This window comes from Pleuronectes platessa, chromosome 1 (assembly GCF_947347685.1).
Source record: "Pleuronectes platessa chromosome 1, fPlePla1.1, whole genome shotgun sequence".
NCBI classification, from domain to species: domain Eukaryota; kingdom Metazoa; phylum Chordata; class Actinopteri; order Pleuronectiformes; family Pleuronectidae; genus Pleuronectes; species Pleuronectes platessa.
The window spans coordinates 20,715,024-20,942,502 of record NC_070626.1 but is presented as its reverse complement, the minus strand read 5'-3'; the positions used below and the strand labels follow the sequence as shown (position 1 = coordinate 20,942,502).

Here is a 227,479-nt window from a genome sequence, read left to right as displayed (position 1 = left end):
GCCAGTAAATATAAGAACATTTTCCTCTCAAAGCCTCCATTTGAAAAAATGTTTTGGTGAAACACAAACGACAGCTGTTGCAGAAGGAGAATTCACTCGTCTCATACATTCACTGATTGAGCCTCAGATATAATGTGCTGACAACATAGATCACATATAGTCTAATACTGGTCAACGTGTGTCCACCAGTGCTACAGACTGGTATATTTGTAGTATTGTTGGCACGGGCCGTGTGATGGTGTCCCTGATAGCTATATAATTAGAAATGGCATGTTGCACTCCTTATTTCAACATGATTAATCAGTGGTTCTCTGTTAACTTGAAAGGAAATATTAGATCCTGACTAAACTTTGATGAAATCCAGAGTTACAAGTGAGAGATTTGGGTCAACTAATGAGAACAGAGCGTCCCACTTTGCAAGTCCAATGGAGGGAGAGAGAGGATTTGCATGTATGCAGATAGTGTTTGAATTAATTGTGTAACTTGGCATCCGGTAATGACTAAGTTGTGTTGTTGTTTTCTTTTTGTTGTTGTGGAAGTTGGTCTTTTTACAACTGGACCACGTCTCACTCACTAGACGGCAGAGTGTACGTCGGGCTGCGTCATTTCTCTCCTCTCACTGTACATTACATTTTTACACTCTGTATAGAGCAAATCACAGTGAAGTCATTTAGGTGCTTTTTAAGTATTAAAATAAAAGTATTTAAGATCTCTGAACACATGACTATTTACATGACTATTATTGTGTTATTCTGCAATTCAAGATATATATGATCTCTTTATAGTTGATGTTAACAAATCCATGAATAAACACTCATATCTGTTAATAACTGTCTCATAGTGAGTGATAAATATGTATTAATTGTTTACATGTTGCTACTAAAAGCTAAATAGAGCGTTAGGACAAACTGTTCCTGGTGAATGAAGGGGGTGAACCCACACCACACGTTATCCTTCCTTCTTTATAATCCTCTTTCATAATGCAGGTAATTATGAATCCTCATTGTGAATACTAATCACTGTGGTCCTGAGCATGAATCAGCTGCACACCTTTGAAACCTGCTCCGCGTGCACTGTAATCAAAGACACCCCCCCCCCCCCCCCCCCCCACCTCCCTCCCCCACCTCACCGACTGACTGACTGAATGGTGTTCTCTAATTAACCATGCAGAACAGGAGAAGAACACATGTTAATTTAATGTAACAAAAATGTTGATTTTCATGCACTCTCCTTTTCAAATATTTATGGGCTAGACTTGAATTTTTTCGAGATGCATCAAAGACTCACAGGGTATGCAAATGTGTCTGCCTTCTACCCCCCAACAAGTTGGACTGTCTTTTCTTTTACTCCTCACGCGGGCTGCCAGCTCTGCCAGCCGAGCTGGAGAGAAGAAGCCATCACCGTCACCTCTGTTTAAAAGAAGAAGAAGCGGAGTCTAAATTCTAGTTTTTATAAATGTGGTGGACACCTGCTGGGATGAACCCACCAGGGATCGTCTGTCACAGGTTAAAGCAAAGTAAACATAATGAGTCATAAATCATTTATTTAGCTTCTGATGGAGATCAGCTAGTCATTAGGAAATGTGTTCTAAAAACAGCAAGCTCGCCCTGTTTGAATGGATAATGAATAATTTTACCATGAGCCGTTATTACAGTTCACTATTACAGAATAAATGTTAAAATAATTTAAAGCAGCATTACAATTCACCTTAAAAACAGCAGGAGTCTGTGAGTCCCATCTTCTGATTTGTGTGATGTGATGCTGCGGGACAGAGGCGACACAGGCATGTGTTTCCCGCGGTGTCCAAAAGGTGGCGCATGAGACACGTCAAACCCAGGCTTCAGTGCGGGTGGCGAGAGGAAAGTCCGCAGCTTCAGACTCGCTGCAGCCATCGCATGTGAAGCATCATGCGTGGATCTGGATAAATACAGAGTGAGACTCGTGAGGGAGCATTTATAATTACTTACAATTACATTAGAACAAGAGGAGGCAAGAATTAGATTCTTATCATTTTAGATCTCTCAATGTCAGGAGGAGCTCAAGTTCAGAAGTAAAGAAAGAAAGTTTATTATTCTAAAGGTAAGTTCTTTATTTCTTTATTTCTTTAATATGAATTTCACACACACACACACACACACACACACCACACACACACACACACACACACACACACACACACACACACACACACACACACACACACTGCAGACGTTGCAGCTTTCTGAACAAGAGGAATCAAGGAGACTTTAAACTTAGAAGGAAATAATAAGTTGTTGCTGCGTCTATATTGGAACATTGCGATGCTCCTGGAGTCTGATGGTGTGATGTTGTGGATGAGTCTCTCTCTCTCTCTCTCTCTCTCTCTCTCTCTCTCTCCTCCTCTCTCTCTCTCCTCCTCTCTCTTTGTCACTCTCTTTCTCCCTCTCCCTCTCTCTCGGTGCCTCTCCTCCCTCTTTCAGCTCTATGTGACTCTGCAGTTAACTATCAGATTTTCCTCGTGCTGTCTGAAGCTCTCTGTGTGAGTAACTTTCTTATTTCTGTTGTGTGATGCATGTGAATCTGCTGCTGTGACACTTGTAACATGTAGACTCATGTAGAATAGGTGACTGGTGGAGGATCACTGCTGTGGAACGTGTTCATTTATTAGGTGTAGGTGCCTGTCACCCAAATGCTGCGATTGATTCCTGGATAACTTTTCCTTCGGCTTATTATTATATATTTTTTTACTTCTTGTCTGATCTGTGTACTGTTCTTACAATTGCTATTTATGTGCGTGTGTGTATGTGTGAGTGTGTGTGTGTGGCCTCCCCTGAGCTCAGCTGATCATTTCAAACATCTGGATCATGTCAAACAAGAGAAGTGTTTCATTGTAAAAAGAAGAAGAAAGAAAGCTTCTGTTTGGACGAGGGATCTGTGGCTCCTGGCTTCTTTAGCTTGTTATTTAAAAAAAAAAAAAAATAGGATTCATTTACTGTTCTAACATAATATTAACTGAATAACATACATTAACATACTGATGCATAATATGGATTATTTTAGTTACAGCTTCAGTAACTTCAAAATAATTGTATGCATACAAAATAAATGTAGCCTTTGAATCTGGGAAATTCGGTTTTAAATAATATTTTATCTGAAGTCATTAACAACAATAAAACAATTACACACTAATCGTTTTTATTTGTTAAATCTGTCTCTTAATTTAAATCGTGTGTTTATCCGAATTAATAACGTCTCTACGGTGAGTCTTTTATTTTTAACGTGTTCTTTAAATGTTGTAATTTAATTATCTCATGATAATATTAAGAACAACAACGCAGTGTTAAAACAATAGGATAATAATAAAACACTCGACATGACGAGATGAATATATATGTTGGACGGGATCACGTGTACAAATAATAATCTCTAATATCCAGAAAAGCTGAGGTGGATAAAGTGACATGAAATCTGCAAACATTTGACTGGAGAGCCGGAGATGTGCGAGTGGTTTGTGAATCAAAACGTGCTGTGATATCATCAGGTTTCACTTCTTATTAATTGAAGACCAAACAGCTTCGCTTTGGTGGTATTTTTAGTTGCCGATTGATTTTCATGCAAATATGACACAAGTCTAAACTGGTCCCTGAACTCTTTCTCCTCCTCCTCCTCCTTCTCCTCCTCCTCTCGCCGGGTTCGTCTCCTCAGCTCAATTCACACATTTTTCTCTGTTCCTGCAAAACTCTGAAAACTCTTTCACTTTAGCTCCGGAGAGGTCAGCGCGTCATTTCTCTGATCATATTTATTCTAAAGGAAACGTGTCACTTAAAAGAAAAAAGTGAACTAAGGAGAGAAGTCCCGCTGAGCTGGGCAGTGTGTGTGTGCGCACGCCTGTGTGTGTGTGTGTGTGTGTGTGTAGCCTGTGCAGTGATGATCATTTAAGTAAAGCTTATTAAAGTGAATAAAGTGCGGCCAGTAACCATCCTCCCTGACTCCACTTTTCCTCCACCACACATCCCTCTCTCTCCCTCTCTCTCTCTCTCTCTCGCATCTCTTGTCTGAGAGGAGGAGGGGTGAGGAGGAGGAGTGGGGGCTGGGGGGTGGTTGGGGGGTAGTCCTGCCTCTTTGCCTTCCTCAGATCAATGCCCTGGCCACTCACTTTCTGATGTTGCACGACGGGAAATGCTTTGAATACTTGCGACATGGCTGCGCGCATTGATTGCCAAGATTGACAGCATCAGCTCCGTCTCCTCTTGTCTGAGCGAGGGAGAGAGAAAAGGGGGGGGAGACAGAAAGAGAGAGAGAGAGAGAGAGAGAGAGAGAGAGAGAGAGAGAGAGAGAGAGACAGAGTAAGAGAGAGAGAGAGAGACAGACAGAACAGGTAGTCGAACTACAACAGCCACTTGTTTTTTCCTTCAGTGAGTGGGACAGCTGAAGTTCGCACAGAGAGTAGACCCGGGATCCCTCTCCTTGCGCACGGCCGCGTGTGAGTAAGTTTTCAGTGCAGCAGATCCTGTAGCTCAGAGACGGTCTTCGCGCACAGGCACTAGAGGGGAAGGACGCACGCTCATCCACGCCACGGCCCGGATCCTCAAGGTAAACAACACTCGACTTTTGTCAACACGCAGCACCGCGGTGGGGCCGAGGCTTTCATCTCCTGCGTGTTTTTGTTGCCGATTGCCCCCCCAACACCACCACGACCACCCCCAACCACTGAAAAGAAAAAGTGGAGCGGAGCGCGCTGTCTGTCAGTGGAGCGGCGCGGCACAGACACGGTGCGCGCGGTTCAGCAGGAAAACCACTTCCAGAAAGTAAAGTGGACGCGTTGGGTCCACGAGGCGCGCGCGTGTGTGTGTGTGTGAGAGAGGGAGACAGAGTGCGCGAGTGTGTGCGTGACCGTCAAAACTTTAATTACCGCGATTATCTGATGCGCCGCTTTCACCCAAACACGCCGAAGTAATAGGAGGCGGAGAGAGGCGCGTGTACGAGCTGCTGGATTCACCGCGGAAATCAGCGAATCTGAGCGATAACCGACATCAGACCTGGTCTCAAGTCAGCTGCGACACATCCTCACACCCGCAAGGTTTGAACCCACGTTTGTTGTTTGTTTCCCCCTTTGTTTATCCCAGCAGCCGCGCGAGCGGACACACGCAGTTCAGACTGTTGATCGCACTTTAACCAAACAACATAAAACCCGTGGTTGTCACTGTTGTGTTAAACGTGTAAATGTTGACAGTGGTTTTGGTGTGTGTTGTTTACACGTCCCGTAACTTTCCTCTGGTGCCGGGGGCAGTTTCACTTGTGTCCACGACGCGGTACCATTCATTGACAGGGACGTGCGTCCCGGCTGCTCTGCTCGTCCCTGAGCTGGACAAGTTGAACGTAAAGTCTTGATTCGCTCCGGTCTTGTTTCTACCTTTCCCCCCCCACGTCCCCCGGCTCTTCTCCACAAACTGCTTCTGTCGTCCGCACATTTTCTGTCTGATTTTCTAATTGTCACAGACCCAGAGTTAGAGCGCGGCCCCGGTTCAGGCTGCTTGCTGGGAATCCACTCTTCCCAACAACTTTCTCGGGAGGTCACGGGGAATTGACCCGTAAAGAATGCATGCGCCATAAATGAAATTTAACCATGTCCATTTAGAGGAGATGCACTTGAACGGACACTTGTTCTTCCATTTACGCAGAAGTGTGTGGAGCTCGGCGGACTCAGCACAAGTTCGGTGTGAAAAGTGCCAACGTGCGTAATACAGCTGCTTTTCTCGCCTTTTATGTTCCGCCGCTGTTACGAGACAATTAAAAAACAATTAATCTGCAGGTCTGTAATTAAAATCATTATTGTTTTGACATTTTTTAGTTCATAATGTAAACTCTAATTATTTAGTGATTATTTGAAATCACTTACAATATTTTTAATACAATATTTATGCTGCACAAAGTTAGTTATTAATTAAGTTTATTATAAAGGTAATACAAGTTAAATACAACAGATGGAGGGATGATATTGTCATCGTGTTACGCAGACGTGTGTCATGATTTTAAGACGTTTTCCAAAAACAAATGCAGGAGTTATGGTATTATTTTAATTAGAATAGAAAAAGACCTGCAGGACAACACTGTAAACCATTTTAAATACATCATATTATTGCGCATTTATTGTGTTTATTAAAAACGGAATACCTGCGTTTTTAACCATGAAAAACACCTGTGGATAACGGCTTATAAAAACACACCCTGCTCTTAAAACGCCTCTAATAAAAAAACACATTTCCAGGGTTCTCTTAGAAATAAAATAAAAACCCGGAGTTGTTTGTGCTGAGGTAAAGTTCTGATCCTATGGAGGAGTCGCTCTCTGTGCGGACGCAGGTCTCCTCATAAGGTAAGGCGGTTGTGGGACCAAATGCGAGCCTAAATGGCACGTTTATAATTAGACTGCCCATTCAGCACATTGTCCTGATTGCTATACAGGGACACTCGGCTCTGTCTGTGTCTCTATAAGAGTTGGTGTGTGACGGCTGCTGCAGCTCAGCGTGTCGCTCAGCGCGCACAGGGCTGAGGAGGGGAGAGAGTGAAAAGCGGCGTCGCAGCCCCTCTGACGCACGGAGCCCGCACTTTGCTCCCATTTAACATCTCGCACTTATTACTTTGCGCACAGGAGGAACAGTCTTAATGAACCACCTTGCTCCTTTGTGCACTTCCTGGCGATTTTTAGCGCACAACTCGGAGCATAATAACCGAGGAAACGTTGTGTGTGTGTGTGTCTGTGTGTGTGTGAGTGTGTGTGTGTGCGTTGATATGATTTTTGGCTGATCCCCTCACATCACTCCTGCTGCTTTATGTTTTGGGAACATAAGTATTTTGCCGTCTGTGATGGCACGATTAAAAACACTAATTGAAAAAAAAGAAGAGTGACCGTTGGTTTGGTGCGTGATGGCGGACCGAGCAATGATATCACATTCATCATGTTTACTGACTTGGCCTCTGTGTTTTCAAGGACTTAATCTGCGGGGGGATCTCGGGCTGACTTTAAGCGTATTTTATTTGCGAGACGGAGAAAAGGCAGCGTGCCTCGCTCCACCTGGACTCCGCGCGTAACCTTTAGATGTGCCAGTGAGTTCAGAGGTTTTTTAGGACTTTTATTTTGACACGCAGGGTCCAGAGAAGCCCCCCGGCTCACTCGTCTAAACAGATCCTGCTGCAGACTGTCCCGAGTTCAATGTCTCCCGTGTTAAAGAGCAACTCTGCTGCAGACACATTTCTTTTTTGCATTATTGCACATTGCTGAGCAGGAGAGGGAGAGTGGTGTGAATGAACTCCCGTCTCTAAAATGGGTTTTGGACCAAATGTCAGGAGCTGAATGATATTTGTGGGTCTGCTTCTTTTTTTTTTAATCCGTCCTCCTCATCCACAGGTAGGATGTGTTTATACTGAGCTCTTGTGCCAGCAATTAGTGGGATCAAAGAAAAAGAGAAAGAGGAAAAAAAGAAGAGAGAAGGAGGGAGGAAGGGAGAGAAGGAGGGGAAGGGGAAGGGTGGCAGACAGAAATGTGCCTTATGTGGTGTTTGGATATTTTTCTGTTTCACTCCACATATGTGCACATATGTGTGTGTTCGCCTGATGCCATGAAGTTAAGAGCACCTGCTGTTTTCTGGGGATTTTATTGTAAAGTTTAATCTCAACTCAATGAAAAATAAATCCCTGCATCAGTGCTGATCTATACATTAGTTTTTATAACGTGTTACAATAAAACCCAGGTGTTATTTCTCTGAAAGACTCAGAGATGAAAATGAAAGTTTAGGTTTAATTTGTACATCCTTGCTCCTCTGCTTTGTCCGAAGTGTATTCCTCTGCAGGTGAAAAATGGAACTCTTAAATGATATTACAACCAATTTAAACTCGTGATAAACTGATTCCACAGTTAGAGGATGGAAAAAACCTTCTTCTATCGGCTAAATTTTGCAACAGGGATATAAATGAAAAGGGTTTGTTGTCATTTTCAGCAGTAATAAAAGTGTGAAACTGACTGTATGTGGAATATTTTATACAAAGTCAAAGTTGCACCAGTTTCTCTCCGACCCTTTATACCTTAAGTTGTTAGGTGTAGACGGCTCACTGCTGCGTGTGTGTGTGTGTGTGTGTGTGTGTGTGTGTGTGTGATTTAGTGACATCTCCTTTCTCCTAGATATTCTGCAAGCATTCCTTCAGGCTTGACACGTGTAATCATTCGATAAACATTTTGATTGGAAACGTCAAAAACCCCAAAACGCCACTGCAGTGTGGCGCCCGCCGACCAGATGTCATTTAGACCACACATCATTACTGAGACTTTACACGTTGCATCTTCCCGTACACTGAACACGTGTGTTCTTTTTTTGTGGAGAGACAGCTTATTTGTTGCTAGTGACAGGACGCTGTCGGGCAAAAATGTACAGATGGGGGGGTAGGTGGGGGCGGCAGTGGGGTGCGCGGGTACGAGTCCCCGTCCGTCTCCGAGTGGTGTGAGAGGTGGCGGCGGAGTGTCTGCGAGACTCGATGATAAACAAGATGAGAGGAGGTAAACAACAGCAGGCCTGGTAAAGGTAGAGGAGGGGGGCGACAGAAGGGTGGAGGACGGCAGGAGATAATAAATGTGGCAGCACATGTTGTGACATCTGTCTTTCTAAGTGTTATCTAATTTGCGGTAGAATATTTCAACAATGATGAAAACCTAACAGGGATGTGCCATACGAGAGCTTTTTTTTTTGTAGTTGTTGCTTCCAGGAGAAGTTGGTGAGAAGGCAGTGACATGTCCCTCCTGTCGTGGCGCTTGGCTTTCTGTCATGGGACCCTGTGGTTTTGGCTTTGCACAGTATTATGTATAATGCAGGCATGCGGTGACAGAGTGTCCTCTGTGCACCGATGCCACATTCGGTGAGGTAGACCGGGTTCCTGACGACAGTGGTCTTGTATTTGAATAAAATGGATTTGTGCTCATGCAGGAGAAAACCTGTGGCCTTTCTCCGTCTCTCATAGAGGAGAAAGACAGAAAACCGGTGCTCAGCTGAGTCATCAGGAGCAGACAGTGGAGCATCACCTCCAGCGGGTCCCCGGCCTGAATGAAAACACTGTGTGGATGCGGAGCCAGGCAGATTAATACGAGCCAGAGGAAAACACTGATGTGACACACCAACTGGTTGAAAAAAAATTATAAAAAAGAAGCCTCTCAAGCTTTTAGATTTTGAATCTCATTTGCCAGAATCTGATTTAGAGTTTTTTATAAAGCCGACACAGGTTTGTCCAATGTCAAAGATTGAACTTGAGCACAAGCAGGATTTTGTTCAGGAACAAATAGATCCTACGTGTTCCGACACTTACTGAACATGGACAAGGGCAGGGGCTGTTTTTCTCTCCCTCCTCCATTAGATCCCCGTGTCCCTCTGGCTGCTGTAAGTGAACAGTATTGCTAACATTAAAGGATTACAGATGAAAAAAGTCTAAATATGTGTATCTTCACAGGAGCTGTATAATTGCACAAGTAACCTAAGTGGCTCATTTTGATCTGTATCATTCACTCTCCCACCAAATATGTTTTCGTCAAAATAATTGGACATTTTTTTTTTGTCCATAGCATAGTTGTGCATAATTAACTTTCATTTCCAAATGCAACAGCTATGGTAAGTAGCCTGTGTTGATATATCTTTTTTTAAATTGCACATTAATATGTAGATTTAATTGGACTGGCCTTGGTGGCCACGTGTTTGTGACACAGGTCTGGGACTGTAATCAGGTGGAGGAATTAGTGGAGCTCATTGTTTTTTATGAATCAAATGAAGATTTGTACAGTGGCTGTTTGAAGACGGTTGCCTTTATTTCCATATCAAAGAGCCACACAGTGCAGCCGGGCAGTAATTAAAATGTGGTGGATTTTGGAGTCCCCCTGCGCATGAACACACAAACACATGCACGCACGCACACATTTTCCCGCTCACACACAAGCACAGCGACACATGCATACACACATACTCTCTTTCTCTCACTCAAACACGCGCACACACACACACGCAGCATATGGACCAAGGCTGAGAACATCAGGTTGTGTGAAAAGAGTGCAGGTGTTTGAAACTGAATTTTAAACAAACACTGGTGTCGCTTCATGTTCCCTTTGCAGACGTTTGGATACGGAATCCAAAGCCAGTTTAAGAAAAACACACAAACACACACAAGTTAGTTTTCTCACCCTTTCTTCTGGCAACCATTTTGTTTGAGAGAGTCATACATTAATTATGTTTTTTTTCCTTTGACTCTGTAACAGAGCTTTCACTTACTGAAGTCACACAGCACAGAAATTATCCTTATTTATCAAACTGTCAGCATTTTATATAAGCTGTATAAATACATATATATGTATATATATACATTTTTATATATATAAACACACACACATATAAACGGTCTACATACTGTGTGTATGTGTGACCTTGCTGCATAATAGTGGGATTATTAAAAAAAGAAGCCCCCAGTGATTTCTCCCCTCCTAGACTTAGAGAAGCTCTGAAGACACAAGATTGTGTCTTGTGAATGAACAAGGGAAAAGAGATTAGTGTAATGTGGGGTTTTGTGCTGCTCACGCACAAAAGCATCACAACAAGCCTTTTCCTCGTGATCCGCAATATATTGTGTGTGTGTGTGTTTGTGTGTGTGTGTGCGCGTGTGTGCATGTGTATGTGTGTGTGTGCGTGTGTGTGTGTGTTGATCAGGCCGTTCCCCTGGGCAAGCCGCTGCCTTGGAGGGAGTGTTAGAGGACTATATGAAAATATAACTGCAGCCAGTATAGGCAGCTGTGACACTGGAAGTTTTTATGCAAATATAATGTGAACCTTAAAAGAACCCTCACCATGTTCATCACAAAGCTCATTTGAAAGTCTTTTTTTTGTTATGAATAACACTCATTACTCATTAATAATTTCAACGTTCAGGGTTGAGCATGAGTCACAAGGTTGTGACTCACTCACTTACCCTTTGTGAGTAGAATACTCAATTGATCTCCAGCTTGTGAAAGTTGATGTACTTCATTTTGTTAGAAGGTCTCCTCTGTCAGTATGAAGCCGAACAATTAGACATTATCCAGCTGGTGGAGGTTGACAGGCGGCTTGGTCTCTGCCAGCTTGATCTGACATGAGATGTAAAATATGCTCTGTAGTTCTGGTTAAGCCGACCGATCTGGCTCCTGTACTCTGCCGTCCAGCCTCTAGGATGCTGGGCGCTGGTTAGCTGGCACACAACTGTTTTTAGATCAGTCTGGCATATTAGTGTTTTTGCTAATACAGAGTGTGTTTGTGTGCATGTATACAAGCTCTTGAGCCATGTGTGGTCTGAATACGTGACTAGGGTTGGGTATTGATGGTACTATGGGCAGACGTAGTACATATGGCCCATGGGGGGTGTCCCAAAACCGAGACGCAAAATGAGAGTTGACGATAAGAACAGTTTATTTGTTGCTTAGGCAAATTGCAAGGTGAAATTTAACATACTAACTGTTAACAGTCTAAAGCAAACCTAGCTTAGATGTCCAAATGCAGATACATGCAAAACGCTTAACAAACTTACACAACAAAATAAGATTGTTAAGCTTTAGGTGTGTTGTTGTCGTGAGGTAGCTACTAGCTAGCTCCAGGCTAATGTTACGTGGTGCCAGAGCCGCATAGAGAACAGCTTCTCTAACTATGCACCTATTGCAGATCTCAGATCAGGCTCTAAAAGGAGGCAGTGAAACCTGTGTTGTGATTCGCTGCGGTAGGTATCGGCCGTGTAGGCTCGGCCATAATGACCACATTGACCACAGTGTAGCACTTGGATCCATGATGCAGGCTGGTCCAGATAATTGGCTCAATATGACTTCATCAAGAAAACTTTCCCCGCATAATTAAATAAATGCTAAAATGATCCGAGACACCACATCTTGCATATTCATTCTCATTCAAAATGTGGATTAAAACCATAGTTGGTTCTTAACATGTTTGACGATAAATCTCACAGCAGAAACATAATGAGTTTGTTGTTGCTGCTGAAATTCAACTTCTCGCGGCTAGCGGGTGTGAGCCGTCCTGGATGGAAACAAACACCGATGGACCATTTGCATCACGGAGCAGCTACTGTGACATCTGAAACAGGCGGGGAAGTTATGGAAAAGAAAGGACATATTGGGCCAGAAATCAGATTCCCAACAGTTTTTCCTGTGGAAAATGCTAATGCACGGTGCCAAAAATAAATCAAAGTGACAAAGAGGGAGGGGGCGGGGGAATAGATGGAAAGGGTCTTGTGGCTAAAGTTCTGATCCAGTTAACCATAGCATCTCTCCTTACCCAGGTCTTTTGTTTCCTTTCTCAATAATTCCTTTTTACACCGACTTGGACGTGTTACAAGGCTTTGCCCTTAATGTGCATTATGAGCAAATGGCCTCAGCAGACCCAACCACAAGCTTTCTCTTGGTTTCTGTCTTTCTCTCGCTCTCTGTCTGGCTTTGTTATCCTCGCTCTCTCTCACCCTGTCGGTGAAAAGACGGGCTGAGAGCTGATTTTACAGCGGCTCTCTGAGGCTGAAGACTCCACACAAATAATGATGTTAGTGTTGGTGTTGCCTCAGACCTCTCTGATGATGAGTAAGTAGATCACTCAGTCCCATTTAGTCTAAGAAATAGATTTTTCCTCTCATCGTGCGCATGGTGAATAAATCACACGGTAAAATCTTCGCTGTTTTCAAGGTGGTCGAGGAGACTTCTTTGTATTAGGTGGTAGCTGACATTCACATTTCATTTGTTTCCAATTGGCTCAGTTTCTCCACCTCAGCCGCACTAGTGACTGCAGGACAGACTTTATCCATTACTCTGTCTACTTGCACCATAATGTGACCATAAGCAAAGCAAAGACACTAATGTTCGGGAAAAGAAAAAAATCTACTTTCATCTTAAACCAACAAGAAAAAATCTCATTTTAGCCATTTGGACGTTTTTTTATGGAGGGTTGATGAAATAATATACACACATATTAGAAACAACTGTTGAGCACAGTGGAAACATCTCACCCAGTCGGTATTTGCACCTATAAGCAACTTATGATTGGCTCAGCTGCACATTTAGGCAAAGTGCATCTACAGCGAGAGAAACGGACTCACAGCTCGAAGAATAAAGCCAAAGAAGGAACCGACTGCGATAATCACTTTCTTGAATGGGACTGAAAAAGAGAAATCTGCTGAAATGATAGAGAAAGCCTGTGGTTTGGCCAATGCAGTAAATTTCCCATGAGCCTCTTTGACAATCTGAGGGGATAGCCACTCTGGCACACGCCGCACGCCCGCCCACACACACACACACACACACACACACACACACACACACACACACACACACACACACACACACACACACACACACACACACACACACACACACACACACAGAGAGGCAGCACAGTGTAGAAACCTCCAGGAGAGGCTGGTCTGAAGTAGGATGATAGACAGGAGGTGGGAGAGGAGGACCAGATGAAGATGATGGGAGGGGTTGTCCTGTTTGAGGAACAGTAACACTCACTCTTTTTTTCCATTTCACAGAACAGTCTGTAAAATCTACAAAAACTTTGCTTCAGAGAGTGGAAAGAAAGTGTGGAACAAGAATTAAAGTACAAATGTTCAGTGTATTTGTAGAAAAAGATGAATCCTTTGCTTTGGGTGGGATACGACCACAATTAATGACCCGACAGACTGCGAACAAATATATACAAATGACTTCAAGCTTTCCCTCCTGTGCATCTTCATATGCAACTAATTTGCTGCAGTTTTACGTTCTTATACTGCAGAGTAAAGTCAAGAGGAGAAGGTCATGCCTGCTGGTTATGCATCACGTCATACGTTTTCTTTTTTAAGTATTTACCACGCTCACCATGTTTCTTCTAACCTGAACAAATTGTTTTAGTTTCCCAACCTAAACCATAATGTGCTCAGCGTAACCACAGCGTCTCCATAACTCTAACCAAGTGCTGCGAGTTGCCTAAACACAACCCTGAAAAAAATGTAATCATGCTTTGGTTGCGAGGAGACTAATTTGTAGCGACAACACACAAAAGCTTTTTTGCTGCAGCGTTCGACTTAAAGATTCAAAACAAAAAACGCTTTCAAAAGGATACGAGAAAAAAATGACTAATTAGACAGGAATCCGATGGCCTTGTATTTGTATGAAAAAGTTATTGCCAATTGCAAATTAGTTGTATGTGAACGCTAACTGTAGAAGACCCTCTTGGACTCAACCATCACTCAGATGCCTGCTCCTATCGGCGCCTGCAGGAGGGCTACGGTTTGCGTTTTTCTCTCAGCGAGGAGAAAGGTTTTACGTCCTCGCCTCGGGGTGGGGCTGAGGGTAAACTGGGGAGGTACAATGTTCCTCCTTATCCTCAGCAAAGCTAAATTTATTGGTCACCATCTGCAGGGTGGAGGAGTTTGGGTTGTGGCCAGGCCAAAGAAAGGCTTCTAATTAAACAGTCATCATTATCAACTTGTGGTCAGTGATCATCATCCCCAACACTGGTTCCCCAAGATGAACATGGAATCATTGAGGCTTTCCTTCAAGCCCCATGTTGGACTGAATTAGAACAGAAGAAACGGAGGAGAAAAGTGCGAGCGAGGAACAGTTTTTTCCCTCTCTTGGCAGAACAGGCAGCATGAGGCCCTGTGCCATATCCACTCAGGTTTAAACAATTACCCAACATCAGAGAAACCAGTAGAGCCTCAGCGCTGGCACGACCGTCGTGCTTTTGACTGCTGTACTTCAGTCCATGGTTTCAGACATGGCCAAGTGTCACATGTAAGCGGAGCTTTCGATAATTTCAATTAGTGTAAGAGGGTGTGCCTGCAGTATCTGTATCACTGCTGCTGGAGGAGCGTTCCTTTGAGGTTGACAGGCCCTTAATATAGTATTTCATGGTTTGATGTGTGAGTGACACAGAGGCGCTCCAAGAGGATGGCAAAATGGTTTATTAGGACCTAATTAGAGCTCTGTGATTAAAGGGGAAGTGACTGTGATTAGGAGACCTGCGGATGATGTGGAAACATGGATGAATATTCAGAGGAGTAAAGCAGAGTATGTATTAGCCTGCCTGCGTGTGTGGGTCTTTGTACACTATGTGAGTCCAAGCTGCCTCAGAGCAGTTGTGTTATAATACCATCTTAACAGTGGATCCATGCAGATGACTGTTACAACTTTTTACAACAATCTGGCAGAAAAATGCACAGAAATACTTTTGTAGCTGATGATTTTGTGTCAGTTGATTCATGCAGGATTTCAGAAGTCCGACGAGCAGCTCTTGTGCCTCAAACATCATTAGAAAAATCAAGATGACCTCAGTTTGTGGCTTGTTTTTGTTTTTGTTATGGTTTCAGTCCAGCATGTAAGAGTAACGCAGCAGACGTTCACAGCCAATTGAAGGTGAAACTATGAGGAATGTCCTGCAAAGCCAGGTCTACTTTGGGAAGCTTAGTGCACTTGCAAAGAGTCGCACATTCATGTGAACTTTGAAGCATGTGCTGTTTAATCAAAGTGATAAATGGTTTTATTATTATTATTTGTCCCCATCGATGGAGAGGTTAGCATTGGATTTTCTTTCTTTTCACTGCACAAACTTCAAACTTTTTCAGATATGTGATAGCCGCCGCCATTAGAAATCATTTATGGGAGTGTTCTGAAGGCGGGAGATTGTCGGCGGGGGGCCGAGCGATTTTACAATTTCACAACTGACTTCCTCCTTAAAATGACACTGGCTTACCTGCCTATTACTCCCTTTGATTTCTACAGTGCATGCTTCTGCGCTCTGAGAGGTATTCATAATAAGCTTAAACTCCGCTGGCTTCATTGCTAAAGGGTGCTTATCTCTTGGCTATTCAAGAGAAAGAAGGGTAATATTTTTTCCAATTTCAACATTTCACTGTTAGGCCACACTCGGGCCCAAAACGTTCAGAGGTCTGTTGTGGAGAGCAGGGAACACACCATACACAGACACATACTGTACGTCCACGCGTGCACGGACACAAGGACATGCACTTAACACACATACACACACTTTGTCCATGGCTTTTCTTTAATATATCTTTCTTTTTTTTCCATTTAAAATTGAAATGGTACAGCTTTGGATTATTTTATTTTTTGGCGGGTTGGAAGTCACGTATTTCTGCACATTTATTTATATATTTTATCCAGTGTACATTTTTACTCAAATTTGTAAAGGTTTGGGAGCCAGTCAGCAAGTGGTATTGAAAGTCTGCTCAGTTGAAATCCACATCAGTTCTATTGAGAGAAAAGGATCCCATAAAAGTGTTTTTCTTTTATTACATCGATCATGCTTACCTTGCAGCACTTATTACATATTTGGACATGCAATTTAATCTATTTGCGTTTTCATTTTGTCCCCGTGGAGTGTTCAAAGCGCACTCAGCCTCACAATGTATACTCGTATGTAACGTAAGATATACTTGAAAACTAGTTTGTGGTGAGCAGTAGTGGCCATGGAGGGCCCTCTCGCTTTAGCTTGGAGCCATGTCAGTTTTTTTCCGTGTAGAATAATGAGAAGCATGTGTTTGGCATGTGGAGAAAAAAAAACAAGAAAACATGGTGATCTTTCATGTGACCCACCTGTTGTGCTTTAAATGCAGTTAACCCCAGCCTCATGGTACCTTTATCTTACAGGAGCATCTTCCTCCTCCTGCTCGTTCTGTTGCATTCTCTTCCTAATTATTTTTCCCCGGGCCCTGCAGAGACTCACGGCTGGGCATGGCCGAACACAAATGGTAGCACACAGGAGCAAAAGTAAACACTCGAGCAAGAACAACTAAACATTAATGACTACAGGAATTTAAATACACCTAATCTGTAGGTGCAAAGTGTTTGTTTTGAACGACATCTCTCTCCAGCAGTTAACAGTGTGCGGCGGGTCGGCCCGACTCTCGGCGCTCCCCGGCCTTCGCTCCGTGGCCTCGGCCTGCTGGGCTCTCAGTTTTACAGTTTGCCATGCTGTAATGGGCTCTCAGGACATGATGGGAATATAATAACTGCTTGACAATGTTGTTCTTACCCCCCTCTCGTTCTCCACTAAATGTAAAATGTGCCCAGAAACATGGCATATATGGTACAGGTTGTGATGTCAGTTGTTATTGCTGGACATGTGAACCAGTAAATTTGGATTATTTTCCACAAACTGCTGTGCGGAGTGCATTATGTCACAAAGGCCACATTGTAGCTGGTTGGGTGTAGAGCAGCTACAGCTACAGCTACATCTCTCTCTCTCTCTCTCTCTCTCTCTCTCTCTCTCTCTCTCTCTCTCTCTCTCTCTCTCATCCTCTCTTCTCTCTCTCTCTCTCTCCTCTCTCTCTCTCTCCTCTCTCTCTCTCTCTCTCTCTCTCTCTCTCTCTGCATTGCTCGGGCCACCGTCTGTGCTTCCAGTCCAGACTGCAGCCTGACTTTATGCCTATTTCCTTTCCTTGTGCTGCAATCAATGGACAATGGGCCTATAGGATACACTGCATAATGGGGAAAAAAATCAGGAATAAAAAAAAAAAGTGTGTCCAGACTGACTGCCAAGAATGTTATACAGACATTTTTTTTTTTTACCATGCGAATTGATTATGTGTGAAACCTTGTGCGGATATTTTGGGGATATTATAATAAACTGGGATGTTCCTACATTTGATGCAGCTCTGTGAAAGATGTAGATATAAATAATCTGAATTCCTTTGCTTTCCTTCCTTGCTTTCCTTTTGTCCTGTGCAGTATGGAATGGAAGAGCGTCCGATAAAGAGCCTCCTGTTTTTTCCATTAATTAAATTTGCCACTTACATACACTGGCAGGAACCTCTTACCTTGTTTGACTTATTTATTGCCTGACTGCAGAGGTAATTTGACCTTTCTTTTCAAAGGCTCTTGTTTAATCCAGAAAGGAGTGTTAACTCAATTATACCAGTGATCAGTGGCTCAAACACTACATTTGTTTCCTGTGAGGGGGACAAGCCAACTGGAGCCCTCCATGCTCCCAGCTCCTTGTCCCCTTACTCCTGCCTGGTCCTTCCAACCCTAAAGGGTAACAAGAGCATGAGAGAGAGGGGAGGAAGGGGTGAATTAGGAGGAAGGAGATGGGGATGGGGATGGGGGGGAGGGGAGGGAGGCAGACATGAGTGAGATGAGAAGGAAGAATGGAGAGAGCGAGAGAAAGAGAGAGGGGAGAGAGCCCCACAGTTCCTGCCATGTCACTGGAGATTTGTGTTCTCCTTTTAAATCATTTCCCTCTTTAGCAGATTAAGAAGGCAGAAATATTCTCAAACTGATCATTTTCCCTCCCCCCTAAACGCACTCATTTGCATTTGCATACGCTGCTATTAATTGAGGGTTTCAAAAAGAAAAAGACAAATGACCTGTGCAAATGTAAATAAAAAGGAAAACAGAGGTTATAATGTTAATTGTTCAAATGGCTGCTCAGGCATGTGGCCCCATCACCATCAGATTTACACCAGTGTCACATGCATACGCTGCATTACAGACTTTTTCCATAACGTTTTTTAAATCAGGATTTCAGCTATTATTTTTTTTTCATGTAAATACACGTCTTCTGTTGTGTTTTTGTTCATTTGGTTTAGTTTTTCTAATGAGACGCAGAGAAACCCATTGAGATGCTGCTGTAGTCAGTGCAGCGTTGTTGTGTTATATGAATAGAAGATGAAGACTTATTTTCCAACATGGAATATGAACGTTCATTTTTTTCTCCGAACACTGCAGCCCATTTAGGACTTCCTCTACTCCGTGACATGCAACAAATGTTTCCCATGTCCACAGTTAAAGTTGTCTGCCCGCATTGTGCCGGGCGTGCTCGCCGCTAAAATAATTACGTGTCAACTTAAGCTTGCCTTTGCAAATCGAAAAATGTGCGACAGTAATACAAGTCATTTGTGGGAAAGGCCACTATCAAACAGCGCGTCTCCGCTTCTTCCCACAAACAAGGAAAACGCAGAATAATTTGCGGACACCAATGCCTTGTTGTAACCTGATCATTTATGGATCAGTTGTTTCCTTTCTGGTTTAATTCACCATGTGATTGATTTTCAGTGGCGTACTGTTGGAAAATATCCACACTAAACCGTGCCTGAAATGGGGAATCATTTGAATACAGATGCTTACAGCTAAAGCCTTGTCACTGGAAACCACTCGGAGCCTGGAGACAATTGCAGGTTGATTATGTTGCTTCTGACAGAAGTTGCAAGTCCTTTGTACCAGGCAGGGATATTTGCATCTAAATGCTTATTGTAGAAATCTAAACAGCATAAAGACTGATTGTAAATGCCAGCTGTTGGGCTGCACTCGGGAATAAAAAAATAATTTCAATAAGGGAAATTGGGATGGAAATGAGGGAATTATTTTCAAACAGTGGAGATGAAATCAATAAGTAGGAAACAACGCAGTTTGTTGTGCTGGTTACTTTTATCATCTTTATTGAGCGTGTTTGTAATCACATATGAATCTATTTACAGTTTTTCATTGTATGTTGTAACTGGTGGAAACACAGTGTTTATATTCAATTCGTCTTATTCTTTGCTTCCTTCTACGGGCTGTAACTAGTTTGCACCACAGGTATGAGAAGAATTACAGTAAATTGAAACATATTTAACACATCTGCTCCTTCTCGATATTATTTGGTTTACAGGTATTTTGAGATCGGTGAAATGTGCTAGTTTATGCCTTGCGATGTTTGTTTGTGCGTGCATCTATCTGTTTGTGCACTGTGTGAAAGTGCAGCTCTAACCGTGGGTGTACATGTGTGTGTCCGCCCGGCGCCCCAAAGCAGAGTGATGCCCCTGCTGATTGTCCTCCTCTAAGCTCTTTGTCCTGCAGCACTCAGTGTGTCTGCCTCCTCGGGAGACTGACAGGCTTCTCTAGTGTGGCTCCACAAAGGCCCAGCCTCCTTTGAGGTGTTAAAAACTTCCATTTATGCATCTCCCTGGACATAAAAAAAAAAAAGAAGCGCCGAGCCCATTTGAGTCCAGCAGCAACAGAGGCAGACATTGTGGCCACGCTTCTCTAGCACTCATTTCACAGATTCTGAAACGAGTATATGGTGAACAGGGTTTGAAGGGCTAAAGTGCCCCGCGAGGACCAGGCGATAAGAGGGGAGAAACGCCACCACGCAGACAACTAGAAGATGGGTCGAGGAAAAAATAAACACATTACCTGGGAGAGGGGGGGGGGGGAGGACCCCCCAATGCACAGAGAGAAAGAAAGGGGGGAAGAAAGGAGGAAAGAAAGAAAGAGCATATCTTGCAAGTTATAAGAGAAGAGACAAGCCTATTCTATGTTCTCTGTCTTTGAAGTGCAGACTATATGAGGGGGAATCAAAGAGAATTGATAGGTTGCACGGCCGCCAGTGAGGAGCGCTGGGGACTGAACGCCGTCCATCGCGGAGGAAAACATTCTATTTGCTGCCTTCGCTCCCCGCACGCTGCCTCTCAGCCCGGCTGCTCAGTAAACAGACTTTTTATTCTTGTTATTTCGACGCAGAGGAAATGACAGATAATGTATTTGCCAAGCAGCACATGAAAGCCTTGCTCAGCCACAGCACTGTATCCATATCAGGCTGCTGCTTGTAACAACCTCCGAGTTGATCTTTTTTTTTTCTTCCTCGGCTTCTCTGACACTGCTGCTTTTGACATAACACTGACCAGTGTATTATATTTTTTTTACTCTCGACAAAGGTATTTGAACCGCAGTGATGCTATGGTGGTCATTCCTAACACATTGGTGCGAGACATTTTGTGAATGTCTCGTCCGCCGGATCGGCCCCAGACAGGAAAAGAAAAGGCAGTTTGAGGGAGACAGAGGGTAAAGATGAAAAAAAAGGAGAAAAGAGAGATCTGTCTGGCCGTGACAGTTACGGGTGCTGGAGCAAGAAACAGCTGTTTGCACGTGGCGACCTGTTTCCAACGCCAAATAACTCGATGAAATAGTGGCTCATCTTTACATCACAGGACTGAACTTCTGAAGTTTATCACACCAGTAGGAAGTGATTAAATATACGAGGTGAGGTGACAAATTCTACCTCCATAAAATGATCCGTGCCAAAGTGCCTCCAGTTTACCTGAACTCGGGCTGTTTGCTGCCCACCGCTGTCTTCTCAGTCCCGGCTATGGTGATTACTGGCTGCATGGAAGCTGTCGTTTCATATTTCACAGATGATGCCACTGCTGAGAGGATTGACTTGATGGAACTGGATATTTAACATACAATCACACGTGTTCAATTACTATGTCAGACATTTCTGTGCCAGAATGTCCTGCGCTTCACGCCTGTAGCCCCCCCCCCCCCCCACCTCCGTCTTCCACCCATTTCCCTATTTCCCCTGAGACCGGCGTTATAGCCCCACCTCACTGCATCCCCCCCCCCCCCCCCCCCCCCAACGCCGTCCCTGGCCACACTGGCTGTGCGGCTGCTGCTTCGGCAGAGATAACCACACTGTATCCAGGTGGGGAGCAGTCGGCTGATGGCAGAGATTACCTCTATTGTCCAAATAACTAACTCGGCAGAATTCCTACTTTAGCTTGTTTGGACGCAGGGGAAAGTGAGGATTTGGAGAGGAGGATTGGGAGGATGTTGCAGATTTGGATGAATTCCAAACAGAAGTTGAAGTACAAGTTTTGGCTTGCCTTATGCAGACCCACTAAACTACTGGGATAAAAATGTACATATGCATACGTGCACAAATGTGCGCAGCAGAAACACAGACACATGTATGCAATTGAAACATGTCTCACATACTATATAGAAGAAGTAATGAATCATAGACTTAACTACACCACATGGAACATAAAACCTGGATTTGGACAGTTATGTTGAGGTCGCTCTCTTCTGTGTCGTTTACAGTTGTGGGGATGTCGTCTATTGATCCTGAGCCATTGTCACGCGATGGTTGGAAAACACAAGCCTCTGCTATGGTCAGGGAAAATTAAATCAAGTGTGGCCCACACTGTACGTGAGCACATGGGGGGGATTTGACGGTTCAGTTGATTTGAAAGTGATTCTGTGCTTTGGAAGCTTCTCTTCACATTCTGAACGCGAGGCTTCAGCTGGAGGAGCAGGTCCAGCAGGCTCACAGTGTGTTCGATGTGTCGTGTAAAGATGCATGTGAGGGGGGGGGGGGGGGGGGGGGGGGGGTTGATTTAACAGAGTTTGGTTTTACCTACTGTTTCATTGCAGAAATGTAGAATTTGAATTTAGTCCTTGGTCCCAAAACAATGTGGTCATGTGTGTGTGAAGTGTGTGTGTGTCGACACTCCAACAAATTTAAGGCACGAATTGGTCATGGTTAAGTTTGGGGCTCAGGTTTGAGTTAGGCCGAGCAAAATGAATAGAAGTCAATGCAGTGTCCTAACAAGTGACGCTCTGTGAACGTGTGTGTGCGAGCTAGCGATGCCTAGCCCAGGCTAAAGAAAAGGCCACTCTTTGACAGAAATGCCACAGGTGGATGTGAGCTCTCTGTCTCTGCGGCTTTGATGTCGGCTCCATCAGTCTGTTTGGATTCAGTGTGAGAGCGGCCAAAGCTCCAGTGTTTCCAACGCGGTTACTTTATTTTGAACAGAAAAATAGTCTTTGTGCCCGGTTCCGACTGGTCGCTCGTGGCCTAATGGGGCCAAATTCACTTGGCAACAAATCTTCTCCACTCCAAGAAAATAATGGGAATCACGTTAAATTGGTTAAGTGTGTTGACAATGTATTAATAAAAATGGGGTGGAAATAATAATTTGGGTTTTGGGTTGACTGGAATTGTGTTTAATAAGTTCCCGTTCGTCTAATTAGGACTGGGGGAGTGCCTGTTTTATGTTTCCTGCCTGTAGGGCTAATTCACAGCAGGAAAAGAGCTGTTACATGCTGCTACAATGGGCTGGTTGACACTGACTCTTATTACACCACAGGGATTACTACGTTTGCTTCATTATAATATCGTTTGGGGTCGCTCATTATTTGTAATTATAAATTCTTTTGTTTTTTTCCCCCACACATCAGACAAATAATTAACTTAAATAACCATTGAATAAGAATTCCATTCCCCCATGTATTATTAACCTCATTGTTCTCAATCAGCATCAGATTATGGATTCAAAGCTTTTTTAATATCTACTCTCTGTAATCATAAGAGTTCTCGTTTATTTTTTGCACAACAGGAATCCAGCCCATAGTCAGTGTTTGATGTTTGACAAAGACCGGTTTATTGAATTACTATCCATGTAATATGTGGTTTATCCAGCAGGCTGGGATTGTCGTGCAGACTGAATAGCTTCTAATATAAGTTAAGCGTGTGTGTATGTGTGTGTGAACGCAGGGAGGGTGGGTGGTTGCAGCTGGAGCACAGTTCATAACAGTGGAATAGTCTGTGTTTAGCATCATTTGAGAGGCTGGAGTAGACTTTAAACTCCGAGGTGCTATTCATGTAACAGCGTTCCATTCAGCCGGGGTCACCTGGGTCCCCTCTCCCCCATTGTTACCTCCAGCCTCAAGGCTACTGCATTCAGACCCGTATGCAACTCTTGCCTTTATCTGGCTCATTCTGTGAGCCCTCCAGCCTCCCACGCAGCAGACTCCGTGCTGCGCTCCGACAACAATGCGTCGGTAGTCGGTACATTTATCTGGTCTTGTTATTGGTGGCTTATTTGCCCCGGCGATAGGGAGACCGAGGTGCCGCGGTGCAAATTAGTGACAGATCAGTTAAGCATGACCTTAAAAAACCCTTGGCTTTGTTTAATTGGCAGGGCTGAGGCGGACTAATTGCATAAATCAGCTGGTAATGAGATCTTGGCTTATTGTGAAAAACAAGATAATGTGAGAAAATGAACATGAGTGATCTCAGAGCATTTCCATCCCTCTGAGCCACACGGCCCCCGTCAGCAGATCATTGTCTCTCTGTTGTCATATGAATTTGGTTCAGATGATGCCTGTATTCACTGATACAGTATATTTGTGCGTTCTCTAACAAACGCCATGCGCTGCAGCTCTTCAACACACACGCTGAGCCTAGCAGAGCACGGCCCCCTAAATAAATCATTAGCAGGCCAGTGCTTGAAGAGGGACAGTGAAATGTATTAAAACAACCACTTTATAGGAAAGCTGTTTATTAGTAGAATCCAGCGGCGGGAAGACAGATTAATGAGGTAGTGGATAAGACGATTTAAAAACATTGTTTCGGATGGATTCCCGTCGGTGACAGCTGCGAGGACTGGAGGTCACACACTAACAAAGCTGTTTTGCTCTGCTGTGGAGACTCTGACCCTCAGCCAACAACACCATGGCCCCAATTCTCTTCCTCCTGTTCTGTCTCTGTTTGCTCTGATGTAGGTAAATACACATCTCTGAGACCTTTGTTGATTTTAACTATGTTCCAATGTTCGTTTTTAATCAAATGGAAGCTTTTCTACTCATGAATGATGTGTGAATGTCGCGTTTTGGGTGGATATTTTATTATAATTTTACAATATTAATTAAGAATAACATTGATTTCAAATGGATGATTAAAATATCCCCTTTTTGTCTTATTTGCTTATGTTTCAGGTTATTTACATGAATTCAAAATCAACTGACCAGTGATCGCTGGAAGCTGGGGATTGAGTCTTTCAGTTTTTGTAAGTATCTCTTTGCCTCTTCAGCTGTTTGTGTCTCGCCACGTCTCACAACACCCCTGCTGTCTTTCACCCACACTGAACACCTGCATCAAATGAGGTGGACAATCGGATAGGCACACAATGTATGCACAATTAGACATTTACATAGGCACAAAGTCACACAAAGATCTTTTCAACATCAGGTCCTCCAACTTCTTGCAGTTTGCTTTGCTTTAATTATTTTTTATATATCTTAAATTAGGCTTTCTAGTATCTTTTATTTGTAAGTATCTCAATGGCTTTTAAATCCTTACAGAAAGAAAATCCTCCTACAACCTTTTTTTATATGGTAAAAAATGTCATAAGCCTTAAACATATTGGAAGTTCAGTCTTTTTTGACAAATATGGCTAAAACCTCCAGAAAAACTAAGGGATAAAAGTCTTGTAAAATGTTAGAAATACATATGAATCCTTTTAAAAGCAGTATGACACCTACAGTTGAAACAGGTCAGAGTCAAAGAGCAAGTTTTTCTGGTTGTCCCCAGTAGATCAGTTTAAAATTAGTATAAGTGATTCTTTTCAAAGCAATACAGACAACACAGGAAGACAGTCGCAATGAAAGGTGGCATTTTGCTCTGTAAAAAAAAGAAGAAGATAAAGAAAAGTACAGTCCTCTCTGCATCAATATAATATGACTTTAACAACCTTTACTCAGCCGCTGCTCATGCAGGTTATCTAATAAAGAAACTTAGATATTAAACAAATAAAGGTGAAGAACTTAGTTGATATTATTCTTTTCTTCCAAATGTCAGTTGGAGGTATCATGGGAGTCATATTAATCTGGTTGAGAAGCTCTCCAATAACAGCCGGGAAATGTCTCCCTCAATTCAAAGTTCATGGCCATTTACCATTGTGTATTTATGCCATTTCACATCGCTCTCCGTCTTCTGCTCTGATGAACACGCACCTGTCTCCCAGCGAGCTGCCACAGCGGCCGCATGTCAGAGGTGTTGAGTTTTCTTGGGAATGGCTCAAACTCATAAAATGGTCATACTCTGTTAGTCAGGTTGCATTTCACGTGGTCTTACAGACACGGGAGCATTCTCCAATTAATCAAACATAATAAAAGCAGCGCAGACCCATAAATAAAAGACACCGCGATCCTTTCTGGATAGATATCACATTTCAGGCTGAATACATACTCTTCTGATTGGCCGACTGCCAAGCCAACCACAGATAAGGAATGCTAGCCTGCTACGCTAGCTTGGTCACCAGTAAAAACAAATGGTGGCTGGATGTTGTATGTGCACATATTAGCCGAAACAGATGTCGAATTCAGAGTAAAATGTATCGACAGTAAGGGAATTTTAAGTAATGCTGCCTCAATTGTTAAAACTAGCTTGTCTACAGCATGAAGACACACATCTGCATGCAAGAAACAAAGCAACGCCTCAAGCTGCTATCAGCCATAAGTTTGCCTAAAATATTAAACACAATGTGCAAATAGGTAACCAGATATGAAAAATGATTTAATAGTTGTCACTAACATCTACACATGCTCCTCCTCTGGTAGTCAATCAAACTGACCCCTGAAGTTTTAATAGTAAGGACTCGCTGCGGAAGTGTTAATGGTTGTGTTATCAAGTCACTGTAATGTTATCAGGCATCTGTCAGTATTTGTTAGAAAATAAAACACTACACGAAGCCTTAGAGGGCTCTTCACTGGCACATCACTCCTCGGAGACACTGACTTGGATCCTTGTACAATTTGGAATCTAGATCCATTGACCCCCAGGTTTAATTAATCTCCAAACATGACAGAAAGTAATTTAGTTTGTGTCTGGACCGCTCACAGAACAAGTTTAATTACACTCGCGCAATCTCATTTGGAAACACCTGAGGATATGTGAGATCATCTGAATAGCGACACACTGTACACTCTTTGTCATTACGTGCCATTCATGGAACAAGTAACAGCAACATGGTCTCCCGGCTCTCAGCCGTCTATCGATGGCCCCGCTGAAGGGGAGGATGCGGAGGAGCCTTTTCGACGGAAATTAAATAAACGGCACTTCAGGATTAAATGAAAATGAATAACCAATGGATGGTTATTCTTCATCTATTATTTATCAAATGGGGCCTCTTCAGTCTACTGACCCTGCAGTGATTATGGTCAATATGTTTCTGAACAGAGACCGCTCGATCGTCTTACAAAGATTTGAATTTCATCAGCCTCAATTACTTCAGAGGATCCCAGTGTGAATTCGTAAAACTAATTGTTGCATATTTCATTACCTGGCAAGAATGTGGGGAGCCCTCCTGAACTTTATCAATTTCCCTAAACTCTGCATTCAATTAATAGCTTGCTCTTTGTGTTATGAATGAATGACCTCATTTGAAGTGCTTAAACTCAAATATGCTTTAACCGTTGGTAATTTGTTGAGGTGGGATGTCGTCTGAGTTCTCATACACTGAACCGCATGAAAAGGACCTAACCTCTGAATTCCTTAATGTTCATCTTAGTATTATTGTTAGCAGTATTGGATTTTTTTAGTGGACATTATTTCCTTCTAATAAGCATAAAAAAACAACCTAATATGGATTTGGCTGCTGTCCTGGTTCTCAACGTATATCCCCTTTTGCTGTAGGACACCTAGTAGATATATATCCGACAGAAAACAGGAGCAAAGAACACGCCATTAATCTTCTCGCTACCCCAGCTGTGGAAAGTAATGCATAACTAAAAGTCCGGTTAAATGAATTAATGATTTCAACCATGAACTTTTCTCCCAAAACGCCATGAATCGTCTCCAGCTGATAATGCACCACGACCCTGGAGTGTGAAATCCCTGTTGCGTCGAGAGTAGCCAGTTAATTGATTCGCAAATTATTTAAAGTTTGTGGTGCCCAGGGGAGTGCTAGGCTCTAATGACAGGCCATTTTGAAAGAGTTGAAAAATTCTTCCCAGGCAAGTATTAAATTGTGATGGTAAGCTAACAAGTCGAATCTACGCCCCGTAGAGAAGGGATGGTGTTGGATTGAGTCAGCTGGTTGTGCTCATTTAACGGGGATCTATCTCATCTAAAGTAAAGGATGGAATTAAAAAAAATATTAATTCTTGTTTTGAGATTTTATTGTTGTTCAAATTGGGATAAATTCGTCCTCCAGTATAGACAAATACAAAGCTTCAATTTGTATATAGAGTCGATTTGCAAGTCTTATGGTGCTTTAAACTTGGCATCAATGTCATTCGTCCATCAGAATTACACTCACCGCAGAAAATTCAGCCCGAAGCCGTAGACTAACAGGGTGTGAGTGACTGGGACAGGGTGAAATGTTGTTACCTGCAAATCTCAAACAGGCTATTGAACATGAATCCATTTGAGGACTGTGGGGTAATAAAAATAAAAGAAGCTGGATTTATACAAAGTAAAAATCAGACAGTTCAAAAATGTTTTGTCGTGTAAAACTGAGATGGAGCACTAGCTGCTCATTCAGTAGAGAATTGTCTGATCGTAGCATCCATGCGTCCTTTTTGCGTTTTAGCTGAAGTTGTTGGATCCCTGTGTTAATATCAAGGAGCCTCTAATCTCAACCCATTAGCAACTGCTGTCATTCAGACACACGGTGTCGGCCTGATTTAAATAAAATGAAATGAAGATAGTTGTTTCTGGTCCCTTGGCTTCACTCATTGCCATAAACATATGCTCTGTGCCCTGCTTCTTTCCATCTTATTTATGACTTTAATTTGTTGTGTGGGCTGCGCAAGAAATCAAATTTAATCCAATCCTCCCAGGGACCCTGTCATATAATAACATGGTAATTTCTGTGTATCCTTTTGAAAAATGAGGAAATTAATTCTTCCTGACATGTTCTAATTATTCCAGTGTGAACGGCGGATGGGCTCCCCTCCCCTCCGCCCCATCCCCCCCACCCCCTAAGTGTCAGTTGCCGACGGGTGGCGAGGTGCTAATGCTGACCAGCAGCGCGTTTAATTTGAAACATGAGCAGACACCTTTCAACACACCTTCCTAATGTTGGAGTGGCTCACACAAATTAATTCACTACTCATCTGGCAGCTCTGACTGAGGTGCGTGTGTGTGTGCATGCGCTTGTGTGCGTCTGTGTGTGACTGTGTAAAGTGATGAGGGAAGGGGTCATACGGACACAATTGCCATTAGTAAAGGTAACATAATGTGTTTCTGTGTGTGTGTGCACACTCTAGGTGTGTATGCATGTATGTCAGTGTGTGCGGACACTTGGACCAGGTATCACCACACGTTATGTGATTGGGTGTTGAGTTGGCGTAGAGGTGTCTGCTGGGATGTGGGGATCTTCTCCAGGATCCCCCCCTCTCGAGCCAACAGTCAGTACCTTTTCACACGTCCCCCCGCTCCACTGAGAGCACTGAAAGGCTTATTTAATTAGCCTGTCATCAGACAGTCTTTAGCTTCTCGCTTCAATTTGCATAGGGACACGATACTTGCACAGATGCTGTGACAATGATCTTGTCTTTCATGTGATTTATATTTGAGCTTTAAAACTATTTTTTATTTATAATGATACTTTAAATCAAGCTTGCAGTCCAGCATTATCAATAATAATAATGTCAAAGAATTATTAGGAAAATTAGGAAAATAATAACGAAGAACAATAATCTATTTGTTTCCAAACTGAATGTAAAAATACCAATATATCTTCTAATCTGATCATTATTGTGCTAGTCTGTTTAGACAAATTGCTATGGAAAAACATATGAGATACAAATAAAAAGTATTCTGACTTTTACTAAGTTTCAGTAAATGCTGTAAATCCCCAGCACTGTATACATTCAGGCTTCAGAGAGCAGTCATGTGTTTCCACTCTAATTATGTACAGTATCTAAGCAGCTGAGACAGGGGGAGAAAAAATAAACAAACAAAATTAACTGAACTTTGGAGTCGGGTTAAAACCACAAAACTGTAATTGATTTGGTGTGTGTGTGTTTGTGTGTGAGTGAGTTGTCTCTGGGTCGTAGAACAGAGGGCTCATAGCCGTGGCGTCATGGTTGAGAAGAGAGCAGTGCTTTGTGAGCAGAGGGTGGATCCACCCATGACTCAGAGAGCGCAGAGGCGTCAACATGGCCGTCCGGCCTGCAGGGATTAAAGTGTCCCCCCCTCGCACCCCGAGGGGTTAATCACTGCCATTTTGGATCCACACGAAGGGAGCAAACGCACTCTCCATCACTGTGGAAGAACTGAGACATAAGCCACCAGTTAGGCTGCCACTGCAGCAGCGCTGTGGGTAGATCTACTTCATAAGCTTGTTTCCACTCAGTACAACAGAGAGTTCTGAGCCCTGGTTTACTCGTCCTAAGAAAGTTGGACTTCCTGGATCAGCACAGACTGTTGCTCTCTGTATCCTCCTCTGTGGATATGGCTATTTTCTCATATGGGTTTGTTTAAGGGATACACAGAGTAACCTGGGATGTAGTTACTGGTTGGATCTGTGTTGCTAACTTCTGTGTCTCGCTGTGTGCTGCGCACTATGTGAGCCTGTTAATGACTGAAGGCTGAGAGCTCTGTCTCGTGCCAAGACCCACATGGCTGCTGGCGGTGCATTAAATCAGCAGTCAATTTGACTGGAAGTTTGAAATCTGGGCTAGGTTAAGGGGATGTGCTGAAACCGTGTTAATAGCTAGCTTGTTGTCCATATGGTACTGCTTTAATAGAGCACATTTGTTGCAGATGGCGGGAGACTTGGTTAGGCAGAGGCAGGTTTTGGCAGAGGCTCATTCTTCGAAAGGGCTGCCGTGCTGCCGTGCTGCTCAGACTGGTCCAGGCCAACTTAGTGATGTCTATCCTCCCTGCTTCTCTTTCGCTGAAAAAACGCCTGCCCTTGAGTTGTGGCCTAACCTTAATTTAAAGACATTCTTGTATTTTTGTGTTCAGGGACGAGCAAATACAATGTGGCTCAGTCACATTTTCCTGAGTTTGGTCATTTGCTCTCCAAACCGCACCTTTGCTTCCATAGGCTAAGTTCAGTTGTTTCTGACCACAATGGGACCGTAGACAGCAGGCACAGCTGAGGAAACACCAGCACACACAGAGCGAAAGAACAAGGCTTGTGGAATATGACCAAAGACAAAGATAGAAACCGGGCACGGACTAATCTATGTCATTTTCTCTACTGCTGCTTAACTGTTGGTAAAACTGCTGAAGGATGCAGGTGTCAGTGAATGAACACACATTTAGAAAATAAAAAAACAGTGCTCTTTGTGGCTACACATACATTTGTATCTGCGTCAAACTAAATACTGCTTCTCTTCTTATTCCATTTGTAGAATGTCAATGTGTTTGCTTGCGTTATAAGTTCAGGGTGAACTGACATTAGTGTGGGTATTGTTGTAGTTTGTGTGCGCCTGACCACAGTATGTGTGCTTTTTGCACTCAGAGAAGTGAGGAGACACGCTTGATCTGCTCTGCACTGTTTGACGGTTGTTTTCTCACGTTGTCACTGGCTCCGTGTGCTGTGGCATGGGGATGGTATTATGTGCACCGGGCCAAGCTGAGTGGAGAAAAGAGCAGGGCCGTAGCGCCCCTGGCTATGCCACTCCCGCCTCCCCAGACACCTTATTGTGAGAAAAGTCTCGGCTGAACCCTCTGGGCCTTGTGGATTCACTGCCTCGCTAAGTGCTGGCCAGACTGAAAGGCACAGTGTCCTTGGGCCCAGCTCATTCTTTCCATTCTCTCAGAGGCTTTGTCTCATAAGCCAAGAGAGCAAGGGGAGAAAACGCCAAATTACACCCATGTCACTAAAACTTAAGGTGTTTAAGGGCTGAGATGTAATTTGCTGTTGTGTTTGGTGTTATTTCATGATGATGTGCATGAGGGGAAGTTCAGAGAAGTGTATTTTTTCTTCCATTGGTTTTAAAAGGGACTTTGTAGGTCTTGAAATTCAAATTGATGAAATTGAAACAAAATCCGGCAAAGTGATGAACTGTCGCGGTGAAATAATTTCTTCTATTGCTGAACATGTTTTTGTAAGATATCCATATTTCAGACGCTGATTATCTGGTTAGTTTTGAATTCTGGGAAATTTTAATTTCAACCACTGACAAAAGTTCCTCTTACAAATAGTTCTTTGGAGTTGCTCCTCATTTCTGCCTCTTAAGACAAAGCACATGGAAATCCTAATCAATCTCCAACCAGTCTCAACACAATACAAGTATACGGCACACGGACCAATAACATAGGCTAATGGAAACCTGTTGTAAGTAATTTTTAGCCATGTGTCTCCAGTATTTTGTGGCTAAGGCTTCTGAGCGACCCCTGCAAGCAGTGACATCATGACCACATCCTTTTGCCTCACTGGCGCTGAGTCCCAGCTTGGGTCCCCTGCGGCCGGGCTCCCAGAAGCCACAGCACCCTCGCTACACATGGGCTGCAGCTGGACCACCGTTGGCTACTCTGAACAGACTTGGGGTTGCTCTGGGATCTGTGGTTACGGTGCTGGATGTACATGTATATATCTGCACACAGCCGTGGAAAAAGACCGTATGGAGATCAGTAGGCAGAGTTTATTTGATGCAAACATATCATCAGGCTCTCAGTGCAAACCGATGTTGTATGCAAATCCACTCCCTCGATGGAAAGAGGTATAATTAATGATGTCAGTTCATAAAAAAAAATAGAAAAGAGGATGGGTTCATAGCCATATTTCTGCTTTAATTAAAGACATGCCTTATTACAGGACGAAGATGTATGCTCTCTGTGTTTTTCTTTCTTTCCTTTTCTCTCTCCCTCCTTTCCTCCCTTTGCCTTCCTTGTTCTGATTCTTGATTATCACTCGTTTCATTGTGAAAATGGTTCTCTGTGATTTCTCCTGCCAGAACCCCGCACGCTGACATGGAGGGCTTTCTACGTAGCAGCTTTTTACTGAGGTTAGTTTCATTTCCGTTGTTGCCATTTAGGACCACAGATCGGGCAGGGGTGGTATATGATGGGTTAACTTTTTTTTGGGGGGGGGGGGGGGGGGGGTACTTTCTGATACATTGTCAGCTGTAGACTTTGTCCTGTGTGTGCGTCTGTGTATTTGAACACTGTCAAAACATGGATTCGAACATATTTACCCAAGCTGTGTGTTACAGTTGTGTTCACGTAGTTTGTGGCTGACTGGCATGCTCACCCTGAAATCCTCCAGTCAGACTGAAAGCACATACACATGTAGATGAGCTGTCCACACACAAGCACACACACACACGCACACACAAACGCACACATACAGCTTAAAGAACCTGCAGATGAGGCTTTCTGTGTCTTTACACTGCTGCATGCTTTTGTCTGACCACTCTCCCCCATCTGCCCCCCCCCCAGCCCCCCCCCCCCACCCCCACCACCCTCACTAACCACCCTAATCAGGGATGTCGGGGTGAGGCAGTCGCTGGTATATTGGTCTTGTGATGTGCTGTTGCTTCCTGTTGTGCTCTGTGTTTGTATTCACCCTAACATAAAGATTTACATTTTTTTGTCTTTACCCTTCCTGTGATTCTAATTAAAAATGTGTGCTGTCATTACACACAGAGGAAGTAAATAAGAGAGCGTGTTTACCATTGGCTCCTTTCCTAGTCAACCACCTTCTCTAGGCTACAGTGTTGCTCCCTAATTAGGGGTTGGCTCATTAGAAGCCACAGCAGCAGCATCTGCTTTTCAAAGCTGCTGTCAGCCAAACTTTACTAAAGCTAATGAATCCTCTTTGATTTCTTTTTCAAAAGGTCACTTATTTGATTAAATTAACAGCGGGTTTTTTTCTTCTCTCAGAACTGTTGGGGGGCATTTTAAAAAGAAAGGACAATTTGATTACACTTACTCCCTCACGAGTCGAAGTGTAACAGTAGAATTCAATAGGAAAATCTCTCATGGATCTACATTTATTTATTCAGTAATTTAACTTTAACGTAATCCTGCAGAATCATACTGTTTGAATCTATCTATCTATCTATCTATCTATCTATCTATCTATCTATCTCTCTATCTATCTATCTATCTATCTTTATGACATTTTCACATAGGGATATGTGACTGATATTTGTTTATGTTAATATCCAATTAATTAAAGTGCCATCTCTTAAACATGAATTCACATATATATCTATTTAGTATATATATTAACATACAATTTTTATTATAACTCTCTGCTGCAGTAAACAAAATCAATTAAATAATGCAAAAATGTAGAGTAGCTGTTTATCTATGACACAGATTTACTTGGTGTTGTGTGTGTGCTATGGTTTGACAGGACTTATCCAGCTATAGAACATGTTACATGTTAGAGAACACACTGCCTAAGCTCATTTCCACAATCTTTGGAGTAAGGCTACAAAGTGGATGACAGTGTTTAACTCTCACCACCTGTCAGAACCAGTTTGAAGTGGATAACTCCCTGTGCTGAAGATGTGTGATCAGGGTCATGTATGTGTTGCGGTGGGATCTTAAATTCACCAGCAGATATTTGTACATTCAATCCCACATCACATTCACAACAGAAGAAGGAGAGGAAGAGAGAGAGAGAGACAGAGAAAAAAAGAAGAAATATGACCTTTGACCTTGGCAATTTCTCAACAATTTCCTTTTGTTCTCATAGCTGTGAGAAAACACTGTGATTATTCTGAGTAAACACATTATTGCACCGCTAATCCACATCCTTCTGTCAATGTCTGTTTTAATTAAAGGAGGAGTGCCAGTAGAAAGATATCACGCACGCTGGCTGGAGATTGGAGGCCTCAACAATCAGGCTGAGATTAAAGGCAGGGCTTTGGTTGAGGGTTAGCCCTTTTGCTTGGATAAGACTTGTGTCCTGGAGTGGGCTGAGGAGTGGGGGTGGGGGTGAAAGTGGAGAAAAGGATCGAAACACGGTCTGGATGGATGTGGCAGTTAAACATTCTTCCACCGAAGAATTCCAGTGTCTTTTCTCAAGCAGCTGAAATAGGTCAAAGGGGGATTTCTGAACATGCTCCTACATTTCTGCCCCGATGAGCAGATGTTATTGACTTTTTATCCTGTATGTCATATCTCAGTAGCACACAGGATGGGCTTTTCATTATTGTAATGAGTCATGAGTTTGGTTTTGAGTCATGCATACAGCAAATCGTAACAGCTGTAAAAGTTGTTTCCAAATGCGCGGCCGTCGTGAAAAGCACATCACACTCTTATTGGAGCGTAAACTTCATATTTTATGCACAAGATTGTGTCTCATAAAAATAATGCAAGTCTGTAAAAGTTTTGAGTGCGTCTGATTGTAAAGCAAAACTTGTCTGTAATAGACAATTATTTATGCCCATGCTGCCGTGAGCGTCTTTGTTGGAGAGAAGAAGCGTTTTAAGTTGAGATCAATTTTTCATGTGTTTATACGGAAGACGTTTTACAGGGTTTTTGTTTATGCAGTCAAAGAGACAGAGCAAATTTGCGCGTGAGTGAGAGAGAGAAAGAAAGAAGGGGAGAGAAAGGGCGAGATAGAGAGAGAAAGAAAGGGGAAGGAAGAGAGACAGAATACAGAGAGCGATAAGCAGAGAGAGAGAGAGAGAGAGATAGAGATGTCTTCAGTCTCTGTCTACTCCCAGTGGGTAGGACCTCCCCCTCCATTTCTGCCATTATTTGATGTAATGAAAGGAGAAAGTGTGTAACATTGAGATTGTTAATTAATTTAGTCTAACAAGATGAAGATAAATGAAACCCACTGAAGGTTGACTAGGCTAAGGGGCCCACTTAGCATTCCTCCTGCCCTCGAGCTCTGTCTCTCTCGCTCTTTTACAATGAGCACAGCTAAGAGGTGTTTGTACAATCCCGCTGAGCTCTCACCCACCATGTTTAGACGTGAAACTTAAAACAAAATATTTCATTTTCAACCATTTATAAGTATTTACTCTCAGGGATCAGGGATGTTTTGATTTATCAACTAAACCGACTTTTTTAGAAATATATATTGAAGCACTGGTCACATATTACAATATTCAATAACACCTTGTTGTCTTCTCATAGAGGACAAACACACTCTGTATTACCTTCTGTGATCAGTTATACTTGAAGTTATGTAAATGGCTGCTCTGGACCTTTCACACGAGCCTGTGTGACGCTCAGCCTTTCTCCATATGAATGCTTCTCCTCCAATCCGTCTACGGGCTTATTTGAGCGGCAAAAAGCAAACCAAAAGCAAACAGGAGATTTTTTTTTTTTAGTACAAAGCAAGACAGTTGTCTTCATCCGCAGCCCTTACTAACAAATCATTAGTCTATCGAGTCCTTCCTCTGTGGACACTTTGTACAAGATCTTCAAGGCAGCACGGACCAATCTTTATGGCGCCCATTCTTTGCTCCCTTAGTTCTCAAGTCATCAACAATGGGTTGTTGATTGTATGGAAAGAGCCAGAACAATTATGTCCTCTGTTTTGGTGGCAGGACAGTGTTTTAAAGTGCAATCCCCTATAATGGCCTCATTATTGTTATTCTTGGAGCGGGACTCGGGAGAAAGAAGGAGCTGCTTGCGGTACATCATTATTTTCGTAAATTTCGATTAGCTCATCATTCTGTCTCCTGGCAAACAGAATCACAGCTAATTAAAAGTGGGTGAGCACTCCTGCCAGTGACTTTAAAGGTAGCACTTGATAGGCTGTTAATATGAAAAAAGTGGTAAAAAAAAAAAGAAAAGAGAAGGATTAGAGCGGTTACCCTGGTAACTCCAACTTCCATTTGCACGGGAACAATGAACTTGTGTTCCTCCACCACCTATGCTCGAAAAACAGAAAGCAAGGAAGTGAGTGTTCTGCAAGGACAAGACCCTTTTTAACAACAAAATGGGATCCAGGCCTAATAGAGTCTTCGGTGTGAATTGTTAGGCGAGATCACTGGGGGGTGGGGGGGACTCGTACATGAATCTCAAAACTACTGTAATAATCAAGCAGTTCACTCTTGACTTTCATTCACATCCTTTCTCGGCTTCTTTTTATTTCAATTAAACGCTCAATGATGTTATAGCCTCCGTGTTTGAGTCTAAGCATTGACATCTGTGAGGTGACAAGTGGTGATGAAAGTAATGGCCGTCATGAGTAATGCATTTCCATAATATTGTTTTTATTTCAACCAGCACTAAAACAAGTTTCCGAGGCGTGACTACAGAGCGCGTTTGATAGGCCGATAGTTAAGTGCTGTAAAGAGCTGCGAGTCTGAAAAAGAAAGCTCCCGCTCTAAAAACCTTGGTGAGTTATAATGATCCATGACTGTGATCCATGGAGGACCAGTATGTGTTTCTCTCTGAGTTTTATGTCCCTTATTACAGCTGCAATACGTCTGCTCACATTAAGCTAATTTATGGCTGAGGCCAGCGTAACAGCAGTACAGGTTAATGAATTTGGCATTACTAATTAAACGTTATTGAGGGATGAATATGAATCCTGTGGTCGGGAGGAGGGGAGGAGGGGAGGAATCGGACAAGGACTTATCTGCGTCGCCTCGTTTCCTCAGTTCCTCCTCTGGGTAGAGTAAAACATGAGAACTGAATGTAAAGACAGCACAGGATTTGAGGTGAAACGGAGGACAGGATCAACACAATACGTCCTCTTATAAGATACAAAGAAAATTGAGTCTATGATTATGTAAATCTCCTTAGGATGTGTTTCTTTATTCAGGTTTTTGTATTTGTTACGAAGTATCGGAGGTTAAAAGGATAAATGAACATCTAAGGCGATTAAACACTTCCTTGTGAGCTGAGGAGTTTTCTCTTCTTCTCTTCAATACACATAAACTGTCCTTTTACACACAATTGTTGCCGAGCAGTGATTACACTCACCTTTTGAAAAACAGGAATTTAAAGACTGCAGAGTAAAGTCCACTCAAGCAAAGAGAGATGATGGTGTGGAATATTGAGCAATTATTGAAAAGCCCTTTGAGTCACATGCTCCATGACCAGGCCATGACTGTGATGAGGAAAAACAGATGCACATTTTCCCTGGATTATTCTTGTTAATACCTCTTATTTGTTAGTGACGCGTTACACTAAAAATGACAGAAAACTGAGGAGCTCATTTTCTTGTTGGATGCAACATGGAAAGGTACAGGTTCGATCTAATTCACTTTTCAGTAATGACCGACTTAAAAGATATAAAATGTCAATATGTATGTTATACATAATATTGACTTGTTTCCAACGATGTTCAAACCCAGAGAAATGGGATGTTTGAGTCCCCAAAACACTTTTGTAGTTTCATGGGTAAACAGCGTTGAACGTTAAATGTCTCCTCCTAGTTACTGCTGCAGTTCTCGTGAGAATATTTGAGTATCGCAGGAAAATGTTCATTTTGGGTGAACTATCCCTTTAAGCTTTATGTTTTAAATGCTCATGTCGAACACTTGTTGTTAAAATCGTATTCTTCCCACCGCTCTTGCACTCGCTCTCACTAGCGCCTCCATACTCCACATCTGACACACTCTGCCTGAAAGCTAAGCCTTTCAATTTAGATTTCAATTATCATGTTAGCTTTGTGATTAGACTTTAGTCCTCCAGGAATCAGACCTCTCTGCTCCTCTCTCTTCCACTTCCCCTGCAATCACATCCCATCTGATGAATTGCGCATGTAATTACGGAAGTTATTGAATATGCAGATCGCTGCTGACTCTCGGTGTGCGGTTCATGATGCATCAACTCCAACTGTATCCAGCAAGGGTCTCTGATAAAGACCCACTCTGATGACAGAGGGACAATGTATGCTCCTAGACAGACACAACAGAACAGACACCACAAAGGCTGAGACTCGATTAAAACAGAGCCATGCTGTAATCCCTGTTACTGGGAGTGTGAGCGCCTGTTCACAATGTGTGCGTGCGTGTACTTGCCTCTAAATGACTCTCAGACCAGTGACAGGACTTGGCACTGGGCAAACTCAGCTCAAGCATTACAGCCGGTGCCGCGCAGACCAGTCTGAGTGTCCAGCCGGCCAGTCCACAAGGTGTTTATGAATCCACCAATATGAGGTATTTCCCTCATGTTACACTATGTTGCTACCATCGTCTTACACCCCCGTCCCATGATGCAATCCCTTAGAGCTTTTCAAGCGAGGGGAGTGAAGCACTTTACAGGCACACCCACAGCAGGGGGATGTGGGAAATTCTGAAACTTTTGATAGCTTTTAGAGAGCTTTCTTAAAACCTGGCTTGCACTCAAAAAGAAAAAAAGAAATGTCTCTCATGGTAAACTTTTTTTGCATTTTGCTGTCAGAATGCTGGAGGATTTCTGACTTGCTTTTCATCACGTCCAAAACCAACACAGATTCCTTTTTCCTCATAAAGCTGCTCGTACAGGGTTTCTCTGCTAAGGTTTCACACACAATTGAGAATACAAGGAAATGGCAGAAAGCAGGGTCCTGTATTTTTAGCCCGTGCTCTAGTGATGTATCTGCCATTTATAGCTGATATGCCTGGCTGACGCTGGACGGCTGCCCTGCTGACACCAGAGGACGGTTTATAGACGGCACAAGCGCTGCCCAACACGATCCCCAGTACACAGACCTGCAGACAATATAGATACAAAGGCTTTTGTAGATCACGTCATGACGCGCGTGTAATGTTCACCTTGTGGCCGCAATTACTGCTGAGGTCTTTGTATTTGTGGTAATCGGGCTGTTTTATGCAAACAAATACTGCATACACATAGATATTAATGTACATATGTTGAATCAAAGATGTTGGCATTATAACATATTTCTGGGGCCTTTTTAAACACACCCAAATAGTTGATGAGCTCATGCTAAACATGTTCTGCCTCTCTTGTCCAGATTGGCCCCTTCTGTTTGCCTGGTCGTCCATTCAACTCTCTAGAATAACATTTTCGGAATGTTCATCACCTTTATTTCATTCTCTTCACCTTACGTCTCTTATTCCATCCAAAAATATTTAAACCCCTTTTTTACACCGGAGGAGAGTTTGGATTTTAGTTTTTTGTAAAATTTAAGATCTTGCAACACTTTCAAGAGCAAACATGTTCTTCATAATCTTAATTTACAGCAGATTATTTAAATTATACCTTTAAATGTGTTTAATGCCACTGACAGAAACATCCTTAAACTAGCTGTAAACATACATAAAACGAAAGCATCATTGATCTGGTTAAGATGTGTAATTACTTCGCACTCTGTCACAGTGGCAGGTATTAGAGGCAGGACCGGTGCTGGATCTTTTTCCACTGTCATGGGTGTCCATTGTGATTAAGACTCAGAGCGAGCTTTTAACACGGGGCACTGTGGCACTTTACCGGCATCCTTGTATATTCTTAGGTTAATAGGATTGAACATGTTTACACCAACTGTTAGCTTAACAGGAGGTCAAAAAGGTGACTTCAACTTTGTTAAGGGGCTTACACAGAAGCTCAAATGGCATTATAACGGCTGACTAATGGGCCTTGACACTCACAGAAAGTACACAAGTAATGGACTGTGTTTAAAGTCAAAGTCTTATTGGTTTATAAAGTAAAACAAAAAAAAGCTAAAGGGCATGGCTTACCAAAGTAACCAATGGGATTTGACTGCCCTTTACTGTAAGCAGTGTGTTGCAAGTGGATCGACCTTTGTCAAGTTCCAGCTATTGTTTGCAGATTGGTTACACACTCTACAGGCTGTGAAAGACACATCTGCTACCTTCAGCTCAGAGGAGAGCAGATAGACTGTTGGCAGTGAGGGTTAGGTGTGCAGTTGTGTGAGTTTGTGAGTGTGTGTGTGTGTGTGTAGGTGAGGTCCTCAGCTACCCTGTCCGGCAGCTTCGGTCCCTATCGTCTTATCAAATATTTGTCTGGCCTTCACTCCCTGTTTGCCTTCCTTTCTGTTTGCTTTGTTTACTGAAGTCTGCTCGGGCAGATGATAAAGTTTCCCAAAAAGTTGTGTTCAATTTTTATTTTATCTGTTTGATTGTGTTGTTACATAATGTCTGAGTGCATTTATCTAGAAGTGTTACTGTGTGCAGGTTTCACAAGTGTATTTCTTTATTAATGCATTTAAAATCACTTTTCATAGTTATTTGCCGATCATGGATATTTCCCCAAAATTAGTTAGTGAGCATTTTGAAATGTTAAAAAGAGAAAATATTGTTTGATACCATAGTTGCATGACATCATACGTTAGCTCTGCAGAAAATTCTCTTCAAGTATAAATATAAAACCATATTTGTTTAAAGGGTTTTTGATTGATTCTCTGATTGAGATCCAAAGGGAGGTCATAAATGATCTGGGACAAAGGTTCTCTTTGTGTGAATTGGGCCCCGGTTGAAATGGAGGAGTAGTTTGAGATTACCAGATTATTTCCTACTAGCCCAGTGAGTGAGGCGAGGCGAGCCGCAGCCCTGCACCGTGCTGTGCTGAGGCTGAGCATAATGAGTGCGGTGGCAGGGAACCACAACAGAGCTGGGGCAGAGGCTGCCTGGGAACCAGAGGCCCATGGCCCACAGCCAAACACACACACAGACACACACAAATCCTGCTGCACACTTGTGGCTTTTTAAGAAAGCAATTTAGTTAATGATTTCATTTTGAAGCACTGTCATGCTGCATGTGTCTTCTGAGCGAGCGAGTGAAAGAGAAACTAACACAGAGAAGAAGGAAATTAACACAAGCTTACCCCCCGACAACCACAGAGGAAAATGACACACAACCGAGCATAATGTGGCATTTGTTGTGAACGCTGCACAAAGATCACTCGGATATTAGATAGCGGTGGTTATATCAACTTGTGGCTTTTTTTTTAGTGCATTGCTTTGGACAAATGCAGAGAAGAGTGGAAGCACTGTGTGAGTGGTCGGACACGTGGTTATCAACAGACAGCTGAAGCATTTTGTGTTTCAGTCAGCATCTAATCCACTACAGTGCCCGCTTCCTCCGGAGTGGAAAAACAGCACGTTTTCCTGTTCAACCGTGTCTGTCAGCTCTCTGGTTTTATTAGCGCCATGTTTCACATTCATTTACTCTGCTTTTCTCAGTGCCGGGCCCATGAACGGAAACCATCTTAGCATTGCTAAAACAGCAGCTTGTACATGTCTACTGTGAATCAAATCTTTGGGCAATTACTCAGATCAGTGGCCTGGGGTTTCGGGTTTTGCTCCTCAGATCTCATCTTTCCGCTCGTTCCCTTTCTTTTTTTTTGGTATCAGCTGTCAATCACTCATGGTAACTTTTAACCACCTCCAAACAGAGCTGGCTGCCAGCCATTCATTTAGTCCTTCACTTTTGCTCGGCTTCTTCCCGTCTAACCTGTCAGAATGACACACACTGTTGACCATGCTTTCTATTCAGCACTGGCAAATTAATTGGTTTCAGTGGTTTAAATCAGCAATCAATGTCAGTTTCCCAACATAATAAGCCTTAATCATAAATCTTTGAGGTGTGGCTTGCCTGACCCCTATTCATCATGGCTCTGCTAGCTGGCCTCATCTGGGTGGAGCAAATGAACTACCCCTATTTTGATTTTCCAATTGACGTGTCACATAAAACGTGGCTACTCTCTCTCTCCCCTCCCCTGTTCTATCCTAGCCCTTCTTCTCACAGTCTTTTAAAAAAAGACACAAGGGCCCAAAGACAAAGAGGCAAAAGGAGTCCGGTTGTCACACGGGGAGACACGTTTGTGCGCCTTCCCTTGTGTGAGAGTGCACAGTGAATACCATTAATTTATTCAGAAGGAGAAAAAGAATAGATGCGAGAGGGGGAAAACACTAATGAATTAGAGGTGGGTCTTACTGTAGCTAATGCGCCGTTGTCCTTTCAGCCTGTAGAATAAGAATAGAGCAGCTTAATTACAACAGTGTAGAAGGTAATTCCCTTATTTCTCCCCCCTGAGCTACAGAAATCCATTTATGAGACGCGAGTGAAAGGAGAACAAACTGCTTTTCTTTTCTGTGGACATTTCAAATTCGCCAATTTGGCGAGCGGGACTTGTGAAGCGTTCTACATTAGGGGGAAAAAATTAAATAAAACCAACAAGGACAGTGACGGAGAAAGTGGGCAACCGTGTGTCGACGTTCCAGATGTCCAGACTGACAGCAGTTGTAGCAAACTTCAGCTCTGCCGGTCACTGAAGTTGCCAATGATGACCTCATGGTGGCAAGACCAAAGACTGAGGCCCATAGTTCCCCTGCCATACAGTACAATGCCCCACACCCACCCCTTCATAAACCATTCAGACCATTACCCATGCTTTTCCTCCTCCCTGCAAAATTGCTCCTTCAAATGCTATGTCCCTTGAGTATTTGGACAAAAGTCTGACATTGTGGTGATTTTTAATTTTGTTTTTTGCTCGGAGACCTTGCTTTCTCCTTTTTAAATTCCCTTCTCTTTTGAGACGTCTATGCTCCCTACAGACGTATTGTGCATCTCTTTGGCAACTTGGGATGTGTCCCTTCACTTCTGTTTGGCACCCCGACGCTAGCTCCTCAGCTCACTTTTCTGGCAACTGTGAGAGATGTTACACTCGATTTGTTGAAGTGCAGCCATTTGCAAATTCTCCAGTGCACAGAAGAAGTTATCTTTATAAATGACAGAATGGGCCAGGCCTGAATAGCGCTTTGTTTACCGTTTTACAAAAAGGAAAAGAAAGGGGGCCCCACTCTATATTTCATCTGTCACCATTGCTTTTCTTTCCTTCAACAATGCTCAATTGTTTCCACGAAAATTTCAGGTTCCATGAACAGGAGAATTCTGTATTATTATGTTCCTGCCAAATTCCGATCTCTGTTTTCCTTCTCCTGCTCACAAAGGGCTCATAACTTACTGTCAACTAGGAGGCGAGCCACAAAGCTCTACTGTTGCTCAGCAAATAGGGTTGTGTTGGTTGATGGCTTGACTCGCTTTGAGGTTTGCTTAAGTGCAGCAGCAGCAGCAGCAGCAGCAGCAGCAACAGAGGGCTCTTCCATCCCACAGCAGGCCAAGAGAAAAAGAGAAAGTAAAACGAAGAAAGACGCAAAAACCAACAAGTAGATTTTCTCATCTCAGTTTCTCCTCCCCCCCCCCCCCCCCACAGGCAGGGAAACAATTGGCTGATGTAGGAAAGCGCTGAAGTCGTTGACCCACTGTTAGCGTCTGACTCACACCATCCAGTGCGCTCCTCTTCTGGTGGCTCATTTCAAGTCCACAAAAAAGGGCCAGCACTAAAAAAAATTGGGGATGTCCATCGTTCATTTGTGAAAGCATTAGGCATGAGTGAACTTGTGTATGTCCTGGGGAACTGAGAGGCTGTTACGCCATCCAGCACTGCTGCTTGTGTCCTGGGATCAGGAAAAGGGCCGATGGCGCAGTGGGACCAAAGAAGTAGGAGGAGGAGGAGGAGAGGGAGGCATAGGGGGAGGAGGTGGGCAGGGGGGGGGGGGAGATGAGGGATTCAGTGTGTGAGTGCTCATCGACCCTTCCTGAGTAGACAGACAGGGACACTTAAGCACTCTCACACCTGCATCTGCCTTTGCCTTGCATGGGGGGCAAGGACACCAACCACGCTGTCATAGCAGCTGCACAAGTGTTTAAAGTGAGATACAAGACACTTCCTCTAGTAGCATATTATTGCAAATAATTTACCCTGCAAAGTAATTATCAATGCTCTGCTCAATATGTAAAGTGTGCTCTTCAGGTGGCTCGCTTAATTTGCTCTGGGTGGCTACCATTTGAGTGTGGATTTTAGCTGTGGTAACTGTGGCGGCTTCTAATAGAGCAGGCACCAGGAGAGAGTGTGAAGTGAGGATGAAGTGCCGCCATAATTGAGTTGACTTTTTGCAGGGGAAGGTCAACAATAATGGAGGAACAATTTAAACAAATTAATTTAGTCGACTCTCCACTCGCTGCACAGTCTGCTACCTTGTTGGAGAATCTCTATTTTCTCGACCATTTACGATATTTTAACATCATTATCTGTAATTATCTTTTTGGGCGAAGGCTTAAGAGATTTAAATCAACTTTTGTATTTCTCATTCAAGCTGACTGGTAAAAAAGAAAAAAGAAAAATAACTCTAGGAACCTGTTTTGAAATCTGCTGGAATTATACAATAGAAAAATATGAACCGTGTGTGTGTGTGTGTGTGCGCGCGAGTGCACCCTCTGTGTCTAAGTGTGTGCGCCTGTGTGTGTGTAACAGAGTCTAACTGTGTGCAGTATACAGCCCGTATTACGAGTTGATTATGTATCCAGGAACCTGGCTGCTGCACAGCATGGCACAATCACAATGGAGGGTGATAATTTAATTGTGCTAAACGGTGGATTCCGTGTCAATGCTCCTCCAGCTGGGAGCTGTCAGGTAGTAATATCTCATTATGGCAGGTGAAGAACCCAGAGGAACCCTACCACGACACCTGTTAGAACAGGAGGAACCCCTGAAGGGAAACACACAGATGATTTTCTCTCTCTCTCTCTTTCACCGACAAACACACACACACCCACACACATACCCACACATGGTTTAAAGCCCCAAAACTATTTTCTTTATACTTCCACCTCACTTTAAAAGATTATTACCCAAGACACCATTTATTTCCAAGGTTATTCACATTGTTTGGAAATTGATTTAATTAAGCAAACTCTCAGTAGAACAGAACACTCTTAGCACCTTTCTTAATTGCCTCCACAAGTGTTTTGGCAACTGTTCTTTTTTTTACCCTGGCACATGCCTAAAGTCAAAAGCTGAACTTGTTTTTATTACTAAGAATTTAATCATTTTTGCATCTCCCATTGCCTTTTTATCTTGTGACTTGCTCTCCCTTTTCTGTGAAGGAAGAGGGTGTCAAGTTCTCCCCTGTTAAAAAACGTCACATCAAAACTTGAAGTTGCACGACGTCAGCATTGAGACAACCCGGCATGTGGGTGGGATTGGGTGGCGGTGGGGGGGAAGACGGTGTGGAGTTACACTTCACCATTGTCTATAAAAGGTGAACAGTGTGACTGAGCGAAAGTCAGTCAGACCCTTTTTTATGATGGAGGAGGAAACGGGATAGCCCAGGACACATGGTCCCGCAGTCACAAGACCCCCGAGGATGAGCAGTGAACACAACACTCCTCTAATACGCACCAATTAAGCGGAGGTTGTTTTGCACGATGATGAAACATTATCGGGGGGGAACAATTCATGACTCAAAGCATTCCAGGCCATATGAGCCCACGGGCCAGAGAACTTAAGTCTTAATCCTTCAAATGTGTGCAATATTGTCAGCTATAAATAGACCAGTTCTGTTTTCTGACCGACCACTCCTTGGTCCCTGTCTGAAGTCTTCAAAGTCACTGGGGGCTTTTGTCTTTAAGTAGAGAGGAAGCAGCGTTTCATGCACTTATTGATTAGCCTGGTTTGTTAGTCGCCCATTGTTATTGTGTAATCAAGCGTGAAGGAGTGCGTCTTGCCAGGGATTTACGAGCCACTTCTTCACTTCAAAAATATTTTCACTTTTTAGTACGTAAAAGCACATTTTGGACTCATCTCATCTAGAGAAACTGATTCAATTATTAATGCGAGTAAAGTTAGAATACACTGCAGCTGTACAAACAGGGCTTTACACAGAGTTATTCTATGAGAAAATACAATTCGATTCCACAGGCGTCGGTGGTACCCCCGCTCAACTCCATTTCTGCTTTAAAAAATAAATAAATTCTGCTCCTCATCAAAGGTCTTTGTTGTGTCTATGCAGATCACATCCCCCTTTAGATCTCAGCGCTGTGAGATCCCTGCTCGGAATATGAGGATTAAAATGCCGTACGGCTGCCCTCAGATATTTTCAGAGAATTATTGCTGCACTTCTCCCTTTCCCTTTCAATAATATGGGGTAGTATTGTATGGGGCTTGTCAGAGGTGGGGGTGGAGCAGAGGGGGCTCTCTGCGCTCTTTAGCTGCCTGAGCGCAGCCCTCCCAGCCCTGCTAATAAATTATTAACTCCTGCTGACAAATACTGTTATGGAGCCTGCCGCAGATCTGTTGCATTCTTTAACAAGATTGCTGTAGACACATGTTACAGGAGGATGGAGTCTCCATCGCTCCCTCGCTCCTTTTTCTCTCTCCCTCTATCCCCTTCTCTCACTCACGCCTCAGCAGTTTGACTGATGGCTGGAGACCGAAGTAAAAGTGCCTGAGAGACTGAATATTTTAGCGGTAAAATAATACCACTTGACTTACTGTGTAATACAAAAGCAGTGCTTTGTATTACACAAGTGCTTTGTTTCACTTTCACACTCCACTGAGGACGAGGTGCTTGTCTTGTTGAGCTCGAGGCTCGGGCTTTTTGGGTGCATGAATAAAAAATACGTCAGGATCTACATGCTCGAGCCGTGCACACTCCCTCTCTCTCACACACACACACAAACACACACACACACACACACACACACACACACACCTTTGTCCCATCTACTTACCGTTACATGCATCCTCTGAACTCTCGCTCTGACTTTTGATTTTCAATTAGCAGTGCCCAATTTTGAGATCTCTTTCTATTTCCCGTAATTACAGGAAACATTTTGATGGCTGATTAAAATTGAGGGCTGAGTCCCACTAAAGGCCCATTTGGATACACAACCAGGCACAGGGGCTAAAAGACAGAGGGACTGACAGAGAGACAGAGTCAGACACGACAGGTCTCATAGTCCTGCTCTGCCATCTACCTGACTCACCGGGTCTGTTTGTACAGCTGCTGAAACACAGGAGATTAACTCCTGCTACCATTGTTTAGGTCAGCCTTCAGTGCCCCGACTGGCCAGAGTGTAAGTGAAAGAGAGTCAGAGACAGTGTGGTGGGCCATTGACTATTGTATTTGGATATAACAGTGCATGTGTATATAACTCTTTAGAAATATGCCTCTTCTGCTTTAGCATTTATTTTCTCCAGACCTTTCGAGTTTTCGGGGGCGGCTGCTTACTGTTTTGTTAGTTAAATGTTGTATGCTCCAGCTAAAAATCTATTCCAAATAGATTTAGAGACTAAAATCCTTCCTGTTATCTATTATCCAATAACTACATGGAAAACTTTTACACTTTATTTCACTGCAGTTCTTTTGATGTTATTATCCTTTTCTAATTTGCTGAATTTCAGTTGTTACTTACATGTTTCTTTTTGTAAAGCACTCGGTGTTGACTTTGTTTATGAAAGGAGTCCTGAAATGTTCCAGAACATCCGCAGCCACCAACAATTCAGCAGTGTGTGCACACGGACAATACGCCACACTGGACAGATTTCCTTGAGTTCGACCAATAACTATTATACCCAAAAGACCTTGTTCATAAAACCCTTTTTTTTTTTTTTTTTTTAAATGGAAGATATCTTTGCATATCTCTCGGTGCTCGGCTCTCAGCAGAAAAGTGCAAGGACACGATCGCACCATAGCCGGCTGAACCACACTCCTCTCAACCCCCAACCCACCCTACTCCACCCCCCCCCCCCCCCCCACCCAAGGCAAGCTGAGGGTGCAACTATAAAGTGCTGTGACACTGACCCCTGCGGATCGAGCAGGAGAAGGGGGAAGATGGTGATCGGCGATGAAATGCACCACGAGAAGCACCCAGTGCATCGTGTCACATAGAAACTGAGCCATACCTTCACAGCCCCAATTTGTCTTTCTTACGCCCACAGGGAGAGAGAGAGGGAGAGAAAGAAAAAGACACACAGTCATCCTCAAGTAAAGGTTGAGCCCCAAGCAGTCACGCTGCTGGTAAACGTAGTTGAGAAAAATAAGCAGAACAACAGCTCGGGGAAAAGCAGATTAAAAAATGCTCAATCTCTATCTCTCCACTCCACATCGGAGGGAAAGCCACATTATCCCTCTCTACAGTCAATACCAAATGCATAGTTTGCGGCCTCATTAATTGTGAGTGAAAAAGGGGAATTGTTTGAAATAAATTCTTCACCAAAGAGTTGGCTTGTTAAAAGGGAACAAAGTAGAGTTTTCTCTGCACCTAATATGTCAAGTACGCTCTTCACTGTAATATTTATGAAAGCATGTGACCGCTTTGTGAATTCTGTCCTCCACTGTTAGCTTTAGATATTTTTTTCTCTTCGAGTAGGCTTTGTTAGCCTGGTGCAAGCAGTGTCACACCTTAATGTTTATAATTTTTTTTACTAATTTGACAATTGGAAATGGGGCGATAGTTTGCAAGTGATTTGCTTTGGAGTGGAATCAACTCACATTTTTCTCACACATGAAAAGTGAAAAGAAGTTTGAAGGACAAAATCAAGTTAAACCAATATGAAAGATAAAGGACATTTTTCCGGTGGCTTAGAAATAATTATATAAAAAGAATACCATCGCAGGATAAAGCAACCTTGTTTCACATCTATGTGTATGAGTGGTTAACTTATTTGTGAGTGTTAAACTTTTTAATCTGAATGGTAGCCTCACTTCCTGGCTGACCTCCTGCTTGAATAACTGTCATGGGGTTTGGGCCAGGACCCAAGCAGGCACAGTTCCAGCCCTAGATCAAGCAATCCATCTGCATTAAACAAGGGATTAGAGACCCCACGGCCTGCTCCAGACTCAGGCCAGATCCACTACAGACAACAGTCAGGTGGAGCATTCAGTCCATTCAGCATTATCGACTCAGATGCAACACTTAGAAATCCCAGTTACAACCCTGCACCATCACCTGAATGGAACTCCCAGTGGTTCATAAAATACTCAAAGGACACAGCTGTCCTCTCCGTGTGTTGTTCATGATCCTTGTAAGACATTCATTTCTTTTTTCTTAACTCCATTCTTCTTTTCTCTCTCCACAGCAGAGTCATGTCTTCCAAGCAGGCCACATCTCCTTTCGCCTCCGTGGTCGACGGGGATGACGCCATGAATCAAGAACACTTGTCTTGGGAGAAAGAGGAGAGTGCCGAGGCCCACGGCACGCCACAGCTGCCCCTGCACAGTCTGCTCCATGGGAAAGCCCACCCCGATGAAGTGCAGCCCCTCAGCAGCATACCGCCAGAGAGCGACTGGGACACCCTGGTGTCAGCCCAGCAGCGCATGGTGAGACATGGCAACGTACTACATAGTGCACAACTTCAAATCTGATCCCATTCTGATGCTGGATTACCACTAATACCAAACATTTCAAGTCTGGTAAATTTGCACAAAAACTCTACAGAGCATGTAGAAAACAAAAAATAAGCACTTTATTGATGTTTATGCACATTTTAGCTTATTTCCTACAGACTGTTTGTAGGACCGACGCTCCACTTAAGTTACTATAGTGCTTTATATTTTCTATTCTTATATCTTGCAGGCAGCTGTTTCAGCATAGCACTGAATTCAGTGCTGCTGAGGGCAAATCGCAAAGAATACTTTACTAAATCAATATGACAAACCAAACATTTTAAGTCAATTTCCATTTAGCAGAACAGACTGAGATGATTCCCTGGGTTGAGTTAAATTTACCAACCAGTCATAGAGAGAAGCATTCAGGTACCTGTGGAGAGTCAGTGAAAGCCCTCAAAGGAAAGTTTACTTTATTTTGCCAGAGGTTTCAACTCTAAACCTTTTCCATACTTGCTTGATGCCTCTGTGGTATTAATGGAATAAAAGAAAGCTGTGAATAGTTGTGGTTTGAGAAGCATAAATGATGAATGAAGTAACAGTTTATTTTGAAAGAAAAGCCTCACGAAGCAGGAGAGTGTGCACTGATGTCTCATTGTCCTCCCTCGGGTGTTCAGGCTCAGCAGGTGCTCATTGTTCCTGAGTTCAACAAAGACGCTCTGCAAATACTCCATCCTTAGCTCAGATCCCACAGTTTCATATTGCTGTGGAACCTCAGGGTTTTTAATCGTTTCTGAAAAACACTAACCCATCAGCTGTTATTACGTTGAACAGATGACTCTTCCTCTCTAATTGTCCCTTCAATAATCGGACATAAAATTGCTTTATGAGCGAGGGAAGGGAATGGAGCCTTATCTGCTCCCTTTAGCTTAGATTCTTGCTGCTATTAAAGAAACATGTCTTGGCCTTGGTGCACGTGCGTTGTTTTTATTGTTGTGTATAAGCCACATCTGCAGCCCGGCCCCAGACGCTGTACATTCAAAGTGCGGAGCTGCTTTGATGTGAGCAGGGCAAAGAAGAGCACAGGCACTTGTGGGCAATAGACACGGGAGGCAGGTGGTTGTCTGTGACAGACGGGTCGGAGGTAAAGAGACCCAGAGGGGCTCTGAAGTAGCTGTGCAGTCGGCCACTGAGACCCTTAACACCTCGGCACTGCAGCACAACACACACGCTAGCAGACACATGAATGAGCTCTGTAGCAGCCTGCTCCTCATGATTCTGGGGTGTGACAGCGGAGGTAATTGGAAAAAAAGGATTGCTCAGGTGTCGTCTTCATCTGTGGCACAGCAGGATGTCAGGGACGGGATTTTAAGCAAGTTTTAAAAACACTGAAAAAAGTTAAAAAAAATTCCACCAACACAACCAGTGTTACTCAAAATTATAAATATAAAACAATAATTATAATCTGTAAAGCTCCTTTGTAAAGACGTCATTCATAAAAAATAGCACACAAAAAAAATCAACTACAAGAAGTTGGGTCATATCAGTTCTAAATGATGGGAAAATATTAAAGAACAAACTAAAATAGCACTCAGTAGAGCACATTCCTCCACCAAAATATCTTATATTTGCACTTGACACAATCACGATATTAAATGAAATTATATTCATAAATGCTGTTGTATCTTTTTGCAAAATGTCTTTTAGCATCTTAAGAAAGTGAACAAGAGTGTGATCGGCAAAGATTCAATATTTATTAAGTATCTCATTTGAAAAAAAAAAAAATTGTGATAGATGAGCTCAGGGACGCAGTGTTAACTACATCCTCATAGAAAGTAGAGGTCAAAAAGAGACTTTTAAGTTAAGAGAACAAAAGTTAAACTGAGCTGAGATCTTGAAGGCTGCCAACACTAAACCAACGTCTGAAAACAGTTAAAGGAGTTTGACTTAATTACATCACATAAATGGATGAATGACGACAATTCAACATGTCAGCAAGTGAATATATGAGCATCTCTGCGTTTTCTTCTCCTACACTGCGGCCTTGATCTCGTGTCATAAGGAGCGTCTCTCCTGATTTACTGTGCTTCGAGGAGTGTAAATCTTTCGGCTGTGATTTATGGTTAGAAGTTACCTGAAAGGAATAATAGGCTGAAAGAGAGTAAATAGACAAAATGAGTGAAGAAAGAAAAAAAGAAGAGAGAGGATAGGTAAAATGGAGGAGGATAGGGAGGGACGCAGAAGAAAAGAGGCGAAAGGAATGAAGTGTGTTGTCTTTGCTGATTACCTGACTCCACTGCTGTGCCATGCGTCTGTGTGGGCTGTGCCCTGAACCTGCGCCAGCTGATTAACCCAGCACTGCTACACTCCCCTCAAGCACTCTCCACCGTCTCTGCCACACTGCATAATCATCCAGCGCAGGGCGGGGAGGTGCGGAGTAGGCCGGTCGTGCCACCCTGGCGCTTGGTACCAGACCGTCCTACACACACACACACACACACACGCACACGGCAACTGTGCCTGGGGCTCGACATGCCACGCAGGGATGAGAAATTGGCACTGTCCACATTCCTGCCCAGTTTGCTGCATTCCGGCCTTTTAATTCAGGATTGTCAGTGGCTCCAGACATGGCTGTATCACTTCACCCTGCTGTATTACACTCTGTTATCACACATCTGTTGATTAGAACTTGAATTTTCTTCATGATGGGTGTGCACTCTACAGATGTGTCATGTTTATTCCCTCCACCAACGAGGGGCCAAACTTTAAATCCACGCTGCTCCTCCGCTAAGGCCCACAGAACTCCTGGCTGCTCAGCTACCTCCTGCATTCTCCGACCCCAAAAACCATAATTAACACCACCTTCTGTCAGACGCAAGCCTTCGCCATGGTCTCCGCGCTGGCTCCCATGTGCGGAGTTTAGTCTCCCCCGCCTCTCTCTCCCATTCTTCTCCCCTCTTCCTTCATGTCTCTGTTTGTGCACAGGGAGCACTCAGCCAGTCAGCCAGAGACAGGACCCTCAGTTAAATACTAAACCATACACAGGTGGGACTGAAAAACAACAACAGCTTGAGACAGGACACAGATTTACGACGGCTCGAGGCACTCAGCTGAGAATAGGTCTCCACTAGAAAATGAACAAATTACACAGCAGTCACCCGAACACAAATGCACACTCAAAGGCAATTTGAGAAATTACAGTTGGGAGGTTTCTCTGTGTAGTCTATGCAGATGAAAAGTACTGTGACGCCTGAACACATTATGGATATGCCCGATGAAAGTGTACCTCATCATTTCATCTCAATTTTTCACTTGTCATATCTCATTTGCCCGCACAGCTAGCTCTGTCGGAGATAGAGAAGCCGCCGTGTGAAAGCCAGAGAGGAGCCATTTGATACGGACAAATCGCCCCTGAGCTGCAAACACCTAGCAATCACTGCATTTGAATGGAGAACTGTCAAAAAGCTCAATGGAGCCCCGACAGAGCTCAGCAACACCCTCATCATTTAATACAAATCCCGTCCCTTGTTGCCACCCCCCCCCCCCACCCACCCCCTCCCAACTTTTGTTTGTCTTGCAGGAATCTGACAGCAATAAAGTATGTTCTCTCTACTCCTTCCGGAACAATTCTACTTCCCCACATAAGCCCGAGGAGGGGGCCCGGGAGCGAAGCGACCTGCTGAGCGGATCAGCGTTCGGAACTCCGGAGCGCCGCAAAGGAAGCCTGGCAGATGTAGTGGACACGCTGAAGCAGAAGAAGCTGGAGGAGATGACAAAGACAGAGCAAGACGGTATGACTCCCTATTTGTGTGTGTGTATATGTGTGTGTGTGTAGAGTGCGGGACTAGGAATACATTTTTCCTCCTAAGTGTGCCTGATTGTCCTAATTCTCCCTCTTTCTTTTAATAATTTTCTGGTTTCCTGAGTACCCACCCTTCTCTCTCTCTCTCTCTCTCTCTCTCTCTCTCTCTCTCTCTCTCTCTCTCTCTCTCTCTCTCTTGAATCTCGCCGCCTCTTACAGTCGGGAACACACAAGCTGGGAATATTGACGATACAGTCTTTCCAGTTTGTTCTGAACCTCCTCCAATGTGACAAAGACTGTGTGGCAGTGCACCTCAGCACAAGTGTGGTCTCCCTCCGTGCCAAGTCAAACTCTTTAACTATAAAACTCATAGTGCTGACCCGACGCCAGGAACATTACCTCTTCTTTATTTTGCTACACAGAACATTTTTCACTCGGCACGGTTGTTCATCAAAGTTCGCTGCACACAAACAACCCGAGCCCCGCGCATGGTTTAATGTGTCTGATTAATTCAACACATACCGTGAAGATTTCAGAGTTATTTTCCTCACTGTTACTTCCAGAGGGAGAAAAAAAAAATCCTTTCTACGATAAGAGCGTTGGGTCTCTGTCATATCTGCACCCAGTTTCACCCTGCTCGGCTCTCCCTCCCACAGCCTGCAGTCTATCAAGAGTGTGGCGGAAAAACAAATATTTGAAAGTGCTGCTGAAACACATCCCCCTTCTTAATTAGGGCTGTAGTAATATAACTACATCCAATCAAATGTTAAACCCCCTTGGGAATGCATGTGTCTCATTTAGTGTCTGGGGAGCTCTTAGCTTAAGCACTTCATCAGACGAATAAATTAGACCTCTGTTAGCCTAAAAATAATTTGCCACTTCTTTTTCAAGTGTTCGTTTGGTGATCTTTGTATCAGAAACTCACGGGCCTCTCACCGGACTATCGTTTAGCCACATCATGACACGTGGTTACATGTTTTTGTGGTTTAGGAAACCAAAGAAGAAGAAGATAAAGACAGAAACATTCAGTCCTTATTATTTACAGTGATCAATTGGAGATCAATAAGAAAACAAACAATTTTGAATCTTTTAAATGGATCCAAAATTATCAGCGATGTCAAAATGAGCATTTAACATGCGCAAATGCTTATAAGCAAGCCACCAGTTTTTGAAATGTATATATCAACTGAGGCTTTTTATACTGTAATCAATACCGTTATTTATTTAATAAATATACAGTATAATTAAACAAAACTACAGCAGATATATTTCTGCTGTCTTTTTCACACCACAGCACCAACTGACACGAATATTTGGGATAAGCAGTTTTCTTGCCCTTGAGCTTAGATCTGCCCCGCAGCACCTTAGAGGCCTAATTCTGATTAGGTAAATAATGTAAAGCGAAATAATATATTTCATGTATGTCTCGTTTCTTGCGGCATCGATTTCCAGGGCAAGATTGTCAGTGCTCTTTGTAGCGGCAGCGGGTATTATGGTAATGAGCCCCAGCTGGTGAAGGCTGGTTGTTGCAGTAATTTAAATGGTCAAGTGCAGCTTGTAATCCAGGGCCGTATGTTAGCGCAGGGAGGAGAGGGTGCTTTAGAGTGCCATACAGCTGTTTTAATCTCCTGTTAATAATAGAGACTTGGTCTGCCTCATGCACTGTGTATCATCACCACCAAAATAAACTCCCTTGTTGCAGGAAATTAGTTTCCGAGCAGGGTACAGAGCAGAAGACAAGAGGCTCACAAAGTTCAGCAAGTTGTCCCCGAGCTGCAGGAACTGAGAGATACTCTGTTCTTGAGAGTGCTCGAGGAAGCTTCAGTGTTGATGAACAGTGATTACTGTAAAACGAAGGGAGTGCAACTCTTGGAAACTGCCAAAGGAAAACCTTGGAGAAACCATCTGACAAATCTCAATCTCCTCGTCTTTGTTTACGGAGCGAGGCACGGCTAGAAATTGAACAGGGCCGGATTATCCTATTAAAGAGCAGACAAGAAGGTTAGAGAAGCCATTTGTTGCCTTAATGATGCTGCTAATGTGGCGCAAGCAACAGATGAGCTAAATATAAGCATGACAACTGTTGTGTCTAATTCTGCTGCTTCGGTGCCTGGCTGGTCGGGATCATGGAGCTCCTCAGAGACTCTTCCACCATCTGCTGCCATTCTTCTCTGGGCTCCTTCTTCCCCTTGACTGGTCAAGAAAGTTCACTAACCTGATGCACTGAGAGTAAAAGTGGTGACTTCCAGTGTCGAGGGGAAACGACTGGTCTGTGGTACAGTTTTTACACAGATGATCACTTAGCTTGTGCTCATTTGGTGCATGTATAGTATTGGTAATAGTATTGGCCAGAAAAGACACGATTACATTTTTGGAGCAGCTTCCATTAAAAGGGTGGATCCAGTATTTGATTTTTCACTTTCTTTAACGATACAAGATGGGTCGTTTTTCCACATTTTGAGACTTTTCTCAAGAAATAATGAAATCTTAATTGAAAGAATAGGCATAGGTAGAGTGTAAATATCTACGAAAAGGTGAAATTGTGATTAACTTTCAGATCACCTCAGTTGACATGTGCTCGACTGGGTGTCCTTCTAATTAGTTGAGATTTTTCTTAAGCTGTGAACCACAAAGTAAATTTAAAGATCACCTCTATTCTGTTGTTATGGTGACAGAAGCCTCTATTGCAAATATTTCCCCTTCACTGTTAAACAAAGCTCTAGTTATAGTATCGAAATTGTAAGTATGTTCTACTAATATTCTACTAATGCGAATCAGTATACTAATACTAATGCTCCCCCATCTATGGCTCCATTCAGAGAACACGATAAGCCATTGACCATGATAGTTTATAAATACTCTAACAATAGAGGCGGTGCTCAGTATTTTAAATATAACTCCTCCATCCCTTCATCTCCATATATTTGTACCCTTTCACCCTCTCTATCCTTCCATCCTTCCTCTCCATTTCTGCTCCTTAAAGTGCTTTAAGTGCTTGTGACTGTGCTAATGAATGAAAATATTCTCCCAGCAGCGAGCACCGCATTTAGCTGAATAGTCACCTTTGCTGTAAAAGCTCTATTAGGCCCAGTTGCCAGCAGGGCTAACGATTATGCCCCATGTTTATTTACTAGGTATTGTAAATGCATTATTTATGGATAAGTCTCCAGACAGCACTTGTCAAGAGTTAAAAATGTCAGTATAAAGTATTAGGAGGAAAAAGAAAAATAGCCACCATTATAAAAAGCCAAGGTGACCTTGATTTGATTCACATGCAATTAGATCAGTTTTATATAATGCACTAAAGTATGAATCAATACCGCGCAAGTCAACACAGAAATACTTTGTGTGTTCAGTCTTTATGATCGTCCCCAAGACAAGGGCGAGTAATTGGGTTTCAGCCTCCTGTCTTAGCTTTAGGGGATTTTCCTGGGCTCAGTGTCCACTGGCTGAGTCTTTGCCAGGACAACCAGCAGTGAATTGGATTATGTATCTTTTGTCATCCATGTGTTATTGGGGGTCAAGGGGCAGTCTCATGCTTTCTTTTTAGTCTGATGAATGAAGTTATTGTCTAAATAAGAAATATAGACCCCAAACAAATGAAAAGTCTTCCATTAGAAGCTGATTCTCTCCCCCCCTCCCCCCTTCTCATTGGTCAAGTGATTCTTTCTCATGACTAAAGCAGCTATCCAGATCCACAGCTTAGTTCCCGGGATGCTGTTGAGAAAACAGTGCTGCATGTGATCCGGAGTCGTCCGGCCTGAGAACAGGTGTGGTCTAAGGACATTTGAAACAGCTGTTAAACTGAGAGTGGACACTATATCCAGGTATAATCTATAAATATAAAATAACCCAACCTTTTCCAGGCAGTCAGACGCAACCAGGGTCAAAACCAACAGTCAAATACAGAAAAACTGAAAGATGCTGCCCGTCCTTAAGGCTTTTTTTCTTAAGACCCGTTCGAGGAGATACAGTGGCTGCTCAAGCAGAATATTCAACACCTGGAGCCCTTTGACAGAGTCATGGCTAATTAGGTCAACAAAGGGGCGCCATACCACTATTCAGACAAACTGCAACCCCCCCCGTCTTCATCTCAGGTGGAAGGATATATAATGAGAGAAAAGAATTCTATTACCGTGGCAGGAAATCAAACCGCTCCTTGTGACCTCTAATAGTCCCTGTGAATCGTATGTTACTGTATGTGCCTCCGTGTTACCACTCAGACATCTCCTCTTCTAGCTCTGTCGCCATCACCTCTCCTCTGTTTGTAAGTGTAACCCCCCACGGCAAGGTTGTGTATTATCACTGTGTAATGACTGTGCAGTAGGTTGAGTGTGGAGGAGTGATCAGCCTTGTGTGCGTGGCCCCTGGTCATTATCCCCTATTACAACAGGCCATGTAATGAGATTCAGGGATGGGTGAAAGCTTGGAAGAGAATAGGATCAGCTCTAAGCCTTTGGTCTGATTAGCACTGATGAACTCTTGACTCTGTTGTAACACCGTCCCCTATCAGTGTCGCAGCCCTCTGCTGACTACACACTGGAAATTGGATGCAGGTGCCTAATAGCAATAATAGATTTTTTTTTTTTTTTTTTTGTTATTCGGTTTAAATGTAGCAATAAAATTTTTTTTACATTTTCTGAAGTTAAAATACATATATTGAAATATGTTTTATGCATATATGTATATATATAAAATATACCCTCTCCATCCCCCAAACAGACTGATGCACTTTCTCCCCTCCTCTTTGAGTTCCCTCCCGTCTCCCCTCTCCTCTCATCCCAGCTGCCATGTCATCTGGTTCTGCTTTATCCCACCTAATTAATAGGAATCTTTGTTATAATGATCTGAGCATGAGCCTCTGACTCTATGCATATGCAATGAGGGCTGGAGATCCAGTTGCCTTGATTGCAGATTTTGAGGCATTCTTCCCACATAGCTCTGTGCTGCCTCCGAGTGCAGCATCCTACCAGGCAGCGTAAGGCCCGGGACCCTCCTGGCAGGACACACACACGCACACACACGCACACACACACACACACACACGCACACGCACACGCACACACACACGCACACGCACACACGCACACACACACACAAAAACCCACTGGCCAGACATCAGTCAAGAAGGATCTCTTGTGTGCACAATGTTCCCATTTCCTTTAATAATCTGTTGTTTATTCTGTCAACATGATTTGAGCAAGCTACTTGTAAGGAATCTATTTGATCAAATAGCCGATATAGTTTTATGTGTGTGTGTCCGTGTCCGTGTGTGTGTCTGTACTGTATGTTTCAGTATGGGCCTCCGTGTGTGTGTGTGTGTGCGTGTGTGTGTGTGTTCTGTCTTAGCCTGTGGCGTGGTGCACCAGCCCAGCGGAGCAGTGCTCTGGTCTGTCACTTTTGTTTGAATAGGTAATGTAGATCTGTTCAGGCTGAATAGACATGAGCTGGAATCGCTTGTTAAGACACATGATCAAAAGCGGCTCTCTGCTCTCTGCCAATCAACCCTCTTGTCACCCTGTGAAGCAGACGTTAAATAGATTTTTCGGCTGTATGCCGCGGGCAGCCTGCCAGCCTGACATGTGAACTTTCACAAAAAAGATACCCTGCCCCTCACTCCTCCCCGATTTCCCTTTCCCACCCTTTTCCTTGTTCTCCAATTTTTGCTCTTTCCCCCTTTTTTTTTACTCTTTTCCTCTTTTTCCTTTCCACTTTCCCGTGTTCCCCCGATCATCTTGTGGCCCTTACCTGTTACATGAAACATTTCCCTTCCACCTCTGTTTTTTTTCTCTCCCCTATCCTAAGGCTAATTCACACTATACAATTTTTAGCCCGATTTTCCAATTGCAGACGAGTTTTGGAACTCACAGACTTAGCCCCCAAATTGGAGTGAAATCGGCGTCCATCTGCAGTCTGCAATTACAGTTTTTGAACTTTTCAAACCGGATTTGATGGAACAACCGACGTGTCGACATGATTTCTAGTAGGCAAAATATCAAGATGAATTGTGACAGCCAATCAGAGTTGCCAATATCAAAGTTGTTCCTCTGCAATGCTGAGATCAGACCCAGAGGCTAAACTAAGTCGCTGGTCCACTACGGAATTATCTATTTACTATCTGTTCCAAAACAGACCCCTAATGAATCACAGACACGTCCCCAAAGGAAGACGGAGGCCAACACAGGTTTCACTTTACACAAGCTAAGATACAGATTTTGTTGCTCCCTTTCAAAACGAGAGCCCTTTCTGCTGTCTTGGTCATTCAGATGACAAAACAAGCAGCTGCCTCTTCAATGTGCAATTCTTTGCATTCAAGATCACCTTCCCCAGTTCTCATATTCCGATTAGTCAACAGTAGCAACTGCTGTAGAGCATTCCAGGGGCCATCTTCCTGGGTTTCAGCTGTTGAGCGTGTCCCCCTCCACCGATGCAGCACAAAACTCCCATTGTGATCGTGGCTTACTGGCTGCACAGGAACCCCTTGATAGGAGGAAACGGGTGTCTCTGAGAGACAAATCACGGCCAGGGTTACACAGAGGCTTGTTTGTCTTAACACACTCACACACACCCACATGCCGGTTGTAGGTACGTCTCGTCAAATGAACAGCGTTTAAACGCAGTCAGTGACATCACTGATTGTGCAATAGCAATTTTAGGAAAATTGTAAAATAGTGTTTTAGGCCCTGCAATTTAAAAAAAACAATAGATTTTCCCCTGTGTTGTATGTGAATGACTAGGTGATTAAATCAGCAGTGGTTTGTAATGGCTCGACTGTTTTATGTGACAGCGCAGCATTTTGAGGGGCACAGACATGGTGAAACGCTGACACATAAGAAGCCAGAAGCCATTAATGCTACTATATTTGACATTGGACCGTGAAGCCTACAATTGGGAAAAATATCAGCCTGGGTTTCAGTGAAAAAAGCAACAAGAAGAGGGACACGTACAGACAATCTTCCTAGGGTCAGGAGAGAGGAAGAGGAGGGGCTGAGGCAGTGAGAAATGTGAAGAAGAGGGGCTATTTCACAATGGGACAGGGGGGTAGAGGGAGGGCACATGTGTCCTGCTGTGTGTGTGTGTGTGTGTGTGTGTGTGTGTGTGTGTGTGTGCGTGCGCGTGTGTGTGTGTTTGAAAGCCTGCAGTAGGGTTACACTGGGAGACTTGTGTGCCAGCTCAGTATCACTGTCCTAGCTGTGGCATTTAGCTCTTAAGCATTCTCCACACATAACTTGACAAAAGAGCCGGTGTCATCTGACCAAGGATCAAAATAGTGGGAGTGTAACTCACACCCTGGGCACAGACAACTTCTGTGGCCTGCTAATGATTTCAGAGCACATTGCAGGCTTGTTCTGTAAGTCAGAGGTACGTCAGCCATCCAACCAGGGAGATCCGCCTCGACACGAGCAAACATGACAGCTTGCGTAGATGCAGCCGGATTAACATATTTGCATTGTTTTTTCTTTGCTAACAGCGAACATGAACGTCTTACTCCAAACTTTGATGTGTTGCCTCTTGAACAAAGAGACTCTTTAATCAGTCGTGATGAAGCAGATGTTTCCTCCCACTCGATGCTTTCTCTCTCTCCTCGTTCAATTACATTACACGAGCCGGGAGACATGGCGAGGATTTCGGAGGAAACAAATAGAAATGTGTTTTATTGAGCAGCAAAGCCTGAGAGCCAATGATGATAATCATTTTACAAATGTCATGTCAGAAGGAGTTAATTTGCTTTTTGATTATATCGTCAATTTCATTTCACAAAGTTCAATCAGTGGGTAGGATATCATTTGAAATTAGGATTTGTGAGGGCTGTTTTTGGTATTCTTGTCCAAATTAGTATAAGACTGGAAAAAGAAAAGTGAGTCATTAGATTGATACCTTTTTATTTCCTGTAACATTTGCTGCACAGCTTTACTTCCTCTCTCCTCCTCATTTGTCATTTTTTAAATTTTTTCTGGGCGGGTGGCACTCTGATTCAACAAGGCAAATACTGTACGCCTGTTGATAGCTTCCCCGTCGTGAGCTGGACCAATGAGCTTGGTCGCTCATGAGAAGCAAATTTCTCCATCTTTGCCCAGCAGGTCTTATTCCGTAATGCTTTCTATCCTACAGAAAGGGAAAGGGCCGACTGAATAGAAACTACGGCCCCTATTGTTGCTTAATCAAGTTGAACAACGGCACATTGAGACACTTAGCTGTGAGCAAATGAATGGGGATTTCTGGAAGTTGGAATTCTCAACCTTTAGAAGTGCCATGGTTAGGTCATTATTTCTTTACCCAGTGGCAACTCAAGAGTCAGAGGAGTTGAGTGCAAATTAGCGATTAAGTTAGTTTTTAATTGATACAGTTGTGAAAATATTTTGTTGTGTACATGCATCTTCTTTTTTTCGTCTCAGAGAACCCATAAAAAAATTGAAAATAGTGACCTTTGCTCTCCTTGTCCAGTGAGCAGTCATACATTCTGAACCCTGGCAGCATGGTAAACAAAGTTGGCTGTGAGATTCAATAAATTACTTTTGAAAATGAAGAAACCAAACTGCAGAGCGATTAATAATTCCCTTGCTGTGATTTAAGATTTTCGCCTCTTTTTTTCTTTAAAATGTGCCATGCTTAAACCATCAAATAATGCAGTAGGATCCCAGACACACACACTGCAGATGTTTAGTTGACCTGACTGCTCCAGGCCATCAAATGCTGTCAAATCCAGTCTTCCATAAGGGCAAGAAAGCGTTAAGATACTACCGTGCTTTGATGGACAGGCGAGCAGGACAAATGGTCTCAAACAGACATGGCTGGCAGACCTCAACAAATCACTTAGAGATGAGGAAGGCAGAGCCAATCTGCAAAAATCTGAACAGAATCCTCTGACAAGATCAGGACTAGATTAGGACTATTTAAAATTCTAAATAGGGTCGATTGGACCCCTGCAAATGTGCTTAAGGCAAAGAGAGGATAGGCTGTAGCACATTGAAGAGATGTGGAGGCTCTGGACAGCCTTGTACATTTGTTATGGTCCTGCGCCGATAGCTTCAGAGACGGTGGACGGAATTCATGAGAATATTAAACTGATCATGGGTCAGGTCATCCCATTTCTGACTTGCCTAGATGTGTTGGGGGTACTGGCCTGTTTAAAGGGGATCTCTGAACCCAGGGCGAAGTGCATCCATACAGTCACGATGCGGCACCTTATTAGTGAATGGAAATCAGTGAATCTTCCTCCATCCAGTTTATGGTTTACTCAATTAGGTATAGTGGCAGCCTATGAAGAATTGACATATAGGATGGTAAACCAGCTGGACCTGTACCATGTCCAAGGGGAGAGATGTATCAGACTTATTACATGGCTATGATGCTCACTAAGGCAAGCCCCATTTATGATTAAGGCAAAGTTGTTCTGCTTCAGCATGAACCTCAGCGTGTCATGGTTAAAAGCGGATAGCATTATCAAATGTATAGTGTATTACCCAGCTTCTTCTTCTCGTAATTTGTGCTTTTTTAATATCTCATCTTATGGTTCCATCTCTGAAGCGTGTCGCCATCGTCCAGGGTTTATGATGAAATAAAGTTTCGATGTCTGCACCAGACACTTGGCTTCACTGCAAATTGTAATGCATTCATGTGGATCCTATTAGTCTCTTTTTGTCCAAGTAGAGTCAGACACCCATTAATTTACTAAATCACACTGAACAGCCATGATCACAGTGCTCTACGTTTTCTTCACACGTCTATTAATTTAACATAGATGAATAAATGTGAATGTTTTCGAGCATTGATTAGCAGGGGAGTTTATATCTGACAGATAAATTGCTGGGTACCCAAAAAAAAACCTCTCCAATGCAAGGTACCCAGTAATTACATTTTTGTATGAAATTATTATGATTTATTACAGTGTGTGGACCCTAATGATTACCAACATCAAATGGAAATCATGAATTGAAATCAGGTCCACATATTTCTCCTCGTAATGTTCATCTCCACAAGTGCTGATCCCCTCATCAGCATTGCTGAGATTCCAGATGTAATGTCTGTTCTTTAATAAACCAAACGCAGGAATGCTTTCGATGAAAACATAATTTACAAACATTGTAAGGCACTTTTCTTTATCAAATGCTTTATTAGGCTGATTATTATTAATCCCGTTTTAATAAAATCCTAAACTTCTCTTTGACCTTGTGTGGTCCTTGTTAAATTTAATATTTAGCCGTCTTTAATTTAATCAAAGTAGCAATAGTTGCTTTCCCTGATGAATGTTGAAGTACATTGTATAAACAGCAATGCTCAATACGCTCTCTCTGCCTCCCTCTTAAAGCAAAGGAGGGGAGAAAAGCGGGAGTGAAAAGTTCGTTGTGCTATCCAAGCATTTAATGGTCCTAGTTCTTAAAAGTGACCTTGTGGGGTAGACAGCGGAGCAGCACAGCAGCTCCTTCCAGCTGCACACATGGCATCCATCGGGGGCACAATCACGCACAGTCCCAACACCTCAGGCTCGGACATATGTTGAGTTTTATTTCATTCTTCTGACATTAATCCTATTCACCAGCTGTTCTGCCAGCTGCCACTCTCCAGCTTAAGGGGAGATTGCAGTTTTGGGGGCTCTGAGTACTGGTTTATCTTGGCTCCTCATCTCCTCCTCACAAAGTTTTGATTGGGGTTTTTTCCCCTCGTTCTCCTCCTACTTCCAGGTTCCTTGATTTGCACACTCCCCTGCAATCTTTCTCTCTCTTTCAACCTCTTTGCTTCTGTTTTTCTCCCTCTCTAATTTGTGTAGATAAAAGATGGTTAAAGGCTGGAATTTGATTTGGAAGATTTGATGTTTTAGGCATTTGCCCTCTACAAGTCCTGTTCCTGCAAGACATGTCAAAAATATGCACAGAATATTTATTGTCTACATTTATCCCAGGATCTGAGGTAAAGAAGTTAAAGAGGTTAGCATTGATTAGGCTTTAGCACATCTCAAATTCACTTTCTAAAGAAAACATTTGGGTAAATCATCATACTGAAACCCCCTCTGTCTACAGTCATCTAACAGCATTTCTGTAGGATTAGCCTGGACATGGCTTACGCCTGTACAGTTATGATTATTGACATATTGGGTCTGACATATTTCACATTTATGTGCATTGTCTAGAAGCATACTCAAGTGTTCTCAATGTCATTTCTGCTGAAGTACGGCCGTGGGCTCTGTGAGCAAGGGCCGCAATGAATTGATCATTGCTCACTGCTCACTTTAATAATTCAAGCCTGATTGCCACAGAGTGCCGCAGTAAAATGGATTGGGAGAGGTCACATGCTGCTCAGCTCAAGAGGTGAAGCCTCTTGGGGATGGTTAATTCATATATGCTTGATAGACACATGTCCTATTTAGAGAGGTCATGGTGCTGTGTGTGTATTCGGCTTCTCAGAATGGCCAGGTCAACACGGTGGGATTAACACGCTGGTCAGTGCAGATAAAGGGGAACGATAGGGGAGAGGTGCCTGGTCACACGGGCCAGCGCATTGAGCTGCCTGAGGAAAAAACTAAAACACTCAGAAAAGTTAGCTGCACATTACATCTGTTTCTCCATTTTTTAAATATCAGAGACATATGTTGAGATCCTTTAGTCCACTTAACTCTACAGCCTTCGCTCTCTCATGAGATAGATATAAAAAAAAAAATACAGAATTTATTTAAGGTGCTCTGTGGTTATTAATTGGTATTACACTGCTGATCTAGCATTACCTCTCAGTTTAGCTTTTAGAAATCCATCTTAAAAGAAAAAGACCTGTGACTTCTCAGAGAAAACATTGTCTCACCCCTTGGAGAGACTGACACCGGCTGGTGGCACAACCTCCGATGAAGCACACCTCATCTTGGTTACCTAGGGTGTATTTATAGCAACAGTTTTTTACATGACCAAACAGGATAGACTAACGGTGACTAACAGAGATGTTCACCAAGTGGAATAATGATAAGGTGTCAGCCCACCACGAGGTGCAGGTGCTCCACAATACACCGACATGTCTCAAGGAGCCGGACCTCTTCATTTATGCATGCCAGCACTAGCAATTACATTTTTTAAAAAGCTGGATTTATTTAAGTGTACGAAAAAAGCCTTCTGGAAACGCTATAGGCTATTAAAACTGTTGACAACGAGGAAAAGGCAATTGCCTGAAAATGAGCGACAATGCACTGTTGTGCTTGGAATGTTTTTTTCCCCCCTCAGCTCCCTCTTTAGCGTTTGCATTGTGCAGCATCACCCGGGTGTGTAACCTATTGCGTTCCGATTGCTCCCTTGCAATTAGTGCCCTTTTTGTCCTCACTTCAATAACGCCATGATTATGGAGACTTCAGGAGTATTTGCAGCATCCAGCAGCTGTTGTCTCAGGGACTACCGGCTGAATGACAAAAACATGTTTTCTCTCTGCATTTCACTTCCCTGCCTGCCTCTTGTAATTATTATGTTTTATTTGCTGTGATGATGGGGTCTTGTTTTTAGTGTGTCTGTGATTAAGATATTCAAAGGATTCTTTGGAGTGTGTCACAGTTATTTTCTTTTTTATCAATCTCGACTTTTGATTTGTTTCCCGTGCAGTGCAGACGGGATGGGAAATTAGACATCAGCCTGTCGTTGTCTGCCTGAGATCCTGAGTTTTATCTCTGAGATAGACATTTACGCCTGAATCAAAGAAATATACACTCACACTACAAGCTCGTGAGACGTGATCTTGTTCAAAGCTGTTAAATACATTGTAGTTTGCTTTAGGTTTTAGAATTTACATTTCACATGTGCAATCACGTCGTTTTTAATTAAAAGCACTAAACTAGTCATTCAAATAATTTATGATTATGAATACTCAAAAATAATAGTGATTTGTCTAATCTTCAAACTAAATAACTGGTTATTTCTCATCCAGTTGCTTTCATTGTAGAACCAGTGTGTCCAGGTTACACTTAGCACCAGGCAACAATCATCAACATATTATAATTAAACAACTTAATTTCTCGATTTTATTTTTATTCTCAAATGGGAAAAGGTTTTGTACATATTTATTGTTAAATATGCAGGAAACCATATTGGCTAAGCATTTTTGTTACCCACCATTTTCCGACAAATTGTGTATGTAATAATGGCTCATTTCAGACCATTGATTCGGGTTAACAATACAAGACTATAGTGCACTCTAGTCTATAGTGTTTAAGGAATTGATTGTTAGTGGTGCGTCATGTCTTATACAATTCATGTAGAGTTTTGTACAAATGTAGTTTTTATACAGTGTTTCCTGTTTCCTGTGTTTACAGTGTTTTTTGAATTGCCCCCCAAAAAAATCAACAGACTTCTTATTAATCTACGTGTTAAAATCACGCATTCTGTGGTTTTGTTACAGATTTTCCTCATACATCGAATCATTTGTATAGGTTTTGGTTCTGATTGACAAAACGTTTTAAAATATCTGCTGCACTCAAGCTGAAGCTTGGTTAGAGACATCCCATTTATTTTATTTCTCAGCCCCACACTGAAAATAATATTGTTTCACTAAATAGGCCTGTGTGTTCTGAGGCGGATGTTTTGTATATGGTCAGTGTCAGTTGATCATTGATTTGGTAATTACATGTTTCCCCTTGAGGCTGAGATAACTGACATACAAGGCCAATGCTAAAGGGGAGGTCTTTTAGTGTGTTACCCATGACTGATGGCTAATTTGACTCTTCTGGATGGCCCTCTTTTCCCTGCCAACGGCTTTTCAACACAACAAACACTCAAACACAAGTATCATCTTTCTCCCGGGAGAATAGTGCACACAGGGAATCTCAGAATGTGGTGGCAGACAGTTGAAACATTTTCATTGCTGACAACACAGGGGTAATAAATCACCCACTGCTGCATGTTGTAACAAACCATGTTTGCGCTTTGCAGCGGTCGCGGCCTTTTGAAACATGATGGGTGTTTTCTGGCATCAACAAATCTGATAGAGGAAACCTTTTAGAGATTGGAAACATTGATCTGTAAAAGTGAAGATGGACCATTGTTTGCTCAAGCAGTGGTGGTGTTATTTGTGAACTTTAATATACCAACAGACTTCATATCTCCATGCAGAGCCATTTGGAAATTAGTGTCATTAAAGTTTAAGATCTGCTTTATTACCGACCAATCCAATTCCAAAGTGACAGGATTTGATTTGTTTGTAATTGTGTTTATTTGTCTATTCACTCTGCAATTTGAACTTTTCTACAGTTTGCAATGATCGCTTGAACGAACTGCTCTGTTTAGAGCCGCAATGAAAAACTGAAATTTGCGACTTCTCCCCCCGCTCACAGGCATTTACGGCCAACAAGCAGTAAATACAAATAAAGAAAAAGTATATTTTTTACAGTGCCAGCACTAAAGATCAAATTTAGATGTTTCGGGTTTTTTTTAAAGGTCAAAGATATGTTTGATTGCGGGATTGTGGGAGCGAACTGTGTGAGAAAAACAGACAGAGAGCAGAAATCATAACAAATCCATATATTTCCTTCAGGACTGTCAGCGAGTCAGTCGGTGCAGATAGGACAGATAGTTTGTGGCAACCTGCCTCTAAGCTTCACTACTGTGGTTTATAGTGAACATGATATTCTGGCAGCCCTGACTGCCAGGTGCTGAAAGCTTTGTTTATGTCACACATCAAGCTAGAAACATTCTTTTGTTGAGATTTATGAGGATCATTAGCTTTGTTTTTAATACGGTAAAAAAAAAAAAAACAGCTGTAGCCTTATCTAGCCAACTAATCTGGGCTTCAGGTGTCTCAATCCCTCAACCTGTTCGCCCACATTAATACGATCACAGAATACCTGCATAGGAAAGCTGTATACCACAGATGACAGCCGTGAAAGGATAAACACATTAAATCTGGCAGTATTGAATCAGCAATGACTATTCAGTTTCTTCTGAGTGCCACGTTAAAACTGTGAAAAAAAAATCCCGGGACAGGGTTCAGCGCATTTTTGCAGCTGTATAGCAGCAGCCCCAGAGAAGAAACAATGAGACCCAGACAGGCTTAGTAGTCCAGAGACCATTCCTGTCTCAATGGGAACACATCTTGGACACACACTCCAGTAGTTTTGTCTTGTATGTTGCTATCTGTGCTAGCTGCAGAGTGGAGGGGGTCTGTGCCAGGCTAGGGTCCATAGGGACCATTGGAATCGCTGAGGCTGGAGGAAGTTGGTCTGGGTCCAGTGGGGCGATCTGGGCTTGGTGACAAGCCAAGCTGTCTACTGCAGGGACGCTGGGAAAATGTAAATAAGAGCCTGATAAGGGCTATTGTTTTCATTCCATTCTCATCCCAGCTGAATGGCCTGCTCCCCAGCCACACAGCATTTTATCTCGAGAGGGGGAGGGAACGCAGTGGGAGGGGTAGGGGTGCGAGAGATTTAAGAGCCCCCATAGGAACATAAAAATAAACTCACTGGACTCTTCTCTTGTTTAAAGTAATTCCCCAGTAAATGTGATGTCCTACTTTGAGAGGACGAGCGTGTAACTTAGTCTTTACGCTACAAACTCAAAACTTCCACATTAAACGTCTTAAATAATTATGATTTCTTCTCACTTTCAAATCTACCAGCACTGGATATCCGGTGGAATTGGTGTGAATATTATTTTCAGATAATAAATAATTTGTTATTTTATGGTGAACACAGTGTGCATCAACCTGATGTTCTGTGTGTCAGAACCTGTAATTACAATGTTGATAGTAACCAGTGTTTCCATTGGCATCTATAATTTCTCCAGAGAAAACAGACAGACATTTTAGAAACTGAAATAGCATTCCTCCTATTAATCTAAATTCTTCAGAAAAAGAAGCTGTGGAAGGGCGCTTTGAAAAAAGCCAGACATCTGACTCATTTACTGCTCGCCGCGAATGCGCCTGCGCCAAAGTTGCTCTGCTTTCACCAAATCCATGTTTGGTTGCGTGTTTTGTCCACGATGTTTGAACACTGAAAGGTGTACGAGAGTTATTTTATAGACTAATCCAGGTCATTACTCACCTCTCCCAGGTGGAAGGCAGGGAGGACAGCGGTGCATTCCAGCTGTAGTCTCTCCTGTTGGAGGACTTGGCAGGTCGTGTCTGGCCCAGCGGTGGGGATGGAGAATCGAGGGAGCGGCGGCTCTCCTGGGAGGGAGGTGGAAGGGAGGGGGAGGACTGGAGTAGAATGGAAGCTGGCACCATATTATCTCCAACAGTTGGTGCATTCCTTAATGATCAAGTGCTGGAGCAGCATCTGTGATGAAAGTGTGTGTGTGTGTGTATGTGTGTGGGAGCATATGTGTACATATCAACATATGTTAACTGTGTTTGTTTAATTCCCCTTTACACCACTTTAAAAATAAGCCTTTTCTCTGTGCTTTAGGGGAGAAAATGTCATGCACTGATGTTGCTCTGTCCCTCTGAGGATTATGATGTGAAAGGAGTTTGTTGTTCCGGGAGAGGAAGCTGTCTCACCCAGGGGTGAGGCGCAGGGAAGAAGAGCTGAGATCCGCTACTCCCCCTTAGCCTAAACCCCCAGTTTTAAGATCTGTGATCTTTGTGTCATGGAGGGAGTTAACACACACAAAGACACACACACACAGCCTTTTCTCTCTCCCTCGCTTCGGGTCAAGGGGACAAACTGTGAGTTGGGAATTGGAAAGTCAATAAAGCAGAAGTAATGTTATAATGACCCCGAGCTGAAGATGTCCTGTCGACCCCCATCACATTGGAGGAAGTGGACAATCAAACAAAACGGTCACTCTGCTTGATCCCTCTGAAAGCCATCCTTAAACAAGGCCACGAGAACTACTGACCCCGAGTTACTCCCAGTTCCTCTGAAGTCAGTGTGTTTGTCAGCGAGAGCAACAGCGTTTGGTTTGTGGAAGCAGAGGGCAGGAGATGTTACGGCAGGATAAAAAGGAATCACCGCTTGTATACATTCTACACTGTATAAATCTCCTCTGTGTTTAGTGTCAAGGATGATTATAGTGAAAATGGAAAGGTCGAGAATATTGCGTCATGTGACATTTCTCATTTCTCTGTGTTCATGTCAAACACGCACGGCAGCTGAGCAGAAAACTTGCACCATCGGAAAATATTAGCATGCTTATGAACTGTGTCCTCTTGTTTTAAGGACTATGTTTATAAATGATTCGCTATTAAAATAATCATGATTGTGCCCTGTGGCCTCGTGGTGATAATTGGTCTGTTCCGGTTTTTGCATTTTTCATTTAAATCTAGAGAAACACTGATATCATCCTCAGGCAATACACGAAGCCTGAGGACAATTTCTATAGGAAACCGAAAATGGGCGTTTTGTATTCATAAAATAGTAAGAATGATAAATGTTCACCCACAGCACGACTGGACAGCTCACGTCTTGATCTGGTTCAGATTGGAGGCAGCTTGTGGAGACAGTGCCTCAAGGTGGACGGGTGGAGGTTTTCTTCAGCGGCCGGTGTTTGATGGGAACATGCTGACCCCTAAGCGGCGAAGGGACGATGGAGGCCTGGGTCGGCCGGCCCGGCGCGTTCTTTAACAGCTACCTCAGCGACAGCACGGCATATTGCAGCCATTCCTCCTCTGATTCATTGTCTGCTGGACAAATGTTAATTGTTTTCATCATTGGCAGCTATGAGAACGCTTGGACGTACCCAGTCTCACTGTTTTGCCTCCCACTTAATGTGTGTCTCTGCCCTTATACGCAATCCCCACAATGTCCGCTCCCTCCTCACTCCACCCTTAGCTCATCTCTCAACAGCCAGACTGAGTCTCCTTTCATGATTGCCTTGCGATGCCTTCAATTAAATGACCTTTCTTTCATATTTAATTTTCATTTAGTGATTCATAACATTCACAAAAAACAAATAATCTAAAATCAAATTCCATGAACAATATTCAACATTTTAAAAGGCATCTAAAATAATTAAATATTTCTTTTTCTTTTTTTTTTAGAATCCTCATGCATGGAGACACTCCTCTCTAAAGAATGGAAAGAGAAGATGGAGAGGCTCAACACCAGTGAACTTTTAGCAGATGTAAAAGGTATTACTACAATGTCTGCATCAGACAGAGCAGATTTACCACACAAACACTACTTTAAGCCATGTTAACATGTCCCTCATTCCTATCTGACATACATAAGCTATGTGCTGTATAATCTCAGAAACAGCCTTGTACTCTGAAATAGAACAAAGGCCTTTGGCTGCCCTCCTCATTCATTTCTCTCCCCCCTTATCTTTTGTTGGAATGCCAAACTCTGTCCAAAGTGCTGTCTTCAAAAATTCCAGCTCGTTTAGACCCATTCGGAGGTGGTCTGTGCTTGTCAGCAGTTTATTGTTGTTGTCCCTCCGGACGGCCATGAGCCCGGCTACTCTGCTCTGGCGCATGCGGAGCGTTCATGCCGCTCTGGTAACTGTTGTAGCCAAAGTGTGCTCGGTGTGAACAGAGCACGGCTGAGCTGAGAGGAGCGAAGCCGCTCTGAGACGGAGCAGGGACGCACGGACTCGTCTCCCCGCTGAGCCGGTGTTTGAGTGAAATATCTCGACTCTGACAGTGAACGCCCTGCGCAGTGTATCAAGTGCAGCACAGCACAGCGAAACTCAGCACTCCCCCAAAAAATCTGTGTTCCTGACAGTGCAAAGGTGGGCCGAGGATGGGCAGGGCTGCTGCTCAGTCCTTAGCACTGACTGTTACTGAGAGCTGCTGTGTTTACACAGCTCAGGGAAGCACAATACCAGCTGGCTGATACCACCAGGCTGTCACTGGATCCTGCGCTCTCCCCTTACACATTCTCCTCAAGGGTTTTCTGATTTCTTTGAAAAAACATCCAGACAATATGAACTCGGTTTAATCTCAATATAAAACATATTCTATTTAACCTGTAATTATCAAAGCTGCCAAAGAAGCAAATTTGTGCGGCTGTGCAGATGATTTTGATCATTTGCTAAATTGTTTCTCTTTTTATAAAACCTGCACAACATTAATAAATAAAACTAGTGTTTTGTTTTGATTATTGAATTACGCTTTCTCCACTTGCAGAGGAGCAGAAAAAAAAGGCAGTTGAACGTTCTAATAAGTATATTCATTGGCAATAACCTTAATGAACCCAAGGATAAATCATTGCTCGGTAGACTAGATTCATTGTACCTGCCCTGGTACACTGTATGCCACTGTAGATCAAAGTGCACTGGGTAAAATGTTGAAAATGATTTAGCCTTTTGAAAGCTGGTCTGTTAAATTACAGGCAGGGCATTTCTTCTGATGAATGGGAACGGGAAGGTTACTAGGTGGTTTGTAAACAGGTAGGGAGTCTGATAATAAACACTATGGCCTCTGTGTGTTGATGAGTTATGGAGACAGTCTATACACCACAGTTACCTCGTTCTCCTATCATAGTGGCAGCCTTAGATTTTTAATTAGCATGCCATTTCATATGACTGTAGTCATTTCAAAGGGCTTCTTTGTGCGCCCCCTTACAAATGTCTCTCTCCCTGCGTTTGATGTCTGCCTGATGTAAATACGGGCAATTAAAAAGATGCCCAGGGTTGGAGACGCACAAGGTCCACTTAATTAAAGCACAAACAAAGGTACCGAGCAGAAAACACCTGATGATTAAGATCTAAAGTGTTATGATGAATCAGAGGTCCCATTAATTGTTTGGTGAAAATAGGCACAAAAGGCAAACATGCCTGTAGTTTCCAGACCAATAAAAGAAAGTAGAGAATAAAGACCGACATTCAGATAAACACGACGGCACCTACTGGCAGAGTGGCCTTGGAGATCTTGTCCCGATCCCTCACCGATTCCTTAACCAATTATCCCGATCACCTCGTAGGCTACCTTTTGACAGCACTCCGTCAAAACCTTGAAACACGAGTAATTGTGTTACTGCGGAGGGAAGTGCTGGAATCTGACTGGTGAGGAAGTCATTTTGTCTTGTGCTTAGAAATCAAATCAAAATGCAAAACAATAGGTGTGACAGAGTTCGACCCGAGGCTCTACCCATGAAAGGGAAGACATTCTTTTGCTGCCGCTGTGTCGAAACATGCCCTCAATACTTTATCCTGTTGAAGTGAACACGCACGTACAGTAAACAAACAAAACAAAACAATAGTATCAGCAACATCAGGGATTTGCTTTTCGAGGTCTGCTAACCCAACCAACCATTTACCCCTTACAGATGGTTCGTCCATAATTATAGCTCATTGTAATGTGGGTGTTTGGCTAAATAACATGCTGTTTCCGAGGTGAAGACATGTTTTTAGGTTTTAAGAGTCAGTAGAAACAAGAGCAATAATCCAGTGGAGGCAGTGGGCTTAAGCCAGACATGTAGAATGGTGTTGTTAGGAGTTAATGATTTCAAATCTCTGTCACCTCTCCTCGTATGCTGCCACGGCTTAGCATCAACGGGGGCAGGCAAAAAAGGAGAGTTTGTGAAGGAGCATTAGCAGCGGATTTCTTTTCACCAGTCAATTCCAGGGCTGTTTGTTTTCATACCTGAGCCTAGCTGTCAATCTGTAGGAATGATGAGGAGAGAGATGAAATCTCCCGAACAAAACCACAGCGCAAGAAAGGGAGGCCAGCTGGAAGGGCTCCAAACCGCAGGAAAGTAGCAGATAATAGGAGGCAAGGTGCAAGGAGGAGTGCACGAGGGAGGGAGAGACGCGGAGAAAGGGTGAGAGAGAGAGAAAACGATTTTAGACGTGGATACTTGAGTCAACACTTATAATTATATAGCTCAAAGAGATGTTTCACTTGATAAAAAAGCAAAACCTGGATACTTATGATCCCTTTATATTATTTCAAAGCATATTCTTATATACAGTATATAAGAATATATAGGTATGCAAATATACATTGTGTCAAACATATATAAATATAGTACATAGTATCCTATAAAGTTGCTCTCTATTGCATTCTTGCTCCGTGCCGGCTCTTTGAGCTTCACACTCAACAGAGCTGTTTAAGTTTCCCTGCTGAGTGCCAGTCTCACAGCCCCCTGTTGGTAGGTGGTGATGGTGGTGGGGTGGGGGCTCAAGCATTTACTCAAACTCAAGGAAAATATGTAGTTACCAAATTGGAACACACGCCGTATTCATCGGAATCGGAATTTGCTAAAGAAAATAATATATAAATAAGTAAAATAAGTGAGAAGGGGGGGAGAGAGAGAGAGAGAGAGAGAGAGAGAGAGAGAGAGAGAGAGAGAGAGAGAGAGAAAGAGAGAGAGAGAGAAAAGAAGAAAAAAAACGGTTCAACGTTACACTGGCGAGCGTCGAAAAGGCTGCCTGAGTCCTGAAGCAGGAAAAATCAGGACTCTTGTGCACAGTCACAATCGATTTGAGAACGGTGTCCACGTGACAGTGGTCGGGCTGCACACAGACGGTCCTGTGGCAGGCAGATAAGTGGAAGCTCTTTAGGAGGAGAACACAGGGCGAGGCAGGGCGGCAGCTGAGACTGATTTGATGCTGGCCCTACCTGTGCCGGCTTCACCCCTGCACCGACAGAAAGGAGTCCACTGTGTGAACACAGAGCCCATATTGTTCAGCCATATGGGTGAGCCTCAAAACATGATTATTCACTTTAAAATTTAACTTTATTCTTAATGGCTTCCATAAAGCTGGGGCTTTTACGCCACTGGAGATACACTGCACAATATCTGTGCACACACTGACTTATGCACCTTTAGGAACAAGAAGGAATTCTGTGTTTGCAGATTTCAAATGGCTTTTATATTCTTTTTTTTACTGCATACTGTATTCGAATATTATGTATATTAAATTTACCCAAACATACAAAAACACTCACACAAACAGCACAAAACGGTGTCTGTCCAGTTGCTCCAGTCGAAAATGCCTCTGTTAGCATTTTCTCCACAACACTTCAGTCAACTGTTTGCCCTGTGCACTCAGGTGAAATATGAGCCACAGTAAATCATTATTCCTCAGGCCACATTTACCAGATGAATGTATGAGAGTGTTGGACTGTGTGTTTTTCTCCTCTAATGAATTGAGGAATTTAGCTTGTGGCAACGGAGGTAAAGAAGGCAGTGCTGTGCTTGTGTGTGTGTCTCTCTGTGTGTGTGTGTGTGTGTGTGTGTGTGTGTGTGTGTGTGTGTGTGTGTGTGTGTGTGTGTGTGTGTGTGTGTGATAGGCGGAGAACTCTGTTGTGGATTATATCCCAGTGGTTTTTGATATGGGTTGTTTAACTTAAAAAAGTATTATCCATTTCTACGTCAACAAGCGTATTAATTATGTCTTTATTTGAAAAAAAATGTTGAATATTTACAGAGCTGACAAAAACAATCCTTTTCACTTATGTAAGGACATACCAAATATATTTATTAGCAAAAAAATTGTATTTCAGACCAATGTAAAGCTGCTGAATGTCTGACCTGCATTACAACTAAGAATGTAAATTAATACACATTTATTATGCAGATATGAAGACTTAATATACTCTGAACAGATGCAAATATCTACATTTTACAGACTATTCAAAGCACATGCAAATTGCCCGCAAGGTTTAAATAGCTCTTTTTAATTCGCACTTCATACCAACTTTACTTTCAACTGGACCTTCTGCCATCGCTAGCACAACCTCCATTATTGTATTATGCAGTATGACCCTTTGGCCAGTCTTTCCTCAAAAATTCAGACCAGCTTCACCAACCACCTCTTCTCATTATATACATTTCCTTTTATGGGAGAACCCATCCATTATAGTCCAAAAATATTCAGACTCTCTTTTTTAAATCTGTAAATTCTTGCCATTACATTTCTGCACTGACCATTACCTTTTATTTCATATTAGTGATTCTGTTTTTGTTTTATTTGAAGGTGGGGTTCATACACTAACTATGCTTTATCAATAGAGTACTTAAGTTGGTACAATATCAGTTGTATATTAAAGTATGGTGTGTTATTATGTACAATTCATTGGCAGCTTGTCAATCTTCACTCACAACACATAAAAATATAGTTTCAAAAGCAATTTCACAGATAATGAAGCATGACGGCTTTCTTGCAGCTTCTGTTACAAAGGGCAAAAGCTTTGTGTTACACCTCTAGTTAGTTCAATAGATCTTCGTGTGTGTCAGTGGCTTGACAGCTCGAGGACCAGGCAGGTGTTCTCCTGCTCCCCTTTGTGAGAACCTGTGCTGGGCTCGGTCGCCTTTGCTTGGCATTCAGCAAGTTCAGTCTATCGCCCGGGATCTGGATTAAATCCCCACAAAACACAGGCATTGTTGATACATTTATCAATCAATGAACAACAGTCTCAAAGTCTTTTGAAAGATCTCTTCTGCACAGTCTAAGGAAACAAGTATGCTCTGCTTTGATTATCAGCTGTATAGATAAGGCCAATGAATAAATGTTCAGTGAAAAGAATGAGATAACATCTAACTCTTAATTCACTTCCAAGGTTTTGCAGACAGTAAGCTGTTGCCTTGATCCCTGTCTCACAAGCTTTACACGCTTTGTATGTAGGGGACCTTGAAAACTGTGTATGGTTTTTATCATTTAAGGCCACAGGGGTCAGACTCATCATCATAAAGGCCATGAGAGATGAATCAAAGGACTGGAGACCATCTTTGTTTTCATGTAAAGATCCTCGCTATATGCTGCCATGCACACATGCAGCATTCTCCATGGTGTCAGGATCTCTGGTTTGTCGCACTGTGTTACACAGTCAAAGAATAATGTGTTCGGTTATTGAAAGAACAGAAGTTAAGTTTCCATGTGGAGTTTTTTTTGTCTACAGTGTGAATTTCAGGGTCACTGGCATTCCCTGTGGAGTAATCTTTTCAGGTCGAGCCTCTATCCTGGTTTTGATGAAGTACCTCGTCCCATGTCATGGACAACCAGTGAAGTGCTGGGGCTTTCACATTGGCATAATTATACCGAGGAGTGAAGCTTCCTCTATCATCAAAATATTAGTCTCTATCGGTGTTGGGCATGCACAGCAGTGGAGCCACAGCAGATGAAGTGTGCTTTTATTAATAACCACTCCACATGCCAATCAGGGTATTTATTAAAGCAAATAATTTGCAAAGTCATTAAAATGATTATAATCCCATCAGTTGGTACTTATGTATGCACATACACACACACAGATAGACATATACATTTACCATAAGAGGCTTATAATATCACTACTACCATTAGCATTTCCAAAAAGCAAAGAGCTGTCTCAAGCACATGAGTTTTAAACATTTGAGAAGAAGGGACTTCTTCAACAAGATCATGAGCTGTCTCTCTCGTAGCGTATAGGAACGCTGGCTAAGAATCGCTGCAGCCAGCAGATGATGTGCTTGTGAGTCATTGCTCATGCTTGTTAATGCGGTTTTATTGGCAAGATTAACAGCTTTTATATCATGGCAAAGGCAGCACGCCAGGTAAAACAGCTGTTGTTCATATTGTCTTGGTTGCAGGGCATGGAGACATGTTAACACCATATTACTGGAAACACATTATGGCTTTGTAGTGCTGCCGCACAAGTGTGTCTGGTAGTTAAAAAAAGATACAATAAAACTAGGCCCTGTTGTTCTAGCCTAGTTTACAAATTTAGATCTCTCATATGATGTTTTTTCTGACCAGTCCAAATAAATATCACAAAACTAAATTAGGCACAAAGACTGGCTTGAGTTTCATGCTTTTGTGAAAGCAGTTTAATGATGAGTGGTCTGTGAGCAGCAAAACAAAATCTTTCTATTTCTTCTTTTTTTTTTTTTAAACTAAAGAAGGTACCAATAGATGCCATTAGCTGCTACTCAATTGGCTCTTTGTGCTCTCCACAGAAAGAATAGACAAAGGGTCAGATGACCGCACCAAGTTCACACACGTGAGCATTTGCTCAGAGGCATGTACCTATTATCGATCGCAGCAACACGCATCTGTACACACTCATGTCTGCATTCACACACACTTTAAGAGAGAGCAGAGAGGGAGAGAGAGTGAGAGAGCCTGAGCACACAAGGCATTCAAGCTATGTGCGGTCTGTGTGTGGACACAGCTAGGTACAATCGTAGCATTTAGACAAGTCCTAATTTACTTAGGATGGGCTCACAGCATATGGAGCCATCCACAATGGCCGACTGATAGAGAGACAAAGAAATTCCAGTCTTCAGGCGTTAAAAATACTCAATTCAGATCTGGTCATAATGGCTCAGCTGTCCTAACCAAAGGAAGGGGAGAGAATAGGGTGCCTTGTGATTTTCCCCCTTTTCACCCTCACCCTCCCTCGCTTTTCTTCTTTTTTTTTGTGCTTGAATCTTTTATCTGTGTTATTCACTCGGGACTCTTCAAAGTAACAAGCCTCCTTCTTTTTCCCCGGTACTGGACTTGGAACCCAAATTAGAGACTGCTTGATTAGAGCAGAGAGGAGGGAGCCAAGAGAGAGGGAGATGTGGGTATTGGACAGAACAAATCGCACCCCTACAAAGTGCCTTTTATCCAAAGACCCCAAGGCTCAAATACCCCCATCCCTCCCCAAGCAACCATGGCTCTGCTTGTTTTCCTCTTATCATTTATTTAGTCACCCGTTGATGTTTTCTGCCCTACTTTGTGACGTTTAAAAGAGCCAGGAATCTCAAAAGGTGAAAGCTGAATGGGCTGAAACTGAACAACACCGCTTCACCGTCTCCTCGTCCTATTTGTCAATCACGCATCTCTGTAAAAATTTAACACATTGGCCTGAGGAAAGAAAAACTCGTAGAGTGCCAACACAGCTTGACCGCTCACTCTTGGGGGATCGTCTTCCTCTGTTGGGCTGGTATTGTCCTACTGAGCCTCAGTCGGCTAACAGGAGGATGTCACAACATGTTAGGTCTGGGCCGGTTTATGTAGCGCCAAGGCATCTCCGGGCTGTCTGTCTGCCATCGGAAGCGCAATGTGAGGAGACATGTTAACGGGCAGACCCTGGCCCCACCGCTGTTAAAAGCCATGCAATATGCAGGAAACGGCCTCTTTTGTCAGCAGGTCGGTTAGACACAGACCACGACGCTCCTCTTCTGAACCACCCAATAAAAGTTTTATCTGGATTTTAAAGCTGATCCATAATTTAAAGCAGGAAGAAAGAGATTTTTACACTTACCAGTCAACAAAAAACACATGCGTCTGATGAGTTTTCTACCAAGAAGAATTGTCTTCAAAGTGAAATTCCTCCACTGTGTTTCCATTTTTAGGTATTTAGATGCCAAACATTTTAAATGTTTATCCTCAGCATTCATCACTTATATAAACATTTCTTGACGATATTTCAGCATAGACTAAATAGATAAATTCATTACGATTAAAACAAGCGCAGAGGGCAGACCCAGATCACAGAGGGCACTTCTGGCTTCCCACAGTTCAGCTCAACATCACAACAATGGGCCCTCTGTTAGTATTCTTCTGGTGTCCAGGCAGAGCTGAGCTCTCCACACTCAGTCTAACCCATCAGATCCTTCTCTGGCCACAGTCATGCACTAAAGGATATATGTGCTGAACATTGCAGTGGTGACACTCTTTAACTAGTGAGTGATCATCAGAAATGTGTGATTAGACAGGTTGAGAGGGCATCAGAGAGTCCAGATGTTTGGTTCCCAACTCAAGGTCACCTACGCTGGCCTCGACGCCCAATGGCCCTCATCTTCACCTGGATGATTATTTCCTTTCTTTTTTCCCCCCTCTTTTCTCCATTTCTCTTTCTCTATGTCACTAATTATTTTTCCAGTCCCTCCCTCCTTTCCACAGCAGTATTGATAGCTGTGATTTATTGTGACAACGACTGATGTATCTGTAAAGGCAGCTCCTTCATGGACACAGCCAAAGGTTAAAAAAATTGGTTCTGATTGTATCAATTTTACAGATAAGCCATTCACAACAAGGGTAGTCGGGTGAATAAGAAGTCAATTCAGGCCTTGGAAAGTGCACGCAGGCCCAATGAATAGCTGCTTTTAGGTGCTTTTTTTTCGTTAGGAGGATAAATGGAGAATTGCAGCTCTCTTCTGTTGCAGCAGGCAGCGGAGGCAGAGTGAAGCGAACCGAGGTTCAGACGAGCGTGCCAGTAAATTGCCCTGAATGGGTTCTGGAGGCTGACAGGCCCTATTAAGACAAACGGCTTTCCTCATCGGAGAGATAAAATAAATCAGGTGTTTAGTCAAATTAAAATAGTTTGAGTCGAGAGGGCCCCTGGGAGCTCTCGGAGAAACTCAAGACAGATGTGGCCAGAGACGAGCAGAAGACACCCAGGAAAGAATTCAGCTCCTGCTGGCCCCAGGCCAGACTTCACTGTACTGTTATCTACATCTCTGTGCTTTTATCCCTCTCCCTCTCTCTTACTCTCTCCATCTCCTCTGTTATCCCTTCTCTTTTCTTGTATGTTCCCCCCGATCAGCTTGTCACACAGGAGTGTAGTGGGAGGGGAGTGAGTTACTGTCTAGCCTCTCACTGGCAATTATGTTGGCTGTGTAAGTCAATGGTAGGATCACTTAGCATTGATTAGGCAGAGGGAGAGGGAGTAGTGCAGCTGCTCTGTCTATCGCACAGTGTGGACATGTGACTGTGGACAACAGTAACCTCATTGGTCTGTCACTGTCAAGAATGCATGGATGATAAAATAAAATCTGTTCCCTGATGATCGTCATCTGACATTCAGAGGCTCTTTTCGCTGTGTAAACATCAAGTTCGCTTTTTCCTTTAAACTGAAATCTGTGCAGAGCTCCTTCTCAAATGTGTTACTGGAGCGGCCATATAATGAAAACTTGCGAGGTTTGGAGGGCCAGTACAAACACTGACTTTCAACACTTTCTTTATGCTCACCCCTGGTAGCCTGACATAATCTGCCACCTCAGTTTGACAGCGCCCTGCAGCATTGGGTCTCTGTGCCTGGGAACAATTCCTTCCCCCTTCTTCCTTTGAAAGCTGTGAACACCAGCTCCAGAAGAATACACAACTCCAGGCTGTGTGCGACCTCAACACTTTCCAGTGAATTCACTGCAGTTGGTTGCTGCCTAAGTGGTTTTCTTTGTACAATATATTGTGAACAGTACAATGGCACGATACGATGAATGTTGCGAGCAGCATGGTCACTTTTCTATATTTAGTACTATACAATGACCTCTGCAGGCTCTTACAAACACGTGCATCCTGGTCATTTAGTTGTAGTCCATTGTGAAACTTTTGTGTGCACTATATTTTTCTTCTCAGGTACACATTATACATACCCGTTTCTATTATTACTCATATTCTCCATTTTGTGTTTCACCTTTCTACCCCTTGCCCCCCCACCAGGTACTCCAGAGAGCCTGGCAGAGAAGGAACACCAGCTCTCCACGATGATCACCCAGCTCATCAGCCTGCGTGAGCAGCTCCTGGCTGCCCACGACGAACAGAAGAAGCTCGCCGCCTCACAGATGGAGAAACAGAGGCAGCAAATGGAGTTAGCCCGTCAGCAGCAGGAGCAGGTAACTGCCTACTGTGTTTAAACCCCCCCCCCCCCCCACACACACATTCACAGTGTATTTCTCCTTCCTTCCTACTTAAACATCTATTCCTGTTACTCCATTAGACCCTGTTCCCTTTTTATCACTATAATAAACCCCCTTAAATACATTTGCAATGAATTGTCAACTGACTTTTTCATTTAAAATTTCATGCCTGAAATGTGCCAATAAAATCCTGCTCCTCCATAGGAATTTGGAATAATATTAGATTTAAGAGATGCGTTAGTCCACACTGCCTCAGTTATTTTGGTCATGCTCTCTCGCCCACGTTTATGCTGGGTGTGTAGGAAAAAGGTTATTATGACTTGTACTAACAAATGCAGCGGGATGTGTGAATTAAACGTTATATTAAACATGGAAGTCCTCTATATCTTATAAATCGACTCCTATTAGAACAAGCTTGGCATTAGATTTGCAGCACAAATCAGGCCAATGAGCCATATTGTACAAATCAGCAAATTAGCAGAGGCCATGAAGTGTGTTAATGTCTGGGAAGAAATAAGGACACAAACTATCCACACGGGCGACACTTTTATTATCACCAGCCACTCTAATGGCTATGAGTCAATTATCAGCGAGGAGTTCACTCAGAGTTTTCTCAGCACACACTCAAACCTTCCTGTGGTAAATGAACAGATAGACCATATACCTTAGAGTGATGCATTTGGTCATAGTGCACTAATAATACATTAACAGTATTGATTTTTTTTTTACTAATCAATGATGTTCATTTGCAAACTGTGCTCGGCTCTGTGAGCTTTGTAGATGCTGCAGCATAAATGAGCAGTGATATAAGATATTTTGTCATTTGATCTTATTTTGAAAGGCTGGAATATTAATAAAATAAAGAGAGAAAGAGGGGGAGGGGGAGATGGGGCGAGAGGGAGAGCGAGAGAGCCCGCTGAGAGCTAGAATGTCATCAAGCCATCAAGATACAACACAGTAATTAACTGTTGACACTCGTGAGGAAGCCAGCACAAATTAATCTTGACACATTTGCAGACGACCGATATCTTACAGTGAACACTTTGTAATTATATTTAAAAATGAAAATTAAATGACACTTAAAACTAGGTTGTCATGCTCAATGAAGTGGGCATGTAGAAAGAGGGACTGCTGGGATGAGAGGGCTTGCGGTGTGGCTGCTCGTCACTCGGGGGGGGGGCAGGGACCTCTGTCCTCAGTACACCGCCTGTGCAAGATCTCTCCTTTGTGTCCGTCTGCCCTGTGAATCAGCAGAGTTCTTTTACCACTGATTTTAACTGTGCTTCTCATGTTCATTTAGAAAATTTAACAATTTTTTAGCACTTTATTTGGAATGGTGTTTTTTAAAGACAAGACAAAAACGGTTATTCTGATTTACTAATCTACTATTTTCTTTCCTGTATTTTTATGCAATTTTCCTCTTTTAACAGACAATATGTCACATGGTGTATGTCGTAGGGGATATGGCCGAAAATAATCCCTAATAAAATAAAATCATATATTGATAGCAATAGTTATCATTATTTTATAAGTTTAAAGGCAGATTTTTGGTTGGCCCAATGCATACACAATGTATCAATATATATTATACTTTTGTTATATCACTATTTATGTGATATATTGCAAAGATTATTGTTATGGTTTAATCGCTCAGCCCTAGAATGTCATCTATCTTGACACACTTTATCATCTCCACATTTTCTGGTGTAGTAGCTTTCAGTCGGAGGACTGATTTGAGTTTCTCCTCCTTTTTGTCGATGAATGGAGTTATTATTTAATTTGCAGGGTTTCTTTTCTGTGTCCTACCAGATTGCAAGACAACAGCAGCAGCTTCTGCAGCAGCAGCACAAAATCAACCTCCTCCAGCAGCAGATCCAGGTCAGTGACTGCGTTCCTGTTGGTCTAACACTCGCAACTCACACCTCTCACTTTCTCCACACTGACACAACATTTCTCCCTCTTCGGTGTAATTAGCACACCACCGCTGTTACCAAGAGCCAAACTTCTGGGTATATTGGCACAGATCAATACAATTACACATTAAAATACCAATAATTTCTAATTTATGTTAGCCTCTCCCTCTCATCTTTTTTGCCTTTTAAAAAAATATTGCTTGTCTTTTTATCTTAAATTTTTGGTGTCAAACTAACATGTATCACTCTCATCAAATGTTAATTGCCTGTTGGTAATCGTGAGGGCTTTAAAATATGGAGGAGAATAATTAGCACATCTTACTGAACAAAAAAAAAACGGGGAAAAGTAACAACAGCTAATGAGTCCTGCTGATGGAGAAGAGCCCGGAGGTGGGGGACATGAAAGAGGATGGTAAATGCCTCTGAAACGAGTCGGGCCCAGAAGGGCAACGTGGCATGATTTCACACAGCACGGAGCTGCTCTGGGTGGCATTGTTTCCTTTTCTCCTCCTTACTTATTTGTTCCGTATTATGTGTTTTTAACCTATGCACCTCCTGCCAGATATCATCGCCTTCATCAGTGTGTGTGCCTTGTGTAATACATTACAGAGTGGTGCAGAAAGACCACCCAGGCTGCATGTTGCTCGACATAGTCAGACGGTACAGGGTAATCCAGGGTTGGTAACGGGCAGTGGTCAAGGCTGTGAGCCTGGATGCCTGTGTGGAGCTAACGTTATCCTGCTGGGTGTTCTTAGTGTCAGGCACATCCTTCTCCGTTCACCTCCTCCTCCTCTGCTTGTTCGTCCAACAGACAACTCCCCCATTTTCTCTCCTTTCATTTTACCTCTTCAAAACACTTGCAATAAATTGTTCCTCCATCCCCTTGTAGCACTCTTCAATGGAGATAATGTTTGGGTCTTGTACTAAAGAGCAGATTCCTCTGTATTCTAGCACCAGAGCCCTTCATTATACACAAGCAAAGTAAACTTCTAGTTTAAAACAGTTAGCACAAGAAGCAGATTTACTGCTATGACATCAAAATGACTCTTTCAAGGGCTCTTTGCAAGAGAAAGGCCATACTGTCAACATGTTCTTGAGATGCCACTAGTCTGGACCTTTCACTTCAACTGTGGACAGACTACCAGAAAAATTATTCATTATAACACTTCACTAAAAAGAAGCACAGAGCACAACACTCTGTCTAGAAAACACTTTAAAATGAAGTACCTTATACATTACCAAGGGGCTAGTATTACTCACATCATGGAGGGTCCTTTAGTTATGCTCATTGAGCATAAGGGCACAGCCCTAATGCATCTGACTTTTAGTGGCCCTTGCTTTCATCACAGAGTTAAAGGCAGATGATACCTGAAAATTCCCCTTGATGCATAGATTGGAGAGAGGGTGTTGGGTCGAGTGTGCATGGGAACATGCTTCTAAATATCAATTTCAAACACTTGAACAGAGATACAAGTAAAGTCCTTTCTTTTGGAGCCCGGATAGCCGACTTCTTCAACCTTGGCCCAAATGAGCCACAGATCTTCACTGATAAAAAAAAGAAAAGAAAGCCACATCCACAATTTTACAAAAGAGTCTCATGTACAGGCCATCTGTTCCTCTGCCCATCAGCCTCTGCTGGCCGCAAAACACCCCCAAGAAATCAGACACTCTTCAAAAAAAGTTTGATCACGTGCAAAAATTTGTTTATCTAAGAAATCCTCTAGAAATATAATATAGAACAATTCTCCATAAAATGTCAGAAAACAATGTTTGCGATAACTTACGAAAGCAAACGACATGATGGAAAAACACACTGCTAGCTAGTTAGCCCGTTGGCTGTTTTTTTCCTTCCACTGTTTGTATTGGTCAGTCATAATAAATCAAAATTATTCTTTGCCGCGTAATGCGTATCATGAATAAAACTTTATTCTGTGACCTTATGCATGAACATTGTAGCGTCAGGTAGATTTTCATCGGCACTACTGGTCCGAACAACGGTTTTTTTTCTGATTGAGGGACCCCTAGTGGCCAAGGCTACACACTGTACCTTTAAAGCAGGAGATGCTCTCTCCTGCTCATCTAGTTCCTCCAAATATCCAGTGTGCTGATGACTGCTCCTTTTGGAGTAGCAGAGTAGATAAAAGAGAGTACAGGGCAAGTTAGTGAAGCCTGTTTTTTTTTGCCACTCTGTTTTCATTACTGCTACCTCTTAAAAATGCCCTGGCCATTTTAATACATAACAGCTTTGACTTAATTAGTAACGTAAACAAGCTCCCAGCCTGTATGTCACAGACATTTAGCAAAGTGGTAAGCAGTGTTGGGGGATTGAGTTACTCTGCTATTAGCATGGAGAGCACTAAACTTTATTGGAGACCCTGCTGGCCATCAAAGTCCTTCTGTTTTGGCCTCAGGGAGAAGACCAGGAGAAAGCCTCTTTTTAAGATCTTGTATTGATGATGCAACTGATCACATCAGTAGACATTGTAAAACCGTCCAAACAATAAAACCACGGGGATAGCAACCGGAGACTGTTGATGGCATGCTATATGTGCGCTTACAAGTGGATTGATGGCAATCCATCAGAAGTGTGCAGTTACAGAGGTTTAGTGAGTGAGGTTCGGAGTGGGGCAGTGTGCAGCTTAATCAAGTTTTCCTTTTGAATAGCCATCTCTCTTTTTTTTTTTTATCCTTTCTCATCATTCCAACAAGAGAGGGAGAGAGATTTCGTCTTTGTCCTTCGGGATTACAATGTCACTTGTTTTAAGATAGCAGATGTTTTGATTGCAGTGTTAGGGGCTTATCAAAAGTTAAAGCTCAAGGCTTTGTGTGTTTTTCCCTCAGCTTGTTTGTATTCCTTCAGTCCATCCTCGCCGCTGAAATCGTCTTGGCACTAATTCAATCCCAGGATGAGATTAACTCTTCAGTTGATTTAGTTGAACACTAAAAAAACACAACCGGATTTTACAAGACACATATGACAATTTAACACATATATTAACAGAGAGCTGCTCAGTCCCATGAGTTCCTTATCTCTGAGTCTGTGTGTAGGCAGCAGGAGATTACCAAAAAATAAATAATGAGCACCATGTTTCTACTTTTCTTGTGTGCCTCCTCATGGCTTTTCTGTTTTAACATGTCCACTTTCTCCTGCTCCTAATGGATGAGCAGCGACTGAGCGTCACGCTGAGCATCAGACTTTTTCTTCCATTTGCATTTTCTAGTTAGAGTACATGAGATTGAGTAAAAAAGGTGAGCAGCATTAAAGTGCTAATGGCAGACTTGTATATCATTGTCTTCCTGGTTATGAAATGAAATAAAATAAAATGCTCTAATGAGACACTGAGCTGTATCAACCACAAGTGACAGTACTGTGCCAGGCCACAAGCACCCATTCCCTCACATGTTAATGACCGCAGTTCATGCATTCCTCAAGGAAAGAAATAAACATACTGTTTGACTCCTCATACACACATGCACGGAGGTGGTGGTGTACAGTACAGAGGAGCGCAGGGGCCCAACGCATTGATACGCACATCAAGAGAATAAATATTGGCTGAAAGGTCAGGGTGAACTTTATCTTCACAAACAGGCTGGAGGGAGCAGGGCTCCCCAGATGAAACAGAGGGACTTTTTAATCCAAATCATTTAAAAAAAATCCTATCCTTTAAAAAAATATCAACATTATGACATTGTCATGTGTCATTGGGTTTGGCCTTGATGTGCCAACACTGAGTAAAAGATAACACACTTCTGTGGAGGCCATTGTCATATTTTTTTAATGGTCGTCCAATATGTCTGGTTCCATTAGTTTCCCTTTCACCTGTCTCCTCTCCCTATGGCCTAGCTTCAAACTCCAGCCATGTGCACACACATAATCTGTGTTTGCAGTAAAACGTTAAACCCACGTCTACAAAGATACACAAACACACACACACAAAAACACATGTATACTAGAGGCCTTCTCAAATGTCTCTCTAATGGAGTAAAGAAACTGTGGGAGGTGTGTAGACATGTAGGGGTTTCATGCTAAAGGTAAAGATCAAAAATGAAATACACGTACACAAGCATTTAGCTGCCAACAGACACACTATGCAGTACAGTGTAATATGGTACTGCTTTGGTTATTCAAAAAAAATCTACTTTTAAGGTTTGTTGATTTGCTGTTTACAGGATTTCAAACAAAATCAAGCACAGCTGTTTGAGTCTTTTATTTTATACAACTTTCTTTTTTTTTTTTAAATACAGACAACATAATCCAACATTCTACTGTTTACTTTCAGTTAATATATTTTCAGCAGGGGGAAAAAATCTGGCGAGCAGAGTGTTTTATTTAGTCGCACATGGATTTCCCATTCCCCTCCATTACAAAGAAACCAGAGAATTCACAGGGGAAGCTCTGTAAAAGTGTCTTCTGTATTCAGTGGCTCTCCCCAGTTAGACTGATTTCACAGATTTTTAATAAAAATCTAGTCCCTGCTTGGCTTTAGCTGCACTCAAGGACTTTCAAATTCTTATTGTAATGCTATTCCAATGGGATTCTGTTATATTCTTAGGATGTTTGGGTTCAGGAACCAGAACCAACATAAATCATCAAGTCAATGTAAGATCTTTGTCACTGGGAAGCAGTTTCTCTCTAATAATTGGCTTGGATCAGACTGTGCTGGGTGTTTTCACACAGCCTCATGTTTCTACCATTATTCTTTATGCACTTAATGCTGCAGAAATAGTTACCCAAAAAGATCTCCCAGCATGAACAAATACAGATTTTACTAAACTGCTGTTTTGTCCATGGATAAATTCTCTTTTAATGCAGGTTTATAATCACTTTGTCTATTATTATAAAAAAGAATATGCATGCTCTCCAGTGCAATAATTTAAAGCACTGATCCCGTTTAGTTACCATCTCAAAGGGGAAAAAAGACAACAGCATTGCAGTGAATATTTTAAATCGATCAGATGACTTTAAATAAACACATGGCAGTGTGGTAATTGCACAAAGATAATAGCGCTAATTTGTGTATTCTCAGAAGCTTTTGTTGTCTCGGCAGCACAAATGATTTTCTCAGTGTGAGACTCTTATTTATGCACTGGCAAAAAAAAACTACACACACAAAAATAGACATTGTTAAAGAGAATGTGCAAGTCCCCCAATTAGCACAGCTAGATTGGAACTGTTAGCACGATAATAAGAGAATAATAGAGCAGGGAAATGATAATATATGTATAAGTGTGTGTGTGTGTGTGTGTGGGTGGTGTGGGGGTGTAAACGCTGTGCTGCCAGTTCTTCCCTTGTGTTGTAGAGCCCTGTGTTAGCCTGCTAGTAGGATTATGTGGGGGCATTAACAGCCTCGTCAGACGGGCTTGGCTCTCGCCCAGGGAGGCTCAGTCCGGCATGTTCATCCTCCATTTAAGGAGACTGTTAGCTGATGAAGATGTGCACATGCAAGACTGAAGATAAAAGAAAGCGGTGACCCGACTCATTAGCCCCTGTGATTTAATATATTGACACTTTGATACAAATAATTCCATTTAGTGGACTCCATCGGCGGGGAGGGAGCGATCAATTCAATTAGTTATGAAATGTGACTTCTTGTCAGGAAGCAGAAGAAACGCTGACGTTAAACAAAGTCGTGTGTAATTTAAACAATAAAGCCACCGCGGCCCTGTTAAAACTTAATGATGCACAAGAAGGTGTAATAGATACAACCCCGGCTGGGCGATGGCAGTGATGGTTTGCAAATGAAGCTAAGTGGCTGAGCAGTTGGCATGTAATGCCATTTGTCTGTTAAAACAAATCCTTGCTTTAGGAATATAAACAGTGGAAGCTGTTTGAACGGTCTGGGGTCTGTGGGTTTGTCCCAATAGGTTTTTTCTCTGGATGAAATGCACCTATTAGCATCAATTTACTTTACACGAGAGTGCAGATTTAAGTTATAGTGCCACACAGGCAGGGTTACTGAACCGTGCTGCTGTAGTAAGTGTAAATAATGGCGTTTAAGGATATAAAAGCTAAACAGATACACCCTCTTTTATTAACCTGTAACAACTGATCCCATGCTTTACTGCGCAATGCGCTTGCTCGTTCCGTGTCTCCGCCAATGAGGTGGGAATGTAGACAAACATCGATCAATTATTGCTGTAAATTACACAATAAGGCTGTGTCTCTGTGTAATTGGCCTTTGTGTTCCGACACCTCTGCTGTTTAAGCAGCAATAATTAAGAGGCTCCATATGAGCGGTGCCACATGAGCGGCTGTGATGTGTGAAATCACACCTGAGGGTCTACTTAAAATTAGTCACCTGAGGGTTTTGTTAAGCAGCGCTGGGACGGGTTAATTTACAACGCAAACTTCCAGCCGTCTATCAGTCCTCACGGGCGACGAGAACAATCGACACGAGACAGACGATCATCAGGCATAAGCAACGTGAAGCTGTCGAAATTAATTGGGTGCTAAATAGTGTACATCTATTCTCTGCGCAAACATACGATGAAGGAAAAGTACTTTTCCACGCGGGTATCACAATAAAGCACCTGTTCGGGGCTCCACAGACCTTCCCTGGATGAAGGCACAGCACATACACTTAACACCCATTGTAACCCAACCCTCGAAAGGAAAATATCAGTTGGGGGAGAACACATCCTCCAGTGTGATGTTGATTTAGTTTCCTCCCGCTCTCTGCATGGGCTGTGTTTTCTCTGCTAATGTTGTGCAAACTGTTTTGTCTTTGCGTTGGCTTTGCGCGGCCATCATCCTCAGCAGTGGGCACACTCACAGGGGAGAGGGAGCCGCATTAATGGGCTCTACTGTGTACGGGCAGCCGGCAGGGAGAAAGGGGCGCGTGTTTTCTTAGGGCCGGGGTGGCAAAGCAAAGCATTCAGCCCATGGTCAGTGTAAAAAGGAGCTTTTTGTTTTTGTGGTAAGTAGAGTCTAAGCATTCCTCAGCGTAACACAATGAATGAGCCGGTTTGTCCTGCGCCATTTCTCAAAAAATAGAACTGTAGAATTCATTCCGAATCTGTTCTCCAAATCTTTTTTTAATTTAATAAAGTATTTCCTTAATTTCATAGCTTATCTTTGAATTACATATTTTTCCAAACATGTTCTGATTTGATATAAACTCTATAGTTGTTTTTCTCATTATCAGTGGATGATATTTGAGCATGTTTGGAGTCTCAACAACACACTTGTCTCTAATAAAACTCGCGGCTCCTGACTGGCCTGTTCTCCGCTGAACAACAGAATGGGCTCTGTTGTTTTCGGTGGCCCCAGCAGCAGCTGGGAAGTAACAGTGAAGACAGAGCCTGTCTATGATTGGAGGATGGGACCGTGGGGGAAACCCAGCCATAGTGTGGACAATTCTGTCACACAAATTAGGGTTGGTCTACGGTTTCACCGCCAGACAAAATACTTTATTCTCATAGGCATTAGAACTGCAAAGATTTTAAATACATGTTTAATCAGGGAATTTAATATTGAACCCGTGCCTCGAGGGAATGTTTCTTATAAAACACATAACAGTAAACAGTGGACATACACAGCCTTTACACATTGAGTCTTGAAGTTTGCAATATTTCCAAACCTTTACAGCCACATTATTTCATAAGCCTCACACACTTAAATCCATCTATTCCTTCCCCTGCTCTGTTCCCATCACATGGATGTAGCCGGCTATCTGACTAGCCCGTGTCCAATGTTCTTTAGAAACTCACTTGGCCCCCTGCAATGAGGGTCGGAGGCATTTCACTCATTCCCATTTCCATACAGCGAGGATGTATATGCAGGATAATGATGCCCCCCCCCCAAACCCACTTGTGGGTTTGTTTATGTCTGTTCTCTTCTTTCCCGTCATTACGCATGCTGTTTGAGGGAGTCCCCATGGATTTGGCAAGTTTACTGCAAAACCTTAATTCTACGGCCAGACCTTGAAAAAAAATATTCATTCTTACTAGCATCTCGTCCCTGCCCCCCCACCCGAAAAACAGCCAATATCCTGCAGAAATATAAGACTTAAAAGATTCTGTATTTTAAAAGGGGGTTGTAGTGCAGGCTTGTGTCACAGTGTAGCCATATTGTGTCAGCGTGGAGAAGGGATGTTTTTTTATTTTTCTATATTTAATATGAATGTTTGAGCCTGTCTGGAATTAAACACAGACAATGTGACAGAGAGAAATGTCTTATGAAAAGTCTTTTGTCACATAAACCAACAAAACGGCTCCTAAAAATATATTTCTTTTTTAATTTGTGGACAAAAAAAAATAATTTTAAACATGCATCTTAGAGCACAATTTGGATTTGTGCAAAATTTCAATATAATTTGTATCAATGCATGATTTTAAATATCCATTCACATGAACTGGGTTTTTCATTTGCAAATTTATTTCTACACATTTTTGTCCACTTTTCCATCAGTCTCGAGGTCACGCTCTTATTTAATTTCCTACAACATGCGATACCTAAACTGCATTAAATGTGAACTGTGTGCAGAAATCCTGTAAATGCGAAGCAGTGTATTTAATCGAACAGTGGCCTGCAGTTTCACTCCTTAGTTCCAGCAAAGTCCGGCGGAGCGATGAGAGGGAGGGAGGGCCAGAGAGGAGGGATTTGGGGTGGGGCGGTTCAGAGAGTTGTACTACCCTGCGTTCAAGCTCCCGTCTTAATATAGACATATTGAAATGGCTGTTTTCCAAGAAGGCTTGTTTTACTGTGTAAGGAATTAGTGGAACAAGAAGTCATCTATTGGTTATTCCCTCTGCAAAGCCTGACCTCACTCAAGTGTCTGGATTTGCTGCACTGTATCTCAGCTCTGTACTGTAGCACACACAGGCGTAACACTCCCACCTGAGCCAACGGTGCCTGCTGTCAGGGTACTGTACTCCAACAATTCACAGAAAATATCACAAGACTTTTCTTTTCTTTTTTTTAGGCAAGCGCTTGTACACTATTGATCTTTGCTTCAGATTTCTGTCTGTTGAATTGGAGCAGAGAAGGGTGCGGGACACTAATTTCACATGCAGGAAGGAAGTGAGGAGGAAAAAGGTCAGAGACTTGACAAGGACAAGGGCCCTTTGTTAGTGACCCGAACCTCTCCAGTCTACTCGCCCTCCCGTTCCAGTGCGCTCATTTCCAGAGCAGACAAGCAGGAATAATGTGTCTCAGTCCGCTGGGTGGTAATATGAAGACCTTCATTCAGAGGCAGAAGTCTGGAGCATCAAAGTCTGTCTCAAATCTATTGATCTATTTGTCTGATTACCATTAGCTGCAGACAAATCCAAACACCAGCTCACCTCTTTTTGATCCAGGCGTGTGTCTGCCACGTGTTGCAGCGGCTCACTGGGCTCGGCCACCATAACCGGCAGATAAGTGACCTGTATTAAAGGAGTCATATTTGTTTAAAGAACTGCTGATTGTTATTGGGGGCGGAAAATCCTGAAGCAACACGAGCAGCCTAGAAGCGCCTCCACTGAGTGATTTTCCTCCTGGTTAGGCTCCAGTACAGTGTACACCCAGCGGGCTGTGTACACAGTGGCGGGTGTTAAACAATATCCTGCTGTCTCGTGTCAATTTTACTGTGTGCGCTGCTGTTGGGATGGAGCCAGACTTGCCAGTTTCATCGAGATCACTTTCCCTTTAAACAGATCACAAAAGGTGATTTCTACTCGCAGGCGTTTGGAGTGCAGCTCAGTGGAGGGCAGGGGGGGGGGGGATGAAGTGTGAACTATCAGTTCTTACAGTAACAGCTGGAGTCTCTCCTCCCTGGGTGAAATTACAGAGCCTCCTATAGAAAATGTGAAAAAGAAGGTTAGCGAGAGCCGCTGATCTGACAGCTACTAAAGTGTGGAAGTGATTTTATTAAAATGAGATGTCAGTGCAACATGAGTCCTCCGCTAATTACTGGTGATTGTGATCTTTTCCTAATGGAAAAGGGAACCTATTATAATCCAAATGATTGTACAGGATTAAGAACATCATCACCATGAGCTCCTTGAAAAAACGTCGGCTACTTGCGGTCATGTTGTTTTCTGTTTTTATCACGAAACACATGACATGGTTTTACTTTTTATCTTCAAGGCAAATGAATGCAGATCATATCCGAGATAAGCATCTGTGTGTGAGAGGTGTGTTAAAAGGTGTCAAGTAGCAGATAATCAGGATATTAGACGCAGGATCTAACAGTTCTTTTCAAGCTAATAACCAAGAAACAAGGTGAGAATGAGGTAGGACTTTGTCTTTTTAGCTCCTTTTGTTAACACTCCCTGAATCTGCATGTAACTTGTGGCATGTGTCGAGCAGCAAGCTTGAGCGTGGCTCGGTGCGTGCAAGTGTAATGGGGTTTAGAGGGAAAGCCAGCAGGGGGTCCACAGGCCTCCTCTGTGCTTTGTAGAGGCTGTAACAGACAGTGAGGAACATGGGTGTTGACAGGGGCCCGAGTGAGAGCTGTAATGCGCTGCACATCTCCATTTGTACTCTGTGTTATGGAGCTGCCTGCTCATGTTATAGGTGGACGCTTAAATGTTTATAAAAAAAACGACTTAATTTTTCTTGGTAACATTTTTACATAGACTATTTAATCACACAGTTGGTTAACAATAAAGGTGCATCTTACATCTGACATGTCTGTCTGTAAGCAACTACATGTGCACGTAAAGGTTCATCATTCATGAGTTAATGCAGTATTAATTAGTATCTTGTGTGTTTTAAGTGATTGGAGAAATAAGGAGCTTTTTCAAGAATACCTCCTCTTTAAGACCTCGTGTTTTTACACATCAGGCATGAGACTGTCTGATTCGCCCTCTGCAGTCAGACCCTAGCCTGTGCTGCTGTTGTAAAACATTCATTGTTGTAAAACATTTATTGTTGTAAAACAAATCATTTCTGGTTTAGCTTGGTTATCAAGCAAAGATTTATTTGCTCAAATGAATGGTCATAATAATAAAAAAAACGTTCTCAACAATACACAATGAGGCTAATTTTAAAAGAACCTAAATTTGGAATCAAGACAGTTGACAAATTATGCAACTAAAATAGGACAAAGACGTGATCGAACTCAATTCTGCAAAAATAACTTAACTCAACGCAAATTAAATCCGATTAGCACTTAAATGACACGTTATCTATACGGTGCTTGCTGCAGAACGGCAAGTTGGTTCTATTTATCAAACACCAGCATCTCCTCGAGAGGGAAACAGATTGCGTGCTGGCCTGCTACAGACTTCATCAGGTCATGTGAATTGATGATACATGTTGCAAGGCGGCTGAGTTCCCCCGAAACCTCTGTTGGAGCGCGTGCTGGCAGAGACGAGGGCCTCAGCCAAGTCTGTCTGACTGATCACTACAGATGCTCCTCTTCAAGTATTCCGAGTCAGATCCTTAGTGCTGGGTCTTGAGGGACAAACAATAGCACCTGTTCCTCATAAGATAGCCCATTCATGTATCTTTAATGAAGCCTGGGGGCAGATGGTGTGAAATGACATTATCCAGTACTTAGCAGTGCTAAGACAAAGGAAGAGCAGTGCCAGCACAACAATGGCGCTGTATTTACGAGGAGAAGGAAGAACGCTGCCCAAGTGCCCCGCTCACATCTGCTCCACTTTATTCTCTGACTCCTCAAGATCATCTTGGCAATAGAAATATCCTGGGCGCGCAGCCCACACATAGATGAACTTGAGTGAAAGTGGAAGGCACACACTCTGTATGCACTTTTACTGCCTCTGCTTTTTTTTCATAAACGTATTAATTTTTCTTAAAAAATTACCTCAACCGTCAAATTCTTGACAACATTTTTCTGAAAATGTTATAATCTCCTCGGCTGATAACTGACAGCTCAACAATCCTCCACTATTTGTTGCCACCTTGAAGCTCCTCAAAATCCACCTCGCCTTTCTCTGACACTACTCGCCGTAAATTAAACTTTAATGCACGGAGCTCATTACTGCAAATCACAGCAATTCACACCCAATGCATTTATTTCCCCTTCAACACACATTTACACTCCGTCTTGCCTCAATGAATCTTGTATATTCTGCCCCATATATTAAAATAATAATAGTAATAAAAAGCCGATGTCGCTGATGAAATGATATCGTTATAAATATGTCCAATAACTGATGCCTTTTTGCTTACGTCCATGCACTGTGTTTAATATGTATGTATCTATAGTATAATCCTGTTATTCTAATTAATGCAGTCACATTTTTATTTAAAGATAATTTAAAAACAATTAAATGATCGAGTTGCCTGAATGATTTTCATATTGTTTCTTCATGTGATGCAGCTGTTTTTCTGATTTAATTTAAAAAAGGATGATAATAATTATGTTTAAGACCATCCTTAACATTATAGCAATGCACTTTAAAGTTGCATATAAATATTAGACCTGCTCAGATGTTTTAACTTAGAAGAGTGTTTGTCTTCTTTATGTCTGAGCGAGAGGAAATGTGGACAGAGTGCTGTGGAAGATATACTTACTTTGAAAAATGTATTCAAAAGTCAAGAATGATCACATGTGGAAACAAAATGTGTCGTGTTGTTTTCTCTGCAATAATATTTGACAGTCGATAACTTCCATGACATATAACTTTTAATTTACTGCAGACGCGTGTTCGTTAATTCATGAACGTGTCTGAACTACCGTGCGGCACGTGTGTAACACACATGCAGGGACGTGGACTTGAGGGAGCCCTTCTCTGTCCCGTGACTGCCACACGTTCAGAAACAGTCTCCATCTGGTTTTACAGTCCAAATACACAGACAGAGAGAAGCTGTGTTCCCCAGTGTCCCCCCCGCCTGTCACTGGCCCTGCCTCATGTTGTGACATTAATTATTGTGTTTTTCCATATGTTCCATACATGCAAGGCCAAGATCCATCTTTCATCCGTTCAGACTGGAAACTTGGAAGACAAATCCCTATAAAGCAATGTTTTATTTAAGGTCATTTGTCGCAGTCTCCTTGGACATTTCTTTTTTCTGCAGTAAAAGCACATTCTACAGAATTACTTCTAGAAGAATCACATACTTTTCTATTCTTCCTGTAATGCACTTTCTGCACTTGCACTTCTGGAAAAGCTCAGTAGACATAAAATGTTTATATTTATTTCGTTTTCAGTTGAGCTCTGCACCTCTGGACAGATCAATAAAGTAGTTTTTAGTAGGTTTAGCATGCTAGCTGCAAGAGAAACCGTGTGCGACTACTCCGGTAAAGGGTCTACAGGGGGACCGATGCAGGCTGAAAAAAGTGGAGATCATAGCAGACCTCAGCCAGAACACGGGGGGGGGGGGGGGGGGGGGGGGGGAGTCGCTGCTCGGAGCAGGTTGATTTCATGCCCCGATGCAGCGGCGGTAATTGCACCCAGACCCGTTTTATTGCGAGTTGATTTTAAGGGGGGATGAATGGAGAAACATTCTGTAAAGTGTTTATTTTGGGGGATGACCTTTATTAACCCATTTTCCAGGCAGGTTCCCCTGAGGTGGCCTGGCTCGGTGCGAGATTAACTCTCGCAGGCCCGTGGTAGCGGCGCTGCTCCCCATCATAGACTTTCAGGAAGCTGAGAATGACAGTGAGATTGGAACTTGCAACATGTGTAGAAAAGAAGAAAAAAACACACACCACTTTTGAGACATAAGCTACTCACCCACCCTTGACACACACACACACATGCAGGGAGTTTGTGTGGATATCCGCAGTCGGCCAGTCAGCAACAGGCTGGACGGTGAAGGTTAATATGCGAGTGGAGCAGACAGCCAGAGAATGACATTAAAATGAAATACAGCGAGTGGCAACGACTATTCAACTGCTTGCTATTTTTCCTCCGCTGAAAACAGACGTAGTAAATTACTGGATTGTCTTCAGGCTTTTATCATCTAAATAAATGATCACCCAGGATTGTGTGTGTAGTTGATCTTTCCTTGAGGTGAGTGTGTATGTGTGTGTGTGCGTGCGTGCGTGTGTGTGTCTTTGCGTGCACATGCCGATCAGTCTTCGTCTCTGCACCTGTGTAATACATTCAACAATCCCCTTGCTGACATGTTGTATCTGCTGCAACAGAAGCCACACAGACCTGCCGAGCCTCTCCGCTCTCTGTCCTACACGTCGCCTCCTCTAACTGATCCTGGAACAATTGCGTATGCGGGGCTCTTTGAAGTTCCAAGGTAAAATTGTGGTTTGGATTAAGAGCAGGCGTAGCTCGGCGAGGTATTGTGTGAGCACACGAGGGCCGTCACTGCCGCAGAGCCCCCTGTCAGCACGCGTTAGGAAGAGCTGTGATCTGGCCTCCCCCCTGAGTGGGCTGTGTGTGTCTGTGAACCATGCCTATGCTTAGGCCTCTCTCTGATCTCTGCTTCCTATCTGTTCAGCAGGTCCAGGGTCACATGCCTCCGCTCATGATCCCCATTTTTCCACACGACCAACGCACTCTGGCAGCAGCCGCCGCCGCCCAGCAAGGCTTTCTCTTCCCCCCGGGATTGTCTTATAAGCCAGGTATGCTTGCAACTAAAGTCCTTGTTTTGTCTCTCTTCTCTCTCTCTATTTGTTTCATCTTTCATTCATTATAATGACTTGATACATTGTCCAACAATAATAAACAAATGCTTCATTCACACGTGAGGCCATTGACACGATCTGCTCCGTCTGAACTTGCACTTGGGACCAAACGGCTGGGAATGTTCTAGTCCAAGTGGAACAATAGATATGGGCCGAGAAGCCGAGGAATGTAAACAAGTCTTCAACATGAAAGTATCTTTCAGTAGTTTGCTGGCTGTAATCTCTTAGTATCCACTGTGAGAGATCCAGTATCACGGGGGGTGAACCCTGCATGAAAAGTCCTCCTATTGTCAGCAACTCCCGTTTTACAATTTCACACAGTTATGTCTTTCGACGGGAGAATTAAGTAATTAAAAGACAATTGTGAGTTGGAGAGGTTTCAGGCTGAGGTGAAGGAACAGGTTTCCATTGCTTGTAACAGCATGTCTCCTTCTCTTCCTTTGTTTTTCAAATTGAGCAAAGACAAGATCCACAGCTTTAGAAATAAAACTTTAATGAAAAAAATGTTGTAACATGTTGACTGATGCCCAGCCAAAACAGTAACCGTATGCACCCTCATATTCTTGTCAACATAGATGTGCTTCCACATACTGATGTAAACAAATTGTGTAATGCAATTTTAGACAAATCTCTTCATTTTAGATTTTAATCAAATTACAAAAAAATAACTTCAAGGCTTTTTTCCTATTTCCTCTGCCACATGCAAATAAAAGGAGACAATGTTGTTTTGATCAGTGTCAAAAAGAAAAGGATTTGTGAGTCAGACAGAAAAAGGAAAAGTCCACTCATCTGTTATAAACCCAAACCAGAACCAGAACAAGGAATAGGACTGGAAAAGGGAAAAGAAACACTTGGAAGTCAGCAGGTTCGCAGCAGAACATTAGAAAGGTGTGGTAGTGCAGTTAATGAATTAACTATAAAACCACAGGATGAAAAAGAAAGTCAGCTATTTTGGAACTATGGAGCCATGACAGCTTAAACAAAGTGCCTGAGGGCAAGTCTTTTACCAGTGTGCTTTCTGCGATAGATTTGACAAGGAAAATCTTTTAGTTCAAATAACAGGAGCTATTATGGAATCATGGTGAGAGGTCGCCATGTGTATGGTTCCTGCATTATTCATGAGTCCATGGAGAAAAAAAGCAAAGGGGGTCTGAAAATGACTCTTGCAGTCAGGAGAGGTATTTTCAAAACATCTATTATTTCCCCCCCGATCCAACACAATATACACAATATTTCTGTAGAGTACAATGTTATCACCACCACCTGCAGGGTGTACAGGATGCTGCCGTGTCCTTTCTCCATGAAGTGAGTGGCCAAGCATTCACTTCCAAGACTAAGGCCCACTAATCTGATGTTATCATTATGAGACAGCCCCCGGGGACCACTGCTTATGACCCCCAGCCCTGTGGTGCTCGCATTGGCAACAGAGTCATTCTAGCACCATAGTGGTAAGTCATCACCCCATCCACTGGCTGTGCTCAATGGCCTGGTCTTGCATGGTAGACAAGCACAGTCACAGAGGCACCGACTCATCTTTTAAACAAATAGATACAAGTCGGACTTCCCAGTCTGTTCGCACTGTTTACACAGACATTCAGTCTGATGTGTGTCTAATGGACCCACAGAATGACCTCATAGTCTTTCGCTTCCTCTGACAGTCTTCCTCATAAGCGCCATGCTGACAGTTCAAAGTGTCCTCATGTTATTTTTAATCTTCAATCTCTGATTTTTTTATCACTAAATGTGTCACTTTTAAACCAATTTCCTGATATTGTGGCGCTTGAAGCACATGGTTTTCTTCTTAATGTGAAGTAGACTTTGGTTCAGGATGCAATTTTCTGTCCGAACCTTAGGAAATTAACGAGGCCCAACAGGCATTCTGTCTTTTGTATCCAAACCCGACCCAAGCCCAACGTTTTCCCTGATTACAAGCATGTGCAGTGTGAAAGTAAAAGTAAATAGGCCAGGTTGGGAATCCACCTCTAATATAGTAACTTAAATAAATCAACTTAACCATCTAATTAATTATACCTGTTTATTTGTGTCTTCAGTAAAAATTCTTGGCAAAATAATGACATTTAAAAGGCACTTTAAGAAGACAAGTGTGATCCATTCATAATATTCATTCATCATTATTTGATCTGGCCAAAGAAAGGTTTCAGTTTCATCCATCAACCCTCAGCAGATCTATGACTTTTATTTTATAGAATAATATGAGCAGGGAAATATAGCCGTTTGTGACCACGGTGTCACCTGAACTACCCCCCCTCCTCCTCCTCCTTTAACATTCAGAGTCTTGGCTTCAGGCATGGGACCAGCCATGGAGAGTTAAAAAAAAAAAGTAAAACTCAATTTTAAACGTAATTCTCTTTCACCACTGATGCTAAACTGGCACAGTTCCCATTCGGCTGGAGCCTCGACACAGACTGTGCATCCAGGACCTTGGAGCCTGAGACCCCCAAGCAGTGGAGGGGTGTTCACTTAGCACATGACCCCCCCGCAGGTTTCACATGACATCTTAAGACATCCAGCCATTTGTTATTCCCAAATCCGACGTCACAGACGGCACGGAGCGAGAGAGGCAGAAAGAAAGCGATACCAAGAAAAAAGGAGGTGTAGAAATAACCACGGTACACAGCCACACATCCAACCCAGCACTATTTGAAACCACTTCTGCTGTGTGATTTTATTTGCTACTAAATGGGGATTGAATTTCCATGGCCTGTATCACATTGTGCTGTGCTGTACAAGATTGCAAAGTGAGGCGAGCGGGCGATGGCAAAGTGAAAGAGAAGGTATATACATTTACCTTGTCTGTGGCTTAATGGCTCCATATGTTTGTGAGGAGATGTGACAGGCAGAAGTGGGGCCTGAGCGAAGGCCAACTACCCCTCCCCTCTCCCTCTGTGTTCCCCCACCTCCCCCTCCTCCAGACACATGCCTCAAACCACCCTCCCCTCCATGAACGCCGTGCTGCCCCGTCTCACTGGGGCTGTTCTGTCTGTCTCAACACACCGGGCTGATATGTCAAAGCATCTGTACCCCGTGGATATCACTCATACTGCAGCCGTTTTTTATATCGCTGTCTGACAAAGGTGCTGATGGCAGGCGAACAGTAGTGAGTAGTAATGAATAGTGCTGCTATTTGGAGACCAATTCTTCCTCGCTTGATCACAGTGACATGTGAGATAAGAATGTGTGGGTTCTTTTTTTTTCTTTTTTTACTCTTGTTATTGTGACTGCACACTTGTTCCAACCAGTTCACATACAAGTGTTTTCACTCTGCTGCCAAAGCTATCACTCAGACCCAAACAATGTAGCGCTAAACAATGGCCAGACAAGTCCACAGCTGTTAGAATTACCTGATAGAACATGCTGGTCCTTTGACATAATGGCTAATTGAATACCAGGGAGAGGAGATATTTAACATGTATTATGAACACGCATGAATGCACACACACAAACATCTTAAAAGAACTCCTTACTTGTTCAAATATTTAGGAGCTATTGCTGTCATGGTATTTTCAGAGAGTAGTGTGCAGGTGGAGGTAGGAGAGAATGGCGTGGAGCGTTCCTGAGTAATCCTGCTCCAGTCAAACCAGATTAGCCTTTTGTTAATGCAGATGTTTGGGCTTGAAGCCGAGGGCTCGCTGCAATGTGCCACATGGCTGTGGCAAAGTAGCGGAGGGCCCAGGATCCGTGTTGGCACTTGCCTTGCTGCGCTGGGCCGGCTCATTGTCTGAACCTGTACGCATTGTTGTCTATCTCTCCCTCTCTGACAGGTGATAACTACCCGGTGCAGTTCATTCCATCCACAATGGCAGCTGCAGCAGCGTCAGGACTCAGCCCCCTCCAGCTTCAGGTATGTACAGTACGATGACAAAGAATGCTAGGGACGCCTGCCAAGCCCAGGGCAGAAAGAACGGCTAAGCAGCTGTACGCCAAGTAATGAGCTGCGCACTAAATAATCCTGGAGGCCCCCAGCTCACACGTGCTTATCATCTTATATATGTAATTTATCCCATTTTATAGAGGATTTATCCCCACTAGCTCTGCCCAGCAGAGGAGGGAGGAAGATAATGGTTATTAGAGGGAATGAGAATCACTTTGGTTGTCTTAATCGCCTGCCGGGGAATTGATCAGAAGACAATTGACTAAGCAAGCAAAAAATCTCCTTCTTAACTGCTTAGCTGAAGCTTTTCTTTAATCACTGTGAGGAAAACAAATGAGAAGAAACAATGGATGTTCGCAGTGAAAGCAGACTCCTGGTATGTTACACAGAGTGAAGCTGAGAAAAGGCGTTTGAGCAACAGAAATGTTGGGACAGGTTCCAAGCCCTACAGGCTTTTCTAACAGCATTTAAAAGAGCTGAACTCAGGTCAGAGCTTAACCTGAGGACATAATGTTTAATGTAGATAATTATCTGCATTGCACGGTTCAAGTTATTACTATTAGAGATACTATTGTTACCACAGCTCTCTCAGTCTCTGCCTGATCTTGTTGATAAAGATTATTTCCATTAAATTGTGAAGTCACACAAGCAGCAATAGGAGTTTAGGATAATTTTTTTTTTCCTAACACGTGTTTTAGCCACCACTGATGCTTTGTCAACAACAGCATATAAAAAGGGGGTGAGACCTCTTTTCACATGTTTGTAGGAATATAAGCTTGAGGCTGCATAAGAGAATGTGTTTCCATAGTTTATAAGTGTAACTTAGTTTGTGTATCGTAACAAAGTCCATTGGGAAGAAGTAGCTGTTCAGATAGTCATGCTGAGTGTATTTATAGTGGTGGATGAGGTCAGATGAGACAGTCATATATCTGAAGGTTGGGGTGAGGAGGGGAGACAGGTCTAGAGTCATTAATTCTCATAATGTATCTAACCCTGGGAATGGGCAAAAACATAGCCTCCTAGACCATGACTTGGCTGACCTTTAGAGAACACAGTAAACAAAAAAGAGGTGCATTTTCCATTAATTGAAGTCTGTCAGCTTGTCCCATATTCCGCCTGCTGTCTGCTATTTACCCTGCATAGAGACTCCCCTTAAAACAGCAAGGCTAGTCAAACATGCCCTTTTCTACACTGCTGGGATCAACAAACCGTGCGACTGCCACCACTTCCTCTACAAAGCACCGAGAGGCTGCCGTGATTAAATACATCATATCAGCCCAGACTTGGAATTAAGTTACAGTTGCCTCCTGCCTTTTAAAGCTATAACAGCAGCAACACGCTCTGTATTGCAAGTATTGCAGTGTACTTCAGTGTGGGTGCGAGTTTGAGTGAGTGGACTCGTGAAAAGAATCTCATCAACAATGGAAAAATCACAGCGTGATAACAAAAGGGGATTTCTAATTTGATGTGAAACGAAGTAAAGAGACACTTTATCTGATAAGTAGTGCAATGAATGGCTGCCATCTACAGCAGTGACAGACATTTACACATATGCAGATCGGGCGACTTTTTTATTCAGACTCCACTGGTTAGTTAAATTAAATTAAAACAATACATATATATATATATATATATATATATATATATATAAATGTAAAATAAACTATCCCTGACAATATTCACCAACCATATGATTTGAATCATTGCATCAACTTTAACTGTCCTAAACTTTTCTATTTCTACATCCTCCCATTCTTCATCTTCCTAACATAACACATACAGAGAAATAGAAAATAACATGCACATACCCCCCCATTAAAATATCTCTTCCTGTCAGCTGCATTGAAAGGTATAATTTCCGCCGATAGATTGTGCAATATATGAACCTTAAAAATTATCTTATTGGAAGAATTAATTCCCACAATGCTGCAGAGGTAATGTGATCAGCCATCCAGTCAGAGAGGCCAGCCGCTCCGTCAGTCTTAATGTTGGCTGCGCAGCCTCTTCACAATCTCCTCTGTCATAACAGTCTGGGATCCCCCCCATCCCCTGCCCTTAAGGAGAAGAAAACCCAACAAGGTAACAAAGGCTTAAAGCTGATGGATGTAAATTAATCTTCTAGGGAGCGTTTGAGTGTAGGAGACTGTAATTTGCTTGTCAATACAGGATGGTAGCATCACTCCGGCGGCTGGCAGACTGCAAGTGGCTGTCACCAGGCGTTGCTGTACCACGGGGCAATTTCACTCAATGTTTTCCTGACAGATTGGCTCTCGTTCTCAACTCACAGGAGAGGAAGGCGGGTAAACTATCCCTGCGCGACATGCCCCTCTTCATTAGTGCCCACACAGGGCCAGGATGAGCCCAGAACCAGCAGGAAACAATGGCTCCGTCCCTGCCTGTCCTTCTCTAAATACAACCGACACCTCTCATCTAACAGAGGAAATTGTGCTCAGATTGTATCCCAATCTGTCTGGACATCTACTATATTCAATTGAATGGAGGGACAAGGCGGGAATTTCCCTAATTCCACAAAAGAATTTTCTATTTAGAGTAACACTTAATTTGCTGCCTGTACACCACACATTGCATCAGTCGCCAAGTAAAAAACAATATACTTAATGCCAATATCAACTTGATATATATCACCCTTCCTTTTTACAGAACCATTGAGAGGGTCCTGCTTTTCAATTGGAAGCAGGACTTTGGGGTTAGAAGGCATTATTAGATAAAACAGAACATTTGGGTTCTCTGCAGGGTCATGAACTAAATCTAAAGAAATTATCTGCTTTCACTCAGTGCAAGCTTCATCTTCCATCTCCTGCCGTTTCTGTCTTAATTTTCCAGTTTTCCACCTTGAACCTTCTCTAAGTGTCTTAGTCTGTATTTTTCTCCCCTCTTTTCTTTGCTCATCCCGTCCCTGCGTTTCACTTACTCTTTTTAACCCCAAATTTCCCAAGTCCATCACATCCTTAAGCCGCTTGAGTTCAGACCTAACATGTAATGCAATTACCATCCGCCACATTTGCTATGGCCTCTTGGCCCGTGATGAACCTGGGCCCAGCCTCGGCTCGTGCTCCCTTTGTAAAGATGAAAAGCAGCCCACATGCTCAGCGACAACTAGGACCAGATCTCAAGCAGACATATCTGAAGGAGTTCTATAGAGGCTTGGACGACTGGAGTGATAAGAAAAGGGTGTTGCGCAGTCAGGGACAAACAGGAAGAAAGTGGGAGGGCAGCAAACCGCATTTTATCTTTTGTTTGGATGTAAAGGTCTGTGTAGTATACATGTGAAGAGATGGCTTCTGTCATTAGTAAGTGCAGCACTTTTGACTTTGAAAGAGAAAGAGAAAGAGGAGGAGGAGGGGAGAAAAGAGAGAACGGACATACTGTAGCGAGCAGCTGTTTCTGTGTTTATGAGCAGAGGCGCTTGGTCTTTGAAGGTAACCCAGAGCAGTGCAGCAATGCTAGCTGTGTGTGGAAGGCTGGCTAATAGGACGGCTAGGTGAGCAGCTGGATGGAGGCAGTGGTGAACAGAGGGACAGATGGACAGATCTAGAGTGACCCTAGAGTGAGCAACACTGAATGAGAAGGCTGGCGCTGGGGCCCCTGGGCCTGGAGAAATCCACACACACACTCTTGCACAAGGCGGGCTGTGTTTGTGTGGTTGTGTGTGCCAGAGAGAAACTGATACAGAATATGTATATACTGTAGATGTGAGATAGAGAGATAGAGAAAGGCAAGAGGAGGGAGGGGGGGATAAGAGCAGAGCAGGTTGGGTGCCAGCAGATGAAACAGATGTTGGGCCATACTGGAAAGCATCGGCACAGTGCACCAGGACGCTTTCCTCCACTCCTGACATCTGGGCCTAGCCTGGGTCAGCCTGCCTGGTCGCCATGGGCAATGAGCCTGTACAAGCCTTGTGGCAAACAGGGCTGGCGCTGTGCTGCCTTTTAAATGGTGTGGTGCACTGAAGCACAGTTAATGCTCTCATATCCAGCCCAGTGCTCTGCACCCAGGCCAGACAGAGGTGAATGAGACATTGACAGACAGATGAACTGACGCAAAACAAAGAGATGAGCGTGCCATTAAGAGACTGTCAGTTCAAAAATACTTAGCCCAACGCAGAGAGAGATCAATTGGTATTAGTAATTGTTTGGTTGTTAGAAAAATAATTTGTTGTCTTCATTTGTATATTTGTAAATGTGCAATGCACTGTTATTCCTGGCAGTAACAAATTCCTGTTGTTTTTATAATTGATTATATTTAATATGAAGCCATAGAATTAGTTTTTTTGAAAGCATATTAAACCTGTGAGATGTCTTAACATCATCAGCAGAGTGTGATATCAGTTTAATGTCGCAGGCAGAAAAGTGAGCCTCCCTGTTTAACCTCTGCTGCCTCCAGAGGGCTTGTTTTTAATTACCAGAGGCTAACAGGCTGACCTTGGCTGTGCTGCTCACTTTAAATCCATGCTTGCTGAGATCTGCTCCATTCTGGAAAACAGGGAACGATGGGGTCAAAAGAGAAACCTTAGATGTTCTAATTTAAGTTTGGTATTACTACTTGAAAAGAAAAGGTTGTTTAGGAAAAAGACAAATCCTTTCAAAGAAAAAAGTAAGACATGCTGTATTTCACTACTAGTTGTGCATACACACATTTTAATAAAGACAAATTCCATTAAGTTTTCTCTGCCTTCATGCTGAGAAAACACATATAGACAGTTTTTTAAAAATTTCTTTTAACACCCACATTGCAAACTCATTAGCTATCATTTCATTTCGCTGTTTTCTGCCATAATTCAAGCTGTGCCGGCGGCTTTTCAAGTATTGTACGTTTCCTAGAAGGTGTTTCCCTTTGTCGGAAAAAGCTAAACAACCAGTTACAAGTCTATAGGAAAGGTAAGAGAAAAGGGAAACAGAAGGGCCCAAAGCTATGCTCAGGCTCTCTCCCACTATGCTCAGGCTCTCTCCCACTCCTCCCACTTCTCCCAATACCCCAGAGTTGGAGCATTGACTTTCAGCTTGACCCTCATTACCATGAACCTTTTGCTACCCCCACCTGGCAAGTAGATATGAAGAAGGGGCTATTAGATGTGAGGGATTCAACTGAGAACATTGGGAAGCAGACAGATGTCTTCCGCTTAGGGAGAACAGCCATGGGAGGATGTATCATCCTTCAGCCTCTGACACCACAATGCCTGTTACCATTGACAACTCTCTGTTATGTTTTAATCTTATGACGTGCTTGGAGTCAAACAATTTTATAATTTGCTATAAAGATATTGCCTTTGATTTGTACCAAGCCACACCATAAAGCCGGCGCGAAAACACACCATGGACTGAACTCTGACGTATTTCACATTTGTCCTTGAGCAGTGTCTGGTGGTTTAACACACCTTTCATCCGACTTTCCGTCTGATTGTATTTATTGTTCTTTAGCTCCTGGAGTCAGACTGTTCCTGGTTACAAGGGCTTCTCACCCCATGGCACTGACCTGCTAATCAGTGCTGAGAAGGGGGCATCCTGACTGCGTCTAATTTGAGGGAAACTGTAATTATGCTCTTTTTCCGGGACAATAAAGTTCTTCCCACTCAAGGTCGGGGGCATGCCCGAGCGACAAGCCTGTTAGCAAACATCTGTCCAACAGACTCCGCTGTTCTACTGAGACTCATGTGTGGCCTGGAGTGACGGCCAGTGAATGGAGTATCCTCTCTCTCTCTTTCTCTGACATTAACCAAGTCGAGCTCAGATGAGGAGAAAATAGAGTTGGGTCTGCTCCTGTGTCCATTTCTGTCGTAGACAAAAGGCTGTTTGTGAGGGAGGTGGGGGCAGTGCTATCATTGTGGGAACATAATCAGTCTGTCATTTCCGTTGCCCATGTGCTGTTGTTATCCCCAGGTCCCCTGAAAGAATGGGCCTTTTGTACTGCCGCTTATATGGCAGTGATAAAGTTTCTTACAGGAGCACATGTGTGTTTATATCTGGAGATATGTGCATGGACATAAAGTGCTTTGTCTGGCATCTACACGGATGAAGGTGAGGCCAGCGGGGCCGGGTGGCTTTTTTCCATCCACACAAATGCAGGCTGTATGTGGCCATTGTAACCGGGAAATGAGAAAGAGTTTGCTGATTGGCCAGAGGACGAGAACTTAGATTCTCCCTGACAGCACCGTCTGACTGAATAGCACAACAACCCGTGAAGTTTACCTAGTCTGAAGAAAGCAGGCCAGTGGGGGAGTTAAGGGCTGCTATGTCTCTGATGAAGTCAGGTCTAAGGCCACAGTAGCCCTTATTTGACAGACCCCTACCATTTACAGCAGGAGACAAAAGCCAATGACATCACTTACCTGGTGGCCAATCAATGCAGACCTGGCGTGGAAAGAGAACTCAGCGGAGTGCTGGGCTCTGTGGGACAGAAATAACAACCACAAAAATAATAATCGAATCAAATCAGTCTCATTTTATTTGTTTCAAGATTTAATGAAGTTAAAAAAATAGACACATAACTTAACGTCAATAAATTAAACTGTAATTGTATCCAGGATAAAGGATGTATTACTTCGGTAGTCTGTAGCTCACCAGAATTTTTTTAAATACTTCCAAGCCCTAATAGTTAACCACTTTTTGTACTATACGCCACATTATCAGCCCAAAGTGAAAATTTATATTGAGCTTTCAGAGTTCAACCCTGTTACAGGCTTCGCTTACTGAGGGCTTAGCCAGTCTTTTAAACCACCCACTTGTGTGGTAATGTCACCAACAGTCGGACGTCTCACTGATTTAATGCCAAGGAAAATAATGGTGATTACATCAGTGTTCTTTGTGCAGGTTTCTAAGCCTTAATAATGCTGGTGTTTAAAGTCTCCTGTGATGGCCATCCAACTGAGGTTGGGTTTCTAACCGTGTGGAGTAGGACTGTCTCACGTGGCAGCGTGGAGACAAATCACAGACTAGAGACTTCAATGGCAAGCTGTGTAGATCTAGAGAAATGAGAGATCTTTGCAAACACACTTGCATCCAGTCGGCAAACTTTTCTCTGTGATGAGTGGAAAATAGGGGCTCCAAGTATTTTGAATGAAAGCCATCTCTGTGTGGTTTTTAAGACTGCTGTCTCTCTCTGGGTTCAGTCTTTGAAATACAGTTAAGACCTTTGATGGAGGTTCTCTGCCAGCCTTATGGAAAGAGAGGAAAGACGTAAAAGAGAGAGAGAAGGGGGGGGGGGATGAAGGGAGACACAGAAGCAAGAGTTCTAGGGAGAGGAAAAGACAGAATATGAAACTCTGAATGTTTGCTGGATTTGGATGTTAACGCCTTTGCGGGTTTCTGCACCTCCCCACAGCAACTGTATGCAGCCCAGCTTGCCAGCATGCAGGTCTCTCCTGGAGCCAAGTTGCCTCCGCTCCCCCAGGCCCTCAATGCGAGCGGGCCCATTTCTCCCTCCTCTCTGAAGAATGACAAGAGTTCCTCCAGCCCCATCACTCAAGTCAAGGTAGAACCCTCAATTCCTTCCACCCGCCAGTCCAGCCCTTGAGTGGTACTTGACCTAGCCTATAGCCTAGTTGGTGTTGTAAGAATAAACTAGTGTCTACGCTGTTCGCTGCTACAGTCAGTTCCTGCAGCCGACCAGTGCTGAGCCCAACCTCTACCAGGCCATCAATCTGCAATGCTTTAACAAGGCCCTCTCTCTTACCCAGAACTCTGTGGACATTGTTGCTATGGCTATGGCTGCTCCAAGCCAGTAATTTGTGGAACACATGGTTTCTAATTTTTCCTCACAATGAAAAGTGTTTTTTCCCCTTCTTTTTTGGTATCTTAAATGGAATCAAATAATTACTACAGTGTGATTCAAATGCTGACAAAAGTGAAGCAAGAATTAGGATGGATGTCTTTTTGATTTGATTTGATTTTTTTTGGGCTTTGTAAACAAACCAAAAGCAGGATGTGTGTTTTCTGCTGCTGTATGGCACGACTCCACCAGACCTCCATGCAGAGGAAAGGACGCATATACATCACCCCCACTCACTGAGACCATAATCAGAAACATGCGCCCATTTGGAGAAGTTTAGCTTAATAATATTACAATGGAGAAAGACCATAAATCATCTCCTCGAAATGGTAGCAAGACACTCCAGCTTTCTTTTCACTCACTCGCCCACACACACACTCCTTCAGGTCCCCTACCTCTTGGGATTTACACTGAAAGATTGCCCTCAAACTGACTCAACACTTATTCCATCATTGGAGTACAATTCGTTATTTATCGATAAAGACCTAACTGCCGGAATGAGTTTTTTCAAACTCTTGTACGACAACTAGGTCGTTATTAATACAATATCAGTTTTTGGCCAATAGCAAAAAATATAGCCAAATATCGCAAAATTAAGGGATATGAATGAAGTGAATCAAACATAAATAGAAGGCAAACATACTCTGGCATCCTCCCATATGTGTGCACAGTCCAGTGGAATCAGCTTGCCTTTAGTTTTGTTTGTCTGCTTTCAGCCTCACTGCATGACAAACTGTTATTGGCACAGCAATAACAAGGCCTTGGGGCAGTCTATGCTTGAGCCATATGTTTGGACAAGGAGACACTTGGGCTTTGAAAAATACTGTTAACGGCAGCATGAGCCCTAATCTGATATAAAAAGACTGCTGTATTCACACATGATATTCTGGGCAAAGTGTCATTTTCTCCTCTGGGATGTAAATGTCGGAGTTGTTTCCAATCAAAATCAACCAGCATTTACAAATAAAATTAACGACAAATTTATTTAGCATATTGATTTTGGTGTTGTCCGTCATCTTGCAATATATTTGTATTTAAGGTAATTCAAAATGTAGTTAGGCACTGGATATTATGTACTTCAGTAAGAATTATTTGAACCATTTTTAGTATAGTTTTAATTAGCTTTAAATTTGCCTAGATTTGTTAGCCCAATTCACTTATCACAGTTTGCCTCTCAGGGCTTACCAATCTGTACACATAATAATCCTTAACCCTCGAATAATCAACAGGGGTAATTATAGGATACATCTTATGTTTGGGTACATTTATCCTCCTAGGAGTTGTATTTGCAGGTATTGAGACGGATAATCCTAGTTGCCAAAGTCCTGAGGATTGCACCTTGGAGTACAGTGCTCTTCCTCTCATATCAGTAACGGCTCTAAGAGGCTGCAACCAGCCCAGCATCACATACTATTATTTTTCTTCAGGAATAGCCATATCAAAGCCTATGATAAGACCAAGTATGCACAAATGAGGAATGGAATTAGAAAACAAGTTAATGAAGTAGATAATGTAAGTCGACATCTGATGAATGGAACAGCTGTCTTTGATCACTGGCACCGCCGTTATCTGGTCATTATTTATTCTTCGAACCAGAGTGCAGACACAGAGAGCAGAGAGGAGGAGAGGGAGAACAGATGAAGATGTACAGAGAGACAGAATCTGCTTTAATTAGTGTGAACAAAGGCGCTGGGCAACTGTGAGGGAACATCGCAGTGGCAGCGCTCCTGAGGAAGGATGTATGAGGAGAGGAGAAGAAAAAGAAAAAGAAGGACAGAGATGTAAGAAATCAGTGAGGAGGTGCGGGTCAGGATAGGTAGAGACCCTATAATTAACCAGAAGCAGAGAACTGTGCTGTCTGGGAAACCGGAGCTCCTCCAAAAGGGGAAGGGGAGGGAGGCCACCTATTCACATCTGTCTTTCCTCATACTCGTATCTCTGCTGCCGTAGGAGGAAGGAACACAGCCGCTCAACTTGTCTGCTCGGCAAAAGACGACAGATCTGCTCAAATCCCCCACATCCCCGACACAAAACCTATATCCCGGCGGCAAAAACAGCCCCAACAGCTTCGGCAAGGGTTGCATCCCCAACCCACTCGGCGGAGGCCTGGGACGGGGCTCATCTCTGGGTAAGACCTCAAAGTGCCTCCTCTTCACAAACACACACCACACATACACATACATCTGCTCAGTTCAAACACAAAATTACAGTATACACTCACAGCTGGGAAAACCACATTGCAAGGTCTCAGTCCTGTTTTTTTTTCACTTTAGAAATAAATGCCACTCTCAAGATGTTGTGTGAAGCAGTTTTTTTTTATAGCGAGCTAATTTTGATGCCCAAACTCTAATGTGTGTTTGTGTGTGTGTGTGTGTAGATATTCTGTCCAGCCTAAACTCTACTGCGCTGTTCGGGGACCAGGACACGGTGATGAAGGCCATCCAGGAGGCTCGGAAAATGAGGGAGCAGATCCAGAGGGAACAGCTGCAACATCACCAGCAGGGCATGGAGGCGAAGCTGTCCGCCCTCACTTCAGTGGGCCTCAACAACTGCAGAGTCGACAAGGTTAGGACTCCTATCATATAGCTCTTCATTCCCGATTCTAGCCCGTTCCACTGCAAGCATTTTTTCCGTAATGCGAAAGATGAGCAGCTGACCACCAGGAGTGCTCGGCTCTCCCTGCAAGTTGTGAAACTATTAAAGAAAGTGGAACATGGTGGTTTTAACACAGCAGTCATTCTTTAAGGCTAATATTTTTCTTTAATCCGTGTCCAGGGTGGTCATTTTGATAAGAGCTGGCATAGTTCAGTGTGTACGTATCTGTTTAATTAATATGAATATGTTTGCGTGTGAGCGTGTTTCGAGGGCCCGGCGTTGTTGATGTTGGTGTGAGGGCCGTGACAGGCCATGGCAGTGCCCGGTGCGGGTTAAGAAGACTCTGATGTCTCTGCCCAATTAAAGCAGACTTGCAGCCCTCTCCGTCCCCTGACACGGGATGGGGCTGCTTTGTACCAGGAGCACACACTCCCAGGGATTCCCTTTAAAAATATCTTCAATCGATGAGTCAATCAAGGAGAGAAAAAAGCTGTCCTCCTCTCTTCAGCTTGATGCCATGTTGCCAGTTGGCTGTGAGGAGCAGGCAGGAACTGGGAGCGATGCTCATTAATATTTCAGCACCTTACACTTTCAACCAACAGCCTCAACTAGGTCAATGTATATGTAAAAAAGTCAATGAATATCTATTTTGATTTCCCCCTAATTTGGTGTTTGGAAGAGATCACTGTCTATGCAGGTGGCAATCAACTATGCTCTCACTGAAGTGAAGCACATAAATTAGTGGAGCCCACAGAGAGGACAGAGACGGACCCTCCCCCTGTATTAAGCCCCTACTAACCAGGACAGAAGGAATCTTTACAATAAGTTATCCTTTTTTTTTTTTACATACATGTCACATTTTGGTTGAATAAACAGGCGTTTTTCCGCCTGTTTTTTTTTTTACTTTGGCCTTTAAGTGAAAACTTTACCATGAGTGTTTGAACATAGTATTTTCAGTCTAACTCTTGGAAGCTGGTGCTGCTGCCTCCCAACAAAGGTGCACGTGTGGCTGCAAAGATCCATTTACAACAGGAAACATGGCTACGGCTGCATTGTTCTTCGCAGGTAGAGCTTACGCCGTTTTACTCCCTGCTTTGTTTTTTTATAGGATTTAGTTTTGTTCCCTCTGAGTTTTGGACTTATCTGTTCAACCTGTCTTGAAGCAGCGAAGATGGATGCTTTTTAAAGGGATGTTCTGCTTGAGATAGTGAGTCACTCCTCACCTGTAATCTACCTTTTGTCCGTCAGAAAGGGTAGAACAACAGAAAGAGAATGAATCAGTGTGTGTGCGTGTGTGTTGGGGTGTGTGTGTGTGTGTGTGTGTGTTTGTGTTGGGGGGGGGCTAGATATATGTACGGTAGAAATTAAATGAAATACTATTGAAGAATTAAGTGTACTGGCAGGATCAAACTGACAACAAAAAACTGTGATCATTGTTGAGCCCGACCCATATATAACTTACAAATCTGCGAATATTAGCCTTTCCTATGTCTATATAGGCATAAATGATTTCTGATGGGCACAAATATGGAAACTTTTATTTCACAAAATAAACAATGCAGGAATGATTTACATTTTAAGTAAGTTCTATATATTTGAATGCATTTCTGCATTGCCAATTTTTATATATATTTTTTCAATCAATATATTGGCAGTTACATTAGTATCTGAAAGTTTGACTCCCGTGTAGGGCTGCAATTAACAAATATTTACTATTATCTGTTATTTTTATTGATTAATCGATTAGATGTTTGGTCCATACAATGTCAGAAAATGTATTTTATTTTAAATACTGAAGCATTTCCAAAGAACCGAGACAACCTCCTCAAAAGTCTTGTTCACAAAATAAAGATTAAATAAACATAGAATTTTTGCAGCCCTACTCCCTGATATCATTATCGGTATCGGCCCCCACAAATCCATAATGGTTGGGCTCTAGATACTCACTTTGTTTACTTACACACATACTAGATTTTGGTTTATTGCAAAAACCTGCTAATATCTATAATTGAAAGCATCTTCTCAGGTAATAGTCTCAGTTTTTATTACAACATCATTTAGCCGTCTCGTTGAATGACACCTGAACCGAGCTTGTGCTTGAAACGCATGCAAATCACAGTGACGTATTGTCACCTCTTAGTTTCTGTGACACCGACCTCTTAGGATGGTGTGAAATTAGAGGCACGCTTTATCAAGTCAGCTAAAAGAATTGCCCCATCATCTTCATCCTTCGGCTGCAATAAAGAACAGCAGGCTGTAATTCAGCTGCGAAATGGGAGCGAGAAGGAGAGAGAGTCTTTTGCTGATACAAGCCAACGGACTAGAAAGGTTTGAACGCCCCAGATAAAAGCTTTCACTTTGGTCAGTTTCAGAATATTAATATTTCAAGAAGGTGCCTCACCTGACATAAATATGGTGTGGTCTTTAATAGCTCCCCTCCCAGTCTGTTGTTTGGAAGTTTATCATAGTGAGAGCTTACATGAAGAAGATTCTGGAGAGGTAACATAAATGGGATTAAGGAGAGGTTAAGATCATCCAGTGTGGCTGTTAGAGGGGGATATTAAATATTGATTTATCCCACTGTAATGACCGGGCAGAGGAGTGGGTCTAAGTGCTGCTTACAGATGGATCAATTCATCTTTTCATACAAAGTGTGTCTGAACAGTACAATGCATTCCTCTCTACCCGTTATCACCAAGGCTCTAGTTCTCTCCCTCTCTCTCTCTCCCTCTCTGGCCATTGACTTAGGAGAACATGGTGTAGATCCGACTCTCTGTTCATCACTATACAAGCCTTTAACCTGAGGACATGTAAAATATTCATGCTTTACACGAGCGGATTTTCTTGCTTGTCTTTTTATTTGTCTGTTTTTACTATATCCCCTTCAGTACAATAAAACCTTTTACAACCCTTCTGCAATTTACCTTTTTGAAATATTTATCTAGAGATATTATTGTCTGGAGAGGGCAATTACTTTGTTCCATTATTTACCATCTCCTCCTCACCCGGTGGAAGCTTTTACCTTGAATGCACCAGAATGCCTACAGTCAAATACAGTACATCTTAATGCATTTGTAACCATTTGAATTGTTTCCCTCTATTATGCACTGTAGCTATAAATGGCTGTGCTGTTTTTCATGGTCATGGGTGAGGGCCAAAAAGGTTGTCCCATGTGGCCCTCGGTGTACACAAACAAAAACAAAAGCCAATACAGTTTAAATAGTTCACTAATGCAAATTTGACAGTTAATGGAACTCATTCCGATAAGGAAAAGTGAACAAAAAAAAGGAAAAGTCTAAAGTCTACTTATATATTTTATCACTAAAAACTTGATTAGTCAGATAAACATAGTGATAATACAATGTTAAATCCTCAGTGTTTGCTCTCTCATAAAAGAAGACAAGAATCATATTTGACTCAATATCCTCAAATCTCACTGCAGGCCTTCATCTGAGTGCTGCACATACACTGGCCAGTCCCTGAGTGAAGTGACTGTTCACAAAAAGCACAGCAGAGATGATACAAGGCCACTGAACAAACAGAGAAGAAGATCTCACATTGATCACATTTTGAAAAATGACAGATTACTCGTGGGGAGCCAATCTGCACTATATTAGCCTCGGGGCAATGGACAACCCTTGTTGTTGAACCCTGTAGAGTCAGGTATGACTGATCTCTACACTGGCGCATCCATTTCCCTCGCTTTACTTCAGGGAGACGTTGCATATGTGATGTACTGGAGGTGGTGTGAAATAAAATATATTCCTCTGCTGACATGTCCCTAACTAGAATCAAAAGGTGAAAGGCCAGTGTATTAACCTATTGAACTGCCCTTTTCTGCCCTGCAGCACCTCCTCTCCTCTGTATTGACGACTGCAATTGTCCATTTCTCAGATCCCCAAAGCTCAGCCTGTAAATATTCAAATGTAGCTTACACTGGTGCTCCACAAAATCCAGACTCCTAACCTATTGGTTATAGTGGTCATACTGCTCCCTCCTGCATATGTGTGAGAGTGTGTATGTACGTGCATACGTGTGCACGCATGCACGTGAGTGTGTGTCTGTGCGTGTGTGTGTGTAATGCCAGGGCCCCATTCAGGCAAAGCCCTCACAAAGACTTTGAATATAATCTTGTCTGGTCCGCAGCCCTGGAAGCAATTTTCTGCTCCTTTTCGACTGCTGTCTTGGAAATTGCAAACCAAGGCGTTTTGGCTGCAATGTAAATCCTTGGCATACAAGGGTTTGCCCATCCAAATTAGATTATGCTCAGCTCCCAGACACTGGCTGTGGCCAGCAAGTGCTATTGTGAAGATTGCTTACATTAATGCTTTGTCCAATTGTTCACATTTGCCAAAAGAATAAAAATAATGTATGACTCTGTATAAGATGTGCCTGCGTGGGTGTGTGTGTTCCTGCGGGCTCCTGTTCCAGGTCAGGTCTTTAGCTCTTCCCCAGAAAGACATCAAGGCAGCATCTTGGTAGGGTCGTTTGGCGGTGGTGGCTCCATTATTTCCTACAGTTGTCATTTTACATGGTGAATTTCTGGCCTATTGCAGTCATTCAGGGAAACTGCTGGCTTCAGTGGCGAAGACCTGTGATTCCACGCTCACCACAAGGCACATATGACAAAGAGCGAGGAGAAGAATAGGCCACAAAGGGCCATTTATAGTGGGAGGTATTGTTGCAGTAGAAACATAACAGCTCCAGTGTCCAACAAGTCTTGAGGTCTTGTCCATATGTGAAAGGGTTTTTGGTGAAAGCTGCAGTCTCTTAATATCCTGCTGTGTGCAACCTGGAGTGTTTGATAAGGCAGGAGATTTCAGCTTAACTTCTCATTCTCCCGAAGGAGCCAGAGTACAGTTCTGGATCATTGAGGACTGGAAACCCGTAAAAAAATACATGAGGTCAACACAAATGATCTCAGCAGTGAAGAGAAGAACATAAAAACTCAACGTGTGTCTGAAATGTGTCACAGGGCTGAGATGGTTGAGTCTTAATTCAATTAAAGCGTACGCACAGTTGAAATACGAAATACAATTTCTAATATGTTCTAATGTATGACAGAATATCCCAAAGCCCACACACATTAGAAATACATTTGACTTCATGTAATTTTAAATTCACACTGAAGGGTCACATTTTCAGGATTTGACAAAATATAACTAATTCTGAATAATGATAGTTATGGCTGTTAACAAAAAATTAACTTATAATAGAAACAAACATAAACATTACAGCAGCACAAAGCCAATTGTGGGGTTATCTCACCATTTTCTTTTTGTTAAAGCTCCCTAATTTAATTAAAGGCCTTTCTTAGCTCTGTTTTAAACAAATGAGGTGATGGCCTGGCAGTACGAATGGGACTGGAATAGCTGGCCATCTCTGCTCTGTGTGATGTTGAGGACGACTCCTATAGAACAGATGCCAGCCTTTTGTGGCTGCTACTGTTGATTCTGCTGCTGCCTGCATTAGGCTTTAAGCAAAGGGAGAGCTCAGGGTAAAAAAGAGAGCAACAGCCTGAATGAAAGTAACTGTGGGTTTACCGCATGGCTGGATGTACTTAACATTTAAATGGTTCAAAACTAGCAAAAAACTACTGGAAAAGCTGCAGACTTATAAATAACGTTGCAACTGGTTACAATAAAAACACAAAACAGATGAGGCAGTGAGCTGTGAGGAGCGGAGGCCATGTTAAAGTGCACTCTTTGTCTCCATCACGGCTGGGACAGATTGTTGAGGGACTTAGCCCGAGACCCTCGGAGAGGAGACTCAGAGGGCCGCAGACCACAGTGATGACTGACACTTGATACACAAAGCCCTATATTGTGGTCAGAGAGCCACTGACTTCAGCCCGCCACATACCAGGTGTGTGATATAACCAGAGCCAGTTCAGCACATTATCAAACATACTGTAAGTGGCTGTTTAGGGCCCCGCTGCAGCTGCTGAAGGTTTCCAATCGTGAAAATGTTAAACACATGCGATCATATACTTTCCAACGTGGAGGAAACGCCAGGACGGGATTTTACCAATAGTTCAGAGATCTCAGAAATGACAGTAGTTATTGCTGTCAGATTTCACAGAGAGGGCTAAACATATAATTTACTTTATACATGCATGGCCAGAAAAATAACAAGACTATTATGTGACTTTAAGTTGGCAACTGGTTATATTTGGAGAGAACTGTCGTGGCTGCCAGCCGCGTGAAAGAAATGAAGCCGTTTTCTCCGTAAATAATCACTGTTGAGCAAACATGTCAGCTTACTGTGCGTCTGTATCCCCTCATTCATTCTTTGATTCAGTTTTGCTCTCAAAATGAAACAAATTAGGGGGAAAAGTGTTAAGAAAAACAATAAGGAATTTAATATCGATTAATTCAAATATAGCAAAATAAAGTGAGATTTTTAACCTGGACAAAATGTACCAAAGTCTGTTTGTCCATTTACAAGGAATCAACAACTTATGGGACTGATTAAAAGTAAAGTGTCCAGCCCTCTGTGCCATGACTCCCGCCTGGTACAGTTCAGCATCTCTTCACCAAACTCCTTCATTGGAGCAACAGCGCACCTGTGGTTTCCTCTGGTCTTTTAAGTTTTACATTGATTTCTCATGATTATTTCCTATGATGTTAAACGAAACCTATAAAATCATTTAGACAAACGGACACCCAACGAACCGAGCTGACTCCGAAACGACCACACGCTGATCAGCACCGCAGTCTACCTTCCTACAGAGTGTGTGTTTTTTCTTTCATCTGTATTTGAACAATCTCGGGCCATATGGCTCTGCCTATAGCCCGGAGCTATTTACAAAGGAGAGAGTGAAGGAGTGTCGGGATTGGTAGTGTGTTGCTTAAATACAGAGCAGGAGTAGGCACAATACACAGGGCCGTCCGCCACCCGCCTCTGCCCAGAATACACCCTGTGGGCAGAGCAGCAGGCCTCCGGCACATGGTCTGTGGCCGGCCAGATTAAAGCTCCCTTTACAGCACTGACAGGGGCTCTTTTAGGTTCCCTCGCCCAAGAAGTTCTGCTATCTACCCGCTTTTTACCTCTCTCTTTTCCTCAGTGACTCACAAAGTTCACCGGACTGGCTCGTGACTTCATGTGCAACTGAACAAAGTGAATCTGTTACCGAACTTTAAAGACAAAGCACTGCGCATGCAGGCAGGGCAGATGAGATTATAGTGGGTGGCAGTTTTCCACTACAGCTCTGAGTGCGCTGCTATAATTTTAGTTGTGGGGTGGAGAGCTGCATGCTGAAGTCATTTGAAGGAGGGACGGGGTGCTTGCCAGCAGTCGCGGTCAGAGTGGGAGAGGAATAATGTGCACAGCTACATCTTTTGTTTCCTGTCTCTTTATCTTCACCTCCTCTCGTCATCCTTGATTTGTTCTTTGATCCCACTTTGTTTATGAACCACTTCTTGCAGAGGCCTCTCAGCATAAATTTTCTGTATTTTGTGTGTCTTTTATTATTCCCTTGCACTGCACATTATAAATACCTTTTTATATCAGCCATATACTGATGGGATCCCTCACTTTCACTCTCTCCCGCTCTTTTCCTGGCAGGAATACCGGCTTCTCTAAATACTGCATGTCCTTTGCTGCTTCTCTTTGTCAGAGTGATCAGTAAAAATTTAATGACACTATAAAATAATAAAAGTGCCATTAATTTATCACAGCACTTGATGCGTGGGCAGTAAAGCAGCATTAGTTCACTGAACATTTTCCAGCCTTAAAACAAAACCCAGATGCCGTGCAGATAATTTATGGCCCTAATTTCAACTATATTTCTAATTTGCAGATATAAATTACCAAACTTATAACCAATAAGTATATTAAACTCAGTATATTAAATTTTATGAAAATTTGTGGTACCATATTGCTCAGATATTAATTAGCATAGATAACACAAGACAGCAAGGGATACTTATCATTGCCACACCTTTATATTACAGTAGATAAAAAGCTGCCTCGTATAAAGTGCACGTGCATGTACTCTATATAAGCACAAGAAGCCCCAGCGTGCACGTTATGTCAAGTGAAGCTACCTCAAACAAGAGCCTCATTCAGTCTTCGTCCCAGCTGTCTGACGTGCTGATGTTCACTGATCACGTGACCGCGCAATGGAAAAAGAAGTGAACAGCGAGCTAGTTATTAATGAAATCCATTGATTGATGACCCCGGTTCTCTCTCCTTCTCAGCCCAACATGATGCTTAATGATCATGAGCTTATAAAAGGACTTGATTGATCTGGGGGATCGCCCAAGCGCGGAAGAGGGACGAGATGACTACTTTATTACAGACATGCAGTCCCTGTGAACGCTGTGTCTTCCTGGTGGACTGTCCAAGTAGCTTCAGAAGCAGCACCAGTGCCCATCCAGCTAATCACACATCAGTCACTTTGTCATCGGGCTGCTAGCTTCTTTCATTAAGAGCAATAATGTGGCTGGGTGATGAATACGGGCCGGTGTGCGTGCATGCCCATGCGTGTGTTGCTTCATACAGAATGTGACACCAGGAAAGGCCCCGTACTCCATCTTGTCTTTACAAAGCATCCTCTCTCCCAGCAGGGACCACCACATATGTCATAATTAGAAAACACTTAAGTAAGCAAAGGGCCGTCATACAGACAGGCTCTAATCACAGGCCATAAGCAGGTAGTGGTTAATTGTATATCAGAATCACTCAGCTGGCGATAAATAATGACTACTCCTTCAAATATGATGGCAAATTGCAGAGCTCTTTCTGTCTCCCCTTCTTTTGAGGAATAGTTCTTGAATAAATAAAAGCATGAGGATAATCAAAATACTGTGAAAGGCCTCAAATGGACTTGAACTGTCTCCATCCTTCAGCCTGTCATCTTTTTGTAACTCCCTGGAAAATCTGCTTATACAAAAGCAAACACATTTTAGACTGATTTCTTAATTTTGTTTTTGGTAATGTGGGGTTGTGATTACTGATGTCTGTTGTTACGAACATGATTTTATCTGACAGGGGACGACAACAAGATAAATCAAAACCAGCTGTAAAAATAAATATTTTAAATTACAATGGTTAGGTCTGCTAAATTTTTCAGCACCTTTGTCTATTATTTTAAGAGGAAAAGAACTTCCCTGTGGGAGAAAAGTGAAAAAACAACACGATTGTGCAATGCGTTGCAAAGAAAGGGCTGAAAGATTAATGTGTGTTGGTGTCTGTGTGTGGCAGGGGAGCTGTTAGCATTGTGTGAGGACTCTACCTGAGTATCTGTTCAGACTGCATGTGATAGACGTGTAGAAAGGAAGGAGGCAGAGGTCAGGTCAGTGTAGAGTATATCTCTGGCAGACACTGAACACTCATCCTGCGAGTAAAACAAATGCTTTTCTCTCTGAATGGTGGCAACATGCCTGCTTTTAGTGTCATCCAGGCAAAGGGGGGAGATTATTTGTATCATGCAGAGTCAAAGTGTCCATCTCCTAGTTGAGTCTTTAGAGAGGAAGACAGCCCTTTGCTAATGCCCTGTGTATTCACTGAGGAAGTAGGTCATTCAACAATGGAGCCAGCAGCAGTCGGCACTCTCCCCTTGCATAATACATTAAGTGTAATGTGCAGCAACTATTCAGAGGCCCCCCGAAAGCTGTTATTTTATTCTGTAAATGCACACGGACATGACATTTAATATTGTCACGGAGCGCTGAATGACAGGGTTTCATTGTGCGTCAAGTACAACATGATGCCAAGTTTAATCTGAGCACAAAGCGACATGACAAACGGGAAAACACGGTGTGTTCTCCAAAGCATGAATTCTGAATAAATGATGGGCGCTGAGCTCTGGGCGCTGTAGACTGGAAGGGAGGATGTAAGGAGAAGATTACAGAGGAAAATCTGAGCACTGCAAAGAGGGCCACGGCCCCATTGTGTGCTCGGGATCACAAAGTATCCTTCTGTAAATCTATTTACAGCACCCCTGGCCCTCACTGTCTCTCTACCTCCTGTCATCCATTATAGCAGCTGCTGAATAGAGAGATGAGAGAGGAAAAAGCTACATCCAGCTCATGTCAAAAGAGCAGCTCTTCAAAGAACCCTCCATTTATCAAAGACATGTTTTTCCTTTCAAAATTTAGGATTCCTGATGGGGTTACTTTTACAATTGTATCACTGTAAAAACATGAATGTATGTGTTTGTTAGTGTACCTGACTGTTTGTATTTCCCCTGTAGGAGCGGGCGCATTTTGACAGCATTGGCCACCACCTCGGGAAGCTGGGCGAGGATGGGAAGATCGGCCACAGAGTTATTGACCTCACCAGGCCAGAGGATCTAGATGGTAGGATCAAATTTCAGTTTTATCTCTTCTTCATTTTCATCGCACACAATTGTTCTTAATTGTTTTTACATCTGATGAGCTTTCGGCAAGATCCAAACTATTTCACAAATACTTTTCTGGACTAGTTTTGATGGCTGCTCCATAGTTCAGAATTTGATGGTGATGTGGTTTGAATGGGTCTGTGCAAAAAAAAAGAGCACGAGTGTAAAAGTGGGGGTTGGGGCGAAGGCCGTTTGAAATAAAACGTGGCTCCGAGGTTTTCACAGGTAGGTGAGCGGAGGACAAGGGTGTCTCAGGACAAAGCTGGCTTTTCTCCAAGCTCGGCTCCTGCTGCTGTTGTGCTTGTTTGAGGTCCTGGGCGAAGGGGTGTAAATTCGGGGTTGCACCAGTGTGACAAAGCGTCATCTCCTTTTGTGGCGCTGACTCCATCACAGGAGCGAGGATAACCTCCGTGCACCAATGTTTGTCCGGCATAAATATTTGTGGCAGTTTCCATGGCACTTCAGAGACAGAGCAAAGAGGAAAATGTGTCTGACTCATCTTTGATGCCTCAAACAGTTTGAAGGCAGAGGGAGAGATATTTCTCAGGACAATGTAACCCATCGACAACTTTAAATAGCATTTCAGACACATTTCCCATCAGTTTTAAAGAGAAATGCTTCTGTATAATTGGTTAACATATGTTAAAGACCAGCCACATGACTTTCAGACATTTATAAATATGTATTTTTATATCCCATAAAAATGTTTACAAATTCAAAAGCCAATGTTTTCTTTTTACTGAACTTGTTTCGCATCACACCCAATCCTGAAGATGAGAAATAGGATTGCATTTAGTGGACCCACTGACATGTTTCCCACGTGAGCCACAGCAGTAGATCCATCCCACCCATCTGACTGCTCGGACAGATATCCTTGCAGTGTGCACTCTCCCAGTGGGAACCTTCCGTTTGTGGCTGCCGTGGAGTCGGGACCGAAACAGAGCGCACATCAGGGCAGTTGTGTCCTTTTAAGTCCCGGCTGAAAGCTGAGGGAACGGCTCGCGTCAGACGCCTCACATCAGTGTTCCCAGTGGGCTATGGATTAGGAGCAGGCAGAGGTTAGAGGAGAGGAGAGGTCCTCTTCCCAGGGGGATATGGCTGGGAGCCACGGCAGCGCACATAACTCAAAACACAAAGTTGCCGTTTCTTCCCTTTATGCCACAAATATATGTGCCTGTCTCTCAGCTTCACCAACAGGAAAACACATTCTGTCGAATGATGTGAACCACGAAGCGTTTGCTCCACTGCGAACATGTTTACTGTGAAAAGGCGTCACCCGACATACCTTGACGTACAGAGGCACACAGTCATTTTCTCACTGCCCCCCTTTTGTGCCTTCTTGTTTAACCTACACAGCACTGATTTAATGATTTGCAGGTCAGAGGTCATGTAGATGGCAGGGTTAAAACCAGGATACACTTGGTTTACAAATGTTTTTGCCAGTCTTACATATTACAGTTATTTAAATGCCACAGTAATTTTCATTCTACCAAAGCAGTGGTTATATAAGACTAGCACATCATAAAAGTATTTACTTTTCAACCAAACTTCTCACATTTTTAACCGAAGCATCGGAATTTCTTCTGACGGGCAAAATGTCGTTTTCACGGAACACTTTCGGAATTCATAATTTAAATCATAATTATAATTATTTTGGGAGCATTTTGGCAAAGCAAGGGGAAAATTAATTTGGAGACTCCTCTGTATTCCAACAACACTTTCCCCCAGTAATTCAGAACACACTGTATATACTTTGGTGTTTCCTGAAAAGGAAAATTACTGGGTGTACCTCCCAGCCCTTACATAGGGTGTGAAAGCCCCTTGGTGTGCAGCAGCTTTCCCTCCAGAACAGAGCAGCCACACTGAGCCGGGCCCGGCGTACAGCGGCCCTCTGTCATCACAGCAGCTCACAGAAAGCTTTAGGTTGCTTAAGCTAATATTTGCGAAGCACGCAGCACCCTAAGTCCTAACGAAGGGACTGGAAAAAAGTCTGCAAAGGAATGGAACTGGATAAAAGTTTACTCCATTTTACAAAGCCACGAGCCACATGCACGGTCCCACCGCAAATTCATTAGGTCTTTTTAAGCAATGATGAAAATATTGCAGAATACCACCAAGGCCTGAGCCCAGCCAGGGCCCTTTGTTCATTCACATATGGAAGTATAGAGTTGCTGTGTAGCTGAGGCCGTGTTTGTCTAAACCACCCCCCCCCCCCCCACTGCAGAGGGTCCGCAGAGAACAAAGAGCTTGTTGAGAGATGTGTGGAGACAGGAAACAGAATTAATCTAAACGCCCAGTGTGATAACATCAACCAGAGAGTGAGAAAAGATGAAGCTTGAGCCAAACAGTGTCTTTAACAAAGTCCTCATGGAATAGGATGAGAAGAACAGCAGTGTTGCATTGTTGTTACAGATCATGATGGGTTTCTTTACTTCAGTAGCTCTGAGCTGTTCTGAACTTTAAAATCAGCTGATTGTTTGAAGAGGTTTTTTCTTGCACTGAGGCTGTGGGAATCAAGCTACGGCTTTTTACTGTTGAGGACTTTTCCTTGAAGAAAGATAAGATGAGGAGGCTCTAATGATTTAACAAGGCAAAACAACAATAGTTGAATAGGTCAACACAATCAATAAGAAAGCTTTGTTTTGAAGTCGGCAAATTTAAATGTAAACCCCATAGAACACATTTCTGTGTGTTCTGTGTTTCTTTTGTGAGTGCAAAGCTGGGATATTGTGAAAGATTAGACTCCTCTTTTAGGCTAAATGCACCAGAGAGGGGATCGAGCGGAGAAAAGTGAAAGCCACAGCCTGCATGTTTAAACAGGTTGCCCGTTTGTTCCCAAGTTAACAAGTGCACACACAAAACACACACGTTTGTACTTCTATCTTAGTGAGGACACTCATCGACATAATACATTCCCTAGCCCCTTACCCTAACCTTTACCACTCAAACTAAATGCCTGACCCTTACCCTGCCCTAAACCTAATTCTAACCCTGACCCTAGAGCAAAGTCTTTACCCTCAAATAGACCATGAGAATGAACACAGTACAGGAACACACATGCACAACCTCCAGAAAACTCAAATCGTCCAAACAAAAAATGGATTGACATGTTATGGCAGGGCTTATTTCCCTTGTAATTTGTAATTGTTTGATTAGCATGCTGTGAGATCCGGCTGGAGCAGGGGCCACTGAGCGCTGCGTCCTGTCTGTCCATACACATTCATCTAGCCTGATCGTGCTCGGAGGGAGAGGCTCTATTGTCAGCGGTAAACGCCTTCAGTCAGAGGTGATGTGTTGATCCCAACAGCGAGGGCTTGGCAGGTTGCGTGATTGTTGCCTGCTCATTGAGGCTCATCCTCTTGAGCGGATTCCTGGGTGACATTATGGGTCTGCCCGCAGAACAAAGATGAGTAGGGAGAAGAAAGGAGGAGGAGAGGGGACGGCCGGGGCAGCGCTACCCTCTGGCTCGGTGCACGGTCGAGTCTGAGCCTGCAGCTCACAGGTGTGATAGGCGTTTGGGCCTCACTGAATTCTCTCTCTCTCAAGTTCTCTCCTTTTTTCCCGCTTCCTCATTAGTTTTTCTACCCCCCTCCTCCCACTTGCCCTAATACACACACACACACACACAATCACTCTCTCTCGCTGTAATTCATGCTGCTCATCTGCAGTGTTTCCAGGAGAGACAAATTAAAAGGGGATTCTCAAATCACTCTGTCACACTTGAGCTGCAGGCCTCATGAATCACAATAAATTCTATTAAGCGACACTCCCTCTGTTTCGCTCCCTCCGCAGCTACCACCCAGGGGGCCTGCCCCTGTCACTGTTAAACATCTGTGTTTATTTACACAATCACACACCTAACTAACTGATGCCTGAATGCCCTGCCCCTCCAGGAAAAATAATGTTAATGCTCATTTGCAAAATGTCAGAGCAGTGTCATGATTTTTATTGAAAAGACAGAGACAGTTTCTAGGGACTTTCTAAGCCTGGCTGTTTTAATGCACAGAATGCCTCTGATTGAGTTATTTATATTGCAGGGGGCGGATGGGGGGCCAAATTAATCCACACATGAAGTTTTGGATGCCCTTCTAGAACGTTTAGACGGAATCACGATTACTGTAAGGACTCATTATTTCAGGTCAAAGGGCAAACTGTTAGGCTGTTGGTGTCCCGGGGGCAGTGTTAGGTCTGAGTGAAGCATCACTTTGTGTTTTTTTTACACAACCAGGACTAAAGCACCTGCCTCTGTACAGATAGAAACAAATGATGTAAGAGTGCTGTTGTGTCTTTCTGCAGCAGACACTTTTCCATGTGCCATGCCTCATCTGGCTTCCCTCCAATGAACCAAGTCACGTGGCTGGTTTCCTGGCTAACTATGGATGTGGCACTAGCTGATGGCAGGCAGTTGTTTTGTCCGTCCCCCCCCCCCCCCCATAAGAAGCTCACCTCTGCCCGTATGCATGCAAACCAGTATATAAATTGCTGAATCAGTGTCAGTGATAGAGTAATGGCACGGGAGGCATCGTAAATTACAGCAAGCGATCCCGGGGTGCAGACACTGGCTGTCGTGTCTGAGTGAGCGTTGCGCTCCTGAGCTAATGAATACCTTCATCTGGCCCCGACAGTCAGCAGATTGCCCCGCGTTGATGGATACTGTCAGCCCTCCGCCACACCACATTTCATTGCACAATAAACATGGTTGTCAAAACCAAACAAAGTGAAATCAATTCATCCTGTACAGTGAGTGCATGCTAAATGAAATTAACGTACTGTGGGGTTTCGGTGGCAGCAAAGGTAGTGTATTATTCCTGAATTCATGATGGCTTCAGGGCTCCAGCATTCTGGGAGGTGAAGGCAAACAGACAGGATATGACACAGCACTCAGAGTTTGAATATGTGTTTAACAAAGTGTAGGATAATTATATATGTGTATCAGGTGAAGAAATGGCAGAGGTTTTTAAGATTAGGATTTGTATATGGGCAACTTGATAAAGATTAAAGTAAGATTTGTTTTTTGTAATTGGAGGGAATTGTTCGTTAAATATATCATTCACTATTTGTCATGTTTAATATAAAAGTAACACAAATGTATGCCGATCCAAGGATTTTTACATATTTTCAATTTGAGATTATATATTGATTGTAAACTATACTTTACGAGATATTGACAAGAGAAATCTATATTTTAGTACAAAAAATGTAAATATATTGGTATTTATTTATTTTATAGTTTCCTCTTTTTGAATAATGTACATTTGCTGAAGTCCCAAATCATGATTTTGAGAAGATACCAGAACATGTTCTTTTTGACTTAATTGTTATTTCCATTAACAGGAAGTAGTTCAAATCTTAAACAGGAAAATATCTCAGTAGCAGATAGTGCAGGGACACAAAATGAAAAATATAATTTCCCGGGCGTTCCATATAAAAGGCAAGTCTCAGAGTCTTTGGCCGCTTGACTGTTAAACATGAGCAGGTGAAAATCCCTTCTCACTGGGAGAAACATGTCTCCCAGTAGGCAGCAGCACCTTAAATACACTTCACACATAATCCACCTTCCACCACACCCTGATTTCTATCATAGGTAGTGGGTGTGTGATTATATATATATCGCCTTTTCAGCACTTGTCTCATGTAATAGCTTTGAAAAGAGGACATGCTTCTCCAAAGCAAAGACACTCAAACTCCTCGGCTTCCTCAGTGATTAGAGCAGAACGAGCTCTCTGTGAATTAATGTCTCCTCACAGTCCTCCATTACTCATTAAGAGTTTGATTTTGTTTATCAACTGAAATAATAATAGAAATCAAACCCCAGGTAACATGTGCCAAGGCTGCAAGTGGAATGGTCTAATGAGAAGCCTTCACATGTGGATGATGAAATATGCATGAGTCATCCCGAGCTTTCTTTTCCAGATTTGAGATCATTAAAGATGTATCATAGCATATGGAAGGCTTTTTTTGTCTTATTTTTCAAGCCTTGTTTATCAACATGTTTTTGTTTGTTTAAATATTCATACTGCTTTTATTTAATTCTTTCACATCTTACATATAAAAGCAAGCAAATGCGCATGCAAACAGAAATCATTATCAGTCTGATGTACAGTTTAATACTGAGAGAAACTCTCTTATGCTGATTGTGAATGCCCTGATTGAGAAACAGCACTTTGGAGAAACGGAGCGCTCTCATCGAAAATGTGCGTCTGGTTTGTTTGTTTGTGTGTATGTGAGAGAGAAAAAAGAAAGAAGAAACAGAGTAAAGCAAATGAGGAAATGTCGGAATTTGTTTGTGTGTATATATATAAAATATGTATTTTGGAAAAATGCTTTACTGAGTTTTGCAGATTTCCTCCCAGATTTTGTCAAGTCCTGCATATGTATATTAGTACCCATACATATGGATACTACAATTGTCATATATAAAATTGTTTAGCAGAGAATAAAAGTGGGAACACAATATTTGATTAACATTGACGAACAAGCTTCTATTTTGGTTCTGGATAGACACACTTTTATTACACATTAAACACAAGCCTGGTGAGTCAGGTTTCCAGCTCAATGTTAAGTCTACTCTCTCGATTAGGGTCTGAAGAGCTGCACTCATCTGAAATAATGTTCATGATGATGATAGCAGCGATTACCCTAATAGACAATGGAGAGTTTGAAAAAGGCTCGTCATTTAATCAATGTCTTGCCTTGTTCCCTCTTCTTATTCCTGCTCTGGCTATTCCAGGGTCCAAAGTCAATCGCGCCAGAGATAAACCCCAACCCTATTATTGTTGGCCAACAGGAGGCGCTGGATCCACTGAGGCACGAGTCTTCAGGGAAGCTCGAGGAAGGAACACCAACGAACCTCACATCAAAAGGCCAATGAACGCATTCATGGTGTGGGCCAAGGACGAGCGGCGCAAGATCCTCCAGGCCTTCCCCGACATGCACAACTCCAACATTAGCAAAATTTTGGGTAAGACTAACTTCTAATTAAAAAAACAATGAATAATTAAACGTTGATAAGTGATAAATATGCAGTGTTTGAAACTACTTTCATATTGCACTGTAGAGGGGAGAAGAATTTGTATGTGTAGAACAGTACCGTCAAACAGCAGCAGAGATTTCCTTTATTTGTCTGAATTTTGGTTAAACCTCATAGACTTTAAACAGACATTATTTCCATGGGTTTGTTTAACAGTGATGAGTAAAGACGATCTGCCAAAGCAGCTGGTATCTAAAGGAAGGAAGGTGTGTTATCTCAGAGGCCACTGAGAGCCAGTTCACCTCGGCACACAGATGGATTTATAGCCCAGCGCTACCATAAGTGTTTGTCATGAAAAATGACAGAGGCTAAATGGGTCTTGTCCCTTCAGCACTGGAGTCCATTCATCAGAGCTGTTAAAAGTGCTGTCATCCACTACCTGGTAGGACACTTCGCAGAGCCGTAGTATTTACCACTCCGGCTTGTTGTTTTTGACATCGAGGCTTGTCTTACGTCTCAGATAATGTGCAAAGGCAGGGCTATCAAGTGGTTGGTGTGGAATGGACAATAAATCTTGCCACATGACTTTGTGCTAGAAAACGTCTGCCCTTATTAAGGACAATTCGGATATAAATTAAGCTCTCCCAGTGTTGGGTTAGGGGTAGGGTTAGATGGTTAAGGTTAAATGTGACTGGATTGTGAATTTCAAAACATTATTGTTCTCTGAATCTCTATGTTACTGAAATCGTTTTCTCCTGTGTGTGTTCATCTGCCGTGCTGTGTAGGTTCTCGGTGGAAGTCAATGACTAACCAGGACAAGCAGCCATTCTACGAGGAGCAGGCCCGTCTGAGTAAGCTCCACCTAGAGAAGTACCCAAACTACAAGTACAAGCCGCGGCCCAAGAGAACCTGCATTATTGACGGAAAAAAACTCCGCATTGGCGAGTACAAGCAGATGATGCGGTCAAGGCGACAAGAAATGAGGCAGTTCTTCACTGTGGGGTAGGCATGCAGTCACACAACCCACCATGTAACCACACTATCACACAAACAATCTTAAAACATACCGACAGGGACTGCAGCGTTTTGTCTCCCTGGAGCTTTTTCTCATACAATATAAATACAATTTCCAAAAGCCAGTGTTTTTCTGTGTTGGTTTAAAAGACAAGGGCTTGACATGCCCATTAAAATGGGCTTTTCAACAGTTCTCATTTTTAATTTTAGACAATAGCAGTCTGCAAATGGAGCATGAGGTGCAGATATTATTACAGGATATAAGCAGTAAGTATAGTCTTACAGAAGCCTGGAGGGCAGCAGTCTGAAGCTTAACACTTTAATTTACTGTGTGTGGTTAGCAGGAGAACCCTTCTCCAGGTGTTCCCATGTCAGTCATAAGCGTCAGCGGCTGGACTATCAATCATCCAGCGCAACAGCAGACAAGAGCAGCACTAACCACGTATTGGTTTTATGTCACCAATAAACTGGGTAGTGTTTCTGAACAGCTCAAAACGGGAGCTGTCAGGAGAACCTATTTTTCCCCAAATCATTTTCACAGAGCCGCTGGCCTTGTGCACACTGGTGTGGGAAACCCCTAATCCAACCATCTTCGTTTAAGTGCTGCAATCAGTAAAAACATAGAGTTTAGGTCTTTTCTGCTTTTTCAGCAACAATTTTGGTATCCTTTCCATCTGTTCTTTTATCATATTTTAAGGTTATATTTGTATAAAAGAATGGACGTTTGAGTTCGTGGGTTTTCCAATTCTTTCTCCTCATTTGGCGCTGGCTGTTCACTGTTCTATCAATAAAATAAATTAAGTTATTAATCTTATTTTAATCTCTCTCCTCCATCCAGACAACCACCTCAGATTCCGATCACAACCAGCGCCAGTATGATGTATCCCGGGCCCATCTCCATGGCAACCACCACACCCTCACCTCATATGACCTCGGAGTGCTCCAGTGCCTCGGCGAGTCCCGAGCCGGCCATTCCTGTCATCCAGGCCACCTACAACATGAAGCTAGAGCCCCACACCATGGCGAACAACAGTCTGCCGGTCAACGGCGTGGTGGAGATGGACATGTACGAAGATTTCGAGGATGAGCCCAAAACAGACTACAGCAGTGAAAATGACACTCAAGAGCCAGTCAACGCCAACTGAGACCTCTTTGATGGATGAGGCCGGTGCAGACACAACACTTACACAGGAGGACGCCCGAGGGCTGACCTGATCTGAGGGAGGGAAAGAGCATAAGTAAAAAAAAAAAAAAAAAACTTTAAAAAAAACACCACACAAGGATGTTTTGAAAAAATAACAATGATGTATCATTTAGGAGCCAGCATGCGGAGGTGGCTTCATCAGAATCAAAAGCTATTTGGTCTTAAGTGTTTCTTCAAGTGTGTGAAGCAGTTTGGTTGTGGTAATTTAGAATTTTTTTAATGTCATTGTTTATGTTTTCATTGTGATCATAGACATTTACACAATTAGATTAATGCCTAGAACAAAAGACAGAACTTGAAATTGAACATTTGATATTTGACATATATACATCAAATATCAATATTTGATGTAAGATTTGGACTCTTAACAGTCACTTACCTTGTTTGTCTCTTCAATTAGAGGATTTTGATATATGATGTAACTGTTCAAAATGGGAATAATATACTCACTCAGGTATAGTGTGCCAGCCAACAGCTTGTGAATGTGTTAAATCAAGAGTAAAATATTACCAGTATAAAATATCTCAAAATTCATATCGAGTGATACCAATTTATTACAGAGGGAAATTATAATTATTATAATAATTATTATTATTATTGAGTTTTTCGTTGATTGTTATTACACAAAATTTAGTGCTGAGGTGCCAAACATTTCAAGTTGTTTCTAAAATCGGTAAAGTCTTATGAGAGTCTTAGACAATCTCTTGATCTCTTAATGCAGCTTCATTATCCAGTCTTTCTTTAATTTACCCAAAATGAACAAACTCAGGAACTTGGAGGCACAAGGCTCTGCAGGAGGTTAAAGTATGTGACATCTCTGGTCGGTAGCTCGTGATGCTAGCTGTCCTCCAGGGAGCCCAATGCAGTGATCATCAATGAAACCGGCCAGCCCTTTCATTTCCTCCTCCCAGTCCACACACAGAGAGCACTGTGGCATCCTTCACTCATTTCCAGCTCCGCAGCCCAGTCTGACTTACCAAGTTCTTAATCAGAGCGATTGTAATCAGGCCAGGATGCTAAAGGGCCAAAGGCCTCCAATCTGAGGGATTGGAACCGCAGTGAAAGGCAGCTTTGGGGGCATTACAATCTCAAATTGATGTTGTACAATGTGTAGCTACAGTATGTTCTGATAAACGCTTTAGCCCCATTTGGACGGCAAGTTTAAAGTCTTAGGTCTGAGAACTTCATTTTTTTTCAATCTTAATTCTTTTTAGACATTGTAAATCTTAAACTGACACTAAGAAGTCTTAAAGCAGAGCACAGTCATTAGGTTGATGCAATGAGTTGATTACTGAAGCAGTCTTAAAAGAAGTGACAGTTTATGGGGATAACCCTAAAATCGTTTCCCAAACTGTCTCGTCACACGACAGGTAGCTTAACGCGTGCACTTAAAATTAATTCTCATTCTGTCACCTTTGAGCCTTATTTTTTATTTTTAATAATCTCATCAGCTTTTGTACTGCACTTAACATGACATGCAAAGACTCAGAAGCAACAAGGACAAAGTCCCTCCTAATATCAGCAAAAAGCTGACAAGCGGTGACCTTCTGGAGCCTGCAGTCAGATAAAGCTCCTCTAGCGGTCAGGGCCTTGATGTTGCGACTCAGATCCTCTTTACAGGGCATAAGGTCTAAGTGGCTCCCCTTCCTGCAATGCCCTGCTTTGACCCCTGCCTGTGGCAACCTCAGCACCCAGGGGGCGCCATCTGGCTCAGAGAAGAAGCAAACACCAGGGAGGGATGGGAAACAATAAAAATGGGGTGTGTGTCACTCATTGTGCTCTCCATCAAAGTGCTGGAAGTAAGGCCTCAACAGGGCTCCCACCCCGGTCCAATCACCAGGCACTGGCGAGCAGATGGAACAAGTACATCAAGCTGTGGGGGATTATTAAAATGACTGACGACTGGGTATCATCTGAAATACAGCATTATTAATGCATGAGTCCAGCTATTCCCCTCCCTTGCCCTTGAACCCGTCCATTTCAGCAGGAAAGCAGAGCTTTTTGAAGGATCTGAATGGCTGGTCAGTGGATTTAACTAGTTGAGATCCCTACTGCTGGTCACTGCATTTTTCTCCAATAGCTATAATTGGTACAGATGGTTCTTAATATCACTTTAGCACTGTTATCTTCTGTACTCGTATTGTCAAAACCTTTTCAGAGCTGGCTTGCATTGTTCCTACTTTTTGGAAGCATTTATATTAAGTCTTGTAAAACACCTCATCAACAATTCCAATTGTTTTTCCATCACATCTTTTCTACATTGTTCTCATTGAGGTACAAAACATTTGAAGAACACTCTCCTACAAACAAACAAACCCAAGTGGATTTCCCTCCAAGTCAACCTGTTAAGTATTTTCAAGCTGTTTGCTCCTGTTTGCTGGTGGTTAGATTGATTTGTATGTGATTGTAAATATTTTAATGACCATGCCACATTGCTTTAGTTGGCTGATAGTTATAAAGGACTCTTCACGGAACTGAGACTTGACTGTGCTTATACAGCAAAAAGAAAAAAAAAGAAAGAAAAAAATGACAACAAGAACTCACGAGGAGACAATGTTTCATAAGTGTTATAAGCACTGGATAGAAATTGTATTTTTATCAATTCTGATTAATGTGAAGCTGTTTGAGGAAGAAAAAAAAAACACCCTGAATGAACAAAATCCCCCAGTTTGACTCAAGTGGGTTTGCTCTCACAGTTGCCAGATTTGAGTCTTTTTTTCTCTACATATTTTGTTTATTTATGCAAAGACACGTATGATGAATGAACACTTTCTCTAAGCTTCAGGGCTGCCAAGGGGAGACACTCAGCACAAGGAAGCGAGCAGAAAATTCAACAGCAGGCTCTGTCGGCCGCGAAAAACACCAGACTTCAGTGCATTGTATATTGTATTTGAAACTGTAGAGTATCAACATATTGTATTTATTATTAGCCGCTGCTGGCTCTAAAATTGTCAGTTAAACAACAACAACACAGACAATCATGGTCAACGGAAGAAAAAAAAGAAGCAAAACTTACTTGATGAATTGGAGCAAAAAATAGTTGTCAGTGAATTTGCCATCTCATTTAGAATTTATTGTAAATATAACATAGGAAAATATATTTTTGTTCATTAGTGAAGTTTAAGTTATGCATTTGGCTGTCCTTGTTTACCTTCTCTCTTTTTTAAGTTTTATTTTTGTACACGGTCTCATGTGTTTTAAAACCTGACAAGTCACTGTACCTCATGTAGATGCTGAACTTTTCTTCCTGCTTATTGGAGCGGAGCCGTATTGGACCTTCGACAGAAAGAAGCACCTCATTTGCTCAATATCTAGTTAGTTTCTCCCCTTGAGTATTCAAAGAACCAATTGAAATACAAATCTATAGTCATTAGACTTTTATAATACAGTTATTACAAGTAAGGTACTCATTTAAACAACAAGCACTTGACGTAAAAAATAATAATCCAATATTGTTCCTTTGATCATGATGCAATGCTGTGCTGTTCAGTCTTACTTGTGTCTTCTTTATTACGGCACTCATGGCAAATTTCTTATGAGTAGCTCCTAAACTCACGTGCATGCATTTGGCTAGCATTTACATTATCACAACAGAATGTGTTTTTTTGAGTGACTGTTTCAAACACAAATTATGTTCAAATGTTATATTATTTCAAAAGGTGGGAGCGTGCAAATATTTATTTAGTTGTATTGTGTCAAAAAAACGACAGAGCAGTTTTCTTGGTTAATTATCTCCTTGCCATCTTTTTTTTTTGTATGTTTCAGATTTTTTAAATGAACATGTTCATGACTATCCAGCCATCTGCAGATGTAGCCCTCACACTTGTTTTCTCTTAATCCTCTTGTTAGACAAATGCAAATGTTTGAATGGACGTCTGAAGACAAAAGCTTGTATTCTGTTTCAACATTACTTACTGTAATATGATTTTTTTTTTCCTGTCTAAACTTTGTGATGTATATGGTGGGAATGTTCTCTGTGTTAATTTAATCAGCACAATTCACTGACATGCTGGACTGAAATGCTAGCTGCTGTTCAGAAGTGTAAAATTTGTTGTTTCGGGCAATATTTATGGTTGTCTCTGGTACTTTGCTTTTTAGAGTTGTCTCTCAAGCAACACTGTGTGTGGCTCTTCAATCACTGGAGCCACTGAAATCGCTGGCAGCCTGATACAATTACAATTTCTGCGTAGAAATCTTTTTTTTTTTCTTTTTCTTTCTGGCAGGTACCTAGGCCCATGGCAAGTATTGTTTGGGTGTTATTAGAGAAAATGAAATACATAGTGTCTGTTGCTGCTTTAAAAAAAAGTTTATGTCTGAATATGTAAATAGTTTATCATAATATCTTGTACAGTCCAATGTAAAGTTTTTAATTCAACTTAAAAATAATGTTGCCATCACATTTGTGTTCACATTCTTCTTTATACAGTACAAAAGATCAAATATTTGCTCGGGGTATTATTGCAAAAATGAAAAAAAGAGATTTTTTTTTTTAATGTTTGTTTTGCTTGGCTTCAAAGTGTACACCGGCAAGTCTTTGGTTTCCATGTGCAGTATTGACGTGAGGTAAACTTAAGGTGAATAATTTTACAGTGGTGTGTGTGGAGAGCGATCTCCTCAGCTTTGGTAGTATTAATACTCTATATCAAGAACAAACAAAAACCAATGAGTGACATTTGGGTACATCTGGGCGCCACAGGAATGTGGAGACTGTATATGATTCAATTATCCCCACAGGATTGATTCAGGCATCTTATAATGTAACACCATTTTCTGTGCGGCTCAGTCCGTTGTAACGATGAAACACTGGGCTGAGGAACTGCCTGTGTAAAGCTCATTTACCTCAAGAATTTCCTCCTTTTCTGTAAAAGAGACAGAAATTGTGTTACATAAAGCTTCTCACATCACTCCATCTTTTGTACTGCTGTTGACACTTACAAATTAAAGAGACATTTTGTTTTAAGCTTTGAGTACTTCTTTTTAAAGTGAAGGTTTAAGCTGCTCTTCTGTGAGATAACAGAGGGGTCGCCGGGTACAAATTAAATTGTACTGACTTATTTTAATCCGTATTCACACATGAGAATACAAGGTTTGTTATACTTGTTTTTTTTCCAAAACACAGGATGACTTTCACTCTCTCAAACAAATTTATGTTAACAGCTCATAATAACTAACAATCAATTGTTGCTGACATTATTTATTGTAATTATTGCCTCTGAACTTATCTTAAATTATAGAAAATAAGGCTGAGGAAACATGGTATATATGAAAACTATCAATGGCTTAATTGTATTTATACATAGGTTGATTTCTTTATTTGCAAACTAATGTCAAGGAATCAAAAATAATGAACTGATAGAGCAATTGTAAGCCTAATATTTTGCATCTTTACTAAATTCCTAATGTTGCAATATGATTAAAATAAAAATAGTGCAAGTATAACTGTTACATTATTATGAAAACTTGGGATTATTGAATAGTTGAATATACTACAGAAGAGTATTGATACATTTACAGGCCAGTTAACATTTGTAGTTGTCTTTAAGCAAGCAAAAATGGAAATATTGGTTTGTATCAACATATTATAGGTGTAAAAGGTGTTAAATAACTACATTTACATATAATACAAATACTTACTGTGCATGAATATCAATAATTAGCTTTTGTTTAGCATTGTGTTTTCTATATTTTTATCCAAACACCCTAGTCTGCTGTTCACGAGCGTGCATCCACAAATCATCCCTCTTAATTTACTCGACATTCCAGATGTAAATGGGGTAAACCATTCTTCAAAGACAAAGAGACATTAGCATGTTGATGCTGATTGGAAACTAGTTGTTCCAGTGCATTTACTGAAGCGCAAGCAGCTCAGAGAGGTGTGTGGCCAAACTTAAGTTATTACAAAGAGATTAAAATGAGGCATTCACAGGTAAAATTCACCCAACTTGATAGCCAGTGATTTCATTTATCCAGGCAGGTTTTCTTCTAGCTAAATCTACCTGGGCACCACACATGAAGTCACACTTTGGACTGACAGACCTCATGAATCCTTTTTTTACAGCAGCATGTCTCAATGCAGGTGTCAGTGTTTACAACTCTGAAGAAGAGAAACAGAAAACAATGAGGGAATTGTGGGACCAGCCATAAGGCAAACTTGCGTTTTTTCTCCTCTCCCAGTTTGATGTCAGCAAATAACAGCCCAGTTACGTTGACTTAGTGGGTTACATTGTATATCTGTCTTTGTGTATTAATCACAACCCAACCAGTACATCTGTTGGTCTGTGTCTTGCTTGTTTACAATCCACACCCAGACCTGTTGCCAAACAAAAATGTAATTCATTCACAACTATTTAACACATTTGAAATCACCATCTGGCAAAGCTCTGTATAAACTGCAGAATATAAAAGATAACTGCATCCCACATGCACACATGTCCATGTGCACCAAAATCAAACCAGCAGCAAACTCTGTGTAAACCAGTCCAGACATTGGTTTGAAGGTCCTGCTCATAGGCCCAATAAACCTCAAAACAACAGTACGATGATGTAATCAATTAGTCGCAGTTTAGAGCAATCGACTGACATTGTCTATTGATTAAATATTGAATTTAAAATGCTGATAAGCTAGATGGAAAAATGGATATTTACCCCTCGGTACATAATAACCATCAAATATTCAGCAAAGCCATGGAATAAGCTGTATTTTATGTTTACAGCCAAATAGTGTTTCCGCATACTTTGCGGATTCTATTAAAAACACAAATTCATGAGGATTATTAACAACATTCAACATACATATTGTCGGTTTACACCATATTCTGTTCTACTTATTCTTACACTGACAGATGTAACAAAGACAGGGGGGTTAGTGGTTAGGGTTAGGGTTAGGCCTTCAAATGTGACATGTTTATTTGGGAAGATTTGAACCAAAAGGGGGCGTTTACTCAGCAGCCGGTTATCAAGGTTTTGTTTCCAGAATAATCTGCACAAACACAAACCCTGCAGATCCTTGACCTCCTGAAAGAAGACTTTCAGGGATAAAGACGCTGTGTGTGTTAATGTACGCATGTGCACGTGAGTGTGTGTGCATGTGTGTGCCAGAGCCAGAGGTCATCTTGAGAGTTGTAAGCCCAGACTATGTCCATCACTCTTCTCTGGATCTCTGCCATCTATTGCTCATTATCATCATAATTATAATGTGCTCTACACCCTGCTTCCTTTTCAAATAATGTCCTGCTTGATGCAAGGGGTAAAACATTTCAAATAAATCCCGGGTCAGTGTTATTACAACTCAACCCACACTTTGTTGATTTAAAGTTCATCTTGCTCTGTGTTCGCAACAGAAAAGAAATTTAAAAAAAAGACTCTGGAAATAAAGTCATTTCAACCATTTGGAGAAACTGTTTCATTTGTCGTTTCAATCAATCACTTTGTCTTTTATCATTGTACTGTTTGCTGCCTTCCCAAGAGCATATGAAAGCCACAGTTTAACTGCAGCGTCTGTAATAGATGTCTGTGTAAGCACTCTCCAGCAGTAGATGGAAAACTAGACGTACACCTCTGCACAATAAATCTCATAGTAATTTTCCAAGCATGCATGACAACTAATAGCATGGAGAAAAGCTCTGTGTTTTGTGTATTTGTCTTTATATTATACTGCGGGTGAGTGTGCCACATTACAGCGCTGCTGAGTTGGTGGTATTTTAATCCTGATCGTGGGACATTTTTTAAAATCTTTCAGCTGTTTTTGCTTTGCATTGTACCCGTAGAGCTGCAAGTGAACCGCATTAGAGGTTGGGAGGAATAATTGGGGACCCGGTGAGCTGTGGGGAGTAATCCTGCAGTTTGTAAGTGGCCCGTTTGGATGAACTGTCAACGTTGTACAAAGATGTGTATATTTGAGCGGCTCATAATAATTAATACTGCAATGCTGTCATGTAGCGGCGGGACTGCTATTTCACAATCCTGATGACTAAACACCGGAGGGAAGGGGAGCAGCGAGGGGCTCCTGGAACAATATTTTACTCATTTGGATCTGCTCAATGCTACAGCCGCTGCACACAGTGAATCTGTCAGACAACACCATTTCCCCAAGAACAGCTGCTATTTATCTGATTTTCTCATTAGAGTTGACTCATGACTTTATTGTACTGGCTTTGGCAGAGGCGCTACCGTGCCTAGGTATGGCTTTTTGAAACAGCCCTACCTAGTACCTAATATGTAACTGGATGTTAAAACGTGTAACACTTTTCTTTTTTCTATTTATCATCACTTAAGATATGTAAATGTTTTGTATGCATATGTTTCCAGACTTGTAGAAATTTTCAGCCAGATGTTTGCCGTTCTTATCATGCATGGGACTTTCAGCTTATTTCTATCTATGTCCAGCTCAGGTGAAAGAAAGGAAGCTGGGAGAGATCCCAAGAGTCATCAAGCATGTATACAAGAACAGTATGTAAGAACAGCTCAGACCCTTAGCAATGCTTTAATCCTTGGAGGTGAAGGACTTAAGAAATCTTGCTAATTTCACAGATGGTTTAAAATAGATTAGTGAGGGGTAGCAGCTCCCGGAGAAGGGCTGACCCACCAGGCTCTCTGTGCAGCTGCCAAAACCCTGCGCCTGATGCTCAGAAGTGCCTTCCAAAAGTCCTGCAAGGTTAAACTCAAACTTAAGCATCCTGAAACGTAAATCTTGTTAGATATACTGCATCTTCAAGGGACTTCATCTATGTTCGGTGAATAATTATATTTTTCACATTTTGGACTCCATTTTGGTTTTTGTGTGGTGCTAAAGCATCATTGGGTTTTCCTTTTTTTAATTTAAAACCTGCCTTTAATCTCTTTAACTCTGTGGCCTAGAAATCTTTGACTTTCTTTCTTTCTTGATTTTTCTTCTACACTATAACAATAACCTGGTGGACAAAGGATTTTACTTTGAAATCAATGTGTCCACTTGGCCACACACACAATTCTCACTTGCTTCTTTGTGTTCTCTCTCATTGGACATTTTGTACAATACATACAAGAGCAATTTTTTTGGGTAATTGAATAAAGGAGTGAATCAGACTCTGCGTGGCATTTTAAATAGGCCAAGCCTGCTGATTGTGCTGGGCTGTGTCCGAGGAGGCCTGACACAACTCTGGCCAGGCTGAAAAGGCCCAGCTTGGAGTTAATGTGCAGAGACAATGGCAGAGGGTGAAAAACTCAACATGGTTTTGTTGGACTTGTCATTCTTTGGTGCATAGCTGTGAGGAAAGCCTAGGAACCATGTGAATGTTATTTGTGCTTTTTTTGACCCATATTTGGGACAGCTTTCACAAAGCCCCTTGAAACAATGGAGGGGCGCTTTCAGAAGAGGGACAGGCCTCGACTCCAGCCAAATCATCTTGGACCTGCTTCACTGAAATGGTTTGTCTCCAAAACGCACACATCATGGCACAGCTATAGGGTTGATTTAACTATAAAGTAAACAATGACGACTAATTTAATTAATTTCCTTATTAATTCACGAATCAAAGATTTCAGATTGCAATTCAAAGCAAAATAGAGATAACAAGAAAGAACATGAAACAAAGAAAACACAACAACTCAAAATAATGTTTATGTCTATACATCTAGATTTTTAATCCAATATGAAAATGTTAAGTATTGGATTTATCTTTATTAGATTTTTTTTATGTAAATGTATGTGCTATTTTGTCTTGGGTGCATTGCATATATTCTTGCTGAGATGGGGCTGAAAACACATTTCTATCTATGTAAATCAATCAGATTTTCTGAGCACAGTTGTTAGGAACACTGGGTTTCTAAATGAACTTTCGAAAATCCACATGGGACAATATTTCAGAAAATGTAATTTTGCATACTGTTTCACATCATTGCTTCTCCTCAGTGCATTTGTCTCCCAAAGCATTTGACTACATTTCTGTGGGGAGGAATAAATGCGTAATGTTTTTTAAAAGCGTCTCTGCTCCCTCAGCTTTTTCATGAATTTAACAAAATAAAGGTTTCTTTCTTGCAATATGTGCTATTCTCTCAAAGCTATCACTCAGCTCGCTCATGCATATGTGAATTACACACCTTTATGAATATGTAAATGTTGCGAGAATGCCTCATTAATTAGTAATTCATGCATTTTTCACAAGCCGAATACTCTGCCAGTATGGGCTGATGAATTATCAGCCAGAAGTTAAAAAGGGGGATCATCATCACATTTTCAGAGGTTTTGAGCTACATCTGTAATTTGTATAATTCAATGAATATGATTTGCAAAGCTTTTTATTGCAATATCGTTGCAGCTGTCTTGTGATGTGATCTATGGATTTCTACTTGTAAACTCCAAGCGCACTTTTAATATTGAAAGGGATATTTCACTATGTAGATGTTTGCTTACATTTTTGAAACAGGTTTGAAAATTAAAGCAAGCAATGCAACCGTCTAAAATATTTTTCCTCAATATGTCCCTTATGCTACAATCACTTGGTTTTGACTATTTTGGAGTAGACGTGTAGAAATATGATGAGAAGTGAAAACAACAACTCATGCAGCACATACTGATGTCAGATTCAACAACCCTCAAAGAAGCACCTTGTCCATGTTTTGTATCTTTTTCTTCCCCTAGTGAAAATTCTAATGTGAGAGTATTGGTATTACTATAATTAGTTGAGGAGGAAAACTTTCAAAATCATTTTGGTAAAAATTTCTAATTAGAAAATGTAAGAGTAAAACGAGTTAGCAGAATAAGTCAGGGTTATGCATATTTTTGTTAAGAATTTAAAATGGTGACTGTATTTACTAATAACTACCTGTAAAAGCAAATTTCTGAAAATGTTATTGGCTAAGATAACCGCTTGTAATAGTTCCTTGCTTACAGTTTGACCAAACTGACTGAAGTTTGAATTCATCGACCAAATTTATCAGCATTCAATGTAGATCTTGTACAAAGATCTTGTAGTTACTGCAATATACATTGCATCAATAGTTCACTATATATTGATAAAATGCGAATACTTTGTGCAATCAAAGTGAGGAGGAGATATAACACATGATTAGTTTTAATCTGTCTTTTAATTAAGTGTTTTTCATTCTCTGTTCATAAGGAAGAGTTTGAAGCCCCGACCTTCACTCAGGAGCAAAAATCTGTCTTTAAACTTGAAAGAAATAATGATTTCATTTATTGTGATAATAATTGATATTGACCCATTTGAACATTTTAACCTTGATAATAATTTGGGCATATCGCCAAGATGCGTGCTTCTTGTTTCATCTTGATTCACTTAAATTAAATATTCTATGCTTTCCTGGACGATGACTTCTAAATGAGCCGTCCTGTTTAATCATCACTACGTTCAGGAGAGTCTCGAGCGAGTACAAATACAGTATGTCCACGCGTACCGGCCAGTGCACATTGTCAGACCATAAATTTAACATGAAGCCATAGAGGAAGGGGCACTAGTGGATTTTGCCTTTTCTGTTGGGGATTAAAGTCTGCCACCTTACGGATGCAGCCATTTTGTTCCTGCCTCCCTATTGGTGCAGGGATATTTTTATGTAAATGGACAAGGGGGGTAAACATGAGTGTACTCTGAGGAAAGGGCGCCAGGGGACACTCAAGCAGTAAATATCTGATGGTGGGGAGGTTAAAAGAAACAAACAAATGTGTCATCATAATAATGTATACCACTTTACAATTCTAAAGTGTAACATTAAATCATTCATCTGGATTGTTTTAATGAAACTGTATTAGTTTTGAATAATGGGTTGTGCGGTGGGAGGGGGGGCGGTGATATACTTTCTTTGTTCCCACAGAAGGCGTCCTCTGAGGTATGACAGTGAATTAGCATAGCTGGACGTATGGATCACTGACAGCGCCAATTTCGTATTCACTTGTTACAAATACTGTACGTTTTGCAATCAAGTACTTTTTTTAAATATCAATTTAAAGTCTTTTTACCTTTGTAAATGATCGTAAACCTTATTTTGTCTTTTGTAAGTTGGCTCTTGAGAAATGATTTAACCTCTAAGTTAAATTATTTGAATCAAATAACTGAATATCAATGATCATGATGAATGGTTCAAAGTAACCCAGAAACACACAGAATTGTCAAACGTTACAATTTCAGTTAACGAGTTGATGCAACATGGTGGTTTAAATAAATATATCAAATCCTGTCACAGAATAGCTCTCAGCAAGTAATAAGTAAAGCAATCACTTTAAAAATGAGTAATGAAAAATGATTGATGTATAAGTACTTGACTTAATAATGAGTACAACAGTGGCAGGAAACTGAAGGAACCATTTTTTGCACATGCCTGTTGAAGTCTCCACATTGTTGCTGTTGTTGATTGCCAGTCAAGCTCTAAATGCAGCTTCTTGCAACTCAATGCGATTTCAATTATGATTTCATGCATGGATTTTCTACAGTTCAAGTATGTTATGAAACATGTGACTGACTCTACAAATGACTTGATGTCCAGACCTAAGCTGGGGCAAGGTTCCCATCCTTCACACCACCACGACTGGGCTGCCATTACACCTTGTGATATGAGAGTCGCTGATGCCAAGTTCAGACTACACGACTTTCAAAGATGTCAGATCGCTGTGCAGCTCACACTACTGACTCTACTACATTTTGAATCACTATTTGCCTCTTGCAGCTGTGAGGAGAGCAGTTTCGGGCCATTTTGAAGTATAAAATGACAGAGAGAGAGAGAAATAAATAACAGCGTCCACAGGAAACCATTCGGCTTTTTAACGACTAGGTTTGAGGAGACCTGTTAATTGCTCCTGTTGCGCGATGATTTTTTCTGATGATTATTCAGGATCTGCTCTCTTCTGCTGGGGACATGTCTCGTCTCTGTAGACACGGCGAGGGTGATGAAAAACCAACATAAGATTAAAACACGGTGTCTGAGGAATTCAACATTGTCTCCCCTGCAAATTTAACATATTACAAATTATATTACGCCAAGCTTGTCAAGCATTTGGCTTCTGATAATCACTATGCGATCATATAGATGCAAGTGATATTAAATATTCATTTACTCGTTCCTTGAGGAATAATGGTGATGGAAAAATCTTGGAAGTTGTTTTCTATTTTTAATGATTTTTTTTAACAAAGCTTTAAAAAGGGGTGTGATGAGATTCATATTTTGTCTGGCTGTAACAAGATGAAAACATGCAAGTAAAGATTGAGTGAAGACTTTCATACTTACCTAAGGAGTTAAGTGTAAGTCCATATATTAAAGCAAAGCAGTTCTATATTTCTAAACCCTCCCCTCATTCATGCGCTGGCCGAAGAGATTGACATAGTAATAAACTGATGTTAATTAGACACACTTTAAAATTCTCCATTCAGCTCCTCTCCATGCCCTAGTGGAGCTGGTGGCTTATTAAATCATTTGCTGCTCTTGGGTGATCGTCTTTTGAATCTTGGCCTGACCCTCCGGGCACAATTTATTTTTATTTCAAAAAAAATTTACCAGCAAATTTTGCATTAGTTCAAGAGAATTATAAATCATTATTACACAGGCAGACACTTCAAACATTTTGTTTAAGAGCTTTCTGCTCAATGAACCATCAAAGGAGATGTTCTCACTGATGACTGTTACATTGGCACATATCTATTCATTAGCACACTGAAGTTGGCATAATCATGTTTTGTATAAAGTACTGAAATTGTATCTATAGCTGCCATATTTCAAAATTTTCTTTACAGACAACAGTCTGTTCGGATATAACTTACATAGCACAGAGATGACCAACAATGAGCCAAAATAGAGTGATTGCCTGAAATTAAAAGGAAGTAACGATATTTAATTAGCAATAGATATGATGATGCAAGAAGGGAAAGTCCTTCAACGCCATCCATCAACACACAACTCACATGCTTTATACTAAACATCTCTTCCATCAGCACAGCACATGTGGAGAGCAGGCTACACTTTAACCCATAAACATAGTAAGACCTGCATTCATCAATTGATTTAACGTGACACCGAACCAATTCATCGCCATTTCTCATTCAACATGAAATCTAATTTGTTGGAAAAAATGAGACAATAAAGTTGACATTGGCCAAGACAAGATGACACGGTTGAGCTGTGGCACAAAGCTGTGCCAAGCCATGTCTTGTCATTTTCTCTCCTTACATCTGTGCAATGGCCACGGAGCGCTCGTAGCCGTTATGGTCTTACAATGAGGGGAGGTCTGGTACCGTGTTGGTACATTTTGAGGCAGTGGAAAGACATTGCACAATTGACTGAGAAACATACCGGTATGAGGTCAGCGGTGACGTATTTTATTGCCATTTTAGGGGCAAATTAGGGAGAGAGTGAAATGCACATACACAATGATTGTTACACACACAGATGGTCTACTCATTGGCAAATTGAAGGTGCAAGGAGAATGAGATTCATGACAAATTACAAGACTGAGAACAACCTTTTTTATCTATGGTGCAGCAAGGTACCGACAACTATTAAATTAGTAAAAGACTTGAATGCACTTGCACCACACAGATATAGAAAAATATAGATAATTATGTGGAAATGTATTCAATAAATGTATCAATTATATTCGAAAAGCCGATTAGAGTTCATCAGCTGTCAACTCAATACATGATCTTTGTTATTCTCATCTAATTAGATAGAATACTCAACATGCATTGAACCAGTGTAAATGGGAGACTTGAGGAGTTATGAGTTATGCTATTGTTAAGGTTTCAGCGGCGCCTATGGCATGAAGCAGTGGAACAGAAAGTGGTCTTGGTATCAATTATAGTGGTATGATTAGCATGGTTTTGTCTCCCAGTCCCACAGAGCTACAGAATACAAGCTCAATTACCCTCCACCCAGAGGTGGCCGAGCCTTTTGATTTGCCCTGCCTTTTAAATATCTACTGTAATTCTAATAGCTATGGCTCATTAATGACCAGTGTCAAAGTACTGGCAAGCAAATCCTGAACACTGAAAAAGATCACAGAAATGTCCAGAATACTCAGCCTTAATGGTCTACGTGCAATCACAATGAATTCAAATATATGTGCGCTGAGAACACAAAATGAATTCCAGCATCCAGCGTGTGATTGTTAGCCTCGTAATAAAGCAATTATTGTTAGATTCAGTTTATCATCAACACAGAAAAACAATACAGATACATATTCATACAAAAAATATGAATAAATGTGGATTTTAAGCAAAGATTAGATGCGTGAGAGGAACGGTTTAAAGAGAAGTCACAGAGGACTCTGGATTCTGTGTTATCAGATGTTTACAGTGACAGATAGTGCAAAGTAACACACTACAAAATAGGAAGATGAATGAGCGGAAAAAGGAAGTGGAGAAGGACATGCTGTGCCAATTAAATGGGCCTGGAAAACATCTTAATAATGAACATCAGAGTAAAGTTTCAGATGTATTTAAGCTGCTGGCATTCTCACATATAATGTGCATTACGCATGAAAAGAGAAAGAGGGAATGGAGATCATATTGAAAAGTATTAATTTATCAGTTTATTGGTTTTTCAGTTAAGTACAGTGTATTTCATTTGAGGATTTGGCAGTTATCTCCACTGTGGTTTTGTGCTCAAAAAATGTAAAAACCCTTGTCTGAAAAAATCATCTGAGTTGCTTTTTTAAAAGGTTACTATGCTCTGGAAAAAAAAGAGGCCTGAATGAATTATTGCAGTCCATTTATGTTGCTAATTCAGAGGATAAATGGTGTTGGAAGCCTAAATATCTAAGTTGTCACAAATTTGGAACCTTGTTGAGACACATGTTCGCTTCTGGAATCACTGCAACAAAAATCAAACTTTGACATCTGTTACATATTAAGACTCTGGTTTTTAAAGCTTTCAACTAGTCCACTAAATTGTAATGCAATTTTTCCAGAGCCCCTGTTCTCAACGTTGACTCCTACAGCTAAGGATGTAATGGTGTGTGGTTTGAAATATAAGGTTGGCTCCATGGAACAGTTGTCATCTGGTTTCTTGTGACTTGCTCTCCCATCCTCGGCTTTAAATATAGGCTTGATTAAGAGTGAACATGAGGAGATGTGGAAGGGAAATAGACATTGTTAACTACAGCTTTAACCCTGTGCCTAACAGAGTTAAAGTTTTGTTATCATTGGATAGTCCTGTTGACATTTACAATAATTCACAGTCATTTCAAACAATTCAACCGTCACTGTCCAAATGTGGCAGTTTGTCCTTTGCCCGGCTGAAGTAACATCATCCAGATGCCCGTAGTTTCTTACCAAAGTCTTATCTTAAAAAGCTCCACCATTGTTGAAAGTTTTTTCCTCTGGACAGTGGAGGTGGGGAAACTAATCACTCTTTTGATGCATCGCATTGCGCACCTGGACACCTCGGCTTCGATGCAGTGACCGATCATAAATTGAGTCATGTTTTCCAGCTAGGTTCATTTTTTAGCGATGTCCCACCGCTGCACAATTATAACAACCACAGCTTCAGGATCAGGACAGACGCTCATTAAAGGTCCGGTCGTATTTTACCATGTCAGAGTCTCCTGTCAGAGTGTCCTCCCTACACTCTTCCACTCACCTGTACTCACTTTACAATAAACACTTTTAAACAATAAACACAGACACTAATCAGAAGGTATTAGGACCAGAGCACTGACTTTTACTTTGTGTTTGTTATTTCGCTTCAGAGTTTATGAGGCACGTATTTAAAAACATGCAAACTGTGCACACATAGTTTATCTTCTCCACAAAACCCGAGACGTGCTCAGTCAGGACATCAGGGTTAAAGATGATCCGACAGCATCGATTAATAACTAAATACAGTTTTTGTGAGCAACAGAGACGGGCAGACACAAACACACAGAATCGCTTGGTGGAGAAATGCGCCTTGATGCTGCCAGGGGGGCCAGCCGGGTAAAGAGGCAGCACACAGGTCTAAACTAAATGATTGTCAAATCGATGTGGAGAGCACTGAGCACTGTTATAAACTGACTGTCGTAGTCGGATTTTTGAATTGAAAACCTTCTTTTGTAAATTGCAGCACACTTGTAATAACAGTAAGGGTCTAAACATACTCTTTGAAAGCACAAATCATAAGGCTATTGAAGTTGCACATCTCTAGTAGTCACACAATGATAAAAATAAAAATAACTCATGGATAGAAATACAATTCTTTGATGGATTGAATCGTAGCCCTGTGAATCGGAATCGAATCATGAGGTGACTAGAGACTCCCGTCCCTAATGGAGAGAAGGCTCCGTCTGCTTCCGTCAATTGAATTTGATCTTATCTGACGTTATGCATAAATGAACCTTTAAATGTAAAGGATTAATTTGACTTTGACTCACTGGACAGCTGTAGCTCAAGAGTAACAGCGGGTCGTTCATTAATTGGAGGATTGGTAGTAAATCCATGGCTCCTCCAGTCCACATGTTGAAGTGACCTTGGGTAGGATACTGAATTACAAATCGTCCCTGATGTACAATTGGTGTGTGGGTGTGTTTGCGTGAATAAGTGAATGTGACCTGTCATGTAAAGCGCTTTGAGATGTCGATAAGACTAGGAGTACTATATGACTGCAGTCATTACAAAAAAAGTTAGGAATTTCTTCAGATAAAAAAAAAGATAATCGGATCAAGACATGAAAGGAGGACAGGTCTCTTGCTTGCGGTCCAGAGTGGGACAACTCCCACAACCAGTGACACTCTGATCTAAGAAAATCTTATACATATAATTTCAAAAATAATAATCTACGTTGTAATGAAAACTGTGCGCTGTACTGCATGTCTTAGAACCACACAGAAGCATACACTCCCCTCCTGGCCGCAGAGGCAGGAGTTATCCCCGTACATACCCTATAGTTAGAAAGAAAAAACAAACCATGAACTGGAGTTCCTCTTAACCACACGATTTTATCTGAAGTATAGCGACAAAGACAATGTGTGTGGATGATGGTAGCAGAAAGCAGGAGTCCGATTTTTAAATATGAATGTCTCTTGAAATAAATTAAACTCAATGTCAAATTTATCAAATGACATTAGCTATTATAGAACAGGGTTTTGAAAAGTGTTTCAGATGGTTCACATTATTTACCTCTACCCAGGCAAATTTCACCCACAGAATGAGTTACTTTTCTCCTGTACAACAAAAGACGATATAAAGTTTATCAATAGGGTAAATTTTTTAAGTCCTGTAAATATTAATCAAACGTTAATAAAGTTATGCATGTCACTTTTCTCCATTATAAATGACAGTCTAAATAATAAGTTAGACCAGTTTATGACTTCTTCAGAGGAGATGTTTGAGCCACGTTTCTCAGTCATCTGTCTCTAATACACATCTAAGAGAACAGTTATGGTCCTTTTTTTATTAATCTAGTTGTCTACACAGGTAATGTTACACTTCACTTCCTACTCACACATTAATAACCACAAACTGAAGAGTTGCTTAAACAAAACACGCAGATGACCAATACTTAATACAGTTTGAAAAAAGGAGAAAATCTGGACAACAATAGCTCCCCCTAAATGATTCATTTCCCATAGTAATGTTTGGTGCCTGCTCGTCCTCGTTGTGCCATATGTTTGTCCTTGGTGCTTTATTCTGAATGGACGACATTGTTTTGTTGATGTTTAGCTATCTGGTCTTTGGGATTAAGTATGTGTGGCCAGAGTCTTTCCAGATTTGAGAAAATACTGGTGACACAAGCCTTACATGGGAGAACAATGTGGTTCCATTTTGTGTTGCGTTTATGTCTCTCTTACAGTTTGGTATTTTCTACTGACCCACTTTGGATTCTGACAAAGGTCCGTTCAGAGTAAACACAGGCCTGTTGCCTGCTCCTAAGTTTGATATTTTCTCAACTCGCTGGTGCAAAGTTCACACAACGGCCAATTTATGCTCAAGTGGATGGTGATAATCAGAAAGGAATTGCTGGTATGTGTGTGTGTGTGTGTGTGTGTGTGTGTGTGCGTGCGTGCGTGCGTGCGTGCGTGCGTGTGTTAGTGTACCTCAATTTCAGTACAGGCGTGTCAGGTTTGCTGTAATAGAAATTCCCTTCTGTTATACTCATGTTATCTTCTCATGAGCTAATGTGTTAAGAGCACCTAACCCCCTCAGTGGTTTGATTATCATTCATGTGTAATCCACATATTTAAACCAGTGGCTTGGAGCCCAGTGTTTCCCATTAATTACCTAGACTGTGGCAGCCCATGGCCTGTAGCCCTAATTTGTCGAGCTACAGTTCCATAATAACTTTAATAATAATATTTTTTTTTTACACTTCTCATCATAACATAAAAGATCTCTAGTGTTTTCCACCATTGCTTCATTGTAGAGCTGCAGACAGGGTCAGAGTCTCGCTCCCCCTCCTCACCCCGTTGTTTCTCGTATTTCTCTAACTAACCCATGGACACTGGACCCATGTCTAACTAGCCATTGGAAAACATAGTAAGACCAGGCACTTCTTGTGCAGTCCTGCGGGTCGCCAAAACATCTGTTGAGTATTTACTGTCCTCAGCAGAGGTTATACACATACAAACATCCACAGGCTAAGAGTAATGTAACAGGTTACAAATTATTTCTTTCTGGTTTTCTAGTGACAATGACAATTAATAACTTTCTGGTGGGATCCAACGGGTGGAATCCCTTTTGAGGGGAAATATATCATGTGAGTTGGTGTAAGTAAAGAGCTAATAGATTTGGCGAATCTTCAGTGAATGAATAGCAGAATGAAACTTGTTTTAAGCCACGGAGTAGTAGAGGTGTTGTGAGAAGCTAATATATACCTGGTGTGCAAGCGAGCTACCAGTACAGATGATAATGTCACAGGCTTAGCCACTGTTGTTTTAGCTCGAACATCAACAGCCCTTGAAATAAGTCTTTACTGTGAATATACATAAACATGGATGAGGAAAGGCAATATAGAGAAATGCAATTATTTATACAGTGTCTCTGCCTCTTTTCTTTTGGCTCTGATCACAGCATGAGCACAGGCATCTGCTGGCCAATAAGGCAGTCAGCAGTGATTGGGCTTGCAGGTCATATCACAGCCACTGAGTCTTGAAGAACCAGATCATCTGTGGTTTTCTATGATCTGAGCTTATTCTTTCCTGTTGAGAAACACACACCCAAGCAGCATCTGTCTGTTAGGCCCAGGGTAAGCAATAGTGACGGCCAATTAAACAAACAATATGCACACTGTTTTCACACATCTTGGGTTGCATTTCCTGACAGGAGGAACAGGAGGCTCTGAAAACAATCCAAATTTGGGCAGGAAACCACAGTCTGATGTAGGATATTAGGCTAGAGACGGGAACAAAGTGCAAATGGAATTCATCAAGAAAAGGCTACAATCGTGCCTTCAAGTTGCAGGATTCAAATGAATGGCGGGAGGTAATTTCCAAGTTGGTTGTTAAACTTGAGTTAATGACATCATGCACTGTAGAGTATGAGCTGCCAGTTCAGTCGCTCATTCTCCCTCCTCCCTGTCTGAAGTGCCAGTCTTCATTAATGAAACCAAATGTCATCAACTTGTTTAATGCCCCTTAATATAACTGTATCGTTACATCCCCCACGCAACACACACACACACACACACACACACACACACACACACACACACACACACACACACACACACACACACACACACACACACACACACACACACACACACACACACACACAGGTTCCAGCTAGGCAGCTTACAAAGAAAAGGGGGTAATGAGAGAGATGTTGAGCTGGGATGGGCATAGGTGGGTAGATGGGAGGGGTGGAGTGACAGGCTATTTAGACATGCTACTTCACTTTGCATTAGAGTGTACAATATCAGGCATGATGAGCCAAAGTGAGGCCAGATTTCAGGCAATGCTGCTCAGGCCTGGAGCGATGGATCACTTACCTTAAGGTATCAAAGTCAGTGGCAAAAGATCTGATCTGGAGCGGGGCCCAGCACTACAGAGAGAAAAGTGTGAAACCTGGAGAAAGAGAGACACTCATTGAGGAAATCCATTACCAGTGGAGAAGCCAACAAGCATGAAAGGAGCTGTCTTGTTAAATTGGCTGCTTGATAAAGCAGGTCTTTGGCTGGGGAGCCACTCAGAGTCACCACTAGTGACACCAGACAGGAAAGAGAGAAGCCCTTATTGATACGGCTAAATGTTGAGTCACTGCAGTCCACCCTCTGTGTCTCACTAAAAGACCAAGTCCAAGGGGAAAATATGTCATCCAATGGCTTCTACAGTTATTTTCAACTTTACAGTAAAACATGAACATAGTTCGATAGTACATATTTCAATTTTTAAGTAAAATCTGCTGGTAGTTTTCCATTTTGTAGGTTTGTGTCATTAAAAAAATCATAGCATGCTAATTTATTGTCCTTGTTTCAGCAGTCTAGGAAACCTGCCACAGGTCATCTGTGACAACAAATAGACAACAAAACATACACTAAACGCCAAAAGATAAACATGTGGGGAGAACATGCCAACTCTACTTGAGGGACCTGGGAATCAAAGATAAATCATTGGTATTGCTAAAGCATGACAGTATGTGTGGAAAAGTCTTTCTCTACAGCTGTTTTCAGACATGGAATCAAAAAAACGTCTGGACCCAGTAAAATGTCGGAAACATTCAGTGGAGGGGTGGTGTCTGGGTAGAGCATGTAGGAGGCAGGACATGTAATAATGTGATAAATTCTACTGCACTTTTGATAAAAGCACATGAACACCAGCTTCAGAATTAATCATCAACAGCTCTTGTATCTCGTTGTTTATCCAAAATGACATCTTCATTTGAGTCTTTTTTTTTCCTTTTCATGCCAACATTATTGTATTTTTTCAGTTTTGCATCTGTCACATGTTGGAATCATCCAACAAACAACATGCGGTAGTCTCACATTGGCTCACTTGGACATTCTCCGGATATTTTATCACGGGCCAGAAAGAAAAGTTCCAGAAAATATCAAGAACAACTGACTCGGATATTTGATTTCTCAAATCCAGTCCTTCAGTGCATGTCTCACAGCAGCTTATGTTACTGTCAAACGCAACCAATTGTTTCCATTCATGTCAGTGGAGAATGAAAATAAAGTGTCAGACTTGCACGAGATAGGTAATCTATCAGTGGGACCATCACATCTGTTTTTAATCTTCATATTTTCAAAGTTGTTATATGTTGATGCAGTGCAGACATTTCAAATCAATCTCTGCAACAAATGCATTACACAATGAAATAAAACTAAGGAGTAAAAGCTGACATGTTTCCTAATTACCAATCTATTTTACAATAAGAAAAACTGAACAAGCCAAGAGATCTGCTGAGATAGTCGTCTTCAACTACTGTAACTTTGCATTGACCTTCACCGTGTCAGGTCTGTATTTTTTTGATTTTGAGAGATTGGTTTTGGCAACACCTCTTGTGGGCCGAGGTAAGTGGCATCAGGTACGTTCAACCTGCAGTGAATGACCACTGACCCTTTAATCATCTTGGCTTACTTAAGCTGCTGGTGCATCCCCCAGTAGATTTGTTTTTAATGCGCTGTGATTTTTTTTCTCTTCCTCCAAAGCCCCTCTTTTTATCTTCTTCCTGCTGTGTGGCTGAAACCCCACTGCAGCCGCGGCAATCCTCAAATCCCCCACATCAGGACAAGCAGGAAAATACAGCTCAATGAAATCATGAAAACATTGGAAACTGAATTGAAGAAGAAAGCCATTGTTCTTTAGAGTTTAACTTCCTGCCGAGTGCTTTCTAGTTCAGTAGACAAATATACATATGCTGTTTATATAACTTTCCAGCCAACCAGCGTATTGGTTTTGAGCAGACAGTACATTATTCCTTTCAAAACAAACTTTAAAGTTGTATCACAATTCATTGATTATATTCCCTGATTATATCTGACACCATTGTGAAAACAGCACGACTGCTCATACCATTCAAGTTTTAAAAAAAAAAACGGCTGATTGGTCTTCAACCCGTGGAACTTGGCAGAGTGTCAGACTTCCTGACCTCCAATCTAAACCTCTTTACTGAAAATCCAGACAGAATGAAGTTCAGCTAAATAAGAGCTCAATTGAAATCTACTACAACCCAGTATTTTAACCCAAATCATGCACTGTACACAGAAAAACTAAATTTCCACAATTAAAGATGAAAGGGCAATTTGGTTAAAACTTCTATTCACCCTCCATAATTTTACCTATTATTAGTGTTGTCAGTATCATTAGGGAAATAAAGTGTAAATTAATATGTAATATTTTGTTTTTAAAGTATTTTTTTCCTGCTGTGGATGAGTTTAAAAGTAAAGCATGTATTGTTGTAGCTGTTCTTTTTAATCCCTGCATCAAAAGAACTGTGCCACTGAGTGCAGATTTTTTTGTGAGGGACCACTGACTTAATTTTGTTTTCAACTATGGCCGTTGAAAAAAATTATGTATTTCAGAGCACCACACCGGCATATGAGAGTAGAGCTGAGATTTTGAGAGAAAGGGAGGACAAAAAGAGGTATTGTTGTTGGGTGTAGGTCAGTGCTGCTCGGCTGCTGCTCCCTAGAACATTCCATGGTGTCACATAATACTGTCAGTTTCCTGTTGAAAGTGCCAGCCCAGAAAGATTGAGTGTGCTTGCAAAGTCAGAGAAGTGTGTGCGGGTGTGTCTGTCTGTTCGCACTGTATGTTAGTAGCATGTGTGCACTTATCTGGCATCGCTTATACAAGATTCTTCAATTTAAGGAGAACTGCATTTGGTCTCATCTGCTCGTGCTGTATGCAGAGAGTGTGGAAGACGTTTCCTCAGCTGTGAATTACCAGAAATGTCTGTTTATGTGTCAGAACATTTGGAACAAAGTATGATACATCTCCTGTGCAGGGAAGTAGGTCCGGCCTTAAAAGTTTTTTATAGGGTGCTCTATAATATGCATGAACACAGTCACGTGTAAAACACAGCCAAAGAAATAACTCACCTGCCCTCTACTTGGAACAGTAAAAAGAATTGCTCCCTCAGGATGCAACCAATAGAAAAAGGCCTGGGACGCAGCTTATACTATTTGTTTTGCTTTATTCGTGGGTTAATACAGAACAGTAAGCAGCTAAGAAAGGTACAACATTTCTGTTATAGATGACTGAATAAATGCCTGTTTTTGTAGTTTACTGTCAATAAACAGTTTATTATATTGGATTAGGATTTTCTAGTAGGCTCTTCAAATTCAACCTGATGCATAACTCCTCCCTTTTCATTTAACTTTCTGTACATGTGATGGAAATATATACATAAAAGTAAAACAGTATTTTAATAAGTTGTAAGGTCAAGTAGTTTATTCTATATAATACAAAAAAATCAACTAAAGCTATAGCTTCACAACCTTTCAAGCATTGTTCATTATTCTAATACATGGGAAAAATTCATCACATTCCAATGTCATAATTTTCTTTTTTTGTTGCACCAGTAAGAAGAAATATGAAGTCACTAAATCCAAAGAATCAATCCAAATCAAGAATGTTGGTATATGTTTTCTCTGCAAAACACACCAAACAATATAGAGTACAGAACCCTACCCTTGTCCGACTTTAACCCTTTGCTGAATGTCATCTACTACCTCATAACTTTCCTACAACATCATGCAAAATCTGCAGTGTAGTCAGTCGAGGGAAAACACCCTTAAACAGTATGCCAGTGAGAATGTGTAAATTAGACTTGGCCCTGTGCAGCCCTGGAGCTCAGTGCGCAGTCTGGGGAGACATTAACAAGAAAAGGGAGACTCAGTGATTTAAAAGAGACGCAGCCCCACACCGCAAATGGAAAATAAACTAAAATAATAGATCTCAAGGACGTAATTAAGAGAATTGTGATTCAACAATGAGGTAACTATTGAGCCGTTAAGCCTCGACAGCCAGCTAAAAGTCACATTGTGTGATGACATCATGTATGTTAAATTTTAGTTTTACCCACTTTGGCTTCAATTCTGATGGCTCTAAAGAAACCTGCCCTCAACTGAGAGCTGTTACGTGTCTTTGCCCGTCTTCCAGGCAGAGGTAGTTAATATAATGATACTATATTATACTATGTTTGTGTGGATACAGGAAAGGTGACATAAAAGAGTGAGAGCGATACATAAAACCCAAGAAAAGTCAAAGCTACAAGGGTACAAGTTGGACCGTTCCATTCTCTGACAAGGATGCAGATATTTTCACAAAGTATCATTTGATAAATCCTTTGACATTTTTTATAAATCCTTTTGTTATTTTACTCATTCAACCAAATGTGTTCAAATTGGCACATGTTCAATATTTTCTGATGCTAACCTGGTCAGCAGATGTGCATCTGTTAATAAATCACAAAGGAGCAGACCACTTAACACTTTCCTGTATCGCTTGATTAACTGCAAATCATAACATTGTCCCCGATCACGCCAAAGGTAAAAAAGGGGAGAGACACACAACAGACGTTTATTTTGCTGTGTGTCTGCTTCAGAATTCAATTACTTTTTTTTTTTTTTTTTAAACCTGTGAACCCCAAAGCCTCACCTCTGCTGCACTCAGATGCAGAATTCATTAAGCTGTTTTCTGCCCTCGGATTTTCACACCACGGCTTTGAACATCTGCACCCTGTCATGTATCATCCCATTCATTTCTACTTAATTTGATCCTAATAAGTGCCTACACGAGGAGCCAGATGTTGCTGCTTCGACTGTGGCACAGAAAGTTTTGTTTGAGGGGAGCTGTGCTCTGTGCCTGGTGGGCAGGGTGGTGCATCCAGTGCAGCCGCAGACTGTTTGAAATCACTCATTAATATGTAGAATAGTTTTGTGATTTCTTATTTTCTAGATATTAGTTTTTACTTGTCAGTGCACACAGAAATCCATCAACATTTGACAAAGTCCCTCGGGGTGAGCCGGAGAACTTGCTTTTCATTTTCATTAATTCCAAAAGACCTGTTTACGAGAAAAATCATCAAACACACATTTGTATCAGTCAAGTAAGACACAGCTGAATACAAATAACTTCCTTTTGGAGAAGTTTGAAATAATGGATTATAATTCATTTTCCAGAGGGATCAGTGTCATTTTAGGAGGATCCATGTGTGTGTGCTGATGTTCAGTGGGCAGGATGCTGCGAGCAGGTCTGATTATGTTCTGTGTATGGAGAACCCCTGTAAACCCGACTGCTAATCAGCACCATATGTCGGCCACTGGCCCTCATTCTCATCTTGTCATTTCAAGTGGCTCCTAGACATGGCTCCTGACATGCCCCAGATTCAGCCACAGCAACTAGCAGCCTGGCATGTGCTAATGAGAGAAGTGGTGGAAGCTGAAGAGTCTCATGTACCACGGAGATGCACATGAGGACGGGCAGAGAAGCCAAAGGCTGAGCCACATGACCATTTGGAGTGGGCCTCTTTACCTGGTGGTGGTGCTGCCTGTGTGCACCCATGGGACACCATGTGTGTGTGCATGTGTGACGACTGAGCACGGTTATAGCAGATTAGGATTTCTGTCCCTAAATTCCGGCAAAGTGGACACACCAAGCTTTATTTCTCCACACTTTGGTGTCTTTCTTCTTGTTGAAAAATGAAGCTACTTCCATCCTGAAAATGTTTCTCTTCATAGGTAGTACGACTACCCACATGACAATTCTGAGCACAGGGTGGCCTCGGTCACTTCCTTGACAGTAACCGGATTCCAAAGCCTACGATAAACAGGAAAAGGTCAACTCGACACTGACACAGAGCAGTTGAGGACTTCCATCAGCTGGGCATCAAATCAGGTCTATCTAAATAACTAGCTTGATTATAATTTCTCTAGCCTCTGGGGTCGTGGGGGTTAAACGTGTCGTCTTGCCATGGATCACCATTACACAGGAGAAAAACTGAACTGAGGAGCTTGAGGAGGGAATCGAGCCGAGGAGAGTCACCCACTCTTCGGTCTAAGGAGGCATCTGCTCCTATTTAACCCTAGGCCACAACAGCACTCTGGGTAATCAAAGTGACCACTGTGCTTTACTTATTGCCTTCTCGATGAAGGAGAACACATCACAGTCACACATGCGGGTAGCTATTCCCTCCACAGACGGCTGTTGTTTAGAGCAGATTATTACAGCTCATAGTACTCCAACACACTCCAACAACCTACAACAGCATGAGCCAAGAAGCCCCGACTGATAGCGCTGGTGGAGCCTTCTGTCTACTCGCAGAGCGGCTAGCACCGAGTCCCAGACCGGGATCGGCTGCACTGCTGTCATTCAAAGTGACTGCAGCTTAGTGTATCTGTCAGCTGACTGGTGTCTCATTGTTTTACATGCTGGCAGACTATGCCTGTGAGAGAGAGAGAGTGCAGGCCCCTCAGGCAAACATCATGTCAGCTAGCTTTGTTCTACAGGATGCCTCGACTCCCTCAGCTGCTCCTTGGCTCCTCTGCTAACTGGGGAAGTCAAGGAGATTAAATGGAACATCCTGAATCTCATACTTCCTAATGCTTTTTGACATCCACACTCTGTTGAGACTGTAGGCGTGCCTACACAAAGGAACAGCGACAAAACAAATAGTGCCTCCTTGAAAGAGACTATGCCACAAGACATGTGTACATTATTTGCACTGATGTAGTCTGACAGAAGTGGGAATTCTCACAATGCTACCTTCAATCAATTATGGAGAATGTTTTGAGTGGCAATAAGAGAGTTCCTCTAACGAATACACTCAATAAAATACTTAATTCTCAGGGCAGGATCATGCAGAATGTTTCACAATAAAATATAAAATAATATACTAACAACTCAATTGAAAATACTGCTTTTATACGATGCATCGTCTTGTTTTTTTACAGAGCAAGTAATAGTTTATTAATGAAGCACTTGATACTGTTGTATGAATTATTGAAGACAAGACAGTAGTCCCACGTCAGTCAGTCAGTCCAGTGAACCCAGGATTTCTGACATCAGGGAGTATGTCCCGAGAGAAGAAGTCCAAAGCCCAGCTTTGTTGGAGGCTGCAGTTGTAGCTTTTAGTTAGCAAGTAATTATGAAGCAGAATGATGTAGAGAAGTGAGGTATTCCGTGTGAAGCTTTGACCCTAATTTCCCAATTCTGCACTTCACCACATGTGCCAAACTTAGCCCAAAAACGGAAAAAACATTACCCTAAAAACAACAACCAATCAAATGGTGCATAAGTACATGGGGAGGTTTGGGATATTGTGCGGGACACACAGAAGGCAAGGGAGAGATGACAGTTAGATGGGGAAAATATAAATGTCTGAAGCAGTCATTATTATTTCATACAAATGCCTTTTCTTTGCTTGAAAAATTTAAGCTGCAATGGCAGCACCAACGCAGCACATGTCAAAAGAAAGCCCAGGGACCGCAGATGATTTAAGTGGGAGAGGAGAGCATATGCAAAAACCACATGTGTAACAGCCATCAGTAAACAGTGAATATGTGGTAAACTTGGCAGAACACTGACATTTTTTTTGAGCACAGCCAGTGTGTTAAATAAAAAGAGGGCCAAGCTAGCTCCTTTCTTATGTCAGGCTGAGGCCGGGCCAACAGTGTGTGTGCAGTGCTCTGAAATATCACGAACCATAACAAGATGTCAGAGACACTTCACAGTGCTGGTTTAGGGCCTTTACAGGATCAGTTGTGAATTATCTTGTTTACTTGTCAGTGTGTTAAATTTTCAAGTCAGAAACAAGTAAATGGAAAGTAGAATATCAGTATGAATTCAATGGTCATGACCTTCATTCATAACCACTGAATTCCTCATCGTAAATAAATTCATTCTGTCTCTGTTATTCTAAGCAGGCAACTTTAAATTGTCCTCTTTACTGATCTTTACGTTTCATATTTGCCGATTTATAGGCTGCACCAAACAATCTATATATCACCAGCTTTGAGTCTGACCCATTAAGAAACAAATTTAAATGATGAGCTTTCTAGTTAACTTATTGATAAGATCTCAGTTTGCATATTGATCATAACCCACTGAACTACAAATGGGAGTTTAATTCAAAGCATATACTTTAAATCATGCATTATGCTAATGACAAAATGATGTTATTCCAAACAAGGAATTTCAACAAGCCTTCACATTTTTCAGTCTAGAGGTTTGAAAACCCACTGCCTAATTAGACATGCTTATTGGTGGACCAACGTTGCAGCATCATTCAGTCAACAACCAATAAACTAATTTTCATATATTGCTGTATTCTTTAGTCATTAGTTCACAGGCCATCTGTACATGGAAATAAACAAGAAACCTTCCTCTTGCCTGTGTAGGATTCTAACAGTGGCTGTGCCTTTGATCTGTGGTCCTTGATCTGTTGGGCTCATGGTGTCATATCCCCCTGTGATGTGCTGGATTAATTAGGTGGAACGGGTATTTATCCCTTAAAATCATAATACTAATTTACCCAATGCAATGTGGTGTCTCTGTGGGTGGCAGCAGTGGGTCCAACTTCTATTAAAAACGCTTAGCCTTCACATCATCTGATGAGCTCAGACACTGAATGGATCGCAAGTCAGCAGAGATTCAGCACACAGGAATGCCAATTATTAACGAAGAAGCAATTATATCAATATCAAGAACAATGTGCAGCGGCTTGTTTCAGAGCATCCGCAGCACAAATGCTAACTTTTATCGCCTTATAGAATATCAAAAATTAGGTGGCAATTACTTTCATATCCTCACTTTTCCTTTTTAACAAAATGTGGGGAAAATTCACTTAATACAAGAGTTTAACAAATTCAGTGACAGAGATTGGGCAGAGTGACTGAATTCAAGTAGACACATGAAAAAGGTGAGAGACAGAGAGGGATACAGAAAAATATGGAGACAGATTGACAAAAAGGGGCTGAAAAGTACCTGTCTGCATTTACCTCCACCAAGGAGGTGACGTTTTCACCCCTGTTCGTTTGTTGGTTGGTTCAGAAGCAGGATTACACAAAAACTACTGGACACATAACAATGAAAGCAAATGGATCTGGAATCATGGGGCGGACTCAGAAATGTATTATCTATTATATGGGGGACAGACCATTTATCCATATTTACCTTGATTTCTCCGAGAAAAATTCACAGACCTTGTTGAAAACATCAGGCATGTTTAGGGGGCTGATATTTATGGCTGTCTGATATTTGGTGCACATCCAAACAAAAATCTGGATCTAATAAATGCCTATGGTTTCATAAGGGGACGGTAGGGCCTTGTCGGAGGTATGAGCTCTAATAATGGGCTAGTTTGCAAAGTAGTCGCAGGTAAACAGCTAGGACAGGGAGAGAGGGAGGGATGGATGGAGGGAGAGAGAGAGAGAGAGAACATCTGCAAACTGGACCTGCCAAACCTTACAATAAAATCTTTCCTTAGTTCTTTGTGTCCACACCAAAGATAGTATACATTGTCCATCCCTGTGAACAATTCTGGAGTGTCGGGCCTCTGGTTCAACGGGGCTGAATGCAGCCCCTTCTTCTGCTGTGGTCTGTGAATGCTATCTCAGAGCAGCAGTGCCCAAAATGCTGCCTATTCCCACACACAGCAAACGCCACCAGGGGATAAGGAAAACACAATTGATAGAAAGTGTATTCTTTTCCATAGGTTCCCAGCAGCATGTAGCTAACACTTTCCGCTACCTTATCATAGAACAAATGCCTTTGAAAGCAGGGAAACAAAGCACCAGGCTGCATTATTGCCTGGTTTTCTTTGGGACAGGAATAATCTGGCTTTTGCATCACCCACTAAAACTAACCTCCACCTAAGATTCTTGTTGGCAGGACCAAGCAGGGAGCCCGCCACATGCTATCTGCTGTTGTCCGTCACACACAACACAGGACAGGCGTGGGGCAATACCCCCATAATTACCTCTACAACCAAACTTAAATCTGTGTTGTTTGCAAGAGTTTCCGGTGCCCACAATGAAGGCATATTCCATAGCAATCATAAATGATGCACTGTGAGGAATTGAGCAGTTCACTAACGATAGGTTAACTATTATTTACCAGATGACCTTGTGATAGTTCATGCAACTTTGACTCTTTTATCCCTTTTTTACACCAACAGTGAACACTTCCATTTCCTTGTTTAGCCCCACAGTAGAGTACCATCTACTGGCTATCTCAGGTACTGGATACACAACCAGTAGTCTCAACTAAACAACATTCATATTTCTTCTCCCTCTAGGTTTAGATAGTGGCCTTTTAAGGCAAACATGACGAGAATGACCACAGCATTTGTAAATTCAACATCGTCTTTAGAAATGTCAAACTTTGGCTTGTATACAACACATATTTTGTGCATATTCAAAGATGTAACAAAATTAAAATGATTAAGACATTGAATTCTGAAAAAGTATTTTTTTTATTTGGAGTATTTGGAAAATGTAATTTTAATCATACAGGTCATTCAGAAAAGTTACAATGTGTAAACATTTTTACTTAATTTTAAGATTAATGATCTTGCACATGAAAATATCAATGTCGCAAAGTATGAAAGTACACCATTTACTTTCAGTCAGTAACATTTTTACTTAAGATAAAAAATATATCAACTTTATAAGAAGCCCCTGATAACACTGTTCAAATTAGATTAGCAAATATAATTATTGTTATATGCTTTATTCCTGAGAAACTTGTGTTCACTTACACTCCACCAGTGTTTTCATTCAAGTATTTATAAGTAATTTAAATGTTAATCCTGACCTACCAGTAAATGCTGTTTATTATTAAGAAGAATGTCCTCTCAATAGTTACTGCCATCGAGAGGTTACTTTGCAATGCAAAGCTGTAATGCCTAGTTTCACTTTCACCTATTTTGCTGAATATGGAACACATACTAATAACACTTGTGTTGTCTGTTGTTGGATTGAGGAGGTGACAACCTGTTTCCAAAGCCCCGGAGGAAGATGTCATCGGCAGTAAAAGATGAATAGATCAGTAGAAGTGTCACTATCTTTCCTGCCTTATGACACACAGACCCATGATAATTACTCACACGATGACAGCCACTATAAGAGAAGCTTAAACCTTGTCTGGCGGTTTCAGGACTAAATGGGTTTCAAATCAGATAAGAAATGAAGCATTACTGCCACTAATTAATTATACTTTCACTCATATTTCACCTTATTTCACACACTTGGAAAAAAAACATGCCAGACAAATTAGCTGGTTTTTAAAATGCAATGAAGCAAATAAAGAAAAATATGTACTTAAAATCGGAAGAAATGCCTCCAATTTTCCAGCTCTCACACCCCAACACTGATATGACACTGACTTCTCAACATGTGAGAGTTTAGTGCACCCTGTGAAAGAGAGGGGTTTGGTGAGTGAGCTGGTGGAGAGGTAGCCAGCCAGAGGAATATTTGGCAGAAACACACAAAGGACAAAATAAATTAAACAATGCTGTTCACAAAATAAAATGATGTACAAAATCAATAACCTCACTTAAGTATGAGAGGTTTCAGAATTCCAAATTCTTGTAAACTACTTGCAGTAAAAGTACATTTCAGCAAACATCAGCCAATTATGCCTTTGAAGGAATAAAATCCCACTCTGGGTCATGATCACAGAAATATCTATTTTTTCTGCACTACTTATTCATTCTGTTCAGATTTGTTGATTTGCTGAAGGAGGGCCATGAAAAATGCACTGACACTCTGCCATTGTGCCGCTGTACTGTTGTTGGTATCCACTGAGCCTCGGTGTGGGCTGCTCTGCATCCTCACTGCCCGAAGGCTGTTTTCCTAATCATATTAATGAGGGTGCGATGCTCCAACCTGTGCTGCAGAGCCGCTGCCTATGCTCAAGGAGCAGTCCTATTTGCACTGTACCTATACTAATCTGACAGCCTTGATCAAGGAACAGAAAATAAAACCCCTAAGGCCTCTATTGATCAACCTTGAGTCTTACTCTAACACTGTTGTGAAGGGCTGGTTAACTATTACAAATGTTAGTGTGTTCACTGAATTATTTCATCAGAAAAAGCATGCTGCATTAAGTATTTATTTTGAAGTAAACTATTTCAAAGGGGTGTCCATACCATATCATCCCTGTTGAGATCAGGGTCCAGCAGCGCAGTCTATTCTTTGTGTATTTCTAGAGCGTGGAATCACAGTTAAGGAGGACATCAATAGCAGGAAGCGTCTACCAGTCTATTCGGCTCTAAGGTGGGCTCTTCAATCGTATAATTGCAATCTCTGGAACATCAACAGGCTTTCATTATTTATGTCATTCAAAAAGATGGAGGCGAGAATCCTGCATTTCAGGTCAAATTGTCTGTAGGCTGCAGAGGCTCAGACACCAGCGGTCTCGATGCAACAAACTTATATTTATGACCTCCAGGTTCAGTAATGGGAACCTGCTAAAGTTGAAAACAGCATCATAAAAAAGATAAAGGAGCAAAAAACAATAAAGCCAAGAATGTATTTGTTGTAAATAATCTGCAATAGAATTACCCGTGGAGACCTGGCTGCTCACTGATTTCCTAAATGTTTACTAATGGACTCTCTCTCTTAGCCATTCTATTACAGAGAATTGTTGAGTGTTGCCCTGGAGGCTTATCTCTCTCCCAGGGCCATAGGCCTGGTTAATGGATGACCCACTTGTTAGCTAATTGCCGTGGTGTCCCTGAACACAAAGGAAATGTTAAATTATGTTATGTGGCTGTTAGATAATGAGCTGGAGCAGCCATAAGACGTTCCTCTATTCTTTGAGTGGAGCACATACATACACTGTTACTGTTATTACCACCTTACAAACAAGAGCACATTTTCAAATTATTTTTCTACACCCAGGAGCATGTTTAAAAAGATCGCACCACCTTTTTGCACCTATTCCTTTAGTCAAATGTTAAAATGAATCATGAGTTTGTATTTGGATTCAGCGTTTTTCACTACAATCTCAGTAATCTTAGAAATACAAAAATACACTTAGTCCTCTATACTCCACTTTCTCTCTCAAAACAGAATCCAGGCCACATCGTGCTGTGAGTCATCCCAAAATTGGGAGCTGACTTCACAAACAGGCAGTTATTAGATCCGTGCTCCAACAGCGTGCGCATGTAAATGGTGACCTCATAAAGAGGAAGGGTCACGCAAACCTTAAACAGGGACATATCTCACTGTCTCTAATGTCTCTGCTCTCTAGTAAAACCTCAGCAGACGAGCACCTTGTGTAGCCAGACGGCATGGGAGGGGCTCATAAGTAATAGAATTGCAGCCACCTCACCTCAACAAAAGCAAACTGATTCAAACCAAATGCATGGCCTGCTAGTTAGAAGCCCGGATGAAAGTACAGGTATGTTAAAACATCATTAAAAGTCCAGTTAAAGTTAATGTGTCAGAAAAAAATTCAACAATTCTGTGACTTGTTCAAAATGTACATATTCCTTTATCTTGATCTGCCAGCTCCAGCTACTCCTCTGAATGAAAAATTTAATCAGAAAACAGATGCAAACGCATATTAAAGTGAATGTGACTCAGTGAGGGAGCCCTGTGTGACTACATTTCAGGATCCCTGAAGTACAAACAGCTTCCTCACCTCTTGGACCTGACGCCAGGAGTGGAGAGGCCAAGCCATGGCCAAAGAGTCTCTTTCACCCTCCTCTGAGGATTTGTTTTCATTGGAGGACATGCTGGAACACAGTGCCATGTTTGAATTCTACTGGCACTTTTTTCAAATACTAGCCACAGCCAACTGGAAAGGCCAGGCTGATGATTTTATTCAATATTTAACATCCTAGGGCAGAATCTCTGGCAGCGCAGGATAAACAGCCAGGACGGTGCTGGATACGAAATGAAATAAATAACTAAACGTCGCTTTCCTGAGATATCTCACTATTGAGACTTATACAAACCCCAGGAATTACATATTTCAAGCCCCTTTTCATGCCCATGGTTTTGTTACGGCTTTATCATCAGTATCAGCAGCCTGTGTTTATTCAACCCTCAATTACCAAAGGCTCAGCCGGCAGGCCTTTAATTGATTACTTTAATTGATTGGTTGGGGGGGTAACCATGGCTGAAAAGCAGTTTATCTTAATCAGTTGAGAGGAAATTTAGAGAGGGGCTTGATTTCCTCCAGCTGATCACCCCTGTGTGGCATGAAAGTGCAGAGATGGAGGAGGTGCGTGAACATTTCAAGTTACACATCTAAAACTAAGGATGGGTGAAAGCTACCAGATCCTTTCTCCCTCTGTCCAGACTGACAGGAAAAAAATCTTCATTCTGTGAAGCATTCCATATGATATCAAAGCAGTTGGTCCAGCTGTATGAAACATATGTGTGTACAGAAACAATTGCATAGACCACTTCACAGAGACTCACTTCTAAACTGAAGATTTTGTTTTGTTAATTGAACACACACACCATCTTTTAAATAATTATATTTGTGTGATCACTATATGCGCTCATTTGTGTTTTTTCTTCAGTTTTCCTCTTCATGTCATTTATTTACCTGTTTTCGCTTTCTATTAAATTTAAAGCAGTCCAACTACAGACGTCAGTGTTTAAATTGTAGATATTAATAAAAAAAAAGAGAAATGACAGAAAATAATCTGCGTTTGCTCTACTTTTGTGAATTCAATGGATCTTTTCCCCTGATGGCAAGAGACTTAAATTAATTCAAGAGATTTAATATAAATGTACAAATTTGTGGTTATTTTTTCTTTTTGACCATTATTCTTTTTTATCTTTGAAATGTATGCACACGTTAAGCAGCGGCTTGTTTGAAAGGTTAAAACCACTATTCCCACAGAGGTTTACATTCATCCAGTAGTCAATGATCATAGACTAAACAATCAAATGTTTCGACCCGTTTTATAAATTTCAGTTACATTATGTTGAGAAAATGAGAATATTATGCGGCCATCAGCTAACATCCAACTGAATAGTCTTAGACAATGTCATTGATGCAATAGGTTGTAAAGGTTGCATTAAGCAATAAAGGTGAATGAACACAAGTGGCATTTTGAATGACTTCATGTATTTGTGCCGTGCTGAGCAAATGAAGCCGCATTCAAAGCATCCATTCTGAGGAAGAGTTGCAGAGCAGGCAGAGGTCAGGCTCATCTAATATGCTACTCGCTAAGAAAACACGCATAAGCCAGCTTTCATTTGTGGATGCGGCACAAGCTGTTAAACAGGTTGGCTTTGTAATAAAGAAAGGATCAGGTGGGTGAATGATGAATGAGAGGGTGTTTAGATGCCTTTCCATCTGAACTTTAACGTTCATTTGCTGTGCTGCAAAAACGTTTTCTTCCTAAAACAACACAGACCGGTACCGTTTGGCCCCTGCTCTTTTGTCTGCAGTGTCAGCAGAACATGGAAGCGCGTGGACAAGATTTTCTAAACACATCACAAAATAATTACACCTCGTCGTTCTCACTGTGAGTGAACAGTAGCCAGGGGGATATCCTGCAAACCCAACAACCTGTCAGTGACAAGATGTCGCTGTTGCAAGGATTGGAGTTGTGAAACAGCAGGGGATTAACTGGAATCTTTCCTGTGGATGTGAACGGGTTGGAGTTTTTTTTCTCACTTCAGGATGGTTATGGGGAGGAGGTGTGGTGATAAGACCTATCATTTCTCTGTGGCTCTTCACAGCCAGGAGCAAAATCCATACAAAAAAAAGAATGACATCAAAAAGGTATATTGGCCGTCTCAGTGACCTTAAGTGTATGTCAAATGGAATCAGTTTTCATGTCATTGTTTAAGCTCTAAGAAAACAACATATCCACTTGTGCATGACAAAGACCTTTTAAGAGACATATATGAAATGCAGACTGTACACATGGTCCAAAAAAGCTCATGTGTCTTACTACGCTTGTGGAATATCTAAGTGGTCAATGGTGAATAGTGGTACCACTGTGCTGGGTACAAGACATTTTTGAGTGATTCAGACCATTTACTTAAGATAACCTATGACTTTGTTGTAAATTCAATGAGAATATCAACCTTCCCTGGATACTAAAAGCCCTCGCTGATCTCTGAATTTGTAGTGTATGATAAATTGCTGATAGAAGTTATATCTGTAAATAGATTACAGAAAGACATTTCAGATAATGACAATAATGCTTCTCATTGCATGAAGGAACCCTAATGGACAGTATTTATTGCTTAATTGCACTTAATTTAACCCTTCCTCTCATGTATTTGTCTGGGGGGCGATTTACAACTTCAAATAGTCCGAAATTATGACAAAACTGACCTTTGCTACGTATGACCACTCTGACCTGTCTGGCTTCATTCATGTCTACTTACTGTTTGCCCTTTGCCTGTTGGTAATTGGTCTCTGCCTGGCACTAATGGCCAATGGGTAGGAATGCTTTTCCCTGTGTCTGTTTGGAGGAAAATGACAAGAGGCCAGCGTGACCTTGTCGGGGCAGGAGCAGCTTCCCTCCTTCTGAGAGAGGCCACTCCACCAGACTCCCACCAGGCTCTGGTGTGTGTCAGCCTCTGAAGCTCCAGCACTGAAGCGCCACAACAGGCCAGCCAAACACAACCAAAGAGTTGCTGGGAGCCAAGAGGATGACGAACAATGTTTCCCATGGTCCTTTGCCCACGGTAGTTTATCTCAAGGTCCAGGTTCAAACTGGACAAGCACTAAGAAAAGGCAAGTTGAAAAAAACCACTTAAGAATACATATTTCAGAAAGGAAACACACATTTAAGCAGTTGAAATTTTTACAAATGGAGCTCAATTTAATATATTGGAAAAAGCCCATAACGTTTTGAGAGTCCAAACTCTAAAACCCAAAAATATAAGTGCAACTATATAAACAAGACATTTTGAGAAGTTGTAAACAGCAAATATTTGGTATATTTGCGCAAGATTGAATAACTTAAACCATTATTTAATCATCAAAATAGTTGCAGAGGGCAACTAATATTGTTTATGGCTGCAACTAGCCAGCAGTTATCCCTTTAGCTTTGTTTTCTTTCTTGGATTGACTTTCTAACAGAGGTCAATAGGAGTCAAATATTCCTGTATATGTTTGAAAATAAAGTGTAGAACATCAATTTACTGGATTTTATTTTGTATCTGGGGAACTCACTAATACATGTGAGCAGATCAAATGTGGACAGCTCTAAGTATCAGAGAAGCTCAGACCATTCTGAGGTAATCTGGCCTGAAAATTACCATTATTTTATCAGTGTATTATGCTAATGTATACATTAAAAGACTGCCTGCTCAATTGATCCCCAGTTTTACCACGCTACCTGTGTCTGAATCTTCTGAAAAGCCCATTGAAATATAACGAATGCCTCAAAAATCATCTTCGTATTATATTGTCAGACATAGGAATAGCATCACTGCCAGTTCAAAAACAGCAAAAACACATGTGGAAATTCTAATATCATTTGTAACTGATGTACCTAAATCTGTCCACTTGTCTCTTGGATCACCCAAGACACATGTTACTAGCAGGTATGAACAGGGCCTGAGTTTGACCACTGGAACAGTTGGGCAGATTATAAGCTTTGTGTTAGAGCTCAGCCTTGGGGTTTTTGTAGGGAATTATCACGCTCAAAGCCTCTCTGAGCTCTCAGAGGATGTTTAAAACTGTGTGTCTGTTTGTCATCCGTTGATGTTTATACTTGCCCACAGGTTATAGGATTATTAATTTTATGTTTCCAGTGGCAATTTTTTTAATGTTTTTCATAGTATCTCCTCCTTTACCCGGCAGATACAGAATGAGAGAGACACGGACAGATGTACATATAAACACTTCCCTTGTTATTCTGTCCTCTCTACCTCATTCCATTCTGTCACTCCATCTCTGTGCCATCGCTGCGTTACTCTTCCCAGATAAATGTTTCATGAGACAGTCCCCATATCCTTTCCTGGAATAACGTCCTCTGGATATGTCCAAGAGATTATATGACACATCACTCAGTCACAGTTACCTCAGCCTGCACATCTTGTGGTCTAACACAAGTGCATCTTCAACAGAACCAAGACAGGAGGGGGGAAACAGAGGAGAAGCATATTTTATTATCCAAAACTGACTGTCAAAAAGAGTCTGCAGTCAAAGAATTATCAAAGGGTTTATCCTTTTCAGATGTGAAAGTCTAAAGTGGGTCACACGCTACTTTAACTGTAATATCACAGTAAATATTCACAAGCTTATCATTATTTAATCATCCCCTAATGGAAAAGATCCCCACCCCAAATATAGACCCACCTCCAAACTTAATAATTTTCAAATACGTTAACAAGCTGTAAATGTAAACTTCATGTAGCTGTCCTGCCTCTCACCTCAGCGGCAGACTTCATTTATCTAATGCCGTACATGTTAAAGAGCAACTGAGCAATTCTTTGTTGAGGAAAGATTTTACTTTAATTCACTAGTAAACTACCCAAGAATACATATCAAAATATTTGGAATAGGAGAATGTTATCAAATTAATGTACATTTTAGTTCAATAAAATTGACAATTCAGAAAAGCAATTCATTTTAATAATTCTATTGCACATAATCACATTTACTTTCATCATGATTATTCAGCTCATAGGTCATAACGAGATGTACAGTATATACTACGAAATTCGGTTACGTAATTTTCTCGTTTTGTATTTAGCATTTTGCCATGTTTATTGTGTCACATGTTTCTCCACAGTGATAATGGCTTTGATCTAGTTTCATTTTATCCACTGCTTCGTCATCTCCCTGACGATTTGATTAGCTGAGTTTTGTTTTCATCATTTCATTCATATGCTTAATTCACTTATAGAACAAGGAGCCATATATATATGTGTGTGTGTGTGTATGCAGGGAGGGCATGCCACTCATGTAAGGTAATAATATATGCTTGCATAAAGATGAGTTGTGTTAACCGTGTGAACCTTGGCTCTGTGTTAAGAGCCCTGCTGTTAATCAGTGGTAAATTATACTGTCCGGCCTGCCATGGTCATTTGTCAGCACATATTGATGCCTGCTGACAACAGCGGAGGTACTGTAAGAACACTGTTGCTTATGGCTTACGCTGCATTTTTCATATAAAGAGGTCCAACCACTGTATAAAGTCTTTTAAAAAAGCCTATATTATTCTTGTAGACAATTTAACCATTATTATACAACAAAATAACTTTAAGCTGCTTTTGAGGCATGCACTGAACTCCAGATATTCTCCTGAAATTGTCCAGGGAAGCTGCGTGTGAGAATGCAAAAGTCTGAGTCAGTAGCTCAGATACTCTCTTGCGGATCCCCCAAGTGGAAGATGCAGAAGAAGATATCAACTTTGAAAGACAACAAAATTTGAGAGCCTTTGGCGATAAGGGTCAACATCAGTGTAGATGTGCTGTAAACAAAAACATGTAATTTCTGCAGCGGAATTTATATGTTATGTCCTGCATCCTTAATTTTTTTCAGAGATTGTCCTGACTTTGTGAACTCATCTCACCCAGAGATCCCCTGCTGCATTCTTCATATGTGAAAGGCAAGGTATGGACCCAATGTGTGGACATTTCCCCACAGAGGTGCCTCTGTCAGTCAAATGATGTGCTAAAGCAACATTTGTATTCTGCTCAACTTTCAGGACCTTGGGCCAAATCTGTCATCACTTTATCATCTAAAGATACACAGGTTTTATTCAAGCTTGCCTCCTCCAAACGTATTGTACAATATTCTTTTCAATACACAGGTCTCTTTACTTTACAGGTTTCTCTACAGTATTCTATTTTCAAGTCCAGTTCTGAAATTTTAATGCAACGTAACTTCATTGCATTCAGAGTGAGATCAAAGTGTTCACTTCTGTTTGATGTATCCTCTATTTGAAGTTTTTCCCAAAGACAGAGAGTGTAAAACAAAAGTTTACATATTCTTCTCTTTGTGGGAGCAGCCTCTGCTGCACAGTATATTGATCCTGCATTGAGAAAAAAGAGAAAGTAGAAAGACTTGGGGTTTTTGTTTGAATCGTGTTGTTGCATTGTCAATACAAGGCCAGCAGCCTCTTCCTGGCTATGTGTGTTGGAGCTGAACTCAAGCCAGGAAAAAAAGAAATAGAGACTGAAAGGCCAGTCAGGTTTGTATGGTATCAATCTAAAAAAGGTGGACGTGAGAAGCCGGTGACGGGGCCTGTCCCGATGTACAACCACAACCCGGGTAAAGTATCACCCACTGACAGTGACTGACAGATGGAAGCAGCAGTGTTGTTGCAATGCTGAATTGCTGGTACCCAGCACACAGGGGGTGTGATTAGGAGCTGTCAAAGCCACATAAGGTAGTTGACAATGACATCACTCACAGCCAAAGAGTCGGAAACACTGCTGATATGTATTCATTGAGAAACTTCAACCACCTTTAGAAAGCAACATGTGCGATGTTGTGTTTAAAGAGTCTGTGATTTCTGAGCAGATGCAAGTTTCAAAGAATGTGCAATAATTATTATTAGAATTCCCTTTAATATAAATTAATCTGCACTTTTGTTTTCTCAATAGTTAATTCAAAGTCAAACCTTTATTGCAACAAGCAAAGTGAGTTTATGTGCATCTCAGTGGCTGAGTTACTACTGCAGTGTCACAATGTCACATTTTGTTGATCTCAGTCAAACATCTGTATGTGGCAGTTACTGCTTTACAGCCCAGTAAATAACTTTGCAGTTATTTATAGCAGTAATGTCAGTCATTAATCTTGAAGTATATTTTTTAACTATATGTTGACAATACCATATTTCAACTCTGCTGCAGCGATGAACCACCAGTGTTTCTGGTCTGTGAAATCTAAGACTAAAGGATAAATCAATTTTTAAAAAGAGGTCAAAGGTCAAAGTGATGATTTGTTACAAAGTAACAACAAAACTTTGTTTATTTTTTCTTTGAGTGTGTGTTTGTGTGTTTATATTCAGTAAAAGTAAAACAACCACATTATCATAAAACAATATAAGAGCATGGACTAAAGCCTATGGTGTGCAAGTGCATATACGTTTTTTCTAAATCCATTTTGATCATTAATCGGCTGAAGAAAATGTTGCTGTGCAAGATTCATGTTGAAGAAGGTTGAGTCATGGTGTAACTTGCAATAAACCCATCAGTGTGCCATCCCCCAGCCTGTTTAAAAGTCAGATGTGCTTATACCTTGGTGTGTTATCATTGCAAGAGGGGTTTGCCAGGTAGAAACAGAAAACAATTGTATAGGCATTGTGCTTGCACCTATGTCAGCCCATAGTACTATCTTGATGATATTTGCTCAAAATAACAGTGAAATACTTGTGCATTTGATTTCATTGACCATTTTTTACCTCAGGAGAATCATCAGTGAACAAGACCAGTGAACCCATGGGTGCCAAGATGGGTGTAAGTGCATTGCTATTTAAACAACTTGGGTGGTGGATCCATAAATTAAATTGCATCAGTCTAAGGCTTGCAAAGATACTGCATTGCTCTAGGCCGAGCTTTGTGATGCTTCTAGGAAAGGGGCATCCTGTGTTAGTCAACTTGTTACTAAAACTGATAATCTGTCAATTATAACCCAACTATGTTTTTAAAGAATCAACCTGATAACTACAAGCAGAGAACAGCATGAAGACAAGAGAAAAACTGTATGAGCTGTGCCAACTAAAACATTAGAGGTGTCCAGGCAGGGCCAGCTACAGCAGAGGCTGACTTGTTATCTGTGCTTTGTTATAAAGCCAATGTTATAAAGCCAGTGTTTCTGGAAGATAAACAGCATTGTAAAAAATGTATTATCAATTACCATGCAATCAGGCTCTGTGGAGTGAAATCCAATCAAGGACTAGTTGACACTGATCGACTTAATCCTATGATGAAACATGCATGTTTTTTTCGAGGAATACAACGCCCCCAAACCATACGGAATGCATGGAACCGACTTTATTCTCTACTGACTTTAATTGATTAGTTGTTTGCCGCAATGTATGAAAGAGAATTGTTCCATTCTCAGCTTTAGAACTTTACAGCCGTAGAAGTATACATTTATAGCATAGCAATAAAACATGAGGTTGTACAGAGGTAAACATAGAATAAAAAATAATTTGGTGTATTTGAAAAGAGCAGCACCACAGATTGGCACTTGTGTCACCATCATCATCAAAACACCAAAGGAGGTTGTTTCTTTGGCATCTTTCCAGTGGAGATAAGAAACTTATAAAGGCTCATTAGATTAGATTAGATTCAACTTTATTGTCATTGCACAGTACAAGTACATATACAACGAAATGCAGTTTAGCAAACTAGAAGTCCAAAGAAGGCAGTTAAAGTGTAGAGTATTGTGCATAGTAGAATATGAAAATAAATAGGAAGTACAGTCAGAAATATAAGTGGAATATGAACAGTATTAAGAGGTAAGGTATTATATAAGAATGATGAATACACTATGAGCAAGATAAATATAAATAGGTGGGATAATACAGTAGTACAGTATAATACAGTAGTAGAAAAAAATAACTAGTGCAAATGTTCAAATGTTCAAATGTGCAAATGTGCAAATGTTCAGTGAATGTGCAAATGTTCAGTGGTTGGAGGAGTGTGAGTGGCGGTCCAAGACGGGGTGGAGAGGGGAAGTATAGTCACTGGAGAAGGTGTGTGTGGGTGTGGGTGTGGGGGTGCGGCTGCTATCACTGTGGTGCAGAGTTCAGCAGGGTGACAGCCGCAGGGATGAAGCTGTTCCTGAACCTGCTGATCTGGGAACGGAGGACCCTGTAGCGCCTCCCTGAAGGGAGGAGGGCAAACAGTCTGTGGCTGGGGTGTGAGCTGTCCTTGACAATGCTGCGCGCTCTCCGCAGACATCTCTTGCTCTGCACAGCTGCGATGGTGGGGAGTGAGGAGCCGGTGATGTGTTGGGCCGTTTTCACCACCCTCTCCAGTGACTTCCGGTCCGCAACAGAGCAGCTGCCATACCACACTGAGATGCAGTTAGTGAGGATGCTCTCGATGGTGCAGCGGTAGAAATTCACCAGGATCTGAGGAGACAGATGGGCCTTCTTCAGACTCCTCAGGAAGAAGAGACGCTGGTGTGCTTTCTTGACCAGGGTTGAGGTGTTGAGGGTCCAAGAGAGGTCCTCAGAGATGTGGACACCCAGGAACTTGAAGCTGGTGACACGCTCAACCTCCGTCCCGTTGATATGGATGGGGGTGTGTGTACCACCTTTCTTCCTGTAGTCCACAATGAGCTCTTTGGTCTTCTTGGTGTTTAGAGCCAGGTTGTTGTCGGTGCACCACGCCGCCAGGTGCTGGACCTCGTCTCTGTAGGCCGACTCATCGTTGTTGCTGATGTGGAGAATCACCATAGTATCGTCTGCAAACTTGACAAAGGTATTAGATACATGTACAGGTATGCAGTCATAGGTGAAGAGAGAGTAGAAGAGAGGACTTAGCACACAGCCTTGAGGCACGCCGGTGTTCAGGATGAGGGTTGAGGAGGTGTGGTTCTCTAACCTAACAGACTGGGGTCTGTTGGATAGGAAGTCCAGTATCCAGTTGCAGAGGGAAGTGTTGATGCCTAGGTCACTGAGTTTCATGATCAGTTTGGAGGGGATGATTTTGTTGAAAGCCGAACTGAAGTCTATGAACAGCATTTTTACATAGGAGTTGTTATTGTCCAGGTGAGCGAGTGCGGAGTGAAATGCCGTGGAGATGGCATCCTCCGTGCTCCTGTTCTGGCGGTGGGCGAATTGGAAGGGGTCCAGTGTGGTTGGTAAACAGGTTTTGAGGTGAGCCAGGACCAACCTTTCGAAGCACTTCATAATTGTGGGGGTGAGTGCAACAGGGCGAAAGTCGTTGAGGCTCGAGGAAGTTGAGTGTTTGGGCAGCGGCACGAAGGAGGTGGTTTTAAAGCACGTGGGGACAGCTGCTTGGGCCAGTGACAGGTGGAATATGTCAGTCAAGACCTCAGCTAGCTGCCCAGCACAGGCCCTGAGCACGCGTCCGGGGATGCCATCAGTGCCAGTAGCCTTACGTGCATTGAGCCTGCTCAGTGCAGCACACACGTCAATGGAGGAGAATGGAGAATGTCTTACAAAAACATTTTATAAATAAATATAAATCAATTCCAAATACAATTGTGGTGACATTCAATTGGTAATTAAATACTGGTCCAATGTTTTCTCAGTCAAGTTAAAAAAAAATTGTTTGATAATCTCTTTGATTAGGTTATTCTTCTCTGATCTACTAAACAAATATTTGACATGCTTTATTGAGCAGGGTTTGTCTGCTAATCCTCTTCAGTGCTTCCAAAATGCAGACTCAACGTGTCAGAAGATCGGATGGGTGAGACAGATTTTAGATATTCTATTGTAAAATCATAGCAGCAATGATTACTGCAGCATATTGTATGTGCTGTGTGTATGCCCGATGTCTCTCTGAGGTTGTTCCCAAACATCATGATGTGTAAATGCGTGTGAAACTATAATCTGTTGCCCTCCTTCCAGTCTCTTCCCTCGCTTGCACTCACAGAACATAATGGGTGAAAAGAATAAATAAAAAAACAATAAACGGGTATGTTCTCAATAAGTAGCAGAAGAAATACATTGTTGTTGAGCCACATGCAAATGTCGGTATTATGAGCCATTCTTTCACGTTCCTGCAATTCTGAACAGAAAGGTTCAAGATGATGACTCCTCAGCAATAATTAAGCTGATGGCCTATTATGCTGCACTGCAAATCAAATATGTGTAGTATTTGGCGGTAGCTGAAGAGGGATGCGTTGGCATGAGGCCAGCGTGTACCGCCGTACAAATGAACAGATGCAGGTGCATCACAACTTCCTGTGCCTGTGGGTAATAAACTGATCAGCAACAATGGCAGCCACCTCCTTCAGAATAACTGAAGGAGATGGCTCGCTTTGTGAAGCAGGTGGACTCTAAACTTCGATGTGTTGAAGTTTATGTACAAGTTTTTTTCTGAAAGTACTGGATGCCTGACCTTTTCTTTTATGTAAACTTAAAACTTTTCTGTATCTCTATGTCTCTGATGTATACACTGACATTTTGCAAAATTTATATCCTAAAAAGAGGGTCAATGTGATTTCTTATTGTAATTTTTACTTTAAGTATTTCACTTGGAAATAGCTATATGAATAAATGTATAAGTATAATTTTTTGGCGCATTTTCTGAAATATTGTGTCTCATCTCATTTGAGTAGCTACATTCAGACTTGTTTTTAAGGAGGATAAAATTTTGCTGCTACTTTAATGTTGCTGTGATATTGTCAACTTTTGCAGTGTTTACTATTAATGTAGTTGTTTGTTTGCCACAGTTTTGTTTATCCCTTGAATTCCAGTATATTTCCAGGCTATTGGATGTTGTTTAGTTGTCATCAAAAGGAGCCTATCTATGAAAGTTCTTCTGTTTTGAAGGAGAACTGAATTCCGGCATTAAAAATTAAATGGTATATTGCAAAACATCACTTCTTAGATTTGGGGCAAGTGTTGGAGCAGATGTTCCTCCAGTGATCTGTAAATAAGTGGAATTGTAGATAAAGACACTGAGGAGGCTGTAAGATATTCAGGAAGCAGCCCAGCCCTGCTTCAAATCCACTCAGAAAAAATAGTGCAAAAGCAGTCAAAAACTGTTAAAGCGTATTTGATTCCAGCATCTTGTTTTAGTTCTTCTTCCTCTCCCTTTCTCCTCAGACCCTCTCTCATTTCTGCTTGAACTGGGAGTGGGGGATAGAAAAAAAGACCTTGAAGAAGGCTGCGAGATTACATTAATCGTTGGTGGGAGGAAAAATATCACTAAAGTATGCATAAGTGTAAAAGAAATGAAAACAAACAAACATATATTAGAGAAAATCCTGAATTGCCAGTTGAACATGTCTGAGTAGAACTGGATGCTTTGTGGGTTAGATCTCCTCTCGCTGCGGTGCATGTGTGGAGGGAGAGTGTTGCCCTCGGCATGGCTCACATTTAATGAAATATATAACAATTGTTCCTCAATCAGAACAAGTGCTTGTTTAAAATGCAAATGCGCTCTTGTCTGTGACATGCTGTAATTAGACAGAACAATGCTGTATTATTTCTGTGATCTCTCTCAGTGCTCATCAAGGGCTTTGAGAATGGGACAATGATTGACCACCTGGTCCTGCTACTGTAGCTAAATTTATTAAACAAGCTCTCTTTAGAAAATCAATGCACAATTGTATGAGTTGTACAGGGTCAGGCTTATCCTTCATGAGGAGATGTAATTAGCCTGACCTGTGACTTGCAAATGCTTAGGATTGTTCTGCACTGTTACTTGAACCATTTTCTTAAGCTCTAGGAAATGTTTTAGAAGTATTTAATAAGACTTGTCATCATTACTTATTGATAATAATGCACATGTCTGTTTTTTTGAAGCATCTGAATCCATCAAGTTAAATTCAAGACTTTTTTGAAAAATCATACTGGATGAAATGTAAGATCTATTTTGAGAAGGACACATATGAAGCAGTACCAGAGTCCCAGATTTGTTTTGTCTTCAGCATAATTGAAGATAAGGGGGAGTAGAGAATATCCCTGGAAAAAAACACTTTATCTCCCAAAGTAACGGCAGAGACGTAACAGAGAGTACTGCAATCAATTCTGACCAGGGTGTTTGTAGACTCAGTTGTCAGATCCATGTTGGTCTTGTTTGTGGTTTAATTATATTGTGCTTGTGTCTGTATCATTTATGAAGAACTACACTTCTGTAGGTACTATTAGATTTTAACATAATTAAAATCCACCTTAACATAGGTTATACCTAGCGTGAAATATTTTAATGTTTTTTTATGACATTTTTGTTATACATTTTCTGTCAAAATTTAAATTGATATCCCTCCTGCTATAGTGGCCTCTTTTTACGGTAGTACAAGAGAAAATGAGCTGGATTTGTATTAGACTGTGTAATTTGATACTTGTTTGCTATGTTATAGCACAACTTACTGTGCAGAAATTTATATTTTGTTGCACTGAAAAACATCTTGATAAAATGAAATGGTACATATACCAATCAAAAGCCAACGGTCAAAGCTGCAGGCAAATCTCTCCGTCTACTTATCCAACAAATTGTGATTAACAAAACCAGCTGTTTCTCAAAAGAATGGCACTTGGAGAAATGAACCCTGCCTCGTCTCTCGAGTCAGTTTATAATTATTATTATATTGTGTCTTAATTGAACTTCATCGTGGTGCTCTCAACAGCACAGCTCCATGACCACAGACGCCTGATATATTCAGCTCATTCTGCTGCTTGGATAAATTAATTGGATTAAAGATTTTATTATCAGTTCCTTTGTGCATCCATGCTTGAATCTTTGCCGTAAACACATTCGCATAAATAGAAACATATGTTACCGACTCCCTACCCCCCCAATGAACACACACGCATCACACGCGCACATCAGACAGCAGACTTAATAAAAGACAACAGGACACCCACAACTCTTGTGCATACTTGTGGCATTCAAACCACCAACCTCATGGCCCTCACAGTTGTTATAAACTTTTTTTAACTTTTTATATGTAACTGATTATTTTATAAGAATTGTTCACAGTGGTACATTATACATCTGAGAGAAACCTCTGTATCAGAGCTTACAAATGAGTGTCTTCCTAATCACACTTCAAAGACGGGACAAGTTGCGAACGATGATAGTTTTTTGTACGTGTGTGTGTGTGTGTGTGTTGGGGGGGGGGGGGGGGGGGGGGGGTGGAGAGGCTGCTTGTGACTGGAACAAGGGTGTCAGGAGCAGATGCAAATGAGCAGAGTGCAGCAGTGTAAAAACCAAATCAGAGAAAACGAGGGGGAGAGGAAGTGAGAGAGGATGAGGGAGTGTGTGGAGTTCACAGCCTGGGCTACTTTCACACCTGCAGCCACTGAGCTTGTTTTACACTCTAATACACGCACACGCACACACACACACACACACACACACACAGTACACACTCTCCTTCTCTCTCTGTCACACACACCGGATGACAACCTCATGACACGGCAACAACACACCACAGCACGCCACTTCTGTATCCACTCAATCACAGTCTTGCTAATCACATGCAAATTAATATCCCGTTGTCCTCAGGTCACATCCATCACGTTAACAACAACACCCACCACTTTGCTCGACTTCCTCACTATTCCTACAATAATCCAGAAGAAGTACGACGTCTCTGAAGCTGCGTGCACGGGATCCAACGACTACTTCTGTCCAGCCTTAAAAGCTTCCTTTTGGCATCGCAGCACTACTGATCCAACACTTCAGCAAATGACCAAAATTTGTGCATATTTTCTAATTTGAAATTAGTCATCAGAGCCTATATTTCCTACTTCTCACATAACATACTCGTTTTTAATCATGATGTTTTGGTTTTATGTCCTGTGGGATGGACATTTTGTGCATCTTTTTTAATGTAATAAGTGCAGGAAAACGAACTGCCATCTGCTTTTCTATTTGCTGAACACTCCGGGAAAAAAAATCTGTCCTCAAAACTCAGGGATTAGATTGCTCCAGAGCATAATTCAGACATATCTTTTTGATCCTAGATTGGAATTTGATTGAAATTGTAAGCATAATGTGTACCTTTGAATTAAAGCAATTATTATTCCTTTGTGTGTGACATCAAAACTACCTCCGAGTGAATTGACAGTGTTCCTGTAAGCTTCAGGAAAATGATTGATGCGCCTGAGTTCGTCACAGTGACTTGCATCACAGTCTTTGAGATTTAATTTCATTTGAATACATCCATAATCATTATCGCCACTTTGAAAGGAAGCTATTACAACCATTTGCTGAGACTTCAAAATGTTTTACAACAGGCCTGAAACATCAAATGCGAGTATAGCTGAATAGTCTTTAAATGCACTCATTAAGGCAATTGAATAATGTTGTGGTGTAGTGATCAGAAAGCAGCTTGTGTTCAACGACGGGTTAAATTATGAGGTGTGCTACCTTGAATACAGATTCCTCTTTAGTTTCTTGTGTGCTTTGTTTTGCCACATGTAGCACATTATTAAAAACACTCGAATAACGTTTCTCCAGGAACTTTATCAGAGGACGTCTGAGGGTTATTGACAGTGGTAAAGACAGTGTTCTATATCATGAGACTCAGAAGCTGATTCGTATCCAAGCAAATCAAAAGGCTTAAGTTTTTGATTTTGATTTTTCAATAAGTTTTGTTGAAATGTGAGACTGATTAGAAATTTAATAATAATGAATCAAATTTATCATCCTTGACAATCCCGTGTGCGCAGCAGGTTTAACGCAAACATTTTGGAATATACGCTTATAATATACGACTGTTCAACTAATTTAGTCAGCTAGTATTTGCATGAAATTTTTTATTTCTAAGTGTAATGGTTAATTTATAACTCTCTTTTTAAATGTACAATTTCTTTTGAAATGTTGTTCTAATTTGATATTCTCGCACATACAATACAAATTAAGACAGATTAGCACACATAGACAAGAATAATCAATGCATAACTATAAGGTTCTACTTAATAATGAGCTTAAAATGAGAAATCAAATATTGATCCTTTTAAGATTCGATAGAACGTTTTTAGAAGGTAAGCCAATTAGACATTTACTTGAATCATAAAGCAAAAATAGTTCTTAATTTATTTTAATCATCATATACTTATTTTAGGTTATTATTTGCAGGTCATTTTAAAACTAAAATCCAATCATCCCTTGTATCATCGTATTTCTAGGTACTTTGTTCAAATTGGATGTTTTATCAGACCGGGCTAAAATAAAAGATCATCATCTAAGGCTGTATAGAAAAAAATCCTCGAGTTGATTTAGTAAAGAGAAAATTATGATGTTAAAAAATAATTTTTGACATGATACGTGTGAGGCCTCAGTAGTCAAAAACCTCCCGATGCAGTAGAAATTAGCTCAGAGTTGTGAATGAGTAACACTCACCGCTCGCCTCAGTCCCCACCACAGGGAGGTTCTTGAGCAAGACAACACCCAGCACTCTCATAAAGGGGCTCAGTGGTCAGCAGTACAAGACTGGGACTGTGTAGCGCACCTCCCTGAACCCACCCTCAGTAAATAAACGGATCTGTAACCTAATAAAAAATATCCTGTTTACATCTTAATACCCAGTATGTATCTGTAAAAGGCTGCAACTGACTGATACTTTATAAATAACCTTTCCAATCTTACTGTGTATTTCAGGGGGAAAAGAGAGAAAGAAAAAAATGACACTCTAATATCCTTACTGACCCTCTCACCCTCAAGGATTATTTCCTTTACAAATGATTTCTCAGGTACAACATGTAGAGATGACCGAGCCTGCCTGTGAACCTTCTCTGACCTCCAGCAGTAGCTGCAGATATACCTCATCATGTAAAGAGACAGAAAGTTTCTCATAAGTTTAGCAATAAACTGAAGATGCTATTCATTAGGACACAAGAAATATCTGACCATTAGCCTTTTTCATGTATACACACACACACACACAGCCTATATATATATATATATATATATATGGTACAGTAATTGTACCCTTTCAGCCTAGTGAAAAATCATATAGTTGTGGAGTTTTTTACAGAATGTATACACTATATTGATATTCAGGCAGGAATAGAATTCAATATGTCATTCCCAAGCATTTCCTCCAGAGAATCACTCCTTTCTCTATAATTTCCATAGAAATTTTGTGTGCAAATGCGGTAATAGACACATTTATAACATCAAAAGGATTCAATTTTCTTTTCAATCACATAACAGTATGAATAGCTTTTTCCATTGAATCTAACAACGAGAAGCCATTACCACACGCTAAAGGATGGGTTGTCGCCACTTGCTTTTATGAAAGTGTGTCAAACAATTTTTCATGTCTCACATTTGTTCTAACCAAACGGGGCCTGTCAAACAGGTTTATTTCTAATTTGTCAGGCAGGTCATTTTTATTTTCAACTGGTGTGTGCAATCATCAGTGATGTATACATATACACTGTACATATACATCTCTTAATGCAGTGTTTTATTTGAGTCTCTTTAATACATTAACTCATCTCCTAGAGACTACACAAAGTACTGTGATGACAACTGGAATCAGCTAATTGCCGCTGGTAAATTATTTGGAAATGATGACATGCAGAGCGAGAATGTGATTGCTACACACTGAGCATTTCGCTGGCTGGGGATGTGGCCAGTGTTCAAATAGATGGGTGATAAAAGCAAATATTTTCACCTCAATCGTGTAATGGCTCCGTTTGGAGCACTTTGTAGGAAAGGTTTGCAGCAAATGGCTGGAAAGGAGTGAGTTCCTCATCTTTCAACCATATTGTAGCTGAACCATTCTGCTCAGGCTTTTTGTGCTGCTGCACACGAAGCAATTCGCATAAAAAAATGTAAGTGTCTGATCAACACATAAAAAAGAAAGGATAGGAAATATATACTGTATATTAACTACAGACTCAACTGTTACACTAAGAAATCAATAAAAATCTAATGTTGCTAATATTGTAATTATGAAAAGCATAAGTTACCATTTCAATCATAATCTTTTTCCAATTTTTTGTTACATTCAATATAATGAAATACCTTGTAAAATCACCACTTATTCTTTTCTACTACTATTATTCAATGATTCAACAGAAAGGTTTTAAATGTAATTATTGATGAAGTTTTCATCTTCATTCATGTAGTAATTTATGCATATATTCATTTGTCACCACCACCACATTAAATCAAATGTGTTTCATTGCCTTTTTTATTCTACTCAAAATGTAATTAAAAGATTCAAAGAAAATAAAACAAGTCCTGTCAACACTTATTTCCAGTGTTTGGTCGGTTCACTCTAATCTATATCAAACAAAGACCTTTTCTTTCAAGCAGCAATTAATTCATCAACATTTAACATTTCTTGATTTGGACAATAGGTGTGCATCAACATTGCAAACATGGTCACACTATGTCTCAGCATGTTTTGAAGGATTTACTGGAGCCAAACAAACCAATTTGTTATGTGACAGGCTCCTATCATTCAAATAAACACTCCCCGGAACACATTTCCTTAAAATTAATTTGGAATTCACTGACATTTAATTTGTTTTACTCTCAGTTAAGTATACGAGGTGGAAACTTAGCTGAATACTTAGTTTATTATGGGATGTCAGCTAGCATTTCATATCATCCACAATAAGTGTTGGTTATGGGGTTCAGCAACACAGTAGCAAATAGCAAGCCTCAGTTATCCAAGTTTACAGCAGCAGTGAACTGGCTGAAATTAACAGCTTTTGCAGATGGGAAACTTTGGGGGTTACATGTTGAATGACGTTTATACATTTTACAGGGACAATGCATATTGATAAACATCACTAAAAATGAGCCAGTGTAAGTTACAGATGTTTTCCCTCTGCACTAAAAGGCACATGCTAATCTCAACCTGCTAATTGCAATAATAGATTTTAGAATAATAGTATAAGGTAGGAAGCACTAATATCGCCAAAAATGTTAGCAGGATAAAAATGTTTATATTGGTTGATAGTTAATATCCCAAAAAATTTCACATCACTGTCACTTCAAGACTGATTTTTGCTCCTGAGTGAAGGTTGTGGTTTTAAACTCTTCTTAATGCACAGAGAATGATAAACAATTGATGAACAGCAAAGCATTTTACAAATCATGCACAATCAATGAGCATGTATATCAATATATTGATATACATACTTCTGTTGTATTGGTGAAGATTATGTTGTGACAATTATTGTTGTCATTCTATTGCCCAGCCCTAATGTAAGGTGTCTGTAACATTTAGATTTTACACATTATTTTGCCTAAATTGTCAGAGGGGACAACTGGACCAAGCCATTATAAAGTGGCAGTTTGAAGCCTGCCTTCAAGATCTTAATGATGCTAGTGAAAATATAATTTCTTTAGCATCGCTGTATATGATCGATGTATATGAACATTTTAAAAAAGTGGGAGTAGTATACATGGATCACCTGTTCCATGTATATTCAGTGTATGTGTCAGGCGTATAAGTTTGGGGACCCTGTCGGCTTCTGTCATGTTACTCCACTTACAGCTAATAAAACAGCTGTAGATTTAAAATCTAACTTTGATTTTAGGATAAGCGTGCATACACAACATATAGCCTCTTATATTTCTTAGTGTTAAATTGGCAATATTCGATGTGGATATTTATTCCAAGGCTCAAAACAAGTCCATATCCATGAGTATGGATTCTATGAATTCCACAGAGAATTGGTTGGATAAGGGAATATCATTGTATCCCAATTATACAGTTGGAGCCAATTTACTCATTTATTTATGCGTCCCAGTGTGGCTCAGATACAAAGTCTGCTTTATCCCCAGCAGACGCCTCTGCTTAGATATTATTTTTGACTATTCTTTTTTTTGTTTTCGATCAAACAACTCAATGAATAAGAAAAAAAAAAATTGTAAGTGAATTGATGTAGTGCAACACAACCTAAAGACAGACTATGATTGAATTTACAGATGTTTTATGTGAGCAACGAGGTTTTCCTAATAGCATGAAACATCTCAATATCCAGACACAAAGCTGAGGGAATTGAGCCCTCCAACCGAAGAATGCTACCACTATCTGCTGAGAGCCAATCTGAGAAACAGCTGCACTTGATCAGCGATCAGACTTAAAAGCAACTACATCCTTTTTGAAAGATAAAGCTTGCAGATGGTAATGAATTAAGAGTGTAACAGAGGGAAATACCAAGAGCATTACCAGCACAGTTCTCCATGTTGTTTTACATGTTTAATCAAATGTCACTGAAATGACAGTGACGCCAATAACAAATGCAGGCTGATGCAAAGAGAAACCAGTGGCATTCCTCTAGCTGTTATATTGTTTTGCATTATATGGTGATAACAAATTGTTATTTATTTTAGTTCAATTTACCCGTTTTCCTTGACAAGGTTTACGTTTTTTGCTACAGGAAATGTGTCCTTTCCAAGCTCCTTTGGTTCGTTCTGCCCCGTGGGACAGGCTTCCTGGAGCTGAGGGGAAACGTGAATGCCATTGCACCTGACAGCATGTTGACTTTAATTCTCATTGTAGTGACAGGGGAGGTACTTCAGAGTGGATAATTGTATCTTAGGTCTCCTGCATGCAGCTTATTACTGATTCATAGAGAACAGAATGAACTCCTTGTAAAACGTATAAAAATGCATTTAAGTGTCCATTCTCCTTTCCTAAAATCGCAGCTGCAGCTTTCTGCTTTTGTCACTTCCAGTCCTGCGCTCTGCCAGCTCAGCTTTTAAGGCTCTGGCAGGCAGGACGGAGCTTATATTTAACAAAGCTGACAGTAATGCAGTTGTCTGGGCTTTTATTTCTTACTTGGGATTGGATTTTGAAAAGCAACAGCACACTATAATGAAGTGCTTTCCGATGGGCTTCATATTAAAGTTGAAATGCGGCAGTGCAGAACCATCTGCAACAAGACATACAGTAAAAGCCTGTCTTCATCGTCTGAAAGAGATCGCCAGGTAAAAACTGAATGTGGACCAACTTTGAGAAAGTTTTGGCAAAATATGGTTCTACAATATTGTATCTACTTTAGTTGGTTCTACCACGAAGGTGATTTTGAGTATTTTTGCAGCTGTCTGTCTGTCCATGTGAATGTCTTTCTGTCTGTCCACAGATTTTCTCGTAAGAGTGCATGGTGTATGATTTAATTTCATGACAAACAAAATGTAACCCAAAAAAGTTTATATTTTAAAGCACAGAACTTGAATTCGTGAAACACGATCTTAAATGTCACAGATCAACCTCTTGGCTTGCCTCAGAAAGGTCCTTTCCTCCGGATAGCATTAACACAACAGTATGTCAATTTACTTCATAGTTATGCTGGGCGGTAGGTCCAAAAATTTTACCACTGAATGTTTGTCAATATGAAATAATTATTTTGAAGTTGCTCTTGATTGAAAGTTGAAGAATCATATTGCAATAATTGTTAGAATTTCATCAACAAGCTCTGCTACATAGCTAATTTTTGTTATGGTTTTAGGAATTAGATCTCTAACAGCTTTTGTAATTTCAAACATGATGATTCTATTTTTACAAGGATCATTTTAAATGCCAAATACCATAGCCTGGTACTTCTGGTCAGCATTGTAATTTGTTGTATGTGAGCTACTTGTGACAAACAGCTTTGAAATTACATCAAAATGGCATTTCAGTCAAATAAGAACACAGAGGTTTACTGGTTACCAATAACTGGGGGGCAATGGGAACCCAGCTGCCAGGCAGCTGGTCCTCATCATGTTCACTTATGGGGACACCCGCAAAAGCAAGCCCCAAGAAGATGACAATGTACCACACACTACAGCTGGAAGCCATCACGATTAAAAGTTGAGACTATGTGCTTTGTATCCTAAGCTAACCCCCCGCTCTCTAGGCACAGTCTTTCACATGCTCATGTAAATGTGTCCGTCCCAATTTGTTATTTTCATTTTCCACATATAAAGGATTTAAACAGACATTTTCTCCTTAACTGAAACCCAGCTTTAATCGATTTAGCCTTTTGATTGATCAGTCATGAAAATACATGTGTCATTAGATTGATCTTATCCTCAAGCCAATTTCACTTGCTGTGATTATTTGATTTGACCTTAGGCTACAGTACATCACAGCCCCTTTGTGTGACACATGTTAAGACTCCATTACAAGAGATACATTCATAACAAATCAGAGTTTTCTATTTTTAAGTCACTGACAAAAAGAACACACCTTAATAGATGCAACTGATATAGTTCTAGGATGAGGCGGAATATGAGTAAAAAAATCTGCCAATACAGAAACAAGAAACAGATAATGACCTCATTTTTTCAGAGGGGGCAATGATGAATGAGAATAGCCAACAACAATTGCTTCAATAGGGAAATAGGAAATTACTAAGTATCCTCTGCCTAGTCCATTAATGTGGCTGGGACATGAACCAAGACTTCCTGAATTGACAGGAAGCCATACACATGTTGCCACTGAGTGATAGAGTGTGTACAGGAAAAGGGCGGGGCTGGTGGAGGCTTGTGGACCTGGCATGCCCAGACAAAAACATTGTGTGATGAGCGCCACCGAGTGTGTTCAGAGCCTGCGATGGCCATTCATCCACACCAGTCAGGCCTCCATGGCAGTGATTAGCATTGTCATCCTCATTTCCAGGCCCTCTATGCAGATGGCCCGCATGCTGGAGGTGCCAACATAAGAGTGGCTGTTCTCTCTCACATAATCACTCTCTGGCCTCTGCTCTCATCTGTCCTTTTTTTATTTCCATAAAAAAGTATTCTAGGAAAATTTGTATGGCCATTTTATGTCCCTTCATTATAGCTCTGTATTATCAGGAATAGACTTGCCAGCGCCTGTGCACTGATGAATGTTTCTCTGCTACTGGTGACGCAAATGTGGTGTTTCTTTTGAGTTACTCATATTGGCAGGGCCAACATTTGATCTTTTTAATCAAGTAAAATCAGTTTTATGCTGCAATATAAAAACACATAGCTGTAGAAGATGACAGTTTAGCACAGCAGAGGGAGAGGTCTGATCAGCAGACAGCCTGGGGCACTACAGGGCTGCCGTGGGCTCTTCACAGACTCTGTAGATATACGCAGCAATTAGGCCCCACTATGCGGCCTGTGGAGAAGAAAGTACTGCAGACAAACAGGACATGACATGACAGTTTGATACCACATCAACAAGCACGAATGTCTGATTAATTTGTCGAGAACCTTTGACATCAACCTTCGACTAGTCTTGGATTGCCTTGTTTTGCTCATCTATACTTTTTCTCTCTTCCTCGTCTCGTCCACTGCTTTGCCTTCCTCACCCCTCCTATCATGTCAAAGCCAAGATTATAGGCCCAATAATTAAAGGAATTCTGTATGGACTGGAGACCTCCAGAGCATCTGTGTGTGTCAGACTCCTGACATGATACAGAGGGACAGCACAACTATTAAATATCCATCATGCCATGCCACATCAGTTCTAATGCAATCAGAAACACATGAGTACATCGGCTAAGTCCCCTTCCATCCACAATGATTAAAGAAGTCTTTAATTTCAAAGACAAATAAAAAATGCAGGATCATTTGATCAAAAATGTAAATGGCCTGTCTCTTTGCATGACATTTACCAACGACAGAGCAGCAGCTAATACGAAAGTCTGCATACTATTGTGAACAGCAACACAGGGACTACCATGTTCTCTTGATGGCCATTATTCTAATGGGATGTTGACTCCCATGCTATTTGCTCTTTAATTATCCTTCCTTTTCATCCAACACCTTTGAGAGATAAACTTCAGGCTTACAGACGGCACACGGACATAGAGGACAAGAGTGTAATCTTGCCACTTAAACGCACATAAGTGATGCAATAAAGGGGACACTGTCTCCCCATGCTAGTAACTCCCCCGTGAAACTGGACTCACCCATTTTTGAGTTACAAATATTGCAGATTATTATGTTATAAGTGTGCAATACTATTGTTTGTTAAACTAATACAGGAAAATTATTTTCTAATCGTTCTCAGACAATCGTGAATATTACAGCTCAAAAGTAAAATTGAGAATCAACGTTTTAATAAATCCAGTTTCAATGTGGAACTATGCTATAGAGAGTACTTCCTTTTCAGAGGCAGTCTTCAACTTTCTTTCTCAATTCTCCTCATTAATTTGAAATAGGCTAATTATTTTACTTGTCTTGATGATGATAACCATGTAATGCGTCAAAACTATCAAAATGAATTAATCATTATAATTAGTAAGGGAGACTCTGAGATAAATATATCCAATGTCTCTTCTTCCTCAGGCTTTGGACAATCCCAGAAAAATACTCTTGAACAAAAAGAGATTTGACTAATTTGGACACCAATATTCCAATATTAACCCAATTTAGATCTTGTCTGTACAAGACACTGCCATATAAACAGAAGTTTCTAATGACCTTAACCTGCATACGGTCACACTTTGGGGTTTTAATAGCATTTTGCAATATCGATGCACGGCAGTCATCAACTGCTTGGCGACATATGCCCTGGGTTTGCGTGTAAACAAGATGGCTGGCACAACAGAGAAGGAGCATTTTTGATTTTTAAGTTATGCTACAATGTAAACAACAATATGAGTAATCTCTTTTTCAGAATAGGGGGAAAAGTAGCATGAACACTGTAAACATAGTCATTGAGAAGTCCAAAATTAAGTTTTGAGAAACACTGTAACAATATGTTCCGTTTTACTTCAATGTAAAGGGATAAAGTTCATAAGAGTAAATTCATTTGGCACTAAATGACATTTGAATTTGACAGCAAAGGCGGAAGGATAGACGACAACACAGTTAGTGTGCAGGAACCACTGGGGGATGTCAGAACTGGCTCACATTCAGCACAGCCCACCACCTCCATTGCTCTCATGTTTATGCAGAGAAAGACGCTTTTGATTCTTCAGTGAGGCTTTTGATTTGGTGCTGAGTGTCTGCTGGCAGCCTTTCAACATTGTGCTTCAGACTCAGGCATTTACTAATCAAGCTCAGGTGGGGCAGGGCATGGGCGTTAGTGTGGATGACAAATGTATGGAGCTGGTAAAAGGATTATTTGGGAGGCGGATCACCTTTTTCACCGAGACAGTTTTCCATGGACCCTTTTCTCATCCCTGTTTACCCAACAACCCACAACCCTTTGCTTGATGTACATGTAAGAGCTGTATCTGCCAAACAGAGGCACTAGGAGCATTTTGGAAGGCTGATGAATAAATTACTTATTCACACAAACTTGATTCAGATATAAACAACTTTAAAGTGCATCTTTTTTGTACCCAAAGATCAGAAAGTGCCTTGTCAACAACTCCAAACTGGCATTGATGCAAGTTCCTCCAAAAGTTTCTGGGAGTTATAAAATTCACAATTTTGACAAAAGCTTTACTTAAGATAATGTCAAGAGCAGAACTCTAAATATCAATGATGAAGTATTCTTCTGCGGGTTAAAAAAGTAATAAGAGAAAAATTCTCAACCGGCATTTTTTTTTTTTAAGGAATAATGTACTATTTTAACTTCTTAACATCTTGTGATGTTCTTGTGAAAAGAAAATAAAGTTTGAGTTTATCTATTAGAATTACAATATAGTTTTTGTAAATGTATTTATTCTCCTTGTTTCTCCCGCTACCTTCAACATGGGGGGGGGGCAATCGATAGTCTGTCTATATTTCCTGTGTCATAGTTCTGTGAATTTTATTATCAGTTAATTAAGTCCAAAATCCTTGTAAAGAGATACTTCAGATATCTTTATTTACTGTACTCTAATGACAAACTACCATGAAGACTTATTGGTTCCTACCCTCAATTTACAGAAGCAAACATTATCCCTGATTCCGAAAGTGAGTGTGACATATACTATTGTTTAGAAATGAATGGAGACGGTTTCACGTAGTGAGTGGCATCTGAGGTCAACACAGGGGTACAATTATTCGGGGCGGAGGTGCCAGACTACATTAGCCAGCGCTTCACCTAGAGATCTCACAAATGATCTACTGAGCCTGTCAACTGCAGGGTGGGGGTGAGGGGTGCAGGGTAGCAAGTCAGTTAACATGACGAGGGAGCCATACAGATAAATCACAATTCACTCAGGGAGCAGTCACACTCAATGACATATTCACTGGCTGGCTCTACAGCTCATTTGATAACGCTCTTGCCACGCCATTCATTTCTCTGAAGGATGAAAGGGAGGCAGAAAATGTCATCAGCTCACTGAGGCAGGGACGCCAGTGACTCAGAATAAAGAGGGAGGGAGGTGCCTCATAATTAATTAAGTTTTTTAACCCTGCTACAGCCAGAGAGACATCCCACTATTTTCCAGGGGTCTTTCAATTAGACATGCGTTGTAATTAAATGCTGTGTCACAGTGCTGTTGGAGCTTGCCAGATTTATGTCCCAGGATAAGTTACTGCCATTCGTTATTATGATGGATGGCACAGCGTAAAATGAATATTGTTAGGGTCCCTTTAGGGAAGCTGTAGCAATTGCATAATAATAGAAATATCTCTTATTCTTGTCACCTCTCCCATTCACCATGCTGAAACTGTTATATTTCAAACACAGGCCTGCATTTTCTTGCAAAGAGGATCAATGACTTTAAACTTAAACAGCTGAACACAAATGAATGAAAATTCAAAAGTGACGATATATAACAATCACTTTTCGAAGTTTTGCTACAATTTAAAGAGCGGCTGTATCAGGCATTTTTAAAAAATGAATAAATTGGTCATGCAATATCTACTCAATTGGTCACTTCCATAGCCTGTATGTAAAATGGGATGGCACATCTCCACTTTGTCCATTTCTAATAAATGAAGCCAAAATATCCAGGATACAAACGCTGCCTTCTTGCGCTGATGTAACCATTTGGACTGATTCTGCGCAGTAGTGACCAGGGGCTAGAGCCACAGTAGCGCAGTCTCACTGATACACATGCTTGACCATTCACAAGTGAGCCAGACGTTTTACCTTTTCCATTGATTCAAATAACTAATTCAAACCAAACTTACCACAAAGTTGTGATATTAGGATTAGTGTGATAAGAACTACCTAAAATGGCAGAAACCATGTTTGAGAGGGAAAAAAGTGATATGTTCTTTGACCTTTAACCTTAGTCCATGTCCATCTGCTAACCTGGAGGAGGATTGGTTATGATCTATACTGCAGCCAACCATCAGGGGCGCTTTGGCATCACTTTTCAGGGTGGTGTCCTGTTGTCCATCTTTATTTACACTCTGTGTTTGTTCCTAAGATGTAGCACAGTATCAAAGACTGCACACCCTTCTCACCGATCCCCTTTTCTTAAGAGTAAAGAAAGTGGGTGAGGGCAGAGTGAGAGTGGCTCCTAGGTACCCAGACCTCACTATGTGGCTCACTGTGAGGCCGGTACAACAGAGGCGAGTCAGAGACACATCTGTACATGTACCTCCAGGACACGTTGTTGTCATCTTAACAGCACAACTTTTGTGTCAGATGTACTTTGAAGTCTATAATGCCCTTCTCACTTCAGAAAATCCCATGGTCTCCCATTGGTGTCTATGTGTAGCCTAAGATCACACGTACTGTGTTGTTTTAGTTTGTCTAGATTGCCACACACAACAAACTTGGAACAGTTCTATGTATTGCATAATATTTAGAAATTTTCAGAGAAACAAATAAATATAATGCTTAAAGATAAAATGTCCTTCCATTTGTTCCTGTCATTGTAAATTGATGAATTGTTTACCCTGCATTAAAACTAGGGATGGGCATAATTAATCGACGATCGATTAATTGATCATTAAGAATTTCGTCGATGAAAGAATTTTTTCATCGATAAATTCGCTAATTACACATTTGAACACAGGGGCAGTGTTTGAAAAATACGCCACAGTCCTACTTAGTTACCTGCGAGTTACCGTGTATTTCCATTTCCGAATTAAACATGAAGAGGTCACGGCGAAGTGTAGCGTGGGACCATTTTGAGTTAAAAAAAATGACTTGGTTTACTGCCAACACTGCAAAGCTATCCCAGAGGCTGGGGGAGACGAGGAGCCTGCGTTGTCTGACACAGACGAGGGGAGCGCAAACACCGGAGCCGCGGCCTCCTAGTCCCAGGTCTCTACTATGACACAACTCCTTGGGGAGCACTATACCACCCAATGTGATTCTGGCATCGAAGCAGAACTTCATAACTTTCTGAGGGAAGCTCCCCCACCCCTGGATTGCACCCCTACAGACTGGTGGAAAGTGAATGGAGTAAGGTTCCCCAGGCTAGCCAAGTTAGCACGGAGCTACCTGTGTATCACGGCGACGTCAGTCCCCTCAGAGCGGGTTTTTTCGGCGGCTGGACTGACGGACACCAGGCTGCGTTAGCGTCTGACCCCAGAGTATATTAACATGCTCATCTTTCTCAACAAAAATCCGTAGGCTGGTGCTGAAGTTGTATACTGGTTTTACTGGTTATTTATTTTATTTTTTATGAAGCTTTCTCGACTCGGTGCCTTGTTTGATAGTTTTGAGTTACATTGGGCAAAACGTGTCAGACCTAAGTATTATATATTTGTGGTTAAGTTATTGTTTAACATGATTGTTTTTTATATTATTATTATTATTATTTTGGAGGGGGAAAAAAACGAGGGTCAGCTGTGTTTAGTAGCACTGGCTTCTAGCTGTTGGCTCCGCTGCTTAAGATTACAGCAACGCATATTTTGTTCATTTTGTAATAAAGATCTCAATGAGGAAACACGCTTTGTTTTGTTTTATTTTCACTGCATTTTAATATAGCCTACAAATAGTGAATTTTTGAGTATAAAAATATCAATGATTAATCAAAAATCTGCCATTAATTCTCCCAATGATCGATTAAGACAATTTAATCGAATGCCCATCCCTAATTAAAACAATGGCAACTGGACAGCACGGCCACCAATGGTGGCCGTGCTTAAAAATCAAGCACATGAAGCTGGTATTTTAATCTGTTGCAGTTTAAGTGAACCCAATGCAGAGATTGCTTTTTCTATAATGCCTGTTTTATGTGTATCTATAATTTTGACTTGGCCAGTGGAGGTAAGGATAAGTAATGTCCTCAGAGCAATCAACAGACACCATGAGTAAGACATTGCATCGACTTGGATAATTTAATCTGTTTTCCTCCTAAGTAGGTCAAAGGAAATTTATATCATAACATAAACATCTGATGTGGCATTTGTAATGGAGACCACAATCCTCTCCACTCAGCCTGTTCTGCCTTTTCTGTGGTTTTGAGGGCACCTGCCAAACACTCACTCTTCTGTTTTAGGTTTAAAGGTAAATGAGACTGTTAACTGTGATCAAACGATGTTGTATGGGTCCTTAAAAGGGACAGTTTGCCCACATGACCACAGGTTGTATTTTCTCCTGCACCAAGTGGAATCCAGCCAGGGAGATACTTTAAGTTTTGTGTGCCCAGGTCTTGAGATATATCATACTGTATATGGGCAGGGGTTTTCCCTCATCAGAACATGCTGGCTTCATCCACTGTCAGTTATAAGACTGGAAAACAAACCCGTGTAAGTTTGGGAGGTCTTAGATGATTAACGTGACTAGCGACAAAGAAAGCTGCCGCTAATGTGGATGGTATTTTCTCTAAAAGAAGAACTTTAAATTCTCATGTGTTCTTATGTTTGACGATTAAAGGATTCTAATTTCATATAAGATTGTATCAGATAAATAAAATGTTTTTATGTCAAATGTGAAACATGAGCGTTGAACTTCTACATTTGGGGAAAAAAAGCTATAAAACCACCGTCATGCATGTTCGTCCTTTCCACAACGCTGGTACAACATATACATACAAACAATCCTCATCAAAAGACTACTCCACAGCACAAATAGAGGTGAACAATCCATTGGGCACCTTTAATACCATGTGCTTCACTTCCGTAAAGCATATATGGTATTTCCCATCAAAGAATGAATGCAACAAAAGCCATGGCCCCTATTCTCCTCTTTTTCAACTGCTTTATTAAGAGGCACTTTGTCACTGTTTTCTATCCTTGCTTTTTTTCTTGCTGTCCGACTTCCTGGTTGGTTATCAATAAAATTGCTGTACCCTGTAATAGACTTTGCCATTAGGGAATCCACACAATAAATGTTGTAATTCCTACTCTCGTGAGGGCAATGAATGTTCCATGTTTACTATTTTTTCCTTTTGCTTGTTTCCTACATGTAGACGGCAATTTACATGGATACATTAATGTAACTGTCATGTTCTATCCAAGAGCACTGAAGCAGAACTGCTAAAAGACAACCAAGCCACAGTGCTGATGCTCAGGGCTCCAAAGATTGAGCAGCAATACAGAGTTTAAGGAATTAAGCAAAGAATTCCCCCGTTCACCAAGAGACAAGAAGAAAAAGGAGACATTTAAACAACACTTAAATAAGCCTCAGCTTGGAAATAAATGATGAAAATAAGGAACTCATTTATGAATTTTGTCTGTAGTAGGGAAAGTGAAAGAATTGTCTAACTCTACAGCATCAGTTTCTATTAATTCTCTCCATGGCATATTGTTGTCTAAATAAGTGGATAGAAAATTACTATATCAAACAAATAGCTAGGTTAGGTGAAACGCACCAACAACGGCGGTACTGCAGTGGTACTACTATTGCTACTCGTAATGCTGTTATGCTGTTTTCCGGCTGAATTCTCCACTTCATCTGTTGATTATTTTATTTCTGAGAACGAGAGGTGGCAGGGGAGCTGGACAGACAGTAAAAGGGCTTTGGGAGACACAGTAGAGAAACAAGGTCTTGTACCTCTGTATAGCATGCTCAAAATCTGCCTCAATTTCACCAGGGATCCTATACAAGCACAAGGCAACACTAAATTGAAGGTCAGAGTGGTCTATTTTTTCACAGCAGTTTACTTCTGGAGTGAACAACACCCAACAAAACTGTACCAGGCAATTCAGGTTCACACTAGTTTTGTAGGAATACTGCATATATTACTCAAAAGATTAAAAAAAACATTAACAGTGTTTTACCATCTTATGAGAACTGCATTTCCAAATCGATCTCTTAAAAACAAAACCTTACATTTTAATTTCAGGGATCCAGTACTAAATGTAAATTGGTGTAATTTAAAGAGGGAATATTTCACCAATAAGGTTAATCCCTCAAACAGAATGACACTGCAATATAAGTCTATACAAATACAATCTGAATTGCTAACAAACTGAACTACCACATTTTCCTTAAATTTGAGGAGGTGAGACTCAAAAGTAAAAATCTGTATCTAAAAAGGGTGGAAACTTACACGAAAAGAGTAGCAGATTGCTTCCAAAGGAAAAACGTACTCCATGCTGTAGAAAGCTTTTCTTATTTTAAGAGGATCCTTCACATAATTGTCCATTAGTCATTTTCACTTTGTTCCAAATTCAGCTTCTACAGAAGCCTGTAAAGACAAAATAATGACCTACGGTTGAACCCGTTTCATTTTCCTGCGCACCCATCTATCAGCAGCACACAATGTGTCAGGTCTGTAAATCTTTTGTCATTAATAATTCATTAATGCCTTCTTCATTAATTCATAATCGTTTTGGCGGTTTGATCCTAATTGCTTGCTATGATGTTGAATTGAATCACAGCCTGTGATCAATTAACTCAATGTCTGCAAGTGACCAGTCGCTATTATATAAACTGTTAACACTTTTAATGGCAGACAATGAGGGCTTGAGATTAATTGGGTGCCACAATACGAGCACACTGAATATTAGAGATGATATGCACTGACCAGTTGCAACATTAAAATCCCTGACAGGCGAGGTGAATAACATGGATTATCTAATTACAATGGCAACTGTCAAGGGGTGGGACATATTTGACAGAACGTGAACAGTGAAGTTGATGTTTTGGAATGAGGGAAAAATGGGCAAGTGCAAGAATCTGAGTGATTTTGACAAGGGCCAGATTATGAATATATTACTGGATGACTTGGTCAGAGCATTTTCATAATGACAGGTAATATGCAGAAGTTAACACCTGGCAATAAAGTCAATGGTGCCCGAGAGTCATTGATGTACCTGCAGAGACAAGATGCAAGATGGGAAAAAGACAAAGCCAGTAGAGGCAATGTGATGTTCTAGGCAATGTCCTGCTGAGAAACCAGGGTCCATCCATTTATTCATATAAATGTTACATTGACAGATACCACCTACCTAAACATTGCAGTACATCTTCATGGTATTGTATTCTGTACTTTGATAGAAATTGCAGAGTGTGGCTAACATTAGCAATGCAGTTTCCACATGACCGTGCTGGATGAGGTTACACACTTCTCAGGCCGGGTGGTTGTATGCCACTTTATTCTGACACTGTCTGATTCAACTATATTTAAATCCTTTAGATCGAAAATACTGCCCAAACAATGTTGATGCAAACTAGTTAGGATAGCATAACATGATCGCATGATTTCATATAGCGCTCTGAAGTCATTGTTACATTAGTTTGAAATTTAAGCTTTTTTTAATTTCTACATCGCCTTTAGTATAATCATTAAAATCATAATAAGCTAGGGGAAACTGCATACATCTTCTCAACAACAGGCAAGGCAGACCTAGCAACTAAAGGATTACATTTACCTCTAGCAGTAAACAACATGCTGTGGTGGAGCAGAATTGTTGCAGTGGTGAGAAAAAAAGAAAAAAAATCCTTTGTGGATAATAAAGTAAAAATGAGGATAATTCTGGGATTTCCGCCCGTGTAAAGTCCAGCCGAGGCTCACACATAATGTTGTAACTCTTTTTAGTTTTTTGCAGTATGAGCATTATACCTGTTTGTGAACAAAACAAATCCTACTTAATGCAACTTTAATAATGAATTACACAAGCAAAACACTGGTCAACCTTCCAAAATATTTTCAATTTTTACTTAAGTTATTTATATTTGCTTTTTGCAGCTCACAGTGTCACAATATGCTGTTGGTTGATTATCTGACCCAAACCAACTAATCTAAAGCAGAAAGTGAGAGAAGGTGTGGTGTAGAGTTCTTATTCATAAAAACAACCTTTAGTAATGGGCCTCTGTTTACATGAGGCATATACAAATATTACATTGCAACACGTACATTGTTTCAATTTTGTTAAAATTACATATCACTCACTGATCAATCGATTTTACTTTTATGTTAAGAAAATTGAATGTCACAAACACACACACCAATCATTGTACAAATTTCATAAGCATTTTTATTCTATTTATCATTGTGTACTGCTGTCCAGTCCTGTGTCCCTTTGTTCTTATTGTTAATTTCTGTACCTGACTGAGTGGTGTAATTAAGACTGTGCTATTTCCACATTGATTAAAATATAACTAATTAGCACTTTCAATTTCTGAGAATCGATGTATGTTGATCAATTTCATAAAATCCTAATAACTGATTGAATTGTATAGACCTAGATATATTAATCATGTATTAATATTTGTTATTTAACAATATCACTTTCTCATTCTTATGCATTCACATCAACATATAAAGTTCAACCGGCTTCATTACTGTATAGGACATACTTTCCTTTACCCTGAAGAGAAGAGAAGAAAGAATAAAAGAAGCCTATACCATCGTCTAATTTAAAATGAGCGTCTTTGAACACATCACTTAAATGTAATTTAGTGTTTTATATGAGATATATTCAAAATCAACTATAATAAACAAAGCTTACTTTCTCCATGAAATCCAATAAAACTGAGTGCATGTCACAGAGCTCCTGACAGCCATGACTTCAAAAGCATATGGTTGGAGATGAATGCAGGAGTAGGGAGGTGGAGGGCATGATTAGCAGCCCACTTGGCTTCTCTTCCTGTCATGTGTGCTGTATATACATAGCATCAGTCACCTCCTCATCACCTAATTAACTCCTTCACCTTTACACAACAAAGTAGCATCTACTTCAAACTGCTCTGTCTGACTGATCTGACACAAATGCTTTATGAGTATTTTGGAATGAAAGATGATTTTGAAGATGCAACACACATTCCTAATAGCCATCAAATGCCTCAACGGCTATTTCTTTTTTAAGATGATTAAAGCTGTTGGTGGATTTGGGAGGATAACCTGACCCAAATGCTGGCAATTCTCAAAAAAAGGAAAATAAAAGCCAAGTGTAGGGTTGTGAATTGGGCATAGATGTACACATCAACGTGCACACACACGCAAACTTGCTCAGCTTTGTCTTCACACTTGCGTCAGTCCAGCAGCAGGTAAAACTTCTGCAAATTATAGCCTAAGGCCAGCCTTTGCTGCTCAGTGTGGTATGCTGCGCTGTACTGTCTGCCTACAGTTTATGAAATTTCAGGTTTTTCTTTTGGAGCTTTGTTTCCTTACTCATTTGGTAGAAGCTGCTTTCCACAAGCAGTTTACATTGAACAATGATTCTTTCTGACAACTTACATGTGCTAGAAATTAACATTTGCACAGTATTTTGTTGATTTTTCAAGTTCTGCATTTGGTGGCATATGTTTCAATTTTCTCTTTCAAAATACTTGTGTTGTTACATTGTAATGCAAAGATATATTAATTTATATATTGATGATAATAATGGTCTCCACAGGGCAAAACAAGAACATGCTGACGGGATTATAAATAACCTGGTTTCAGAATGACTCACAAAGAGATGTGTCTGGCCATCTGGGCTGCCTTGGCTTGGTCATTGATAAAAAAAAAAAAAACATTGATAGAGATATGGACAGATGAGATGAAAGGAAGATCATCAGTAGAGAAAAAAAATAAGTAACCCCAGAAATGTTTTAATTAAATTAAATTGTTTAGTCATTTAACACGCCTGAGCAATGAATTTCTGACACTCACTTTCAAGCTGATCTATCAGAGGTCATTGTCCAGTAAAGTCAAACAGAGCACCGTGAGCACAGCCCAGACCATTACAAACCCCTGTTGGAAATGCTGGTTTTAGGTCAGTATATTGGAGCATTGCACTCACACTGTGCTGGCAGAGAGTAGGAAACTCTGTCTGTCTAGATAAATAGATTCATGATACCCCCGTGTCAACGTAATCACAATGTCAAAATGTCAATATCCATTCTACGGTTTCACACATGTTATGTTAATTCCTATGGCCTACAAGAGGATACAACAAAGGGAAAACACTAAGCTGAGAGTTCACTATCACGTTTTGCTGTCATTTATGGTCGTGCCAGCTTCTATGTTGTCCCCTGTCTATCTGACTCACGGTATGCACGCACGCACGCACGCACACACACAAACACACAGATGAGCAGAGAGAGCATGGCAGACACAGTGAACCAGGTTAAGTTACGGGAAACCGACAGCCCCTTGAAGCCCTCTGAGGACCTGGGGAAGACCCTGCTAAAATCCCATTTCTATCAGTGTGTGATGAGCACTGAATTAAACACAGCCACACATGTTTATTCATGTAGCCTGTGTAATTAATAGAGAGAAACTGATTAGTGGTGATAATATTAATTAACAGACTTCCCCATGAGCCTGGCCCTTGAGGTGACATTGAACTATACATGATATCATGCCAAGCAGAGTAAAAAATAAATGCAGTCACAGCCTAAAAGTGCAAAGCAAAAAATCTTACTAGACAACTTCAGTCTGATGCTAACAGCGAGTAAAATAACCTTGTTATGTATGATAGACATGCAATGCATTTTGCATAAAAGATTTGTATGTGTGTACATTGCGTTAATAATATATATCAATGTGAGCATGTCTGTGTTTTGGTGAAGGTCGGGGGGTCTGTGGGTTATGTTGGTGATCTAGACCTGATTTCATTCTCCAAGTGTGCAGGATCTGCTTGGCATTCTCTGCATCTCCTTTCTCCCTGCTATAGGCTCTGCTGGCTATAGCTTGTGGCGCTCCCGATGGAGTAAGCTCTTTCCACTAACAAAATGCAAAATACAAAATTAATAAAAACACCCTTTGAAACTGACAAATATGCCTCAGGCAAACTATCGGCCCGCCGGCTGCTTAAAATTTAATCAGTATTTTTTCTTTATTTATTTATTTTCCACTGCCATGCTCATCTTTTTAATAACATGTTGCTGAGACTGTCTGTATACAAAGTTTTCCTCTGTCAAGAATTACATAGGGCCTGTCAGTTCATGGTCTCTCTCCCTCAGGGGGTTTCCAGAAAATAAGCCAAGCAGATTTATTTTATCTTATAACCTTAGTACTTGTCCTCCTCTAAACTGGGTTTCTCCTTAGTCCTTGTGGCTATCACAGTGACCTCCATCCTGAGTGGGGCTATCTGAGGACGTAGAGATCAACTGGCCGTCACATTACCCAGATATGGTGGAATTCCCTTGCATTGTGTTTTAGCCGTGGATGGTGATGAAGGGGGCAAATAAAATGGTGGAATTGTTGATGTTGGAAAGTAACACTGAATTCCCTGCTAACTCTCCCATACTGATTCAATATTCATGCACTCATTTATAATTTAATTAGATTAACACAGGGTTTCAGTGTGAGTGATGACAGACCGTCAAACACTCATCTAAGTGTCAATCAATCTCTCCTGCTGAATCCTAATCTTCGCAGTCATAGAACAAAGAGGCAGAGAGCAGAAAAATATTTACAAACTAGGATCCTACTTATTGTCTCTGCTACCCTATGTTTTCACTTTATAAGTAATTGAATTATTTCTGTTTGTAGAAAAATAAGACACTAAACTGGTGCATTTGTGTGTGTTGGTTTGGGGACATCTCTGTCTGTTACTTGATACTTTTAAATGGCTTTTTTAATAGCTTTTAGTTGTTTGTGGATAGAAAAACATGAATCTAATCTCATCACTAAAAACAACCACAACTGCTAGTTTAACGATTCTGAAACCAAGATCGCAATACAAGGTCGAAAATCTCATATCGTGACTCAGGGCAACAGTGCCTCCGGTGCTCAACAGGCTGAGCTGCACGTGTATTACTGATTTACTATTGTAAAAAAATATATAAAAAAATGTACACTTAACACTAAGACACATGTCAATCACAAAAAAGTGCAAGCTGTATGCGTCATGTGATTATTGTGCTCCAAATGTGTGTTAAAAGTTAGGCCAGTTTAATTAGATGAATAATAACCCTCAGATTGCAGATCCCCACATTCAAGTCAGCAGTATAGGAATATTTAGTTTCTCCCCCTGAAAAAAAAAAACTGGGGGATGAACCAAAACCAACGCTCTGAAATGAAGGTCCTGACTGAATTGTAGATTTCAAGAATCAGTAAACCACTAAACTTGGCTTATGTCAACATTAATGTTGGTCTGATGACATTGAGCCAAGAATCATGATTCTACCATCTGTCCATCGTCAAGACCTTGCAAGTTAAAAATTGGCTCAAAGTCATCTTATTATGATGAAACTGAAGAGTCTGTATTATCTCCTTCAGGATGTCAAAAGAAGAGAAAAGCTGACACTTGCTCAGGAAAACGTTCAAGGAGTTAACCAAGACAACTAAAATAACCAGGATGCACAAAAATCTCAAGTTACATATGAGGTCAAACAGGATGCTACTTCATTGTCTTATATAGGATATCAGTGTGTGAGATTTAGGTGAAAGGGATCTATTGGCACTTTATAAATATGAAATAATTCTAGGTATATTTTCACTAATGTGTTTCATCTAAATGAGCATCAGGAGCGGTTACTCGCTACTGAGGTAGCCATGTTTTTTACAGTAGCCCAAACTGGAAAAACTAAACACATTTTGAGTTTTAACAAGGGCAATGACAGTCGAGTATTCCATTCTGACTGAGTCAGGAAAAATATAGTGTCATATATTAAGTGACATTTATAAGGTTTTTGATACTTAACATAACTTCTGCAAATTGTTTAATATCACTGATAATGTTGATTACAATTTAATTAATTCCATTTCAGATATTTGGGGATTTTAATTTCTTTGAGCTTTAAGTAACACTATCTTTTTCAAGTTTCAAAAGAGAAAATAGTGTGGTTATTTAGTTTTTTTTGTTACTCTGATTAATAGACGGCCAGGTGTTGACCTATGCAGCCATATCCAGATTTCTACAGTGTAAAAGTCTTATCTTCTCTGTTTTCATAATTGGGAAAAGAAAATATTATATAGATAATATTATGTATACAGGAATACAGTCTTGAGAGATTATTAGTATCTTATAACCTATACAAAAAAATCTTCTTTTCATGTAAACACAAATGCAGATTGTCTACATTACATTTAACATTAATTCAACAAATTATTCGCTTTCCAAATCTACGCTGAATAGAGATTTTTTCCCAATGTGCTTTCTTGAATTACACCCTGAAGGACACCAGTCTCTTGTTCTTACACATAAGTGAATCTGAGATAAATTCGCTTTGGCAGGTTTTTCTCCTCGGTGTAAAAAGCTTCCAGTTTTCTGCATTTTCTTCCTCTTCTTACTTTCTTAGTTATTAATTGAGATCATGAGAGTCAACGCTTTCAGCAGAGGACTGGCTCAAGACAAGAAATGCTTGAACTTCTTTGCCATAAATATTAACAAGCAATATATTATGCATATTATTCTTTAAATACCATATAAAATGTGTTTTTTGTGACTAAATCTTAACTTTGCATATGCTTTTAAGTAATATGCATTAAATAATAATTACCATTAAATTGATGGCAGAGGCAGCTTTGGTACTGTCAATCAAATTTGTGCAAACCCCCTCTGACACTTTCTGTCTCACTTCACTTCCAGCTGCCAAGCCATCATTGTTCACGCCAGCGTCTCAGAGTGCAGCAGAATCAGCACATACTGTACCCTGCTGCACTTTCCCATCCCGACACTTACTACGGGTTATGAAGGTCATTAAATGTACTATAGATATTTTTTCACCCAAGAGAGTGGAATTAATCTAAAAGTGCTGCAATATTCACCATGTTGCCACTATGTGGACGGGGTTAGAAGAACGACAGGGCAAATGTTCCTTCCTGTGGTGATCTGCTAAGTTTTGAGTTGCGAGGAGAGATTTTAAAACACTTAAAAAACTTGATCATTACCTCCGCCAAGTTTTTATTGCGGTTAGCAGGAATACACAAAAGCTACTGAACCCACTTTCTTGAAACTTGATGGAAGGGTGGGGTATGGTCCAAGAAAGAAGTCATTACATTTTGGCTCAAATCTGGAAACAGGGGAAGATCTGGGAATTTGTATCACTTTTTTAATGTTTAATTTTCACTTTCACTTTGTACATTCTATAGCTACATGACAAGGTTAGAGGCAACATTACACATCATCCTAAGTGCTTGTTGGATATCAAACAGTGTATAGTACAGTAACTGAGTAAAGATCAATCCCCCTAATTATTTTTCATTCATTATGCTAATCTGCTAATTCATCTGTTACTAGCTATTAGCATTCTACACATGGTGGATTTTTTCATAAATATCTCTGCATTACTTTTTGCCCCCTGATCTAGATCAACACTAAAGTTTAATGTGTTCTTCTTTGACCCACACTGCATCCTCCCACAAAGTTGCATGTAATCAGTAGCTTTTGTGTAATACTGCTAATCAACACACAAACAAACAGCAATGATAATACAATCTCTTATTAGGGTAATGGAACTATTGGCCAACTGAGCAAAGGTGAGAGAGAAGATAACATTTTAACTTCTATACTTGGAGCATTTATATTCAGAAAAGAGCATCACAAAGACAGATGTAGGAAAGAATTCCCATCGGACATTCTGGTCACATTTCTCTGCTAAAAACCTCCGATGCTTGATAGAAGCTCAGTGTGATTCAATGGGAGGGGTACGAAAGCCTCCCCTCCCTACTCCATTCCCCTCTATCTGAACAGTCAGGGAAGTATTTCTAGGGACAATGCCTTTGATGTGAGCAAATTATAAGGCTAATTATACAAACAGGATAATAACAATGTAGACTTACAAGCTGCCTGTGTGTTTACCCTCCCTGTGTTTACATCACAGACAGGTCCTTGAGCCATACAAGCACACATGCGTGCGCGTGCACAAACACAGACATTTGTTTAAAAAAATAAAATAAAACACTGTGGTAATTCTCAGTTGTTCGTAGAGCAGATCATAATAACAACAAACAATGAGAAATGCCTCACATCAAAGCAAGATATGATTATGTATTTTTAAATTCTTTAAAGTTTTAAGAAAGAGGCCAAACATTGTTGATGCACTGACTTCCTCCTAGAGTTAATTGATAGCACCACTGCATAGCTGCAGGACAATACTTGTATTATCATGTGAGCCCCTTGCCCTTGGGTAATAGATCTTCTTGTTTGCATATTTATTGTATATTTGTGCATTCATGCCCTGCTTGTATCTTATCACCTAAATTGGCTCATGTGTCATTATTTTCTGTGTGAGCGGTTGATTGTGCTATGGCAGTACCAGAAACAGATCTCCTGACAAAAAAAAGTCTCTTGCTTTCAGATTCAGTTTAAGGGGCCTGAGTTAACAAGCTTCTTTTCTCTGACATTTGTTTAAAAACGTGTACATTCAGAGAATACAAAACCTCAGATGTTCATCTAAAAATTCTGGACAACGGTTGTAAATTTTTCATTGAAAACATGGATTATTTGTACCTGTTCAACTGAAAAAGAATGGGTATGACTGCACGCAACTATACCTTTCATCATGCAGCCTAGCTATTAGGCGTGTCTTATCGCCCCATGCATTAGAAGCACATTAAATGTGGAATCACAGCACTCTTCAGGTTCAAATAATGAGCATTTAATTATTGACAGGGGATGAATATTTAACAAAGACAGTGGTGGTTCACTTGGTTGGCCTCATATGGAGTAGTATTAAGGAGGACGTGAGGTCCCCGTGACCCAGAAACCCACCCCCTGTCTCCTTTCGACTGCTGTAAGAGTCCAAAGCATGGTAGGGTACAAGTGCAGGTTTATCTATGCAGAAGTACAGCTGTATGATTGCTCCTATTGTGCATTAGCCAATAATACCTTGAGATTATCTTGCATATATTTATAACTGTGTCCAACAAGTCAGCAAAACAATTTTGAGAAGTTTAAGGTTTAAGGTCTCGTTTCTTTCTTGTTGCACATTCACACGTCGCTTCCAGTGATGTCTCCACTTGCTCCTGTCTGAAGAAGTCAAACCTTTGTCAAAATTAATGTATATCACTACAACATCCCCATTTTTGATTTCCAAGAACAACATTTTTTATTGTTCTGACTCAAAGACAAACCCGCACTGATGTTAGTGTCCAACCAATATCAGTTGGCCAATATTATCAGTATCGGGGTTTATAGGCAGAAAAGATGTGCATTTGATGCAAAGTAAGGAAGATTTAATCAATCGGATTCTATATTTTTGATAGTATTTTTTTTTATTTATAGTCACATGGTTAAACTGCAACTGTACATTTCTACAGGTTTAATAATTACATCTAAAGAATCATCGCCAAATTGTAATTATATATATATATATATATATATATATATATATATTAGGGATGGGCATAATTAATCGACGATCGATTAATTGATCATCAAGAATTTCGTTGATTAAATCATTTTTTCATCGAGAAATTCGCTAATTACACATTTGACCACGGAGGGCAGTGTTTGAAAAAAAACGCCACAGTCCTACTCAGTTACCTGCGACTGGCTGCGAGTTACCGTGTAGTTCCATTTCCAAAGTAAACATGAAGAGGTCACGGCGAAGTGTTGCATGGAACCATTTTGAGTTAAAAAATGACTTGGTTCACTGCCAATACTGCGAAGCTATCCCAGAGACTGGGGGAGACAAGGAGCCTGCGTTGTCTGACACGGCCGAGGGGAGCGCAAACACCGGAGCCGCGGCCAGGCTAGCCAAGTTAGCACGGAGCTACCTGTGTATCACGGCGACGTCAGTCCCCTCAGAGCGGGTTTTTCGGCGGCTTGACTGCGGTCACCAGGCTGCGTTCGCGTCTGACCCCAGAGCAGTTTAACATGCTCATCTTTCTCAACAAAAATCCGTAGGCTGGTGCTGAAGTTGTATGTGAGTTACTGGTTATTTTTATGAAGCTTTCTCGACTCGGTGCCTTGTTTGATAGTTTTGAGTTACATTTGGCAAAACCTGTCAGACCTAAGTATTATATATTTGTAGTTGTTGTTTAACATTATGTTTTTTTATATTATTATTATTTTATTTTGGAGAGAAAAAAAAACGAGGGTCAGTTGTGTTTAGTAGCACCGGCTTCTAGCTGTCGGCTCCGCTGCTTAAGATTACGGCAGCGCATATTTTGTTCATCTTGTAATAAAGATCTCAATGAGGAAACACGCTTTTTTTTTCACTGCATTTTAATGTAGCTTATAAATAGTGAATTTTTTAACTTGAAAATATTAAGGATTAATCGAAAATTCGTCATTAACTCTCCCGACGATCGACGAAGACAATTTAATCGAACGCCCATCCCGAATATGTATATATATATTCTTTTATTATCTTATACTCCTTTCCTAACATTATTGGCATCAGCTCCCAAAAGTCCATATCAGTCAAGTCCTGAATGATATACAAAGGAATATAGGGGTTCATTGCAAATTGATTATGGAGTTTATATTTAACTGTATATGCTCTATATGCTCTATATCCCAAAAGGATACTTTCCTGTTAAATTCAGAAAGCAAGATCGTCCCTCACCAACAGCTCAATGTGGTTTGAAGATTGATGTTAGACGGTTTGTTTTCCTGGGCTACGGCATGATCTAATGGATAAGTCTTGTGAACTCTTGCCTTTTAACTGAAATCCTGTGTGTTAGAGAAATAAGCGGCAGGCTGCTGTTGTACTGGACATTATGGGTTCAAATCCCCTCCGTACAACTGAAAAAAAAGGCAGACAAGCAGACAGACAGGATACAGAGGAGTGGCAGGAAATCTACAAGACACAAGATCTACAACCACCCTCCAGGGAATGAACCATTTAACTGTGTCAGTCACCTTTCCTTTCCTCAACCAACATCCCATCTACTTATCCTCCTCTCTGTCTGCACATGAGTGGCCCTTCAGATGTGATCTATTGTGAAATGTACTGAGTCTCAGAAAACAGGATAATGACATAACAAATAATTTGAGCTTCTATAATTTATTAGTAAATTTTAATTTGGATAGACATTGCAGACTTAGATTTTTGCATATAGTTTAGTATAAGAAATAAATGTTCATGTGCTCCTCCATGTGTCTTTAGCTGCACACTTGACAAGTGTGACTTGGGTTTGTGCATGATACTCCACTCCAACACAAATGCAAGCTTCACTTACTGAGTGCAAATGAACCACTAATTAAAATGCCATTACTTTTATAACCAGTCATTGTGTGTAAATCAGAGCTTTTTCGTGCCTGTCCTCACAGATCCAGCCAGGCTTTTTGTAGTGTTACTGTATATCTTCCATTCTACTTTCTGCAGTGCAGCTGAACTGACCTACGCATACTGACATGTTAATTAAATCTTTAGGATCCCATTAAAGCATTTTATTGAGGGAGAGACATATGTGTTTGCTCTACATTCGGGAAGGCCATTTATGTCCTGTTGTTATCAGTGGCTAGATGGCAAAATGCACATCATACCCATTTTAAGCAAGCTTTGCTAAATGTGATTTTGCTGTAAACGTTCAGTCACTGAATCCTCAACGCCAAGCCTTCTCCCCACCCCTCCTTTGTGGTTATGCTATCTCTGTGATGGTATAATGGTTAATTCATCCCAAACCTCACAAGTGAACCCCCTGCAATGCTTCTGACAGCTGAGAAATGTCATTACAGGCCATAATGAAGAATGAAATCAGTTATACCATCGCCACACGCCCAAAATTTAATTAGCACCTCTGAAGGTCAGCTCAAATGGTTTCCTCATGATGTTTTCATACGAGCACAATGTTTGATTGTAAATGTATTTCCACTTTGATTTTGTGTGAGGGATATAGACCTACAAAAGAAAAGTTGTCCCGGTGTAGAAATGTAAGGAAATGGTTTGTAATTAGTGATAAAGTGTTAACTGCTTAACTTCTGGATAACCATCAACAAGCAGTGACTTAACAAAGGCAACTGATAAGACATTGAGATTGAAATGAGGTGTGGAGAAAAGCCTTTTTATCATCCAATGCCATACCTTCACACAATGTACAATTAGAGCTCGTACTCTGGAGTGAGACACAGGCTAAGTGTTGCATCAATTTGCAGATCATTTAGTCTTTTCACACGGATTTGGCCTCTGATAGAACAGCAGGAATCAAAGCTGGATAAAGATGAAAATAGAGCATGACAGGAAAAAAGGAGTCATGCAAATGATTTTTGTTATTGCACCGTGATTTTTATGTGAATTGTAAGTGATCATTCTGCCTTTTAGTTACAGCTGTCAGCCCTCATTAATGTGCATTATAAATTGCATCAAAGTGCATAAGGCTGTGTGTGATTAATTTATACAGCTCTTTACGTAGGAGGAAAGCGTGCAGGTGTTGAGGAGCCTAATGACTTGGTTTGGGTGGTGCAGCGATGCTGAATCCTTACACTGAGTCGTATGTCAGCTCTGGCATGTGTCTTTCACACTAACCCTGTTTCGTAGGACCCGGGGATGAGGATTAAACGCTCACACCCGTCAACTAACACAGTGTACAAAACAACCCCCCCAAAAAAGTCCTTTTCCATAATGACAATCAGTTATGCCCTGATTAGATTCAATAAGTGATTTTAACCTCATGTCATTTCCTATCAACATATGTATCCACAATGAGAATGATCTATTAAGCTGGAAAATTGTCTTTCATCATGTCATTATGCACATTTAGACAGCTTAACAGTTATCAACACAATGTGGACAATGTGATTTTTACTATTTACAGGATTCTATACAAGGTGAAAAAATGCTACTTACTCTTCCATGATGGTTTGTCATGTACGGATTTTTATTACTTGGGTAGGTTTAAATTTATCCGACATGATAATAGTGAGCAAAAAACAGTAACAATAAATTTTATAATTACTTGAATGAGAAATGCTGCCATTATAGAAAATATACATCATTTTGAGTTTTAGGGGATTTGAATATCTCAGAATTTGTGTCAGAACTTCATAGGAGTGGACACCGATATTATCCAGTCGTGCTCCTCTTAAATACCCGCAGAGGGGAGCATGTATGGCGTGTACGCCTCATTTGTCTTAAAGTTGACCTATGAAGCTCTAGTATTATTTTGATGAACGACGAGGACCATCTACTGCGTCATGGGTGTTTGTTTATCCTTATCCTCAATATAAACAAAACGGAGGGCACACTCTCAAAATACTATCTACCCCTGAGTTAGCTTGACATAACTAGTCGTGGCCAAAACTGCACATACTTAATATTTGTTATGTTTAATGTGCACCTTGAAATTTATTTATTCTTATTCAATTTATTCTACCATTTAACATGTGAATGTATTAACAAATTCAAAACAAGTTTTTGGGAAAATATTAAGATGCTTATGACTTAAATAGTACATCAGACATAAAACAAAATCTATGTGGAAGATTAATTAAAGGACTCTTTTTCCAACACCCTCTGCACTGCTCTCCCCTCGTATCCCCTCTTACTCCTTCCTGTCAGCTTCGGTTGATGATCAATCAAAAATCTTTGACATTTAGATGTAAAAGACAGGGAGCAGAATACGTCCAAACAAAGCAACAGTTTTAAACAGGTCTTTGTCCCTGTCAGAAGAGAAGAAACGGATTAGCTATGAGATCCGACTTTGAAGCTTTGGAAATTTGTAATGAAAAATTTAAGCTACACGCGAACAGGATGAGAAGGGTTTTAGGGGGGGTTAAGCACAACGATGCATTTGACTCTGTATATATTACGGGCTCTAATTCAAAGGTTGTGCTATGTGTTTTTGTAATTTTAGCTTTAATAAATATTTAAGCTTTGATATACTGATTGTCCTTTGGCAGGCCGGCTTGATGGTGAAAGGGAGGACGAGAGAGTACGAGCAGCCTCCTGCCTCTAATGAGAAGGTCATGGCTCTCTAATTATCATGGGCAGCTCAGTAGCATCCTTCAAAAGAGCAGAGGAAAGCACCAGTTTGAGACAATACTGTCCGATACAACTGTCCTCAGTCACATATGTAAGCAAACATGGACATCAACAAACAAAATTACTTATTAAAGCATGCATGAACCATAAATTATACATGCACCTTTACTGCGCACTGCTCGTTTCCCACACACAGATATACACAAATCTCCACACACAACCAACCCTTCATCCAAATGTGATTGAAGATGTGACCTCACAGCTACAATCCTTCTACAAACAACAAGTAACCAAGTTATGTGCTGTATGTCTTGCTTTTGCATTATTATATAATTCTAAGTAAAGACAAAAGATCCACTCCACTCGAATCCACTCGAAACACTGTACCGCCTTTTTTGTCACAGTAAAAGATAGTGATTATCATTCATATATGAGGTGAAATAGGAATGAAAAATAGAATGCAAGATTAATTATTAATGACACGTTTGACACTTAAAACAAAAAATCCAGTTAATGTGCTGCGAGGTGAAAGAAAGGAGGACAAATTTCAGCTATTTTGACTGATTTGTCAGAAGGATGGGCGCCTTTCATGGGGTTCCTCATGCAAAAGTATAATAAATTAAAAAAGGAGCAGAAAATGAATAGCACATGGGCTGATTCTCAACTATCCAGTGGCTCCCAAGTAAACTGCCTGTGAATTAATCTAATTAAGAAACCCACAGTATGACTCAGTGCGCTGTCACTGGAGTTAATGCATCTTCCATAGTTTGTAGCTGTGTCAAGTCTTGAGAAATAAGCGTAAGAAGTAAAAAAAAATGTTGGAAGAGAGGCAATGATTAAAGGAATAATAGAAAAGAGGGTAAACAAGTTGAAACCTCAACAGATTATCAGTAAATTAAGGGGGGAAAATGCGTTATAAAAACAGATTTTAGGTTTCTACTGGAGTGCAAGTTGAAATACTTTTGTTGGTGGGATTGGGAATACCTCTCTATGACAATTTTTTAAAGACGGCTTAACTAAACTCAAACACATTGTATTTTATCTTTCTGGACAGCAAGCGAGCTTCCATTTGACATGTTTTGGATTACATAGGAGACTATTTTCAATTTTCTTGCCATTTCAGAATAAAAACTTACAACCCATGGCACAGAAGTACAATCATAATGTAAGACATCTCCATCAATTTTCCACTCTACTACAGTTTGCTTTAACAAGTCCTTCTGGAGAGTACAGTACAGTCAGGAGATAAAACGCTTATTTTCTTCCCTTGCTTCTGCCTCACTTCTCCTCCTGCCTTATCAATCGACCGCCCATCCTGTGTGCTTGCGACCTCTAATGGATTTCACATGACAACAGGCCTGGTTCAGACAAGAGCGCGGGCCCTTGCTAACTTGACAACCATTAGCCTGTGAGAGGGGAGGATGGGGGAGAGGTTCTCTCTGTGTCCTGTAACTGATGTGTCGTGCACTGAGCCATCTCCCTCGGGTCAGGCACGGATGTATCCACTCTGACAAGCGTCTCGCTCCTTTCTCTGTGTCCCGACGAGCCTATTATCATGAGGTCCTGTGAATGTTGTGCATTCTGGGAAGTGGCACATAAAAGAATGATCAGGCAAAGCTTTCAGACAGAAGTCGTTCGCACAAGCGGGCTCTTTGTTGAACAAAATGGAAATGCAGCAACGAGGGGTGCACCTGTTGAGCGTCCTTGTGGAGACCCAGGCACTCACACTTGGCATTATGTACCTTATTATTTATATGGGGCTGTCAGCTAATAATGCATGGGACTCTCACTGGAGCACTTTCTGCCATCTTTGAAAGTCATGGCAAGAGGCACCCATGGTTTCTGGGACTTCAGGGGTCTCACCAGGGTGTTGTCTGAACAAGTCATTCCCACTTATACTGATATAATGCATCTGTGCTGCTGTGAGTAGAGAGTCGTCTTCTTTATCCCCCTTCACTGATTTACTTCTCTGTCTCCATCTTCCTTCTATTCTGCTTAGTGCATTAGCCTATAGGTTACTGTCCAGCTGAACATTTCGGGATATGGGGAATTGTGCAAGTTAAAGTAAATCCATTTCACTCACAGCCCACTTCAACCTTGTAGATCAGGAATATTCTAATAAGTCCTGGTATGGTAAGTAAACCTAAAATAGAACAAAACCAACAACACAGAAAGTCATATTTATGTACTGGCGTTTCAGCATTCCCATTGCTTATAGCTGTCGGTACTAAGACTGGCCTGAAAGTGTTAAGGGCATTGTTTCGCTGATCATGTGATAGAGGCATTTTTTATGCAAGAGTGAGCCCTGATTAAAGGGTGAGTTTTAATGACAACTAATTAGCCAACCTCTTTAGCCTTGGCGTTATGATCAAACGAGCTGTCATCGGGTACCTGATACAATGATCCTCTCACTCTTGATATGATATTTTATTCCTCTGCAATTATGCAGCCCCCACTGCACCACATGTGTTTATTGCCTCAAGCACACATGTCAAATTAAAGAGCAGCTTATGCACCTGATATTTAATTATTGCCTGCTGCACCACCATGCACAATGGGAAAATGTCAAAGCCAGCAATCTACAGTACTTCAAGCAGCAATCGGTACGCTGCGATCAGTGAGCACTCATGCACATACACAGACACACAAGACAGGAATTTGAATATTGAATATGAATGGGAACATCATCCAGCTTGTCTATGCTCAGTTGGCTTTTTACACTTCCCTTTGTCGCTAAAGGGAATTTGGCATATGATTGCATTGCTTGCCAGGAAGAAAAAGCTCAACGCTAATGTTTGGTTTCAATAGGAAGAAAAACACAACTAAACAGCTTTTACATATTAAAAAAAGGTTATTTATTATTATGAAATTAAATCAAGTAAATGCATTTGCTTCAGACAGCTGTTACATTTTTAGTCTGTGTTTTACAAAAAAATTGTAAAGCCATATTTATTTAAGTTTCTATTTCAAGAAACTTAAAGGATGTGGATTTTCTTTCTCTCTGCATAAGATAATCAAACATTAAAAAAAATGATCTGGACCAGAATCATCCTGGTTTGAAAATCTATTTTTACCTATCCAGAAGCAGACAAATTGCCAGCGCTCTAAATGTGTGATGATGTTTAAAATGGAAGCTTAGGTGCTAGTTGACAACCCAAACTAACCTCTGACATTCTCTCACAATGAATAAATTGTTTCTCTTATCAATGAGTCACTGACATGTATAAATAATGATATTGACTGCTGTTTGAGTTATCCCTGTGGACAAAACTCTTTTACTTACTGTACTAAGAGACTTACTAGAAAAACTACGAAAACCTAAAATCTACTTCATAAATTTAACAAATTAAATGCAATCCATGGACAAATTCATAACACATCAGTATAATCCTGATTTGAATCTAAGGCATCCCTCTCCTGCAAAAAGAAGTCTTGATCCTTTTCTTTTGCTTTTGAATAACTTACTTTCAAGAACTGATCCAACTCAATCGAATTTGTCTTAACAACTGAGTCCACGGTTTCTTGATATATTTGTACAAAAATAGCTGAAACATGCATGGATGATTTTATTCAACTATATAAACTGAAATGAGAGTATATAAATGAACATATTTTGAAGTGAGTAAAAATGTATGAGCATGTGTTTGTAATGAATGTTGCTTTGGTAAAAAATACAGCAATAAACACTGCATTTCTATGGATAATTCAATTATTTCTAAAACCATGAAAATTTAATTATTCTTGAACTAGACTTTGAGATAATTTCTAGGTCTTTGTTTTCTCCACAGTCCCTTGACAAATTTATAGCTGCAAAAAATGTGAGTCTAATTATTCTTCTGCAGCAAACCCACTGTTTCCCCATCTTTAAGAATTAAAATAGCTCTTTTTAATTGACTTATTCTTCCCATTTATTCAAACGCAATGCTGTGGCCATGCCCTAAGTGTTTAATTTTTTCCGTTTCCTTACTCTCCAAGTGCTCTTCTATTGATGTTAAAATGTGTTGGTCTCCTAATTATACGCTTCTTGACAAGATTGTCATCTTGGCAGTGTTTCACTAAATACTTTATGGCTTATTTCCTTTTTTTGTTTCTGCTTTGTGCACATTCAGCATTATCCTCATCCGCCTTAGAATCTACAGTGAGTAATCCAGAAACCTTCAAGAAATATTATACCTCATCAAAAACCGCTACGGTTTCTTTCCATTTTATGTTCGCTATAATAGCTATTAAAATAGTGCATAATGAGAGCATTGTAATTTGTCATATCATCCCAATGACTGTCATTGACGTACAGTTTTATGAGGAAGCCAGAGCAGGATTTGAGTGCTTTATGGAGTCTGTTGTTTCATGAATTGAGTTGATTAAAATATTAATTGCTCCAGCTCTGATTAATTAGTGAGGTGACACTGCTGGAATGATTGACTTTAACACTCCTCATGTGTACATGTCATATCTAATAAATCAAAAACTAATGCTGAATTATGAAAGAGGTCCATGTTCAGGTGCTGCCCTGTAAAGCTTTTTGATTTAATTTATTGGCCAAGGGGGTGGACAGAGAGAACAGCACAGAGAAGCGTTTGAATAGGAGGAAAAGAGAAAGTGTGCATTTCCAAAAAGCTACAGCACCGAGGCGGTATGGGAGAGATGGCCAGGTTCTGTGAAAGTGCCATCCTACTGCACTATGATGTACATTGAGGGTCTGAGTGTCGGTATGACAGACCAGCACAGCCCTGCAGTGGGAGACATCACTTAGCACAGGAATACACACCACACTGACTGGGAGCCTGCTGGCTGCTCTCCCTGGTCCCTAGTGGTCGGGGTGTCAACTTACCACCTGCTCTGCTGTATGGTTTGTGACAAATGTTGATAGATGTTACAAGTTTATAGAGATAATTGATTGTTTAAGCCAGGGAATCCCCACATGTAGGCCTCATTTAATAGTTTTTCATTTGCCAATTTTCTGTCATTTATTGTGGCCATCACTGCTGTGCATGTGTGTGTGCTTTCTTAAAAGTGTGCAGTCATTACAAATATAGTCCACAAATCCAACCAAAGGTGGAGAAGAAAGGCCCATGTCCTCAACCTTAAGGATTAACTGAATTATTAGGATATTCTTTCAGACATGTTCCGATTGATCCAAAATTGTGTTCGCAAATGGTCGGCCGTATTGCTGTGATAATTGAAGGTGCATTGTTGTGAATTTATGGAGCTCTATTGACAGAAATAAAACATAACATTCAGAATGATGTTTTCATTATTTAGCTGAAACAAAGAATTGTTTTTTCGTAAGTTAGAATAAGACCTTTTTTTTATTTTGGGAAGTATGGCCTAGTATACGCCCTTTAAACCTACATCAGAAACTGGTCATCTTTGAACATGAACACTTTGTTACACCACCATGTTTTGTTTTTACAGAAGCCCACAACACACTAATCAAACACTGGCTATAGGGAGGTTTTTATGACCTGAGGGCCACCGTAGCTTCCCCTACACAATTGGATGTGTAGGGGTTAAGCATGGGTTATTCGGTTGTTTGCAATTTGCAACCTGACTGCTAGATACCACAAACTGAACCTATCAAAGAAGGTGTCATGTTGTATATACATGTATTACGTGAGATTTCAGATCAGATTCAATTAACAGATATTCAAAGAAACTATGAAATTCTCAGAAAAAGCCTGGTTTTTCTTAAGTCAAAGTTCAAGTGGGAGCTGATGTAATTTCATTGAAAACTTTGACCACAAAGAGATGGCTGTGCTGTTTGTGGAATGCTCTTACACTCTACAAGTCAGTAATTACTCTTTTTACAAACACGCTGTGTGTATATAAAAGCTTTAACAGGGAGGAACCGTGAGGTCCGCCCAAAGCCCCACTGTAGGAGAGCAGTGTTGCAGACAGCACCTGTTCAGTAGATGCAGGGAAGGAATGTAGACTGGGGGAAGTTTCTTTCAGGGTGCCCCAGATGCCAGTATAACACAGATGTTGTAGTGTTGCTCCAAAACCACAATCACAACATATGGTAATGCTGCAGAATTATTTTCTGGCCAGCTCTCTAACCAGGGACTGATAAAATGGAGAAGTCAGCTACCGATGCTCTGCGGAATGAACACCTGCCAAATCTAACTACATGAGATGTCAGTCAGGTGAATGAGGGGCCACCAGGTAAAGCCATTAGGGCTTGTGATGGCCAGAGCAATCTGAGTGGCCATGGGTGAATGAATCCACAGATGCTTCTCTAAATATTCTTCACAAAGTTGATTGTTTGTGAGCCTTCGTGTCCCTGAACATCCTCCTGAGCCTGTTGTTAAGGTGGGAATATTGAATACACTAAACACTAATACACAAGATAACAAATTAGTGATTTTTGACAAAACGGCAATTTTTCTACGTCTTCTAGTAGGGACTGAACATATATATTGGACTTTCAAATGTTTCTAATTATGTTTGGTTGGATTTAATGTAGTATGTTTCAGTTTAAACTGTCAGATTCTCAAGTTAAATTTAAGTGTGCTTATTTATAGTTTTGTCAACACAGCTGACTAATGATATGCAAACATAAAAATCCATGTGGTGCTCTGCTTCCATTCTATTGCAGGATAGAGGAGGCTTATTTGACCCCAACGTGAACATTTTCAGGTGGGAGTCTTAATGCAATATATGTCTTTTTAATGCCCAGTGGAAGCAGGAGGGAATTTATGATGTTTTGCTCCCCGAGCGCCTCAATATTTTCAAATATATTATATATATTTTCAAATATTTCTGGTCTGCCATTTAGACCAAACTGTTCCAGACTAAATATGAGCAGAAACTGGAGAATTTTGGAAACCTCATTGGGGTCCACCGTAAGGGAAGAGAACGAGCTGGAAAAATATGCACTAACTTAAAGGCATGTGCAATATCTGTTATTGTCCACATGCTGCCAAATGCATGACAAACATAAATACTAAATCATGTATAATTATTTTTGCATAATTATGACAATATATACCTTAAAACATTGAAAGGGAAAGGTTTGCTTCATCTTTGTAATGCTGCCACTAAATCTGGACAAGATTGTACTCAACAGAATTTGTAGCTGCAATATACGTGTCGGCACTTAAAACTGCCATCATAGAGATTTCCTTTCTAGACATGCCAATGCGTATATTCCCTTTACTCGCTCATCGCAAACAAAATGTTGCTTCCCTGTCAAATTGACTCATTTCCCAGTGTTGTTGAGGCACATCTAAAACATAGTTAGGGTTTTGTGAAGCATTCAGCAATATCCAGGAGCAGCATTTTATCTCACTCCAAGGCGTGACTTACCAGTCACCCGGATATTCAATCACTGAGCTTTCTTAATTGTAAATGTTCAAATGTGGTTGTTTTGCTCTAGCTATTAGCTTTGCAGAGTGTGTGGAATGTGTTTCTGTTTCAGCACAGTTGAATTCAGCCATTATTCATCCATAGCCCAGAAGCAGCCGATGGGGTTGGTTAGAAAATGAGCCCTGCTCTGTTTCTCAAGTGAGTGTTTTTAAGTCTGGGGCACGCACACACATGCTTTTATACACAAATGCACTTACACGTACCTACACACAGAAAGACACTACAAAACTACAGAGGCATACAAGAAACTTGAGCAGCAGAATAAATTAGAAATCAGACTTCTTCTCCTCTGAGTTTTTGGCTCCACCATCTGGTCTTCACTGACACAGTCTCAGACAAACATTACAGCTTATACAATACATAAAACTCACACAATACCTTAGATTTTTGTTCTGCTAATTGAAACTGAATAATATATTAATATAAATAATTAATTAGCTGAATAATGACTTGAATTAGGCCTTGGAACACTCAACATAAAATCCTTCTTTTTAGACTTTGTAGGTCATAACCTGAATATTTATTAATCACAGCAGAAAAAGAAAATGTAATGGTAAAGTTAAATGCTAAATTCAACAAACATCTTATGAGTCTGTCATAGAAAAAGAGCGTGATGTTTGTTTCTAATTTGCAATGAGGAGAAGAAAGGCAGCGGAGGCATGGCTTTCATCAAGAGACTAGGTTTATTGATTGGTGGAAATTGTAATGGTGGGGAGAGGTTTTTTGCTCACCAGGGGGTAGACTGGTAAAGGAAGGAGGGTGTCTCACTTAAAAAGATCTCATGTTATGGCAGCCTTTATTAACACTCTTCATTTGCTTTTGAAGACAGGCTGGGGGGATCAGTCCTGGCAGGTTACAGACGTGTGGCGTCTCCATTGCTTATTCTCCTACTGACAACATCCTTTGAAAAGCATCAGTTTTTCAGGCTCTCTGTGTGTGATTTACAGGTGGGTGTCTGTGTGTAGTTTTTTTTGTATGTGCCTGCCTCCTGTTGTCAATTTAAGCAATTAACACTGCAACTGTTTTATCTGTTGGAAGCCAATGTGCTATAAAGACATCAATCTATTTTAGGAATATTCAAAGGAGAACACACCAATTATAACAAGGTATAACAAATACGACGAAAAGTATATTTTATACAAATAAACCCTTTTCACATAAAGTAGGGTAACAAATTGGCGTTTGTGTTCAACAGAAGGCCCAGGGTGACATTTAAATGTAAATGTTAAATGAATTACATAAACATATTTTCTAAAGAATATTTAAAATAGTTAAATTCAACAATGTCAGTGTTTCATTCAGAGGTTCCTCTACTGAGGATGTTCAGAGAGGATTACTTATTTTGCTCCGGGGTGGGCCTAGTAAATACAAGTCTTCATAAATCTCCTAGCTAAATGATTCTGCTCTGTAAAGCCATGTCCCTAAGTTGGCCCTCCATCTACTCAAACACAGCTTTAGACCACAAAAATCTGACCTCAGTTGTTTTGTTTTTTATCCTCATATACAGCATTCTCTTACTAACTGACTTGTTTTCCATATTTCATATTTAAATAGTCATCAGATGTTATTATTCAAATTTTGATTTCAGATGCAAATCAGCCGATGAATAGTTAGGTAATTTACAACATCCTGTAATAATTTTAGCCGATTATTTAATTGAGTTTGACTTAGTGGATTTATGCATGAAACATGTCCTAAAAGTAGGTTTATCTCACATCCTCATACTCCTTCCCTCCTCCTCTAACGATGGCATGGTGACCAAGTATTTGCTCAGCTGAAAGTCAGGCTTTTTTGTCGAGTAGTATTCAACAACTTCTTCCACAACAGTTTCTTCCACCATGCTGCTGTTACCGCTGGTGAGAACTGGCAGAGTGGTTTGCCCTCCATTAGAGCAATATTGGGGAACTAACCATGCAGAAAGCAGCAGGCTTAAAGTAAACTTTCTCTTTTAAATGGATAGGCAGTAAACACTCTCCCTAGTGATTGCCTTCTCCTGACAAAAATGATATTTGATGCTTATACACCAACTCATACCCTCAGTAGCCAGATTCAGGGCTGAGTTGAGACCTTTTTATTCAAGATAAATAAATGTCCAGGAATATTTTAACATATAAAACAGTTCAACTGGCCCCACAACCCCTTCTACACAAACAGGAAGAGGCCTTCATATACGCGCGCACACGGAAATCTTTGAAACACGTCATGCCAAACTTGCACTTACAACACAGATGTAAAATTGTAAAACCATGTGCCACCACACAACAGCAGGTATTCAATGTTAACAGGCTCTTCGTGAGCTTCACTGTGAATGTTTATATCTGCTGCTTCAGGTCACTTTTACACTAAATCAAGTCAACTCTCTCAGATAAAATTCACAGGAGACCTAGTGGGGGAAGAAAATCAGGATGTTGATGATGTATAGGACACTTGTTTGTTAATCTTCAGTATGCTCCTTACAGATGGTTGAGTGCACAACAATGCACAAGTTCTGATATAAGGATACTGCAACAGCATCTGAGTTAATTAGTCTCAATTTGGAAAGAACAACAATTACCACCATTGATCTTACACACTTGGGGGGGGGGGGCAGGCATTCAGAATTATAATAAGATGATCAATTATTTTCAAAAAATAACAAGAAGGTTTTCTGACTCAATTGTAGATAATATGATGGCATTTATTTTCAATGCAAAATAAATCTAGTAGGTCAGCGAAGAATGAAAACTAAATAAACAAACAGAAAATTTAAATGTGTATTTTAATGTACCTGCTAATAATCGCTGGTAGTGTTTATCTTTTACACGAGTGTGATGACACGATGACGAGCTTGTGCCAACCCAGGTTGTGCCAAAGACACAACTCCTCATGCAGGGCTTTAACATCCCCGCATAATGTATTTGTTTTCTGTTTATAGTTGTAATATGACGTTTATGAAAAACAGCACATTTTCTATGTTTGAATCTTCAATCACTAATAATCTGCCCAATCAAGCTTTTCCAGCAATTATGGTAAAAAAAAAAAAGAAATTCTTTAGTGGTATCCATCATTCTAACTGTGGTTTAAACATGAGAGTAATTGGCAATTTGCTCAGCACTTAATACAATATTTCCCCTGTAACTGCACAGTTAAAGAGACTCCTTTGTGTAATCACACTGGGAAGGGGACTATCATCACAACTAAGCTTTGTTGTTGCTCTCACTAATGATAATGCCACGCCTTTGTAGGGTGTGAAGCGTTTTGTCTTTGATTTAAATAGAGATGATTATTACAATGTCCCTTTTTACCATCCTTGTTTACCATTTGATAAAAATAAGAATACAAAGGGGGGGGGAATAATTTATACTGGTGTTGTATTCATGAAAAAAAAAGGAGGTTTATCTGCCATGAAACATTTGAAATCCACATTATCCCTTGAGATTCTTTCCCAAATGAGTAAATAAATACCATTGTAATGCAGCACATCCCTGCCCCCGATTTGAGGCAAAACCCCTATTAGTAGTATGAGTCTGCAAGGCTTTGTGGGTAATTAGCGAACATGCTTGGGAATGTTAGCAGGGCTTGGCAGGTGCGTTTGATCAGTGGCAAGAGGCAAAATTATTGTTGACAGAGAGAGAAATGGCACGAGGATGGAAATATGAGAGGAAGTGGGTGGAGGATATAGAAGTGTAAGGGCTGAGGGGCAGGTTTTACTAGACCACACTTCTTTTTATTGTTCAGTTTACCATAGTCAACATCAAAAACAAGGTAGCACAACTTTTTAATCATACAACTGAGAAATTGAGAGCCGAGTTAAAGCGGAATCTATTTAAATTGTAATATTCCATTTTTATGTGAAGACCACAAAGAAATCTATATTTAAATTTTCCTCTAACAAGACTAATGAGACCCCATCTAACATGCACTAAAAAATATAGGGCTTGGATAATGTCTGACCTAAAACGAACTAGGCTTTATAACACAAAACAACCCTCTTGTTTCATAATGAGAACTTCTGGAAACCCCAGTGAAAGGTAATAAAATACTCCCAATTCATGATCACCTCATCATTGAATTTTGCTCTGACCTAAGATCATGGTTTTACCAAACTGTAAAGGTGATGTGTATAAAATCAATTCAATGCAAATAAAATGAACTCTGACTACTCTTAAACACATCTTATGCTGCTGAATTATTAATATTATTGTGTGTGGGTTACCGTGGGCTCAATGAGGCCTAATTAGAGGAGATACACTAAGCTAATTTGCAGATGCCAGAAGCATAGTTTAATATAAGAGCTAATATTTGAAAGTCAAATTAAAGTTGAAAAGGCCTGTAATAACTGTTAATTAACTCTGGTTTTGTTTTTTTCTTTGACAAACTTGAATTGAGTACAATATTCACAGCCTAGTGCTTAACATTTCGGACCACAAAGATATATTTCAAAGCTTTGAATTATTCGTTTGATGTGGGTATTCTCTGTAGATTAGATATTATTTTAAGATCCCTTTGTTCAAAAATTCATTTGTATTATCACTGCATGAAATGCATGGCAATTCCCAACATAACTAACCATTGGCGCAATTAACATCTTCGATCGAGTTCATATTCCTGATAATTTATACAGACTATGCACCTCCCCTGTGATAGCTGGCAGGGTTTGACTCTAGAACAGCTGCCTTGCATTTAACAGAATAAGTTTCATACTGATGAAAATGGAAAGTGAAACTGTAATGAACAGGACTTTACTGTCACGGTAATAAAGATTTGAAACAACACAGAGGCCAGTTCAACAAGCAAGGCAACAGCACCACCAGTGTAGTGACATCAAACCAATTAAGACTGACGATAAATATTAACAGGAGCGGGTATTAACAGAACATGACTGGGAAGCCAAGCTGTAAACAAGTGCTGGATGGCTGATCATTAAAGCTGTGTCACACAGTGCTGAACATCAATGGCCAGATAGAGATTTCAACACCAGAACTGATCTTTCTTTTTGCACTAAATGAAGCACTGCACATATCTAATAATCAGAATAGAACCTGCTCGATACTGCATGCAGCGTTTACCTATTAAGTCATAAAAACAGCTTAGCATTCATAGCGATAGATCATCTAGATAAATCAGTATTATGGGGATTTTTCACACTATGAATTATCAGATTTAATAAATGCATTAATGTTGACAACTGTTATTGTAAAGAATACTGAGACCCAGTTATCATGAAATTGTGGCAACCTCAGGAAACGCACATGAAAATCTCAGAATACATTAAGCTTACAAAAGCAACATTTTTTTCATACTAAGCCTGAATAAAGTTACAAAATTTCAACTCTACACTATGACATAAAATGTGCAGGCTACTAATATTACCAAGAGGCATTCTGTGAAGTAGGATCGATTGTGAGTATTTCAGCATTTGTTGAATCAGTTCAGATTGTTTTCTTATCCATTTTCATTTCAGTAGGAAAGGGAGAAGTCAGAAAATAAATGTATTGTTCTTATTATTCTGAAAAACTAATAGTCAGAATAGGATGTGTAAATGAAAAATGTAATAAAGTAATAATACCTCTTGGACTGAGCTCAGTAAGTTTTCTCAGGCTCAGTTGGGTTCAGACATGAACTAGCAGCCCGAGTTTAACTATGGTCTCAAAACCTTTAGAAACCGTCAAGTCATATTTTCACCTAATCCCAGGTACAAAAGAGTAGTTTCCATTGTTTTGAATCGGCTTCATAGAGCAGTTAAAACATTTATATTGCCTGTACACAACCTATTAAAGTCACAATAAGAGAATCTGCCTCAGTCTGAACCAAAGTTAAGCCCACTTCCTTCAACTATACAAAGGCTGCAAATGGGAAACTTTGAGCACTGGAGAATGTCATGGTTGCTAATAAATAGGCAGGATTAACGCATACCTTTTAATATTCGCGCTGCTTAATGGGCTGACAGTGTTGAATTATCTATAGGTCTCAGTGATTCAAAAAGGACCATCAAACTCAAACTTGAGAGCACTGTCTTGTAATTGAATAATACATTACATGTGGCAATTATTTCTGTTAGAAGCAGACTGAGAAATCAATAACCAAGGGATCAAATCAAGGACTGTGAAGCTCTTGTTTCTATTCCCCTTGTGACCAATTACATCACCACAGTTTAAACACCTGCAGTGTCACAGCTCACTGTGACACTTTCTTGCACACTCTCACACTGCCTCACACACAGACACACATAGAAATCGTGTTAGACAGATGCTGAAGACTTTGGGAAGAGAAAGGCGCTTGTATCAGGGTCTAATTTAAATGTGTACTAATAGACTAATAACCAATATTATCGTTTTTTACATGTTGAAATCTCATATAGAGTATAACTGCTGTATAGTGTGGTAAATGAGCTGCGCATCAAGACATAACTTGCAAATATGGAATGATGGGAGAGTAATGCATCGTTGTTGAGATAATATGCACTCACAGCCTGACCTGGAGTTATAAATTATGCACTAGTTTTTAGCTCCAGGCAGTATCCTCCCATGACATATGTGCTGCTGATTAAGAGAGTGAAATGGGCCTTTTTTAATGAACATATCCCATTACACAAAGGCATAGCTCCACTGTATCGCTCAGAACACACAGGTGACAATGCAGCTCTGACCACCTTGTGGTCTGTCAGTATTGGTGATTACAATTTACATTTATCTTAAATATTCACAGCTCCTAAAAAGGCTGATATCAGGTCTCATTAAATGTTGATGCTCCTGGTGAGTAAAGAGAACACTGCCTACATCAAAGGCCTTGTTATGTCCAGTGAATACTAACTAATCCTGAGCTTCTCTTCAGGAGCATCTGAAGCCTGTAAGACCAGCAGTGTCTTGTTCACTGCTGGGGCCCTGCCCGGTCCTTCAGCTTCAACAGGAGACTTCGAAATATCAGAAAGAAAAAGTAATTATCTGCTCTAGCATGTGCGGCATTGTATTTAGTCTCCCCATTGTGATCCTCACTGCGCTGACATGCTTCCTCTCATCTGAGAATAGGTTGTCAAAACTCAAACAGTCGATACTGCACAACACACATAGGCTCACCCAAGCAATAATAGCCTGGAGTCAAAGGATACGTGTTCCACGGATGATTGATTATTAGTCCCATTTGTTTTATTTTTATATATATAAATAGAGAGAGAGAGAGTGAGAGAGCAAAAGAGGAGCAATACAAAAATAGAGAGAAGTGATTTCTTGTCACTATTCCATGTGCTATTAGTTATCCAACATTTTTATTTATAAAACCAAATTTTTCTTAACAACTAAAATGGCACTCAGTAGAACATACCTCCACCCAGGCCTAACAATTCCCCTTAAATCATCCAAACTATTCCCTTATTTTATTATCGTTCACAAAATCCAAGTCATTATCCCGATCTAAACAAAGTTAAATCTGCTCACACATATAAGCACGCTACACCTTTCAGTTTTTTTTCATATAAGGTCTTTGCATTATCACTCGAGAAATTCAACAAAAAAATTCAAATGTAAAGGACGTGAAAATAATTATTCCTGGATACGCACCAAAATTGAATAGGTTCTATTCTGATCCACATCACATCGCTCCACCAAGTTAAGTGGAAATCTGTATGGCTCTTTTTGTGTAAGCGTTCTGATTAACTGACTAACTAACCAACTAAAAAAAGAACAGG

The 227,479-nt window shown here is 41.1% G+C and overlaps 1 protein-coding gene across 11 annotated transcripts; it reads left to right on the top strand.

Moving 5' to 3' along the window:
* The first annotated feature begins 4,119 nt into the window (after positions 1-4,119).
* Positions 4,120-137,061, top strand: sox6 (SRY-box transcription factor 6). 11 transcript variants are annotated; one of them, XM_053435536.1, is made up of 17 exons: positions 4,120-4,572; positions 24,569-24,639; positions 32,489-32,539; positions 49,348-49,588; positions 53,175-53,385; positions 71,334-71,423; positions 81,650-81,822; positions 83,656-83,724; positions 98,113-98,233; positions 102,079-102,158; positions 109,527-109,676; positions 111,924-112,101; positions 112,351-112,538; positions 122,767-122,872; positions 129,701-129,874; positions 130,669-130,885; positions 131,736-137,061. In XM_053435536.1, exons 3-17 carry the CDS (start codon positions 32,505-32,507, stop codon positions 132,040-132,042), a joined length of 2,340 nt encoding a protein of 779 aa, XP_053291511.1. In that variant the 5' UTR covers positions 4,120-4,572; positions 24,569-24,639; positions 32,489-32,504; the 3' UTR covers positions 132,043-137,061. The 11 variants fall into 11 exon arrangements, with proteins under 11 accessions (XP_053291511.1, XP_053291502.1, XP_053291493.1 ...); XM_053435527.1 differs by having other exon boundaries at positions 98,110-98,233; XM_053435518.1 differs by having other exon boundaries at positions 83,632-83,724.
* The last annotated feature ends 90,418 nt before the right edge of the window (positions 137,062-227,479 follow it).

Coding starts and splice junctions, on each gene's coding strand:
- sox6 (XM_053435487.1), top strand. CDS start 32,505: ATGGAGGGCTTTCTACGTAGCAGCTTTTTACTGAG. Junction 81,823..83,631: donor CCCGTCAGCAGCAGGAGCAG/GTAACTGCCTAC, acceptor TTTAATTTGCAG/GGTTTCTTTTCTGTGTCCTA. Junction 112,102..112,350: donor GGGACGGGGCTCATCTCTGG/GTAAGACCTCAA, acceptor GTGTGTGTGTAG/ATATTCTGTCCAGCCTAAAC.